General features: G+C 38.6%; 6 long non-coding RNA genes and 5 pseudogenes across 17 annotated transcripts in view, besides 1 other annotated feature; 7 read left to right on the top strand and 4 right to left on the bottom strand.

The window, feature by feature from the left end:
- LOC124902168 (uncharacterized) overlaps positions 1 to 448 on the top strand; it is a 14,568-nt gene extending 14,120 nt beyond the window's left edge. The window contains exon 2 of the long non-coding RNA XR_007061540.1: positions 1 to 448. This exon is cut by the window's left edge and continues 9,121 nt beyond it. This is a non-coding gene — a long non-coding RNA (uncharacterized LOC124902168).
- LOC105379263 (uncharacterized) overlaps positions 1 to 47,752 on the bottom strand; it is a 104,681-nt gene extending 56,929 nt beyond the window's left edge. For 5 of the 10 annotated variants that reach the window (XR_007061527.1, XR_007061529.1, XR_007061526.1 and 2 more), the window contains exons 1-2: positions 44,455 to 47,752; positions 43,355 to 43,555 (exon numbers count right to left, since the gene is read on the bottom strand). This is a non-coding gene — a long non-coding RNA (uncharacterized LOC105379263). Of the gene's footprint in view, positions 1 to 1,858; positions 6,448 to 8,799; positions 8,919 to 13,559; positions 14,079 to 19,109; positions 19,152 to 43,354; positions 43,556 to 44,454 lie in introns of those variants that run through there. The other 5 variants (XR_007061530.1, XR_001746494.2, XR_001746495.2 and 2 more) reach the window with 5 other exon arrangements.
- Positions 47,753 to 51,498: 3,746 nt separating this feature from the next.
- LOC124900279 (uncharacterized) lies at positions 51,499 to 51,593 on the bottom strand (annotated as a pseudogene).
- Positions 56,889 to 57,172, top strand: RN7SL544P (RNA, 7SL, cytoplasmic 544, pseudogene; annotated as a pseudogene).
- On the bottom strand, positions 67,789 to 70,178 carry FAM88C (family with sequence similarity 88 member C). The gene is made up of 2 exons (NR_126048.2): positions 69,806 to 70,178; positions 67,789 to 69,690 (listed from the first exon to the last, which is right to left on the bottom strand). It is a non-coding gene; the product is annotated as a family with sequence similarity 88 member C (long non-coding RNA).
- On the top strand, positions 69,564 to 128,827 carry FGF7P6 (fibroblast growth factor 7 pseudogene 6; annotated as a pseudogene). Of its 2 annotated transcripts, NR_047527.1 has the most exons (4): positions 69,564 to 70,121; positions 80,082 to 80,191; positions 126,184 to 126,287; positions 127,375 to 128,827. The product of NR_047527.1 is annotated as a fibroblast growth factor 7 pseudogene 6, transcript variant 1 (transcript). The 2 variants fall into 2 exon arrangements; NR_003674.2 differs by lacking the exon at positions 80,082 to 80,191.
- LOC128966771 (uncharacterized protein FLJ76381) lies at positions 69,640 to 168,161 on the top strand. The gene is given in 2 exon segments (NR_185482.1): positions 69,640 to 73,815; positions 164,460 to 168,161. It is a non-coding gene; the product is annotated as an uncharacterized protein FLJ76381 (long non-coding RNA).
- On the top strand, positions 145,798 to 215,326 carry LINC01189 (long intergenic non-protein coding RNA 1189). Its single transcript, NR_046203.2, has 5 exons — positions 145,798 to 146,255; positions 147,533 to 147,721; positions 211,298 to 211,393; positions 211,678 to 211,763; positions 214,987 to 215,326. It is a non-coding gene; the product is annotated as a long intergenic non-protein coding RNA 1189 (long non-coding RNA).
- FGF7P7 (fibroblast growth factor 7 pseudogene 7) lies at positions 165,232 to 169,641 on the bottom strand (annotated as a pseudogene).
- Positions 204,592 to 205,546: an enhancer, noted in NCBI's record as "OCT4-NANOG hESC enhancer chr9:46822585-46823539 (GRCh37/hg19 assembly coordinates)". NCBI's record gives its function as "activates a minimal SCP1, AML or CMV promoter by ChIP-STARR-seq in primed H9 embryonic stem cells {active_cell/tissue: H9 hESC(primed)}" and the evidence as "EXISTENCE:reporter gene assay evidence [ECO:0000049][PMID:30033119]".
- Positions 215,327 to 225,869: 10,543 nt separating the features above from the next.
- Positions 225,870 to 236,120, top strand: FAM88F (family with sequence similarity 88 member F). Its single transcript, NR_147619.1, has 2 exons — positions 225,870 to 225,996; positions 235,689 to 236,120. It is a non-coding gene; the product is annotated as a family with sequence similarity 88 member F (long non-coding RNA).
- On the top strand, positions 253,146 to 257,477 carry CNTNAP3P5 (CNTNAP3 pseudogene 5; annotated as a pseudogene).

Genomic DNA, 270,702 nt, shown 5'->3' on the forward strand with positions numbered 1-270,702 from the left:
TTCCCCGTGAAAAGACCTCAGTGCATTTCACTAAGAGCTCCCACAGATGCCTTGGTCAAGGCTTGGGCTTCTTCCCACCATTGGGTATTGCATTTACCAATCTGCTGGTTTTCACTCAGGGACACCTCCCCTACTGGCCTGAAATCTGAATTATTCAACCAGGTAAAGAAAACACTGGGAGAAAAAAAAAGGCAAAAAAGTGCACACCACTTGGGAACTAGATAAGCTTCATGAGACCTCTGCCATTGCTACCCCACAGGAAACAGTGAACCTCCACACACACACTGAGCATAATGTTACCACAACTAGCATCTGAGAAAGCCAACATACAAACATTTTAAATAACCAGGGAACTTATACAGTCTTCACCCCTGAAAGCACCCAGAGCTGAATTAGGTTACAATAAACTATAAACATTAAAGTCACATCCTCAAAGTGAAAAAAAAAAGTGAAAAATCACAGTCAAATCAAAAAATAAATTCAAAAATAATTAGAAGATATAGTCTCAAAAGTAATTAGAAGATATACTCTATCCAAATGAGAAGAAACCAGAAAAATAATTCCGGCAATAGGACAAAATAGGGTTCTATAACACCTCAAAAAGAACACACTAAGTCCCCAGCAATGGATCCCAACCAAGATGAAATCTTTGAAATGCCAGAAAAAGAATTCAAAGAAATAAGCAAAGTCTCTTAGAAATAGGTGACTATGTAAAATGGCCAAATATAGCAATTGCTGTTCCTAAGGGAGAAGAAACAGCAAAACTTTTTGAATACTTATTTGAGGGCATAATTGAAGAAAACTTTGCTAGCCTTGCTAGATATTTAGATGTCCAAATACAAGAAACTCAATGAGCTCTGGGGAGGTTCACTGCAAAACTGACATTACAAAGCCATATAGTAATCAAGCTATCTAAAGTCAACATGAAGAAATGAATTCTAAGAACAGTGAGACAAAAGCAACAAGTAACCTATAAAGGAAAACCTATTAGACTAACAGCAGACTTCTCAGCAGAAATCTTACAGGCCAGAAGTTCACTGTATCTTTAGGCTTATCTTTAATATCCTTAGACAAAATAACTATTAGTCAAAAATTTTGTATCCAGCAAAACTGAGTCTCATAAATGAAAGAGAAATAATGTCTTCCTCAGACAAGCAAATGCTGAGGGAATCTGTCCCTATCAGACCAGTCCTACAAGAAATGCTAAATCTTGAAACAAAATGTTGAGCTGCATCAGAACCTAACATACAAAGATTCTCATAGACTCAAGGTAAGGGGGTGGAGAAAGATATTCAATGCAAATGGAAACCAAAAGCAAGCAGGTGTAGTTATATCAGATAAAGTAGACTTTAAAGCAACAATAGTAAAAAAAAAAACCAAAGAAAGTCATTACATAATAATTAAATAATTAATTCAACAAAATATAATAATTCTACATAAGTATGCACATAACACTGGAGCTCCTACATTTATAAAACAATTACTACTAGACCTAAGAAAAGGAATAGACAGCAACACAATAATAGTGAGGAACTCTAACACTCCACTGACAGCACTAGACAGATCACTGAAGCAGGAAGTCAACAACAACAAAAACAAAAAAACACTGGACTTAAGTTGCAGTCCAGAAGAAATGGACCTAACAGACGTTTACAGAACATTGTACCCAAAAACCGCAGAATTCACATTCTTCTCATCAACACATAGAACAGCCTCCAAGACAGACCATAGGATAGGCCACAAAAACAAATCTCAATAAATTTTAAAAAGTCAAAATTATATAAAGTATCTTCTCAGGTCACAGTGAAATAAAACTAGAAATGAGCTCCAAAAGGAACCCTTAAAACTATACAATTACCTGGAAATTGAACAATCTGCTTCTTAATGATTACTGGGTTAACAATGAAATGAAGAAAGAAATTAAAAAATTCTTTAAATGGATGATTATAGTGACACAAGTTATCAAAACCTCTGGGACATAGCAAAAGCAATGCTAAAAGGAAAGTTTCTAGCACTGAACACCTACGTAAAAAAGTCTGAAAGATTACAAATTCGCAACATAATGTCATACCTCAAGAAACTATAGAAACAACAAATCAAACTTAAAGCCAGGAGAAGAAAAGAAAGATTACAGCAGAACTAAATGAAATTGAAATAAAAATACAAAAGTTTAATGAAACAAAATTTGGTTATTTGAAAATAGAAATAAAATAGATCATTAGTTAGAAGAATTAAGATTGTTAGAACAATTAACAATTGTTCTAACAATTAGAATGATTAACAATTGTTCTAACAATTAGAACGATTAACAATTGTTCTAACAATTAGTTAGAACATTAGTTAGAACAATTAAGAAGATAGAAGTTTAAATTAGCTCAATTAGAAATGAAAATGGAAACATTTTAACCAATATCACAGAAATATAAAAGATCATTTGAGACTACTATGTAACCTCTATGCACATAAAAATAAAAGTAAAGAAAATAGATAGATTCCAGGAAACATACAACCCTACCAGCTTAAACCAGGAAGAAATAGGTATCCTTACAGACCAATAACAAGCAGTGAGATTGTATAAGTAAGAAAAAAAAAATGCCGACTAAAAAACCCAGACAGATCACAGCCAAATTCTATCAGACATTCAAAGAAGAACTGGTACCAAGCCTACTGAAACTACTCTAAAAGACTGAGAAAAAGGGAATCCTCCTTAACTCATTCTATGAAGCCAGTATCACCCTGATACCAAAACCAGAAAAAGGCATATCATAAAAAAAGAAAACTACAAATGAACATCTCTGATAAAGACATACGCAAAAATTCTTAACAGATACTGGCAAATCAAATCCAAAAGCATATCAAAAAGACAATTCACTATAATCAAGTGAGTCTCATCCCAGGGAGGCAAGGATGACTCAACATACGCAAGGTAATAAATGTGATGTATTTTATAAACAGAATTAAAAACCAAATACGTATGATCATCTCAATAGATGCATAAAAACATTCAGTAAAATCCAGCATTGCTTTATGATAAAAACCCTAAACAAACTAGACATAGAATAAACATATCTCAAAATAATAAAAGCTATATATGACAAACCCATGGCCAACATCATATTGAATGGGGAAAAGTTGAAAGTCTTCCCACTGAGGGCTAGAACAAGTTAAGGATGCCCATTTTCACCACTTCTACTTAACATAGTACTGGAAGTCCTACCCAGAGCAATCAAGCAAGAGGAAGAAATAAAGGGCATCCAAGCTGGAAAAGAGGAAGACAAATTATCTCTGTTTGCTGATGATTTAAGCATATACTTAGATAAGCCTAAGAATTCCACCAAAAGACTCTTCTATTTGATGAATGAATTCATAAAATCTTAGGTTACAAAATGAATGTACACAAATTAGTACTACTGCATAGCACCAACAATGATCAAGCTGAGAATCAAATCAAGAACTCAATTTCTTTTACAATAGCAGCAGAAAAAAAATTGAAATACACTTAACCAAATAAGTGAAAGATCTCCATAAGGAGAGCTACAAAAACTGCTGAAATAAATTAGAGATGATATAAACAAATGGAAATACATCCCATGCTCATGGATAAGAAGAATCATATTTGTGAAAATGACCTTACTGCTAAAAGCAATCTACAGATTCAATGCACTTCCTATCAAAATACTGACATCATTTTTCATAGAATTAGAGAAAGCAATTCTAAATTCTTATGAAACCAGAAATAAGCTTGAATTAAAAAAGCAACTCTAAGCAAAAAGAACAAATCCAGAGGCATAGTTTTAAGAGACTTCAAGTTATAATACAAGGTTTTAGTAATCAAAACAGCATGCATGGTACTGGTATAAAGGTAGATAAATAAACCAAAGGAAAGGAATAGAGAAACCAGAAATAAAGCCAAATGTATACAACCAACTGATCCTCCACAAAGCATTCAAAAACATAAATAGGAAAGGACACCCTATTCAATAAATGATGCAGGGAAAACAAGACAGCCACATGTAGAAGAATGAAACTGGATCACTCTTTCTCACCATCTACAAAAATTAGAAGATGGATCAGACTTAAATATAAAACCCAAAACCATAAAAATTCTGGAAAAAAACTAAGAAAAACACATCTGGATATTTACCTAAGCCAAAACTTTATGACTAAGACTCCAAAAGTAAATGCAACAAAAGCAAAAATAAATAAAAAGGACATAAGTAAACTAAAAACCTTCACAGCAAAAGAAATAATCATCACAGTAAACAGATAACTCAGAGAATAGAAGAAAATGTTTACAAAGTATGCATCTAGCAAATAATTAATATCTAGAATTAACAAGGAAAACAAATCAGCAAGAAAAAATAATCCCAACAGAAAGTGAAAAAAAATTACATGAATAGACATTTCTCAAAAGAAGATATACAAATGACCAACAAACATATAAAAAATTCTCAATGTCACTAATCATCAAAGAAATGCAAATTAAAACCACAGTGAGATACCATCTTTTCCCAGCATAATAGCCATTATTAAAAAGTCAAAAAAAACAAAGAAACAGATTTTGGCATGAATGTGGTGAAAAGGGCATGCTTATACATTGCTGGTGGGAATGTAAATTAGTACATCCTTTATGTAAAGCATTATGGAGATTTTTGAAATAACTAAAAGTAGATCTAGCATTCAGTCCATCAATCCCACTACTGGTTAACTACTCAAATTAAAAAAAGTCATTGTATCAAAAATACACCTGCATGTATATGTTTATTGCAGTACAATTCACAATTACAAAGATACAGAACCAACCTAAGTGCTCCTCAACCAATGAGTGGATAAAGAAATGTGGTAAACATACACCATGACATACTACTCAGCCCTAAAAAGAATGAAATAATGTCATTTGCAGCAACTCCAACTGGAGCTGGAGGCCATTATTCTAAGTGAAGTAACTCAGGAATGGAAAACCAAATATCATATATTCTCACTTTTAAGTGGTAGCTAAGCCATGGGTATGCATACAGAGTGGTATAATGGACATTGGAGACCACTAAGGGGGAGAGTAGGAGGTGGGTGAGGGATAAAACACTACATATTGGGTACAATGTACACTACTTGGGTGACAAGGGCACCAAAATCTCAGACTTTACCACTCTGTAACCAAAAACCACTTGTTCCCCAAAAGTTATTGTGTTATATATGTATATTACATATGTCTAAGTATAGCCATAGATATCCAGGATTTTTTTTTATCCTTAAAAAACCATATGATTTAAGAGAACTTAAAGTTATTAAAATATATTATTATTTTAATTCTCCATCTCCCCTGGTAGTGTGCTATGCAAATAATAATGAGGAGATATTAAAGGTCCCTGGGTTTCTCATGGATTCTCTCAAAGCACTAGCTTCTTGAGACTCTTCACACACTGAGAGAATTAGATCTGTAGCCCTTTGTCCAGTTAATTTCTCTGATTTGCAACAATAGGAAAACTTCTTTTACTCCCCTAAGAGGGTCAAATTTTTAAAATCCTTAGATTACTAGGTTCCTAGGTTAAGTACTAGGGTAAGAGGAAGACTAGGTTTTTGTATTCATATGTCAAAAGATATGATGTTCCAGAATTTGGAGACAGCTATAGGTCATAAAAACTTGGAGATACAGGGTTATTTGGTTCCAGGAGAGATTTTACAACATTCCAAAAGTTTGGAATAAAGAAGATATCCTCTTAGAAGGACAGAAAAACAGCCGTTTCCGTCCTATTATAAGTATAAAAACAAAGACAAGGAAAAAAACCATTGTTCTTAACTTCTTGCTTTCAGAGAGTCTGGCCTCTCACTAGGATGATCTGGATCTCTTTATACTGTCCAAAGATAAGAACTGGGAAAAGGAGCAGCCAACACACATTATTAAGAAATCTGTTTCTGACTGAGAACACTGTGTGGACATTTAAAATAAAATTAACAAACTTGAGCCCAGGAGTTTGAGGCTGCCATGAGCTATGATGGCATCACTACACTCTAACGTGGGCAACTAAGTGAGAACCAGTTTCTAAATAAATAAAGAAATAAAAACATAAATAGTAAAATGAATAAGATGAGTATTAAAAGCCCAAAAACAGATTCTCAAATTTTGTTGAATATGTGAATGGATGAATAAATATGAAATGTAGATGGAGACATTAGGAAGAAGTTAGCTTCCACTGAAAAATATACACAAATCAAATTCCAAATAATTAAATATGTAGAATATAGCTTGTTTACAACAATAAAAAATAATGTTCTCTGTCAGAGAAAATTAAGAAAAGCAATTTAAACTCAACTGTTATAGAAAGAAAGATTACTATCTATTTAGCAGTGCTTAAAAAGGAGGTCATAGAGAATTAATTCCAATATAAACCTGACATGAACAGCAATGCAAAAAATTTGGACTCAATGTAAAATATTATTTGATGGTGTGAATAAATAATGAAATAAATGTTCATAAGATAAATTGTTGAAATAATTTGAAATCATTTTTGAATAATTATTGAAATAATTAAATAAATTGTTCATGAAAAATTACTCATCTTGAGGAAGACAATCCCCATTTTACTACAATTTCATTATTTTATATTGGCAAGAGAAGAAATATTTTGAAAAACATTAATAAAGTTGACTTAAACAGGAGTATGATCCTCTTTCAGATGCAAAATAGAAGATAGGGGATGGAGCAAGTCTACCTTCCTTAAAAAGGTAGCTGAAGTCATCAGGAATTGTTTGTGTCATGCTACAGACCTATACTGAAGAATAATAAATGAAACAGACTTATGAACTCATCAGATATATTTACACTAAGCATACTGATTAGAAAGTTCTCCTCATGTAATTTCTTCTTCCTGAACGATCTCAAAAAAATATAATTTCAGGTCTAGATAATTGAAATAAAAGTGCATCCCTGAAACAAATTATTTAGCTCTTACTTTTTATAAATACTCTAATTGCTAAACTTATCAGGATCATGACCTACTTTGTATAGACAAATTAAATTCTAATTCTCCAGATCACAATATATAGGCTTTAAGTCACCATAATTTTTCCCCATTTGCCTCATTTCTGCCTTTCTTTGAGGTCTCTACCTTTTGTAACTAGTTTTTAATTTGTAAAATATTTACTTAATATTAGCTGATTTATAATGAATTAGTTTAGACTAGAATGGCATTTGAATACTTGTTGAAAATAATATCACTTGTAGACCCAGAATACTTTGGTAGCTACTTCATTTTCTCTGTCTCTTTCTGAAAAGTTAGCCAGCTTGCTTTAGGCAGACACTAAGGGAAGGGTCCCCCAGAGAACCTCCTATCTGCTCCACAAGTGTTTATACCAGATGTTTTGTGCACATAAGGGTACTTGCTCCGGGGGCTTGCCTAAACATGCCCGCAGTGGAAAATTTTGTTTCTTAACACGTGGGCAGTAAGAAAAATAAATCAATATGGAATGTCTCAGACTAAGGGTCTGCATGCACTCTGGAAGGATGCAGTGGAGCCTACAGGAATTCACGCCTTATACAAATAGGGAACTCAGCCCCATCAGCTTATATAAAAATGCCTTTGATTCACCTGTGAAGAGGGCAACCGGGAACCTACTTTCAGGACTCCTCTCTTTGCTGAGAGCTTTCCTTTAACTTAATAAATTCTATACAATTCAGAACAATGTGCTCTCCCTCCGTTTTTAGAGACATGTCCCTTACCCCAACCTCCAATGGCCACAGGTACACATGTGAGACAAATGGGAGAGTGGCAACTCCCAACCCCCTCCCCTCCCGTCTGGGGCACATAGCCCAAGGGCCCCACTTGGCTAGGTGGCCAGCTTTTCCTGCTCACTCTTCCCTCTCCCCATGCACCCACAGTGTCTTTCCTCCCCTGGCTGAGCCAGAAAGGAGGAGACAGCAATTAAAATGTTCTCTCCCTATTGGAGGAACTCATTTGCATAAGAATAAAAGGTTTCTCCTCCAGGCATCTTCCCCACCCTGCACTTAAGCTGTTTTATTTTATTTTTTTTTCTTTTCTCCACTTTGTAAGGAGTTAACTTTTATGAGAGGTTTTTTGTTGGTTTTTGTTTTTGTTTTTTCTTATTAGGCCAGGACCCCAATTCCCAAGACAGCCTTTTCTCTCCCTTGTTTAAGGAAGACCCAGCTCCAAAGCTTTAGGTTAGCATGACTCATTGCTGCCGATTAGGCCCCCTTCCATCTCGTGGATAGAGGTCATTCTAGTATCCACGGCATGTATGAAATCCAGAGAACTCAAAAGTTATCGACAACAGTGGGACAAGCAGCGCATGGGTAATGGTGGATAACTCGCACCCTGTAAGCCCCCTGTTAACATAGGTGAAAGCTGCACTGGCACCCATGGGTGGTAACCTGCCAAGATCACCAGGACTCAGGGATATAAGAACAGAAGAAAGAAAGAGGACACTTTTCTCCTCTCCCTCATGTACCTCAGGTATTTACTAGGAAAAAGAAGAAACTAGGGATGCCTTGCTCCCCTCTTCTTAGGTGAGTAACCAATCATCTGCAGCCCATATTTCTCTTGATTGCCTCCTGAATCACTAGGACTCTTCTGGAAAAACACCTCCTTTCTCCTTTTTCCTCCTCTGTCCTCTCTTTGTGGGTGGGTCATTGTGTCGCTGTACCACAGGACACTCCCTTTGGATGCATCTCTTAAACTGGGAAAAGTTAATTTCTCCAAACCTTAAACTGCTTGGCTCAAAACTGAGCATGAAAAAGGGCAACTCAGAAGCCTGGTACACCAGCAAAAGGGTAAAAGTTCTTACCAGGGCCGGGTGCAGTGGCTCACGCCTGTAATCCCAGCATTTTGGGAGGCCAAGGCAGGCGGATCATGAGGTCGGGAGATGGAGACCATCCTGGCTGACACGGTGAAACCCCATCTCTACTAAAAATAACAACGACAACAACAACAAAAAATTAGCCGGGCGTGGTAGCGGGCACCTGTAGTCCCAGCTACTCCGGAGGCTGAGGCAGGAGAATGGCGTGAACCTGGGAGATGGAGCTTGCAGTGAGCGGAGATCACACCACTGCACTCCAGCCTGGGGACAGAGGGAGACTCTGTCTCAAAAAAAAAAAAAAAAAAAAAAAAAAATAGTTCTTACCAGTCAGACTTCTGGCCTCCTTCTCCCTGTGCAAACCAGTTGAATAAATGATAAAATCCCTGTTTAAATCACTGTTTATATACTCTCTGAAGTTCTGATAAATAGAAAAAAAGGATTTATGAGGCTAGTCTTAAGCTGTAGCCAATGTAGTGTGCTTTGTGTGTCTTTCTGTATAGTTCTGTCATAAAGAGGGGTACCTTAGGATAGAATGCAGGCCTAGGACCCCAAAAGTTTGCTGATCAAACCAGCCTGGCAAACTGGTCAGTAACAAACCTTGCTGCAGTTCTTCATCTTGTTTTTTGTCCTTAGGAGCTTGACCTTGTAACCACTTGATAATACTTTCTTTTGGCCTCTGCCATTTTACAATGGTGGCCTGGGTTTAATCCCGGCTTAGGGAATGAGTATATTTTGGCCAATATCTGTGTGACTTTTACCATTTGCTGATTCTCTTCCCCTCTATAAACAACTTTAGCTTCCTTTCTTAAATCTTCCTTTGTCTGAACCAACTTTAAAGATCTTAGATTCTGTAAAAACTGCTTAGCACCTCTTTGAAAATAACTTTTACACTTACAGTTAAGTCATAACCTTAGTTGAGGCTTGTTGGTTTCACCTGTGAGGTTATTTTTAATAAAGTTCAAAAGCCAGAAATATTGGCTGCTCGGCATGGCTAAAGTTGGGTAATAGATATGAAACGATTTTCTTAGAGCACAGCTGAATTCAAAGTGGATATCCAAGTTATAGGTATATTTAAAGGCCTTTAAATTTTTCTCTGCATGGATCTTGTTTTTCTGGAAAAAGGTTCTTTCTCTGTTGAATGATTTTTTTTTTCCCATTTTGTCTTGTCATTCAGTGCATACATGAGAGGCTCTAAGATAACTTCTGATAGCCCGGGGCTCCTGGGAAAAAACAAAGAAGGTGCCGCAGACCCCATTTTGGGGAAAAAACACCCTCTGTTTTCCTCACGAAACTCCAGGAATTAAAAGTGGATAGATCCTTCTCAAAATCTGTCTCTGTCTTCCAGCTATGCCTGTTTATTAGGCCCTAGAAACTGTATGCTGTCCTAGACCCTGCTCTTGAAGGGCTTCACCCAGAGGCCAATAATCTATTCAGAAGATTGGCAAATGAAAAATCTTACAAGTACTGAATTTGCTTTTGTTCATCTGTGTAATTTTATATTTCTTATGGGCGTGATGTTTATATAAAAAAGCTCTAGGAAAATAAGCACTTAGATCAAATATTTTTTGAAGAAAAATAAAAGCTGTAATACCTTTTCAGTTCACATGACTATAATCTTTAAGAAATAAAGGCTGTTTTAAAAATAATTGGTAAAATACAAATGTCTTTAAAATGTAAATATGTGGGCTGAATCATGTAGGTCAAATGCTAGGTTAGCTAAATGCTTCAAAGTTATTAACTGCTTCTTTGGCTTTTAAGAACTATTTGATGAAGTTTGGCTCTGTGTCTCCACCCAAATCTCATCTTGTAGCTCCCGTAATTTCCATGTGTTGTGGCAGGGACCCAGTGGGAGATGATTGAATCATGAGGGTGGGTCTTTTTATGCTGTTCGCATGATAGTAATGGGTTTCATGGATCTGATGGTTTTAAAAATGAGAGTTTCTCTGCACAAGCTCTCTTTTTTGGTTTGCCACCATCCACATAAGATGTCACTTGCTCCCCCTTGCCTTCTGCTATGATTGTGAGGCCTCCTCAGCCATGTGGAACTGTAAGTCCAATTAAACCTCTTTCTTTTGTAAATTGCCCAGTCTCAAGATTGTCTTTATCTGCAGCATGAAAATTGACTAATACACTATTCAATTTGCCTGCTTCACAATTAATAAGTCCAGGGACATATGGAATTAACCACACCCTTAATTATGCAGGAAGGAATCAGACTTTATTTATGCCTACTACATAATTAAAGCAACTTGCCAGGTTTTACATTAAAGTTAAAAATTGCTAGGAGTTACCATAATAATCTGTAATCGAGACAATGAAAATAGATTTACATATAAGGTAAGTAAGGAAAGTAAAATATGTTTTTAGTAAAAGATTATAAGAATGCATGAAAATGTAAATTTTTGCCTTGGGTTAAAGGATTGTTTTGAATTAGATAAGATAAAGCTGAAGGTTTAAACAAATGGTGAAAAGTTTGTAAAACTTAATCTTGCAAAAGAAATTGTGTGAACATATTGGCTAATTTCAAAAAAGTATTTTGTTTTTGTAAATTGAGCATTGAAATAAAAGCACAACAAGGTTTTCTAAAGGCGCTGACCTGCTCTTTAACAACAATTTGTAAAGGGTTATAAAAGTTTAAAAAAAATCTCACCTCATGGTCAAACTAGATAAGATTAGATATAATTATCTATAAGTTTTCATTAAAAAAATTAGGGTTGACATCAACAGTAGACTAATGCAAGGATGAAATTAGGCTTTCACTTGAACAGCATTTCCCTGTAAAATTAACGACAGATTGTTTGGAAAGCTAAATTTTCCCTCTTCCTGTGAATATGCTTTTGCGTTGTTTTAAAATGTTTGAGTCATCATTTTGGCTAAAATAAATGACATGTGGTAACTTGGAATTCTATTTTATAGTATCAAGTGCTTTGAACCTCTAACGTAATTAACAGTCTTCCCAAAATCAAACTTCAGTTTTAAAATTGTCTTTCCTGGTCCCTGGAACATCCAAAACAGAAGAAAACTGGGTTTTTTGAAATGTTTAGTTATATGGTATTTCCAAAGTTGTATTTAATCTGCTTTAGGTTATATTTTAGTGAATAATATTAATATGTTTCAAAATTATATGAGATTTCTAAAATTCTAATGTCTGAGTATATGCTATCAATCATAATTAAGGTTATTATGTTTAGTTATTGTAAACCCTAGAAATAACTAAATTTCTTTGTCAATTGTATTCTTGACAGTAACTACCCTGGACATTTCATCATTCACAGACAAATGTCTTGTTTTGATCCTACTCAAAAGATGATTTATAATCAGCTATAGGATTTTGACAAGTGTTCTCAAATGCAAGATTCCATTAACTCTGGAGATTATGACATTGAAAAAAATACAGTACTCATGAAGAACTGAAATGTTCATGAATATCAAGCAGAACAAGAGAACAGAATGGATTGAACTAATAGAAAACAAGTATTATTTTTAACCTTTTTGCTTAAAACTTTGGTGATCCTTGCTTTATTTTTCTGAGTCAAGGATACTTATTTTGACCTATTTAAAACCTTTAATAATTGAGTAAACTATACGCCTGTGAACAAAATTTGAAGGATGTTTGTTTCTCTCTGCCTGGCTTTGCCAGAATTTGGAAACTATTTGTGAGAATATTTAATTTATGGCAATTCAGTTATTTTCATCAGTGCAATAAGAATACATTTTCTTTTGCAACAGGACACAATTGAAGAAACTGGGGGTTTTACCAAGGCTTTTACTGGAAGGGTATATGTTCCTTTAAGTCATTAAGCTGGACTTGCCAATAAAAGTCCCTTGGGAAAACTGGCTACATACCTTGTCAACACAGTCCTTGTACAAGGTTCCTAACCCATGGGGAGTAAAGCATGTCACTTTTTAACAGGCTTAGGAGCCTGTTAAAAAGCTTGTTCTTGGGACATCAAGAAGAGAATGATTTACCAAACTTGTAGATATTTGAGGGTGGAAACCCTTGGCTGGGCTTGGCCTTAAAAGGTCTTAACTGAGATGCCTTATGGAACAGAGTTCCATCAAAGCCAATTTAAAAGCCTATGGGAAAAATAATTATTCTTTTTGCACTTTATGCAAATAAGACAAGTATAAGGCTAAAGTTTATTTTTTCAAACAACTGAGTCCTATCATGATTTGTTTTTGACAAAAATGAGGACTGGAGAGAGAGAAATTATGTTTCAAAACGTATTCTACATTTGTCATTACATTATAATCCCATTAGTTGTTTTTAAGTTTTTGCCTACATTTTAGACTACCCTGCTTGTTCCTGTGGACCAACCAGCAATGTACGGCTGCAGCTCAAAAGAACCAAAGGGACGAGTAATATAAAAAATCTGGATCAATATTTTAATTCTGAACAATTATCCTGCAAATCCTTCCAGGTGATCGGAGTAAATAGGTGCCCATAACCCAGAGATTTCTTTGTTTGGGAAAATAAGACCAAGGGAGCTAATCAAAGCCAAGCCCCATGAATACAAACCTTAGCAGGCATAACTATAGCCACGAGTTATCTGGCTGTATTGGCAGCCTTGAGATTTTGTTTTGTTTTGTTTTGTTTTGAGCTGTCCTTATCCCTTTGTTTCATTTTGAATATGTCTTCTAATAACCCAAATTGTTTCTTCTCACTTAAAGGCCGTTCAACATCAAATGGTGATGCAAACAGAACCACTCATGAACACACCGTTCTCTTTGGGGACCCTTAAACTGACCTCAGGAGGAGCCTTAACTGCCACTTTCCCAAAACAGCACCCCTTGTCAGCAGGAAGCAGTTAAGAGCAGTCGTTGTACACTTTCCCCAACAGAATTTGGGGTCTCCACTCCTGAAGGGAGGAATGAAAGGAGTCAGCCAACTTGCTTTAGGGAGACAGTCAGGAAAGGGTCCCCTGGAGAACCTCTTACCCACCCCCCAGGTGTTTATACCAAATATTTTGTGCGGATAAGCGTACTTGCTAAGGGAGCTTGCCTAAACATGCCCATAGTGGAAAATTTCGTTCCTTAACATATGTGCATTAAAGGAAATAAATCAATATGGAGAGGCACAGACTAAGGGCCCACATAACTCACTGGAAAGGTGGAGTGGAGCAACCAGGAATTCATGTCTCATACAACCAGGAATTCACAGCCCTATCAGCTTGTATAAAAATGTCCTTGTTGCCGGGTGCAGTAGCTCACACCTGTAATCCGAACACTTCGGGAGGCAGAGGCGGGCAGATCACTAGAGCAGGAGTTGGAGACCAGCCTGACCAACATGGTAAATCCCATCTCTACTAAAACTACAAAAATTATCCGGGCCTGGTGACATGTGCCAATAATCCCAGCTACTCAGGAGGCTGAGGCAGGAGAATCACTTGAACCTGGAAGGCAGAGGGTATAGTGAGCCAAGATCACGCCATTGCACTCCAGCCTTGGCAACAGAGTGAGGCTCTGTCTCAAGAAAAAAAATGCCCTTGTATTCAACTGTTAAGGGGGCAACCAAGAACTTGATGTCAGGACCCCTCTCTTTGCTGAGAGCTTTCCTTTCACTAAATAAATTCTACTACACTTACTCTTTGAGCGTCCATGTGCCTACTTCTTCAGAACTTAGGCCTAGCTGGGCTAAGGAGCAAAAAACCCTGCATCGTATCTCAAACTCAACCTTTAAGTTTTTGTCCTACTAGTCTCCTTCACATTTTGCAATACATTAAAATTGCTTCAAGGTTTTTTCAAAATGTGTTTTTGGTAATTCTGCTAATTTATGCTGTTTAAAACATCCTGGCTGAATGATTTCAAATAAATTTTATAACATCTATTTCCATTTTTTTTTCACTCAGTACATATGAATCCACTGTTTAATCCAAATTTAAAGTAACAATCATTAAAGTAAATTAAAATGGAGTCCAGGCCTGAAGAATTTCTGAGCAGACAAAACCAGTTAGGCATCATAAGTGATCTAAACCTTGTTTGATCTACAGATATAAGGGAAACTTGAGCTATTATCAATTTCTATATTAAAGAAAAACAGAACTTAAGTTCAACCAATCAGAAGTAGCCAACACACATAATCATACAACTGAAGACTTTCCAGTGGGATAGACCTAATAACGTACAACTTTGGTACCAAATAAGGTACAAATAACTGTACAACTATAAATAGTCAAATATTATCTTTAGTTTTCTTCTGTGCCTGTCCTCTAAAAGCCTCCCCCTGTGATCCCTCAGTGGTGCTCTTAAGCCACTTTTATGGTTTGGAGCTGCCTGAGTCATAAATCATTGTGTAAATAACATATTTAAAATTTTATTGTGTCTTAGTTTATCTTTTAACACAGTGGTCCTCAACCCTTGGTTATGAGCTATGGCTTGTTAGGAATCAGATCATACAGCAGGAGGTGAGCGGCAGGTGAGTGAGCATTACCACCTGAGCTCTGCCTCCTGTCGAATCAGCTACAGCATTAGATTCTTATAGGAATGTGAACCCTATTATGAACTGAGCATGCAAGGGATCTAGGTTGTGCATACCTCATGAGAATCTAATGCCCGATGATCTGAGGTGGAACAGTTTCATGCCTGTATTAGTCAGGGTTCTCCAGAGGGACAGAACTTATAAGATATATGTATATATGAAAAGGAGTTTATTAATGAGAATTGACTATATGATCACAAGGTGAAGTCCCATGATAGGCTGTCTGCAAGCTGAGGGGCAAGGAAGCCAACAAAGGCTTAGTTCAGCTACAAAAGCCTCAAAAGTAGGAAAGCTGGCAGTGCAACATTTAGTCTGTGGCCAAGGGCCTGAAAGCCCCTGGAAAACCACTGCTGTAAGTTCAAGTGTTCAAAGCCTAAAGAACCTGGAATCTGATGTCCAAGGGCAGGAAGCATCCAGCACAGCGCAATGATGAAAGCCAGAAGACTCATTAAGTCAGCTTATCCCACCTTCTTCCACCAGCTTTGTTCTAGCCAAGCTGACAGTCAATTGGATGGTGTCCACCCACATTGAAGATCGGTCTTCCTCTCCCAGTCCGACTCAAATGTTAATCTCCTCCAGCAACACCCTCACTGACACACCCAGAAACTATTCTTTACCAATTATCTAGGCATCCTTCAATCCAATTAAGTTGACACCTATTATTAACCATTACAATCCTGAAACCATCCTCTGCTCCCCTGTCCGTGGAAATATTGTCTTCCACAAAACCAGTCCCTGGTGCCACAAAGGTTGGGGACTACATAGAACTCAATGAAATGAGAAGTAGTTTCTGATTCAGCTAATGTCTGTTAAGTGATTCTCTCTATAGATCCAAGTATTATGAGCAACCTCACACAATCACATTCATGAGATTTCTATTACTCTGTGTGTTGGACTTCAAGGAAGGAATGGAATGCCATCATTAGGCACCAAATACTTCCACTATTGATTAGCATTGAGATTTTTAGTAAATATTTAGGAGTACTGGGGGATGAAGGAGAGACAACACTATTTATTCTTGTACTAGAATACTCATTTCTAATGCCTATAATTAAATCAATAGGAAAGTTATGGAGAAAATCTGGGCATTTTGAGATAGTTGAAGAGTAAGTATTCCATATGTATGTCAGTTGAAAATTATTTTTGCTATTTGCTTTTGAAAGAATATAACAATGTTAGCAAATGAACAAGGTAATTCCTGGCTGAATTATATAATTATTTACAGTACTCCCAAAGATATTAATCTATTACCATTATATGTAATTCATGGGGAATGATATTAAACAATAGATAAAATATCAAGTTAATGTGTTTCAGGACATCACTCACAGCATAATGAAAAACTGACTTACTTCTGTATTTCAATAGCTTCAATACTCATTCAACATTACTGTGCATTACAAATCTATTGGTAAATTGCTTGCAAAAATAAGACTGAAAACAATTTTAAATTAAGTGTACAAATTTTTCTCTTTTTCTTTTGAAATAATTAATATTTTATTTTATTACTATAGTTTCCTTTAACTCTATAATTTGAACTGAGATGTTTGGAGAAAAAGTATTTTTAAAAGAATTTATAACAATAAGAATAACTGTTAGAATGCCAGTCCTATCAAGAAATGTTAGAAATATATAAGCAAAACTCAAAAGTAAATATCACTGTCTGTCTAACCATATTCCATGCATAGCTTCTACTACTGTTCCCCAGAATTGTCTGTTTTATCATTTCTCTTGACTTTTGATACATTTATTCATATATCCTCCATCCTCACTTAGTCCCTACTGTTTGTACTTCGGCATCATATCAACCCTATCTTGCCACTTAAAAGACAAAGTAATACTACTTTTTCAGTTTTTTTTCATTTAATGTAAGAAGTTATCATTTCCCCAATAGTGAAATGATGCAAAATGATTATTTGATGTATTGTCCAAATGGGTTCAGGTTTGTGACAGTCTCAAACACATCAGGGAGTAGGGACACCCTTCAGTTAAAGCACAAAGTTGTATTTTAATCTGTATTTTACTTTTAAAAAAGATTTTTTCTCAATATCACATAAACATCAAGCTCTTTATTTTACCTCTCTATTTACTTATTTACACGATTTAAGATTGAACATTTTTCATTATCAAAATTATTTTCAAAATATGTGTAAAATTGTTGAAATCTTAATTTTTCCAAAATGACAGCTGACTCCTCTTAAAGGTAATGGGAATCTTAGAATGTTATTTGCAAGTCAGTCTACAGCATTCTTTTCATATATAAAATGTTGTGTACTAATTTTTGAAATATTTGTAAATTAAATAGGTCATTTTTCTTTCAGGAGAAAGGAGACTTTGAGAAATTTTTGTGCAGGAGAAGAGTAGTTTTAAAAATAGGTAGTTTGCAATAGGGCAGACTAGTTTTAAAACTCTAAAATGAGAGCAAGTCAATAAGAGTCTCGATTAAATCTAGTGATCTTATTATTTATTTATTAATTGACATGTAATAATTGTACATATTCATGGGGTATAATTTCATACCTGGATACCTATCCATGTTGTATAATGATCCATTCAGAGTGAATCTATTATCTTACATATTTATCATTTCTTTGTGGTGAGAACATTCGAAGACAACTCTTCAAGCTATTTTGTAATATACGATATTTCACTGTTAACCATACTTACTCTACGTGCAACACAACACCAGAATTTTTTGCTCTTATCTAGTTGTAATTTTATACCACCAATCAAAGTTTCCTCATCCTTCTTTTCGTCCTCCTGTCTTTAGTCTCTGGTAACATTTTTCTACTCTCTGCTTCTATGCTATTAACTTTTTTAAATGTTTGTATTTTCTTTTTTTTTTAGACTCCACTTATGAGTGAGATCATGCTGTACTTGTCTGTCTGTGTCTGGCTTATTTCACTTACCATGATGTCCTCTAGATTCATCCATATTGTCATAAATGGCAAGATTTTATTTTTTATGGCTAAAGAGTACTTCATTGTATACAGATAGTGCATTTTCTTTTTGCATTCATCTGTTGCCAGACACTTAGGCTTATTCTGTATCTTGGCTATCATACATAGTGCTGCAATAAAAATGACTAGGTGCATTGCAATTAGCTTTAAAAAGATGGAACGGCATTGTAAGGACAGACCATGAATCTAAGCCCTTAGGTTGAATACTTAGGTTGAATAAAATTGTTGGAAGAAGTGGCTATTTGATGTATGTAATGAAAGGGATTCTTACTTGGCAGGTATTATTAGGAGAAAAAAAAAGGGAGAGAAAGTTGAAGGAGAGGGGAAAACTGCCACAGCAGGTTAAGCAACTTGCTTTAAAATAATTGGGATTAGTAAGTGTGCAAAGATAGAACTGGTGATGAAAGAGTGAGACTGGAATTAGGAATTAATTTGTAATACTAATGTTGCAGGTTGGGTCCTGGTTATGAGATTAAGTGGATGCTCATTCTTTGGAGCTATAACTGACCAGTGCCACATTAACAGATTTGGAAAATATGAGATTAACTATGAAGGTACAGAAAATAAAGGTATTAAAATTCTTTCTATATTTTAGATCTAATTGTTAATAATATAGTATATACACATCCATACTATATTATATATGTATATTACATATATAATAACATATATATGTGAAAAGCTATGGTAAATAGAAAACATTAGCTGGGCATGGTGGCTTATGCCTATAATCCCAGCACTTTGGGAGTTGGAGGCAGGAGGATACTTGAGCCCAGGGATCTGAGACTAGCCTGGGTAATATGGCAAGACCATGTCTCTACAAAAAGTAAAGAAAAGTAGCTGGGCCTGGTGGCACACACCTGTCATCAAAGCTACTCTGGAGGCTGAAGTGTGAGGATCACTTGAATTCAAGAGGTCAAGGCTGTAGTGAGCTGTGTTCCAGCCACTGCACTCCAGCCTGGGTGAGAGCACAAGACCCTGTCTAAAAAAAAGCAAAAGAAAAAAGAAACATTATTGAGGAGAAGAGATAAATAGAGTCTTAGAAATTTGAATTGATACATGAGTAAAGAATGACCCAATTATTTTTTACCGGGAATGGGAAAATAAATTTTATTCAAGTCCACAATATAGTTTTTAAAGCATAGACAATATAATACAGGGGTTGGGGGCGTGGTTACAACAATGTTAGAAACACTGAAAGAGCAAAAGGGGCCTGCTACTCCAGATGATGAGCAAATGAAGGAAGCCACTTCCATCCTTAACTGTGAAAAATGAGTAGGGGAAGGTGGTGCATTCTGGGTCCCATGATTCCAGACTGACCATTGGCCCTATTTGAGCGCAGCTGCCATTAGGCAGAAACTCTGGACTCCAAACTCTCAGTAAAACTTCTGAAGACACTGCTGTTGCTATTGCAGCTGTCAGCACCATTGATTCAGCTGAGAAGCAGCACAGAATATCACACTGACACCCACGCTGTTGGTTGTGTTTTTTTGAACCAGATTGAAATTAATATCTATTGTATGGTTCAATTTCTATGAAGTTCAATGTCAAGCAAATGTAATTTATAAAGATAAAAGTAAGAACAGTGGTTGCCTATAGTAATGATTGGAGGTTCACAATAGAGACTCCTGGATTCTAGTAATACTCAATTCATATTCATGTAGGTTGTGATGACATTAGTATTTTACGTTCTAAAAATGTTTAATGCTATATGCTCAAGATCTGTGTCTTTCACATGTGCATATCATATTTCATATTTCAATTAATAAATCAGTAATAAAAGTTCCAGTTCAGGATACAATACTGTAGAACAATCCAAAATATTAATTTATTCCTAAAGTTTTAAAAATATTAGAATAAATACGGAGCATTTTGTTAAAACAGTATGGTAAACCTAAATGTAAAAAAAAATTAAATTGAGTTAGGAATTTCAAAAAGACATTTCATGTGCCTTTTCAACTTTCAATTTCATATGAAAGTTGAAAAAACTTGAAATCAGTTAAGTGTGCATGTGTATGTAAAACAAAATTACTGCATATAAAAACTTTTTTGAGGCATCTAGAAAATATTTAGCAGTGTGCCATAGTTTAGAGGCATTTTAAAATGCTTTTTAGTGGTACATAAAAAATTAATTAATGACAGAGTCTATGAAAAACAAGTAGAGCAGCTTGAAATAATTCACATATTTTTCATGTAAAAGTTTTAGGAGAAGTCCAGTGATGTCACGATAGCTCTACGATGTTGATTTATTTTGTCGCTTTTATATGCTTATTTTATATACAAAATAGCTGAAAACAGCTATGAATTCTAAAGCATGGTAACAGGGGTAAAAGGTCACACACATTTCTTTTAGATGCTGCAAATATTGCTTCTGTTCACACGTTATCGTCCAAAAATTAGTTACATTGACTCATCAAAGTGCAAAGAGGCTGGTAAATGTACTTTAATTTGCTAAATGCCTTGCAAGATATAGGGATGTATATTGAGAAGACAAAGAATGGAAGTGAGAATTACTTGTTATTTTGACTTCCAACTATTGGAGAACATTCCCAAAGAAATATTATACTAAATTTCTGCCTGAATAATTATTTCAGCATCTCTTTCATGGTCTTTGCTTAAGGGCAGTGCTTCCAGCTGAGGCTGCATACAGTCTCATATTCCATAGACTAACTGTCTAGGGTAATTCAGACTTATAACCTAAGTTTATGTTACAGCTTTTCTAACTTATGTTCCTTTGATGGAGTTTATCCTCATTGCCCCACCCCCCAAATGGTTTACTAATAAAGTATAGTCTAAAACAGAAACATTATTCTTTTTATATTCTTTAATCTCCATTGAAATAAACACAATTTGTAGAATTATTAACTAATACAAATTAATTGAAAAGAAGCATCTTTCTTTTATATGAACAATGACATAGTTCAAATTTATCTTGAAAACAGTTTTAAGCACAAGTAATTACGCTGAATATGTAAATAACCCATTTATAAGTAGGTCAATAGGAAAACATTTCAACAAATTTCAAACTTGATATCATTTCTAGATCTTATGAAATAATGGAACATGTTTTGGAAGGTAAGAGAAGTTTACTTAGCCAATAATAACAGGTCTCAATCAATTATTTTTTAACAGCTAGTTTATCCCTGGATATACCTTACTATATCCTGTTTTTAGATATGGCATTTGAAAACCTCCAAGAATATAGATATAATTTTAATTGAGCTATTATGGTTAGTATTTATTTTTAAAGTTCTGAATTTTTTTAAAAAATTCAATTTCTATGGTATATTAACAAGATTGATTGGAATAATGCATTTTTTTAATGTGGTGGGTTGGTGATATGTTTTTCTTCTGAGAAAGAAGGCTGTTCATAATCTTAAATTATATTAGGTTTTAGAAACAACAAAAATTGTGGGATTCCCTTAATGGCTTTCTTGCACTTGAGTTCTAAAATATTTATCAATCTCAAATATATTTTGCATTATGTTGAAAAATGACTATTAATAGTTTCTGCTAAAAGGAATTATCAACTTTTTATGCATCACCATTTCAGAGTTGGGCTTATAAAAATATCAGTATCTGTCCTACATATATACCAATGTTTTTCAATTTTTAGTCAATTAAATATGTTTCATTGATTTTCTGCTGTGTGCCTAAAATTGTGCATGATGATATTATAGAAGGTACTGTGAAAAGGCTTAAAGCAGTATATTTAACCACTGCCTACCAGAGTAGTACATAGAGAAGCAAACCTAATCTATAAGCAACAATGAGAGCGTGCTACAGATAACTTTTAATATTGTAAATATATATGATACAGACGATAAAATCTTTATGAAATAATCTATAGGAGAGGTGAAATGGGTCTCTGCCAGGAGAATGCAAAGGCAGTAAAAAATTAAAAACCAAAATATTGAGAATTATTTTGAGGAAAGTGTTAGTAGAATTTAATAATACATTTAATAGAAACATAAGATTAAAAATGCAAAGATGAATTCAAAGTTGCTTACATTCAAAAATAACTCATTAAATGTACAGTATTTTAAGCACACTTTTGATCTATGAAGAGTATAAATATGAATAAGACATAGTTCTTTAGGCTAGACATAGAGAATATTTTTTGTGCAGAAATAAAATCTAGAGTATGTAATATTAGGGGAAAGAAAATGCCTCATAGATGTCAATAAACCTTGTTCCCTCTATTTTTTTTTTACTGGTTTCATTTCCTGTAATAATTGTGGTAACAGTAATGCTGAAAAAATTAAACCTCCAACTCTTAAAACAATAAAAGTTATTGCTTGCTTAAATAATAGGAATGCTATCTGTGATTTCCTGCAGGGTCATTCAAAGATTTATTATTTTCCCATCTGTGGTTTTGCCATCCTCAATACATAGCTCTTGGGGGTTTTCTGTGGATTGTTTTAATGTTAGCCAACCAGAGAGAATAAAAAGAGTGTTAAAAATTATTAATTCTGGGTCTATGTGACCCTGTAAGAAGGCTACATCACTACTATATACTTAGAACCTAAATTTCTATGCCAAAATATAGGCGAATATAGCAAATATTGTCCAAATTTACAAGGAAAGAGAAAATGAATTGTGTGTTCATCTTACAGTTTCTAATAAAATCCCCAACATTGAACTTAAATGACTCTCCAGTTGTTCATTAGGAGCATATGCTGTTGGTTGACTGCCAGCATACATTATCTCACCTTTTCTTTCTAAAATAGAACATATTCAATATATCCAAGGCTTCCAAGGCTTCAGTACTTCTCTAAGTTTACTGTCTCGTCTTCAGATTCAGGTATGATGTGATTACTCTAAGTATAGCCTGATTCTTTGCCAAAAATAAGAACAAAAATACGCATATGGCCCAATTCAGTACAAAGGCAAATCAGGGCAAATTACCTTAAGAGTTTTTAAGATAAATGTTTCTCTTGGTGTCTCTTTCTTGGTCTTCTGGGTAAGGTTGTATCTGAATATGATGACCCTAAATGTCTGCAGACATTTTTGCAGAAATGTTAAGGGTAAAAGTGACACAGCCAATAGCAAAGAAGTGCCAGAAAATACGTAAGCAAACTGTGACCTCTTTTTACCTCTTGATTGACTTTTATGTTAAATAATGAATTTACCTTATGCTTGAAAGAATTTGAAATAGTATTTGGCAGTGAAGAATTTACTCCTCCCATATTTTCATTCAAGAGAAATTTCCATGAGGAGGGTTGTTGGTGGGTTACCTCCAACTCAACCACTTCAGAGCTACTACAGTGGTAATGCATGTTGAAGAAAAGAGTCAAACTCTGTGAAATATTTGAAGAGATTTATTCTGAGGCAAATATGAGTGACCTCGGCCTGTCACACAGCCCAGGAGATCCTAAGAACATGTGCCAAGGTTGTTGGGCTACAGCTTGGATTTATACATGTGAGGGAGACATAAGACATCAATCAGTACACCTAAGATACACATTGGTAAAATTGGGAAAGGTGAGACAACTCAAAGCAGGTGGGGGTGGGGTGGGTGAAGGCTTCCATGTTAAAGGTGAATTCGAAGATTTTCTGATTGGCATTTGACAACTGGCTAAAATAATTTATCTAAAGACCGGAATCAATAGACAGGAGTGTATGGGTTAAGATAAGGTGTTTTAGAGACCAAGGTTCTTATGCAGATGAAGCTTGCAGGTAGCAGGCTTCACTGAGAATAGATTGTAAATGATTTTTATCAGACATAAAAAGGAAAAAGGACTTGGAATCAGGAAAAATCAGGAAAAAGACTTGGAAAGAGAAGGGGATTCTCTACAAAATGGAGATTTTCCCCACAGAAACAGCCTTGTAGGGCCATTTCAAAATATGTCAAAGAAATGTATTTTTGTGGTGAAATACTTTGATTTCTTTCAAGGCCTGCTATCTGTCATGTTGATATCTTATTGCTACGAAGAGTCTGTTTTGTCATTCTTAAGTCTCTACTTTAATGTTAACACTGTTCAGCTATGCATGAATTCCGAAAGGATGAAAGTAAATAACGAAGCATGTTCAACCACCCATTTCCATCATGGCCATTACTGTTTCAGGTTTAGTTTAAAATGCCCTTGGCCAAGATAAAGGGCCCATTTAGTTGGTTAACGGACATTGAATTTTATTTTTGGCTTACATGCAGGTGCCATGCTCTCCTTAGGTTGCTCCCTGCCAATGCTGAGCAAGGAAGATATTATAGGGCTTTTCATTCTTGTCCCACATGGACTCATCTAAAGGTCAAAGTTCACTTTGGTGCTCTTTCAGTGTGGCTGACAATTTCTCAGATCTGCACTCTTCTCTGAGGCTCCTCCTTTCCAATTATCTTTCATGCTCTCTCTTCTTTTGAGGTGCCGGCTTGCATCATGATCTGGAGGCTCTTGCAGCCTCTTGCTCTATCTTCTCTTTATTCTTCAAAGGCGTTTTCTCTGGTTACTCTCTTATACGTGTAATTCCATCTTGGTGTCTGATTCTTGGGAAACCCAAACTGGCTTATAATTTTTCTTACTTTCAGTAAAACCTTCTTTGCTGATGCATCATTCATTAATTCATTAAATGTATTGTGTTTTGTATGGGAAAACAATGATGCCAAAGTGTCTATAGCTATATAGTCTGATATATGCTATAATAAGAATTTGGAAAAAGTATTATTGGTTCACAAAGGCAGAAATTTAGGAGGTTAGATACATTTAAAGTAAAATTTGATTAAAAAGTGTGAACTTAAATAGATTAAGATAACATGGGGTGTTTGTAAAATATATTAGTAAAATACAATGACATACCCAAAGTCCTGTTAAATCAAATTAAATATGGCCTGAGAAAAACGCCATACTTCTATATTTCAGTCCTTGTGAATGAACTGCAACCTAACTCAATAGGTACACAAGACTAAAACCTAACTTAGGAATATGCGCCTGTAACAATCGCTGAGTCTTGGCCAATTCCAGCAGCCATACTTCAACTAGTCGCATACAGCTGAGTGTTCAAATAAGGCAAGTGCCAAGCCATAACCAATCCAGCTGTTTCTGTACCTCACTTCTGATTTCTATGGGTCACTTTACTTTGTATTGTCTATAAATTCATTCTGACCATGAGACACCCCTGGAGTCTCTCTGAATCTGCTGTGATTGTGGGGGCTTTCCAATTTATGAATCATTCATTACTCGATTAAACTGTAAATCTATTTTGGCTGAAGGTTTTTTTTGTTTTGTTTTGTTTTTTTTAGCAGTCCTCACCATAATGATCCATACACGTAAGTGTCTAATATAATCTTTCTAGCTTTCTTTTTTGGTTGTGTTTAGTCATACTGTTGCTGATTCAGCTTTGTATAAAATGTCAGAGCAAAATGACTATCAATAATACAGAGATCTGCAAGAATTCCCACACAGGTGAAATATGCATGGTGGAAAGAGGCAATTCTTAAGGCAAAGAGCCAAGCATGTACCAAACACCAATGCCCTTGCATACCAAAGCTAAAGATTCTACAATTTGCCAAAGATAAGAATGTACCTTTCACAACAGCAAGGACCTCATATATTGTCTTATTATATATCCCTAAAATCTAGCACAGTGTTGAATAAGAGGAAGTAGAAATAATTTTGAGAAGGAATTAAACATGTATTTGTAGAAGTCAAGTCTTACCCATTGAAAAAATATCTCCCCCATATTTGTAATTCATTAAATTGTTTGGAAGGGAAAAGAAACTAAAGGGAATACTCCATAGAGAAAGTTGTTTCAGAAATTATGTAAATTTATTCTAATAACTAAGAAATAGTGAAAATGTATTAGAAAGGTTAGGTAGAGGCACATTTCAGATTTAGACTAAGGTGCAAATGGCTTTCTACTTAATGATAGAGAAAAGCATAAATAAAAGTACATTGTATACATGAAATGGTTTTGTTTGAATTGGGTATAGAATATCAAATGAGAAATATATAGTAAGGAATTGAATATATGGAAATACAGATATAGACGGCCAGAGCACCTACTTGTAGCTCTTGATAGCAGAATTATCAGTCAACTGAAAAGATATTTTAAGACCTCCAAGAATAAGTAGATAATTTCTATTCTGTATTTTGTTAATGAAAGAAAACTAGGGTAATAACTGCTTGAATTTTCATCACTAGCATGTTTCCTACATACATAAACATAGTGAGTAGTGAGTATATTCACATATAAAGTAACAAAGAATTATAGTAAACCCCAACATCCAATCGGGAAAAATGTTGTAACTCTATATATTCATTAAATTGTTCACAAACTGACATCTTTTAGCATATAATATGGTTTCCTTTAGCTTGTTAAAGAGCATGGACTCATGACTAAAACATAAGAACACCCAATGAAGTTCAACTAAATCAATTCAACTATGAAAAATAAACTGACTAGTGATCATCTCTTTATTATTATTGAAAGAATAACTTACAAGTAAAAACATTCAATTTTTGAAAACAGCTTTATATTTATTGAATTTATGCATATAACGTTAGTTGCGTTTCAAAATAAAATGGCTGCCTTAAAAGTCATGCAAAATTACATATTTATACATTCTCTGAATTAAGCAGGATTAATTGAAAAGTGGTTATGAAGGCATGACTGCAAGCTACAAATTGAGCCTATTTTTAGTAACTTGCTCTAGCTGAGATGTTATATGTTCAGATTTGTTGACACGAAGCTTTATTGAGAAGCATTACTTATTCCCAATAACTCAAGGAGGAGCCTGTTTTGGGAGGAAAAACCACATCAAGTATGTTTTGTTGAATCAAGAGGATTTTATTTTTAGAAAACTACTAATGATTTTTTCTGAAAACGTGACTATTTTGAAATCTAAAAAAATCAAATATTTGATACTTAACATAATTTGCAACTTGACATAAAACTACTCAGTTTAGTTGGTCATAATATACTCATTCCTAACTTATTCCACTTTACAAAAAAAGTAAAAGAAAAGCATAAATAAATAAGTAAGGAAAGAGAAACAAACAAACAAAAAACATTGGAAACGGACTAGGTAAAAATTTATAGAATCAAGGATTAATTTCCACCAATTATGGCATGAATAAAACCAATCAACTAAAATATATTTTAAAAATCAAGAAGACAGTAGGAAAACAGCCTCTGAGGACCCCTGGAACAGTAATTAGGTGGGCACTCTGTTGGACATTACCATTTTCTTTAATGTTTGTATGAAACGACGCCAATTTATCTTTAAACAATTTATCTTTAAGTTGCTAAGGTGATGCAAACAGCTGTCATGTAACAATCACCAAGAGAGGACCCATTCTAGTTCACAAACTGCCCTGATGCTTTTTATAAAAAACAATCCACTTCAGGATAATGTGTTGTTCCTGGTTTCTATGTCTCTTTAACTTCTTTAAATCAGAAGCATTCCATAGTCCTTCTTCACCCTTCATAGCATCCTAAACATTTTTTGAAGGTAATATTCCAATGGATTCTATTTTTAGAATGTCTCCCAATTTCGATTTGTCTGGTGTTTTCTCATAATGAGGTGTCAAGACATGCATTATTGGCAATAAAATCACCAACATGGTGCTATGCTCTTCTTATCATATTTCTTCAGGTTATATATGAAATTAATTTTTCCCATCAGTGGTGATTTTAATTTTGATCATTTGAAAGGTAATGTCTTCCAGATTTCTCTATTGCAGAGGTACTCCTCATTTTCTTTATATTAATATAACATGACATGAAATGATATTTTATATATAGACTATCTATTGTATACATGTATATATACATGTAATTAATCTAAAATTAAGTGTTTTGTGGAGAGATACATTTCTTCTCCAACATTTACCCACTAGGTTTAGCATCCATTGATGCCTCAACACTCAATCAAATTACAATGTGAAGATTTTCAAATGATAATTTTTTAACATACAATATCAACCCTTTTCCTTTTATTGGTTGGCACTCTGTGGGAAAATAATAGTGTTTCCTTCTTTTATTCATTCATTAATTCATGGGTTTATCTCACGTGGACCCATGGATTCCTATTTCTTTCAGTGGCCCATGATCTGTTCCTTTACTTATTTTATTGATTCAGTTTTGCTATTTTTGCTAGTAGGAACTATTCAAGTTTCTCAGCTCTTTTAACATGCCTTCCTTAGCATTTGAGCACTCCCTTATTTTCCTTGTTTTTTTTTTTAAATCTCAGATTATGAATGGTCATTGCAAATCTATCAAAATATAATGGATTTCTGTATATTATTATTATATCCTGTGATCTAGATAAACACACAATTTTACTAACTTTTTTGCAAATATCTTTTTTATTTTCTGCACAGAATATAATAATATCTGTGAAGAAAGACATTTTTCTTTCTAAATTGTATGTATTCTTACCTCTCTCAATGCATTGCTAAGACGTGTAGTATAAGCTTCAAAAGAATTTATCAGAGCAAGCATGCTTGTCTTTTTCTAGGTATCAGGGCAAAAATATTCAGTCACCTTAATGTTATTGGAAAGTTAAGGTACATAGTATAAACCTTAGAGCACCTAACAGGACAAAATAAACAAAAACATATGACTAATAATCTTATTAATTGAAATAAAATAAAATTCAAAATTAAACACTTAATCCAAGATAAAGCATCAAAAGTGGAAAATAGTAATAAAGAACAGATTAAATTTTATGGAAAATAAATTTTATGATAGTAGATTTAAGGCCAAAATATAGATAACAATATTAAATATAAGTAGTCTAAAACTACTATTTAAAGTAAGAATTTTAAGACTAAATTTAAAAAGTAATGTTAAATCAATATAAAGACAAAGATTGGTCAGAAAAAATAGGTTGAAGATAGCTGTACTTCACCATGATACAGTAAGAGGAACTAAACTAAATTCTTTACAAAACAAACAAACAAAAAACAAAAACACACACACACAAATAAAAACTAACTGCAGACAAAATATAATCAACAGTGATTTTTTAACCATTGACAAGAAGCTGAGGATGCTGATCCCTGACAAAAGAAAAAATAAAATCTGACTTATCCCAAGCTTTCTCTCAGTTTCCAGAAAACACAGTGAAAGGATAATCCAAAGAAAGGATAACTCTCCCTGTATATTGAGAAATTGAAGATTGGGGCTTAGAAAGGAAAATTTAGCTAGAATTGCAGAGGTAAATAGAAGAGAGAGAGCATTTGCACAGAGATGGTGATATGGTATGGCTTTGTCCCCACCCACATCTCATCTTGAATTCCCATGTGTTGTGGGAGGGACCAGGTGGGAGATAATTGAATCATGGTGGCAGGCCATCCCATCCTCATGATAGTGAATAAGTCCCACAAGATCTTATGGTTAAAGAAGAGGGAGTTTTTCTGAACAAGCTCTCTCTTTGCCTGCCGCCATCCATGTAAGATGTGACTTGCTCTTCCTGGCCATCTGCCATGATTGTGAGGTTTTCCCAGCCATGTGGAAACATAAGTCCATTAAACCTCTTTCTTTTGTAAATTTCCCAGGCTGGGGTATATCTTTATCAGTAGCATAAAAATGGATGAATACAGGAATATAGGAAGTGTCTGCTTTTTCCTGGCTTTTATCTTTGCCTGTAACATTCCACCCCAGAGACTCACATGGCTTCTCCTTTCTCTTCAAGTCTTGCTAATCATTCCTTGTTGATTCCTTAAAATCAACACATATAAATGTGTATCCCTTTCTTAAGCAAGAGATCCCTTTCATCCTTTACCTTTCTGTATTTGTTAGTAGAATTAACCATCTGCTAGTATACTATAAAATTTACTTATGTATTATATATATTATCTATTCTAGTGATATAATTTGGCTCCATTCCCACACAAAATCTCATCTTGAATTATAATCAGATTTATAATCCCCATGTGTTGGGGGAGGGATCTCCGGGAGGTGATTAGATCATGGGGTGGTTCTCCCATGTTGTTCTCGTGATAGTGAGTGAGTTCTCATGAGATTTGGTGGTTTTATAAAAAGCTTTTACCCCCTTCACTCTGCACTTTTCCTTCCTGCCACAATGTGCAGAAGGACATGGTTTGCTTCCCCTTCTGGCATGATTGTAAGTTTTCTGAGGCTTCCCCAGACCTGCAGAATTCTGAGTCAATTAAGCCTCTTTCCTTTATATATTAACCAGCATCTAGCAGCTCTTTATAGCAGTGTGAGAACGGACCAATACAACAAGTGAACAGGTATTTTTGCTTATTGTCCATTGTCAAAACCACTTATTTATTTTTACATTGACTATTGTCTATCTTCTATGGTTTGTTACCTCCAACAATAAGGTAATCAAGGGTCAAAATTTTTTGTTTATTCAGTAAAATGCTCTCAGTGAATTGGGCATTGGGTGGCACAGAGTATTTAATGTATCTATTAATTTTGTATATAAATGAATAAATTTTCTAAATTTTGCTAATAATGTTAATAGAAGACCCAAAAAGTATAATCAGTAAATTAGTTGTATTTTGAAGAAAAAAAAGTTAATCTATGTAACAAATTATTGTAAAAATTCTCAGGATATACACTTGAGTAATAATCACTGTAACATTTACCTATTTAAAAAGAATGAAATTTAACAGTGAAGGCACCTGAGTCTGGAATTTGTTTCCCCTAAGAAGGTATTAAATTAAAATTCAGTATCTTTAATAAATCTAAAGATATGAAGAAATTTTATTTATTCTAGAGTAATTGTAAAGATTATTTTGCTAACCATACAATTTATTCAACCATTATCAAATTTATTGGCATAAAGTTTTTATAATTTAAGTTATTATCATTTAGATATTTGTAGTATCTTTACAACACCCACCATCTTCCCAACCTTGCCCACTTTATTTCCTGAAAGTGCTTGCTGACAGATTTCTGTCTTTGTATCTTTCTCAGACTATCTAGAATTTAATTCAGTTTATTCCTTTTATCAAAGAATCCGTTTTAAATTTCATCTTTTCCTTTTGTATTTCTGTTATGTCTTTATAAAATTTTAGTTTTTCTCTATATTTTACTTTCTACTTCTTGTTTAATTTGGTTTTCTTTTCACTTTTTCAGGTAGACATTTGTGTCATTAATTTTAGACATTTCTCCTTTTTCTAATACAAACATTAAAAACTTCGTATTTCTCCAAAGGAATCCTGAAGTTGTAGTGTTTTTATTTTTATCCAGACCAAAATACTTTCTAATTTATCTTTTGATTTACTATTTGCTACAAGGCATCATTAGAAGTTTATTATATCTAAATATTTGGGGATTTCATTGTAGTTTTGGTTTTGTTTTTTATTTTAAATTTAATTCTATTGGGTCAGAGAACATACTCTCCATGATCTAATCCTGTTAAATTTGTTGAAACTTTATTATTTGTTACCTAACATGTGATGAATGTCAGTGCACTTGGAAAATAAAATAAGTTTTTGCTGGTGATGAATATAATATTCCATGCATCCTAGAACTTGTTAGGTTATAATGTCATTGAATTTGTAGATATTTTCTTTAAAATTTTTTATTTACTTGTTTAATAATATCAGAAAATAGTTTTCAAATCTTTAAATATATTGTGGATTTGTATATTTTTCTTCTCAATTCTGTAAGTTTTTGTCTTGAATATTTTAAATGCATAATTGTTTGTTAATGTGTGAAAAAACATTTTGCATTATCAGGTTCTCTTGATGAATTGGACCAATTATATTGATCTTTATCCTGCTAAAAATATTTCTTGATTTGTGGCCCATTTTGTCTGATATTAATAGAAGTCTTCAGTTTTTATATACTTAGTGTTTATACCATAGAAACACTGCCATCCTCTTACCTTAAAAGGGTCCAGAAATTTGAACTTTCATGTAAAATATTTTCAATATTAATTTATAATATTTTATAACATTACATAGTAATTTTGAAAAAATATTTGTTATTTATATAAAAAGCCTGCTGAGATTTGGACTGATATTGCAATTAATCTAGAAATCAATTTAGTAGAACTACCTTCTTAACACTATAAAGCATTCAAATTATTGAACTTGGTTTATCTCTCCATTTATTTAGGTCTGCCTTAATGTCTCTCAGCACTGTATTGCAGTTTTCTAAGTATCAAACAGAATGGTTCATAGTGGATATTTTTGCATTCTTTCTTATAGTAGGAGGAACCATTTGGTATTTCACTATATTAACTATTTTTATATATGTTTATTACTTTTGAAATAATTTGTTTCTCTTGCCTACTTTTCTGTAAGTCTTTATTATGAATATGTGTGAAATGTCATCAAATGCTTTTCTACTTTTAATAAAATAATCCTATACAAATTTTTTAAATCAAAATGTAGATCTGTAGTTTTCTGTTAATCTCTACCTATTTTTTTCCTTTAAGGGTAATCTGTACCTCATATAATGTACTGTTAGGGTTGCTTCCTCTTTTATTTCTGAAAGACTTTGCATAGAATTGTTACTATTTATTCTTTAAAGATTGTGAGAATACAAGAGTGAAACCTTCCTGACCTGGAATTATTTTGTATGTGAGTTTCAAATTATAGATTTAATGTATTTAATAGATGCAGGATTATTCATGGTGTCTCTTTATTTTTAAGTGAATTTTGTAACCTCTTTTCTCTCAAGTAATGTGTCCGTTTACCAAACTTTTAAAATGTATTTGCATAAAGTTTAAACATTGTGTGCTTACTATCATTTTATAACCTGTAGTATAATTAGTGACAGTCTTTCATTACTGGCTTTAGTATTTAGTATTTTTTCTCTTTTTTGTTGAGTATAGCTAGAATTTTTTCATTTTTTAATAAATGAGCTTTTTATTTTATTGATATTCCATTTTGGTGTTCTTTCAATTTTTATTGATTTTTGTTCTTATATGTATTTTATTATTTCTTTGTACCTTAGTACATTTTGACTGCAATAGAAAAATACCTTTTTGTTGTGGCTTATAAACAACATAATTTTATAATTTATAATAATATAAACTTATAACTTATAAATTTACTTCTCATAGATCTGGAGGCTGAGAGGTCTGAAATCAAGGCTCTCAAAGATTTGATGTCTGATGAGGGCCCATTTCCTGGTTCATAGATGGTTCCTTCTCTCTGCATCTTCACATAATGGAAAGAGCAAGGTAGCTCTCTGGGGTCTCTTATGTAAGAAAACTACTCATTTACTATCCTTAATGTAGTACTAATTTAGTACCCTTATAAAAGAGCCCCAGATCTCTACTTTCATGACCTAAGCCCCTCCCAAAAGACCCCATCTCCTAATAACATAAGTTTGGGAGTTAGGATTTCTACATAGGAAATTCGAGGAGACACAAACATTCAGACAACAGCATTCTGTTTTGTTTGGGTTTAATTTGCTTTAGGAACTGATTAGATTCTTTTTTCTTTTCTAACATAAACACATGGCACTATTACATTTATCTAATTCTTTATTTCTAAAAAATTTTTAATTATTATGGATACATAATAGTTGCACATATGTATGGGATACATATGCATACAAGCATATGACATACAATTATCAAATCAGGATTCTGATATTCATCACCTTAACTTGTATAGTTTCTTTGTGTTAATATTGTTTAGTTATCTTAATAAATTGACCCCTTTATAATCAGTGAGTATATTTTCTATCACTGGTCATATATTTCGTTCTGAAATATATTTAGTTTGACATTAATATAGTAACTCTAGTTTTCTATAAATTTTTGTTTGTACTACACACACAGATATCTATGTATTTATATTTACAGTAGAATTTTAGTAGACAGAATTAGATTTCTGATTTTTCATTGATGTGTATGAATGATTTACATGTAATGTAATGTGATTATGAATAAGCTTAGGTTTAAATATACCTTCTTGCTATGTTTTCTATTTATCTTATATGCTCCTTGTTCAATTTTTTATCCTTTTTTTACATTTTGTAGATTAGTTAAATATGTACTTCATTATTTTATGTTATTTCTACTATTGGTTTACTAATGTACTTTTTTTTAGGTTCTGCTTTAAGGTTTAAAATATAAATACTTCTGTTTTAAGGTTTAAAATATAAATACTTCTACTTTAAGTTTTAAAATATAAATACTTAACTCATCACAGCCTACTTTCAAATAACAGTATATCACTTGATATGCAGTATAATACATTGCCAGTTTTTTTCTGCAGACACACATATACTTCTCATAAAATTTTACTTCTGCCTTAGGACTCTTTCTTATAAATGACAATGGAGGGTGGCTGACAATGAAATTCTTTAGATTTTGTTCAGTGCTGAGACAACGTTGAGATGAGCAAATTACCTCTGGTGAAAAACTTAATGAGGAACTCTCTCGGGTCACACAAGGCACAAGTCTTGCACTCTCAATCTCAAATATATAACTCTGAAAGTGAGTAGCTCTTTAGGTTTTGGGACCTAGTTGTGTCATTTACTTTACCCTAGTTCCAAACCTATTTTTAATTTTCTAAAAATAAACGAGCCCTATTTTACTTTAGTGCTTAAAATTTTCTACTTGTTATAAAAATGTAGATAAAGCTGTTTTTTATTATTTAATTATTTATGATTGCTCCATTGTCTCCAAGTTTTCATAGTTTCTGAAGAAAATTGCCCGTATTTGTGTGTGTGTGTGTGTGTGTATTTCTTTTGATGTGGATTATTTTGTCATCTCTGATGCCTTTTAAGATTTTTCTCTTTATCACTGATTTTCAGAAATTAGACAATAGTTTACCTTGCCATTTTGTCTTTATTTGTGATTCTAATAACATTTTGGCAATCATTTCTTCGTATTTTTGGTTTTGTTCTTCCCTACCACATACTCACACACAGACATCCACTCAGTGTTCTTCTGGGACTCCATCTCTTCTTGTATTATGCTGCTTGATATTGTCCAACACAGTGTGGTTGTTTTTTCAAATGTGTCTATGTTTTCTGTTTTGGATAGTTTATATTGTTATGTTATCAAAATCACTGGTATTTTTTCTACAATGGTTAAAGTGCTGTTAAATTTATTCATACATTTTTAATCTAATATACTTATTTTTTCTGTTTTAGGAGTCTGCTTGTTTTTATTTCTTCCATTTTTATTTTCTCATAATATACATATTTTCCCATCTTATTTGAAAAAATAAAGCATATTTTTAACAACTGAATTAACATGTTTCAACACTAATTATTATGTTCATCAAAACCAGATATTGTGAATTCTATATTGTTATGTGATGGATTTTGTTGAATTCCTTTTGTATATTTGTATTTTGTTCTCAAACACAGTTAAATTATTTGGAATCAGTTTGATGCTTTTAGAGATTGCTATAAAATTTTCTTAGAGAAGATGTAGAGTTGCTTTAGGTTTAGGAATGAGTGAGTTCCATCACAAAAGCAGGATTCTTCCAAAGATTCTACCTAATAGCTCATATATTACCCTGTCTTCTACTTTGGTTTGTGGCAACAATAATATTTGCAGAGCTTTCTTGAGCTTTGAGAATTGTTCTTCAAACCCTTTGTGTTGGCATTTTACCCCAGGCTTCTGTTATTTTCTCTCATGTATTCACAGTTTAGTATTCAATGAAGGACTCAATAATTTCCTAGGAAGGTCTGCAGACACACGGTCATCTGTATTCATTAGCATGGGCTGCTATAACAAAATGCCATAGACTGAGAAGCTTATAAACCACAGAGATGTATTTCTCAGTCTAACCTCACATGGTGGAAGAGGGAGGGGTCTCTCTGGCACCTTTCATAAGGGCTCCACTCCCATGATCCAGTCACCTACCAAATTGCCCATTTTTTAATATTATCACCTTGGTGGTGAGAATTTTAATATACAAATTTGGGGAGGTCAATTAGACCAGAGCATAATTCTTGGCAGATAAAAGAAGCCATAAGAAAGCTGGTGTGATAAGACCAGAATGAGCCAGAGGGAAGTTTTAAGGTACAATAAAATATTAGGCTAGACTATTAAAGTACTTTGTCATTAGAAATTACATCTTTCAGATGAAATCTACCCAATCCTTGCTTGTACATCTTGCTAAAGTTTTAACTTTTCCATTGATTTCATTATATTTGTCATGTCTTTCCTATGAATTTAATTTTCAATTATCTTCACTTCTTATACATACTGCTATATATTATTTAATCATTCTGCCTTAAATTATTTTGTGTACAGTTATAATACTTCAGCCTAGTTTACTAGGAACTCATTACAGTTGTTCCCCTGTATTTGTGGGGTACTGGTTCTAGGAACCCTCAGACACAAAAATCTACAGATGCTCAAGACCCTTCCATAAAATGATGTATAATAGTATTTTATACACCTACATCCACACTGTCACATACTTTAAATCATCTCTAGATTTCTTATGATACCAAGTACAATGTAAATGTTATGTAGGTAGTTATAGTGTGTTCTTTAGGGGATAATGACAAGGCAGAATTCCATATGTGTTCACTTTTTCATAAATGTTTTTCCAAATATTTTTGATCCATGGGTGGTTGAATCCACACATGCAGAACCTATGGATATGGAGGGTCCACTGTACTTTTTTCTATCCTCCTAACTACATATTGGTTTCTATTTTTGTCTTTATTAAATCTTAAATTGTAGTCATACTACAAATTCAATCTTTTCTATTGTTTCATTTTTTTCTATTTCTTGAACAGTATTCTGTTTCTGTTTCAATGCATTAGTATCCACTTATTTATGTTTACCAAAATATTACACAGTCAAATAATTCAGGAAGACTTTGAAAATTTAAAGTCAACAGATTTGTATTAGCCTCAGTTATATCATCTGTAATAAATCAGATTATCCTGTCATTAGGATTAAATATTAAAATCTATTTAAGACATCTTAAAGAATATTTGAGATATTATGTATACTTAATATGGATATTTGTTTTCTTCCCTTCATTTTCTGACTTATTTTAGCCTTTTCATTTGTATTGTTTTATGTACCTTACAGTTACATAAACTCCTTAGTATCTGGAAACTTGTCTTCTTATTTTAATGTGCCATTCATCTCCTTAGCACAATTTCTTACACATATATGTTCTACAAATGTTTATTAAATGAATTAGTGTCAACTACATGCATGCTTTATTCATTAAGCTGTCAAAGGATTGATCTGCTTTACAGCTTTGTCAAACTATAGAACTTTAATTCTTTTGCCATACTTTAAAAATAATACATGTTTAGGTAATAATAAAATCAATATTCATACTCATAAAATAACAGATTGTAAAAGCATTGTAGGCTAACCACATACATTTTGGAAAAGAAACTGAAATTAATTCTTAAATTCTTTCAAATTCTTCATCTTATTTACTATTTTTGTAAAGTAAATGTTTATCTTGTATTTTAGTTTTAAGCTCTTAGAATCTTCAACAATATAGTTTTTTGTACATAAAATATTTAAATCAACTTAATCTATGTACATGTTATAAACTAAGTTCAAGTAAAATTACATAAAATGCAACAATGCATTTTATTTTTCTATTCATATTTTTCTAATAAATCTTGTAAGTTTAAGTAATTATTTTAGTTAACGCTATGAAATTCTACCTAGGCAGGTTAGGTGTTAATTTCCCAATTTGTATGCAAACTGAACAATTTTCTCTGCGCTCTTCATCATTTCATCTTTCCACTTAACTTTCTCTATTTTAACCAAATAATATTTATTGTATTTTGCCCCATTTAAACTAATGAATAAAAATTTCCCTCAGTGTAAACTCTATGTTGATGTTTCAAATAGAATATTTTATTCCCTGTGTGTTTTGAGTAGTAGCACCTTTAATGTTTTATCTATTTATATTTGTACAAGGCATATTACACATCTGAAATGAACACAGTACTAATTAGCATAAAGTCAATGTTAGCCTTAGACTTTACAGGTAAGTCTACAGAATACAGAAAGAAAAAATATAATGTCATATGTACTTCTTAAACAGTTGTATCAGTGGAAAAACTGATGATGCATTCATGTTTTCCTCAATATTTAGTGAGGAGAGCAAAAATGAGTAATAAGAAGGCAAGAAAAAATATCCACTGCATGACTGTAACAGGCACTAGATGATGAGGTCATAGAATGTATTCATCTTTATTTATTCAGAAATTAGCTCCATACCTAGCACATAAACACTCCCATCTCAGGTCTCAGTTCGCTTGTGCTTCTGTAACAAAATAGCTGAGACTGATAAGAACAGAAACTTGTTTCTCACAGTCCAGGAGGCTGAAAAGTTCAAAACCATGGTTCTGGCAGGTTTGGCACCAAGTGAGGTCCCAGTTTCTGCTTCTAAAATGGTAACTTGAATGCTGTGTCCTTACATTAGCTAGTTCCCTTCAGCCCTTTTGTAATGCACTAATCCCATCTATGAGTACAGAGTCGTCATGGCCTAATTACTCCTAAAGGCCTGACTTCTTAATACTATTGCATTGAGGATTAAGTTTCAAAATGGCTTTTAGAGGGGAGACAAACATTTAAGCTAAAGTATAATAATCCATAATTTTTGAATGAATGAACAAAAAGTCACTTGCATTTAAATGTGAAAAGGTAGATACTTTCGGTGTCAGTTATTTTCTGTACAATTGTGATTATTCCTCATAAAATTTCAGAGCAATCAGTTGGCTTTCAATTAAATTTACACATTAGTTATAAACATTTTAAATGTTAACTCTGTTTCTACCCTTCATGATATTTAATATGTATATTAATTTTACAAGAATTACTTAAATATTTTTCTTCCAATTTTCTAATTCTCTTTCCCTTGTTGAAATGAGCAAACACACAAAATATCAAGTGACAGATAATGCATTGCTAATGTCTTACTTTGGTAGGATATTTTCATTAGTATTTTAAATAGAACTGAGATTTTTATTTTTATATATTTTTTAACCAAACCTGACTCATATTATAGATGATCTAAAGTATTAATGTAATACAAAACCATTGTATTTCTTGGCACAAAGAAAAAGCGTGGGTCATGTCAAACACCTGCAATGACAGTAAAATCATGTCACAAATAAGCTAATTATGTTGAAAAATGATTATGCACACACTATGTAAAGCATTGTCCTTTTCCTTTGTTGGAGGGCATTTATTCATAGACATCATGTATACTTTCTTCCCAAAGGGTAAGGTTGACCTAGAACCCTATGGACGACCCTTTATAGTTAAGCTTGCCAACTACTTGTCAGAAATGATTAGTGAGAAATGTAGGAAAGAAAATTTCCCCTGTTGATGACAGGGGGCAAATAGAAGATGCCCTGAAGTTGTCATAAGGAATCACATTTTTTTCAATAAGAGTATTTTTTATTTGATAATATCTAATATCACAGATCAACCTTTATTTATACATATTCTAGACATGTGTTGAACTTGACAGGTTTTGGTAATAGAAAATTCTGTGGCAACTCACAAAAGAGTATGTGTGCATTGTAATCATTTTTATTATAAATAATAACTGTGTCTTTTTTTGATAAAATGAAGATATAATAAATCATGATTTCCCCTCAATCATATCTTTTAGAAACTGAGTTTATGTGTCTTTGGATTTATAATAATCCCAAACTCACATTTTATGTTAAAATACTCATTAAAATGCAATAATTTATTACAACTTTATTTTGGATTATATTCTGAATGTCTTACAACATGAAAGCTAAAGAGTGCTATACATTTTTTGAAACAGATTTATGTAAGCCTCACAGTCTGTATTATGAAATTATTAATGTTAGAGTAACATTTTGATCTACTAGATTCATAAAATTAATGAGAATTCTTCAGCTATTATTTTGAATCCTCTCCTTATATCTCTTAATAATACAGATAACACAGATTTGAGCTACAGGAAAATGTAATATGCATTGTGTTTGAACAAAGTGTGTTATAATTTTGGATGTACATCAACCTATACTGTATCCCTATGTTGTGTAAGACTGAATATCCTAGATCATATTGGATTATTACAGTCAATAATATTTTACATTAAACATCAAAAAATAATATGGCATTCATTTACAACCCAGAAAAATGAGTAACTCCCAGGAGAAATTTAGTTTTCATTGCTCCTTATGCTAACAACTTTAAAGTTCAAATGCTAACTTTCTATCTCCATTTTATTTAGAATGTATAATAAATCTTTCATGAAAAAAGATGAATTTCTTTTTTTTTTTTTTTTTTTTTTTTGAGATGGAGTGTCTCTCTGTCGCCCAGGCTGGAGTCCTGTGGCGCGATCTCGGCTCACTGCAAGCTCCACCTTGTGGGTTCACACCATTCTCCTGCCTCAGCCTCCCGAGCAGCTGGGACTACAGGCACCGGACACCACGCCCGGCTAATTTTTTTTGTATTTTTAGTAGAGGCGGGGTTTCACCGTGTTAGCCAGGATAGTCTCAATTTCCTGACCTCGTGATCTGCCCGCCTTGGCCTCCCAAAGTGCTGGGATTATAGGCGTGAGCCACCACGCCCGGCCTCTATTTTTGAAAGTTACCTTTTGTCATTTTTTTATCTGCAGTAGTGTGGATTAGAAACCTGGCTCAGTCCTACCACTAAAATAATTCTTAAAAGTTGGATGAAACATTAAAAAAATCTTGCTTTAGTGTCACAATGATCAGGCAAGAAGACAATAATTTTATGAAAATTAAGGTTTTACCTTGAGAGCATTCTCTGGTCTTGATAAGGATGAGGCCATGTTTCTTGGGACTGTAAAAAGCAGGGGACCAGAGACAAAGTTCAAAGTCCAGCCAAATTGGAAGTGTAGTAAGAGAACACTCTTACACTATTGGTGGGAGTGTAAATTAGTTCAACCATTGTGGAAGACAGTATGGTGATTCCTCAAGGATCTAGAACTAGAAATACCATTTGAGCCAGCAATCTTATTACTGGGTATATACTCAAAGGATTATAAATTATTCTACTCTAAAGACACAGGCACACGTATGTTTATTGCAGCACTATTTACAATAGCAAAGACTTGGAACCAACCCAAATGTCCATCAATGATAGACTGGATAAAGAAAATGTGGCACATATACACCATGGAATACTATGCAGCCATAAAAAAGGATGAGTTTGTGTCCTTTGCAGGGACATGGATGAAGCTGGAAGCCATCCCTCTCAGCAGACTAACACAGGAAAACCAAACACCACATGTTTTCATAAGTGGGAGTTGAACAATGAGAACACATGGTCATAGGGAGGGGATCATCAGGGAGGGGATCATCAGGGAGGGGCTGTAGGGGGCGGGGGCCTAGGGGAAGGATAACATTAGGAGAAATACCTAATGTAGGTGACGAGTTGAAGGGTGAAGCAAACCACCATGGCACATGTATACCTATGTAACAAAACTGCAGGTTCTGCACATGGACACAGGGAGAGGAACATTACACACCGGGACCTGTTGGGGGTGGAGGGCAAGGGGAGGGAGAGCATTAAGACAAATACCTGCATGTGGGGCTTAAAACCTAGATGACGGGTTGATAGGTGCAGCAAACAACCATGGCACATGTATACCTATGTAACAAACCTGTACGTTCTGCACATGTATTCCAGGACGTAAAGTGAAATATAAAAAAAAAAAAAGAATGCCCTTTTCTGGGGTTCTCACTAATATGACCTGTGTAACTTGAAAATCCTCAAGACAGAAATTTAAAGTGATCTCATTCTGTTTATAACCCTGGGCCCTTGGTACAAACAAATTTATATAATCCTTTTGGGAAACCTATTTCAATTCTATCCTAAAATTATTTGCATAAATATACTTCTATTAGTTAGGAATTGACAGTAAAACAAAACAAAACACACAGAGAAAGATGGTGCATGAAAAGAATATAGGAGGAAAACAGGGAGATAAAAGAATCACATGAAGAAAGACTCCAGATACTGGAATTATAAGAATGTATAACAAACAAGTTTGAATTAAGTAAGAATTAAAATGAATGATTTAAAAGTTTAATTCAAACAACGGTAAACACACAACTGACACATTCATAATATGTTAGAGATAGCTAAAGTGAGAATAACCACATAACGTAAAACATAGTTAAATTCACTTTGACTATTAAGAGATGTATAAAAATGAACAATAAAGAGAAAGGATTCAGTGATATGAAAGACAGAATGAAAATGACTATCATATATTAAACTGGAGTCTAATATATTCATTAGTGAGATTTACTGACATCCCTAATGAAAGACATCAAATTCTCAGATTCAGGAGAAATAAGACATTACACTCAAGATACATAAGATGAATCATTCCTCGGCACACCTAAGTTTTCATCATAAACTGTACCTTCAATCATCTTCATTCTTCCTGACCTGATCTATTTTTCTCATCGTATTTACCACCTTCAAACATATGGTACACATCCTAGTTACTTTGGGTATCTTATATTACAATATAATCTCAAAACAGATTTTGTTGATTTTATTTACAAGATGTAACCAAAGGGCCTAGATTATCTTTATAGCATAGTATATGTTCAAAATTTATTACCAAATAAATATAAAGTACATTTATGAAAGGTGAAGGAGAATATAAAACAGAGGGAAGATCTTCAGAACTACCACAACAAAATGACACATAACTTAAATGTCAAAATACCAACACTGACTTCTTATCAACAGCAATAAAAAGTAGGAAAAAATTTGGAAAATATCCTCAATGAGTTTAGACACACTTCTATACATTAGAGGTTTATAAAACACAAAAACTCCTTTTATAAATGAGTCAAAATAATGACATTTTAGACAAAGAATAACAGAAAATTTATCATCCAAAAGCACCTTCCAAAGAAACGTCAAAAGACAAATTTCAAACAAAGGAAAATGATCACAGATAAAAGATTTGGGATAAAATAAATAATAATGAGAAAAATAGAATATATATGGGAGGTATAAAAAAGAAAATAAAATTTACTTCAATACAAAATTGAAATGTGTAAAGATGTTTTGGTGGGGGTCTCCATTGCTCTTCAGCTTTGATTATTTATTTAAAAAACTCTCAGAACTCAGAGAAGCAATTATACTCATGTTTACAGTTTATTAAAACAAAAGGATGCAGAGTCGTATCAACAAAGGAAAAAGATTCTCAGGGCAAAGTCCAGGAGACTCCAGGCACAAACTTACAAGTGTCCATCACAGCAGAATCACATGCAGATACACTTCAGTCTCCCAGTAAAGCTGCATACAACCACATGTGAATTCTTGGCAATTAGAGCAGCTTATTTATTCTTTGATGTCCCAGGTTTTTATTGGTGGTTAATCACATAGGCATGCAATGCCCAAGTGGCAAAACTTGGCAAATTCAGCTTCCTTTCCATGATCCCTCTAGAACAAAACCAGGCATTCAGCATAAATCATATCTTAGAATAAACGTATCTGGTTAAATTGATACCACATGGTTCAAATAAATACAGCATGGCTCAGGGCCTCAGGCATATAAGTCAGTCATTCACCATAAACCCAAGGCCTCAGATATACAAAAACACTCTTCACGGTAAGACTATTTCCAGAACTCAGAGGCTAGCTAGTCCTAAAAACAAACCTTACCTTTGAATGTGCAGGGTTGAAAAAACCCTGGGCTGCTGAGTTAACACATTCTTGCCTAATCCATATTTATTGTCCCTGGTCTAATCTCTCCTGTAGCAAAACAATCATATTTTTCTGAGCATCTACATTGAATATGGCATTTATATGACAGTAACAACAGTAATATTAACATGAATATGCCTAGCATTTTATGGACACAGTGTAGGGTAAAGATTGATTTTTAAAAATTACTAATGCATCCTACAAGCCCATTACATACACTTTAATATTTTGTACAAACAAAATTATTCATTCCTCCTCTCAATCTGCTTTTATTTTTACTTTTTGATAAATCTGTGCAGAACTATTTAGCATTGAAATTAGATAATGGTTAGCTGAATTCTGTTTTCTCAGGCCATTTATTATTCACCCAGATTACATTCTGAAGAGGCTTTAACTCAATATCTTAATACATTTGATTATCAATATAAGCATTATATAACTTCTCTACATAAGATAGTTGAATCTTACCAACAATGCTAGTGTAATGTCATATTGCAGTATGATCATGTTACAATTCAGTTTTATTACAGAAAAAGTTATTACGAATGATAGAGCTATTTGTTACAGCTACTCAACATAATTGGTTCTTGTCTTTATACCGTATAGTATTATAAATAAGTGTTATTACTACTCACCATGATTTGATTATTTCTGGGTTTCTAATGGGTTGTGGACTTAGCCAGTCACCCTGTCTTAGTTCACAGGCCCTAATTGACAATGGTCTCTACTATATGCTGTCTTACACCAGGATACACTCCCTTCCTATAGACAAGACACAAGAATAAGAATAGTTTATATCTCTGCTACCTGTACTACAGGATGTCTTATCCTTATCTATTCTTGGGGCAATGGCAATAACAATGAATTAATATAAATTATGAGTGACCTCAGAGATGGGGTCCCTAAGATTATATAAATGTGTCCTTCTGCATCTAAGAAGAACCATTACCCTATGGTTATTTAGGCCTCCATCTGTGTTAAAGTGATAAAGTGATGCTATTGAGTCATAATACAAACTCATTACCAGTGTTGGGTCCTAGCATTATCCATCATTAATTGTTGAGTCTACCTTACCAAGTTCACTAAAACTTCATTACTTTTTCCAGGTTGAATCCCATCCCTTCCTCTCTCATAGGTGAGAATTCCCTCTAATCTATTTATTTTAGTTAATAAATCTTCTTTCCTTAAAAGCCATTCATGATTAAAAATGAATTCAGCTTTTCTCACAATGCCTAGATCAGCATCTATCTCCCTGAAGGTTTTTTTCTGTTTGTAGGCCAATGCTTAACCCAAGAGGGTTGTTGTCATTGTATACTAGATTTAACTGGAATGAGGAACCATGTTTTACACTCCAGACTGTTTGGTTCTCAGTATGAGGATAAAAATAAGAAAAAACAAAACAACAAACAAACAACAACAAAAAACAAGAGTTCTCTACAATTTTCGAGAAACAGAAGAGGAAGAAATGCTTCTCAATTCATTTTATGAAGCAAGCATGACACTTAAACAGAAGAAGACAAAGATGATAAAAAAAAAGAAAAGGAAAACAAACAAACAAAACTTTAGACCAACATAACCTAGATGCAAATCTACAAATATACCCTAGATGCAAAATCCTCGACAACTTGAATACGACACTATGTAAAAAAGTGACACATGACCAAGCCATGTTTATTCCAGAAATGCAAGACAGTTGCAATATTTTAAAAAATCTAATAATATAGTTCATCATATTAATATTCTAAAATAGGAGAATGCATGATCAGTTCAATAAATGCAGGGGAAAAAGACACTATTCAACAGTTACTTGTGATAAAAATTCAGCAAACCAGAAATAGCAGAAAATTCCTTCATCTTGATAAAGAGCATACAAAAAATCCATCATATTTAGCTGTGAAACACTGAATGTTTTCCACATGTATGCTCAGGAATAAAGCAAAGATGTTTGCTTTTATCACTCTTTTTCAACATAATACTTAGAGTTCTATCCAGTGTGTAAGGAAAAAAAGGAAGAATAAAATAAATGCAGACTGGAAAGAAATAAGTAAAACTGTTCCTATTTGTAAATAATATGATTACATATGTAGAAATTTATACAGCATTTAGGAGAGAGAAGGAATGTAGAAAAGGGAGAGGAAGGGGGAGGCAAAAACAAAGGGGAAGGAGAAAGTAAAAGAACAGTGGAAGGAGAAGCAGTGTCTCCTAAAATTAAGAAGGATTTAGCAAGATTAGGACAAAAGGTAAAAACAGGTTTCCTGATATTTTTAATTGCATTTCAATAGCTTTCCAAACATAAATATTTCTCAGGTAGTTGAATGCTTTGGTCAATTTCGAGAATGATGGAAGGCTGCTTTAATGAATTTCTAGTGGCCTTTTGTGCAGAGGATTTGCTGGTCTTTTCAAGTGACCATAGTCCACATTGATGGGTTGATTGAATATGGAAACCATCTTGAACTCCCAAGATAAACGCCAATTAGTAATGATATATTTTACAAACACACGTGCATGCACACACACACACACACAGACATGAGAGGATTTAATTGGATAATATTTTGCTGAAGTTTTTGAAATCTAAATTCATCATCAAAATACATATTTGTCTACAGGACATTTTCTTGTAATGTCTGTTTTATGGTTTTGGTATGGGGATAACGGTAGACTCATAAAACATGTTGAAAAGTGTTTCCTCTTATTATTTTGAAATACGTCCCATCAATACCTAATTTATTGAGAGTTTTTAGCATGAAGGGTTGTTGAATTTTGTCAAAGGCTTTTTCTGCATCTATTGAGATAATCATGTGGTTTTTGTCTTTGGCTCTGTTTATATGCTGGATTACATTTATTGCTTTGTGTATATTGAACCAGCCTTGCATCCCAGGGATGAAGCCCACTTGATCATGGTGAATAAGCTTTCTGATGTGCTGCTGGATTCGTTTTGCCAGTATTTTATTGAGGATTTTTGCATCAATGTTCATCAAGGATATTGGTCTAAAATTCTCTTTTTTTGTTGGGTCTCTGCCCAGCTTTGGTATCAGAATGATGCTGGCCTCATAAAAAGAGTTAGGGAGGATTCCCTCTTTTTCTATTGATTGGAATAGTTTCAGAAGGAATGGTACCAGTTCCTCCTTGTACCAAATGCTCATCATCACTGGCCATCAGAGAAATGCAAATCAAAACCACAATGAGATACCATCTCACACCAGTTAGAATGGCGATCATTAAAAAGTCAGGAAACAACAGGTGCTGGAGAGGATGTGGAGAAATAGGAACACTTTTACACTGTTGGTGGGACTGTAAACTAGTTCAACCATTGTGGAAGTCAGTGTGGCGATTCCTCAGGGATCTAGAACTGGAAATGCCATTTGACCCAGCCATCCCATTACTGGGTATATACCCAAAGGACTATAAATCATGCTGCTATAAAGACACATGCACATGTATGTTTATTGCGGCATTATTCACAATAGCAAAGACTTGGAACCAACCCAAATGTCCAACAATGATAGACTGGATTAAGAAAATGTGACACATATACACCATGGAATACTATGCAGCCATAAAAAATGATGAGTTCATGTCCTTTGTAGGAACATGGATGAAATTAGAAATCATCATTCTCAGTAAACTATCGCAAGAACAAAAAACCAAACACCGCATATTCTCACTCATAGGTGGGAATTGAACAATGAGATCACATGGACACAGGAAGGGGAATATCACACTCTGGGGACTGTTGTGGGGTGGGGGGAGTGGGGAGGGATAGCATTGGGAGATAAACCTAATTCTAGATGACGAGTTAGTGGGTGCAGCGCACCAGCATGGCACATGTATACATATGTAACTAACCTGCACAATGTGCACATGTACCCTAAAACTTAAAGTATAATAAAAAAAAAAGTACAAAGCAACCTCTTATTAAAAAAAAAAAAGAAAAGTGTTTCCTCTTTTTTATTTCTTAAACTTTTGTGTAATGTATAAATTATATCTCCTTAAATATTAGTAAAATTTGTCAGTTCGTTTATCTAGGTGGGTATTAATAAATTTAAAACAGATATATAGGGATGTGCATTTTATTGCTTTCTTTTTGAGTTTGCCTTAGTTTGTATCTTTTGAGGGATTTATACACTTAATCTAAATTAACTAATTTACATTTATAAATTTCATCATGGTATTCATTTAGTTATCCTTAAACTGTTGTAGGACAATGGAAATGTTACTTCTATCATTCTTTTTTTGTTGTTTATTTGTTTTGAGACAGAGTCCCGTTCTGTCGCCCGGGCTTGAGTGCAGTGGCCTCATCTCTACTCACTGCAAATTCCACCTCCCAGCTTCAAGCAATTCTTGTGCCTCAGCCTCCCGAGTAGCTGGGAATACAGGCAGGCGCCATCACGCTCAGCTAATTTTTGTATTTTTAGTAGAGACAGGGCTTCACTATGTTGGCCAGGCTGGTCTGGAACTCCTGACCTCAAACGATCCGCCTGCCTCGGCCTCCCAAAGTGCTGGGATCACAGGCATGAGCCACCAACCCCAGCCACTTCTGTCATTCTTAAAATTTGTAAATTATTTATTTCCTATTATTTTCTCCATAGTCTGGCCAGAGATTTAACAATTTTATTGATCCCTTCAAAGATCTAAATTTAGTTTAATTTACTTAGCTATATAATTTTTCTCCATTTAATGTTGTTTATTTCTTCATTAACCTTTATTATTTTCTTCTTTCTGATTGCTTCAGAATTAATTTGTTCTCATTTTTATAATAACAAGTTGGAAGCTTTCATCATAATTTCAAGGTAATTTTTCTTTTCTAATGCAAGCTCTTAATGGGATAGATTTTTCCCTAAACACAGAAATTTCCACATTTTGATATGTTATACTTTTTCAAATTTCTCTTACTTTTGGTTAGGTTCATGTTTAAATATACATATGTGCAAGAATATTTTCCCTTGATTTATATGGATTTAGAGGTTAAAAAAAGGCAAAAAAAATATTTTGGAAATTTCTAGGAGACTTAGTTCACCATAATTGTTACATAATTGTGCATATGTTGCAAGTAATGTATTGAGAAAAGTATTTATATCTGTATACATGTTTGGTCCTTAATGATGAAATTAATGCACAGTTGTCTAACTGTAATAATTTCCTTATAATCACACTAGTTTTCCTTTGGTGCCACAAGATGATGAATCTCACTTTAGTGTGACCAAGCAAAATGAGGTACAAAAACAGTCCAATCAATGTGAAAATATCTCAAATTCACATGAATTTTAAAAATATTTTATATGTAAATTAAATTAGAAATTAAATATATATAATATATTTTATTTCAGAAATATTTGCTTGCCTTTTGGAACTCAAAGTTCAAAACCTTCTATTGTCATCTTTAAATAACTAATTTTTAAGTTAATTTCTACTTGGTTCTATGAAAATACTACCACACAATGTGGAGATAAAGAAAACATTTACAGAAAAATTGTCCATATGGACACATTTTAAACAGATGATCTAATTAGCATAATAGCCACCAAACTGGTAAATAAACAGTTTTGTTGATTTGCTGCTTAATCAGCATCTATTCAGAATTCTGTAATATTGTTTAGTAAAACAGTTTATTTCCATCCATAAATGTATTTTATAAATTTATGCCCAGTAAACTTCCAGGTAAACCATCGAAATATTAACTGTTTTCTACAAGTGGTGGTCTTTTTTTTTAAGCTGGTTTCTATAATGAATTGATGAGAGTGAATGAAGATTAAAATGCTTATTCTGTAATAAAAGCCAATGCCAGCATGCCGATATATAATCTCTATAGATCAAAAAATATTCGGCCGGGCGCGGTGGCTCACGCCTGTAATCCCAGCACTTTGGGAGGCAGAGGCGGGCGGATCATGAGGTCAGGAGATCGAGACCATCCTGGCTAACGCGGTGAAACCCCGCCTCTACTAAAAATACAAAAAATTAGCCGGGCGTGGTGGCGGGCGCCTGTGGTCCCGGCTACTCGGGAGGCTGAGGCAGGAGAATGGCGTGAACCCGGGAGGCGGAGCTTGCAGTGAGCTGAGGTCGCGCCACTGCACCCCAGCCTGGGCGACAGAGCGAGACTCCGTCTCAAAAAAAAAAAAAAAAAAAAATTCATGCCTTATTCTCAGATTTTTAATAGTGGCTCTAAGCAGTCTTAAAAATTTATTATTTAGACACCTTATCCTATATTTTAAAAATATTTTCTTAGTATACTGTGGATGTTATACAAGTCATGTAATGGATAGAGAATTTCTTACATAAATTTACAATAAAATTTTTTAAATAAAACTTTTGTGAAATTATTTTCAAATGTTATAAATGTTAATGAGTTTTGTTATATTGGTTCCAATATTTCTCACATATGGAAAATGTCATTTTCCCTGGGAATTAATATTTGGAACTGGTGTTTAAGAAAAACCATGTTTGATGTTGGAAAATGCTATGTCCGGTATAACTATAGATGTTTGGAAAGCAGCTCAGTTATGCTAAAGATAAAGAAAGGAGAGAAAAATGACAGAAGGGGAGGTTTGAACAAAACAAAATAATACCTGAAAATGTTGAATGGATATGTAATATTTGTGAATGTTTATGTTCTCTATTTCACCATTATTTAAACATTTATATTTTCAAAGGGAGAAAATAATTATATTTTGAAATCATTTTATTTTTTTATAGAGTGCTGTATTTTTTCTTTTCAATTTCAATTTGGTAAGCAAACAAAATCAGTCAGAATATTATACATAATTAGGTTTCCTTTTTGAGATTTGTTGAAACTCTTTATCCTTTATGTATGTATTTCAAGTAGTATAATAAAAAAGAAATATAAAATGATTAGATATACATAAAAGTATTGTAGATTATGTTTTTCATATTTTCTTTCTTTTAATGTATTTTGCAGATATAGCCATTCCAGATTATGATTTCACAAACTAAGATGATTCTCAGTAGGGAAGCGTTACTGCATGTCGTTTTCATCAAAGGGAGCTTAGTTTATTTGCCTGTCTGAATATTGACATTATATTACTAATTTACACATTGGGGAAAGGGTCAAGAGAACTCCAAATTTTTGTTGACTTGATATTAACCTGAAAGGGGAATGTTAATAAATGACAAAATATATCCACAGTAGTTAGACATCAAGTTGTGTTTATTTTTTTAATCTACTGCATATTATTGAATTATTTAGATAGATAGATAGATAGATAGATAGATAGATAGATAGATAGATAGATAGATTGATTTATTAGATGTACAGGAAATAGAATTCACTGGTGGGCATGCGTAAAGAGGGGGCAGCTCTTTTCTAATGCAGGGCTAGCTGCTTGTCCAGGGGCCCATGATTCCAGGGCTATATTTGGCCCCACAGCCATCCAGGATGAGTTGTTTCTCAGCCACCAAGTCTTAAAATGTATATGCATTAAACTTAGTAAAATCGCACTTCTTTGAGATGTGGCTTTTTGGGCATTCACTGAACTTGAATTTGGCCCTAAATAAGGCCTCAGTCACATGCTCCAGGGTTTGCAGCTTGGTATGGATGAACATGGCCAATGTGAACTCTGACCTCTGGGTCCTGAGGCTTTCCAAAGGCATACTACATCCGGTCTTAAACCTAGACTAGGGAAAGCACTAGATCCAAGACATAAATGTCCAATGGCAAAGGCTGTTGTACGCAAGGAACAGGCTGCTGTACACTACCTAGGATGATGCTGTTTGCAGCCCTTGCACACCAGGCCCCATGTGGCTTAATTGATTGTAGAAATTATTTTATATATTAAGTTTTTGGGGATTCATATCTTTTATTCAAGATAGCTAAATGTAATTTATATTAGACCATATACAGTAAGTTGTAAATTATAGAAGTTGTGCTTATCAAAATCATATTCAGTGGGCAATATGGCCTTTAATATAATGAAGTTTACTGATAAAAATTAAAATAAAATAATGTGGTTTTGTAGTGCTCTTGTATGTCAACTAAAACAAATTAACAAAACCTATTGAAACCCATAATCATTTAGACTATCTACTTACACTTTGGGAGGCCAAGGTGGGCAGATCACCTGAGGTCAGGAGTTCAAGACGAGCCTGGCCAACATAGTGACATCCCATCTTTACTAAAAACACAAAAATTAAACAGGCGTGGTGGTGCATGCCTGTAATTTCAGCTACTCAGGAGGCTGAGGCAGGGAGAACTGCTTGAACTTGGGAAGGGGAGGTTACAGTGAGCCAAGACTGGGCCACTGAACTCCAACCTGGGCGACAGAGGGAGACTCCATCTCAAAAACAAACAAACAAACAAACAAACAAAAACACAACAAAAAAACTATCTACTTAAATACCATTCTATTAAAATAAATATTTTTCTGTGATCTTAGGTTTGTTTTGTCTCAATAATATAAATAGTGTATTGGCTGTCTCAAAGTGTTAAATGGAAGCATATTTTATGGCATTGCTGAAATATCTACCAACTTTTCTTACTGTAAGTTATGCAATGGTGCATTGATTAATGCATTGGAACTTGTTAAGCAGTTTGCATGTCTGAAAAACCAAGGTTCAGAGGTATGTAGGTTAAATCCGGCAATCAAATATCAGAGAGATATTTCAGAATATTATTTTTGTGTACCAGAAAACACTTTTCAAAAAAAAAAAAAAGTAAGGGCATTAGGAAGGCATTGTAAGGTTAATCTTTTCCAGCAAAGCTATTACATTTATTTTTCTGGAGTTCTTTAGTTATAAAAAGTAGAATGTAGTTATAGGATCTAGTCAGCATTAAATTGATTGAAAAAATGAAAAACACTGTTTCATTTTTAAATAGATTAACAATTAAGCAAGTTGTTTATGTTGTCCCACTGATATACTAGAATATGCTACATTCTTTTGGGCATCTTTTAGACCATAGGGCTAAAATGTTGAGAATGACAGAGAGACAATTAGGTGCTCAGCACAAAGCAAAATGTTATGAATCAGGAAAATAAATAGAACAGAGATCAAAATTAGATAGATGCAGAATTGGAATGATACTGAAAACAAGAGATGGAACTGCAGAAAATACTATGGCAGATCATTCATTCCTTTGAATGGTGAAAGTAGTTAATACAATGGCTAACAATTGAAATGGAAAACCAGACCCAGATGAAAAAATGCAAACCAGTAAACTTACCTAGTCCTATTATTTTACTCAATTGTAGGAAATACATGAAAAAAAAAGTTGTTCATTATGAATCCTTTTTTCTAACATGGGAAGAAGTCACCACTAAACCTTTCTCATTTTTTTACTCAAATGTTTGTGTTTTCTCATAGAACTTATAATTTTAATTTATTTTTCAATATATGTTTCCCATACAGTCTAGTTGGATTCATAGTTGCGATGTTTCATGTGGTATATTTGCTCCCTATGGAACAGAACATAACATTAATCTTTAGATGTGTCACTAGAGAGATTTGTATATATCCACATAAATCTACAGTTGCAACTAGAAAAATTATCCTGTGAAAATTTTGTGATATGAATGTCTTTCAACTTTTTAAAATTTAAAGAGAAAATGATGAACAAATATGAGTTGGAAATCAGAATGAACAAATCATGAAAATATAGTGTACCCCTTCAAAAATTTTGAAAATTAAGAGAAATCGGTAGAACAGCTGTATTATCATTTACAAAAATGTTTCTCTACCTATAGAACAAACAATTACTTTGTCCTCTAATTTCCAAATAACTTACAGAACATTTATTTCCTACTGTCACTGGAATGGCAGGCTGGCAGGCTGAGTTGGTAGCCCAATTGGTTCCTCACATCAAAAGATTCCCTTTATTATTTCCTTATTTTCTCTTTAATTCTGGCACTCCTTCATGATTGAACTTACAGATGTTCTTTTGTCTACTAATTTTCGAGTAAGCCTGTGCTCTCTATAACTTTCAGTCTCAATATCCTTCTACCATCAGCCTTTTGTCTAAACATTCTTATTCTGGTTTGTTTCCCTGAACTCTTGACATCAATCTCTGTTCCTTCAATATTCTGTTTCTTCTACTGGAAGCATTCTTTCCCAGATTTCACCCACTTTACTCTTCTCAATCTCTGTGTCTGAGTTAAATGCTTCCTTAGGTTTCTATGTAGGATTGTCTGTCCATCTGTAATTTTTCTATATCTCTCATGTTAACATACTTATATCCTTTACTGAAAAATGTCTCCTTTAAAAAAAAATCAATGTGTTTGTTTACTTTCTTAAAATGCCGTCTTAAACTGCAAGGTCAAAGAAGGTAAGTATGATATTTGGATATTAATATCTACCACTTAATACAGAAACTATTCTAGCACTTGTATAGGCAGTATAAGACATAATTTTAGAACTCTAAAATAAAAACTCATAAACTGAAGTTAAATATCCATTTCCCACTGCTATCTCCTTTTCCTTTTAACACATTGATATCATTTGGATCTGTGTCCCCACCCAAATCTCATGTCAAACTGTAAGTCCCACTGTTGGAGGTGGGGCCTGTTGGGAGGCAATTGGATCATCGGGCGGTTTCTCTTAAATGGTTTAGCACCATCTCCTTGGTGCTGTTCTTGTGACAGTGAGTGAGTTATTGTGAGTCTGGTTGTTAAAAGTGTATAGCACCTCCCCACCTCTCACTCTTCTTCCTGCTTCCAGCCATGTGAAGTGCTGGCTCCCCCTTCACCTTCTGCCATGATTGTTAGCTTACTGAGGCCCCCGCAGAAGCCCAGCAGATGCATCATGCTTTCTGTATAACGTGCAGAACCATGAGCCAATTAAACTGCTTTTCTTTATAAATTACCCAGTCTCAGGTATTTCTTTAGAGCAATGTAAGAAAGGACTAATATAGAAAATTGGTAGAGGAATATGATATTGTTGTAAACATACCGGAAAATGTGAAAGTGGCTTTGAAACTGGATAGTGGGCAGAGATTGGAAGGGTTTGGAGAGATCAGAAGAAGACAGGAAGATGAGGGCAAGTTTTGAACTTACTAGAGTCTTGTTACATTGTTGTGACCAAGCTACTGATAGAGACTCACAATGAAGTCCAGGCTGAGGAGGTCTCAGATGGAGATAAGGAACTTAATGGGAACTGGAGCAAAGGTCACTTTAGTTAGGCATTAGCAAAAAGGTTGGCTGCACTGTGGGCCTGCCCTAGGGATCTGTGGAATTTTGAACTTGAGAGTATCTCAAGTTCTGGTGGGTATCTGGTGGAAAAAATTTCTAAGCAGCAAAGCATTCAGGAGGTAAGCTCACTACTTCTGACAAACTATTTTGATGTGTGTGAGCAAAGAAATGACCTCAAACTGAAACTTATATTTAGAAGGGAAGCAGAGTGTAGAAACTTGAAAAATTTGCAGCCTGGCCATGTGGTAGAACAAAAAGCCCATTTTCAGGAGAGAAATTCAAGCAAGCTGCAGAAACTTGCTTAACTAAAAGGAAGGCACATGCTGATAGCCAAGAAAATGAGGGATACCCTCCAGGGCATTTCAGAGACCTTTGTGGCAGCTCCTCCCATCACAGGCTCAGAGGACAACGAAGGAAGAATGGGACACTACTACATGCATCTCATCTGTTGCAGCTCTAGCCATGGCTCCAAGTGGCCCAGGTACAGCTCAGGATGCTGCTCCAGAGGGTTCAAGCCATAAGTCTTGATGGCTTCCATGTGGCATTAAGCCTGAGGGTGCACAGAGTACAAGAGTTGAGGCTAGATTTCAGAGAATGTATGAAGAAACCTAGATGTACAGTCAGAAATCTGCTGCAGGGTCAGAGCCCTGATGGAGAATCTCTACGAGGGCACTGAAGAGGGGAAAGGTGGGGTTGGAGCCACCACACAGTGTCCCTACTGGACCACTATCTAGGGGAACTATGAGAAGAGGGACACTATCTTCCAGACCCCAGAATGGTAGATCCACCAGCACTTGTACCGTGTGCCTGGAAATGGTGCAAGCACTCAACACCAGCCCTTGAGAGCAGCTGTAGGAGCTGAACCCTGCAAAGTCACAGGAGTGGAGCAGCACAAGGCTTTGGGAGCTCACCCCTTGCAGTGGTATGCCCTGGATGGCGTCAAAGGAGATTGTTAAGCTTTAAGACTTAATAACTTTCCTACTGGGTTTCAGACTTGCATGCGGCCCGTAGCCCCTTACTTTTGGCCAATTTCTCCCTTTTGAAATGGGAGTATTTACCCAATCCCTGTACCCCCATTATACATTATATCTTGGGAGTTTTTGTTTTTTTTTTTTATTTTACAGGGTCTTAGGCAGAAGGGGCTTGCCTCATCTCAGATAAGACTTTAGACTTTGGATGTTTGAGTTAATGCTGAAGTGAGTTAAGACTTTGAGGGACTGATGGGAAGGCATGATTATATTTTGCAAACTGAGAAAGACAAAATTTGGGAGGGACTAGGGCAAAATAATATGGTTTGGATCTATGTCCCCAACCAAATCTCATGTCAAATTGAAATACCCAGTGTTGGAGGTGGGGCCTGATGGGAGGTTATTGGATTGTGGAGTGGTTTCTTTTTAATGGTTTAATACCATTTCCTTGGTGCTATTCTTATGATAGTGAGTGAGTGAGTTATTATGAAATCTGGTTGTTAAAAGGGTGTAGCACCTCCTCACCTCTCACTTTTCTTCCTGCTCCCAGCTATATGAAGCACCGGCTCCCTCTTCATTTTCCCACCATGGTTATACATTTCATGAGGCCTCCCCACATGCCCAGCAGATGCAACATTCTTTCTGTACAGCATGCAGAACTGTGAGTCAGTTAAACCTCTTTTCTTTATAAATTACCCAATCTCAGGTATTTCTTTATAGCAATGCAATAATGGACTAATACACACCTAATAATATTATTTCCTTGAATCACGCAATCAATTAACAAAATCCTCTGTGTGAAATGGCTGGCTTCCTTTTATTGGTGGTTAACTGCTAAACAATATTTTTGGCATTTCAATTTTGTTGTTATTATTGTTCAAAGCTTGTACAAAGCCTCCATCAAGTAGTCCAATTCTCCAGCTTCTGTCACTCCTGGACAACATTTGTATTTAAAAATACCTTTCAGCCAGGTGACACACACCTGTTGTCCCAGCTACTCAGGATGCTGAGGCGGGAGGAACACTTGAGCCCAGGATTTCTGGGTTGTATGCACTATGCTGAGGAAGTGTCTGCACTAAGTTTGGCATCAATATGTTAGCTTCCAGGGAGCAGAGGACCACCAGGTTGCCTAAGGAGTGGTCAACTCAAAAATTGAGCAGAATAAAACTCCTCTGCTTATCAGTAGTGGGATGACCCCTTTGAATAGTCACTGCACTACAACCTGGGCAACATAGTGAGACCCTATTTCTTAACAAAAAAAAGAAAGAACTACCTTCCATATTTCTGCAAGTATGTGAGTTATCTTTGATGTAGTGTTACCTTTTCGCAGTGAATGAAGTGTAATAACCTCTTGCTCATTTTGTTTACAAAAATAAATAAATAAATAAAAGCAGGGACATTCTAAGTGGAATCAAGTTCCAAGTAATACAGACTTAATACTATTTATAGAATAATTCAATTTTATGATATATTTCATGTGTTGCTATCCTCAGTTATATTTACTCATGTATAGTTACACTTGTCAATGTCCTAGCTATAATCACCTATTTTTAGATTTTAATAAATGTAATTAAATTAATAGCATTTCTATTTTTATAACAAGTTCTAAAATTAAGCCACAGTAGAAAATTCATGATAAGATTAAGTTTGATTTTTATTTCACTTTTATATGTATGAATCTTAAGAATTTGGTATTTCCTATCTAATATTTGTCTTTCTGTTCTTGGAAACTAATTTCAAATTATTTACAAGTTTCAGAAGTATGCAGCCAGTGAAGAATCCAATATCATTTTGTTCAATATACCTATAATTTGAACTTAAATAAGTATACTTCCACAAATGTCACTGAAGCAAGTATTTCAAGTATTTATTTCCAGGTATAATTTCAATTATGGGGTATTCAGATATCTTGTTATATCAACAACTAAACATAATATATTACATTATTTGAGATATAAAAAGTATATCTTGAAAACAGTGCAGTTGTAAATCTTTAAGGTAGGAAAGCAGCTCAGCAAATGTTTTCCTCCACTGTCCATGAGGCAAATGTCTAATGACTGTACACACACACTCACACTCACACACATACATACACATTCTGTCTCAAATATAGATATATATTCACACTCTGATTCAATGAATTCAACCTCATGACTAAGGATTTGAATAGATAGTGTTTTTTAACCTTCATCCTTTCCTCTACTGCAATTTATAATTGAATTAGCTTACTTATTTCCCAGTAAAAACATTCCAGCATTGTGATACTATGATAAGGTTAAGATGTGAAAGTGTTTTTTACCATTTATTATAGAAAAACTATCTTATTTTCAGATTTCTAAGAACCTTTTCAAATCCACCAAGGAAAAGTGTCTATGCCTTATAGATTGAAAAGCTCATCTTTACCAGTTAATTTACATTTTACTTTTTCCTAAAATATAAGGCTCTCCATATCTGTAGGTACACAGTTTGACTTAATTATCCTATGTTATATATTGTACATAATTATATGAGAGATAATGGCAATTTAAACAAATAAAATGATGGCTATTTCTTTTTATTAACTTCATCATATTTCACTGAGGTTTTCCTTACTTTAGGCTTCCTCGATGGCTGCAATGTATGCTAAAAGTAAATTTTTATGTGAAATGTTTAAAATATTTGAAAAAGATGCTTATTGTTTGTCAGGTTTTGCCACTGTTAGCATGACTCAGTACCCATAGAGTCTGTCTCTTAGGGATGTGAAGCAAATGATTTCTCTGATCCAAAACATTTCATATGCCTTAAAAGTCAAACAATGCAAAGATGTGATATTTAGAATACTAGTTACATAATAATGGATAATGACTTAGCTTTTAAAACAACTGCTTTAAACATGACACATTTAAAGCTAATTTGTAACTTTCATATGTTTCTGAAACTTTTACAGTCACTAAATAATTTGAGTAAAGCAAATGGGTTTCAGACCGATTACAATTTGGAAAGATTGATTATAAATTTTTAATAATATGTAACAAAGAAAAATGTGGTCACTTGATTATATACCTCTTCCCCAAGATCAAGTAAATACTTTATCAATAGAAAAAAGAAAGAAAAGCAAAAAGAAAAGAAAAAGAAAGCAACACTGCTATATAGAACATTTTTTTTTTCTAAATGGAATCCAGCAGCAAAAAAAAAGATAATTGAAGATACTATTAAAAGATACAATTTAATATTAATATTGACCACATTTATAAATTCACATAATTTTATAAAACATATGCACTTCTGAGTATAAAACACACATAATACAAAAAAGATTATTACATTTTAAATTGTTAAAATTTCCTCAATAGTTTTTCCACACCTGATGATTACTCTCAATCTCAACAAGATAATTATAAATGATGTTTATTATTCAAAATAGATTATTTTGTGTGTGTGTTTTATTCAATTAGGTGGTAAATTATAAGATTTTGCCAGGTGATTCAGAGAAGTAGCCTGGAAAAGTTTATATAGATGGTACTAAATGAAAGATAGAAAATTAAAAATTTATAGTTAAATTTATTAGAAACTTAAAATTCTTTAAAAAATTATAGTTAGGTAAATAAATCAACTAAATTTTTCCTTTTTCCTTCATATTGCAGAGTGTATTATTCCAGCCGGTTTACCATGCAGGCTTCCCAATTTGATACTAATTTTAACCTGACTTTTATATATCAATATTAAAGAGACGAAAAATAAATGTGATTTTCTCCAGCTCTATATCCCTCCAAGGAGAGCTTTGGAACTGAAATCCTAATCAGGGGATACATTTTTAATATTTTTGTCTCAAATGAATTTGGAGTCCTCCATAGTATTTCCAAAGTTGCAGAGCAGAAAAGAGGTTACCAATAAAATTGGGTAGTTCTCATCCCAATTACAGAATTAGGCCAAGTTATCAGATATGCAACAAATATCCACTCAGAAAGATTGAATATTTAAATATTTTAATTTATGAAGTATTAGCCTATTGCTCAGTTAAAGTATTTTGGAAATTTTTCTTTAAAAAATGTATCAAACTTGTGGTTAGATGACATTACTGACTCATTTTGCATCTGATCAAAACAAATAATGCATGAAACAAAGCAATGTAAGTTATAAAGCATTTTAAAATTGAAATAAGAGATCTTTATTTCTGTTGCATATCAAATGGGATTTATTGACTTCCTTTTCTCAAAAATGTCATATAGAAAACATTTCTACCCTCTAAAAATTACTAATAACATTAGCATCAATGATTTACAAGTAGACACAAGTAAGGTGAAACACAGATTAACTCATACCATCAAATTCATATGGCCAAGTATAATCCCATTATATAACTATTTTCTATCACTAAGCATAGTCCAGCTATAAGTGTAAAAGGATGACGAAAAATGTTGCTAAAACATTAAGTGAAAATATACTGAAAAGAATCCCCAAAGACAAGAAATACAAGAACACACCAATTTGCCATCACACTTTATGTTCAGCCCTTTAGTGAAAAAAAAAAGTTTTCTAATTAATATTTCATTTACATTGGGGACAAGTACATAATGTAGTCATCAATTTGCTTAGATTCTGAAATACCATTCATTTATGTACATATTTTCTCTATTCAAATGTACTATTCACATCACTTGTCAATTTGCATATATTAAATCATCATGCAAAATTTACCATATTTTGAATATTTTATTAATAATGACCCTTTTCTACAATTTTTATATGCACTTAAATTTTAAACAGCCAAACATTCAAAGGCTTAAAAATCAACACTTGAATTTTAAAATACTATTTGTATGAAATGAAATATTTAATTACAAATGTTAACTATATGTTATTGCTGTAACTATTGGGATAGACAGTGGGCAGTTAGTATAAGCTACTTTGTTAATAAATAAAATTTTAAAAATAATCAATGGAATGTTCATTTCAAACTACTTTGTTATTTCATTTCATTTAAATTTAGCATAAACTTTACTTCGGCAGCCAATTCCTTAGTTGTTCTTCTCCATTAACTCATGACTACTTTAGCTCTTGATGCTAAGCATGATGATGTTTGGTTTCAGAAGTTGCCACATTAACAATAGGATCCTTGAAGCTACAATCATGCTAAGCAATTTTGACAATTTTATATTTTATAGGGCCTAGTTCTAACATTCTATTGTTATTTAATTTTATAAATATTTTTAAAAATCTTGTTACTAAATTAAAAATAGACCTCTGGAAAATAAATCGAAAGGTTTTTTTGTTTTTTGTTTTTTGAGACAGAGTCTCACTCACTCTATCACTCAGGCTAGAGTGCAGCAGCCTGATCTTGGCTCACTGCAACCTCTGCTTCCTGGGTTCAAGCGATTCTGCTGCCTCAGTCTCCCAAGTACCTGAGAATACAGGTGCCCACAACCATGCCCAGATAATTTTTGTACTTTTAGTAGAGATGGGGTTTTGCCATGTTGGCCAGGCTGGTCTCAATTCCTGACCTACATGATCCACTCATCTGGGCCTCCCAAAGTTCTGGGATTACAGGCATGAGCCACTATTCCCTGCCAAATTAAAAGTTTTTATATGAAAAAGATATACACAAAGCAAAGATACTTTTACAGTATGAAAGTGAATTATAATTGAGAAAAATATCTGCAGGCCATAATAGAATAGTTCTATTTCAATAGTTCGCAAACAATTTGTTAGTTCTGCTAAATAAAAAAATTTCCAACACTTGTTAAAATGGTTAAGGATCACTTTATTTAAGATTAAAATGATAGGTGTCAAGATGATTCTAATAGGCAAGAGAGATAAGGTTCAACTCTGAACACAGCAAAGATATCTGGGAAGTGCAGCTAATGAGCAGAGTGAAAGGTTGTCAATGAATACAAATTACTAAGAGGAGACATCAAGGGTAGGGGATTTCTTGTTAGCTAACGTAAGAGGATTCTTGCTGAAGGCAAGCCAGAGTGATCAGATATCAAGAGTGGGAGATTCTCTCTAAACTGACTTAGCAGCATTCTTGCAACAGCTGGACTAGGCAGTGTAAAGACAGGGCCCAAGGACAAAGTAGAGTCAAAAAGAGTGTTCCTAGAAGCCTGACTAAAGCGTAGACAAGAAGAAAGTCTTCATCAGTTCCAAAGTCACTTTCTATACTTATGATTTGGCCATGAGCATTCCTATGTTTACTTAGTTTGGAGGAGTGGACTCAGCAGCATGTATGTTATGGGAAAAAAAGAGATTTGGAAAAATTACTTACATAAGTTTGAAAGGCAAGATGAATCTGGCCATATGGTAAAATCCAACAGAACTCTTCTGGTTATGAGTAATTTGTAAAATAATTCATACATTGCCCATTATATGCATTAGATATATGTAAATTTTACCATGCTTATTCTTCAGAACAGAAAAAGTGAAATACAAAGGCAAACATGGTAAAGCAATTTATTTTAGTTTTTGTGAGTTGTTCTTCTAGAGTATGTTATATGACTCTATGCCCTCAGTTTGAAACTCTCATTGAACCATATCTAAATTAACTAATAAAATGAACTTTGAATTATATATGCCACTGTGTGCAAATTAACATTCATTGACTGTATGTGTATGTAAATATTGGCCAGTAAACAGAGCCATTTACATCTTCATAAAGAGAATAACACTTCCAACTAAAATTCCTTCTAAAATTGGACTCATATCAATTGGAAGTATTTCAAACAATTACTAAACTGATTTACTTGAACAAATATAGAAAATATTATCTAAGCTATGTGTACCTATTTTTTTATATTCCTAGAAATTAGGGGGAACTTTTATTTCCTTTGATTGAATATGAGTTTCTAACTTAACAAAATATATAATAGTGAGTCAGTAAAATGAATACTTTTACCAAGGATGGAAAGTGTTCTGAATTATCTAAAAGACATTTTCATTGCAGTTAACATTTGCCTGTGTAGATCAGATTAATATTAAAATCTATTTTTTTCTTTTAACAAAATTTAGCAAATGAGGAATTTTCTATTGGTTCATTTCTTCTGACATTTCTTCTATGTTGACCCTTCTCCCACTTCATGTTGCAAGATGTGAGATCTTACTTCACTTATCACATTCATATTCAAGGCAAACTAAATAGAATCGGGATGATAGGCTTGTACATTTATGCTTTTTTACAGAAACCTTTAGAGAAGTGTTCAGCTATACTGTATCTCACCTATAAAAGGTGGTTCACATTTCCAAATGGATAAAGGCTAGAAAAATCAAGAAAAAGAGCTGTCATGAGTACATGACAGCAAACATAATTTGGGGCTTAGACTCCTGACCAAATTGAAGTTCTGTAAGTAAGAAATTAAGAGAAAATTAATATTGGGCAGGCAAAATCCATGTTGGTATATCCTTATGCATATAACTAGAAATATATTGCTAATTTTAATAAACTTACTTTCAAAAATGTATTCTGTGTTATTATACTTTAACATGTGTTCATTAACTGTGTGTGTTCCTAAACCTTGTCATATTTGGATATGATTTTTAGCAATAAATAGTGGGGCAAGATGGAAAATCTGAAGTTTTACAAAAACTAAATATAAGACAAAAACAATATATATTCAACTAAAAAGGAGTTGGCAACAAACTTCTCTGATTCTATATCAAATCCCAAAAAACAATGGAATATGTATCAGTAATTATTGACTACCATAGGGTAATAATAATAATAAATGGTCATAAAATAAATTAGTTAATGGAAAATGATAGATATTAATTATTGAATGATAAAGCACAATGTAAAACAAAATGATAGAAATAATCATACTCACAAACATAACAATCTGTATGTACAAGTCTAGGTTTTCCAAATTAAAGCTGGTTACTCACAAAATCCTTGAAAAGAGTGAGAAGTTGGTGGGGTGATTATATTTTTAAGCTATGAAGTCAGATAGTGTGATGTTTCATCTCAGTACCACTATAAAATAAAGTTTTAATCCTGTTCATGTCAATCTTAATTTTCACTAGCTTTTTAGGTAAGGAAAATTCATGTCCATCCCTTCCTTGATTCATCTCTTTCAAAAGCAACACTTTAAATGGTTGATGACTTAACATCACTGCAACTATTTTCTCCTTCATTTAAGAACATAATCAACCATTTATGTGAGCATGTTTATTTTACACCTCAATTTTGGCTCAAGGAATATAACACATAGTGGTTTCTTTCTTTCATTTGCCATATCAAATCCATGAACACCTGCCTTTAAGATGTATCAGATTACTTTTACCTCTTACTAGCCATGTCCAGGCAACTGCCAAAGCACTGGATCATTGGAATAGCTTCATAAATGATGACCCTATTTCTCTCACTTTCATTCCTAGAGGCTGTTTTTCAGCCAGGAGTCAGAATGATTATAAAACATAAATCAAATAATTTCACAGTCTTGCTCATAGCTTTCTAATTGTTCCCCTTCTCAAAGTAAAACCCAAAACCTTGTCATTGTTTGTGAAAGAAACAATATGGGATCCTTCTCCATACCTCCCCCAATTTATTTTATCACAGCCCTCATTGTTTTGGTCATTCTATCCTTAAGAGCCTCCTGATATTTCTTGGAAATGCCAAGATTCACCCACCTTAAAAACCACTTTGTTTTTCTGTCTTTGAAAGAGACATGCGCTGTAGATATTTGCTTGCTACTCTACTTAATTCTAGACATCTCAGCAGAATTCTTTTGAGAGGCAGACAGTCACTCTGGATCTGCATTCAAATTTCACCCTAGAACTTATCCGCATGTTAATACTGCGTTTCTTTTTTTAATTTTTCACTGCCTTTCTCGCCCAAAAAGAAAGAACGTAAGCTCTTCCTGTCAGGGACAGCTATTTTTTTTTCTGTTTTCTCTTTTTCTTAACCTGGCATGAAGACACATTTCTGGCATAGAGCAAATAAATAATAAATATTTGTTGAATCTAGTAGGTTTGAAGAGGCAGCTCATTATACGTTTCGTTTGCATTTCTTTAATAACTAATGATGTCGAGTATGTCGAGAATGTTTTCTTCAGTATTCTCAGTCAAATCTTGCATAAGTTAATCCTTAATTTGTCAACTGTTGATTCATTTTGCTCTGTGCTGTTCTCATGATAGTGAATGAGTCTCACGAGATCTGATGGTTTTAAAAATGAGAGTTTCCCTGCACAAGCTCTCACTTTGCCTGCTGCCATCCATGTAAGACGTGACTTGCTCCTCCTTGCCTTTCATCTTTCGCCATGATTGTGTGGTCTCCCCAGCCACATGGAACTGTGAGTCCAATAAACCTCCTTCTTTTGTCAATTGACCAGTCTCAGGTATGTCTTTATCAGCAGCATGAAAACAGACTAATACAAAGGTTACATAAGAAAATAAGGACAACCACAGAATGGGACAAAAACTTATAAGTCTTATATCTGATAAGGAACACATGTTCCAGACGATATAACCACTCTTACAACTCAATAAAAAGACAACGCAATTTAAAAATGGGCAAAAGATGAATAGACATTTCTTCAAAAAGATGAAAAATGGCCAATAAGCATGTGACAAGGTGCTCAATAACATTCATTATTAGGGAAATGCAAATCAAAACACAATGATACACCACTTCACCCCACTGAGATAACTAAATTCAAAAGACAAACAATAAGGAGTGTCAGCAAGAACAGGAAACTGGATAAGAACCTTCATTCAATGCTGAGGGAATGTAAAATCTTGTCTGTTTTGGAAAACATTTTGGTAGTTTCTCAAAAATTAAAACAGAGTTATCATATGATCCAGTAATTACACTCCAAGGTATATACTTAAAAGAAATGAAACCACACAAAAACGTATACCTGAATGTTCACAGCAGCATTATTCATCATAGCCAAAGTGGAAACAAGACCACTCAAGCCAGCCCTGCCTCGGAACCTGACAAAGTTAAATGGAAGCCTACACAGCTGAGCCGCATTTCCATGGGAGACATTTTGGTCATTCCAGGTGATGATGAACTACACCAATTGTTAGTGGCTGAGAAGAACCTCAGGAATGTGCGAGCATCTTTTGACTTTTATTTTGGGGGGCTGCATCTACTACCACAACATGCAATATGGGTAACACTGGCATGGCTGGTTAGATTTGATTACCTCATGCAAATAAGTCATGTGGTAATACTGATATTGATGATCAAATGTATTGGGAGATTGAGTTAAAGTCTCCTCAGGATGTAATACCAACGGAAAATGAGTCTTTAGAAGAACTATATTTAGTTAACCATCACCTAATTTCCAGATAAATAGTTCTGCACAGGTCATATAAGATACAAAGAGCAGTAGATCAAGGGGGAGGATGATCTTGGGGACTCCTGAAATATACTGTCAATAACCCAGATATCCTCCAGTAAATAAATGGATATACAAAGTGTGGTATACATACATATGTACATACAGTGGAACATTATTCAGCCATAAACAGGAATGAAGCACTGATACAGGCCACACAATGAATGAACCTCAATAAACCGTAGAATCCTGCTACGTGAAAGAAGCCAGTCAGAAAAGACCAGATATTGGATGACACATCTATATAAAATGTCCAGAATAGGCAAATCTAGAGACAGAAGGCAGATTCATGGTTGTCAGGGGTTGAGGGAAGGAGGAAATGAGGAGTGATTAAGTGAATTAATGCATGTTAACACCTTAAACTTTGGGCAACTGCCCAATCACACAGACAGTGCAGTCTCATTCATGGGTTACATGACAAAACAAAGAGAAAAGCCTGGGTAGAAATACCAACATGTATGTTATGAAAAATATAACACCTAAATAAACAGAGAAACTATGTTCCTTAATGAGCAAATTCAATATTATAAGGTTGCCAATTCTCCTCCCATAGTTTCTCAAAAGTTGCAATGTAATGCAATTTTAATCCAAATGGCATGGTTATCTAGACAAGAAAAAAATTGATTGTAAAATTTATATGAAATAATAAAGGTGTGAGAATTGCAAGGAAAATTTTCAAATGGAAAATTATTACAGGAGAAAGGAGTGTGGAGACCTTGCTCTGTATGGCAGAAGTCAAAGACAGCTACCATCAATTCTTTCCCTTCCTCAACACACATTGCTTCTCAAGAGGTGAGGAATAGCTCCCTTCCCCTTGAATCTGGCTGCCTTGCAACTTGCTTGATCCATAGAATGTGACATAAATTCCATTCTGGGAATTCTGCTATTGGATTTTTTTTTTTTTTTTTTTTGAGATGGAATCTCCCTCTATTGCCAGTCTTGAGTGCAGTGGTGCAATCTCAGCTCACCGCAACCTCCGCCTCCCAGGTTCTAGAGATTCTCCTGTCTCAGCCTCCCGAGTAGTTGGGACTACCGGTTCACACCACCATGCCCAGCTAATTTTTGTATTTTTTTTTTTTATTGGAGACGGGTTTCACTATGTTGGCCAGGATGGTCTCGATCTCATGACCTTGTGATCTGCCTGCCTTGGCCTCCCAAAGTGCTGGGATTACATGCATGAGCCATCGTGCCTTGCCCGATTTTTTTTTTTTTTTTTTTTTTTTAAGAAACTGAAGCCTCTACTTCGGTCTCTTGGTAGCCTTCCTCCTGGGAAGCTCTTTCTTGAATCTAGTCACCATTCCATTCCACCACGCCACATATGTCTTCTCCAGGCAACAGCCAACATCAATTGTCAGCCATGTAAGTGAGTTTCAGATGACTGTGGCCCCGGCTAATGTTTGACTGTAGCACATGTGAGAGGCCCCATGCAGAACCACCTAGAAACATGGAGAGCAGTCACCCTGCAGAACCATGAGTAAGTTAAGCTTAGGGGTGGTTAATTATGCAGAAATAAGTAAACAGAGCACTCCACCAGGTATTAAAGATTATTACAAAGATTATGTAATTAAAACAATACAGAACAGACCAGGGTTGACTACAAGATCAATGGGACAGAATAAAGTTACATATCCAATGCCTGCTGCTGACCACAGGGATTTGTCACAGATCTCATCACTTAGAAACCCTACAGTGGTTTCCCTGGTCACCTTCCAGTCACCACTACACCTTGGCTCCTTTTAGCACTCCTCCCTAGCTTATCACTATATGAAATTGCTTTATCTCTTTGTATTGTCTGTCACCTGCCACCATAATGTGAATTTCTAGACCTCCATAGCATGCAAAGCTCTAGAACAGTTCTTAGAACACAGAAGGTGCTTGACAAATATTTTCTGAAAGAAAAAGAAGATACTTCAATACCTCAGTTTACTAAGGACGTGGGGCTACCATATGGCTGCCTGAACAAATACAGCTTGACATTCACTTTCTTGCTACTGATTGAAGTGTATTAACTTGTGTAATCACACAACTACCCTATGGGGTAGGTGCCCTTATTTCTCCATTTGGCAGAGAGGGACTAAGTATCTTAACCAAGGTCACACGGCTTTCAAGTGCCAGAGCCAGGACTCAGATCTACATAGGTCTGGCTCCAGAGCCCCCAATCTAACCTCTTAACCTCTCTGCTTTACTGGGCTAAACCTTCACCACCTATCATATGGAAAAAGAAATTCAATAGAAAGTTATATGGAAAAAATACAACCCTGTGTTAATATTAGAAAATCCATAGTAACATGTAGAATGAGGAAGCTTCCTCAAGCCCAACTATACAGGTCAGATCGGTTGAAAAAATAAAACTAACAAATTTTTACATGTCAAAATATGCAATATTTGAAAATCCAAGGCTAATATCTTTAAATAGGCAAAGATTTATTAATACTCCTTGACACACAAACAGGAAGTGAGAAAATGGGCAACTGACACAAATCGATAATTAACTGTGAGGACATAGGTGGTGGAGTCTCTCCTAATCCTCTATTCTTGGAGATCTGGATGCCTGCCATTCGCGTATGGGAAGAACAGAGACAGTCATGGAAAACAGCATTTGATCTAGAAAGGACCATAATGAGGTCAAAGGGCGGTCTCAGGGCAGTCTTAAGAGCTCCCCATCCCCAAAGAACTGGCAAGGACTCTCCAGGTGCTCGTATGCGACTGCTGCCCAACTCCCATCACGAACTCAGGAGACCTGTCATTTTCTGAAATTTTCATGACTTCTAAGACACTAGTTATTGGGGAAAATTTCAAATTATTTAAATAATGAGAGGCGAATAACATTGCTAAACTCATGAATACTCTGTATTTAAAACCTCCACTGGCGATCAGGGCACATAGAATCTCTACTACTGATCCCTGACGCTGGCCATCCCCCAACCCGTCGGCCCACGGACCCCAGCCCTGACCCCACCTCCTCCCAGCATCTTACACAAGGATTCTCACCACACTCCCCAGAGACTCGCCTGCCCAGGGCCCCTCTCTAACCCCATATAGCTCAGGTCTCTGATCCAGAGACTGCATCACCGACCTCTCCTACTACCTATTTCCAGATTAGAGTCCCTGATCCCAGAGGCATTGTCTAAAATAACTAGCTCTTACAACTACGTCCACTTCAGGAACCGCCCTGTGATGTCAGAACTTTGAGGCCGCCCGGCCAGGGCTGCACATGCTCAGTGAGGTCGGCGCCCGCCAGTAACAAACATGGCTCCCTGAAGCCGCTCAGGCTCAAGAGCAACATGGAGGTCTGCACTTAATCGCTCCTCTCCGGGGGCGGCCATACTGAGGAGGCATCTCTTCCGTGCAGGCAGGCTCTCCTGGGGACCTCAGAGATTCTCTCCAGCGGCAGCAGAAAACGGGCAATGGGTGGATTCGGGTCCAGATTCTGGCAGGAGGGAGTTTGGGATCGAGATCTGGAAAAAAGCACTAGACTGGAAGAGGACGCGATGGAGTCGGAGCCGCTGGCGGGTACAAAAACCAGAGGCCGGGGAAGGCGCCGGTGGGAGGCAAGGCACGGATGGACTTTACCTGCGCACGCGTCGCAGCCATCTCCGCGCACAGTGGTGGCCACCGCGACTGGTGCTGAAGTGTCGGCGTGTGCCGGGCGCTCCGCTGGGACCCGGGTTGCTCGCCCTGAGTCTCAGCTTTCTCATCTGTACGGTTGGGACAAGTACAGTAACCCTCGCCCGTCAAGACGGGCCAGGGCTGTGGCGAGGGTCCACGCCTTAGAGCAGGCACCTATCTTGTGCAGGGCCCTGAGATGGGGTCTGACTCAGTTCCTGCGGGGAACTTCACCAGTGACCCAGTCAGTGCCCTTCAGTTAAAGACCACCAGGAGCACACTTGTAAGTAAATATAATTACATTGCAGCAAGGAATGGGGTACTATGGGTCATCTCAGTGGGAGGAGTTAGAGAGAAACTATTATACGATTTGGACTTTAATTGGTTGATTTCGGACAGGATCTCAGAAAGTGAAGACTTTAGATTGGATGCTGTCAGAAAGCAGGAGCAATATGATTATTAAGTATTTTGTGGGTGGCATCAAGACCTTGTTTTTTATCTGCACTTAGACAACATTATAAAGTGCCCTTGTTTTTGTTTGCACTTATCACGGTCTCAGATTAACCTTCTGAAGTTGATATTCTGTGAGATTGTTTATGTCCAACAGGAAAACAAAATGTCCTGGCCATGAACATCAGACCAGCGTGTAATCACATTAAGGCCTGTGACCAAAATATTGACAGAATTGAAGTTAGAAATAGTTCTACAGTAACAGAGTCTTCAATACTCCATTTAAAATAATGCATAGAAGCTGGACATGGTGGCTCATGCCTTTAATCTCAGCTACCTGGAAGGCTGCGGCAGGTGGATTGCTTGAGGTCAGGCGTTCGAGACCAGCCTGGGCCTTTTGGCCTGTCTCGGCTTTTAACATACCTTCCTCACTCAGCTTAATCATTTCTCACTTTAGATTTATAATAAGAGATGTGTGACTCTTACTTTCACTTGAACACATAGAGGCCTTTATAGAGTTATTAATTGGCCTAATTTCAATATTGCTGTGTCTCAGAAAACAGACCTGAGGAGAGGGTGAGATGGAGGAAGGGCAGATCGATGGAACCATTCGAATACACATATGTATCAATTAAGCTCATTGTCTTTTGGAGCATGGCTTGTGATGCCCCAAAACAATGACAATAGTAATATCAATGATCACTGATAACAGATCACCATAACAGATATAATAATAACAAAACATTTGAAATATTGCAAGAATTACAAAGATGTAACACAGAGGTGCAAAATAAGCACATGCTACCAGAAAAGTGGCACTGGTAGACTTGCTTGGTGCAGGGTTGCCACAAACCTTCAACCTGTACAAACTGCAATATCCGAGAAGCATAATAAAGTGAAGTGCAATAAAACAAGTTAAGCTTGTATATGTATGCATGCACACACCAGTACACATCCACCTATCCACACACAAATCTTTGTACTAACAAAGCCTGTATTTTCAATTCCAACAATACATCATTTGTACCTTAAAAATCTCTGTCATCCTTGTAGTGTCCTTTTCTGTCTTTGTTATCAGGGTAATGCTGGCCTCATAAAAAATGTTTGGAAGTGTTCCCTCCTCTTCAACTTTTGGAAGAGTTTGTGAAGAAATCGTATTAATTCTTCTTCAAACATTTGGTAGAATTCTCCACTAAGCTATCTGGTCTTGGATTTTCCTTTTTCAGGAGCTTTTTGACTACTGACTCAATATTTTTAATCATTATTTATCTGTTTTTATTTTCTATTTCTTCATGTTTCAGTCTAGTGGATGTATGTTTCTAGAAATTTCTCTATTCTAAGTTAAACAATTTGTTGACACATAGTTGTTTAGAGTAGACTATTATTATCCTTTGTATTTCTATGGTACCAATTTTAATATCTCCTTTTTTGTTCTAATTTTATTTACTTGAGATTTCTTTTTTCTTGGCCTAGTGAGAGGTTGGTCAATTTTTATTATCTTTTCAAAAAATCAACTCTTCGTTTCATTCATCTTTTCTATTGTTTTTCTAGTCTATTTCATTTATTTCTGCTATGATCTTTGTTATTTCCTTCTAATTTTGGGCTTGATTATTTTTTTCTATTTTTTGAGGTTTATTTGGGATCTTTTTTCTTTATTTAGCACTTATCTGTATAAACTTCCCTCTCTTAGAACGGCTTTTGCTTCATCTCATCAGTTTTAGTATGTCGTGCTTTCATTTTAGTTTGTCTCAAGATATTTTATTTCTTTTTTGATGTTTTCTTTGATCTACTGGTTATTCAGGAGTGTGTTGGTTGATTTCCACATATTTGTCACTTTTCTAAGTTTTCTCCTGTTTTTAATTTCAGTTTCATGCCACTGTAGTCAAAAAGAATACTTGGTGAGATCTCAATCTTCTTAAATTTGCTAAGACTTGTTTTCTGGCCTAATATATGACCTATGTTGGAGAATGTACTGTGTATGCTCGAGAAGAATGTGTATTTTGCTGTTTTGGAAAGGAATGTCATGTATATGTCTGGTCCATTTGATCTATAGTGTAGTTCAAGTCAGCTGTTTCCTTATTGATTATCTGTCTGAATGATCAATCCATTGTTGAAAGTGGGATATGGAAGTCCCTTACTGTTATTGTATTATTGTTGTCTACTTCTCTCTTCAGATTTGTTAATATTTGCTTTATATAATTAGGTGCTCCAATGTTGGGAGAATATATATTTGCAGTAGTTATATCCTCTTGATGAATTGAGCCTTGTATCATTCTATAATGACTTTCTTTGTCTCTTGTTACAGTTTTTGACTTAAAGTCTATTTTGTTTGTTGTAAGAATAGCTACTCTTTCTCTTCTTTTGTTCCCTCTCTTTCAGTCTATGTGTGTCTCTAAAGGTGAAGTGAGTCTCTTATAGGTGGCATATATTTGGTTCTTGTTTTACTATCCATTCAGCCACTCTGTGTCTTTTGTTTCACTGATTTGGTCCACTGATATTTAAAGTAACTATTGATAGGCATTTTGTAGTTTTCTTGTTCTTTTATTTCTCTCTTGCTGTGCATGATTTGATTACTTTGATTATTTTCTGTAGTGGTATACTTTGATTCTTTCCTGTGCCTTTGTATTAATTCTTTTTTAAACGTGGTAAAATTCTCATTTGTGTATCTGTTACATGTTTGTCTTTGTGATTATCATGAGGCTTACATAAAACATTGTATGCTATCGTGTGCCACACAAGGATGTTTTGGTCAATGATGGGCCACATATACAACGGTGGTCCCATAAGGTTATAACATTTTTATTGTACCTTTCATATGTTTACATACATTAGATACACAAATGCTTATGATTGTATTACAGTTGCCTATAGCATTCAGTATAGTACAATGCTGTACAGATTTGTAGCCTGGAAACAATAGGTTATACCATATAGCCTGGGTGTGTGTTAGGTGGTATTATCTAATTTTGTGTAAGTATACTCTATGATATTCACACCATGACAAAATTGCATTATTCAGAACATATCCGCATTAAGAAATGCATGATTGTAGTTATAATGGTCTATTTTAAGTTGATAACAACTTAACTTCAATCATATACAAAAACCCTACACTTTACTCCCCTCCACTTATGTTTTTTGATGTCAGAGTTTCTTTCTTTGTATATTTTGTAATTATATTTATTTGTAGTATTTTTTGTCTTTTAACCTTTTAAAAGTTAAAGTGATTATACTGCATCATTACAGTATTAGGAGTATTTTGAATTTGACTGTATAGTTACCAGTGACTTTTTATAACTGCATATGGTTTCATGATACTAATTAGTCTTATTGCATTTCAGTTTGAGGAACTCCCTTTAGGGTTTCTTATAAAGCAGATCTAGTGACAGTGGACTCCCCTAGATTACTGTGGGGGGTTTCTGAAAAAGTCTGTAAGTCCTAGCCAGAGCAATTAGGTAAGAAAAAGAAATAAAAGGCATCCAAATTGGAAAAGAAGTGAAAGTGTGTCTATTTCAAGATGACATGATCTTATATAGAGAAAATTCTAAAGGCTCCAAAAAAAAACTGTTAAAATTAAGAAACAAATTCAGCAAATTTACAGAACACATAATTAACATTAAAAAAAAAAAAACCTATTGCATTTCTATATACTAACAGTGAACTATCCCAGAAAGAAATTAAGAAAACAATCTCGGGCTGTGCGCGGTGGCTCACGCCTGTAATCCCAGCAATTTGGGAGGCTGAGGCAGGTGGATAATGAGGTTAGGAGATCGAGACCATCCTGGCTAACATGGTGAAACCCCATCTCTACTAAAAATACAAAAAATTAGCCGGGCGTGGTGGTGGCCGCCTGTACTCGGGAGGCTGAGGCAGGAGAATGGTGTGAACCCGGGAGGCAGAGCTTGCAGTGAGCTGAGATCACACCACTGCACTCCAGCCTGGGTGACAGAGCGAGAGTCCATCTGAAAGAACACAATCTCATTTACAATAGCATCAAAAAATTAACTTAGGAATAAATTTAAATAAGAAAGTAAAATTTCTATATACCAAAAACTATAGAACACTGATGAAAGAATTTGAAGATAAAAGAATCTCTATTACTCAGTGTGATCTACAGATATAATGCAACCCCTATCAAAATTTCAGTGGCATTTTTCAAAGCAATGGAAAAAAGCAATTCTAAAATCTGTGTGCAACAGACCCCAAACAGTCAAAACATTCTTGAACAGAAAAAACAAAAGTGGAAGCTTCACATTACCTTATTCCAAACTAAATTATAAAGCTATAGTAATTAAAATAGTATGGTACTGGCATAAAAACAGACATGTAGGCCAAGGGAAAAGAATAGAAAGCACAGAAACAAATCCATGCCTTTACAATCAATTGATCTTCAGCATTGGTGCCAAGAAAACACAATGATAAAAGTTTAGTCTCTTTAATAAATGGTGTTGGGAAAACTGGATATCCACATGCAGAAGAATGAAACTGAACCCTTATCTCACCCCACATACAAAAATTGACTCAAAATGGATAAAAGACCTCAACCTAGGAGCAATATTGTAAAACTCTTAGACATAAATATAGGAGAAAAGCTCCTTGACACTGGTATTGGTAATAAATTTTCAGATTTGACACCAAAAGTATAGACAACAAAAGCAAAACTAGACAAATGGGACTAAATCAAAGTAAAAGATTCAGCACAACAAAGGAGACAATCAATACAATGAAAAGACAACCTAAAGAATGGGAGAAAATATTTACATGCTATATATCTGATAAGAAGTTAATATCCAAATAAATTAGGAACTTAGACGATTCCAAAGGACCTTGTATTAGTCTGTTTTCATGCTGCTGATAAAGACATACCTGAGACTGGGTGATTTATAAAGAAAAAAGAGGTTTAATGGACTCACAGTTCAACACAGGTGGGGAGGCCTCATGATCACAGTTGGAAGGTGAAAGGCATGTCTTACATGACAGCCGGCAAGGCAGGATGAAAGCCAAGCAAAAGGGGAAACCCCTTATAAAGCAATCAGATCTTGTGAGATTTATTTACTACCATGAGAACAGTATGGGAGAAACTGCCCCCATGATTCAATTGTCTTCCACCAGGTCCCTCCCACAACATGTGGGAATTATGGGAACTACAATTCAAGATGAGATTTGGGTAGGGACACAGCCAAATCATATCATTCTGCCCTGGCTCCTCCCAAATCTCATGTCTTCATATTTGAAAGCAAATTATGCCTTCCCAACAGTCCCCCAACATCTTAACTCATTTGAGCATTAACTCAAAAGTCCACTCTCCAAAGTCTTATCTGAGACAAGGCAAGTCCCTTCCAGCTATGAGAACATAAAGTCAAAAGCAAGTCAGTTATTTTCCAGATACAATGGAGGTACAGGGAGGGTGTAAATATACCTGTTCCAAATGGTTGAAATTGGCCAAAACAAAGAGGCTACAGGCCCCAAATCCAAAATCCAGCAGGCCAGTCAAATCTTAAAGTGCCAAAATGCACTCCCTTGACTCCACGTCTCGCATCCAGGTCACACTTATGCAAGAGGTGGGCTCCCATGGCCTTGGGCAGCTCCACCCCTGTGGCTTTGCAGGACATATCCCCCCTCCTGGTTGCTTTCATGAGCTGGCATTGTCTGTGGCCTTCCCGTGTGCATGGTCAAGCTGTTGGTGGATCTACCATTCTGGGGTCCAGAGGACGGTGGCCTACTTCTCACAGATCCAGCAGGCAGTACCCAAGTGGGGACTGTGTAGGGGCTTCAACCCCACATTTCCGTTCTGCACTGTCCTAGCAGAGGTTTTCCATGAGGGACCCCCCCCCACCCGCCCCACAACAAAATTCTGCCTGGACATCCAGGTGTTTCCATACATCCTCTGAAATCTAGGCAGAGGTTCCCAAACCTCAGTTCTTGACTTCTGTGCACCCACAGACTCAACACCATGTGAAACTGCCAAGGTTTGGGGCTTGTGCCCTCTGAAGCCAAAGTCCAAGCTGTACCTTGGCCCCTTTTAGCCATGGCTAAAGTGGCTGGGATGCAGGGCATCAAGTCTCAAAGTGGCACACAGCAGGGAGCCCCTGAATCCAACCCAGGATTTTTTCCTTTTAGGCCTCCTGGCCTCTGATGGGAGGGACTGCCACAAAGATCTCTGACATGTCCTGGAGATATTTTCCCCATTGTCTTGGGGATGAACATTTGGCTCCTTGTTGCTTATGCAAATTTCTGCAGCTGGCTTGAATTTCTCCTCAGAAAATTGGTTTTTCTTGTCTATCATGTCGTTTGGCTGCAAATTTTCCAAAGTTTTATGCCGTTTCCTTTTAAAACTGCATGCTTTTAACAGCACCCAAGTCACCTCTTGAATGCTTTGCTGCTTAGAAATTTCTTCTGCCAGCTACCCTAAATCATCTCCCTCAAGTTCAAAGTTCCACAAATCTCTAGGGCAGGGGCAAAATGCTGCCAGTCTCTTTGCTAAAACATAGCAAGATTTACCTTTACTCCAGTTCCCAACAAGTTCCTCGTCTCCATCTCAGACAACCTCAGCCTGAATTTCATTGTCCATATCATTATTAGCATTTTGTTCAAAGCTACTCAACAAGTCTCTAGGGAGTTCCAAATTTTCTCATGTTTTTCTGTCTTTCTGTGAGCCCTCCAAACTGTTCCAACCTCTTCCTATTACCCAGTTCCGAAGTTGGTTCCACATTTTTGGATAACTTTACAGCAGCACCCCACTTTACCAGTACCAATTTACTGTATTCATCTGTTTTCATGCTGCTCATAAAGGCATACCAAAGACTGTGTAATTTATAAAGAAAAAGAGGTTTAATGGACTCACAGTTCCATAAGGCTGGGGAGGCCTTACTTATGGTGGGAGGCTAAAGGCACATATTACACAGCAGCAGGCAAGACAGAATGAAAGCCAAGTGAAAAAGGAAATCGCTTATAAAACAATCGGATCTTGTGAGGCTTATTTACTACCACAAAAACAGTATGGGGAAAACTGCTCCCATGATTCAATTGTCTCCTACTGGGTCCCTCTGATAACACGTGGGAATTATGGGAGCTACAATTCAACATGAGATTTGGGTGGGGACACAGCCAAAGCGTATCAGACCTGAAGAGATACATTTCTAAAAGACATACGATTGACAATAGGTATATACTAAGAAAAAGATGTTTGCCATTACTAATCATCAGGAAAATGCACAATGAGATATCACCTCACATCTATTAGGATGGCTATTGTAACAGTAAAAAGGTAACAAATGTTGCTGAGGATATTGAGAAAAAGAAACCCTTGTGCTTAGTTGATAGTTGATGGGAATGTAAATTGGTACAGCCATTAGAGACAACAGTATGGACTTTCCTCAAAAAATTAAAAATGGAACTCCCATATAATCCAGCAATCCCCATCTAGGTATATATCCAAAGTAAAGAAAATCACTATCTCAAAGAGATATGTATACTTACATGTTCATTGCAGTGTTATGTACACAGCCAAGATATGGAAACTACCTGTGTCCATTGACAGATGGATGTTTTAAATGTATTACACACACACACACACACACACAAGGAATATCATTTAGCCTTTAAAAATGAGGAAATACTGCCATTTGTAACAAAATGGACAAACCTGGAGTTTATTATGGTAAGTAAAATAAGCCAGGAACACACACACACAAATATCCTGCATGATTTCACTTATATGCATACTAAGAAAATGTCAAACTCATGGTAACAGAGTAAAATAGTGCTTACCAGGGCCTGGGAGTTGGGGGAAAAGAAAAAATGTTTGTCAGAAAGTACAAACTTTCAGTTATAAGATGAATAAGTTCTGGAGATCTAATGTACAGCATAGTGACTAAAGTCAATAATAATGTATACTTGAAATTTGCTGAAAGAGTAGATCTCAAGTGTTCTCCACCACACAAACACAAATAAAAAGGTAACCAGGTGAGGTGATGAATATGTTAGCTTGATTGTGGTAATCATCACTTCACAATGTATATGTATATCAAAATAACACACTGCACACCTTAACTATATACAATTTTTCTGTTAATCAATAGAACTGGCAAAAATATGTTATATGTTGCCTTGACTCCATTTCTTCTTATTTTGTCAAAATAGATAGTCCTCATTGTTTGCATGTTTAGAAACTTGTGCTACATCTAGAAGCCAGGAGTGGGGTAGGGTGAACTAAGTTACTGATTCTTTAGGAACCTTAGGGTGTGAGGTGGGACTGGAGTTCAAGGCCTAGGAGCTGAGTCTGGTCTTGATCACCCTCTTTTTTTGTTTTGTTTTGTTTTGTTCTGTTTTGAGACGGGGTCTCACTTTGTTGCCCAGGCTGGAGTGCAGAGGCACGATCTGGGCTCACTGCAACCTCTGCCTCCCAGGCTCAAGCAATCCTCTCACCTCAGCCTCCCAAGTAATGGGAACCACAGCCATGTGCCACTATGCCTAGCTAATTTTGTTGTATTTTTGGCAGAGATGGGGTTTCGCCTTGCTGCCCAGGCTGGTCCTGAACTCCTGAGCTCAGGTGATCCACCCACCTCGGCCTCCCATAGTGCTGGGATTACAGGTACGAGCCACCACGCCTTGCCATGAGCAGCCTCTTCTGATATCCGTGGTGTGTTCTGTACACTTTTTTTTTGTCTGAATGCACCTTTCCTTTCTCCTCCCTTGCACTCCAGAACCGTGGATACTCAAGTCTATCCTGAACCATATAGAGGGGGAGCTTTGAGTGCTATATGAAATTCATTTATGATATCATTCTTCATTCCTTCACAGAAGTAACTCAGAGTTCAATTAGGGATTCACATGGTAAATTTGTCTTAATGCTCCAAGTGGGCTTAAAGGAACTTCCTTCTTGTCGGCCATCATGTTTGTATACAACTGTAATGGGAATTTGAGTTTGTATGACTAGTGTCATGAGCACTCATGTTTGTGAGCACACCTCTGCATCTGCTATTTCTTCTATTGGCCTACAGACTTTTCCTTCTTTAGGATATTATCAACTTGAATTCAAATTTTTATCAAAAATTGGACCTAGCTCTTTTTATTCATATTTTCCTGCTACATTTTTTCCACTAATTTATTTTCGATAGGTTATATTGTGTTTTTTGACACTTAAAAATTTTACCTGACAATCTTAACCTTTGATTTATGTAATTATTGTTCCATTATGACTTCTTTCTGTCATCTCATTTATGATTTTTCATACTTTACTGTGTCTTTTTTCCTATTTGTACCTCTCACTCTATAGATCAAAAATTTTTCATTTGTTTGAAATCTGGAAATTTTTAACATTGTAATGGTGGTTATGTCATTACTTTTGTTAATTTTCTCAATTTCCTCCATGTGTCAAAATTAATATCATCTCAGCAAACCAAATAAGTACTCTAGCCTCCTCTTGCCACCTCTGGTTTGCTTTCTCTGTTACGACAGCACTTTGTCTAAGGTGGTACTTTCTGAAGTTTACTCGGAGTTGTTTTCAATATGTTATGTTTTCATGTATGTTTTAGGGTATGATAAACACCACTACCATTGATTCTGGAACCCTCAATTCTAACACCACGGTGTATTTCTCTTCTTAGTGGAGTATGTCCTCTAGGCATTTTCAAAGGGATTTATTTGAAATAAAACTTTTGAGGCCTTACTTTATAATGTCTTTTTCTGTGCTTTCATATTTAAAAGATTTTGGCTGCAAATAATTCAAGGATTAAAAATTGTTTCCTTTTAATCCTTGAAAAATATTACTTCATTTTATTCTTGTCTCCAGCATTGCTGTTGGAAAGGCTGATGCCAATCAAAACCAATTTTTCCCTAAAGGATGATCTGTCTTCTCATCATTTTGACAGGATGTAACAAAACAAAGGAGTCTTCAATGTTGTGAGTATAAATCATTTTGCAATTATAAACTTAACTTAAATATTAATGCAATACAAAAAGAATTAAAACCTTCTTGAGACATGCAAGTGCACAGGAAAATTAACTATCATGCACTCATTCAGGAAGAAAAGGTGCAAAAGAAATTTAATGAAAGAGACGGTCGTTAGATGCAAGTGTGGTTGAATGTAGGGATGCGATGCTGACAAGTGGCAGCAGGCCTGGCAAGCTGTCTATCCCAATTCAACTACTTCAGAAAGAGAAGAATATTAACTAGGCTATCTTGGTGATGTGTTGAAAAAAGGTGCTATGTTTCCTTTTTAATCATTCAAAACAAAGGTAGTAAAATTCCTGGGAAATAAGAAATAATGCATCATAAATGTATAAAAATAGAAGAAAATACTATATTTTTATGAATTTAAAATGCCAGCTATTGTAGATTGTTATCTCTTTTCAGAAGTGCTTTAAAATTGATGGCACATAGTAAAAAAATGGCATAAATTCCAACAATTAATGGAAAAACATTAATCCATCTTCTTGAATCTTGGAACCAGGATTCTTTTGGGAGGCTTCGGTGTATCTGTGTATCATTTCATTGCCTTCACACAAATCAAATCATGCCACCTGCGACTGTGGTTTGAAAAAAAAAGAAAACATAATAATGATGCTGTCAATTCACCTGAGATTCCATGATCAAAATTAACCTATGAACAAAGCACAGACTTTATTATAATTACAAAATAGGATGTAATTTACATAAAATGTGAAAATATAAGTATAGAACCATATTTGATACAAGTCGAAAGCTATGACAGGGACTGTTGGAGGGGAGGGAAGTTGTACACTAATCTCCACATCCTACTGAGCCAATCAGTGGTGTTCAAATTGGATGGACTGTATATTTAAACAATATATTATTTAAGCAAAGAATTAAGCACTGTAAGTATATTATTTAGAGGAAGCAAATTTTTAAAAATCCCTTAAAATTATATATTAAAGACTAAATTGGAAATATAGTTTTAGAAGAAGAAAGTGGGGTAAATGGGCTAGGTGCAGTGGCTCACGCCTGTAATCCCAGCACTTTGGGAGGCCAAGGCGGGCGGATCACGAGGTCAGGAGACCAAGACCATCCTGGCTAACACGGTGAAACCCTGTCTCTACTAAAAATACAAAAAATTAGCCGGGCGTGGTGGCTGGCGCCTGTAGTCCCAGCTATTCAGGAGGCTGGCGGAGGAGAATGGCGTGAACCCGGGAGGCGGAGCTTGCAGTGAGCCGAGATAGCGCCACTGCACTCCAGCCTGGGTGAGGGAGTGAGACTCCGTCTCAAAAAAAAAAAAAAAAAAAAGAAAAAAGAAAAAAGAAAAGAAAGTAGGGTAAATGAGCTATATTCTCTATCGTTCATAAAAAGTCAAGGGATATTACTTAAAACTGATAAAACAAATTAGGTGATTATATAATATTATTTACAGTTCAAGAGAATAGCATATAGTAAAAAAAAGAGTATGATAAAACCTGCCTAACTCTGAAAAACAGGACCAAGGTCTGTGGAAGGAAAAAAAAAGTTTCTGGTTTCCACTGATTTTTTTGCCATCAAACTGTTTGAATGATTTTCCATGCACATGTGTTGCTTTAATTTAAAAATGTTCTTACTCACAGATCCCCTTGAATTACGTGTAAAATTAGGTTTCCTTTAGTCAATGGTGTATGAAAAGTAATCAACTCATCTAACTGAAGTTAGACATTAATAAATTATAATTTGGGGGATAACATAAATATACCTATTAAAAACAACCAGAACATAACAGTTGGCTCTATGTTCTGCTTATCTAGGAATTTTTAAAATTATAAAAAAAAAAAGGAGTTTCACATTTTTAAAGAAACATTAGGAATAAAAATGTAAGTGTTTCTCTTGGATAAAGCTCTTAAAATCACTAGTAGAATAAAGTCAATCTAGATTAAAATTTATATTTTCAAATTTATAATATGACCAATATTGCCATCAAAATGTTCCGGCACAGAACATTTTAAAGTAGCTATTTTATTGTTTCTCAACATCCTCTTTCCTTCTATGATTGGCATCACAAATCATGATTGGGACATCTTATCAAAGAACTATACTTGTAGTTTTTGAGTGAAAAGCAAGGGAGAAATTTTATTTGTGCCTTGACCTTATTGATAATGTGTAACTTGTGATGGCCACTATCAATAGAACTATCAACAGATTCGAAGGGCACTGTTTGTTCCTTTAATATGGAGAAATATCGCAAATAACTGGGAAATAATTTAATGACTGAAGCCTTCATTTTTAATCATATAGCTGAGTGATATTTTAAGTTTGATGAGAATAAACATTTGAACAAAAATAGCCAATTCCCTGTTTCATAATTTAATACATTTGTGTTAAAAGGTTTAGATGATAAAGTTAATTTTGAAATGCATTATAAATAACTAAGTAGCAATCATTAAGTTCATTTTTAAATAACTGTTTAGATAACTTAGTAATTAGCAATCATTAAGTTCATTTTTAACTAACTGTTTAGTCCACAAAAGATAAAAAATATATTTTAGAAGGAGAGGGCATTCCAAAATCTGTCTCAGGGACATTTAATGTCAAATATCTTTCAATGAAGCAGAAATGTAAATACATGTTTAGATAATTTAGGTTAAAAAAGGTAAATTTTGGTTGCCTGCTTAACTTTTATGAAACAGATATTTTCATTCAAGTCCAGCATATATTTTGCTATGACTTCCACATCCTTTCCTCAGAGAATATTTACCTAAACATTAGGGTACCAAAGGAACTAGGAAACAAAAACTTCTTATTAGAGAGAGAAATTTTTAAGTGAGGCACACATTCTAATGATAGTAATTTGTTTTTGACATTTTATTAATATTTTGATAACACTAATAAAATCCAAAGGGGCAAGCAGGTATTACTGTCTCAGGGTGGACCCTCTTTTGTCATCCTCTGTAAGATCGCAGTCATCAAAGAGCGTGACCCAAGAAGAAAGTAAAACAGTGGAACAAATGAGCATTTCTCTAAATACAAACAGTAGAGTCCTTGAGAAAGAATCCTTTAAGGCCTTAGATTTCTTTAAACATTTTTAGATAAATAGTCTGGCCTATGCAGAACAAAATGAAATGGTGATAATGAACAGGATAGTGAAGTTTTGTACTGACATAAATGGCGAGTTGATTAATGCTTAGGATAGTGTGAAAGAAGAACTGAATGAAAAATGCAAATCGAAAGAAGAAATACCCAGACAGACCCTTTCCTAAAACATGCATCATAAAATATTTAAAAGCATCTGCTTTAATGCATGGGCTGAGTCAAAGTAAGGCAAATTTTCAGATATCTAGAAGAGCAAAAAAAGTCTGAATCCAGAGGTGTGAGTGTCTCATCTGGCATTTGCCCTGCGGTGTCTCCCAGGACCTACTGGCCCAGACCCATGAGCACCTAATTCAGGAAACAGAGACTGATGCCCATGCAGGGAGGAATATAGGCTAAAATGCCTCCTGCATAAATCTAGGATTTCTAAAAAGAAGCACGTTAAGTGCCTGGGCTAGGAAAATCCCACCCCCATAAGAAAGTGAAAATATGTGCTTGTCTTGGTCCCAATAGGGTAGACAAAAAAATGAAAAATAAAAAACGTATGATAATTTCTAAATACAAAACAATAGCCATATTGGTTTGGGTTTGAATTCACACTATCTATGGGCCTGAGAAATACCAGGGTGGAAATTAGCCTCTGGTAGCAAGAGCTGAGGCCAGCCAGACTTCCTGGGTCGAGTGGGGACTTGGGGAAATTTCCTGTCTTACCAGAGGATAGTAAAATGCACCAATCAGGAACTTACCTGTCTCACGAGTTCTGTGAAATGTACCAATCAGCGCTCTGTAAAACGCACCAATCCATGCTCTGTAAAACACACCAATCAGCGCTCTGTAAAACACACCAATCAGCAAGCTCTGTAAAAACGCATCAATCGGCAGGATTCTAAAAGTAGTCAATCACAGGGAGGATTGAAAAAAGGGCACTCTGATAGGATAGAAACGTGACAAATAAGGGAATAAAACCTGGCCACCCCCCCACCCCCACCCCAGCAGCAGCAACCTGCGTGGGTGCTCTTCCCCGTTGTGGAAGCTTTGTTCTTTAGCTCTTCCCAATAAACCTTGCTACTGCTCACTCTTCGGGTCCTTGCCATCTTTAAGAGCGGTAACACTCACCGTGAAGGTCGGCAGCTTCATTCTTCAAGTCAGCAACACCACGAACCCACCAGAAGGAATCAACTCTGGACACAGCAGTCCTGAGAGCTAATTAATCTGAGTAGAATCATAAAGATAAATATATTTTTCACACATACTTGGAAACATATTTTGTAACACAGCTTTTATTGTGGTTAAGTGAAGATAGTAAATTTTACAATAAGCAACACTGGGACCACTGGTCTCCATAAGGGGGAAAAAAGGAAATTGAAACTTAATCCCATAGACCAAACCTAAAAATATATTTTAATGGATAAAGATACCTTCTCAACATTCTTAGAAAAAAACTGTGGAGCATCTCTTTTATCTTTACATAGGGAAGAAGAACAAACGGCAAGAGTAAAAACTAACTTGATCACATAAAAATTTAAGACTTCTGTTTATTGGATACCGCAATGAGAAAAAAATATGCAAAACTTGGCAGAGATATTTGCAACACATGTTACCTAGACAGGTTTAGTATCCAGAATATATAAAGCTCTCCTATAAATTAATAAGTGAAAAATAACACCTCAAGAAGTTAGCATAAATAGCCCATAAGCATGTGAAAAAGTGCTCAACCTAATAATAATCATGAAAATGAAAATTAACAATTAGATACCCTTTCACACATATTGACAAAATTTTTTGGAAGTTCTGAAAGGTGTAGTATTGGCAAGGATAAAGAACCGTGGAAGCATTCATCCCATGCAAGTAGAAGGACAGCCATTTGGAAAACGGATGTTAGCTCATACAGCTGATCATGCATGTACCCTATGACCCAGTGGCTTCACTACAACCTAGTGCAATCTAGTCAGCCTGTTACAGGCCCCAGAAAAATTCTTGCATTTGTTTACCTAGGGATATATGAGAATGTTCACAATTTTAAAAACCTGGAAACAATCCAGTTATCTCTCAATATGGGTAGATTGTGGAATAGGTAACTAAATGATCATATATTCCAATAATAGAGTACCTCGCAGCACTAAGAGTGAATGAATTGCAGCTACTCACATTCTCAAACACAGCACTGCAATGAGATACTACTGCATGCATATTAGAATGGCAAAAATCCAGAACTCTGACAACACCAAATGCTGATGAGGATGTGAAGCAACAGGAACTCTCATTCAGTGCTGATGGAAATACAAAATGGAGAATAGTTTTGTGGCATCTTAGAAAACTAAATCTACTCTTATTATACGACCCTGCAATCTTGTTTTTTGGTATATACCCAAAGGAGTTGAAAACTTATGTCCACACAGAAACCTGCACACAGATGTTTATGGACGTTTTATTTATAATTGCAAAAATTTGGAGACAAGCAAGATTACCTTCAGTAGGTGAATAATTAAACAAACTGTATTACATCCAGACAACTGAATACCATTCAATGATAAAATAAATGGCTGTCAAGCCATGAAAAGACACAGTGGAAGCTTACATGCATATTGCAGAATGAAAGAAGCCAATCTAAAAAGGCTACATATGTCACTTCCAACTTTATGACCTTCTGGAAAAGGTAATACTATAGAAATAGAAAAAAAAATCAGTGGTTCCCAGGAGTTAGGAGGAAGAGAGGGATGAATAACCAGAGCACAGAGGATGCTTAAGGCAGTGAAAGTACGTGTATGATATTTTAATAGTGAATACTTGTCATTGTAAATTTGTCCAAGCCCAAGTGTGAACCTTAATGCAAACTATAAGATGTATCATGTAGGTTCTTTAATTGTAACAAATGCACCACTCTGGTGGGGGATGTTTATTATGGGGGAGGCTATGCATGTGTGGGGGACAGGGAGTATATGGGAAATCTATACCTGCTGCTCAGTTTTGCTGTGAACTTTGAACTGCTCTTAAAAATAATGTGTGTATGTGTGTATATATACATACATATACATGTTTGTGTGTATGCATATCTGATCATAAGAAACAATACATAGTTTCACTTATTTAAAAAGTCAAATGTGCAAAACTAAACAATATACAAGTCTGTAATGACAAGCAATGGAATGATTAACAGGAAGTTAGGGATAGTGGTTACCTCTTGTGGAAGGAGTGAGTGGCATTGTAGAAGGGCAATGGGAGTTTCTAAGATACTGGAAATATTCTATTTCATAACCTGAAGGAAGGACACATATGCTCATTTTATATTCTTCTTAAGCTGTACATACACACTTTTATATTTATGATCTATTTCATTAAGTAATAAGACAATTAAATATATGCATTTGTAAATAAGTGAGATTAACAAATTTTTGGATACATTTAACTTATTAAAGTTGACTCAAATAATTAGAAAATCTGGATGGAAATCATACCATTAAAGTAATTGAGTTGATAATTAATAATTCTACAAAGAAAACAGGATGCCCAGATGATGTCACAAGTAGTTCCAATGTTACACTAATTATTTGCGAGGGGAGAAAAAAGAGGCCATTCTTCAATTCATTTGAGACTAGGGTAACCTTGCTATTGTGTACCTCATCCATGCACACAGAGACAAATATTGTAAACAAAATACTAGGAAGTATACCTAGCAAAGTATAAAAACCATGAACAAGCTCGGTTAGTAATACAAATTTAGTCCAATGTTAGAAAATCTACTGAAATCATCTCCTTATCAATGAATTAAAGACAAAAGTTATATGATTGTCTCAAAAGGCCTATAAAATTATTTTACAAAAATTAAATAATTCATGATATTTCCACCTATGAATAAAGGGTAATTTCCTTAACCTGATAAAAGGAGTCAACAAATAACCTACAGCACCTATCATGTTTTGTGATTAAAAATATCGAAATCACTCCTTTTAAAATCAAGAAAAAGACAAGAGTACCATTGTCACTAAACTGCTTCCAAAGCTTATACGGAAGATAAAAGGGCCCAGTATAACTAAGACAATCCCATAGAAGACTAAAGTGTGTGAAGGTGGGAGGTGGAGCTTATGTGAGTCTATCACGTACCAGATTTACTGTGAAGTTATAATTACCACAGCAGGAATTGCTATTGTGAAAGTGTATGCTTGTGTGAAATCTTGATGTATGCCCTGGCTAACATTACAGAACAGTCAGAAAGGGTCTATATAATCCATGGTATGAGCAGTTGGTATCCATATGGGAAAATATCAGAATGGATCTCTATCCCAAAAATGGATCGCTATCACACAAAGGCCAGATCTAAATGGACAAAGGACTTAAATTTGAGATGCAAATATTTAAAAATCTTTTAGAAGAAAATATAGGAGGGTAACTTATTACATGCCACACCTACTATGTGTACTTTGTACGATGCAAGTGTTGTATACGAGTGTAGTATGTTAAGTGTAGATGCCTCTAAGCAGTATATGCATGCTTGCTACTTTACACACGTGAAACACTGGGAATGGGAGCATGAGAGGAAACCCTAGGTCATTCTGGTCTCCAGACTGCTGCTCCTGCCCACCCCCGGTTCCAGCACTCCCTTCCCCATTCTCCTATACAGATCCTCTGTTCCCGGCACAGCCACTTACAGCAGCTCAAGCCAGCGGCACCCACGGAGAGGCCCTCTTCACCCTACTGCTGGGCTGTCATGTCCCCTTTCTTTTCTTTCTGAAAAACAGTTTTCTCTGCCTGTGACTCCTCATGTTTCACTCTCTCTAAAGCACACGGAAGCCCGGTTCCCTCCTCTGCTTTATCAGACCTGTTGCTGTGAGTTCCACTAGTGACCCTGCATGACAAATTCGGAGGTTTGCTCCCTTTTGCATAGCGTAAAATGTTTACCTCGTGACCTACTTGATAAATACAATTTTATAATTGTTAAGCTATCTATATATTCTGTATCTGTTTTAAAAATTATGTATAGGCCAGGCAAGGTGGTTCACGCCTGTAATCCCAGCAGTTTGAGAGGCCGAGGCAGGAGGATCATGAATTCAGGAGATTGAAACCATCCTCGACAACATGGTGAAACTCCGTCTCTACTAAAAATACAAAAATTAGCTGGGCATGGCAGCAGGCACCTGTAATCCCAGCTACTCAGGAGGCTGCGGCAGGAGAATTGCTTGAACCAAGGAGGTGGAGATTGCAGTGAGCCAAGATTGTGCCACTGCACTCCAGCCTGGCGACAGAGTGAGACTCCGTACTCACACACCCCCCCAAAAATATAAAGACAATGTCAGTTATGCCACACATAGATTGTTTTTATTCCATAAAACTGCTCTCCATATGTGTAATATGTTTCTACTTCACACATAGTTTTGATCAAAGATTAATCTATTGCATACTTTTCTTAGTAATTAATAAAACTCAGCTTGGATTTCTCTAGCCAGATAAAACACCTTATACTAAATGAATCAATCAAAGCTCTTTGTTGGAGTGAGATCTGAAAGCTTTCGCTCAAGCTGGCTGCCTCAGCTTCACAGCATCAAATAATGGAGGGAGAAGTGGAGGCTGACATGCAGCAAGAATGACTGTGTGTGTGTTGGAGAGATATTTTGTTTAATTCATTTACAAGATACTCATGCCACACTGCTACGTGCCAAACAGCTGTTCTTGCTACTTGGTAAAAATTAATCATCTAATAGTTGAAAAGTTAATTGTTGTAATGTGACTTCAGTATGGCCACTCTCCGGGATTGGGAGCCAAAAAAAAAAAAAGCATCACCATCATGATTGAGAAATGGAGTTACTGGCAGTAGTGGAGCAAACCACGATTCTGCACTTGGACACAGAATTATTCCTGACAAGATCCTGGCTCTTAACTCTTCCACCAAAACTGAGTCTGCAGCTCCCACACTGAAATGCTGCTCATTTCACCCCAAGTGTGTTCCAGCCGTTCCTTCTTCTTCTCCTTCCTACCAGCTCTGTAATGTCTCCATCACAATGCTAAGGTCAGGGTCAATGGCACCTCTTTTTAGAAACTTTCTGAGAGCCCTGGAAAGTAATCTCTTCTTGTTCTTATTCCATGATCTCCTGTACGTTCTTTTTCTTTTTTTTTTGAGACGGAGTCTCGCTCTGCTGTACCTTCTTTAAATCACTGATGATCATTTGTGTAGATGAGTTGTCTCCGTGTGTGTCTGACCTTTCTCCCAGTTGGTGAGTTTTGGAATCCAGGAAGCATTTTAGTAAAGTAATAGTTTTTAGTAATTTAGTTCACCTCTGTGCACCCTACAGCCGTTTCTCACATGTTGGGGCTGCCCAGTGAGCACTTGCTGAGGGAAACTGCAGGGAGACTTGCAGGTCAGGTTCACTGAGCCAGAAAGTGAAGCAAACTGAGAGGGCAAAGTGCATGAAACTGGCTGAAATATACGAACACACTGGGGAAACAAACATCTCCGGCCTCTGTGGAGGCGGAACACAGTTGCTGAGGTCTGTGATTCAGCAGCACCCACCTGGCAAAGCATGCCCAGCATCGGGCTTCGTTCTCCCATAGTGCTTTCATGGCGAGGAAGAAAAGCTATACATACTAACATGGGCCAGCTGGAAACCACAACTATATAGTATTGCTTTTCAGCTTTTCAGCTGGAATTCCGAAAGAACTCTGAGGTCATGTAGAATGCGGCATACTGTTAGATGGGGCCTGGGTGGGCTTGGTGTTAGAGGACCTGCCCCAGGTCATGGTCTGTGGTGCGGAGGGAGGGTGTGATTTCCCATCCCCTTCTTATCTCTTTGTCCCATCTTTTTTGCCCTGTACACACATGATCGTCCTCAATATCTTAAGTAGGATCTCCCATATAGCTAAAATTGATATTGGCATCTAAAGTATACCTAACTTAGCTGAATATTTGGCCTTTGCCTTTAAAGGATCTGTAAGTTATTGGGATGAGACCAAGGAGAAAAAGGAAGACCATAGATAAGCATAATCTGCCATCCAATAATTTCATGACATGCTTATCCTTGGAATAAAGTTGACCTGTTATCAGGAAACTGTCCCACCATTTTTTTTGCATGTAGAGACCTCCATTGCTATGGCCTCCATTGTAATGGGCTGTCATTGGGTTTGAAAAAAGTCTACATGTTGATTTTCATGGCAATAAAAGAGTCAGAGGTGCAAGCTGGAACAAGGTGCTCGCCAAAGCTAGGCCTTTCCCCTCCCTCAGGAACTGGCAACAAGAGCAAGAGTTAGCTTCCTGAATGTTTGCATTTCAAAGAGAGAACTCTCAGGTCTTTGAGGAGACAATTCTGGGATGTAGATTTACACTTCAAAGGTGGAGAAAAATTTATAATTGCAAGCTTTCTAAGGTTCTAAGAGGGGATTCGGGGCTCTACCTGCCCATCACCAGGTTTTGCCTGAAACAAACAGTAAATTTTCTTTGCAAGTGAGCTTTTTCAGGCAGTCATTTTAAGAGGGCTGGGGTCATCCGCGGGACACCCTTGTGCTGCCGGAAGCCTCACTAGCGTTTGGTCCTCTCTTTGGACAGGGGTTTGGAAGTAGTTAAGTACTGCGAGGCCTGCATTCTCATGACCAAAGCTCACAAATGCCCATTTCTTTATTTCTTTCATTTTAATCTTTGAAATATTTATGTGTCTCTTAACACCTCTTGGAAATTTCCATCCCTTTCGAGCTATGTTCCAGTCAAACCAAACAAAGCGTGGCCCAGCAGCCCTGGGGAGTCTCTGGGTGAAGGGGAGATGAGCACACAAATGTTGAGAGTTTGAGAACCCCTGGCCTTGATTTTTATAATAGTTGGTCAAGTGGTCATCAGTGAAATCCACAGGGATTCCCTGAGAGTGTATAGCTTTGGCATGATGGTTGCTGTAATCTGAAGGGGAAAGTAGAAGTTTACATGTGAGTACTGAAGAAGCTTGAGACAGAGTCTCGCTCTGTCACCCAGGCTGGATGAAGTGGGGCCATCTGGGCTCACTGCAACCTCCGCAATTCTCCTGCCTCAGCCTCCCCAGTAGCTGGGATTACAGGCTCCTGCCACCACGTCCAGCTAATTATTTTTTTCTTTAAAATTAGTTTTTATTTAAAAAGTACAAATAGCACTTTACTTTTACTTTTGCAAAAAGTAAAGAAATGGTGTTTTGTTACAAAAATTAAACAAATAAATTTTGGATTGTAGAAAATTCATTAAAAACTCAAGTTTTAATTCAGTTAAAATCCATCTAGTGCTGTAAGTGTGGCTGTTGGCAGATGTCTTATTTATTTTTCATATATTAATTTATATTATTAATAACTAATTTTTTATTTATTATTCGTGAGCCCTTTCCCATGACAACTTCTTGGAAATTTCTTTCTCTCCCACTGACCCAGTATTATCTCTCAGGCATTCTTATTTAAAGTTTTTCCTCTCATTATTCCCTTCTTCACCATCATTCCCAGGTTGGTTACAAAGAACTAATTTAATGACCCATTTACTCTGAAGGGAGGCGCAAGAAGTGAAGCTTCTTTCTGAGGCCTTAAGGGATCTCACCTCCTTAAATCTCTGTTTTCCTACCCCTACTTCAGATATTATTGAGACATTATGTTTTCTTCCTCTACCTTCAGAAACTTCAGTATCAACAGGTCCAGATCTGCCTAAGCCCTCAGATGAGTCTGCAAACAATCATTGTGTCAACATTTGACTCATGCCTTGCAGATGATCCCAGGCACCACTGTCTTAACCTGTGAAAACCATAAATTCTTGGCACAAACAACTTCTTCTGCACATCCCTCCTCCTCATACATACACTAAGAGACTTGGCCAAATTCCAACACAGTGTCTATCAGCTCCGAGCCACGTCCCTACGATGCCCCATACCCCTCTAAAGCACCTGCCTGGGAACATTCAATTCTGCCAAAAGAATTTACTGTTTGTCCCACCCAAAACTTGACTATAGGTCCCTGACCTCCCATTTCTAAGAGGTTTAACTTTAGAAAACCTGCAATGGCCAGGCGTGGTGGCTCACACCTGTTATCCCAGCACTTTTGGAGGCCGAGGAGGGCAGATCACGAGGTCAAGAGATCGAGAACATTTTGGCCAACATGGTGAAACCCTGTCTCTACTAAAAAGAGAAAAATTAGCTGGGCGTCATGGCACACACACGCAATCCCAGCTACTCAGCAAGCTGAGGCAGGAGAATCTCTTGAACCTGGGAGGCGGAGGTTGCAGTGAGCCGAGATTGTGCTCAGAGTGAGATTCTGTCTGGAAAAAAAAAAAAAAAAAAGACAGATAACCTGCAGTTATAAACCCTTTCTCTGCCCCTTTAAATCTCCTACAACATGGAAATGTCTTTCTGAAAGACTTGGGAGCCATCCCTTTGGACTATAAGGATCAAGAAGGATACAGGATTGTCTCCTGGTCTCTGTCTCTGCGTAGGAACCTAATTTTGATAAGCACTATTAGCAAACACAGATGGCCTCATCACATTGACCAACCTTTCCCCAAACATCAGTCCATGCTTTTCCTTTAGCACACTCCAACATTTGCAGAGCCTCTTGCTTTTTGTTTCAGTGAAGTTGAGGCTTTCTAACATACTATAAATTGATATGTCTACTTATTGATTAGAAGACAGAAATTAATCACTGGATTTCATTATCACGCTGACTTTTAGGATTACAAGCAGCCTGTGGTTACAGATGCAACATCTTTACATTTCTAAGAAAAACAGGAGAGATTTGTCTTTGGCTCCTTTGGACCTCACTGATTAATGGAAAAGAGAGGATTGAGTAGGTTTGGATGATACAGCACAACTCAGTTTAAAGTTCCAGGCAAAGAAAGCAACGGTTATTTTTCACTCCAGAGAGTGAATCATTCTTTGGGGCCACAAAAGAGAAGATTTGAAGAATAAGCAGGGACATCTAGAAGGTGGCTGAGTGTACTCCATCGGGTTAAATTAAGCTATTTTGTTGTTGTTCAAATAGCTTCCCCACATGGTACATTTCATATCTAAAGTGTTATTCCCTCTCCCATCATTTTATTACGTACGCAATATCTGGCTGAGAACCTCTTTCTTGCCCTCCTTCTTACTGGTTAAGAACACAAACAGTCCTCTCTTTGCACAGCAGTGCAGGGCCATACAAATCACTATGCAAGCTGAAGATCTGTAAAGTGACCTAAACAATCCATGTGAAACATCGACTGTTCTGTGTCATTTAAAAATTTTGGCCAAAACATTAAAAATCTCTTACTGTTGGTTATAAATGTATAAGGAAATGAAACATAGTGAAGTTAGTACTTTTTTTTTTTTTGAGATGGAATCTTGCTCTGTCGCCCAGGCTGGAATGCAGTGGCGTGATCTCAGCTCACTGCAACCTCCACCTCCTGGGTTCAAGCTATTCTCCTGCCTCAGCGTCCCAAGTGGCTGGGACTATAGGCACGTGACACTACGCCTGGCTGATTTTTTGTATTTTTAGTAAAGGTGGGGTTTCACCGTGTTACCCAGGATCGTCTTGATCTCCTGACCTCATGATCTGTCCACCTTGGCCTTGCAAAGTGCTGGGATTACAGGAGTGAGCCATCACGCCTGGCCAGTACTTAGTTTATACACTGTAATTTAAAACATTAAACAACAGCCAATTAAAGTGCTTTATTTATTTATAGACGTGTATCAAGCCCAGTTTGAAAAGTGCTTGCCTCCCTCTTGTCGTATAGCTTATGATAAGGAGCCAGCAGTGTTTCTATGCCTTGGTGAACTGTCGTGCTGTTTTCGGAACAGCATCTAACATTGTCAACGTCATGCAATATCTACAAGAGTTCCTTTAATATGAAGTTTGTTGCTGTCTTTGCCGGCATCACTTCCTCTGGGGCTTCTTCATCCTTTTAATCACAGCTGCGTTCCTCATTTATGTCAGAACACTGCGTTGCGCCGAGTTCCTCTTGCCGCGTTTCCTGTGGTGAGCCAATTCTATGATTCCATTTACATTGTATTTGAATCCACTTCCAGGGTTATCACATTTTTTATTTCTTTGCTGCACATCAATGGTTGTTGACAAGTTTTTTCTTCTGATTATTCATATTTATAAATGTCACATGGGTTTCTCACTGGGAGACAAGGAATCAACACGATTGCAGACTTTGCTGTCTGTGTGCGAACTAGCTGATGCACATTGATCAGTCACTGGCAGGCTTTGAAGGAAGTGAATTGTGTTCCCCAAAAAAGATATGTTTGAAATCCTAATCCCCAATATCTCCAAATAATATCAGCTTATTTGGAAATAGCACATTTACAGAGGTTCTCAAGTTAAAATGAGGTCATTAGGGTGGGTCCTAATCCAATAGACTAACTGGTGTCTTATAGTGAAGGAGAATTTGGATACAGCTCCAGACACACACACAAAAAAGACGATGTGAAGACACACTGAGAAAATGCAGTGACATATCTGTAGGTCAAACAACACCAAGGATGGCTGGCAAACCCAAACAGGAAGGAGAGGGGAAGAAGGATTCTCCCCTAGAGCCAGCAGAGAGCATGAACCTACCAACACATTGATTTTTGACTTCTAGCCTCCACAACTACGAGTCAATACATTTCTGTTGTTTTAAGCAACCCGGTTTTTTGTACTTTGTTGCAGCATCCCCACAAGATTAATACAGTCCCTGATCATGATGCTTGTCTGTTATTTACTCACACAGGCATTTGTGGAATTAAGAGCTGGGAATGAAGTTTGGATTTTATGCAGTTGCTCACAGTTAGCATATGGTGGTAACCGAAATTGTAACCAGGTTGTTGGGAGACTAGTGCTATTTAACTAAACTATGTTAATTAAACCTGTGCATATTCAAATGTGCAAAGCCAGGACTGTTTTTACTTAGTTCAGGTATTTAGAGGGAAAGAATGTTTGCCTCTTTTCAGGGCTTTGGAGCATGCCCTGTGCCAGCAGGCCCCTTCCACAGCTACTTAACATCTCTTCTCGTCTTACTAGCCACCTCTCAACTCAGATGACCAGCAAGGCCATCTTTGACTATCAGAATGAAGTAGCCCGTCTCCACTTTTGATTACATTCATTTGCTTTATTGTCTTTACAGCATTTTTATTTACTAAAATAATAGTCTTTCATTACTTGATTCTTACCTTGATTCAGTACTTCTAAAAAATGCAGATTACAATTCAAATGAGAAACCAAGTTGACTAACGTTAAAACGTTTGATACTATTAAGTATTGTTGAGAATATAGATCTACCAGAACCTTTAACTTCTCATGGGAGCATAAATTGGAAAACAGTTCATTTTAACGTAGTAAAACCAACAGTATACAAATCTTTTGACACAATTATTTGAATGTTGGGTTTATACCTTAGAGAAAATCTACCTTTTATGTCCAGGAGACTCATACAAGAAAAGGACATCTAGTTTTGTAATAGAAAAAAATGGATAACCCCAATCTAATAAAATGGAATGCTCATTATAGTATTATCCTGTGATGGAATACTCTAAATCAATGCACAGAAAGTACAGACAAACATATCATAAGAATGAATTTTACAAATTAAATATTGAACCAAAAAGCAATTTCAGAAAAATATATTCAGTGTGATTCCATTTGTTTAAACTGAAAAATATGTGAAACAATAATGCTCAATGTCCTTTACTAATGCATTTATTTTGGCAAAATTATAAAGATAAGAAATGGGACTCATTAACAGGACAGTGTTAAGGACTCTAAAAATACGGGTAGTTTTTTATTCTTAGGCAGGTAATGTGTACATCAGTGTTCATTTTATTATTTCTTACACTGTCTTCATGACTTACACATAATATTTTGCTAGTTTTAAAACATAAGATGTGATAATAATCTAAACAGACCAAAGGAAAAAAATGAATATGTTAAAAAAAAGACAGAGAATGAGCCCTGTCTGATAGAAAGCATAACAAAGCAAGTAGAAGAACTCTCACGAATGCTTGATCCAATAAAGCTAGGTTTGTGCTCCACAACACTTCAGCATTTTAATGTGATTTTTGATGTTTGCTTTTTGCAACGGTGATTCCCAGTTGCCTCCCTCCTATGTCTTTACAAGCTGAAATCAAGTGAAGCTACTTCTGACTTTTTCTAAAACTAAAACACAACATGAAGGTCTGCGTATTCTTTCACATGTGCACATATGTGGCACTTTTCCATGATGCAACAGCAGCGGGTCTCTAGCTAAGCTACAGCAGCAGCTCTAAGAGGCAGGGGACCCTGAAACGAGGCTGAAAAAAAGAATAGTCCATAACTGACATCAGGCAGGCTGCTGTTGTAAGCAAAGAAAGGAGGCTCACAGGGGCGTGGACTCAGGCCAGATCAGGCTATTGTGGGAGAACACGGAGCACATGTGTCAGCTGGAAAGGGGCCGGCTCAGGAGACAAAATAGGCACGAGAGGAAACCCAAAAATTGACATACATGACTATCCTTGTAGAAATGTATAAAGGTTTGGATTATTTTGCTTATCGAGTTATAATAAAGTTATTCTAAAAATGTTTATGTAAAGTATTATGTACATTTTTGTTACCTTATAAAGATTATTTATATTTGAGTTGTGTGGTTTTGGAATGACAGTATTTGTAAACTTGGTTTTGACATTCTCTACGATGCTTAATGAAGAAACTGACATTTAAAGCGATTCATTAATTCTCTTTGGTCAGTAGCTGAGCTGGGACAGAGTTCAGGTTTTCTGATTCTCAGCCTATGTTGTTTTCTCTTCATTTTAATGTGAACCTAAATATGTATAGGATCTAGACAAATATGACATGTAGTGCCTTATTTCTTGTTTTCTCTGTAATGAATGGCAGGTGAGATAACTTTATTTACAGAAGCCATCCAGTGGCTCAGGTTGCATCAGGTTGCCTTTGAATCATTTATTCAACGTCAGGATGGTAAAGTGAGGAGCTTCCCCAAACTGAAGCAGAGTGGCATCTGTCCCAGGTTGTAGAGTATTCCCTGCCATAAATAAAGACATGCTGGTTCTTGTTATTTATACAGGCACTGGGGTTCCCATTAGCTCTTACATTTCATATGCTTAGAGCAAGAAGCTAGAGAGTGACTTAGGATACAGTGTAAATATATTAGTAAATTAAGACAGTTCTGCAAGATTTTTAGGACTTCTATTTTTCTTCTATTCATCATTTATGAAGTATTCTTGCTAGAAATAGTTTATGTCTCTCTATCTTGCTGAGTGATGAATACTCGGCCAGGATGCTAAAATGTGGTTTCATGAAGTATGTTGTGTTTCTGTCTGTTCTTGTTTCCTTCCTTGAAATGTGTAAAAGTGAAAAACATACTAATCATAAATCAGGTATTCATCATAAGCCTAAAAAAAGATAAAATAATCAGTAGTATCATTGACTAAAATTATTACTCACCAAAAGAAACTCACTCCAAAGTTAGCGCAATACTAACAGAGAATACAAGTTTTGCCAGGAATCACTGAGGCTTAGTACCTCACATGGGAAACATGGGAAGTAAAACCACCTGAGGAGCCACTTGATGGTGAGTCAGGCTGTTCCTCAAAGAGTAGGCTGTGACTGCCAAACTTTGTAGGTTAAGGAGTATTTATAATGATCTTTGAGGAAACTGCAACTGACAATTGAGGGAAAAAATGTTAGTTCATGACTGCAAAATACATGACAGAGTCACAAAAACTATTTTACAAGTTTAAAAAAAAAACCTGATGCTGATGCAAGGTAGGCGAACCCCAAAGTGGTGCTTAGCCTGCAAGGGTTCTTGGCTTCACCCAGGAAAGGATTCAAGGGCGAGCCAGTGGTAAGGTGGAAGAAAACACCTTTATCAAAGCAGCACTGTTACAGCTCCTGCAGGGTCACAGCTCAGTGACTGCTCCCAGGGTTGCCCCATAGGCAGGGTGCCGAGAGTAGCAGCTGAGCCCAGTTTTGCTGTCATATGTATACCTGCTTTTAATTACATGTAGATTCAGGGGTGGTTTGTGCAGAAATTGCTAGGAAAAGGGTGGTAACTTTTGGGTCATCAGGTCATTGCTGCTGAAAGGGGTGGTAATGCCTGAGTGTTGCCATGGCAATGGTAAACTGACAGGGCACACTGGTGGGTGTGTCTTACAGAAAGCTGCTTCCACCCTGTCCTTGTTTAGCTAGCCCTCAATTTTTTGTTTGTAAATGAGCAAGAGAGTCATGGCCTTGGCGTTTTATCCCAGAAGTACAGTGGACCCCAGAGCACTCTAGACCCAAGGGCTAAACCAAATCACAGCATCCCACAGTTGTGTCCAGCCCTCCATCACTGATTGGCTGCAATCCAACAAGTGGCCCAGAGGGGAGGGTTCATTGAAAGCTCTTTGCTAAGTGACAGGTCTTTAAGAAGGAAAAGGCTCTTAAAGATTGGTATGGGATGGGGGAAGTGTTTGTGGTCACCACGGCACCCCAAGGCTGTGGCCTTCTCTGAGCACCATGAGACTCAGCCATGTCTTTCTCTCTGTTTTCCCACAAAACCAGCCAGTGCTGAAGCATATCCTCCTGGCCTACAAACAGTGGCCATGACTTCCAACTCATCCAGGCTACTTCTGATTTAGTGTTAGGCCGCCCACTTGATGTGTATGTTCCCATGCTGTGTTGACCCTATTACTTAATGAAAACACACAGCACTCGTTTGCTTCTCGACTTACTTCTCATGAAATATCACTATGCCTCCCCACCCAATCACAATCCTTTGCTGCCAAAAATCCCTTGCTACCCTGTACATTTTGTCCACTAAGGGAACCCCTCAGCACACACACACAATGGTGCTACTGAAACCAGATCACTGTCTCATTTAGGTTAGATATGTCAGAAACCCTTCTCTCCTAAGTCGACCTGATGCTCTATGTCAATCGCTCCTACTTCTGGAAGGAGGTTGGGACCTTCCAGCCTGGATATGCCATCACTCATCTACACAAAACTCTTGAATGCCAAGCTTTGCCACACGTTAAATCAGCCAAAGTGGCTAAATTAACTGTTCTCATTCAGGCTTATATAAGGCAGAGGGAATTAAGATTAGCACCTACAGTGACAGACACTGGGTCTTTGGTGTAGTGCATGATTTTGGTATGTTTTGAAAACAGAGAGGATTCATGACAGCAACTTGTCCCCAGTCAAAAGTAAACCCCAAATAGCAGAACTTCTAGAGTCATTGCTATTGCCCCAGCTAGTTGTTACAGTTAAAGCTGAGGGATATAGTATAAAATACTCAGATGAGGCTCAGGGAAATAAATTGGCTGATAAAGGTGCTAAGCTAGCATCCTCTTCCTTGGCCGCCTAAGAAATCCAGGAAGTCTCCAAACCTTGTGACTAGATACCTGGGCTTCATTTCAAATACCCACAGTCCTGCTAGGATTATTTACCCTCTTTAAATAAATTGACAGAAGCAATGTCTTTACAATGCCTCTAAAGGAAATGTAAAATTCACACAGCCCAGATAACAATTTCAGAGTCAGAAAGAATTGGATGAGAAAAAGGTGAATGTTTGATCCACTTAAGTGGACTTCAGAAATACCCAGATGGCCATTTGATAACTCCTAAGTCTGTCTCCCAAGTCATTGTGTACAATTTGCTCATCCAGATTTACCACAGAAAGGATAACATGTAGTATATATTAAACAAAACAATATGGCTTGGACTCTTTAGATTTTATTTGGACCAAGCTGTTGCCATTTGCTGCATCTACCAACAACATAATCCTCCAAAAAGCATAAAGGTGGGGCAAAAAAGGGAAGTGGCTCCCTCTACATCCTTCCTTCACTGGAAAATAGGCTTCCTTCACTGGAAAATAGAATGGGAGGCTTTCCCTGTTGAAACTCCTCAAGGACATCGGTTGCCAAGGTTTATTAAGAGTGAATCTTCCCCACATGGGTTATCCCCTCTACTGCCTCTAGTGACAGAGGATCACATTTCACTGGCAAAATTATTCAGGAAATAGGAAAGGTTACACACACCAGCCAAATATTCCACTGGACTTACCATCCTCAGTGATAAAGTTCTATACAAAGAGCCAACAGCATCCTCAAGCTGAACTGGCTAAACTGTCTGAAGAAAGAACTTGCCATGGCCACAGATATTACCCATCACACTGACTCTCAGATCCTTGGCCCTACCTTCACACAAACGATCCTCTTTGAATCATTACGGGATACCCATGAGAATACCCTACTAATGCAAACTAGCAGAAGATTCCAAACTAACTCAGTTCAACAACCTCAGATATTGTCAGGGATTAATTAAATACACACAGCCCCACTATACTCCACAATTGAGGCTTCTTGTATCTTTAAACTCCCTGATCAGTCCTTACTTGCTTCATAAGTAAGTGATCTGGCATTTTGAAAAAACACCAACATCAGAAAACTAACCTTGAACCCAGAGGGAGGGGACCTTTTATTGTTTCACTCATTGCTAACACTGCTAACAAATTACAGAGTGTTTGAACTTGGGTGCATGTCTTTTAGTTGAAAAAATACAAAATCTATTTCAATTGGAAGGCACTCTAACCAGAGACTCACGCTGAGACTCTATGAACAACCTCCAGGCCAGGCGCGGTGGCTCACGCCTGTAATCCCAGCACTTTCGGAGGCCGAGGCGGGCGGATCACGAGGTCAGCAGATAGAGACCATCAGGTGAAACCCCGTCTCTACTAAAAATACGAAAAAATTAGCCGGGCGCTAATTGGCGGGCTCCTGTAGTCCCAGCTACTCGGGAGGCTGAGGCAGGAGAATGGCGTGAACCCGGGAGGCGGAGCTTGCAGTGAGCCGAGATTGAGCCACTGCACTCCAGCCTTGGGAACAGAGCGAGACTCAATCTCGAAAAGAAAAGAAAAAAAAAGAACCTCCAAACTTTGCAGCGAGCAGAGATTGCACCACTGCACTTCAGCCTGGGTGACAGAGCAAGACTCGGTCTCAAAAAAAAAAAAAAAAAAAAGAAAAGAAAAGGAAAGGAAAGAAAAGAAAAGAACCTCTAAAAGTAGCCAACAGCTGGAGACAGACATCCATCCTAAGAACTACGGAGCAAGTAAATGATATGATGAAGCAGTCCGCTTCTGCCAAAGATCATGAAACAAGATTCACTCCGATTCCCCTCCCCTGTCTCTGACTTCAATTTTGGGTCTACGCATTCTGCTACTACTCCTGTGTCCTCTACAACGTCCCATCTTTATCCTAGTGATGTGTCCTACTTACAACATATATACTCCATCTCCAGCCTCAGCAGCCCTGTCATGATTCCCCTCTGTTTCCTCATCTTACCCTATCCCGTGCTTTCCTCTCATGACCATAATTCCCTCGGTCTCTTAGCTGACAAAGTAGCCAATGAAATTAACCGAAGTAATTGCCGGGTCTATGCCCATTCCCACTCTATCCTAAAACTGGTATTCCCTTAATAATTGTCTCCCTTATGCTTTAGATATGGCCTTGGCAGAAAACATTACAAATATACAGCCATTTAGGTCTCCCTTTTAGAAAGACATTGGGCTATTTCTTAAAAGCCCTTGTGACTGGGAGTATGATGTGGCCTCTTTAACCTAAGAAACGTGGTGTTTTACTAGAAATCAGTCTAATAAATACAGTCACCCTGTGGAACACAGTAGATGCTCTGTGTCCTTGTGAAAAGATGAAACCTATTTTCAAGAAACAGACATTCTTTGTAAGGGCCAAACTCCCATTAAGGACAGCATTGTCTGCAATACCCACGCAATACCAGTATCATAGGAAATTATTTTACTCCAGATCAATATTTTGGTGAACTGAAAGACTGGGCAAAAAATTGCTGGCTAAATGGTACCAAAGTACCCAGCCATTTAGAAGATGATGTTTATAACTATCTCTTTGGAGTCTATTCCAGGTTAGCTCCTCTAGCCTCTGTTACAACCACTAGAGGCAATAACCAACACTAGTATGCCCTCAAGGGACATTATTTAGTATGTGGTCATAAAACCATACAAAGTACTTCCAGCCCATTGGGCTGGCTGCTGCGATGTGGCTTATGCTGTCCCTCAAATGGAAATGTATGAAAAATTTCCCAATGGAAACATTAGAAACATGAGCGCTCCCACAATTGCTGAGCCTGAAACTTGTGAATGGATAATGGCTGGATGACAAGCAGCCTTAAACAGGTCCGGGGAGAGCCGCTTGCTCAGGCCAAACTTACAGGGTGCTCTACTCTTGATATTCTACCCTTTGTCACCAACATAGGTCAGCCAACTCCTATGCTGTAAGATACATCTGACAAAGGACTAGTATCCAGAATCTAAAAGGAACTCCAACAAATTAGCGAGAAAAAAAACACATAATCCTACTAAAAAGTGGGCAAACGACATGAATAGATATTTCTCAAAAGAAGATATGGAAACGGCCAACAAATAAATGAACAAATGCTCAACATCACTAATCATCACGGAAATTCAAATTAAAATCACAGTGAGATACCATCTAGTCAGAATTGTCTTACCCTAGCCAAAAGGTTAAAACACAAACAAACAAAAACAGATGTTGGCACAGATGTGATGAAAGAGAATGCTCATACACTGTTGGTGGGAATGTAAATTAGTACAACTTCTATGAAAAACAATGTGGAGATTTCTCAAGGAACTAAATGTAGATCTACTATTCAATCAGCAATCCCACTACTGGTATCTACCCAAGGAAAAGAAGTCATTATATATAAAGAACACTTGCACATGGATGTTTATCACACACAATTCACAATAGCAGAGATAGAGAATCAAGCTGAGTGCCTATCAACAGAGGAATGGATAAGGAAAATGTGGTATATATAAAAAATGGAATACTACAGGCCCAGCCAGGTTGCTCACGCCTGTAATCCCAGCAGTTGAGGAGGCCGAGGCAGGTGGATCATGAGGTCAGGAGTTGAAGACCAGCCTGGCCAAGAGGGTGAAACCCCATCTCTACTGAAAATACAAAAATTAGCTGGGCATGGTGGCGGGCACCTGTAATCCCAGCTCCTCGGGAGGCTGAGGCAGAGAATTGCTTGAACCCGAGAGGTAGAGGTCGCAGTGAGCTGAGATCACACCACTGCACTCCAGGCTGGGCAACAGAGCGAGACTCCATCTCAGCAACAACAACAAAAAGGAATACTACTTAGCCACACACGCACACAAATGTCTTTTGCAGCAACTTGGAACTGGAGGCCATTACCATAAGTGAAGTAACTCAGGAATGGAAAAACCAAATACTGCATGTTCTTACATATAAGTGGGAGCTAAGCTATGGGTACACAAGGTATACAGAGGGGCATAATGGACATTGGAGGCTCAGAGAGGAAGGGAGAGGGATAAAAAAAAATCACCTCTTGGGTACACTGTAAATTATTTGGTGACAGATACAGTAAAAGCCCAGACTTCTCCACTATACAATTTATTCATATAACCAAAAACTATTTGTACCCCTTAAGCTATTGAAATAACAATTTAAAAAATAATTAGTAGAGTTCATCTCAAACTTAATATAAGCTTTTGTTTCATAAATCCATGAGGTATTGGAGCTTCTCAAAATGACTTTACAAAACTAGCTCACCTTAGACTACATACTGGGTTTTCAAGAAGGTGCTTGTGCACTGGTGAGTTCCCAATGCTTTTCATTCATGAATGATAAAGAGAAATGAATCAAGAAGTCGTGGCAGCACGTGCCTGAGAAGCAGCCAACATAGCTCACGCCCCTCCAGACAGGCTTAGTCTCTAAGGAGAAAATGGTTTCCCCAGCCAAATGGCTTAGGAGACTTTTTAAGGGACTTGGCTTTTTTTTTTTTTCTTTTAACTTTTATTGTAAGGTCAGGGGTACATGTGAAGATTTGTTACAAAGGTAAACTCATGTCATGGGGTCTTGTTGTACAGGTTATTTAATCACCCAGGAATTAAGCCCAGTACCCAACAGTTACTGTTTCCACTCCTCTCCCACCTCCCACACTGCATGCTCAAGCAGACCCCAGTGTCTGCTGTTTCCCTCTTTGTGTTAATAAGTTCTCATCATTTAGCCTTCACTTACAAGTAAGAACATGCAGTATTTGGTTTTCTGTTCCTGCGTTAGTTGCTGAGGATAATAGCCTCCAGCTCTAGCCATGTTCCTGCAAACGACATAATCTCATTCTTTCTTACAGCTGCATGGTACTCCATGGTGTATATGTACCACACTTTCTTTATCCAATCTGTCATTGATGGGCATTTAGGCTGATTCCATGTCTTTGCTATTGTGAATATTGCTGCGATGAACATTTACATGTGCAAGTGTCTTTATGGTAGACTGGTTTATATTCCTCTGGGTATATACCCAGTACTGGGATTACTGAGTTAAATAGCAGTTCTGCTTTTAGCTCTTTGAGGAATCACCATATTGCTTTCCACAATGGTTAAACTAATTTACATCCCACCAATGTGTCTAAGTGTTCCTTTTTCTCTGCATTCTCACCAGCATCTGCTATTTTTTGACTTTTTAACAATAGCCTTTCTGACTGGTATGAGACAGTATGTCACTATGGTTTTGATGTGCATTTCTCTAATGATTAGTGATAGATATTGAAGTTTTTTTCATATGCTTGTTGGATGCGTGTCTTCCTTTGAAAAGTTTCTGTTCATGTTCTTTGCTCACTTGTTAATGGAGTTGTTTGTTTTTCTCTTGTAAATTTGTTTAAGTTCCTTATAAATGCTGGATATTACACCTTTGTCGGATGCATAGTTTGCAAATATTTTCTCCCAATCTGTAGGTTGTCTGTTAACTCTGTCCATAGTTTCTTTTGTTGTGCAGAAGCTCTTAAGTAAATTGGATCCCCCTTGTCATTGTTTGCTTTCGTTGCAATTGCTTTTGGCGTCTTTGTCATGAAATCTTTGCCTATTCCTATGTCCAGGATTGTATTGCCTAGTTTGTCTTCATGGGTTTTCATAGTTTTGGGTTTTACACTATGTCTTTAATCCATTTTGAGTTGATTTATGTATTTGGTGTAAGGAAGGGTGGTGTAAGGAAGAGTGGATGCTTCAGTTTTCTGCATATGGCTAGCCAGTTATCCCAGCACCATTTATCAAATAGGGAATTGTTTCCCCATTGCTTGCTTTTGTCAGCTTTGTTGAAGATCAGGTGGTCATAGGTGTGCAACCTTATTCTGGGCTCTTGATTCTGTTCTGTTGGTTTATTTGCCTGTTTTTGTACCACTACCATGTTGTTTTTGTTACTGTAGCCCTGTAACATAGTTTGAAATTGGGTAACATAATGCCTCCAGCTTTTCTCCTCTTTACTTAGGATTGTCTTGGCTATTCAGGCCTTATTTTTTTGGTTCTATATTAATTTTAAAATAGTTTTCCTAGTTTTGTGAAGAATGTCATTGGTAGTTTGATATGAATAGTATTGAATCTGTAAATTGCTTTGGGCATTATGACCATTTTAATTATGTTGATTCTTCCTATCCATGAGCCTGTGATATTTTTTCATTTGTTTGTGTCATCTCTGATGTCTTTGAGCAGTGTTTTGTAATTCTCATTGTAGAGAATTCTACACCTCCCTGGTTAGCTGTTTATCAGCTAAAGGAGCTTTTGGGCTGAAGGTATGAGGCTTCTGGATATAACATCATGTCATCTGCAAACAGAGATAGTTTGACTTCTTCTTTTCCTATCTAGATGCTCTTTATTTCTTTCTCTTTCATGATTGCTCTGGCTAGGAATTTCACAACTATTTTGAATAGGAGTGGTGAGAGAGGGCAGACTTGTTTTGTGCCAGTTTTCAAGGGCAAAAAGCTTCCAGCTTTTGCCCATTCAAAGTGATATTGGCTGTGGATGTGTCATAGATGTCTCTTATTATTTTGAGGTATATTCCTTCAATACCTACTTTGTTGAGAGTTGTTAACATGAAAGGGGGTTAAATTTTATCAAGAGCTTTTTTTCTGCATTGATTGAGATAATCATGTGGTTTTTGTCTTCAGTTCTGTTTATGTGACGAAATCACATTTATTGATTTGCATATGTAGAACCAACCTTGCATCCCAGGAATGAAGCCTATTTGATCATGGTGGATTAGCTTTTTGATGTGCTGCTGGATTTGGTTTGCAAGTATTTTGCTGAGGATTTTTGCATTGATGTTCATCAAGGATATTGGCCTGAAGTTTTCTTTTTGGTTGTTGTGGCTCTGCCAGGTTTTAGTATCAGGATGATGGTGGCCTCATAGAATGTGCTAAAGAGGAGTCACTCCTTCTCAATTTTTCGGGGGGTACTTTCCCTAGGAATGGTACCAGTTCTTTGTACATCTGGTAGAATTCAGCTATGAATCCATCAGGTCCTGGGCTTTTTTTGGTTGGTAGGCTATTTGTTACTGGTTCAATTTTGGAGCTTGTTGCTGGTCTGTTCAGGCAATCAATTTCTTCCTGGCTTAGTCTTGGGTGGGTGTATGTGTCCAGGAATTTATCCATCTTTTCAAGGTTTTCTAGTTTGTGTGCATTGAGGTGTTCATAGTAGTTTTTAGTGGTTATTTGATTATTTTTATTTTTGTGCAGTCAGTGTTAACATTTTCCTTTCTGTTTTTTTTTTTTTTTTTTTTTTTGAGACAGAGTCTTGTTTTGTCATCCAGGCTGGCGTACAGTGGCACCATCTTGGCTCACTGCAGGCTCTGCCTCCTGGGTTCAAGCAATTCTTGTGCCTCCGCCTCCTGAGTAGTTGGGACTACAGTTGTGTGCCACCATGCCCAGCTAATTTTTGTATTTTTAGTAGAGAGGGTTTCACCACGTTTGTCAGGCTGCTCTCAAACTCCTGGCCTCAAGTGATCTACCCGCTTCAGTCTCCCAAAGTGCTGGGATTACAGGTATGAGCCACCACACCGGGCCTCAAAATTTTAGTAGTGTTTATTTGGACGTTCTCTCTTTTTTTCTTTATTATTCTAGGTGTTGGCCTATCTTATTAATTTTTTCAAAAAAAATCCTGGATTCAACAATCTTTTGAATTATTTTTGTGTCTTTGATTTTCTTCCATTCAGCTCCAATTTTGGTTATGTCTTGTTTTCTGCTAGCTTTGGGGTTGATTTGTTATTGCTTCTGTAATTCTTTTAGTTGCGATATTACGTTGTTAATTTGAGATCTTTCTAACTTTTTGAGATTTTTCTAACTTTTTGATGTGGGCAGGTAGTGCTATGAATTTCCCTCTTATCATTGCCTTACCTGTGTCCCAGAGATTCTGGTATGTTGTATCTTTGTTCACATTATTTTCAAAGAACTTCTTGATTTCTGCCTTAATTTCATTATTTACCCAAAAGTCATTCAGGAACATGTTGTTTAATTTCCATGTAATTGTATGGTTTTGAGTGATTTTCTTAGTCTCAACTTTTATTTTTACTGCACTGTTGTCCAAGAGTGTGTTTGGTAAGAATTCGGTTCTTTTACATTTGCTAAGCGTTGTTTTATGTCCAATTATGTGGCTGATTTTAGAGTATGTGCCATGTGGTGATGAGAAGAATGTATATTCTGTTGTTTTTGAGTGGAGAGTTCTGTAGAAGTCAATCAGATACATTTGATCTAATGTTGAGTTCAGGTCCTGAATATGTTTTTTAATTTTCTGCCTTGGTGATCTGTCTAATAACTGTTAGTGGAGTGTTGAAATCTCCCACTGTTATTGTGTGAGACTCCGTGTCTCTTTGTAAGTCTCTAAGAACTTGCTTTATGAATCTGGGTGCTCCTGTATTGGGTGCACATATATTTAGGATAGTTAGATCTTCTTGTTGAATTGAACTCTTTACCATTATGTAATGCTCTCCTTTGTCTTTTTTGATCTTGCACTTGGCTTCTTAAAAACATCCTTAATGGCAATATTCTTTGTCTCTTAAGTACACCACTATTCTTCTTTTTTTTTTTTCTTTTCCAGATAGAGTCTCACTCTGTCACCAGGCTGGAGTACAATGGCACTATCTCTACTCACTGCAACCTCCCCCTCCTGGTTCAAGCGATTCTCCTGCCTCAGTCTCCTGAGTAGCTGGGACTACAGGCGTGTGCCACCATGCGCAGCTAATTTTTGTATTTTTAGTACAGATGAGGTTTCACCATGTTGGCCAAGATGGTCTCGATCTCTTGACCTCGTGATCCACCCACCTCAGCGTCCCAAAGTGTTGGGATTACAGGCATGACCCACCAAGTGCATCTCTATTCTTATGAGACAATTGTGCCACCATTGATAGTACACCAAACCTCCTCGATTGTTGCATTTACCACCTTGACTCTTCCTGAATTGCACAATGATGATAAACAATGGCTGAACTTTTTTCTTTTGAGGACTTTGGAGTGCAACAACTATATTTATTCTACGAGAAAGAAATTCATTCTTTCTCTTGAACAAGAGGAGGGACTGTGAACTTCCCTGAAGCAAAAAGGATTTGCCTAAACACTGTGCTAAGAGACTTGACCTAACATTAGCCTGGCTTCCACTTGGAGTAGTTAACCCCAGGCCCTGCGCTGAGTCTTTGCTCAAGAAAATACAATGCTGCCAAACTACATAATGTATATTGTCGTAACTGATGGTGTCAAATCATTTCCAGTAATTCTCTACTTACCCCCCGCTTTTTTTTTTTTTTTGAGACGGAGTCTCCCTCTCTCCCCCAGGCTGGAGTGCAGTGGCGTGATCTCAGCTCACTGCAAGCTCCCCCTCCCAGGTTCACGCCATTCTCCTGCCTCAGCCTCCTGAGTAGCTGGGAGTACAGGAGCCCGCCACCATGTCCAGCCAACTTTTTGTGTGTTTTTAGTAGAAACGGGGTTTCACCGTGTTAGCCAGGATGGTCTCGATCTCCTGACCTCGTGATCTGCCCGCCTCGGCCTCCCAAAGTGCTGGGACTACAGGCGTGAGCCACCGCGCCAGACTCTTACCCCCTTTTATAATTTGCATTTTCACGTAGTCCTCAGTCCCTTTTTTAATTCCCCTCTTTTTACTTTTCCATAGTTTCTTTTTATTTCCCATTTGTTCTATTTTTAAAAACATCAGCCTCCTTTGTCTTACTTGGAGTTGAGCTTAGTTTATACTGAAGTCTCTCCCTCCTGCTGAAATAGTCTGAGTAAAATAGGTCTCATTGCCTTTAGCAAGTATCCAGCACTGCTGTTTTTCTTTGACAATTTCTAGGGTTGCCTTAGATGAAGTGGGGTGAAAGGGCATTAGAAGGCACAGGCCAAAAGATCAGAACTCTGGACTCTCAGTCCCAAATTCTACTAGCAGAACTCCTTTTTCATATTCTTCATACACTGGGGGCTTTGCTGAGAGTTTGCTGGACTGAATATAGGAAGAACAACAGACTTCTGAAGTTAGTCACATCTGTCCTTGATTCAATTATACAAACATGAGGATTCTCAAAGTTATGATTTTTTTCCTAGAAATACTTTATTTTCAGGAAATATTTATTTAGCGTTGATGACTTGAGTATTAATCTCAAGGCAAGGAAATGAGGGAAATGACCTCCTGATGTCTTTCCCATGAATCTGTAACTCGGTGGTCAGCTTCTTCCCAAGTTATTTTTCTTGTGGCATCTCAGTGATTTTATTAGTTTCACCACAAGTACTCCCAGCAAGGGAAATCAGTGATCCCAAAGGCACCAGGCTGGAGTTTTCCCGCATAAAGATCACTCTTCGAAGCAGCTCCTTCCTAGAAATTTGTTATGTTTACCTTTGCCAATCATCTATGATTAGTGTAGTAATTATTCTGTTTTTGCTATCTTTTATTTTTGATACTCACTGAAGGCTTCACTTATCAACGATTAAGGCATGTGCTTCTGCTTTGATTCAGTGTCTTCTTAGTATGAGCATGGTGGTATAATTCTCTTGAATCAGTGCTGGGATTTATTTGATTATGAAAATTTATTTTCATTCAGGTATTTTAAATGCACTTTTAATATTAAGTACATTTAATATTACATGTAATATTAACTTGAAGTGTAACTAATATGAACAAATTCCAAAGTACATGAAAATAACTTTTAATCCTGTAAGTATGACTATTTAATTTATTTCTTTTCACAATATAAAAAGCACATGCGATATTTTGAAAGACTATTAAAGGTGGGGACAAGAGGTTATTTAAATCTATGTTTGGATGCAACTTTTATGGCTTAAACTACAAAGAATTATCCTTTTTATATATTAAATGATTGTATAGTTCTTTTAATACTGTTTTTTGATACAAGTGTGAAATTCTTAAAGAAAATGGCAAACATCACTAACAACCATTACAATTCTAATAGCTAACTTTTCTGAGCCATTACTTGGAACCATGCACTGTTTAAAATGCCTCACTTGGCCAGGCACGGTGGCTCATGCCTGTAATCCCAGCACTCTGGTAGGCCGAGGCAGGCAGAACACGAGGTCAGGAGATCGAGACCATCCTGGACAACATGGTGAAACTCCGTATCTATTAAAAATACAAAAATTAGCCTAGTGTGGTGGTCTGTGCCTATAGTCCCAGCTACTCAGAAGGCTGAGGCAGGAGAATCGCTTGAACCGGGGAGTTGGAGGTTGCAGTGAGCCAAGATCGCGCCACAGGACTCCAGCCTAGCGACAGAGCCAGACTCCGTCTCAAAACAAACAAAAAACAAAAAAAATTCCTCACTCATCTCACTCATGTAATCATGACAATAACATTAATTGTATTATCCCTACATTACAGATGACAGGTGACAAAAATATGCAGAGAGGGGTTAAACTGCATAACATTACTCAGAGAATGCATTCTTTTTATTCCATAGGTTTTTTGTATTACAGTACTACATTCACAGAGGGCTTCCATTGGAAATAACTTATAGGAATTATTGTAGGTCTCTTTGCACTTTCTTCAGCTCTTGGTTTAGGTCTCAAATTGTGAGTGATTTCTCTCTTTAGTGAAGTTGTAATGCAATTCATTACCATAGCAGAAAGCACAGAAAATATTACCTATTTATTAACTGGAAATGCACTCACATGTTGTATTAGTCCATTCTCATGCTGCTATGAAGAAATATCCAAGACTGGGTAATTTATAAAGAAAAGAGGTTTAATTGATTCACAGTTCCACATGGCTAGGGAAGCCTCAGGAAACTTACAATCATGGCAGAAGGCACCTCTTCACAGGGTGGCAGCAGAAATAATGAGTTTTGAGCAAAGGGGAAGCCCCTTATGAAATGATCAGATCTCATGAGAACTCACCCATCATCATGAGAACAGCATGGGGACAACTACCCCATGATTCAATTATGTCCACCCGATCCTACCCTTTACACTTGGGGATTATGGAAACTGCAATTCAAGATGCGATCTGGGTGGGGACACAGAGCTAAATCATATCACTCTGTCCCTGGCCCCACTCCAAGTCCCATGTCCTCACATTTCAAAACAATCATACCTTTCCTACACTTCCCCAAAGTCTTAGCTCATTACAGCATTAACCCAAATGTCCAAGTCCAGAGTTTCATCTGAGTCAAGTCCCTTCCACCTATGAGCCTGTAAAATCAAAAGCAAGTTAGTTACTTCCTAGATACAATGGAGGCACAGGCATTGTGCCTGTAAATACACCCATTCCAAATGGGAGAAATTGGCCAAAACAAAGGGGCTACAGGCCCTATGCAAGTCTGAAAAACAATAGGGCAGTCATTAAACCTTAAAAGTTCCAAAATGTTCTCCTTTGATTCCAGGTCTCACATCCAGGTCACACTGATGCAAGAAATAGGCTCCCATGGCCATGGGCAGCTCCACCCCTGTGGCTTTGCAGGGTACAACCTCCCTCCTGGCTGCTTTCATGGGCTGGCATTGAGTGTCTGTGGCTTTTCCAGGGGCACAATGAAAGTTGTCAGTGGAGCTACCATGCTGGGGTCTGGAGGACGGTAACCCTCTTCTCACAGTTCCACTAGGTAGTACCCCAGTGAGGACTCTGTGTGGGGGCTCCAACCCCACATTTCCCTTCTGCACTGTCCTAGCAGAGGTTCTCCATGAGGGCTTTGCCCCTGCAGCAAACTTCTGCCTGGGTATCCAGGCATTTCCATACATCTTCTGAAATCCAGGTGAAGGTTCCCAAACCTCAATTCTTGACTTCTGTGAACCCACAGGCTCAACACCACATGGAAGCCTCCAAGGCTTGGAGCTTGGACCCTCTGAAGCAATGGCCTGAGCTGTACCTTGGCCCCTTTTAACTGTGGCTGGAGCTGAAGCAGCTGGGAGACAGGGCACCATGTCTCAAAGCTGCACAGAACAGGGGGTCCTGGGCCCATGAAACCATTTTTCCCTCCTAGGTTTCCAGGCCTATGATGGGAGGGGCTTCCAAGAAGGTCTCTGACATGCCCTGGAGACATTTCCCTCATTGTCTTGGCAATTAATATTCCACTCCTTGTTCTGCAAATTTCCGCAGCTGGCTTGAATTTCTCCCAAGAAAATGGGTTTTTCTTTTCTATCGCCTTGTCAGGCTGCAAGTTTTCTAAACTTTTATGCTCTGCTTCCTCTTGAACACTTTGCTGCTTAGAAATTTCTGCCACGAGATACCCTAAATCATCTCTCTCAAGTTCAAAGTTCCACAGCTCTCCGGGTCAGGGGCAAAGTGTTGCAGTCTCTTTGCTAAAGCATAGAAAGAATCACCTTTATCCGAGTTCCCAACAAGTTCCCCATCTCCATCTGAGACCACCTCAGCCTGGACTTCATTTTCCATGTCACTGTCAGCATTTTGGTAGAAGCCATTCAAGTCTCTAGGAAGTCCCAAACTTTCCCACATCTTCTTGTCTTCCAAGCCCTCCAAGTCTCTAGGAAGTTCCACACTTCCCCACATTCTTCTGTCTTCTTTTTTTTTTGTTTTTGAGATGGAGTTTCGCTCTTGTTGCCCAAGCTGGAATGCAGTGGTACAATCTCTGCTCACTGCAACCTCCACCTCCCATGTTCAAGCCATTCTCCTGCCTCAGCCTCCCAAGTAGCTGGGATTACAGGCATGCACCACGATGCCCAGCTAGTTTTATATTTTTAGTAGAGATGGGGTTTCACCATGTTGGCCAGGCTGGTCTCAAACTCCTGACCTCAGGTCATCCACCTGCCTCGGTCTCCCAAAGTCCTGGGATTACAGGGATGAGCCACCACACCCAGCCTTTACTGTCTTCTTCTGAACTCTCCAAACTATTCCAACCTCTGCCTGTTGCCCAGTTCCAAAGTCACTTCCACATTTTAGGGTATCCTTATAACAGCACCCTATGTCTGTGGTACCAATTTACTGTATTAGTCTGTTTTCATGCTGTTATGAAGAACTACTCAAGACTGGGTAATTTATAAAGAAAAGTTTAATTGACTCATAGTTTGACATGGCTGGGCATGCCTCAGGAAACTTACAATCATGGCCGAAGGCACCTCTTCACAGGGTGGCAGCAGAAACAATGAGTTTTGAGTGAAGGAAGAAGCCCCTTATAAAACCATCAGATCTTGTGAGAACTCACTATCACGAGAACAGCGTGGAGAAAACCACTCCTATGATTCAATCATGTCCATCTGGTCCCGCCCTTGACACATGAGGATTATGGGAATTACAAGATTACACATTAATCTTAAATTACACATTAATAAGTGTGTAATGAAACATCCCCTTTTTTTATTTGAGTTCATTTCAATAGATATGGAAATAATAGAAAATGCATCTGACATCAAATTCCTGGGAAGTACAGGTAAAAAAAAAATACCAGATGTTTAAAGGTATTTGAATAAGTAAATATTGCAGTCTGTACTTTATCAGTTAGCTATGATACAAAAAACAATGCATGGCAGTTGCTTGTCAATTTTGTGATTTATTCAGAAACATACATCTCTGCATGCACTTACAGTTTTATACGGCAGTGCAAAATGTCAAAAGCACTGATGTTGCTCAAAGGAAATGTTAAGGAACTAACTAAGGCTCACTCCAAATTCCTTCACAAACCCGTCCAATCCTGTGAGTGTCGAGGGGCCTTCACATCACAGCCTGCATCCTGACAGGCCCTGTGAGACCCATCCCGCTTCATGGAACGTGAGTCAGCAGCTCAGAGAAGGACAAGGACATCTACATAACTGGCTCGAAATATTCAACTTTTCAAAATTTTATATTTTCATACATATAAATATATATTCTTAAAATGCATTTTTGTTTTTCTATCCGAACAGAAGTGCAATAATTCTTTAAAAATATTCCTAAACAGACCGGGGCAGTGGCTCACACCTGTAATCCCAGCACTTTGGGAGGCCGAGGCAGGTGGATCACGAGATCAGGAGATTGAGACCATCCTGGCTAACATGGTGAAACCCCGTCTCTACTAAAAATACAAAACATTAGCCAGACATGGTGGTGGGCGCCTGTAGTCCCAGCTACTCCGGAGGCTGAGGCAGGAGAATGGCATGAACCTGGGAGGCGGAGCTTTCAGTGAGCTATCCAGCCACTGCACTCCAGCCTGGGTGACAGAGCGAGACTCTGTCTCAAAAAAGAAAAAAAAAAAATTTGTAAACAAACGATGATGAAAACAGGAAACTGAATACAATTACGAACAATGAATTTAATCTTTAGTTTCTTCTGCTTTATACTATATGTGAATTTGGTCTAGAAAATACAACATAAAAGGAAATAAGTAAAAACCAAACGTTGAGCATTACTAAGGTAAAAATGTTGAATGGAATACTTTATTATGTATTTATGTATTTATTTGTTTGTTTATTGAGACATGGTTTTACCCTGTTTCCCAGGCTGGAGTGCAGTGGCATGACCATGGCTCACTACAGTCTTGAACTTTCATGCTCAAGCTCTCCTCTGACCTTAGCCTCCTGAGTAGCTGGAACTACAGGTGCATGCCACCATGCCTGGCTAATTAATAATAATTTTTTTTTTTTTTGTAGAAACAGGCTCTCGCTATATAGCCAGGGCTGGTCTCAAACTCCTGGGCTTAAGGGAGCCTCCTATCTTCATCTCCCAAATTACTGGGGTTATAGATGTGAGTCATCAGGTGTCGCCTGAATGATATATTTTAATGATGTACCTAGCACATGAGTTTCAAAGTTTTCACTCTCCAAGAATTTTCATAAGGTCAGTTTAATTATTAATAGCATGTTTTACAGTTATAGAATTAATGCATAAATACAGTAAAACAAAATGTGAAACTATAGAATTGTATGAAATAAAAAATAAGAATATTTCTTCTATCTCTGTACATTTTCCATCTTTACCATGTTCAACATATCTTTATTACTATTATGAAAAATTTAAAGAATATACAAAAGGAAATAAATAGCATAATGAATGAATAGTATAATTAACTCATTGACCTAATACCCAGCTTCAGTTTTAGACAGTCCTGATTCCTCTGATCCCACTTCCCTGACATAGATTAATTGAAGAGCATTTCTGGCATCCTGTCATTTCATCCATGAATATTTGGAGGTATCCACCTCCAAAGGGTAAGGATCCCCTTTTTAAAATAATACATCTAAAAATTAGCCAGAATTACTTACTTTTAACCAAAATCCAGTCGCTGTTCAAATTTCCCTGATTGTCTTACTTTTTTTTTTTTTTGAGATAGAGTCTCGCCCTGTCACCCAGGCTGGAATGCAGTGGCAAGATCTCGGCTCACTGCAACCTCCGCCTCCTGGGTTCAAGCGATTCTTTTGCCTCAGCTTCCCAATTAGCTGGGATTACAGGTGCCCACCACCATGCCTGGTTAATTTTTTGGATTTTTAGTAGAGACGGGGTTTCACCATATTGGCATGTTGGTCAGGCTTGTCGGCCAGGATTGATCTCCTGACCTCAAGTGATCCACCCACCTCGGCCTCCCAAAGTGTTGGGATTACAGGTGTGAGCCACGCTGCCTGGCCAGTCCTACATATTTTTTCACACCATTTTTCTTTTTTTAAAAGAGCAGAATCCTTGTACGGATATTACGATGGATTGCAGAGTCTCTAAAGCATTCTTCATTCTTATTCTTCCCCTTCCATCTTTTTTTTCCATGCAATTCGTTAAAGAAACTAGGACAGAGTCCACAGTGTAGATTTTTATGATTGTGTCATCACTGTGGTATCATTTAACACGCTACTCTGACCTCAGTATTTTCTGTGAAACCCACATGTCAGGGGTGTTGGGCAGATTTGTTTGCTTCTGGGTTTGTGTTTCCAACACTCAGACTCAGGACCTGGTAACAATCCCCTATAGCAGTTCGTAACTATTTGCTTGATTTTGACTGAACACCAGAGGGCAGTGCAGGTGGACACCAAGAGCATTGCTGTCAACACACAGAGGCCTGTGGGCACAGGGGTCCTGCACTGCGAGGCCAAAGCTCCCTTCTCTGCTCCTAAGCAATCCCTTTCCCTCCTCTGAAGGACAGCCACGTACTCTAGGTCCTAACCTCTGGAGTGCACTAATGAACAAGAGGTGCATGAGCACCAAATGTGAGAGGACAGGAGTCTGGAAACCTAGCACAGGAGTCTTCTCAGAACCTTAGGACATTCCTACTGTTGTGAGGGTAGGAGAAGAATGCCTAGCTAAGGAAACAAGTGTTTAGTGTCCAATGTGAGTAACTGCCATGGGGAAGAATAAAGCAGGGAAGGGCAAGAAGATGCCCAGGGTGGACAAAGAAGCTCTCATTGATAAAGAGACATTAGAACACACATCTGAAGGTGGCGAGATAGTCAGCCTTTCAGATATCTGGAGCAAGCTTGTTGCACTAACAGGAAAAAGCAGGTGCAAAGGCCCTGGGGCAGGAACGTGCTAGTTGTGTTTGAGGGGGGCAGCAAGCTGTTGTAACTGGAACAGAGAGAGAAGGGGGAAGATGGTAGTGAATGAAATCTGAAAAGGAACAGATTATGTACGATTTTTAGGCCATTATAAGGACTTTGGCTTTTACTCCTGTGAATCAGAAAGCTACGTGACTGGGGTGGGGTAGTGCTTTACTAAGAGGAGTGGCGCTCTCTGATAATTTTTAAAGGCTCACTCTGGTTGCTAAGTTACAAATACATAGAATGTGTCAGCTGGGAGATCAATGGGGAGGCGATTGCAATCATCTGGGGTGGCTGCTACAATCTATGTTAGAAACTTGCATGTTTCATGCCTTTTATTTTAGGCAAGTTCATCAGCATTTGCTTTTCAGATACTTAATGAATCCTTCAGTCTATTCAGAGAATAAGGCATGTGTTGAAATGATCAGTACACAGTATTAGAAAATGGAAAGTCATGAATATAATAACAGAGACGCCTTTAGGGGCAACGTGAGGTCAAGAGAGGAAGGGACTGCGGCCAGCTTGGCAGGTGAGCCTGGCATAGGACAGGCCTTCCTTGAGATGGTCACAAATACAGTTTTATCAGTTTTCCTTGTGATGGTCACAAATACAGTCTTATCAGTTTTCACAAATAAAACCTTACAAATGTTCACTAATAAAATGCTACAACATATCCTATACCATATGCCAATTTAAGATAGGTTTTACTCCAATGAGTTAGGTTATCTGTAAATAACACATGGTCAAATCCCATATGTCTGTGTAGCAAATACTTTCTCAGTGTCCTGTTGTTTTTAATCCAGCATGTTCCACCAGCCTGGCCTAGGCTAGGGCTGGCACCTAGATAGTCATTAGGGTAAGTGTGTGTTTGTTTTGGGGTGTGGATTTCTTTTGGGGTGTGTGTGTGTGTGTGTGTGTGTCTGTGTGTGTAAGACTCATTGGCTCTACTCCAGGCCCCCTCTATCAAAATTTCTGGAGGTGGGAATCAAGTGTGATACTGATTTGGAAACCACCAATTCAGCTCACAGTTTTCTAGTCCAGTCTGTAACAGCTGCCTTCATGACAAACTGAATGCTGAAAGCTGTGGAAGGTGCCGGTAAACAAAAATAGAGGTGGAGGGAAAGCCATTTCAGACAAAGGGGATAGAGCACTAAACAACATAGGAGTCAGACCGGATTGGTTTTGCAGTGACTTCTGATGGCCTTTGCAAGTGTTCCATAACTGGATTTGCCTGGAATGTGGGGTTCAGGGTCCTTGGAAGAGAGTAGGTAGAAATAAGGTTTTGGAGCGTGTGAAATTAGATTGTGGAGGGCCTCACATGTTGAGCAAAGGACACTAAAGTTTATTTTCTAGGTAATAGGGAGCCAACCAAAATTTTTAAAATGAATGATGACACCAGAGAACTATGGTTCAAGAACTCCACACGTCTGACAGTCGTGTGTAATAATAACTGTTGTGTTATGAGTCCAGAGATGAGAAAGCTTTCTGCATTCATTCAGGAGAGAGGGGGTTGGGTGCTTAAATAGGAATAGGCCACTGGGATGTGTAGGTTGGAATGAATGTGAGAGACAGAAGACGTGAACAGCAGAAGAGAAAGGACAAGGTCAAACGTGGCACTGGGGTTTTAAATACAGGAAATTGGGAGGATGAACCAGCAGACTTAGCAAGATACAGAAGAAAAAAGAGATTTAGGAAAAACGTAGTATGGGTCAGCCAGATTTGGGGATGCCGATGCCATAACCAACTATAACCAATGGAAGATGATTTAACACAGTTGTAAGTATCTTGAAGCCAATGGTCTGTTTAGATGGGAAACAGTCTTTCATTTTCAAATTTAAAACTTTATTCTTAAAATGTGTACATTTAATCCAGAATAATCTATGGATATGTATTGAATAAATGCGTTCATTTTTAAATTTATATTTGATTTGTAGTGTCCCATTTCACTATAGTTTTCTGAAGAAATCTCAGTTCTTTATGCAAACTGTATCATAATAGTCAAGAATTTAAGATTACTTTCGTGTTCAAGGTCCTATCTCCAATTATCCTCTTGCTTAACGTGATTGCCTTTTGACCTACTTTCCATCTTAACATTAACATTATATTTTTTAATTATCCTGAATCAAATTTCGATTTAAGAAACTCCAAAAATAACAAAAATTGGAAACAGCCTATAACATTTTAGGAAATCAAGAAATATATTTAATTGTAACACCCACTTTCATATTCCACAAGAGAAAAATAAAGCAAAGCCTGATCAAGACGTGCCTTTAACACAACTCAATCACCTTTGAGCCTTCATTCTTTACCAGTCTCTCTATTCTCTGTGCCTATTTTCTACTCTCCCTGAGCAGAAATTTAAGTGTCACATTTTGCTAAGGCCTCCATTACATGAGTAATGAGTGCTTACATATATTGATATCCCCTGATTTTCTGTTGGTGAAGTTTCCAGGAACATTCATTCTCTTGGGAGGAGTAGAGACTCAGGTAAAAGTCATGTCTCTTCATCTTCCATCCTTCAGAGATTACTGGTGGCCAGAACACCTATGTGGGAGAGTGGGTATGGGAAGTGGGGTGTGTGGATAAAGAAACTCTGTTCGGGAGAGGCTCTCAGGGATCTGTGAGTCAGAGGAGTCACCTATCTTTAGGGTTGCACAAATCTAGCACCTTCTATGAAAACTGCATTCACCCAGAATGTGAAAAGAAAAAAGGGATGGCTGAGAACTTTTAAAATTCAGCAACAGACACCTGCCCACAAATCAAAGAACCTCAGAGAACACCAGATGCTACTATCCTGTCATAAATTAGGTAGTTATTTTATTAAAATAAAAAGATAGGGCCGGGCGCGGTGGCTCACGCCTGTAATCCCAGCACTTTGGGAGGCTGAGGCGGGTGGATCACAAGGTCAGGAGATCGAGGCCATCCTGGCTAACACGGTGAAACCCTGTCTCTACTAAAAATACAAAAACATTAGCTGGGCGTGGCGGCGGGCGCCTGTAGTCCCAGCTGCTGGGGAGGGTGAGGCAGGAGAATGGCGTGAACCCAGGAGGTGGAGCTTGTAGTGAGCCGAGATCGCGCCACTGCACTCCAGTCTGGGCGACAGAGCGAGACTCTGTATCAAAAAAAAAAAAAAAAAAAAATTGAGCAGATAATAGAGTTCCTATAAACAATCTCCATTTCCCCCCACAGTTCCTCCATTATAAATATCTTGCATTAATGTGGCACATTTATTACAATAGATGAGCCAATATTTATTTATACCATCAATTTATACTAACGTCCCCGCTTTGCTTTGTATAGTTCTATGAGTTCTGACAAATGTATATCGTGTATCCACTATTACAGTATTACGCAGAATAGTTTCACTGATTTAAAAATCCCCTGTGATTCAGCTTTTCATCCTTCTTCTGCTCTCCTCAAGGCCCTTGCAACCACTGATCTTACTGCCTCTAAAGTTTTGCCTTTGCCAGAATGTCATATGGCTGGAATCATACAGTATGTGGCTTTTTCAGACTGGTTTCTTTCACTTAGCAATATGTACTTAAGGTTCCCCTTGTCTTTTTGTGGCTTCACAGCTCAATACCTTTCATTGCTAAATAATATTCCAATGTATACGTGTACCATAGTTTGTTCATCCATTTACCTATTGGATATGTTGGTTGCATCTGGTTTTAGATGATACGAATAAAGCTTCTATAAATAGTCATGTTCAGGATTTTGTATGGACGTAAGTTTTCAATTCAATTGGGCAAATACCTGGGGGCATGACTGCTGGATTATATAGCATGTTTAGTTTTTAAGAAACTGCCAAACTGTCTTCCCATGTGACTGCACCATTTTGCATTCCCACTAGTAATGAAAGAGTTTTGGTTGCTTCGCATCCTTGCCAGCATACAGCACTGTCAGTTTTTTGGAGTTTAGTCATGCTAATAGTTGTATAGAGGTATCTCATTGTTGTTTTAATTTGCAATTCCTTTTTAAATAATTTCAACTTTTATTTTAGATTCAGGGGGTTCATGTGCAGGTCTGTTACCTGGGTATATTGTGTGATACTGAGGTTTGAGGTATGATTGCTCCCATCACTCAGGTACTGCGCATAGTACCTAATGGTTTTTCAACCCTTCCCTCATCTACTCCCCGCCAGTAGTCCCCAGTGTCAGTTGTTGCCATCTTTATGTCCCTAAGTACCCAGTGTTTAGCTCCCAGTTATAAGTGAAAACATGCAGTATTTAGTTTTCTGTTCCTGTGTTAATTTGCTTAGGATAATGGCCTCCGGCTGCATCCATGTTGCAATTCCTTGATGATCTATGTTATTGAGCATATTTTCATCTGCTTATTTGCCCTTTGTGTATCTGTAGTGAGGTGTCCAGATTTTGCCCACTTTTTAACTAGGTTTTTTTTCCTTATTGTTGTGTTTTCAGTGTTTTTTTTGTATATGTTGGATATATTGATATATTTTTTGCATATATGTATATGTCGGTGTATTTTAGTGATGTAAAATGAATGGAATCTATAGCCTTAAACATAATATAAATATATAATGGTTAAGATTTCCCACTCAACAATCCAGGCTTGACAGAAAATCATAAAATGTATTTAAATGTAAATGTTTTTTTCTTTGTTGATACTAGTTCTTAGTTTTAACATGCCGAAGAGGGTATATTTGATCAAGGACAAGATTAAATGTTCTGATTGGCTAACTATCAAACCGCTGCCTCCACTTTTTTTTGCAACTTGAAAATAATATTTAGTTATCATGCTAGCACAGCCATATTAATATATACCCCTTCAAAACTTTAAACATAAAGCTTTAACGGTTTCAGGAAAAAGAAATATTAATGATGCTGAGATTGGTGGACACGGATTCTGTGTAGTGAGACACTAAAAAGTAATTTTTCAAACAGGAAAGTTAAAGCACTTTAAAATCACAAAGCTATTGGTAATTAAAAAAAGAATTAGTATCAATTTCTGAAATACAAGATTAGAGGGACACCTAAAATTCTGAAAGGTCTTACAGAATTTTTTAAAAAAGTAATTGCAATTTAGATCAAAGTTCCCCACTTTTCATTCCAAGTGTGACACAGGTTTAAATAATAAACAGACAAAAAGTTTAGATAAATTCATGAATTATTGAACCAGATGATAAAAAATAGGGAAGCTATTTAGGGCATAGTCTCTAGTGTGTAAGGGTGACATCCTAAATAATAAATTTATGCTATTGTTGACAATATTGTTGACAAGGCTAAATGGTCAATGTGCTTGACATATTGCCTGGTTTTTCATGTTCTATTGCATGAGCTGATTCTCTCTCTCTCTTTTATTTATATTTTTGAACTCTGCCATTATGTTATCATGGACATTATGCCAACAATTTGATGCATCTATGTATATGCTTTAAATCTCTGGGAATAAATTTACTGAGTGCTACTTATGTGAACAAACTTCTCTTAAGCACAAATGGAAATCCACAAAGAAAGACAGCCTCTTCTATTTGTTTTATGTGAGGCAACAGATACACTGTAGACAAAAAGACCAAGTATAATTAACTCATATTGGTAACTAACAATATCTGCATATTACATATTTTTCTATTATGTTTTCTGAGCAACTTCGTGGCTTCTGATTTGGAGGGGTAGGATTTCATAGTTAATACTTTTTTTTTTTTTTTTGGTGAGATAGAGTCTAGCTCTTGTTGTCCAGGCTGGAGTGCAATGGTGAAATCTCAGCTCACTGCAACTTCCGCCTCCCAGGTTCAGATGATTCTCCTGACTCAGCCTCCCGAGTAACTGGGATTACAGACACCCAGCATCATGCCTGGCTAATTTTTGTATTTTTAGTAGAGATGGGGTTTCACCATATTTGCCAGGCTGGTCTTGAACTCCTGACCTCAGGTGATCCGCCCGCGTTGGCCTCCCAAAGTGCTGGGATTACAGGCGTGAGCCACTGCGCCCGGCCCATATTTAACACTTCTATAAATATTTGTGCATATTGAAAGGAACATTACTCCCCACACTGCAACTGAACAAATGAGTGATAATGTTAATTTCCTTATTCTTGAGCTTTTCTTGAATAAAAGAGGGTCGTAGGACATGGAACAAAATAGACTAGAAAATAGGGTTGATAAGGTACTGATTCTGCCAACACTGCTTAATGCTCTCCCCAAGCAATTGTCTTTTAGATATGTTGATTTCCCAGTGTGAATGGTATTTTTTAAATATGTCAAGCAATTAAGAATATAAGTCTATTCTCATCTCAGCTAAACGTAGAATCTTTACAAAGAATTTGTGGTATCCTTAACCCTAATATGTGGAGAGATATGATTAAAAATGTTCACCACCTTATTTTCATTTATTTATTTATTTATTTATTTATTTATTTATTTATTTATTATTTTGAGACAGAGCCTCACTCCACCCAGACTGGAGTGCTGTGGTGTGACCTCGGCTCATTGCAACCTCTGCCTCCCAAGTTCAAGTGATTCTCCTGCCTCAGCCTCTCAAGTAGCTAGAATTATAGGAATTCACCGCCATGCCCAACTAATTTTTCTTTTTTTTTTTTTTTTGGTGAGACAGAGTCTCACTCTGTTGCCTAGGCTAGAGGGCAGTGGCACCGTTTTGGCTCACTGCAGCCTCCGCCTTCTGGGTTCAAGCAATTCTCCTGCCTCAGCCTCCTGAGTAGCTGGGATTACAGGCACCCGCTACCACACCCGGATAATTTTTTGTATTTTTCGCCATGTTGGCCAGGTTAGTATTGAACTCCTGACCTCAAGTGATCTGCCTGACTCGGCCTCCCAAAGTGCTGGGATTACAGATGTGAGCTACCACATCCAGCCATCACCTCTTGTAAAGTGCAATAAAGAAATAGTGGGCAATAGACAGGCAGGGGATAGAGGAAAATGTTTTGGGAGTGGGACAATATGAACTTATTGTCATGACAGGACCAAAAAGGGAAGACGTCTGCCTATCATAATTAATACTAACTCTATCAGTCAACATTTATGTTTTACAATTGTTCTGTAAAAGAAAAGCCAGCAAACATTACAGATTCTAGTCCCTAATAACTGATCAAGAAAGACACTCTAAGCTTGTGCATCAGCATTCTCTTTTTATCTAAAAGAAAATATATTAAATACAGGGAGGAATGGCAGGAGTAAAGAGACTTGAAGGAAAAGAAAATATTGACTTTTTAATGATATTTTACAATGCTAAGATCTTTAGAAACCAACTATTCCATATGTCCTTTAAATATTAGTTTGGTGCAAAGGTAATTACAGTTTTTGTCATAAAAGTAATGGCAAAACTACAATTACTTTTGCACCAACCTAACTGATACATTCATTCCATTTTGGAGGTATTGCAAATATGCTGAATCAATGAATTTCTTCAGTATTTTTCATTGTATTAGTACAAATTTAACCTAATAGTATTCTTCTGCATGTTATTTCCCTTTGTGCTTCCTTTAATGCAATGAAGTTGTAGTTACCAAATAGAGTGCCCTAAAAGGGCAAGGCTTGTCTGTGAATTGAGCCTAGCATAGAATTGGCTCTCAGTGAAGATCTGCTGAACGTTACATGAATGCATCAACGTCATAATCCTTCATGTGCTTGTAAGCAATTAGTAAAATTTTCTCTGGCCTATTCAGGCCTGTGTTCTTCAAAATTCTTCAAAATATATGGACGTGTTTGCTGTTTCTATTAGGTTTTAACTTCTGGTATCAGAAACCAGGGCTGTTTTTCTTAATTTGTGTCCTAAAACTACAGTAGGGTTGTATGCATTGTGATAATGCTTAATAAATATATAAAAAGATTAATATCCATTCATTTACATTTTCTTAATCAAACCCAATTTCTGGAGGAGTAGCTGTGAAACTCTCAACTGGACGAGCTCTGACTAGTGTTAAGTATAGGATATTGGGAAAAGGGCTTCTATATGCAACATATATGTGAGGCAAATGAGAAATATTAGCTGGGCTACATTAAATCCCAATGACATGAATAGAAATTTTATTATCCAGGTAGCAAAAATGAAGTCAAAAAAATAAATAAGAGAATGAAGTAAAGGTATGGGGCAAAACAATTAGCTTTTTCTTTAAGTCAATATTTTAGAAAATAGCTTTTGAAGGCCCAATCACACAGAAAATTGACACTTTGACTTTTCTTTGCACTGTGTTAGACATAGGTAAAAGGATGTCTCAGCACTGTACCTTCATGTAGAAAATGTAATTAATACCAAATTACATAAAAGTACACTAAAATTTTAATTCTTACATCATTTTAATAAATTTCTTGAGATTTTACTTTATTTAGTGTGTCATTAAAACACAGGATTTAAGGAAGATATATATAATAAAGGAAAATGGTAAGTTACCATTCTTGTGTAAACACGTTTTGTAAATACTATTTCAACAAAGATTTAAAAGTTAATTACAAAGGTATAAAGTTATGAAGTATTATATAAACAGGATTCATAATTTTGTTTTAAATGGTCTTTTCATGTATCAAAATACTATCAGTTTAAAACAACCTTTTATTTTAAGGCAGTAGGCTCTGTTTACCATCATTTACAATTGCTTTAATTAGAATTTTCTTCACTTTCAGTATATTCAAGAGCTATTCTGTTGGCCATAATTTTTAAGATAAAGTTTATCCAAATAGAAAAGTAATTATATAATGATTAAGTGCCAGAATGTGTGGGTTCAAATTCCAGTTCTGCTACTTATCAGGTATAAGAATTTGGGCAAATTTCTTAGTTTCTCTGTGCTTCAGTTTCCTGATCTGTAAAACTGGGATAACAAGACTACCTGCCTCAATCTGCGGTTATGAGTAAATGAGTTAATACATAAGAGCAATGCAATAATCCTTGGCATGTGGTATGCGTTCAATAAACATTAGCTATTATTATTATAGTAAATTAGAAATTTAATTCTAGAGAATAAAAAGCTGAACTCAAATATGTAACTATTTATTCGATACAGGCACATTTTCCACAAAATAAAAAACCGTCAGTTTGCACTTGCCTTATATAATGACTATTCTGGTGTTTGTGTGTATCTCTTGTGGGTCGGGGGTCTTGGGCTGAGTAAATAATCACATTAAAAATTTTAAAGACTTCCGATTAAAACAGAAATAAGAACAAATGGCCATTCGTGGATCATTTGCAAAGCTGAACGAATACTTGACATGTCTTTCTGTGATTCCTTGCAGATATCATGGAAATCAGGACAGTGGCAGTTCGGATTGTGGCAATCAAAGGGGTGGAAAGTGAATTCTATCTTGCAATGAACGAGGAAGGAAAACTCTATGCAAAGGTATTGATAATTGATAGCTTAGGCTTAATTTTTAAAACTCATTTTTGTTGAAATATCTCACCATTCTGAAAAGTAAACATGGACTTAATCTATCTCCAACTGTATAATTTAATGATTTTATTAAAACACTTTATACTCAAATGTTAAGAAAAAATGTTTTCTGTGTGACTTTGGACAAATGGCTTGTTCTTTGGATTCTGGTTTCTTCATCTGTAAAATGAGTTGAATTAGCTGACCTCTAAGGAGCCTTCCAGCTCTAACATTCCATGTGCATTTTAGATATTTAAAATCCAAAATTTCCATTTGCCAGTATTAAAGCTCTTTTTGCTAAAGTTCACCCAATTTGCACATTGCTGACATGAAAATTCTTGGGAAAAAATCTTGAAATGTTTAGTTCATTCATCAACATCAATCTCACAATCATGGGCTTTGAACTGTAATTATTCACATTGTTCCCACTTCACTACAATGCAAAATATGTAACAGTTCATCCCACTGTAATAAAATATAATTGGCTTTCCTTTGTATTCCCACAGCTCAGCATAATGCCTGGAACAGGCTAATTATATAATGATACAGGTTTAATTGAATGAACAAATGGTTGCATGGATGAACAAACAAATTAACCTTTTATCTTCCATTACCACTGAAGACAGTGTACAAGTAAATAAAGAAAAGTTGTGAAACAAGTCTCTCACCTGAGGGAGGCAGAGGTTCTGCTAATTCTACCAAATTTCCAGTGGTTAAAGAATGAGTGATGTGGGAAGAGTAATTTGAGGCCTGTTACTTAGGGGGAAATAGGTCCTAATTTTAAAGAATAGTTGACATGAACTTCCAAAAAGCTACACATATTTCACACTAGCTGTGCATTATGTGGTGTCTTTATTTCAAATTTAAGATACCTTTTTATGCAAATATACTACATAAGTCTAGCTAATAAACCACATTAGGCCTGCTCAATCTGAGGGTTAAAAAAAGTTGTGTATGTTTCAATTCTACCAAATATTGCTGCTTACTCTTCGTTTAATTGAGCCTCTCTAAAAATCATTTGGATAATGTTTGTGTGTTTGTTTGTTTGTTTGAACAGAAAGAATGCAATGAAGATTGTAACTTCAAAGAACTAATTCTGGAAAACCATTACAACACATATGCAGCAGCTAAATGGACACACAATGGAGGGGAAATGTTTGTTGCCTTAAATCAAAAGGGGATTCCTGTAAGAGGAAAAAAAACGAAGAAAGAACAAAAAACAGCCCACTTTCTTCCTATGGCAATAACTTAATTGCATATGGTATATAAAGAACCAGTTCCAGTAGGGAGATTTCTTTAAGTGGACTGTTTTCTTTCTTCTCAAAATTTTCTTTCCTTTTATTTTTTAGTAATCAAGAAAGGCTGGAAAACTACTGAAAAACTGATCAAGCTTGACTTGTGCATTTATGTTTGTTTTAAGACACTGCATTAAAGAAAGATTTGAAAAGTATACACAAAAATCAGATTTAGTAACTAAAGGTTGTACAAAATTGTAAAACTGGTTGTACAATCATGATGTTAGTAATAGTAATTTTTTTCTTAAATTAATTTACCCTTAAGAGTATGTTAGATTTGATTATCTGATAATGATTATTTAAATATTCCTATCTGCTTATAAAATGGCTGCTATAATAATAATAATGCAGATGATGTTATATAAGGTGTATCAGACCTACAGGCTGCTGGCAGGATTTGTCAGATAATCAAGCCACACTAACTATAGAAAATGAGCAGCATTTTAAATGCTTTCTAGTGAAAAATTATAATCTACTTAAACTCTAATCAGAAAAAAAGAATATTCTCAAAAAAATCTATTACGAAAGTCAATAAAATAGATAATTTAACAAAAGTACAGGATTAGAACATGCTTATACCTATTAACAAGAACAAAATTTCTAATGCTGCTCAAGTGGAAAGGGTATTGCTAAAAGGATGTTTCCAAAAATCTTGTATATAAGATAGCAACAGTGATTGATGATAATACTGTACTTCATCTTACTTGCCACAAAATAACATTTTATAATTTCTCAAAGTAAAATTGAGAAATCTTTAAGTTTTTTTCAAGTAACATAATCTATCTTTGTATAATTCGTATTTGGGAATATGGCTTTTAATAATGTTCTTCCCACAAATAATCATGCTTTTTTCCTATGGTTACAGCATTAAACTATATTTTAAGTTGTTTTTGAACTTTATTATTTTGTTATTTAAGTTTATTTTATTTATTAAAAAAACCTTAATAAGCTGTATCTGTTTCATATGCTTTTAATTTTAAAGGAATAACAAAACTGTCTGGCTCAACTGCAAGTTTCCCTCCCCTCTGTGACCGAGACTAAGTCTAGCACACAGCACTTGGGCCAGCAAATCCTGGAAGGCAGACAAAAATGAGAACCTGAAGCAATGCTTACAGTAGATGTCTCACACAGAACAATACAAACATGTAAAAAATCTTTCACCACATATTCTTGCCAATTAATTGGATCATATAAGTAAAATCATTACAAATATAAGTATTTACAGGATTTAAAAGTTAGAATATATTTGAATGCATAGGTAGAAAAGTATCATATTTTAAAACTATGTATATTTAAATTTAGTAATTTTCTAATCTCTAGAAATCTCTGCTGTTCAAAAGGTGGCAGCACTGAAAGTTGTTTTCCTGTTAGATGGCAAGAGCACAATGCCCAAAACAGAAGATACAGTTAGGAATAAGGGGCCTTGAATGTCATGAAGGCTTGAGGTCAGCTTACAGATAACAGGATTATTAAAAAGATGAATTTCCACTTCCAAAGTCTTTCATTGGCAGATCTTGGTAGCACTTTATATGTTCACCAATGGGAGGTCAACATTTATCTAATTTAAAAGCTATGCTAACCATTGTGGTTTTAATTTCAAAATATTTGTCATTCAAGTCCCTTTACATAAATAGTATTTGGTAATACATTTATAGATGAGGCTTATATGAAAAGGCTAGGTCAACAAACCAATAGATTCATTTAATTTTCCTGTGGTTGACCTATACGACCAGGATGTAGAAAACTAGAAAGAACTGCCCTTCCTCAGATATACTCTTGGGAGAGAGCATGAATGGTATTCTGAACTATCACCTGATTCAAGGACTTTGTTAGCTAGGTTTTGAGGTCAGGCTTCAGTAACTGTAGTCTTGTGAGCATATTGAGGGCAGAGGAGGACTTAGTTTTTCATATGTGTTTCCTTAGTGCCTAGCAGACTATCTGTTCATAATCAGTTTTCAGTGTGAATTCACTGAATGTTTATAGACAAAAGAAAATACATAATAAAACTAATCTTCATTTTAAAAGGGTAAAACATGACTACACAGAAATTTAAATAGAAATAGTGTATATACATATAAAATACAAGCTATGTTAGGACCAAATCTCTTTGTCTATGGAGTTATACTTCCATCAAATTACATAGCAATGCTGAATTAGGCAAAACCAATATTTAGTGGTAAATCCATTCCTGGTAGTATAAGTCACCTAAAAAAGACTTCCAGAAATATGTACTTTAATTATTAGTTTTTCTCCTATTTTAAAATTTATTATGCAAATTTTAGAAAATAAAATTTGCTCCAGTTACACCCACTTAGAATTCCAGAATCTTAAAACTGTAAGGGGCCTCCATCCCTCTTACTCATTTGTAGTCTAGGAAATCGAGATTTTGATACACCTAAGGTCAAGCAGCTGAGTAGATATACAACTGTCACAAGAGTCTAGATCAGTTGGCACATGCTTTCTATACTAGATTATTAGTATTATTAGCTAATGGTCTTCTGCATTTTTTTGTTTTTTTATTTCTATTGAGATATAGCCTTTACATTTGTACACAAATGTGACTATGTCTTGGCAATGCACTTCATACACAATGACTAATCTATACTGTGATGATTTGACTCAAAAGGAGAAAAGAAATTATGTAGTTTTCAATTCTGATTCCTATTCACCTTTTGTTTATGAATGGAAAGCTTTGTGCAAAATATACATATAAGCAGAGTAAGCCTTTTAAAAATGTTCTTTGAAAGATAAAATTAAATACATGAGTTTCTAACAATTAGAAAGGAAAAAATTAAAATATGAAATGATAACAAAAGTAAACAAAAGATACTTTCAAAGCAGTGAACAAAACATTTTGACATAAGCCATAATATAAATTATAATATAAAAATATAAAAACCATAGTATAAATTGTCAATCTTTGAGTTGGCTATGAATTCAATTTAATGACAGAAGAGAAGGGATGCTGGAGGTAAATTCTTAGAGTTTCTATCTCATAGAGTTTGCTCTTCTGATTCTCTAGACTGCCAAAGAACATAAAGATGTACAAGGGGACCTAGCTGTAGTAAAAGCATTGCTATAACAACAAAAACTCTAAAACAGTGCCCCTCACGATTTTCTACTGAAATTTCTCTAACAGTAGAGGTATAAAACAAGAAGTTAGAGAATAATGCAGAAGGGGCCCACCACAGAAATCACATTTCTTTTCTGTTAAGACTCATGTGATTTTTGCATCTTACTCCATAATGTATTAGTGGTTGCGTTAATATGACAATGTCTGCAATTAAACACCAGTAAGCAAAATCGATACATCAGAATGACTTGCAGGGCTTATCATGCAGTTTCATTTACATCCCTATCCCACTGCCATTTACTTGAGCGTGAATGACACACGGGAGATTCTTTGCCTTCCATGATCCAACTTTACACATAAATAACACAAGGCTAAAGAAAACCAGAACTCAAATTCACCATGCATAGGAGTGATAACAAAAATATTTAACAGTCAGTATGGGTGATTACTGGCCAATCAGAATACGTCACTGATATATCAAAATGGATGCAGGCCACTGTGACTAACTTGTGGGTATCATTTCTATGATCACCCTAAAACAGAGTTGGGAAAATATCAATTAACTGGTCTCTCTGGTTTGAATTCTCAATATGTATCTTAATATGAAATAGCTCATTAAAACTTCATGTGTAACTATTTCAGCATTGTTGTCAGCTACTCTTTATTCCACTTCTGTACAGTATTTATTCAACCAAGCTGCTGCTTTCAATGAAGGTCACTTGTTCCTTCAGGGACACATGTACTCCCACCTATCCTTTAATTTTGAATGGTTTGTCAAGAAAATTTACTTTCTCTTGAGTTGAAAAGACTTGACAGGAAGCAAGAAATAATACGGTCCTAGCCTCTTTCCAGTAACATCTGATTTCTCCATTCTCAAACTACACTTCTCAGGGAACCAGATATTTACTCTCGTCTGGGAAGATGCCTCTTATGTTTTCCTTTTACTTCCTGGTTATCATGTGGTTGCATTTTCCAAGTTCTTATCATTGAATTTATGAGAGCCTATCCAAATTTATTTTCTTTTATTTTCTAATAATTGAAATGTGAGATGAAAATAACATTTCACTTATGAAAAACGCTTCTCTTGATGAATCCTTCCATGTGTTAGTTATCTATTGCTCTGTAACAAAGGTGTTAGTTATCTATTGCTGTGTAACAAATTAAAACTTAATGGCTTGAAACAAATATTTGTTTTCTCATAGTTTATGTGGCTCAGGAGCCTGGACGTGGTTCAGCACAGTGTTTTTGGTCAGAATTCCTCATGAGGCTGCAATCAAGGTGTAGACCAGGGCTGTTAGTCATCTATCTCAATATTCAACTCAGAAAGGGATCCACCTTAGATCCTCACTGGCTCTTATCAGGACCTATCACTTCCTTACCACATGGACCTCTCCATAGCATTGCTTACAACATTACAGTCTGTTTCCCACGGAGCAAGAAATCAGAGAGTGTGAGATAAAGTACCCAAAATGGAAGCCACAGGTTTGTTTGTTTGTTTTAATATATATAACCTAGTTTCAAAAGTGATGTTACCTCTGCCTACACTCATGAGGAGGGTATTATACAAGGGCATACATACCAGAAAGCAGGGATCACTGGAAGTCATTTTACAGGCTGCCTAATCCAAGTCATGAACTAGATGTTTTTAATGTCACTGCCATAAACTGGGATCCTACAGGGTCTAATGAGAGTAATTAATTCATGGCTTTCAGTGGGGATCCATTCAGCAGAGAAAGAGATGAAATATGTGTATTCTCTGTGGAAACACTCTTGATTCTTCCTTGAGGGATACTGCGTGGTCCATTCCTACACAGGATAATTAAGAAAAGGTTTGAACCAATCTGGACTTCCTATTAGCCTGAGATGTGGCTACTTAGAACTCCCAATGTAGCTGGAAAACTAACAATATCCCTTTGCCTCCACATGAAGCAAATTACCCTGCCATCAGACTCAACATGAAGATAATCCTCCCTTCAGCTGCTCTACCTCAAGAGAAAAAGATCATAGATGCCAGCTGGAATTCCTCTGGGCCATAGAGTGTTTTATTCTAGATGCTGAAGGCAATCAGCCACCATTTACCCAAGACCATCTGAGAATAAGACCTAAAAAGACTTGAAAACAATTGATTTCAATGGTAGGTACACACTGGTATCCCCTGTTCTGTATATATCTACAGATACTTAGATATATACAAAACAGGATATATATATATATATAGAGAGAGAGAGAGAGAGAGAGAGAAACAGAGAGAGAGAGAGAGAGAGAGAGACCTAGGCCCCAACTCAAGCCAATTACATCAGTGTATATGACAGGTGGCCCATGCAGTCGTATTTTAAAAATTCCCCAGAATATTCTAATGTGCCTCTGCAGTTGAGAACTAATTAGGTAAATGCAAACAACAACAAAGACCAAAAAATGTCTTCAGAAACTATGCCTGCTTCTTCATCTTTGTCTCTTCTTTAAACACCTTGAAAGGCCTTATTCCCTCCCAGCCCCTCCTGCCCCTAGGTTTTCCTAGATGCCTCCGTATTTTCTGCTATGCACAACTGGAGCTCACAGGAAATGTAGGCACTAGAAGGAGAGTTACAATTGTTTTTGCATCAGAATGATTATGGAATAGAAAAAGGCATTTCATGCAAATGGACACCAAAAGCGAGCAGCGGTAGCTATTCTCATATGAGACAAAACAAACTTTAAAGCAACAGTAGCTAAAGTAGACAAGGACAGACAGTATATAATGGTAAAGGTCTCATCCAACAGAAAAATATGACAATCCTAAACATACATGAACCTAACACCGGAGCTCACAAATTTATAAAACAATTACTAGTAGACATAAGAAATGAGATAGACAGCAACACGATAATAGTGGGGGACTTCAATACTCCACTGACAGCACTAGACAGGTCATCAAGAGAGAAAGTCAACAAAGAAACACTGGATTTAAACTATACTTTGGAACAAATGGACTTAACAGATACATACAGAACATTTCATCCAACAACCACAGAATACACATTCTATTCAACAGCACATGGAATTTTCTCCAAGATAGACCACATGATAGGTCATAAAATGAGTCTCAGTAAATTGAAGAAAATTGAAATTGTATCATGCACTCTCTCAGATCACAGTGGAATAAAACTGAAAATCAACTCCAAAAGGAATCTTCAAAACCATGCAAATACATGGAATTTAAATAACCTGCTCCTGAATGAGCATTGGGTGAAAAACAAAATCAAGATGGAAATGTAAAAAATTTCTTCAAACTGGATGACACAACCTATCAAGACCTCTGGGAAACAGCAAAGGCAATGCTAAGGGGAAAGTTTGTAGCCCTAAACACCGACGTCAAAAAGTCTGAAAGAGCACAAACAGACAATCTAAGTTCACATCTCAGGGAACTAGAGAAACAGGAACAAGCCAAACCCAATCCCAGCAAACAAAGGAAATAACCAAGATCAGAGCAGAACTAAATGAAATTGACACAACAACAACAACAAAAAATACAAAACATAAAAGAAAAAGTTGGTTATTTGAAAAGATAAATAAAATTCATAGACCATTAGCAAGATTAACCAAGAAGAGAGAAAATCCAAATAACCTCACTAAGAAATGAAACAGGGGATATTACAACTGACACCACTGAAATATTAAAGGTTATTCAAGGGTACTATGAACACCTTTTGGCACATAAACTAGAAAACCTAGAAGAGTTGGATAAATTCCTGGAAAAATACAACCCTCCTAGCTTAAATCAGGAAGAATTAGATACCCCAAGCAGACCAATAAAGCAAGCAGCAAGATTGAAATGGTAATTTTAAAATTGCCAACAAAAAAAGCCGAAGACCAGACAGATTCACAGCAGAACTCTACCAGACTTCAAAGAATGTCTTCCTTCATTCAAAGAAGAAATGATACCAATCCTTTCACACTATTCCACAAGACAGAGAAAGAAGAAACCCTCCCTGATTCATTCTATGAAGCCAGCATCACCCTAATACCAAAACCATGAAAGGACATAACCAAAAAAGAAAACTACAGACCAATATCCTTGATGAACACAGATGCCAAAATCCTTAACAAAATACTATCTAACTGAATCTGACAACATATCAAAAAGATAATCCAACATGATCAAGTGGGTTTCATACCAGTGATACAGGAATGGTTTAACATATGCAAATCAATAAATGTGATACACCAAATAAACAGAATTTAAAAAACTCACACGATTATATCAACAGATGCAGAAAAAGCATTTGACAAAATCTAGCATTGCTTTATGATTAAAGCTCTCAGCAAAATAGGCATACAAGGGACATACCTTAATGTAATAAAAGCCATCTATGACAAACCCACAGCCAACATAACACTGAATGGGGAAAAGGTGAAAGCATTCCCTTTGAGAACTGAAACAAGACGAGGAGCCTACTCTCACTACTCCTCTTCAACAAAGTACTGGAAGTCCTAGCCAGAGCAATCAGACAAAAGAAGGAAATAGAGGAAATCCAAATCGGTAAAGAGGAAGTCAGACTGTCACTGGTTGCTGACGATATGATCTTTCGCCTTGAAAACCCTACGGACTCCTCTAGAAAGCTCCTAGAACTGATAAAAGAATTCAGCAAAGTTTCCAGATACAAGATTAACAGACACAAGGCAGCAGCTCTTCTATACATCAACAGCTACCAAGCAGAGAATCACATCAAGAACTCAACCCCTTTTACAATAGCTGCAACAAACAAACAAACAAACAAAAAACAAAACTTAGGAATATACCTAGCAAAGGAATCAAAAGACCTCTACAATGAAAATTACAAAACACTGCTGAAAGAAATCATGGATGGAGCCAAGCACGGTGGCGCATGCCTATAATCCCAGCTACTCGGGAAGCTGAGACAGGAGAATCGCTTGAACCTGGGAGGCAGAAGTTGTAGTGAGCCGAGATCACACCATTGCACTCCCACCTCAGCGACAAGACTGAAACTCCCTCTGGAAAAAAAAAAAAAACACAAGAAAGAAAAGAAATCATAGACGATACAAACAAATGGAAATGCATCCCCATGCTCATGGATGGGTAGAACCAATATTGTGAAATTTACCATTCTGTTAAAAGCAATCTACAAATTCAATGCAATCCCCATCTGAATACCACCGTCATTCTTCACAGAATTACAAAAACAATTCTAAAATTAATATGGAACCAAAAGAGAGCCATGTAGCCAAACCAAGGCTAAGCAAAAAGAACAAACCTGGAGGCATCACACTACTTGATTTCAAACTGTACAATAAGGCCATAGTTACCAAAACAGCATGGTACTGGTTTAAAAATAGGAACATAGACCAATGGAACAGAAGAGAGAACCCAGAAATTAACCCAAATACTTACAGCCAACTGATCTTCGACAAAGTACACAAAAACATAAAGTGGGGAAAGGACACCTTTTCAACACATGATGATGTTGGGATAATTGGCGAGCCACATGTAGGGGAATAAAACTGGATTCTCATCTCTCACCTTATACAAAAATCTACTCAAGATGGATTAAGAACTTAAACCTAATTCCTGAACTATAAAAATTCTAGAAGTTAACACTGGATAAACCCTTCTAGACATTGGCATAGGCAAGGATTTCATGACCAAGAAGCCAAATGCAAATGCAATAAAAACAAAGATAAATAGCTGGGACTTAATTAAACTAAAGAGCTTTAGCATGGCAAAGGGAACAGTCAGCAGAGTAAATAGACAACCCACAGAGTGGGACCCCTGACCCTGACCCTGATCCCTGACCCTGACCCCTAACCCTGACCCCAACCCCTGATCCTAACCCTAACCTGTAACCCTAACCCCTAACCACAACCCTCACCCTAACCCAACCCTAACCCCTAATCCCAAACCACTAACCTCTCTTAACCCCTAACTCTAAACGTTGACTCCTAACCCCTAACTCTGACCCCAGCCCTTATTTCCAACCCCTAACCCTAAACTTAACCCCTAACCCCTAACCCTAACACCAACTTAACCCTAGGTTCGTTACTACGTTTGTATTGACTATGTCAATGTTGATTATTATGATCGCTGTCTTAGGACTGCAGGGCAGCGAGGGGATTGCGGATCTTATATTAATATTTTTGTATTGAGGCAGTGCATTAGCATTACAGGTGCTTGTTACATGAGCAATGGGGGTGTCATACTTTGGGTGTCATGTCTGCATTAGGAATGCCGCATTTGTCTTCCGAGGCTGCGGTGTGAATCTTGCACTGTGGCCGCCTCGCCTTGGCTGGGGAGAACCTCGGTGGGCAGGATTCAGAGGGGCTTTTGGTTTCCCGTTTTCCACACTGAACCCTTCTAACTGGTCTCTGACCCTGATTATTCAGGGCTGCAAACAGGAAGGATTTTATTCACCGTGGATGCAGCCCGGAGTTGTCCCAAAGCGAGGCAGTGCCCCCAAGGTCTGTGCTGAGGAGAACGCGGCTCTGCCTTCGCAGTGTCCCCCGGGCCTGTGCTGAGCAGAACGCCGCTCCGCCCTCGTGGAGACCCTGGCCCGCCCGGGTCTGTGCTGAGGAGAACACTGCTCCGCCACTGACCTCCAGCCTGGGCGACAGAGCGAGACTCCATCTCAAAAAAAAAAAAAAAACGATAACAACAAAAAATAAAAAAAAAACCCATAATAGTAGTGATAAGGCCGGGTATACAGATAAGGTACACAGATAAGAAAGGAAGTGATAGCGGGGCGCAGTGGCTCACGCCTGTAATCCCAGCACTTTGGGAGGCCGAAGCGGGCAGATCACGAGGTCAGGAGTTTGAGACCAGCCTGGCCAACACGGTGAAACCCCGTCTCTACTAAAAATACAAACATTAGCTGGGCGTGGTGGCGGGCGCCTGTAGTCTTCTCAGACACCCGACCACCGGCTCCTGAGCCGCGGCAACTCCCTGTCACCTTTTCACTGCCCCCAACCCAGCCCCAAATCCCCAATCCAGCCCCAAATCCCCGATCCATCTCCAAATCCCCGATCCAACCCCCAATCCGCGATCCAATCCCCAATCCGTGATCCCAAATCTGCGATCTAGCCCAGAATCCGCAATCCAGCCGGGTCCACCACAGCCTTCAGCAGCGACACTCGCAGCCTCTGACCTCTCAGACCCAGTGAGCCTCGCAAGGCCATTAGCAGCGCGCCTGCACCGCGGGGGCCGCCCGGCTCCCAGAAGCCGCTCCCAGCCGGTGCGCCGGCAAGCAGGGCTCCAGCCCAGGGCAGGCGCCGCTGGGCTCGCGGGTTCTCCTGAGCTGGTCCGGGCTGCCCCAGGACCACAGGGGCAGGATTGCAGGCGTGCAGCCTGCCCGGCCTCAGGAGGAGGGCCTGTCTGGCCGTGCGGCCCCACTTAATCTTAATAGCAAATAAAACTCAACAGTATGCTGTGGCATATTCTACAGTGATTCTACACAATTGTAGATTGCATTAGAATAATGTTTTTCTAAATTATTTTCTTGGTAACAAATGGACACTCGAAATTTTATTTATTTTAATTTCAATTTTTTTAAAAACAGAGTTTCACTCTTGTTGCCCAGGCTGGAGTGCAATGGCGCGATCTCGGCTCACTGCAACCTCCGTCTCCCAGGTACAAGTGATTTCTCCTGTCTCAGCCTCCCAAGTAGCTCCAATTACAGGCATGCGCCACCACAGCCGGCTATTTGTGTGTGTGTGTGTGTGTGTGTGTTTAGTAGAGATGGGGTTTCATCATGTTAGCCTGGTCGCAAACTCCTGACCTCAGGTGATCCACCTGCCTTGGCCTCCCAAAATGCTGGGATTACAGGAGTAAGCCACTGTGCCTGGGCAAAATTTTATTTTTTAATAATGCCAAGTGATTTCATTTTAAATTAAACTGCACCATAAATTGGATTATTTTCCTGCATGAGTACCTTGCTCTTCAAACAAAAACATTTTTTAAAGACCAAATATATTGCATACTTTTTTTAAAAAAAGCTCTGCCTGTGTGCATTGGCTTACGCCTGTAATCCCAACACTTTGTGGAGGCTGAGGGAGGAGGACTGTTTGAACCCAGGAGTTTGAGACTGGCCTGGGCAACACAGTGAGACACTGGCTCTACAATAATCTTTCTTTAAAAGTTAGCCAGGTATGGTGGTGCACAGCCATGGTCCCAGACACTTGGGAGGTTGAGGTGGGAAGATAGCTTGATCTTGGGAAGCTGAGGCTGCAGTGAGCTATGATTGCACTCCAGCCTGGGTGACAGAGCAAGAACCTGTCTCAAAAAAATGTTCTTACTGTATAAGAAATTATGAATGACATTTATTTTATGTTAAAACAGTATATTTTATCTACAAAAGGAGTAAAAGACAGTAATAGAAAAATTGGCACATAAAGGAACACAAATGCTAAAAAAATTCAAATTTACCAATAATCCTATCACGTAAATTGATAATTTTTAATATAATTAAATGTAGGATTTTAAAATAAATTTCTTTTAATTTATTTATTTAAACATATAGATTATTTTTAGACCCTCTTCAGGCATCCCCTGTTGAATAAATTCCATGATTTACAGGCCTACTCTCTCTATTGTTAAATATTGTATTGCTTTCAATGAACAATATTTTTTATAAACATTTCACAGAAACAAATCTGGGCACATTGAGACATGTTTTCTTTTCAAAAAGTCCTAGCACTTTAATTACTGTGTAAAGAGATATTAGTATATAATTTTCACACTTATTGACTAACATCCCTGCAAAATGTTGAATCAATTTATACTTTCAGCACCAATCGGCAAATTAATGTCCATTATGCTTTTGCTTCACCAAAACTGATACTTATATTTTATTTTGCTAGACAAAAATACATATTATCTTAATTTGCATAACTGTAATTAATAGAAAGGTTAAATTTTTTTCAGATGTATCATAGGTCATCACTTTTTCTTGAGTCTGGTGGGTGCTTAGTTCCTTTAAAGCATTAATCATGTATACATTAATTTTATGTGCAAAACAATCATTAAGTACAATTTGAAATATGGAAAAATAAATAGCTGGATTAAGAAAAAAACAAATAGAGCTTCTGGAATTAAAACATTCACTAATGGAATTTCAAAACACAGTTGGAATCTTTAACAATAAACTAGACTAAGCAGAAGAAATAATTTTAGATTTTGAAAACTGGTCTTTCAAAGTAACCCAGTCAGACAAAAATAAAAGAAAAAAGAACTGAAAAACAAAGCCCTTAAGAAATATGAGATTATGTAAAGTGACCAAACTTATAACTTATTGGCATTACTACAACAGAAGAATAAAAAGCAACCAACTAGGAAAGTATATTTAAGGGAATAATTTAGGAAAATTTCGCTAGTCTTGCTAGAAAGGTTGATATTCAGATATAAGAAATTCAGAGAACACCTGTGGCATAGTAAACAAGATGCCCATTCCTAAGGCATCCACAGTCATTAGAATAGCCGTGGTCAATGCAAAAGAAAATATATTAAAGGCAGCTCAAAGAAAGGGCCAAATTACCTATGAAGTAAATTAGATTAACAACAGACTTATCAGCAGAAACCCTGCAACCTAGAAAAGATTGGGGCCTAGTGTTAGCCTTCTTAAAGAAAAAAAAAATGCCATCCAATAATTTCTTTTTTTTGGAGACAGAGTCTCACTTTGCCACCCAGGCTGGAGTGCAGTGGTGTGATCTCAGCTCACTGCAACCTCCGCTTCCTGGGTTCAAGCAATTCTCCTGCCTCAGCCTCCCCAGTAGCTGAGATTACAGATTTCCGCCACCACGCCTGGCAAATTCTAATTTTTAATAGAGATGGAGTTTCTTCATATTGGCCAGGCTGGTCTTGAACTCCTGACCTCAGGTGATCTGCCTGCCTCAGCCTCCCAAAGTGCTAGGGTTACAGGCATGAGCCACTGCACCCAGCCACGCAAGAATTTCATAACCTGCCAGACTGAGCTTCATAAAGAAAGGAAAATAAGGTATTTCCAGACGAGAAAATGTTAAGGGAAGTCATTACCTCCAGACTGACTCTAAAAGAAATGTTTAAAGGAGTTTCACTAGTGAAAATAAAAGAATGATACTTGCTACCATAAAAGCATACATGAATACAAAATGTACGGAACCTATAAAGCAATTAAACAATTGAGACTACAAGGTAACTAGCTAATGCTATAAAAGGAAGAAAACCTAACACATCAATATTAAGCTTGAGTGCAAATGGCTGAAATGCTCCACTTAAAAGACACAGAGTGGCAAACTGAATAAAAAAACAAGACACTTCTGCTGCCTTTGAGAGACCCATCTCATGTGTAATGATACCAACAGGCTCAAAGTAAATGGATGGAAAAAGATTCATCACATAAATGAAAAACAAAAACAGAGAGGTATTGCTATTCTTGTATCAGATAAAACAGACATTAAACTAACAACAGTACAAAAAAAATACAAAGAATGGCATTATATAATGATAAAGTGTTCAATTCAACAAGAAGACTTAACTGTCTCAAATATATATGCAGCCTACATTGAAGCAACCGGATTTTTAGAATAAATATTACTAGACCTAAGAAAAGAGATACACAGCTGTACAATAATCATGGAGGACTTCAACACCCCACCGACAGTAGTAAGCAGATTATTAGTTAGGCAGATTATTAGGCAGAAAACTAACAATGAAACTGTGGACTCAAATTGGGCTCTTGACCAAACAGACCTAATAGATATCTACAGAATACTCTACCCAGAAACCACAGAATGTACATTTTTCTCATTTGCACATGGAACATTCCCTAAAATTGACCACATGCTCAGTCATAAAATAAGCCTCAATAAATTTTTAAAAGTCATAACTATATTAAGTATCTTCTCAGACCACTGTGGAATAAAATTAGAAGTCAATATCAAGAACTCTCAGAACCACAGAGGTACATGGAAACTAAACAATCTGCTCCTTAATGACTTTTGTGTAAATAACAGAATTAAGGCAGAAATTTAAAGAAATTCCTGAAACAAATGAAAATAGAAACGTAACATACCAAAACGTCTGGGATACAGAAAAAACAATGTTAAGAGGAGAGTTTATAACACTAAATGCCTACATAAAAAGAGAGAAAGATCTCAAATTAACAAGCTAAAATAGCCAAACACACTAAAAAAGAACAAACCAAACCCAAAGCTAGTAGAAGGAAATAACAAAAGTTAGAGAATAAGTTAATGAAATCGGGACCAAAAAAACCATACAAGGAATCAGCAAAATTAAAAAGTTGGTTCTTTGCAAGTACACATAAAAATGATAGATTGCTAGTTAGATTATGCAAGAAAAAAAGAAGATTCAAATAAGCACAGTCAAAAATGACAAATGAGACATTGCAAAGGATACCACCGACATAAAAAAAGATCCTCAGAATATCTTTGTGAGCATAAACTAGAAAACCTAGAGAAAACGGATAAATTCCTGCAAACACACCACCTTCCAAGACTGAATCAGAAAGAAACCAAAAGTCCACTAGGGCAGTGCCAATAGGAAATGTGGGATTGAAGCCTCCACACAGAGTCCCCACTGGGGCACTACCTACTGGAGCTGTGGGAATGGGGCCGCCACCTCGAGATCCCTGAATGGTAGAGCCACGGGAAGCTTTCATCCTGAGCCTAGAAATACCACAGGCACTCAACTCTGATCCAAGACAGCAGCCATGGTGACTGTGCACTGCAAAGCCACAGAGGCAGAGCTGCATAAGGTCTTGGGAATCCACCCCTTGCACAAGTGTGCCCTGGATGCAGGACATGAAATCAAGAATTATTTTGGAGCTTGAAAGTTTAATGTCTGCCCTACTGGGTTTCAGATTTGCCTGAGGCCTGTTGCCCCTTTCTTTTGCCCAACTTCTCCATTTAGGAATGGGAATATTTACCCAACACCTGTACTGCATTGAATATTGGAAGCAAATAACTTGGTTTTGATCTTATAGGCTCATAGATGGAGGAACATACCTTGAAGCTCAGATGAGACTTCGGACTTTTGAGTTGATGCTGAAACAGCTTGAGATTTTTAGGGACTACTGGGAGAGGATAATTGTGCAATATGAGAAGGACATGAGATTTGGGGGCCATAGGGGTGAAATGACATTGTTTGGATGTGTTTACCCTCCAAATTTCTTGTTGACTGTGATCTTAAATGTTGGTGGTGGGCCTAGTTGAAGGTGTTGAATCATGGGGGTGGACCCTTCATAAATTGCTTAGCTCCATCCCCTTGGCGATAAGCGAGTCCTTGCTCTGTTGTGTCACACGAGAGCTGGTTGTTTAAAACAGCCTGCCATGTTCCCCTTCTTGCTCTTGATTTCTCTCTTGACACGTGATACACTGGCCCTCCCTTTGCCTTCCTCTGTGATTGGATGCTTTCTGAGGTCTCATCCAAACCTGAGCAGGTGCTGGTCCCATGCTTCTACTGCCTGCACAACTATAAACCAAATAAATATTTTTTCTCTATAAATTTAAAAAAATCTGAACAGACCAGTAGTTAATTATGAAATTGAATTTGTAATAAAAATATTTATCAAGCAGGAGAAGCCCAGAACTAGATGAATTCACAGCTGAATTTTACCATACAAAAAAACAGATGGTATCAATCTTACTGCAACCATTCTAAAACATTGAGGAGAAGGAATTCCTCTCTAACTCATTCTACAAAACCAATATCATCCTGACACTAAAATCTAGCAAGGAAACAACAACAACAAACTACAGGCCAATAGCTGATGAACATAGATGCAAATATCCTCAACAAAATGCTAGCAAACCAAATCCATCAGCATATCAAAAATGTAACTCATCGTGATTACATAGGTTTTATTCCTGGGATGCAAGGACTATTTAACATATGCAAATCAATAAATGTGATTTACCACATAAACGGAATTTAAAACAAAAATCATATGATTATCTCAATAGATGCAGAAAAAAAATTCAACAAAATTCAACATCCTTGCCAGATGTGGTGGCTCACACCTGTAATCCCAGCACTTTGGAAGGCAGAGGTGGGCCAATCAACAGAGGTTGGGACCAGCCTGACCAACATGGAGAAACCCCATTTAGAACTAAAAATGCAAAATTAGCTGGGCGTTGTGGCGCATGCCTGTAATCCCAGCTACTCAGGAGGCTGAGGCAAAAGAATGGCTTGAACCCGGGAGGTGGAGGTGGCAGTGAGCCAAGATCACACCACTGCACTCCAGCCTGGGCAACAGAGCGAGACTCCATCTCAAAAAACCAAACCAAACCAAACCAAAGCAAAACAAAACAAAACAAAAAAACCCTGAAATCATATCAATTATTTTTTCTGACCGGAGTGGAAAAGTATTAAAAAATCAGTAACAGGAGGAATTTTTTTGCCGACCGTCTTTGGCTCCCTCTCTTGCCACCCTTTTTCTTCCTCCATCTACCCCAAAACTTTTTCCCCACCATTTTTTCCCCACTGTCTTTTTGCAAAGCCTTCTATACTTTACCACTCACTTCCGTTTTCCCCACCCATCTACTCCAAAACTTTTCCCCACCGTCTTTTCTCCCTCTCCCTGGCCACCCTTTTTTCCGCCTCCCGTTCTCATCATCCTCTTTTGCTCCTTCATCTCCCCAAAAACATTTCCCTCATCTTCTCCCAAAGCCTTCTCCCCACTCCTGCTGCTCGCCACCCTCTTTCCCCTTCCATCTACCCAAAAACTGTTTCCCTATTGTCTTTTTCTCCCTTCCTCCTTGCCACCCTTTCCCTTCTCCATCTACCCAAAAACATTTTCCCGCCGTCTTTTTGCAAAGCCTCTTCTCTACTCCTGCTCACCACGCTCTTTTAACCCATCTACCTCCCCAATTTTTCCCTGCCATCTTTTCACAAAGCCTTCCCTGCTTCCCGCTCGCCCTCTTCTTTCCTCTATCCTGCTTGCCACCCTCTTTTTGCCCTCCATCTACCCCAAACTATTTTCCCCATCGCCTTTTTCCCAGTCCTCTTTCCCCACTCCCTTTGGCCACACTTTCTATTCTCCTCCCACTTGCTACCCTCTTTTCCCCCTCCATCTACCCAAACACTTTTTACCCACTGTCTTTTCTTTCTACACTTTCTTTTCTGCCTATCGTCTTTTCGCAAAACCTTTTCTCTTTCCCACTCGCCACCCTCTTTATCTTTCTCCCAATGGCCACCCTCTTCCCCCCTCCATCTACCTAAAAGCTTCTCTCCTCACTGTCTTTTCGCAAAACCTTCTCTCCCTCCTGCTCGCCACTCTCTCTTCCCCCTCCCTCTCTGCACCCTCTTTTCTCCTCCCACTTGTCACCCTTTTCCCCCCTCCATCCACTCAAAATCTTTTTACCCACAGTCTTCTTTCCCTTTCTTTTCTCCCCACCGTATTTTTGCAAACCTTCTCTCCTTCCTGCTCATCCCTGTTCCCCCCTCACGACCCTCTCTTACCCCCTTCCATCTACCCAAAAACTTTTTCCCCACTGCCTTTCTGTGAAACCTTCTCTCCCTCCTGTTCACCACCCTGTTTTTCCCCCTCCATCTACCCCCCATTTTTTCCCCCCAACATCTTTTCCTTACTGTCTTTATGCAATGCCTTCTCCGGCTCACCATCCTTTTTTCCTTTTGGCACTAACCACCCTCTTTACCCTTCCATCTATCCCAAAAGTATTTTCCCCTTCTTACCGCTCCAGCCACACTACAGTCTCTGTCGCCACCAACTGCAGGGAGGCCAAGCCACAGTGCTGCAGGCTACAGCCTCCAGTCTGTCCTGGTCCTCTAAGCCGGGCTTGGAGCAGCTCAGTGAGCAGACACAGAAGAACCTGGAGTGGCCTGACTCTTCTTCAGCACCACTTATGTACTGAAGTTATGCATATGCCGTTCCTGGACTACACGTTCCAGGACTGGATAAGAGAAAGCCTGGAGGCCTACTCTGATTGGACTTTGTTATGTTCTGATTGGATGAAAGAAAGTCTTAGGACAACCAATCAGAGTATGAAAATAAAGTCCAATCAGAGAAGGCCTAGAGGTTTTCTCTCACCCAATCAGAACATGTAGTCCAGAAACCACCCACGTAACCCCATGTGCATGTTGAGGAGGCCTCACGCCAGTTTAGGCTCTCCAGTATCTCCTGCCGAGCTGCTCTGTTCCCGGCTTAGAGGACCAGGAGAAGGGGGAGCTGGAGGCTGGAGCCTGTAACACCATGGCTCGTCTCGCTCTGGATGGTGGTGGCAACAGAGATGGCAGCGCGGCTGAAGTCTTAGGAGGGCGGCCTGAGCGGTAGGAGGGTAGTCTGAGCAGTAGGAGGGGGGCTGGAGCAGTAAGATGGCGGCCGGAGCGCTAGGCGGGAGGCTGGAGCAGTAAGATGGCAGCCGGAGCGGTAGGGGGGTGGCTGGCAGCCGGAGCGGTAGGGGGGTGGCTGGCAGCTGGAGCTGCTCTTGACCAGCTAGAGGTCTAGGAGAAGGTGGGGACCATGCCCAATGCTGGCGGCTGGAGCCTTGGCCCTGGCGGCTCGCCTGGCTGCGGTTGGTGGTGGCGACGGAGACTGCATCTCTGTCAAGTAGTAGAAAGGTGGCAGGGTAGGTGCGCTCTCTGCGGCTGCACTGCCCGCTTGTGGGGTGGTGGGGGAGTGGGTTTGGTGTGCTTTTGGGGCTGCACTGCCTGCCGTGGGTGGCTGGTGGGTGGCGCTATCGGGTGTTGAATTGCTGGCAGTGGGGCAGGTTTGCTGCGCTATCAGGGTCTACACTGCCTAAGGTGGCGGGGGGTTGGAGGCAGGTTGTGTGTGCTGTCGTGCACTACCAGCGGCAAGTGGCGGGGGGTTAGGGGCATTATTAGCTGCTGCACTGGCCGATCCAGGGGGCGGGTTGGGTGAGCTATCGTGAGCTACAATGTCAGCAGCAATGCCAACTGGCAGGCAGTCGGGGGTGCTTTAGGGGAGCTGTCAAATGTTGCATTGTCCGTGGGGGAAAGGGGAAGGTGGGGTCGGGGGGTTGGTTGGGTGCACTACCCCTGGCGTTCACTGCCCGCGACAGGAGCAGATTGGGGGTGCTATCTGGGGCTGTGCTGCTTGTGGTCCGGGTGGGGGGCAGGTTTGATGGGGCACTATTTGGTGCTGCAACACCCGTGGTGGGGATGGGTTGTGGACACTATCGAGTGTTACACTGCCAGGAGCAGAGGGGTGGTTTGGGGGCGCTATCAGGGTTACACTGCCTGCAGCAGTCTCTGGGTGTGTTGTGTGCACAATCCAGGGGCTAAGTTTGTGGTGGGGGGGGGCAGGTTAGGGGCGCTATGGGGGGAGGTTGCACTTCTGCTGCCAGCAGCAGGTTGTGGAGGTGGCCACGACAGTGGTGGCCTCTGAGGAAGGGGCCCTTCTCCTCTTCCCGGACTCAAGGCTCTAGAGGGTGAACAATTTCTGCTCGTGTTGGAGCACGGAGGGTGCACAGAGTTTTCGCAGCAATCCTCTGACCACCGCAGGGCCCTCACACCCACCATGGTTACCCAGCCCTTGCCCTCTTGCTCTGTGTTGTGGAGACTATCTGGGAGCCCCAGGCATGGAGTAGTGGGCACCACGGAGGCTCAGGGTCCTGTGGGTGGAGGATTCAGGAATGGGAACTGGTACTTGGGTGGGGAAGACTGGCTGGGTCTGAGTTTCTGCTATTCTTGCTCCCCAAGGAGCCCCGGGCACTGTGGTGTCTCCAGTCCCCACCCCAGGTCAGGAGGCCAGCTTGGTCTAGGAGGAGAGGCTGGACTTTGGAGGGTGGGTGTGAGTGCCTTTGCTGAAACTGGCCCCAGCCACCCAGTGGCCAGCATGACAAGGTGAGGCTCTAACACTGCCACTTTCTGCATCCTGTTGTAGGTTTTTCTGGCATTGTCTGCCCAGCTACTCCAAGCCAGGCTGATGAAGGAGGAGTCCCCTGTGGTGACTGGAGGTTGGAGCCTGAAGATGGCACAGCTCTGTGATTCATCTCCTGCTGTTGTGGCGGCCACGGTGATGGAGACGGCAGCTCAACAGGAGCGGTAGGAGGGTACCCGTGGAGGCCAAGTGGTAGGAGCCTTGGAGGGTGGGCAGGTGCATGGAGGGTGACAGCAGCGCTGGTTCCTTTGGCATCGGCGCTAATGGTGGCAGCAGCAGCAAGTCTAGGGGCCAGGAAGGGGGAGTAGGAGAGCTTTGGGGCCCGGTCCGGCCTGGGGTGGGTAAGAAGCTGCTGGTTCTGTACCACAGGCCTCAGTGACAGTGGTGGAGGTGCAGCCAGAGCAAGGAGTCCGCCCCCTTCTCCTGCGGTCTCTGGTGGGTGCCCTCCTGCTGGCATCTGAGCCAGGTGTGAGTGGCAGCACTGTTTCATTCTTAACAGAATTTAGGGGCTTACTATTGTGTATCTTTTTGTTTTTGGTTGTGATAACCCTTAAAGGACAAAAGGCTTCTTTGGCTGGGTTTTGGTGTGGTGGGATCCCCCCATGTAAGACAAAGGGTGCTTTGCTGGCAAGCTGTGTGTTGGAGGGAGTTCACCAAGGGGAAGAAAGGGAACCTCTCAGGAGGATGGCTGCTGTGGCAGGTCCCCTGCCTCTGGGCACCCTTTGGGCCACCTAGTTTCCCTGCGGAAGAGGGGAGGCTTAGACCGGTATCACTTGTATCATCAAAGAGGCATCCTGGCTGGGCCAGTTGATTTGACCTTCCCACTTCTTCAGCCCACCTGCCCATGGTGTCACCTGGGGAAAGTGGAACCTCAGGCCACAGGGGCAGAGGCTTCTCTGGCAGGCTGATTGCTGTAGTGGATTCTGTTCTGCCTGCTGCTCAGGAGGGCTTCTATGGCCAGGAAGTGATGCTGGGACTCTCCTGTTGGTGTTCTGCTGCCTCCGTGTTGTCTCCGGCTTCTCAGGGACTCTCAGATGTGTGAAGGCAAAAAGGTTTCCTGGCTAGTTTGCGTGGTGTGGTTGGGATCACTTTTGCTACATGCCCCTCAGGCACCCTAGTGGGGGAAAAGGGAATTTTAGATTTAATGGAGAATGTGTCTATGTTGGCTGCTTATTGTTAGCAAACTTCTGAACAATTCTATTCTAAATGGTCACCTCTTGTTGAGTAGACTCCAGCTCCATTGGAGAAGAGATGAACTTACCTGGGCTGTGTTTTCTTGCTAGCTTGAGGGTTGAAAACACTAGGTTTTTTTCTCCTTTTCCAGTTGAGTTAGGGAAGTGACATGCATTGCCACAAAACCATTCTTTCAGTTCTGGAGTCCTTAGACAGTCATCTTACTAGCACCTTCCAGCATTCTCCTTTCAGTGAGCTAATAAGGGAGGGTTCCTAATCTAAAAGGAAACATGGATGGTGTTCTTATGTTGTATGACAAGAAATACGAAATAATTCTGAAAAATTTAGTCATTTTTCTTTTAAATTTAGAAACCTGTTTTTTATATTTATAATATTTAAAGCCATTAAAAATTAAGATGTCATAATTAAAATAATCTTTTAACATTTTACATTAATTAGCATTTAGCAGATGACCATAACAAATTATTTTTAATTATGTTACATTAATTGCCAATACAAATTTCTTTCTGGTTTTTACAAATCTGTTTGCAAAATTTTATTTTGTCGTTTATTAAATTTTTGTATAATTAGCTGCTACATTGCAGGTATAGGAACTTCCAATATTAAGCATGATTACAAATACTTCAGTTTTCATGTCTTACTTTTTATTAATAGTCTAAAAGTTATAAAATGCTTTGTGCGTTAGTCTTGGTAACATTCTTTAGTATGAATTATCATTTGAAAAATGTTAGGAACGTAGCTTTCCCATCTTATTTATTATCTTGAGGTGGAGTCTCACTCTGTCGCCCAGGCTGGAGTGCAGTAGCGTGACCTTGGCTCACCGCAACCTCTGCCTCCTGGGTTCAAGCGATTTCTCCTGCCTCAGCCTCCTGAGTAGCTGGGATTACAGGCACGGGCCACCACGACCGGCTAATTTTTGTGTTTTTAGTAGAGATGAGGTTTCACCATATTGATCATGCCGGTCTCGAACTCCTCACCTCAGGTGATCCACCTGCCTCGGCCTCCCAAAGTGCTGGGATTACAGGTGTGAGCCACCATGCCAAGCCTATTTATTTTAGATACAGTGTCTTCCTCTGTTGACCAGGTTGAAGTGCAGGGGTGTAGTCATAGCTCACTGCAGGCTCAGACAGTCCTTCTGCCATGGCCTCCCAAAGTGCTGGGATTACAGGCATGGGCCACTGCGCCTGGCCTAAATTGTAATAATTTTACAGTTTGCCTCAAATGAGGGCTGGCATCTGGGCAAGGTCTGCTGGGGGCCTCCCACATACAGGCAGTCTCTCTGCTGTGCCCTCCACCAGCACTGAGGGTCACCTGCCCACAGGCACCCCTCTCCTTTCCCCTCTGGGGAAGGCCAGAAGTGACTTTTGAGGTTACCCGAGGGACTTTTTCTGGAAAAGGGTGTGAAGCTGAAGCTGATGGCCTCAGTGTCCAAAGGGGAACACTTCCCACAGGCGTTTGGAAGCCACAGACCTGACAGCGGGGTCCTGGTCTTGGGGGTCTCAGTCACCTGGCCACCCATTCCTTCCTCACTTAGGCATCCACCTAGCGGGCTGCCCACACCCTCTTCTATCTGTCTGTGCTCAGCCAATCAGGCAAGCCAGGGTTACACCCTCCCTGTCCTGGGCCATGGCTCCATGAAGCACCATGTGCCTCGGAAGACCTCCCCGATTGATCCCGTCTCCCCAGTATCTTCTGCTAAGGCAGAGGTTTCCCTGGGCCCCTGCTCTGGTCCACTTCCTTGGCACAGTTTGTAGCTGTGCCTGACACAGCCCACCCGCCTGGCTTCTGTCCCAAACCTGCAGCCAGGCCATGTGACAGCCGCTGCCTGTGCCCAAACATTCATCCAGCCCCACCCAGGAGAGCCAGACAGGCACTCACACCCTAACCCACACACCCTCACCCCCACACCCTCACCCGCCCACCCCCACCCACACACCCTCACCCACACCCACACACCCCCACCCACACCCACACACCCTCACCCACACACCCCCACCCACACCTGCACACCCTCACCTGCACACCCCCACACCCTTACCCGCACACCCTCACCCACCTGGCCCTTCTGCACCCCCTCCCCACCCTCCCTCTAAACCTACTGGGGGAGCAGCTTCCCCTACATTCGCTTGCTCCACCTCCTCCTAGAGCTGGGTCACATACCAATTCCCACGCTCTTGGCAGGTTGGTCATGGCCCTGGCAGATCTGAGGACAGGATGGGCACAGGACTGTGTGCAGCATAGAAAGGTCAAGGAGTGCAGCCTCGTACTCTGTGCCAGCTGCCAGCCCCCGGAGCTTACTAGGCTGATGGGGACAAATAATGCACCAGAGGGGACAGTGACCATTGTCCCTGGGTTAGTCCACCACAGGACTGTTGGGAAGTTCACAGATGTACTGATTGCCCTGTTGCATTGGTCCTCGGGGGCAGATGCTGAGATGGGGTTAGGAGAACAAAGGGGAGGAAGGGAGCTGGGCATGGTGGCTATGCCTGTAAATCCTAGCAGTTGGGGAGGTCCAGGTGGGAGGATTTCTTGAGGCCAGGAGTTTGAGACCAGCCTGGGCAACATAGCAAGACCCTGTCTCTACAAAAAAAAAAAATTAAAAATTAGCCATCCATGGTGGCTGTATTCCCAGCTACTCGGGAGGCTGAGGTGGGAGGAACAGTTGAGCCTAGGAGTTGTCAATAGAAATCAAGTGTTGGGATATTGAGAATAGCATTATAATGAGGGTCCAGAGTATGTTATTAATACTAATGGTAGAATTTTGAGCTTCTGATATATACACAAACATGTATAGCTACACCAGGGATTGTGCTCAAGATTTGACTTACATTAGCTTGTTTAAGCCTCTTCCACACACTATTTGAGGCAGGTACTGTTGTTATCATTTTATGGATGACAAAACTGAGAAGCAGAAAATGTAGGAAACTTGCCCAAGATCACACAGCCATGAAGCAGACACCAGAAGCAGAGCCCTAGGCTCACAAACTTGACTGCCTTCACTCTAGGCTCTATGTTATTCTGACCATCTCTCAGCCAGGAAGTCACTCCCTTATGCAAATGACATTGTTGGTGCTGATGGTTAAATATTTCTTTTCTCACAACATGTGAAAGAGAGAGCCTGATTTGCTACCTAAGCCCCAAGGGTTTCTCCTACCATTTCAGAGAGGTAGAAACTTTTCTTTGCCCCTAAACTGTGGCAAAGAAAACAGAGAGGAGGAAACAGCCATCAGAAGACTAAAAATCTCTCATCTTTGCAAATAAGAATTCACTCTGAGCTTTTTTGCATGCAGCAGTGGGAAGAGACCTTGTTTTTTATTCTATCAACTTATCCATTTAACAATTTATTGAGAACCTGTTGTGTACCCGATGCACTGCTGGCATTGGTTATGTAAAAATCAATGCAGCATGGTCCTTTCCCCAAGCAACTCAGTCTCCTGCTTGGTTCTCTTTTCTGGATCATTTTAATTATGGTTCTCCTTTTAAGTAAAGGACAAACAGAGAAGTAGCACCGAGTCAGATTTTTGCCACTAGTCTTATACAGGTGGCCTATTTTTCTTAATGCTCCCCACACATGGGATCTGAGCCAGCTGAGCCCTGAAACCTTCCAGGTTGAGAACGTAGTGTGGCACTTCACATGAGACTGTGCGGGAGTTGATACAACTGGCATGTTAGCCACAGAAACCCTGCCAAGCGTTCTGGAATAGAGGGGGTGGACAGGACCCCACCTGCTTTCCCTAATCTCATGGATATCAGGCACCAGGCAGCCTTCCCCCGGAATGGAGACATCTCAGGTAGGGGTTGTCACTGTTCCAAGCTTCCTTTGATGCCGTTTTGATCCTGGATGTAGAGTTGCCGCATGGAGAGTGAAACCACGAGAATATATAATTGAGAAAAGAATGGAAAGATGGACAGATACCTAAACAGATACATAAATACTTTGCAGAAGTCTGGGACAGTGGAACGTAGGAAGAGAGCCTCAGATAGAGAGAGAACAGTAGGCTGATTGTGGTAAAGGGAAGGCTTCACTTTGTTATTCAGTATACATATTTATTGAATTGTTTAAACAATATGTATATCTTTATAATTAAAAGATAATTTGGGGCCGGGCATGGTGGCTCACACCTGTAATCCCAGCACTTGGGGAGGCCGAGGTGGGCGGATCACGAGGTCAGAATTTTGAGACCAGCCTGGCCAACATGGTGAAACCCCATCTCTACTAAAAATACAAAAAATTAGCTGGGCCTGGTGGCAGGTGCCTGTAATCCCAGCTACTCAGGAGGCTGAGGCAGGAGAATCACTTGAACCTGGGAGGCAGAGGTTGCAGTGAGCCGAGATGGCGCCATTGCACTCCAGCCTGGGAGACAGAGCAAGACTCCGTCTCAAAAAAAAAAAAGAGAGAATTTGGGCTTTAGAATAAGATTGGAGTGTGAATCCTGGCTTCTACTATTTCTGAGAGCTATGTGACTGTGGACAAATTGTTTCAGTTCTCTAAACCCCCAATTCCCTTGTTTATGAAATGGAGGTCATGGGGATTGAATGAGATTAAGTCCTATATAAAATGCTGATAGAGCTCTCAATAACATCACCTCTTTATTATTAATAGCATTAGGCAAGGCTGAGAGTCAGCTACAGAGGAGACCTCTGTGGGCAGAAGAGAACCACGGAGGAGTTAGCAAGTAGCAGTAGAGCCGAGAGAGGAATGGGTTCCATTTAACGCAGTGTCAAGTGCACTCCTCATTAGGGAGATGCACCTCCCTCCCTTCTCAACCTGCCAGCACTTGTTTTCTCCTGGGGAAACACCCGGCATGGCAAGCTTTGTATGTGGTAAGGTGGCTGAGAACATGAGCCCTGGCACCATTGATTTCCATTCTAGCTGTGCCACTTACTTGCTTAGCCAGTTTCCTCACCTGTAGAATGGGAATGGTAATTGTGTCTACCTCAAGAACTGTCTCACCAATTAAGTGAGTTAATGCATGGGAAGGGCTTCAGAAGAGCCTGGCACAGAGTAAGTGATTTATAAATATGAGTGCATGTTCTATACTCTGGTTCTAGAGTAATCCTAAGACTTTTGAAGACCCTGAACGCTCTTCCTTTTGGAGATTTCACCCCACATTTTATCAAACATACTGAAAGTCACCCACATTTCACGTTAATTATTATTATTATTTGCTGTAGTATGTTTAAAAGAGGTTTTAATGATTTTGCTTGTGGTTGGCTGTGACTAACTCATGGCTATGAGGCCTTAGCAATCGCTGGACGTATTTGGAAACCCTTTCAAGGTGAGTAATTCTAAGGAACGAATTGTTTTTAAGTGTAATACAATTTGTATGAACATCAACCTTAACAATGATGTTTACATAACATTCCATTATGTAGACATTTAATTAAACTTTTATCTATTTCAATTTTTCAGTTTTCTCTTTTTGTATTTTGAAGCCAAAAAAAAAAAATGTGTTTTCAGACCTCAGGTTAAGGGAATAGATGAAAGCGGTCAGCCAGGGACCAGAAAGACCTCTTGGCCACCCTCCCGAAGTTGTGGTTCAGCAGAATCAGGCAGAGCCTGGGTGCAGAAGGGACCTATAAGCTTATCTATCCCTGTTCTTCCCTTTTATGAATGGAATAACTCATGTCCAAGGAGGGGAGTGACTTGCCCAGAAGATAGTATAGTTTGATTCTTCAAATGCAGAGTCCTGAGCCCTTTCAAACTTCTTGTTGTTTGTTTTACACGTTCCAAGATGATATTCAAGGAGTGGTTCTCAAAGCCTAGGGGAGTGACCTCATGAGAGGTCAAGGCTGCTGATGCTGGGAAGACTCATACAGGTCCACCCAGGCTGCACGTGTGTGTAACCCAATGACCAAATCAACAGTGACTTGAACCCGCAGCCAGGGGAGTGTGAGTGAAATATAAGCAGACGTTTTCACCAGTTGTTAAAACCTAGCAGGGGCATGAGGAATCAATCACAGACTGTGCCTCAGCAAACCTCCATGAGGAAGGCTCAAGGGAGCGGAAGAGCAATCACAGGTCTCCACCATCCAAGAGCAAATCCAAGCAGAGCTAAGCACTTTTGTGTCCTCTGGAGCAAGGCAACCCCATAACCTTGCAGAGATTCAGGAATGATGGAAGCTGAGGAGCTACATGGCCATGTCAGGAGGATGATGAGATCACCAGGCAGCTGCCATCAAGTTAGGGTTCAGAGTGGTCCTGGAAGAGAAGGAGATGCCCCTGCCTGGGACCACACAGGACAGAAGGGCATCTGGACAGTACCAGGCCATGTTCAGAAAGTGAAGGGGCTTTCCCATAGGAAGGTTATGGGCCCAAACACTTATTGAGCGCTTACTGTGTGGCTGGCGTAGTCAATAAGTGTTAAAGGAAGGGAGAGAGAAACTGCGAGGGAAGAGAGGAGGAGGAGACCCTGGACAGCAGGTGCTGTCGCTCTGAGGCTCCTCCATGTCCACAGTTGGTGGCTTCTACCTTACATCTTTATACCTTTGAATTGGATGAAATGTATTTTCTCTTGGTCGTTAGGGCACTGGTGCACAATTTCAGTATGACCTTGTTGGTTCGTTCCACCTGGTCGTTAAGGTTCTGGGGACTGTGTATGAAGCAGTATCATACAGGAGAAGGAGGCAGGCAAACCTGGTTTTGAATTCCAGCCTAGCCACTATATAGCTGTGGTACCACAGAGACATTCTTTACCCTCTCTGAAAGTGAGTTTCTTCATCTGGGCAATGGGTGCTAAGAATTCTTGCTTCCCAGGGCTATAGCAATGTGCTAACACAGTCCCTGCTACATCATAGTAGAGGCCCCATAGAGTGCCTTTTCATGTCCCATGGTCAAGGTGGTCTTGCCTGAAACTAAGACATAGCTCATTGTACTGCTCAAGTCAGAGCAAGCCAAGTGTGCTTTGGACAACTAATGTGCCTAAACCTGGGTCGTGAGAATCCTAAAAAGGAACAGGGCATGGCTCTGGACCTCAGGGAAACAGAGTCAGATGTGGGGGAGACATAGATCTGGAAAAAAAAAAAAGCACCGGGCTTGGGGTCTGGAGTTTGGGTCACCTTCCCAGGTTTGCCACAGATTTGCTATGGGTCCTTGATTAAGTCACAGTTCTCTGAATCTCAGTTTCCTCTTCTCTCCTGCTTGGGCAAAACTTGATGGTCTCTAAGATTCATCCTTGTTGAGTAAGTGCTAAGCTACATGGCACAAATTTCAGATGCTTCTTTAAGTGTGTCCAAGAAGAAAATTCTCAGAGACAGTTGGAGTGCCTGGGAGTGGCTAGAAAAAATTAGGGAAATGATTCAACATTTAGCCACAAGTGATACAACTAACTTAGGAGTCTGCTCCTCATCTCATGGGGGTCTTAAATTCTTCCCTCCAGTCCTTCTCTCTTGGGTTGTATTAGAAAGATTACTGAGGTAACCTTAAGCACAGCAGGTTGGATTCAGGTTAGATTTAAGGAAGGACTTCCAAACAAATGATTTTAAAGGCGTGAGCTTGTAAGTGAACAGAGAAAAAGGCATCATCTACTTTTTAAAAGCCTTAAGATGCTGGGCACAGGTATATTTTGCATTCCTGAAAACTGTGCTAAGAGAATACACTGAATCAGTCCTGCTTAAAATGCACCAGAGTGTTCACTATTTAAAGGCATGGGGATGCCCTTAAGTTCACTGTTTATGAATACGAGCTTTGTTTAGCCAGGTTTTTAAGGTGAAGATTCCCTAGCTGGATCTCTGTCACGCAGAGTTCAAATGTAATCTTCCTCAGAGGCAGAGAAATAAATTCAGTTCATTCTCAAGGTTGCTTTCAGATCTATGGGTCCAGGAATGCATGAAATACAAGGAAAATGTTTATGATGTTTCTGTATTGGCCAGCATTCCTGGTTTCTGTCCCTGGAGGACCTGCAGAGCCAGCAGTCTCTTCTTTGAGTATGTCTCAATCGTGAGCACCAGGCAAAACCACAGGAGCAGTACCATTGTTCTGGAGAGTTTAGTCTGGGGCCTACTGGGAGTTGAGTAGAAGTTGGAATCTGATTTGACTTCCATTTACTCTGCACCTTGTACTTTGCAGTAACAAGAGTGTCAGTGCCATGAGGGCAGGGACTATTTGTGATTTGCTTCTCATTGCCTGGCATGGAACGGGTACTCAATCAATGATGAATGAATGAAAATGGACACATCAATTCTAGTTGACTTTCTGGCCTTTGGCCAGGTACTTAACTGCTCTGAGCCCCAGCTTCTACATCCATAGCATGGGGGATAGTAAGAGTTCCTACTTCACAGGGTTGTCATCAGGATTCAATGAGACAAAATATGCAAAGTACTTAGCGCGTTGTGTAGAATGTAATAGGCACTCAACCAATGTTAGCTTAGTACTACTTTTTCTGTGTAAGATTATGTTGTCCTTTCCACAGCCCTGTAAGGAGAATATACCATCCCCACTGAACAGATGAGAAAACTGAGGCTCAGGGGTGTCAGGTGACTGCCTGAGGTCACAGGTGGGACTGGGGCTCCTTGGTCTGTCCTCTTTCTACTGCGAAACAGTCTGGTGAAACTACAGAAGGACCCATTCCTGCTAATGAGGCACTAAAGGTAATGCACGAGGAACTCTCAGGAATATGTGGAAATTCTCCTGGGTTTTCCAGCTCCTGAGAGTGCCCTGGCTTTGTGGGGTGAAGTCCTTTGATTGTCTCAGGTTCCTGATCTGTTCATGACCCTGTTAGCCCAAAAGCTGGCAGAGCTCCATGTAAGTGCTACTGTTCTTTTTGTCTCCCTGACTCTCCCCTGCTACCCACCTGCATCGCCTTAGGCATTTATTCTTTGCTTAAACATGCCTATTTGCAGAGACACACTGAGCTAAGCAGCAAAGTGGAGGTTTCCAGTGAGAAGTCCACCGTGAGGGAATAGGGTGTCAGGAGAAGTCCTACCAGCTCATCTTGACCGAGATGCTCGTGTGCTGTGCTTTTGAAAATGCAAGCAGTCAAAGAACATTTAAAATGCGGTCAGTGGTTACTGTCCCTTTGTGGAACCGAGCAGACAGGAGTGCAGGTGTGAAACATGACGTCCATATGGAAATAGAAGGACAAAACAGTCTTTGTTAACTTGATTATCTACCCTGTGGTTAGAAATGAGGGCCTGGCTAAATGCAACACAGAGAATCTAGAAACTTTGTTTTGCAAAAAAAGGCACCTACCCCATTTACACTTTACTGAACTATTATTAATAAGGAGCTTATGAGTCTATTAGATATGGTCTTTGCCTTCTTTCTCGATTCTAAGGTTGGGTTTCTGGGGACAGTGAAAAGCCCCAAAGGTGGGAAAAGCAAGAGGAGGGCAAACAGAAAGTCTGCAAACTCCATCATCTGAATAACAGGGCTGATGCTTTAGAGTGTGCTGCTTGAAAATCTGGTGTGCATATTTAAATTATAGCTTTCCACACACAGAAAGGGCAGCCGTTCCCTTTAGCCCAGCCCCCTTTCCCTCTTATTATTAAAATAGAGGACAAAAGGGGTGCTTTTTTTCCTGGGTTTCTATTTTGGTATGAATTTACAAAATGTGGTTTAAGTATTGATTTTATAGGAAGAATGTCACATTTTAAGATTCAGTGTTAGGCATGGAGCTCTCTAAAAGATTGTTAAGTATTAAGGCCAGGAAAAAGGTGCTGTGCAGCAGTGCCCAGCAATAGAGGGCATTCAGGCAGGAGGGGCTGCCATTCATCAGCTACCCAGTCACCCTCTTGCGAGGGTGGAGCTGAGTTCTCCTCTGCACAGACTTCAGAGATACAGCAAAGGCAGAGCAGTGTTCTCCTCAGCACAGAGCCGGGCGGGCGGGCCGGGGGCACTGCAAGGGCGCAGCTGCGTTCTGCTCAGCACAGACCCGGGGGACACCACGAAGGCAGAGCAGCGTTCTCAGCACAGACCTTGGGGGCACTGCCTCGCTTTGGGACAACTCCGGGCCGCATCCCCGGTGAATAAAATCCTTCCTGTTTGCAGCCCTGAATAATCAGGGTCAGAGACCAGTTAGAAGGGTTCAGTGTGGAAAACGGGAAACCAAAAGCCCCTCTGAATCCTGCCCACCGAGGTTCTCCCCAGCCAAGGCGAGGCGGCCGCAGTGCGAGATCCACACCACAGCCTCAGAAGACAAATGCAGCATTCCTAATGCAGACATGACACCCAAAATATGACACCCCCATTGCTCATGTAACAAGCACCTGTAATGCTAATGCACTGCCTCAATACAAAAATATTAATATAAGATCCGCAATCCCCTCGCTGCCATGCAGTCCTAAGACAGCAATCATAATAATCAACATTGACATAGTCAATACAAACGTAGTAACGAACCCAGGGTTAAGGTTGGTGTTAGGGTTAGGGATTAGGGGTTAAGTTTAGGGTTAGGGGTTGGAGATAGGGGTTGGGGTCAGAGTTAGGGGTTAGGAGTCAACGTTTAGAGTTAGGGGTTAAGAGAGGTTAGTGGTTTGGGATTAGGGGTTAGGGTGAGGGTGAGGGTTGGGGTAAGGGGTTAGGGTTAAGGGTCAGGGGTTAGGGGTTAGGAGTTAGGGTCAGAGGATAGGGGTCAGGGGTCAGGGTCAGGGGTCCCACTCTGTGGGTTGTCCACTCTGCTGACTGTTCCCTTTGCCATGCAAAAGCTCTTTAGTTTAATTAAGTCCCAGCTATTTATCTTTGTTTTTATTGCATTTGCATTTGGCTTCTTGGTCATGAAATCCTTGCCCATGCCAATGTCTAGAAGGGTTTATCCAGTGTTATCTTCTAGAATTTTTATAGTTCAGGAATTAGGTTTAAGTTCTTAATCCATCTTGAGTAGATTTTTGTATAAGGTGAGAGATGAGAATCCAGTTTTATTCCCCTACATGTGGCTCGCCAATTATCCCAACATCATCATGTGTTGAAAAGGTGTCCTTTCCCCACTTTATGTTTTTGTGTACTTTGTCGAAGATCAGTTGGCTGTAAGTATTTGGGTTAATTTCTGGGTTCTCTCGTCTGTTCCATTGGTCTATGTTCCTATTTTTAAACCAGTACCATGCTGTTTTGGTAACTATGGCCTTATTGTACAGTTTGAAATCAAGTAGTGTGATGCCTCCAGGTTTGTTCTTTTTGCTTAGCCTTGGTTTGGCTACATGGCTCTCTTTTGGTTCCATATTAATTTTAGAATTGTTTTTGTAATTCTGTGAAGAATGACGGTGGTATTCAGATGGGGATTGCATTGAATTTGTAGATTGCCTTTAACAGAATGGTAAATTTCACAATATTGGTTCTACCCATCCATGAGCATGGGGATGCGTTTCCATTTGTCTGTGTCATCTATGATTTCTTTTCTTTCTTGTTTTTTTTGTTTTTTTTTTTCAGAGGGAGTTTCGGTCTTGTCGCCGAGGTGGGAGTGCAATGGTGTGATCTCGGCTCACTACAACTTCTGCCTCCTGGGTTCAAGCGATTCTCCTGCCTCAGCTTCCCGAGTAGCTGGGATTATAGGCATGCGCCACCGTGCTTGGCTCCATCCATGATTTCTTTCAGCAGTGTTTTGTAATTTTCAATGTAGAGGTCTTTTGATTCCTTTGCTAGGTATATTCCTAAGTTTTGTTTTTTGTTTGTTTGTTTGTTTGTTTGTTGCAGCTATTGTAAAAGGGGTTGAGTTCTTGATGTGATTCTCTGCTTGGTAGCTGTTGATTTATAGAAGAGCTACTGATTTGTGTCCATTAATCTTGTATCTGGAAACTTTGCTGAATTCTTTTATCAGTTCTAGGAGCTTTCTAGAGGAGTCCGTAGGGTTTTCAAGGCAAAAGGTCATATCGTCAGCAACCAGTGACAGTCTGACTTCCTCTTTACTGATTTCGATTTCCTCTATTTCCTTCTTTTGTCTGATTGCCCTGGCTAGGACTTCCAGTACTTTGTTGAAGAGGAGTGGTGAGAGCATGCTCCTCGTCTTGCTCCAGTTCTCAAAGGGAATGCTTTCACCTTTCCCCCATTCAGTATTATGGTGGCTGTGGGTTTGTCCTAGATAGCTTTTATTACATTAAGGTATGTCCCTTGTATGCCTATTTTGCTGAGAGCTTTAATCATAAAGCAATGCTAGATTTTGTCAAATGCTTTTTCTGCATCTGTTGATATAATCGTGTGAGTTTTTCTTAATTCTGTTCATTTGGTGTATCACATTTATTGACTTGCATATGTTAAACCATTCCTGTATCATTGGTATGAAACCCACTTGATCATGGTGGATTATCTTTTTGATATGTTGTCAGATTCAGTTAGATAGTATTTTATTAAGGATTTTGGCATCTGTATTCATCAAGGATATTTGTCTGTAGTTTTCTTTTTTGGTTACGTCCTTTCATGGTTTTGGTATTAGGGTGACGCTGGCTTCATAGAATGAATCAGGGAGGGTTTCTTCTTTCTCTGTCTTGTGGAATAGTGTGAAAGGATTGGTATCATTTCTTCTTTGAATGAAGGAAGACATTCTTTGAATGTCTGGTAGAATTCTGCTGTGATTCTGTCTGGTCGTCAGCTTTTTTTGTTGGTAATTTTAAAATTACCATTTCAATCTCACTGCTTGATTTATTGGTCTGCTTGGGGTATCTAATTCTTCCTGATTTAAGCTAGGAGGGTTGTATTTTTCCAGGAATTTATCCAACTCTTCTAGGTTTTCTAGTTTATGTGCCAAAAGGTGTTCATAGTACCCTTGAATAACCTTTAATATTTCAGTGGTGTCAGTTGTAATATCCCCTGTTTCATTTCTTAGTGAGGTTATTTGGATTTTCTCTCTTCTTTTCTTGGTTAATCTTGCTAATGGTCTATCAATTTTATTTATCTTTTCAAATAACCAACTTTTTGTTTTATTTATGTTTTGTATTTGTTATTGTTGTTGTATCAATTTCATTTAGTTCTGCTCTGATCTTGGTTATTTCCTTTGTTTGCTGGGATTGGGTTTGGCTTGTTCCTGTTTCTCTAGTTCCCTGAGATGTGAACTTAGATTGTCTGTTTGTGCTCTTTCAGGCTTTTTGACATTGGTGTTTAGCGCTACAAACTTTCCTCTTAGCACTGCCTTTGCTGTATCCCATAGGTGGTGATAGGTTGTGTCATCCAGTTTGAAGAAATTTTTTATATTTCCATCGTGATTTCGTTTTTCACCCAATGCTCATTCAGGAGCAGGTTATTTAAATTCCATGTATTTGCATGGTTTTGAAGATTCCTTTTGGAGTCGATTTTCAGTTTTATTCCACTGTGATCTGAGACAGTGCATGATAGAATTTCAGTTTTCTTCAATTTACTGAGACTCGTTTTATGGCCTATCATATGGTCTATCTTGGAGAAAATTCCATGTGCTGTGGAATAGAATGTGTATTCTGTGGTTGTTGGATGAAATGTTCTGTATGTATCTGTTAAGTCCATTTGTTCCAAAGTGTAGTTTAAATCCAGTGTTTCTTTGTTGACTTTCTCTCTTGATGACCTGTCTAGTGCTGTCAGTGGAGTATTGAAGTCCCCCACTATTATCGTGTTGCTGTCTATCTCATTTCTTATGTCTACTAGTAATTGTTTTATAAATTTGTGAGCTCCGGTGTTAGGTTCATGTATGTTTGGGATTGTCATATTTTTCTGTTGGATGAGACCTTTACCATTATATACTGTCTGTCCTTGTCTACTTTAGCTACTGTTGCTTTAAAGTTTGTTTTGTCTCATATGAGAATAGCTACCGCTGCTCGCTTTTGGTGTCCATTTGCATGAAATGCCTTTTTCTATTCCATAATCATTCTGATGCAAAAACAATTGTAACTCTCTTTCTAGTGCCTACATTTCCTATGAGCCCCAGTTGTGCATAGCAGAAAATACGGAAGCATCTAGGAAAACCTAGGGGCAGGAGGGGCTGGAAGGGAATAAGGCCTTTCAAGGTGTTTAAAGAAGAGACAAAGATGAAGAAGCAGGCATAGTTTCTGAAGAGGTTTTTTGGTGTTTGTTGTTGTTTGCATTTACCTAATTAGTTCTCAACTGCAGAGGCACATTAGAATATTCTGGGGAATTTTTAAAATACGACTGCATGGGCCACCTGTCATATACACTGATGTAATTGGCCTGAGTTGGGGCCTAGGTGTTTCTTTCTCTCTCTCTCTCTCTCTCTGTCTCTCTCTTTCTGTCTCTCTGTCTCTCTCTCTGTCTCTCTCTGTCTCTCTCTCTCTCTCTCTCTCTCTCTCTATATATATATATATATCCTGTTTTGTATATATCTAAGTATCTGTAGATATATACAGAACAGGGGATACCAGTGTGTACCTACCATTGAAATCAATTGTTTTCAAGTCTTTTTAGGTCTTATTCTCAGATGGTCTTGGGTAAATGGTGGCTGATTGCCTTCAGCATCTAGAATAAAACACTCTATGGCCCAGAGGAATTCCAGCTGGCATCTATGATCTTTTTCTCTTGAGGTAGAGCAGCTGAAGGGAGGATTATCTTCATGTTGAGTCTGATGGCAGGGTAATTTGCTTCATGTGGAGGCAAAGGGATATTGTTAGTTTTCCAGCTACATTGGGAGTTCTAAGTAGCCACATCTCAGGCTAATAGGAAGTCCAGATTGGTTCAAACCTTTTCTTAATTATCCTGTGTAGGAATGGACCACGCAGTATCCCTCAAGGAAGAATCAAGAGTGTTTCCACAGAGAATATACATATTTCATCTCTTTCTCTGCTGAATGGATCCCCACTGAAAGCCATGAATTAATTACTCTCATTAGACCCTGTAGAATCCCAGTTTATGGCAGTGACATTAAAAACATCTAGTTCATGACTTGGATTAGGCAGCCTGTAAAATGACTTCCAGTGATCCCTGCTTTCTGGTATGTATGCCCTTGTATAATACCCTCCTCATGAGTGTAGGCAGAGGTAACATCACTTTTGAAACTAGGTTATATATATTAAAACAAACAAACAAACCTGTGGCTTCCATTTTGGGTACTTTATCTCACACTCTCTGATTTCTTGCTCCGTGGGAAACAGACTGTAATGTTGTAAGCAATGCTATGGAGAGGTCCATGTGGTAAGGAAGTGATAGGTCCTGATAAGAGCCAGTGAGGATCTAAGGTGGATCCCTTTCTGAGTTGAATATTGAGATAGATGACTAACAGCCCTGGTCTACACCTTGATTGCAGCCTCATGAGGAATTCTGACCAAAAACACTGTGCTGAACCACGTCCAGGCTCCTGAGCCACATAAACTATGAGAAAACAAATATTTGTTTCAAGCCATTAAGTTTTAATTTGTTACACAGCAATAGATAACTAACACCTTTGTTACAGAGCAATAGATAACTAACACATGGAAGGATTCATCAAGAGAAGCGTTTTTCATAAGTGAAATGTTATTTTCATCTCACATTTCAATTATTAGAAAATAAAAGAAAATAAATTTGGATAGGCTCTCATAAATTCAATGATAAGAACTTGGAAAATGCAACCACATGATAACCAGGAAGTAAAAGGAAAACATAAGAGGCATCTTCCCAGACGAGAGTAAATATCTGGTTCCCTGAGAAGTGTAGTTTGAGAATGGAGAAATCAGATGTTACTGGAAAGAGGCTAGGACCGTATTATTTCTTGCTTCCTGTCAAGTCTTTTCAACTCAAGAGAAAGTAAATTTTCTTGACAAACCATTCAAAATTAAAGGATAGGTGGGAGTACATGTGTCCCTGAAGGAACAAGTGACCTTCATTGAAAGCAGCAGCTTGGTTGAATAAATACTGTACAGAAGTGGAATAAAGAGTAGCTGACAACAATGCTGAAATAGTTACACATGAAGTTTTAATGAGCTATTTCATATTAAGATACATATTGAGAATTCAAACCAGAGAGACCAGTTAATTGATATTTTCCCAACTCTGTTTTAGGGTGATCATAGAAATGATACCCACAAGTTAGTCACAGTGGCCTGCATCCATTTTGATATATCAGTGACGTATTCTGATTGGCCAGTAATCACCCATACTGACTGTTAAATATTTTTGTTATCACTCCTATGCATGGTGAATTTGAGTTCTGGTTTTCTTTAGCCTTGTGTTATTTATGTGTAAAGTTGGATCATGGAAGGCAAAGAATCTCCCGTGTGTCATTCACGCTCAAGTAAATGGCAGTGGGATAGGGATGTAAATGAAACTGCATGATAAGCCCTGCAAGTCATTCTGATGTATCGATTTTGCTTACTGGTGTTTAATTGCAGACATTGTCATATTAACGCAACCACTAATACATTATGGAGTAAGATGCAAAAATCACATGAGTCTTAACAGAAAAGAAATGTGATTTCTGTGGTGGGCCCCTTCTGCATTATTCTCTAACTTCTTGTTTTATACCTCTACTGTTAGAGAAATTTCAGTAGAAAATCGTGAGGGGCACTGTTTTAGAGTTTTTGTTGTTATAGCAATGCTTTTACTACAGCTAGGTCCCCTTGTACATCTTTATGTTCTTTGGCAGTCTAGAGAATCAGAAGAGCAAACTCTATGAGATAGAAACTCTAAGAATTTACCTCCAGCATCCCTTCTCTTCTGTCATTAAATTGAATTCATAGCCAACTCAAAGATTGACAATTTATACTATGGTTTTTATATTTTTATATTATAATTTATATTATGGCTTATGTCAAAATGTTTTGTTCACTGCTTTGAAAGTATCTTTTGTTTACTTTTGTTATCATTTCATATTTTAATTTTTTCCTTTCTAATTGTTAGAAACTCATGTATTTAATTTTATCTTTCAAAGAACATTTTTAAAAGGCTTACTCTGCTTATATGTATATTTTGCACAAAGCTTTCCATTCATAAACAAAAGGTGAATAGGAATCAGAATTGAAAACTACATAATTTCTTTTCTCCTTTTGAGTCAAATCATCACAGTATAGATTAGTCATTGTGTATGAAGTGCATTGCCAAGACATAGTCACATTTGTGTACAAATGTAAAGGCTATATCTCAATAGAAATAAAAAAACAAAAAAATGCAGAAGACCATTAGCTAATAATACTAATAATCTAGTATAGAAAGCATGTGCCAACTGATCTAGACTCTTGTGACAGTTGTATATCTACTCAGCTGCTTGACCTTAGGTGTATCAAAATCTCGATTTCCTAGACTACAAATGAGTAAGAGGGATGGAGGCCCCTTACAGTTTTAAGATTCTGGAATTCTAAGTGGGTGTAACTGGAGCAAATTTTATTTTCTAAAATTTGCATAATAAATTTTAAAATAGGAGAAAAACTAATAATTAAAGTACATATTTCTGGAAGTCTTTTTTAGGTGACTTATACTACCAGGAATGGATTTACCACTAAATATTGGTTTTGCCTAATTCAGCATTGCTATGTAATTTGATGGAAGTATAACTCCATAGACAAAGAGATTTGGTCCTAACATAGCTTGTATTTTATATGTATATACACTATTTCTATTTAAATTTCTGTGTAGTCATGTTTTACCCTTTTAAAATGAAGATTAGTTTTATTATGTATTTTCTTTTGTCTATAAACATTCAGTGAATTCACACTGAAAACTGATTATGAACAGATAGTCTGCTAGGCACTAAGGAAACACATATGAAAAACTAAGTCCTCCTCTGCCCTCAATATGCTCACAAGACTACAGTTACTGAAGCCTGACCTCAAAACCTAGCTAACAAAGTCCTTGAATCAGGTGATAGTTCAGAATACCATTCATGCTCTCTCCCAAGAGTATATCTGAGGAAGGGCAGTTCTTTCTAGTTTTCTACATCCTGGTCGTATAGGTCAACCACAGGAAAATTAAATGAATCTATTGGTTTGTTGACCTAGCCTTTTCATATAAGCCTCATCTATAAATGTATTACCAAATACTATTTATGTAAAGGGACTTGAATGACAAATATTTTGAAATTAAAACCACAATGGTTAGCATAGCTTTTAAATTAGATAAATGTTGACCTCCCATTGGTGAACATATAAAGTGCTACCAAGATCTGCCAATGAAAGACTTTGGAAGTGGAAATTCATCTTTTTAATAATCCTGTTATCTGTAAGCTGACCTCAAGCCTTCATGACATTCAAGGCCCCTTATTCCTAACTGTATCTTCTGTTTTGGGCATTGTGCTCTTGCCATCTAACAGGAAAACAACTTTCAGTGCTGCCACCTTTTGAACAGCAGAGATTTCTAGAGATTAGAAAATTACTAAATTTAAATATACATAGTTTTAAAATATGATACTTTTCTACCTATGCATTCAAATATATTCTAACTTTTAAATCCTGTAAATACTTATATTTGTAATGATTTTACTTATATGATCCAATTAATTGGCAAGAATATGTGGTGAAAGATTTTTTACATGTTTGTATTGTTCTGTGTGAGACATCTACTGTAAGCATTGCTTCAGGTTCTCATTTTTGTCTGCCTTCCAGGATTTGCTGGCCCAAGTGCTGTGTGCTAGACTTAGTCTCGGTCACAGAGGGGAGGGAAACTTGCAGTTGAGCCAGACAGTTTTGTTATTCCTTTAAAATTAAAAGCATATGAAACAGATACAGCTTATTAAGGTTTTTTTAATAAATAAAATAAACTTAAATAACAAAATAATAAAGTTCAAAAACAACTTAAAATATAGTTTAATGCTGTAACCATAGGAAAAAAGCATGATTATTTGTGGGAAGAACATTATTAAAAGCCATATTCCCAAATACGAATTATACAAAGATAGATTATGTTACTTGAAAAAAACTTAAAGATTTCTCAATTTTACTTTGAGAAATTATAAAATGTTATTTTGTGGCAAGTAAGATGAAGTACAGTATTATCATCAATCACTGTTGCTATCTTATATACAAGATTTTTGGAAACATCCTTTTAGCAATACCCTTTCCACTTGAGCAGCATTAGAAATTTTGTTCTTGTTAATAGGTATAAGCATGTTCTAATCCTGTACTTTTGTTAAATTATCTATTTTATTGACTTTCGTAATAGATTTTTTTGAGAATATTCTTTTTTTCTGATTAGAGTTTAAGTAGATTATAATTTTTCACTAGAAAGCATTTAAAATGCTGCTCATTTTCTATAGTTAGTGTGGCTTGATTATCTGACAAATCCTGCCAGCAGCCTGTAGGTCTGATACACCTTATATAACATCATCTGCATTATTATTATTATAGCAGCCATTTTATAAGCAGATAGGAATATTTAAATAATCATTATCAGATAATCAAATCTAACATACTCTTAAGGGTAAATTAATTTAAGAAAAAAATTACTATTACTAACATCATGATTGTACAACCAGTTTTACAATTTTGTACAACCTTTAGTTACTAAATCTGATTTTTGTGTATACTTTTCAAATCTTTCTTTAATGCAGTGTCTTAAAACAAACATAAATGCACAAGTCAAGCTTGATCAGTTTTTCAGTAGTTTTCCAGCCTTTCTTGATTACTAAAAAATAAAAGGAAAGAAAATTTTGAGAAGAAAGAAAACAGTCCACTTAAAGAAATCTCCCTACTGGAACTGGTTCTTTATATACCATATGCAATTAAGTTATTGCCATAGGAAGAAAGTGGGCTGTTTTTTGTTCTTTCTTCGTTTTTTTTCCTCTTACAGGAATCCCCTTTTGATTTAAGGCAACAAACATTTCCCCTCCATTGTGTGTCCATTTAGCTGCTGCATATGTGTTGTAATGGTTTTCCAGAATTAGTTCTTTGAAGTTACAATCTTCATTGCATTCTTTCTGTTCAAACAAACAAACAAACACACAAACATTATCCAAATGATTTTTAGAGAGGCTCAATTAAACGAAGAGTAAGCAGCAATATTTGGTAGAATTGAAACATACACAACTTTTTTTAACCCTCAGATTGAGCAGGCCTAATGTGGTTTATTAGCTAGACTTATGTAGTATATTTGCATAAAAAGGTATCTTAAATTTGAAATAAAGACACCACATAATGCACAGCTAGTGTGAAATATGTGTAGCTTTTTGGAAGTTCATGTCAACTATTCTTTAAAATTAGGACCTATTTCCCCCTAAGTAACAGGCCTCAAATTACTCTTCCCACATCACTCATTCTTTAACCACTGGAAATTTGGTAGAATTAGCAGAACCTCTGCCTCCCTCAGGTGAGAGACTTGTTTCACAACTTTTCTTTATTTACTTGTACACTGTCTTCAGTGGTAATGGAAGATAAAAGGTTAATTTGTTTGTTCATCCATGCAACCATTTGTTCATTCAATTAAACCTGTATCATTATATAATTAGCCTGTTCCAGGCATTATGCTGAGCTGTGGGAATACAAAGGAAAGCCAATTATATTTTATTACAGTGGGATGAACTGTTACATATTTTGCATTGTAGTGAAGTGGGAACAATGTGAATAATTACAGTTCAAAGCCCATGATTGTGAGATTGATGTTGATGAATGAACTAAACATTTCAAGATTTTTTCCCAAGAATTTTCATGTCAGCAATGTGCAAATTGGGTGAACTTTAGCAAAAAGAGCTTTAATACTGGCAAATGGAAATTTTGGATTTTAAATATCTAAAATGCACATGGAATGTTAGAGCTGGAAGGCTCCTTAGAGGTCAGCTAATTCAACTCATTTTACAGATGAAGAAACCAGAATCCAAAGAACAAGCCATTTGTCCAAAGTCACACAGAAAACATTTTTTCTTAACATTTGAGTATAAAGTGTTTTAATAAAATCATTAAATTATACAGTTGGAGATAGATTAAGTCCATGTTTACTTTTCAGAATGGTGAGATATTTCAACAAAAATGAGTTTTAAAAATTAAGCCTAAGCTATCAATTATCAATACCTTTGCATAGAGTTTTCCTTCCTCGTTCATTGCAAGATAGAATTCACTTTCCACCCCTTTGATTGCCACAATCCGAACTGCCACTGTCCTGATTTCCATGATATCTGCAAGGAATCACAGAAAGACATGTCAAGTATTCGTTCAGCTTTGCAAATGATCCACGAATGGCCATTTGTTCTTATTTCTGTTTTAATCGGAAGTCTTTAAAATTTTTAATGTGATTATTTACTCAGCCCAAGACCCCCGACCCACAAGAGATACACACAAACACCAGAATAGTCATTATATAAGGCAAGTGCAAACTGACGGTTTTTTATTTTGTGGAAAATGTGCCTGTATCGAATAAATAGTTACATATTTGAGTTCAGCTTTTTATTCTCTAGAATTAAATTTCTAATTTACTATAATAATAATAGCTAATGTTTATTGAACGCATACCACATGCCAAGGATTATTGCATTGCTCTTATGTATTAACTCATTTACTCATAACCGCAGATTGAGGCAGGTAGTCTTGTTATCCCAGTTTTACAGATCAGGAAACTGAAGCACAGAGAAACTAAGAAATTTGCCCAAATTCTTATACCTGATAAGTAGCAGAACTGGAATTTGAACCCACACATTCTGGCACTTAATCATTATATAATTACTTTTCTATTTGGATAAACTTTATCTTAAAAATTATGGCCAACAGAATAGCTCTTGAATATACTGAAAGTGAAGAAAATTCTAATTAAAGCAATTGTAAATGATGGTAAACAGAGCCTACTGCCTTAAAATAAAAGGTTGTTTTAAACTGATAGTATTTTGATACATGAAAAGACCATTTAAAACAAAATTATGAATCCTGTTTATATAATACTTCATAACTTTATACCTTTGTAATTAACTTTTAAATCTTTGTTGAAATAGTATTTACAAAACGTGTTTACACAAGAATGGTAACTTACCATTTTCCTTTATTATATATATCTTCCTTAAATCCTGTGTTTTAATGACACACTAAATAAAGTAAAATCTCAAGAAATTTATTAAAATGATGTAAGAATTAAAATTTTAGTGTACTTTTATGCAATTTGGTATTAATTACATTTTCTACATGAAGGTACAGTGCTGAGACATCCTTTTACCTATGTCTAACACAGTGCAAAGAAAAGTCAAAGTGTCAATTTTCTGTGTGATTGGGCCTTCAAAAGCTATTTTCTAAAATATTGACTTAAAGAAAAAGCTAATTGTTTTGCCCCATACCTTTACTTCATTCTCTTATTTATTTTTTTGACTTCATTTTTGCTACCTGGATAATAAAATTTCTATTCATGTCATTGGGATTTAATGTAGCCCAGCTAATATTTCTCATTTGCCTCACATATATGTTGCATATAGAAGCCCTTTTCCCAATATCCTATACTTAACACTAGTCAGAGCTCGTCCAGTTGAGAGTTTCACAGCTACTCCTCCAGAAATTGGGTTTGATTAAGAAAATGTAAATGAATGGATATTAATCTTTTTATATATTTATTAAGCATTATCACAATGCATACAACCCTACTGTAGTTTTAGGACACAAATTAAGAAAAACAGCCCTGGTTTCTGATACCAGAAGTTAAAACCTAATAGAAACAGCAAACACGTCCATATATTTTGAAGAATTTTGAAGAACACAGGCCTGAATAGGCCAGAGAAAATTTTACTAATTGCTTACAAGCACATGAAGGATTATGACGTTGATGCATTCATGTAACGTTCAGCAGATCTTCACTGAGAGCCAATTCTATGCTAGGCTCAATTCACAGACAAGCCTTGCCCTTTTAGGGCACTCTATTTGGTAACTACAACTTCATTGCATTAAAGGAAGCACAAAGGGAAATAACATGCAGAAGAATACTATTAGGTTAAATTTGTACTAATACAATGAAAAATACTGAAGAAATTCATTGATTCAGCATATTTGCAATACCTCCAAAATGGAATGAATGTATCAGTTAGGTTGGTGCAAAAGTAATTGTAGTTTTGCCATTACTTTTATGACAAAAACTGTAATTACCTTTGCACCAAACTAATATTTAAAGGACATATGGAATAGTTGGTTTCTAAAGATCTTAGCATTGTAAAATATCATTAAAAAGTCAATATTTTCTTTTCCTTCAAGTCTCTTTACTCCTGCCATTCCTCCCTGTATTTAATATATTTTCTTTTAGATAAAAAGAGAATGCTGATGCACAAGCTTAGAGTGTCTTTCTTGATCAGTTATTAGGGACTAGAATCTGTAATGTTTGCTGGCTTTTCTTTTACAGAACAATTGTAAAACATAAATGTTGACTGATAGAGTTAGTATTAATTATGATAGGCAGACGTCTTCCCTTTTTGGTCCTGTCATGACAATAAGTTCATATTGTCCCACTCCCAAAACATTTTCCTCTATCCCCTGCCTGTCTATTGCCCACTATTTCTTTACTGCACTTTACAAGAGGTGATGGCTGGATGTGGTAGCTCACATCTGTAATCCCAGCACTTTGGGAGGCCGAGTCAGGCAGATCACTTGAGGTCAGGAGTTCAATACTAACCTGGCCAACATGGCGAAAAATACAAAAAATTATCCGGGTGTGGTAGCGGGTGCCTGTAATCCCAGCTACTCAGGAGGCTGAGGCAGGAGAATTGCTTGAACCCAGAAGGCGGAGGCTGCAGTGAGCCAAAACGGTGCCACTGCCCTCTAGCCTAGGCAACAGAGTGAGACTCTGTCTCACCAAAAAAAAAAAAAAAAAGAAAAATTAGTTGGGCATGGCGGTGAATTCCTATAATTCTAGCTACTTGAGAGGCTGAGGCAGGAGAATCACTTGAACTTGGGAGGCAGAGGTTGCAATGAGCCGAGGTCACACCACAGCACTCCAGTCTGGGTGGAGTGAGGCTCTGTCTCAAAATAATAAATAAATAAATAAATAAATAAATAAATGAAAATAAGGTGGTGAACATTTTTAATCATATCTCTCCACATATTAGGGTTAAGGATACCACAAATTCTTTGTAAAGATTCTACGTTTAGCTGAGATGAGAATAGACTTATATTCTTAATTGCTTGACATATTTAAAAAATACCATTCACACTGGGAAATCAACATATCTAAAAGACAATTGCTTGGGGAGAGCATTAAGCAGTGTTGGCAGAATCAGTACCTTATCAACCCTATTTTCTAGTCTATTTTGTTCCATGTCCTACGACCCTCTTTTATTCAAGAAAAGCTCAAGAATAAGGAAATTAACATTATCACTCATTTGTTCAGTTGCAGTGTGGGGAGTAATGTTCCTTTCAATATGCACAAATATTTATAGAAGTGTTAAATATGGGCCGGGCGCAGTGGCTCACGCCTGTAATCCCAGCACTTTGGGAGGCCAACGCGGGCGGATCACCTGAGGTCAGGAGTTCAAGACCAGCCTGGCAAATATGGTGAAACCCCATCTCTACTAAAAATACAAAAATTAGCCAGGCATGATGCTGGGTGTCTGTAATCCCAGTTACTCGGGAGGCTGAGTCAGGAGAATCATCTGAACCTGGGAGGCGGAAGTTGCAGTGAGCTGAGATTTCACCATTGCACTCCAGCCTGGACAACAAGAGCTAGACTCTATCTCACCAAAAAAAAAAAAAAAAGTATTAACTATGAAATCCTACCCCTCCAAATCAGAAGCCACGAAGTTGCTCAGAAAACATAATAGAAAAATATGTAATATGCAGATATTGTTAGTTACCAATATGAGTTAATTATACTTGGTCTTTTTGTCTACAGTGTATCTGTTGCCTCACATAAAACAAATAGAAGAGGCTGTCTTTCTTTGTGGATTTCCATTTGTGCTTAAGAGAAGTTTGTTCACATAAGTAGCACTCAGTAAATTTATTCCCAGAGATTTAAAGCATATACATAGATGCATCAAATTGTTGGCATAATGTCCATGATAACATAATGGCAGAGTTCAAAAATATAAATAAAAGAGAGAGAGAGAATCAGCTCATGCAATAGAACATGAAAAACCAGGCAATATGTCAAGCACATTGACCATTTAGCCTTGTCAACAATATTGTCAACAATAGCATAAATTTATTATTTAGGATGTCACCCTTACACACTAGAGACTATGCCCTAAATAGCTTCCCTATTTTTTATCATCTGGTTCAATAATTCATGAATTTATCTAAACTTTTTGTCTGTTTATTATTTAAACCTGTGTCACACTTGGAATGAAAAGTGGGGAACTTTGATCTAAATTGCAATTACTTTTTTAAAAAATTCTGTAAGACCTTTCAGAATTTTAGGTGTCCCTCTAATCTTGTATTTCAGAAATTGATACTAATTCTTTTTTTAATTACCAATAGCTTTGTGATTTTAAAGTGCTTTAACTTTCCTGTTTGAAAAATTACTTTTTAGTGTCTCACTACACAGAATCCGTGTCCACCAATCTCAGCATCATTAATATTTCTTTTTCCTGAAACCGTTAAAGCTTTATGTTTAAAGTTTTGAAGGGGTATATATTAATATGGCTGTGCTAGCATGATAACTAAATATTATTTTCAAGTTGCAAAAAAAAGTGGAGGCAGCGGTTTGATAGTTAGCCAATCAGAACATTTAATCTTGTCCTTGATCAAATATACCCTCTTCGGCATGTTAAAACTAAGAACTAGTATCAACAAAGAAAAAAACATTTACATTTAAATACATTTTATGATTTTCTGTCAAGCCTGGATTGTTGAGTGGGAAATCTTAACCATTATATATTTATATTATGTTTAAGGCTATAGATTCCATTCATTTTACATCACTAAAATACACCGACATATACATATATGCAAAAAATATATCAATATATCCAACATATACAAAAAAAACACTGAAAACACAACAATAAGGAAAAAAACCTAGTTAAAAAGTGGGCAAAATCTGGACACCTCACTACAGATACACAAAGGGCAAATAAGCAGATGAAAATATGCTCAATAACATAGATCATCAAGGAATTGCAACATGGATGCAGCCGGAGGCCATTATCCTAAGCAAATTAACACAGGAACAGAAAACTAAATACTGCATGTTTTCACTTATAACTGGGAGCTAAACACTGGGTACTTAGGGACATAAAGATGGCAACAACTGACACTGGGGACTACTGGCGGGGAGTAGATGAGGGAAGGGTTGAAAAACCATTAGGTACTATGCGCAGTACCTGAGTGATGGGAGCAATCATACCTCAAACCTCAGTATCACACAATATACCCAGGTAACAGACCTGCACATGAACCCCCTGAATCTAAAATAAAAGTTGAAATTATTTAAAAAGGAATTGCAAATTAAAACAACAATGAGATACCTCTATACAACTATTAGCATGACTAAACTCCAAAAAACTGACAGTGCTGTATGCTGGCAAGGATGCGAAGCAACCAAAACTCTTTCATTACTAGTGGGAATGCAAAATGGTGCAGTCACATGGGAAGACAGTTTGGCAGTTTCTTAAAAACTAAACATGCTATATAATCCAGCAGTCATGCCCCCAGGTATTTGCCCAATTGAATTGAAAACTTATGTCCATACAAAATCCTGAACGTGACTATTTATAGAAGCTTTATTCGTATCATCTAAAACCAGATGCAACCAACATATCCAATAGGTAAATGGATGAACAAACTATGGTACACGTATACATTGGAATATTATTTAGCAATGAAAGGTATTGAGCTGTGAAGCCACAAAAAGACAAGGGGAACCTTAAGTACATATTGCTAAGTGAAAGAAACCAGTCTGAAAAAGCCACATACTGTATGATTCCAGCCATATGACATTCTGGCAAAGGCAAAACTTTAGAGGCAGTAAGATCAGTGGTTGCAAGGGCCTTGAGGAGAGCAGAAGAAGGATGAAAAGCTGAATCACAGGGGATTTTTAAATCAGTGAAACTATTCTGCGTAATACTGTAATAGTGGATACACGATATACATTTGTCAGAACTCATAGAACTATACAAAGCAAAGCGGGGACGTTAGTATAAATTGATGGTATAAATAAATATTGGCTCATCTATTGTAATAAATGTGCCACATTAATGCAAGATATTTATAATGGAGGAACTGTGGGGGGAAATGGAGATTGTTTATAGGAACTCTATTATCTGCTCAATTTTTTTTTTTTTTTTTTGATACAGAGTCTCGCTCTGTCGCCCAGACTGGAGTGCAGTGGCGCGATCTCGGCTCACTACAAGCTCCACCTCCTGGGTTCACGCCATTCTCCTGCCTCACCCTCCCCAGCAGCTGGGACTACAGGCGCCCGCCGCCACGCCCAGCTAATGTTTTTGTATTTTTAGTAGAGACAGGGTTTCACCGTGTTAGCCAGGATGGCCTCGATCTCCTGACCTTGTGATCCACCCGCCTCAGCCTCCCAAAGTGCTGGGATTACAGGCGTGAGCCACCGCGCCCGGCCCTATCTTTTTATTTTAATAAAATAACTACCTAATTTATGACAGGATAGTAGCATCTGGTGTTCTCTGAGGTTCTTTGATTTGTGGGCAGGTGTCTGTTGCTGAATTTTAAAAGTTCTCAGCCATCCCTTTTTTCTTTTCACATTCTGGGTGAATGCAGTTTTCATAGAAGGTGCTAGATTTGTGCAACCCTAAAGATAGGTGACTCCTCTGACTCACAGATCCCTGGGAGCCTCTCCCGAACAGAGTTTCTTTATCCACACACCCCACTTCCCATACCCACTCTCCCACATAGGTGTTCTGGCCACCAGTAATCTCTGAAGGATGGAAGATGAAGAGACATGACTTTTACCTGAGTCTCTACTCCTCCCAAGAGAATGAATGTTCCTGGAAACTTCACCAACAGAAAATCAGGGGATATCAATATATGTAAGCACTCATTACTCATGTAATGGAGGCCTTGGCAAAATGTGACACTTAAATTTCTGCTCAGGGAGAGTAGAAAATAGGCACAGAGAATAGAGAGACTGGTAAAGAATGAAGGCTCAAAGGTGATTGAGTTGTGTTAAAGGCACGTCTTGATCAGGCTTTGCTTTATTTTTCTCTTGTGGAATATGAAAGTGGGTGTTACAATTAAATATATTTCTTGATTTCCTAAAATGTTATAGGCTGTTTCCAATTTTTGTTATTTTTGGAGTTTCTTAAATCGAAATTTGATTCAGGATAATTAAAAAATATAATGTTAATGTTAAGATGGAAAGTAGGTCAAAAGGCAATCACGTTAAACAAGAGGATAATTGGAGATAGGACCTTGAACACGAAAGTAATCTTAAATTCTTGACTATTATGATACAGTTTGCATAAAGAACTGAGATTTCTTCAGAAAACTATAGTGAAATGGGACACTACAAATCAAATATAAATTTAAAAATGAACGCATTTATTCAATACATATCCATAGATTATTCTGGATTAAATGTACACATTTTAAGAATAAAGTTTTAAATTTGAAAATGAAAGACTGTTTCCCATCTAAACAGACCATTGGCTTCAAGATACTTACAACTGTGTTAAATCATCTTCCATTGGTTATAGTTGGTTATGGCATCGGCATCCCCAAATCTGGCTGACCCATACTACGTTTTTCCTAAATCTCTTTTTTCTTCTGTATCTTGCTAAGTCTGCTGGTTCATCCTCCCAATTTCCTGTATTTAAAACCCCAGTGCCACGTTTGACCTTGTCCTTTCTCTTCTGCTGTTCACGTCTTCTGTCTCTCACATTCATTCCAACCTACACATCCCAGTGGCCTATTCCTATTTAAGCACCCAACCCCCTCTCTCCTGAATGAATGCAGAAAGCTTTCTCATCTCTGGACTCATAACACAACAGTTATTATTACACACGACTGTCAGACGTGTGGAGTTCTTGAACCATAGTTCTCTGGTGTCATCATTCATTTTAAAAATTTTGGTTGGCTCCCTATTACCTAGAAAATAAACTTTAGTGTCCTTTGCTCAACATGTGAGGCCCTCCACAATCTAATTTCACACGCTCCAAAACCTTATTTCTACCTACTCTCTTCCAAGGACCCTGAACCCCACATTCCAGGCAAATCCAGTTATGGAACACTTGCAAAGGCCATCAGAAGTCACTGCAAAACCAATCCGGTCTGACTCCTATGTTGTTTAGTGCTCTATCCCCTTTGTCTGAAATGGCTTTCCCTCCACCTCTATTTTTGTTTACCGGCACCTTCCACAGCTTTCAGCATTCAGTTTGTCATGAAGGCAGCTGTTACAGACTGGACTAGAAAACTGTGAGCTGAATTGGTGGTTTCCAAATCAGTATCACACTTGATTCCCACCTCCAGAAATTTTGATAGAGGGGGCCTGGAGTAGAGCCAATGAGTCTTACACACACAGACACACACACACACACACACACACCCCAAAAGAAATCCACACCCCAAAACAAACACACACTTACCCTAATGACTATCTAGGTGCCAGCCCTAGCCTAGGCCAGGCTGGTGGAACATGCTGGATTAAAAACAACAGGACACTGAGAAAGTATTTGCTACACAGACATATGGGATTTGACCATGTGTTATTTACAGATAACCTAACTCATTGGAGTAAAACCTATCTTAAATTGGCATATGGTATAGGATATGTTGTAGCATTTTATTAGTGAACATTTGTAAGGTTTTATTTGTGAAAACTGATAAGACTGTATTTGTGACCATCACAAGGAAAACTGATAAAACTGTATTTGTGACCATCTCAAGGAAGGCCTGTCCTATGCCAGGCTCACCTGCCAAGCTGGCCGCAGTCCCTTCCTCTCTTGACCTCACGTTGCCCCTAAAGGCGTCTCTGTTATTATATTCATGACTTTCCATTTTCTAATACTGTGTACTGATCATTTCAACACATGCCTTATTCTCTGAATAGACTGAAGGATTCATTAAGTATCTGAAAAGCAAATGCTGATGAACTTGCCTAAAATAAAAGGCATGAAACATGCAAGTTTCTAACATAGATTGTAGCAGCCACCCCAGATGATTGCAATCGCCTCCCCATTGATCTCCCAGCTGACACATTCTATGTATTTGTAACTTAGCAACCAGAGTGAGCCTTTAAAAATTATCAGAGAGCGCCACTCCTCTTAGTAAAGCACTACCCCACCCCAGTCACGTAGCTTTCTGATTCACAGGAGTAAAAGCCAAAGTCCTTATAATGGCCTAAAAATCGTACATAATCTGTTCCTTTTCAGATTTCATTCACTACCATCTTCCCCCTTCTCTCTCTGTTCCAGTTACAACAGCTTGCTGCCCCCCTCAAACACAACTAGCACGTTCCTGCCCCAGGGCCTTTGCACCTGCTTTTTCCTGTTAGTGCAACAAGCTTGCTCCAGATATCTGAAAGGCTGACTATCTCGCCACCTTCAGATGTGTGTTCTAATGTCTCTTTATCAATGAGAGCTTCTTTGTCCACCCTGGGCATCTTCTTGCCCTTCCCTGCTTTATTCTTCCCCATGGCAGTTACTCACATTGGACACTAAACACTTGTTTCCTTAGCTAGGCATTCTTCTCCTACCCTCACAACAGTAGGAATGTCCTAAGGTTCTGAGAAGACTCCTGTGCTAGGTTTCCAGACTCCTGTCCTCTCACATTTGGTGCTCATGCACCTCTTGGTCATTAGTGCACTCCAGAGGTTAGGACCTAGAGTACGTGGCTGTCCTTCAGAGGAGGGAAAGGGATTGCTTAGGAGCAGAGAAGGGAGCTTTGGCCTCGCAGTGCAGGACCCCTGTGCCCACAGGCCTCTGTGTGTTGACAGCAATGCTCTTGGTGTCCACCTGCACTGCCCTCTGGTGTTCAGTCAAAATCAAGCAAATAGTTACGAACTGCTATAGGGGATTGTTACCAGGTCCTGAGTCTGAGTGTTGGAAACACAAACCCAGAAGCAAACAAATCTGCCCAACACCCCTGACATGTGGGTTTCACAGAAAATACTGAGGTCAGAGTAGCGTGTTAAATGATACCACAGTGATGACACAATCATAAAAATCTACACTGTGGACTCTGTCCTAGTTTCTTTAACGAATTGCATGGAAAAAAAAGATGGAAGGGGAAGAATAAGAATGAAGAATGCTTTAGAGACTCTGCAATCCATCGTAATATCCGTACAAGGATTCTGCTCTTTTAAAAAAAGAAAAATGGTGTGAAAAAATATGTAGGACTGGCCAGGCAGCGTGGCTCACACCTGTAATCCCAACACTTTGGGAGGCCGAGGTGGGTGGATCACTTGAGGTCAGGAGATCAATCCTGGCCGACAAGCCTGACCAACATGCCAATATGGTGAAACCCCGTCTCTACTAAAAATCCAAAAAATTAACCAGGCATGGTGGTGGGCACCTGTAATCCCAGCTAATTGGGAAGCTGAGGCAAAAGAATCGCTTGAACCCAGGAGGCGGAGGTTGCAGTGAGCCGAGATCTTGCCACTGCATTCCAGCCTGGGTGACAGGGCGAGACTCTATCTCAAAAAAAAAAAAAAGTAAGACAATCAGGGAAATTTGAACAGCGACTGGATTTTGGTTAAAAGTAAGTAATTCTGGCTAATTTTTAGATGTATTATTTTAAAAAGGGGATCCTTACCCTTTGGAGGTGGATACCTCCAAATATTCATGGATGAAATGACAGGATGCCAGAAATGCTCTTCAATTAATCTATGTCAGGGAAGTGGGATCAGAGGAATCAGGACTGTCTAAAACTGAAGCTGGGTATTAGGTCAATGAGTTAATTATACTATTCATTCATTATGCTATTTATTTCCTTTTGTATATTCTTTAAATTTTTCATAATAGTAATAAAGATATGTTGAACATGGTAAAGATGGAAAATGTACAGAGATAGAAGAAATATTCTTATTTTTTATTTCATACAATTCTATAGTTTCACATTTTGTTTTACTGTATTTATGCATTAATTCTATAACTGTAAAACATGCTATTAATAATTAAACTGACCTTATGAAAATTCTTGGAGAGTGAAAACTTTGAAACTCATGTGCTAGGTACATCATTAAAATATATCATTCAGGCGACACCTGATGACTCACATCTATAACCCCAGTAATTTGGGAGATGAAGATAGGAGGCTCCCTTAAGCCCAGGAGTTTGAGACCAGCCCTGGCTATATAGCGAGAGCCTGTTTCTACAAAAAAAAAAAAAAATTATTATTAATTAGCCAGGCATGGTGGCATGCACCTGTAGTTCCAGCTACTCAGGAGGCTAAGGTCAGAGGATAGCTTGAGCATGAAAGTTCAAGACTGTAGTGAGCCATGGTCATGCCACTGCACTCCAGCCTGGGAAACAGGGTAAAACCATGTCTCAATAAACAAACAAATAAATACATAAATACATAATAAAGTATTCCATTCAACATTTTTACCTTAGTAATGCTCAACGTTTGGTTTTTACTTATTTCCTTTTATGTTGTATTTTCTAGACCAAATTCACATATAGTATAAAGCAGAAGAAACTAAAGATTAAATTCATTGTTCGTAATTGTATTCAGTTTCCTGTTTTCATCATCGTTTGTTTACAAATTTTTTTTTTTTCTTTTTTGAGACAGAGTCTCGCTCTGTCACCCAGGCTGGAGTGCAGTGGCTGGATAGCTCACTGAAAGCTCCGCCTCCCAGGTTCATGCCATTCTCCTGCCTCAGCCTCCGGAGTAGCTGGGACTACAGGCGCCCACCACCATGTCTGGCTAATGTTTTGTATTTTTAGTAGAGACGGGGTTTCACCATGTTAGCCAGGATGGTCTCAATCTCCTGATCTCGTGATCCACCTGCCTCGGCCTCCCAAAGTGCTGGGATTACAGGTGTGAGCCACTGCCCCGGTCTGTTTAGGAATATTTTTAAAGAATTATTGCACTTCTGTTCGGATAGAAAAACAAAAATGCATTTTAAGAATATATATTTATATGTATGAAAATATAAAATTTTGAAAAGTTGAATATTTCGAGCCAGTTATGTAGATGTCCTTGTCCTTCTCTGAGCTGCTGACTCACGTTCCATGAAGCGGGATGGGTCTCACAGGGCCTGTCAGGATGCAGGCTGTGATGTGAAGGCCCCTCGACACTCACAGGATTGGACGGGTTTGTGAAGGAATTTGGAGTGAGCCTTAGTTAGTTCCTTAACATTTCCTTTGAGCAACATCAGTGCTTTTGACATTTTGCACTGCCGTATAAAACTGTAAGTGCATGCAGAGATGTATGTTTCTGAATAAATCACAAAATTGACAAGCAACTGCCATGCATTGTTTTTTGTATCATAGCTAACTGATAAAGTACAGACTGCAACATTTACTTATTCAAATACCTTTAAACATCTGGTATTTTTTTTTTACCTGTACTTCCCAGGAATTTGATGTCAGATGCATTTTCTATTATTTCCATATCTATTGAAATGAACTCAAATAAAAAAAGGGGATGTTTCATTACACACTTATTAATGTGTAATTTAAGATTAATGTGTAATCTTGTAATTCCCATAATCCTCATGTGTCAAGGGCGGGACCAGATGGACATGATTGAATCATAGGAGTGGTTTTCTCCACGCTGTTCTCGTGATAGTGAGTTCTCACAAGATCTGATGGTTTTATAAGGGGCTTCTTCCTTCACTCAAAACTCATTGTTTCTGCTGCCACCCTGTGAAGAGGTGCCTTCGGCCATGATTGTAAGTTTCCTGAGGCATGCCCAGCCATGTCAAACTATGAGTCAATTAAACTTTTCTTTATAAATTACCCAGTCTTGAGTAGTTCTTCATAACAGCATGAAAACAGACTAATACAGTAAATTGGTACCACAGACATAGGGTGCTGTTATAAGGATACCCTAAAATGTGGAAGTGACTTTGGAACTGGGCAACAGGCAGAGGTTGGAATAGTTTGGAGAGTTCAGAAGAAGACAGTAAAGGCTGGGTGTGGTGGCTCATCCCTGTAATCCCAGGACTTTGGGAGACCGAGGCAGGTGGATGACCTGAGGTCAGGAGTTTGAGACCAGCCTGGCCAACATGGTGAAACCCCATCTCTACTAAAAATATAAAACTAGCTGGGCATCGTGGTGCATGCCTGTAATCCCAGCTACTTGGGAGGCTGAGGCAGGAGAATGGCTTGAACATGGGAGGTGGAGGTTGCAGTGAGCAGAGATTGTACCACTGCATTCCAGCTTGGGCAACAAGAGCGAAACTCCATCTCAAAAACAAAAAAAAAAGAAGACAGAAGAATGTGGGGAAGTGTGGAACTTCCTAGAGACTTGGAGGGCTTGGAAGACAAGAAGATGTGGGAAAGTTTGGGACTTCCTAGAGACTTGAATGGCTTCTACCAAAATGCTGACAGTGACATGGAAAATGAAGTCCAGGCTGAGGTGGTCTCAGATGGAGATGGGGAACTTGTTGGGAACTCGGATAAAGGTGATTCTTTCTATGCTTTAGCAAAGAGACTGCAACACTTTGCCCCTGACCCGGAGAGCTGTGGAACTTTGAACTTGAGAGAGATGATTTAGGGTATCTCGTGGCAGAAATTTCTAAGCAGCAAAGTGTTCAAGAGGAAGCAGAGCATAAAAGTTTAGAAAACTTGCAGCCTGACAAGGCGATAGAAAAGAAAAACCCATTTTCTTGGGAGAAATTCAAGCCAGCTGCGGAAATTTGCAGAACAAGGAGTGGAATATTAATTGCCAAGACAATGAGGGAAATGTCTCCAGGGCATGTCAGAGACCTTCTTGGAAGCCCCTCCCATCATAGGCCTGGAAACCTAGGAGGGAAAAATGGTTTCATGGGCCCAGGACCCCCTGTTCTGTGCAGCTTTGAGACATGGTGCCCTGTCTCCCAGCTGCTTCAGCTCCAGCCACAGTTAAAAGGGGCCAAGGTACAGCTCAGGCCATTGCTTCAGAGGGTCCAAGCTCCAAGCCTTGGAGGCTTCCATGTGGTGTTGAGCCTGTGGGTTCACAGAAGTCAAGAATTGAGGTTTGGGAACCTTCACCTGGATTTCAGAAGATGTATGGAAATGCCTGGATACCCAGGCAGAAGTTTGCTGCAGGGGCAAAGCCCTCATGGAGAACCTCTGCTAGGACAGTGCAGAAGGGAAATGTGGGGTTGGAGCCCCCACACAGAGTCCTCACTGGGGTACTACCTAGTGGAACTGTGAGAAGAGGGTTACCGTCCTCCAGACCCCAGCATGGTAGCTCCACTGACAACTTTCATTGTGCCCCTGGAAAAGCCACAGACACTCAATGCCAGCCCATGAAAGCAGCCAGGAGGGAGGTTGTACCCTGCAAAGCCACAGGGGTGGAGCTGCCCATGGCCATGGGAGCCTATTTCTTGCATCAGTGTGACCTGGATGTGAGACCTGGAATCAAAGGAGAACATTTTGGAACTTTTAAGGTTTAATGACTGCCCTATTGTTTTTCAGACTTGCATAGGGCCTGTAGCCCCTTTGTTTTGGCCAATTTCTCCCATTTGGAATGGGTGTATTTACAGGCACAATGCCTGTGCCTCCATTGTATCTAGGAAGTAACTAACTTGCTTTTGATTTTACAGGCTCATAGGTGGAAGGGACTTGACTCAGATGAAACTCTGGACTTGGACATTTGGGTTAATGCTGTAATGAGCTAAGACTTTGGGGAAGTGTAGGAAAGGTATGATTGTTTTGAAATGTGAGGACATGGGACTTGGAGTGGGGCCAGGGACAGAGTGATATGATTTAGCTCTGTGTCCCCACCCAGATCGCATCTTGAATTGCAGTTTCCATAATCCCCAAGTGTAAAGGGTAGGATCGGGTGGACATAATTGAATCATGGGGTAGTTGTCCCCATGCTGTTCTCATGATGATGGGTGAGTTCTCATGAGATCTGATCATTTCATAAGGGGCTTCCCCTTTGCTCAAAACTCATTATTTCTGCTGCCACCCTGTGAAGAGGTGCCTTCTGCCATGATTGTAAGTTTCCTGAGGCTTCCCTAGCCATGTGGAACTGTGAATCAATTAAACCTCTTTTCTTTATAAATTACCCAGTCTTGGATATTTCTTCATAGCAGCATGAGAATGGACTAATACAACATGTGAGTGCATTTCCAGTTAATAAATAGGTAATATTTTCTGTGCTTTCTGCTATGGTAATGAATTGCATTACAACTTCACTAAAGAGAGAAATCACTCACAATTTGAGACCTAAACCAAGAGCTGAAGAAAGTGCAAAGAGACCTACAATAATTCCTATAAGTTATTTCCAATGGAAGCCCTCTGTGAATGTAGTACTGTAATACAAAAAACCTATGGAATAAAAAGAATGCATTCTCTGAGTAATGTTATGCAGTTTAACCCCTCTCTGCATATTTTTGTCACCTGTCATCTGTAATGTAGGGATAATACAATTAATGTTATTGTCATGATTACATGAGTGAGATGAGTGAGGAATTTTTTTTGTTTTTTGTTTGTTTTGAGACGGAGTCTGGCTCTGTCGCTAGGCTGGAGTCCTGTGGCGCGATCTTGGCTCACTGCAACCTCCAACTCCCCGGTTCAAGCGATTCTCCTGCCTCAGCCTTCTGAGTAGCTGGGACTATAGGCACAGACCACCACACTAGGCTAATTTTTGTATTTTTAATAGATACGGAGTTTCACCATGTTGTCCAGGATGGTCTCGATCTCCTGACCTCGTGTTCTGCCTGCCTCGGCCTACCAGAGTGCTGGGATTACAGGCATGAGCCACCGTGCCTGGCCAAGTGAGGCATTTTAAACAGTGCATGGTTCCAAGTAATGGCTCAGAAAAGTTAGCTATTAGAATTGTAATGGTTGTTAGTGATGTTTGCCATTTTCTTTAAGAATTTCACACTTGTATCAAAAAACAGTATTAAAAGAACTATACAATCATTTAATATATAAAAAGGATAATTCTTTGTAGTTTAAGCCATAAAAGTTGCATCCAAACATAGATTTAAATAACCTCTTGTCCCCACCTTTAATAGTCTTTCAAAATATCGCATGTGCTTTTTATATTGTGAAAAGAAATAAATTAAATAGTCATACTTACAGGATTAAAAGTTATTTTCATGTACTTTGGAATTTGTTCATATTAGTTACACTTCAAGTTAATATTACATGTAATATTAAATGTACTTAATATTAAAAGTGCATTTAAAATACCTGAATGAAAATAAATTTTCATAATCAAATAAATCCCAGCACTGATTCAAGAGAATTATACCACCATGCTCATACTAAGAAGACACTGAATCAAAGCAGAAGCACATGCCTTAATCGTTGATAAGTGAAGCCTTCAGTGAGTATCAAAAATAAAAGATAGCAAAAACAGAATAATTACTACACTAATCATAGATGATTGGCAAAGGTAAACATAACAAATTTCTAGGAAGGAGCTGCTTCGAAGAGTGATCTTTATGCGGGAAAACTCCAGCCTGGTGCCTTTGGGATCACTGATTTCCCTTGCTGGGAGTACTTGTGGTGAAACTAATAAAATCACTGAGATGCCACAAGAAAAATAACTTGGGAAGAAGCTGACCACCGAGTTACAGATTCATGGGAAAGACATCAGGAGGTCATTTCCCTCATTTCCTTGCCTTGAGATTAATACTCAAGTCATCAACGCTAAATAAATATTTCCTGAAAATAAAGTATTTCTAGGAAAAAAATCATAACTTTGAGAATCCTCATGTTTGTATAATTGAATCAAGGACAGATGTGACTAACTTCAGAAGTCTGTTGTTCTTCCTATATTCAGTCCAGCAAACTCTCAGCAAAGCCCCCAGTGTATGAAGAATATGAAAAAGGAGTTCTGCTAGTAGAATTTGGGACTGAGAGTCCAGAGTTCTGATCTTTTGGCCTGTGCCTTCTAATGCCCTTTCACCCCACTTCATCTAAGGCAACCCTAGAAATTGTCAAAGAAAAACAGCAGTGCTGGATACTTGCTAAAGGCAATGAGACCTATTTTACTCAGACTATTTCAGCAGGAGGGAGAGACTTCAGTATAAACTAAGCTCAACTCCAAGTAAGACAAAGGAGGCTGATGTTTTTAAAAATAGAACAAATGGGAAATAAAAAGAAACTATGGAAAAGTAAAAAGAGGGGAATTAAAAAAGGGACTGAGGACTACGTGAAAATGCAAATTATAAAAGGGGGTAAGAGTCTGGCGCGGTGGCTCACGCCTGTAGTCCCAGCACTTTGGGAGGCCGAGGCGGGCAGATCACGAGGTCAGGAGATCGAGACCATCCTGGCTAACACGGTGAAACCCCGTTTCTACTAAAAACACACAAAAAGTTGGCTGGACATGGTGGCGGGCTCCTGTACTCCCAGCTACTCAGGAGGCTGAGGCAGGAGAATGGCGTGAACCTGGGAGGGGGAGCTTGCAGTGAGCTGAGATCACGCCACTGCACTCCAGCCTGGGGGAGAGAGGGAGACTCCGTCTCAAAAAAAAAAAAAAAGCGGGGGGTAAGTAGAGAATTACTGGAAATGATTTGACACCATCAGTTACGACAATATACATTATGTAGTTTGGCAGCATTGTATTTTCTTGAGCAAAGACTCAGCGCAGGGCCTGGGGTTAACTACTCCAAGTGGAAGCCAGGCTAATGTTAGGTCAAGTCTCTTAGCACAGTGTTTAGGCAAATCCTTTTTGCTTCAGGGAAGTTCACAGTCCCTCCTCTTGTTCAAGAGAAAGAATGAATTTCTTTCTCGTAGAATAAATATAGTTGTTGCACTCCAAAGTCCTCAAAAGAAAAAAGTTCAGCCATTGTTTATCATCATTGTGCAATTCAGGAAGAGTCAAGGTGGTAAATGCAACAATCGAGGAGGTTTGGTGTACTATCAATGGTGGCACAATTGTCTCATAAGAATAGAGATGCACTTGGTGGGTCATGCCTGTAATCCCAACACTTTGGGACGCTGAGGTGGGTGGATCACGAGGTCAAGAGATCGAGACCATCTTGGCCAACATGGTGAAACCTCATCTGTACTAAAAATACAAAAATTAGCTGCGCATGGTGGCACACGCCTGTAGTCCCAGCTACTCAGGAGACTGAGGCAGGAGAATCGCTTGAACCAGGAGGGGGAGGTTGCAGTGAGTAGAGATAGTGCCATTGTACTCCAGCCTGGTGACAGAGTGAGACTCTATCTGGAAAAGAAAAAAAAAAAAGAAGAATAGTGGTGTACTTAAGAGACAAAGAATATTGCCATTAAGGATGTTTTTAAGAAGCCAAGTGCAAGATCAAAAAAGACAAAGGAGAGCATTACATAATGGTAAAGAGTTCAATTCAACAAGAAGATCTAACTATCCTAAATATATGTGCACCCAATACAGGAGCACCCAGATTCATAAAGCAAGTTCTTAGAGACTTACAAAGAGACACGGAGTCTCACACAATAACAGTGGGAGATTTCAACACTCCACTAACAGTTATTAGACAGATCACCAAGGCAGAAAATTAAAAAACATATTCAGGACCTGAACTCAACATTAGATCAAATGTATCTGATTGACTTCTACAGAACTCTCCACTCAAAAACAACAGAATATACATTCTTCTCATCACCACATGGCACATACTCTAAAATCAGCCACATAATTGGACATAAAACAACGCTTAGCAAATGTAAAAGAACCGAATTCTTACCAAACACACTCTTGGACAACAGTGCAGTAAAAATAAAAGTTGAGACTAAGAAAATCACTCAAAACCATACAATTACATGGAAATTAAACAACATGTTCCTGAATGACTTTTGGGTAAATAATGAAATTAAGGCAGAAATCAAGAAGTTCTTTGAAAATAATGTGAACAAAGATACAACATACCAGAATCTCTGGGACACAGGTAAGGCAATGATAAGAGGGAAATTCATAGCACTACCTGCCCACATCAAAAAGTTAGAAAAATCTCAAAAAGTTAGAAAGATCTCAAATTAACAACGTAATATCGCAACTAAAAGAATTACAGAAGCAATAACAAATCAACCCCAAAGCTAGCAGAAAACAAGACATAACCAAAATTGGAGCTGAATGGAAGAAAATCAAAGACACAAAAATAATTCAAAAGATTGTTGAATCCAGGATTTTTTTTGAAAAAATTAATAAGATAGGCCAACACCTAGAATAATAAAGAAAAAAAGAGAGAACGTCCAAATAAACACTACTAAAATTTTGAGGCCCGGTGTGGTGGCTCATACCTGTAATCCCAGCACTTTGGGAGACTGAAGCGGGTAGATCACTTGAGGCCAGGAGTTTGAGAGCAGCCTGACAAACGTGGTGAAACCCTCTCTACTAAAAATACAAAAATTAGCTGGGCATGGTGGCACACAACTGTAGTCCCAACTACTCAGGAGGCGGAGGCACAAGAATTGCTTGAACCCAGGAGGCAGAGCCTGCAGTGAGCCAAGATGGTGCCACTGTACGCCAGCCTGGATGACAAAGCAAGACTCTGTCTCAAAAAAAAAAAAAAAAAAAAAACAGAAAGGAAAATGTTAACACTGACTGCACAAAAATAAAAATAATCAAATAACCACTAAAAACTACTATGAACACCTCAATGCACACAAACTAGAAAACCTTGAAAAGATGGATAAATTCCTGGACACATACACCCACCCAAGACTAAGCCAGGAAGAAATTGATTGCCTGAACAGACCAGCAACAAGCTCCAAAATTGAACCAGTAACAAATAGCCTACCAACCAAAAAAAGCCCAGGACCTGATGGATTCATAGCTGAATTCTACCAGATGTACAAAGAACTGGTACCATTCCTAGGGAAAGTACCCCCCGAAAAATTGAGAAGGAGTGACTCCTCTTTAGCACATTCTATGAGGCCACCATCATCCTGATACTAAAACCTGGCAGAGCCACAACAACCAAAAAGAAAACTTCAGGCCAATATCCTTGATGAACATCAATGCAAAAATCCTCAGCAAAATACTTGCAAACCAAATCCAGCAGCACATCAAAAAGCTAATCCACCATGATCAAATAGGCTTCATTCCTGGGATGCAAGGTTGGTTCTACATATGCAAATCAATAAATGTGATTTCGTCACATAAACAGAACTGAAGACAAAAACCACATGATTATCTCAATCAATGCAGAAAAAAAGCTCTTGATAAAATTTAACCCCCTTTCATGTTAACAACTCTCAACAAAGTAGGTATTGAAGGAATATACCTCAAAATAATAAGAGACATCTATGACACATCCACAGCCAATATCACTTTGAATGGGCAAAAGCTGGAAGCTTTTTGCCCTTGAAAACTGGCACAAAACAAGTCTGCCCTCTCTCACCACTCCTATTCAAAATAGTTGTGAAATTCCTAGCCAGAGCAATCATGAAAGAGAAAGAAATAAAGAGCATCTAGATAGGAAAAGAAGAAGTCAAACTATCTCTGTTTGCAGATGACATGATGTTATATCCAGAAGCCTCATACCTTCAGCCCAAAAGCTCCTTTAGCTGATAAACAGCTAACCAGGGAGGTGTAGAATTCTCTACAATGAGAATTACAAAACACTGCTCAAAGACATCAGAGATGACACAAACAAATGAAAAAATATCACAGGCTCATGGATAGGAAGAATCAACATAATTAAAATGGTCATAATGCCCAAAGCAATTTACAGATTCAATACTATTCATATCAAACTACCAATGACATTCTTCACAAAACTAGGAAAACTATTTTAAAATTAATATAGAACCAAAAAAATAAGGCCTGAATAGCCAAGACAATCCTAAGTAAAGAGGAGAAAAGCTGGAGGCATTATGTTACCCAATTTCAAACTATGTTACAGGGCTACAGTAACAAAAACAACATGGTAGTGGTACAAAAACAGGCAAATAAACCAACAGAACAGAATCAAGAGCCCAGAATAAGGTTGCACACCTATGACCACCTGATCTTCAACAAAGCTGACAAAAGCAAGCAATGGGGAAACAATTCCCTATTTGATAAATGGTGCTGGGATAACTGGCTAGCCATATGCAGAAAACTGAAGCATCCACTCTTCCTTACACCACCCTTCCTTACACCAAATACATAAATCAACTCAAAATGGATTAAAGACATAGTGTAAAACCCAAAACTATGAAAACCCATGAAGACAAACTAGGCAATACAATCCTGGACATAGGAATAGGCAAAGATTTCATGACAAAGACGCCAAAAGCAATTGCAACGAAAGCAAACAATGACAAGGGGGATCCAATTTACTTAAGAGCTTCTGCACAACAAAAGAAACTATGGACAGAGTTAACAGACAACCTACAGATTGGGAGAAAATATTTGCAAACTATGCATCCGACAAAGGTGTAATATCCAGCATTTATAAGGAACTTAAACAAATTTACAAGAGAAAAACAAACAACTCCATTAACAAGTGAGCAAAGAACATGAACAGAAACTTTTCAAAGGAAGACACGCATCCAACAAGCATATGAAAAAAACTTCAATATCTATCACTAATCATTAGAGAAATGCACATCAAAACCATAGTGACATACTGTCTCATACCAGTCAGAAAGGCTATTGTTAAAAAGTCAAAAAATAGCAGATGCTGGTGAGAATGCAGAGAAAAAGGAACACTTAGACACATTGGTGGGATGTAAATTAGTTTAACCATTGTGGAAAGCAATATGGTGATTCCTCAAAGAGCTAAAAGCAGAACTGCTATTTAACTCAGTAATCCCAGTACTGGGTATATACCCAGAGGAATATAAACCAGTCTACCATAAAGACACTTGCACATGTAAATGTTCATCGCAGCAATATTCACAATAGCAAAGACATGGAATCAGCCTAAATGCCCATCAATGACAGATTGGATAAAGAAAGTGTGGTACATATACACCATGGAGTACCATGCAGCTGTAAGAAAGAATGAGATTATGTCGTTTGCAGGAACATGGCTAGAGCTGGAGGCTATTATCCTCAGCAACTAACGCAGGAACAGAAAACCAAATACTGCATGTTCTTACTTGTAAGTGAAGGCTAAATGATGAGAACTTATTAACACAAAGAGGGAAACAGCAGACACTGGGGTCTGCTTGAGCATGCAGTGTGGGAGGTGGGAGAGGAGTGGAAACAGTAACTGTTGGGTACTGGGCTTAATTCCTGGGTGATTAAATAACCTGTACAACAAGACCCCATGACATGAGTTTACCTTTGTAACAAATCTTCACATGTACCCCTGACCTTACAATAAAAGTTAAAAGAAAAAAAAAAAAAGCCAAGTCCCTTAAAAAGTCTCCTAAGCCATTTGGCTGGGGAAACCATTTTCTCCTTAGAGACTAAGCCTGTCTGGAGGGGCGTGAGCTATGTTGGCTGCTTCTCAGGCACGTGCTGCCACGACTTCTTGATTCATTTCTCTTTATCATTCATGAATGAAAAGCATTGGGAACTCACCAGTGCACAAGCACCTTCTTGAAAACCCAGTATGTAGTCTAAGGTGAGCTAGTTTTGTAAAGTCATTTTGAGAAGCTCCAATACCTCATGGATTTATGAAACAAAAGCTTATATTAAGTTTGAGATGAACTCTACTAATTATTTTTTAAATTGTTATTTCAATAGCTTAAGGGGTACAAATAGTTTTTGGTTATATGAATAAATTGTATAGTGGAGAAGTCTGGGCTTTTACTGTATCTGTCACCAAATAATTTACAGTGTACCCAAGAGGTGATTTTTTTTTATCCCTCTCCCTTCCTCTCTGAGCCTCCAATGTCCATTATGCCCCTCTGTATACCTTGTGTACCCATAGCTTAGCTCCCACTTATATGTAAGAACATGCAGTATTTGGTTTTTCCATTCCTGAGTTACTTCACTTATGGTAATGGCCTCCAGTTCCAAGTTGCTGCAAAAGACATTTGTGTGCGTGTGTGGCTAAGTAGTATTCCTTTTTGTTGTTGTTGCTGAGATGGAGTCTCGCTCTGTTGCCCAGCCTGGAGTGCAGTGGTGTGATCTCAGCTCACTGCGACCTCTACCTCTCGGGTTCAAGCAATTCTCTGCCTCAGCCTCCCGAGGAGCTGGGATTACAGGTGCCCGCCACCATGCCCAGCTAATTTTTGTATTTTCAGTAGAGATGGGGTTTCACCCTCTTGGCCAGGCTGGTCTTCAACTCCTGACCTCATGATCCACCTGCCTCGGCCTCCTCAACTGCTGGGATTACAGGCGTGAGCAACCTGGCTGGGCCTGTAGTATTCCATTTTTTATATATACCACATTTTCCTTATCCATTCCTCTGTTGATAGGCACTCAGCTTGATTCTCTATCTCTGCTATTGTGAATTGTGTGTGATAAACATCCATGTGCAAGTGTTCTTTATATATAATGACTTCTTTTCCTTGGGTAGATACCAGTAGTGGGATTGCTGATTGAATAGTAGATCTACATTTAGTTCCTTGAGAAATCTCCACATTGTTTTTCATAGAAGTTGTACTAATTTACATTCCCACCAACAGTGTATGAGCATTCTCTTTCATCACATCTGTGCCAACATCTGTTTTTGTTTGTTTGTGTTTTAACCTTTTGGCTAGGGTAAGACAATTCTGACTAGATGGTATCTCACTGTGATTTTAATTTGAATTTCCGTGATGATTAGTGATGTTGAGCATTTGTTCATTTATTTGTTGGCCGTTTCCATATCTTCTTTTGAGAAATATCTATTCATGTCGTTTGCCCACTTTTTAGTAGGATTATGTGTTTTTTTTCTCGCTAATTTGTTGGAGTTCCTTTTAGATTCTGGATACTAGTCCTTTGTCAGATGTATCTTACAGCATAGGAGTTGGCTGACCTATGTTGGTGACAAAGGGTAGAATATCAAGAGTAGAGCACCCTGTAAGTTTGGCCTGAGCAAGCGGCTCTCCCCGGACCTGTTTAAGGCTGCTTGTCATCCAGCCATTATCCATTCACAAGTTTCAGGCTCAGCAATTGTGGGAGCGCTCATGTTTCTAATGTTTCCATTGGGAAATTTTTCATACATTTCCATTTGAGGGACAGCATAAGCCACATCGCAGCAGCCAGCCCAATGGGCTGGAAGTACTTTGTATGGTTTTATGACCACATACTAAATAATGTCCCTTGAGGGCATACTAGTGTTGGTTATTGCCTCTAGTGGTTGTAACAGAGGCTAGAGGAGCTAACCTGGAATAGACTCCAAAGAGATAGTTATAAACATCATCTTCTAAATGGCTGGGTACTTTGGTACCATTTAGCCAGCAATTTTTTGCCCAGTCTTTCAGTTCACCAAAATATTGATCTGGAGTAAAATAATTTCCTATGATACTGGTATTGCGTGGGTATTGCAGACAATGCTGTCCTTAATGGGAGTTTGGCCCTTACAAAGAATGTCTGTTTCTTGAAAATAGGTTTCATCTTTTCACAAGGACACAGAGCATCTACTGTGTTCCACAGGGTGACTGTATTTATTAGACTGATTTCTAGTAAAACACCACGTTTCTTAGGTTAAAGAGGCCACATCATACTCCCAGTCACAAGGGCTTTTAAGAAATAGCCCAATATCTTTCTAAAAGGGAGACCTAAATGGCTGTATATTTGTAATGTTTTCTGCCAAGGCCATATCTAAAGCATAAGGGAGACAATTATTAAGGGAATACCAGTTTTAGGATAGAGTGGGAATGGGCATAGACCCGGCAATTACTTCGGTTAATTTCATTGGCTACTTTGTCAGCTAAGAGACCGAGGGAATTATGGTCATGAGAGGAAAGCACGGGATAGGGTAAGATGAGGAAACAGAGGGGAATCATGACAGGGCTGCTGAGGCTGGAGATGGAGTATATATGTTGTAAGTAGGACACATCACTAGGATAAAGATGGGACGTTGTAGAGGACACAGGAGTAGTAGCAGAATGCGTAGACCCAAAATTGAAGTCAGAGACAGGGGAGGGGAATCGGAGTGAATCTTGTTTCATGATCTTTGGCAGAAGCGGACTGCTTCATCATATCATTTACTTGCTCCGTAGTTCTTAGGATGGATGTCTGTCTCCAGCTGTTGGCTACTTTTAGAGGTTCTTTTCTTTTCTTTCCTTTCCTTTTCTTTTTTTTTTTTTTTTTTTTTTTTTGAGACCGAGTCTTGCTCTGTCACCCAGGCTGAAGTGCAGTGGTGCAATCTCTGCTCGCTGCAAAGTTTGGAGGTTCTTTTTTTTTCTTTCCTTTTCGAGATTGAGTCTCGCTCTGTTCCCAAGGCTGGAGTGCAGTGGCTCAATCTCGGCTCACTGCAAGCTCCGCCTCCCGGGTTCACGCCATTCTCCTGCCTCAGCCTCCCGAGTAGCTGGGACTACAGGAGCCCGCCAATTAGCGCCCGGCTAATTTTTTCGTATTTTTAGTAGAGACGGGGTTTCACCTGATGGTCTCTATCTGCTGACCTCGTGATCCGCCCGCCTCGGCCTCCGAAAGTGCTGGGATTACAGGCGTGAGCCACCGCGCCTGGCCTGGAGGTTGTTCATAGAGTCTCAGCGTGAGTCTCTGGTTAGAGTGCCTTCCAATTGAAATAGATTTTGTATTTTTTCAACTAAAAGACATGCACCCAAGTTCAAACACTCTGTAATTTGTTAGCAGTGTTAGCAATGAGTGAAACAATAAAAGGTCCCCTCCCTCTGGGTTCAAGGTTAGTTTTCTGATGTTGGTGTTTTTTCAAAATGCCAGATCACTTACTTATGAAGCAAGTAAGGACTGATCAGGGAGTTTAAAGATACAAGAAGCCTCAATTGTGGAGTATAGTGGGGCTGTGTGTATTTAATTAATCCCTGACAATATCTGAGGTTGTTGAACTGAGTTAGTTTGGAATCTTCTGCTAGTTTGCATTAGTAGGGTATTCTCATGGGTATCCCGTAATGATTCAAAGAGGATCGTTTGTGTGAAGGTAGGGCCAAGGATCTGAGAGTCAGTGTGATGGGTAATATCTGTGGCCATGGCAAGTTCTTTCTTCAGACAGTTTAGCCAGTTCAGCTTGAGGATGCTGTTGGCTCTTTGTATAGAACTTTATCACTGAGGATGGTAAGTCCAGTGGAATATTTGGCTGGTGTGTGTAACCTTTCCTATTTCCTGAATAATTTTGCCAGTGAAATGTGATCCTCTGTCACTAGAGGCAGTAGAGGGGATAACCCATGTGGGGAAGATTCACTCTTAATAAACCTTGGCAACCGATGTCCTTGAGGAGTTTCAACAGGGAAAGCCTCCCATTCTATTTTCCAGTGAAGGAAGCCTATTTTCCAGTGAAGGAAGGATGTAGAGGGAGCCACTTCCCTTTTTTGCCCCACCTTTATGCTTTTTGGAGGATTATGTTGTTGGTAGATGCAGCAAATGGCAACAGCTTGGTCCAAATAAAATCTAAAGAGTCCAAGCCATATTGTTTTGTTTAATATATACTACATGTTATCCTTTCTGTGGTAAATCTGGATGAGCAAATTGTACACAATGACTTGGGAGACAGACTTAGGAGTTATCAAATGGCCATCTGGGTATTTCTGAAGTCCACTTAAGTGGATCAAACATTCACCTTTTTCTCATCCAATTCTTTCTGACTCTGAAATTGTTATCTGGGCTGTGTGAATTTTACATTTCCTTTAGAGGCATTGTAAAGACATTGCTTCTGTCAATTTATTTAAAGAGGGTAAATAATCCTAGCAGGACTGTGGGTATTTGAAATGAAGCCCAGGTATCTAGTCACAAGGTTTGGAGACTTCCTGGATTTCTTAGGCGGCCAAGGAAGAGGATGCTAGCTTAGCACCTTTATCAGCCAATTTATTTCCCTGAGCCTCATCTGAGTATTTTATACTATATCCCTCAGCTTTAACTGTAACAACTAGCTGGGGCAATAGCAATGACTCTAGAAGTTCTGCTATTTGGGGTTTACTTTTGACTGGGGACAAGTTGCTGTCATGAATCCTCTCTGTTTTCAAAACATACCAAAATCATGCACTACACCAAAGACCCAGTGTCTGTCACTGTAGGTGCTAATCTTAATTCCCTCTGCCTTATATAAGCCTGAATGAGAACAGTTAATTTAGCCACTTTGGCTGATTTAACGTGTGGCAAAGCTTGGCATTCAAGAGTTTTGTGTAGATGAGTGATGGCATATCCAGGCTGGAAGGTCCCAACCTCCTTCCAGAAGTAGGAGCGATTGACATAGAGCATCAGGTCGACTTAGGAGAGAAGGGTTTCTGACATATCTAACCTAAATGAGACAGTGATCTGGTTTCAGTAGCACCATTGTGTGTGTGTGCTGAGGGGTTCCCTTAGTGGACAAAATGTACAGGGTAGCAAGGGATTTTTGGCAGCAAAGGATTGTGATTGGGTGGGGAGGCATAGTGATATTTCATGAGAAGTAAGTCGAGAAGCAAACGAGTGCTGTGTGTTTTCATTAAGTAATAGGGTCAACACAGCATGGGAACATACACATCAAGTGGGCGGCCTAACACTAAATCAGAAGTAGCCTGGATGAGTTGGAAGTCATGGCCACTGTTTGTAGGCCAGGAGGATATGCTTCAGCACTGGCTGGTTTTGTGGGAAAACAGAGAGAAAGACATGGCTGAGTCTCATGGTGCTCAGAGAAGGCCACAGCCTTGGGGTGCCGTGGTGACCACAAACACTTCCCCCATCCCATACCAATCTTTAAGAGCCTTTTCCTTCTTAAAGACCTGTCACTTAGCAAAGAGCTTTCAATGAACCCTCCCCTCTGGGCCACTTGTTGGATTGCAGCCAATCAGTGATGGAGGGCTGGACACAACTGTGGGATGCTGTGATTTGGTTTAGCCCTTGGGTCTAGAGTGCTCTGGGGTCCACTGTACTTCTGGGATAAAACGCCAAGGCCATGACTCTCTTGCTCATTTACAAACAAAAAATTGAGGGCTAGCTAAACAAGGACAGGGTGGAAGCAGCTTTCTGTAAGACACACCCACCAGTGTGCCCTGTCAGTTTACCATTGCCATGGCAACACTCAGGCATTACCACCCCTTTCAGCAGCAATGACCTGATGACCCAAAAGTTACCACCCTTTTCCTAGCAATTTCTGCACAAACCACCCCTGAATCTACATGTAATTAAAAGCAGGTATACATATGACAGCAAAACTGGGCTCAGCTGCTACTCTCGGCACCCTGCCTATGGGGCAACCCTGGGAGCAGTCACTGAGCTGTGACCCTGCAGGAGCTGTAACAGTGCTGCTTTGATAAAGGTGTTTTCTTCCACCTTACCACTGGCTCGCCCTTGAATCCTTTCCTGGGTGAAGCCAAGAACCCTTGCAGGCTAAGCACCACTTTGGGGTTCGCCTACCTTGCATCAGCATCAGGTTTTTTTTTTAAACTTGTAAAATAGTTTTTGTGACTCTGTCATGTATTTTGCAGTCATGAACTAACATTTTTTCCCTCAATTGTCAGTTGCAGTTTCCTCAAAGATCATTATAAATACTCCTTAACCTACAAAGTTTGGCAGTCACAGCCTACTCTTTGAGGAACAGCCTGACTCACCATCAAGTGGCTCCTCAGGTGGTTTTACTTCCCATGTTTCCCATGTGAGGTACTAAGCCTCAGTGATTCCTGGCAAAACTTGTATTCTCTGTTAGTATTGCGCTAACTTTGGAGTGAGTTTCTTTTGGTGAGTAATAATTTTAGTCAATGATACTACTGATTATTTTATCTTTTTTTAGGCTTATGATGAATACCTGATTTATGATTAGTATGTTTTTCACTTTTACACATTTCAAGGAAGGAAACAAGAACAGACAGAAACACAACATACTTCATGAAACCACATTTTAGCATCCTGGCCGAGTATTCATCACTCAGCAAGATAGAGAGACATAAACTATTTCTAGCAAGAATACTTCATAAATGATGAATAGAAGAAAAATAGAAGTCCTAAAAATCTTGCAGAACTGTCTTAATTTACTAATATATTTACACTGTATCCTAAGTCACTCTCTAGCTTCTTGCTCTAAGCATATGAAATGTAAGAGCTAATGGGAACCCCAGTGCCTGTATAAATAACAAGAACCAGCATGTCTTTATTTATGGCAGGGAATACTCTACAACCTGGGACAGATGCCACTCTGCTTCAGTTTGGGGAAGCTCCTCACTTTACCATCCTGACGTTGAATAAATGATTCAAAGGCAACCTGATGCAACCTGAGCCACTGGATGGCTTCTGTAAATAAAGTTATCTCACCTGCCATTCATTACAGAGAAAACAAGAAATAAGGCACTACATGTCATATTTGTCTAGATCCTATACATATTTAGGTTCACATTAAAATGAAGAGAAAACAACATAGGCTGAGAATCAGAAAACCTGAACTCTGTCCCAGCTCAGCTACTGACCAAAGAGAATTAATGAATCGCTTTAAATGTCAGTTTCTTCATTAAGCATCGTAGAGAATGTCAAAACCAAGTTTACAAATACTGTCATTCCAAAACCACACAACTCAAATATAAATAATCTTTATAAGGTAACAAAAATGTACATAATACTTTACATAAACATTTTTAGAATAACTTTATTATAACTCGATAAGCAAAATAATCCAAACCTTTATACATTTCTACAAGGATAGTCATGTATGTCAATTTTTGGGTTTCCTCTCGTGCCTATTTTGTCTCCTGAGCCGGCCCCTTTCCAGCTGACACATGTGCTCCGTGTTCTCCCACAATAGCCTGATCTGGCCTGAGTCCACGCCCCTGTGAGCCTCCTTTCTTTGCTTACAACAGCAGCCTGCCTGATGTCAGTTATGGACTATTCTTTTTTTCAGCCTCGTTTCAGGGTCCCCTGCCTCTTAGAGCTGCTGCTGTAGCTTAGCTAGAGACCCGCTGCTGTTGCATCATGGAAAAGTGCCACATATGTGCACATGTGAAAGAATACGCAGACCTTCATGTTGTGTTTTAGTTTTAGAAAAAGTCAGAAGTAGCTTCACTTGATTTCAGCTTGTAAAGACATAGGAGGGAGGCAACTGGGAATCACCGTTGCAAAAAGCAAACATCAAAAATCACATTAAAATGCTGAAGTGTTGTGGAGCACAAACCTAGCTTTATTGGATCAAGCATTCGTGAGAGTTCTTCTACTTGCTTTGTTATGCTTTCTATCAGACAGGGCTCATTCTCTGTCTTTTTTTTAACATATTCATTTTTTTCCTTTGGTCTGTTTAGATTATTATCACATCTTATGTTTTAAAACTAGCAAAATATTATGTGTAAGTCATGAAGACAGTGTAAGAAATAATAAAATGAACACTGATGTACACATTACCTGCCTAAGAATAAAAAACTACCCGTATTTTTAGAGTCCTTAACACTGTCCTGTTAATGAGTCCCATTTCTTATCTTTATAATTTTGCCAAAATAAATGCATTAGTAAAGGACATTGAGCATTATTGTTTCACATATTTTTCAGTTTAAACAAATGGAATCACACTGAATATATTTTTCTGAAATTGCTTTTTGGTTCAATATTTAATTTGTAAAATTCATTCTTATGATATGTTTGTCTGTACTTTCTGTGCATTGATTTAGAGTATTCCATCACAGGATAATACTATAATGAGCATTCCATTTTATTAGATTGGGGTTATCCATTTTTTTCTATTACAAAACTAGATGTCCTTTTCTTGTATGAGTCTCCTGGACATAAAAGGTAGATTTTCTCTAAGGTATAAACCCAACATTCAAATAATTGTGTCAAAAGATTTGTATACTGTTGGTTTTACTACGTTAAAATGAACTGTTTTCCAATTTATGCTCCCATGAGAAGTTAAAGGTTCTGGTAGATCTATATTCTCAACAATACTTAATAGTATCAAACGTTTTAACGTTAGTCAACTTGGTTTCTCATTTGAATTGTAATCTGCATTTTTTAGAAGTACTGAATCAAGGTAAGAATCAAGTAATGAAAGACTATTATTTTAGTAAATAAAAATGCTGTAAAGACAATAAAGCAAATGAATGTAATCAAAAGTGGAGACGGGCTACTTCATTCTGATAGTCAAAGATGGCCTTGCTGGTCATCTGAGTTGAGAGGTGGCTAGTAAGACGAGAAGAGATGTTAAGTAGCTGTGGAAGGGGCCTGCTGGCACAGGGCATGCTCCAAAGCCCTGAAAAGAGGCAAACATTCTTTCCCTCTAAATACCTGAACTAAGTAAAAACAGTCCTGGCTTTGCACATTTGAATATGCACAGGTTTAATTAACATAGTTTAGTTAAATAGCACTAGTCTCCCAACAACCTGGTTACAATTTCGGTTACCACCATATGCTAACTGTGAGCAACTGCATAAAATCCAAACTTCATTCCCAGCTCTTAATTCCACAAATGCCTGTGTGAGTAAATAACAGACAAGCATCATGATCAGGGACTGTATTAATCTTGTGGGGATGCTGCAACAAAGTACAAAAAACCGGGTTGCTTAAAACAACAGAAATGTATTGACTCGTAGTTGTGGAGGCTAGAAGTCAAAAATCAATGTGTTGGTAGGTTCATGCTCTCTGCTGGCTCTAGGGGAGAATCCTTCTTCCCCTCTCCTTCCTGTTTGGGTTTGCCAGCCATCCTTGGTGTTGTTTGACCTACAGATATGTCACTGCATTTTCTCAGTGTGTCTTCACATCGTCTTTTTTGTGTGTGTGTCTGGAGCTGTATCCAAATTCTCCTTCACTATAAGACACCAGTTAGTCTATTGGATTAGGACCCACCCTAATGACCTCATTTTAACTTGAGAACCTCTGTAAATGTGCTATTTCCAAATAAGCTGATATTATTTGGAGATATTGGGGATTAGGATTTCAAACATATCTTTTTTGGGGAACACAATTCACTTCCTTCAAAGCCTGCCAGTGACTGATCAATGTGCATCAGCTAGTTCGCACACAGACAGCAAAGTCTGCAATCGTGTTGATTCCTTGTCTCCCAGTGAGAAACCCATGTGACATTTATAAATATGAATAATCAGAAGAAAAAACTTGTCAACAACCATTGATGTGCAGCAAAGAAATAAAAAATGTGATAACCCTGGAAGTGGATTCAAATACAATGTAAATGGAATCATAGAATTGGCTCACCACAGGAAACGCGGCAAGAGGAACTCGGCGCAACGCAGTGTTCTGACATAAATGAGGAACGCAGCTGTGATTAAAAGGATGAAGAAGCCCCAGAGGAAGTGATGCCGGCAAAGACAGCAACAAACTTCATATTAAAGGAACTCTTGTAGATATTGCATGACGTTGACAATGTTAGATGCTGTTCCGAAAACAGCACGACAGTTCACCAAGGCATAGAAACACTGCTGGCTCCTTATCATAAGCTATACGACAAGAGGGAGGCAAGCACTTTTCAAACTGGGCTTGATACACGTCTATAAATAAATAAAGCACTTTAACTGGCTGTTGTTTAATGTTTTAAATTACAGTGTATAAACTAAGTACTGGCCAGGCGTGATGGCTCACTCCTGTAATCCCAGCACTTTGCAAGGCCAAGGTGGACAGATCATGAGGTCAGGAGATCAAGACGATCCTGGGTAACACGGTGAAACCCCACCTTTACTAAAAATACAAAAAATCAGCCAGGTGTAGTGTCACGTGCCTATAGTCCCAGCCACTTGGGACGCTGAGGCAGGAGAATAGCTTGAACCCAGGAGGTGGAGGTTGCAGTGAGCTGAGATCACGCCACTGCATTCCAGCCTGGGCGACAGAGCAAGATTCCATCTCAAAAAAAAAAAAAAGTACTAACTTCACTATGTTTCATTTCCTTATACATTTATAACCAACAGTAAGAGATTTTTAATGTTTTGGCCAAAATTTTTAAATGACACAGAACAGTCGATGTTTCACATGGATTGTTTAGGTCACTTTACAGATCTTCAGCTTGCATAGTGATTTGTATGGCCCTGCACTGCTGTGCAAAGAGAGGACTGTTTGTGTTCTTAACCAGTAAGAAGGAGGGCAAGAAAGAGGTTCTCAGCCAGATATTGCGTATGTAATAAAATGATGGGAGAGGGAATAACACTTTAGATATGAAATGTACCATGTGGGGAAGCTATTTGAACAACAACAAAATAGCTTAATTTAACCCGATGGAGTACACTCAGCCACCTTCTAGATGTCCCTGCTTATTCTTCAAATCTTCTCTTTTGTGGCCCCAAAGAATGATTCACTCTCTGGAGTGAAAAATAACCGTTGCTTTCTTTGCCTGGAACTTTAAACTGAGTTGTGCTGTATCATCCAAACCTACTCAATCCTCTCTTTTCCATTAATCAGTGAGGTCCAAAGGAGCCAAAGACAAATCTCTCCTGTTTTTCTTAGAAATGTAAAGATGTTGCATCTGTAACCACAGGCTGCTTGTAATCCTAAAAGTCAGCGTGATAATGAAATCCAGTGATTAATTTCTGTCTTCTAATCAATAAGTAGACATATCAATTTATAGTATGTTAGAAAGCCTCAACTTCACTGAAACAAAAAGCAAGAGGCTCTGCAAATGTTGGAGTGTGCTAAAGGAAAAGCATGGACTGATGTTTGGGGAAAGGTTGGTCAATGTGATGAGGCCATCTGTGTTTGCTAATAGTGCTTATCAAAATTAGGTTCCTACGCAGAGACAGAGACCAGGAGACAATCCTGTATCCTTCTTGATCCTTATAGTCCAAAGGGATGGCTCCCAAGTCTTTCAGAAAGACATTTCCATGTTGTAGGAGATTTAAAGGGGCAGAGAAAGGGTTTATAACTGCAGGTTATCTGTCTTTTTTTTTTTTTTTTTTCCAGACAGAATCTCACTCTGAGCACAATCTCGGCTCACTGCAACCTCCGCCTCCCAGGTTCAAGAGATTCTCCTGCCTCAGCTTGCTGAGTAGCTGGGATTGCGTGTGTGTGCCATGACGCCCAGCTAATTTTTCTCTTTTTAGTAGAGACAGGGTTTCACCATGTTGGCCAAAATGTTCTCGATCTCTTGACCTCGTGATCTGCCCTCCTCGGCCTCCAAAAGTGCTGGGATAACAGGTGTGAGCCACCACGCCTGGCCATTGCAGGTTTTCTAAAGTTAAACCTCTTAGAAATGGGAGGTCAGGGACCTATAGTCAAGTTTTGGGTGGGACAAACAGTAAATTCTTTTGGCAGAATTGAATGTTCCCAGGCAGGTGCTTTAGAGGGGTATGGGGCATCGTAGGGACGTGGCTCGGAGCTGATAGACACTGTGTTGGAATTTGGCCAAGTCTCTTAGTGTATGTATGAGGAGGAGGGATGTGCAGAAGAAGTTGTTTGTGCCAAGAATTTATGGTTTTCACAGGTTAAGACAGTGGTGCCTGGGATCATCTGCAAGGCATGAGTCAAATGTTGACACAATGATTGTTTGCAGACTCATCTGAGGGCTTAGGCAGATCTGGACCTGTTGATACTGAAGTTTCTGAAGGTAGAGGAAGAAAACATAATGTCTCAATAATATCTGAAGTAGGGGTAGGAAAACAGAGATTTAAGGAGGTGAGATCCCTTAAGGCCTCAGAAAGAAGCTTCACTTCTTGCGCCTCCCTTCAGAGTAAATGGGTCATTAAATTAGTTCTTTGTAACCAACCTGGGAATGATGGTGAAGAAGGGAATAATGAGAGGAAAAACTTTAAATAAGAATGCCTGAGAGATAATACTAGGTCAGTGGGAGAGAAAGAAATTTCCAAGAAGTTGTCATGGGAAAGGGCTCACGAATAATAAATAAAAAATTAGTTATTAATAATATAAATTAATATATGAAAAATAAATAAGACATCTGCCAACAGCCACACTTACAGCACTAGATGGATTTTAACTGAATTAAAACTTGAGTTTTTAATGAATTTTCTACAATCCAAAATTTATTTGTTTAATTTTTGTAACAAAACACCATTTCTTTACTTTTTGCAAAAGTAAAAGTAAAGTGCTATTTGTACTTTTTAAATAAAAACTAATTTTAAAGAAAAAAATAATTAGCTGGACGTGGTGGCAGGAGCCTGTAATCCCAGCTACTGGGGAGGCTGAGGCAGGAGAATTGCGGAGGTTGCAGTGAGCCCAGATGGCCCCACTTCATCCAGCCTGGGTGACAGAGCGAGACTCTGTCTCAAGCTTCTTCAGTACTCACATGTAAACTTCTACTTTCCCCTTCAGATTACAGCAACCATCATGCCAAAGCTATACACTCTCAGGGAATCCCTGTGGATTTCACTGATGACCACTTGACCAACTATTATAAAAATCAAGGCCAGGGGTTCTCAAACTCTCAACATTTGTGTGCTCATCTCCCCTTCACCCAGAGACTCCCCAGGGCTGCTGGGCCACGCTTTGTTTGGTTTGACTGGAACATAGCTCGAAAGGGATGGAAATTTCCAAGAGGTGTTAAGAGACACATAAATATTTCAAAGATTAAAATGAAAGAAATAAAGAAATGGGCATTTGTGAGCTTTGGTCATGAGAATGCAGGCCTCGCAGTACTTAACTACTTCCAAACCCCTGTCCAAAGAGAGGACCAAACGCTAGTGAGGCTTCCGGCAGCACAAGGGTGTCCCGCGGATGACCCCAGCCCTCTTAAAATGACTGCCTGAAAAAGCTCACTTGCAAAGAAAATTTACTGTTTGTTTCAGGCAAAACCTGGTGATGGGCAGGTAGAGCCCCGAATCCCCTCTTAGAACCTTAGAAAGCTTGCAATTATAAATTTTTCTCCACCTTTGAAGTGTAAATCTACATCCCAGAATTGTCTCCTCAAAGACCTGAGAGTTCTCTCTTTGAAATGCAAACATTCAGGAAGCTAACTCTTGCTCTTGTTGCCAGTTCCTGAGGGAGGGGAAAGGCCTAGCTTTGGCGAGCACCTTGTTCCAGCTTGCACCTCTGACTCTTTTATTGCCATGAAAATCAACATGTAGACTTTTTTCAAACCCAATGACAGCCCATTACAATGGAGGCCATAGCAATGGAGGTCTCTACATGCAAAAAAAATGGTGGGACAGTTTCCTGATAACAGGTCAACTTTATTCCAAGGATAAGCATGTCATGAAATTATTGGATGGCAGATTATGCTTATCTATGGTCTTCCTTTTTCTCCTTGGTCTCATCCCAATAACTTACAGATCCTTTAAAGGCAAAGGCCAAATATTCAGCTAAGTTAGGCATACTTTAGATGCCAATGTCAATTTTAGCTATATGGGAGATCCTACTTAAGATATTGAGGACGATCATGTGTGTACAGGGCAAAAAAGATGGGACAAAGAGATAAGAAGGGGATGGGAAATCACACCCTCCCTCCGCACCACAGACCATGACCTGGGGCAGGTCCTCTAACACCAAGCCCACCCAGGCCCCATCTAACAGTATGCCGCATTCTACATGACCTCAGAATTCTTTCGGAATTCCAGCTGAAAAGCTGAAAAGCAATACTATATAGTTGTGGTTTCCAGCTGGCCCATGTTAGTATGTATAGCTTTTCTTCCTCGCCATGAAAGCACTATGGGAGAACGAAGCCCGATGCTGGGCATGCTTTGCCAGGTGGGTGCTGCTGAATCACAGACCTCAGCAACTGTGTTCCGCCTCCACAGAGGCTGGAGATGTTTGTTTCCCCAGTGTGTTCGTATATTTCAGCCAGTTTCATGCACTTTGCCCTCTCAGTTTGCTTCACTTTCTGGCTCAGTGAACCTGACCTGCAAGTCTCCCTGCAGTTTCCCTCAGCAAGTGCTCACTGGGCAGCCCCAACATGTGAGAAACGGCTGTAGGGTGCACAGAGGTGAACTAAATTACTAAAAACTATTACTTTACTAAAATGCTTCCTGGATTCCAAAACTCACCAACTGGGAGAAAGGTCAGACACACACGGAGACAACTCATCTACACAAATGATCATCAGTGATTTAAAGAAGGTACAGCAGAGCGAGACTCCGTCTCAAAAAAAAAAGAAAAAGAACGTACAGGAGATCATGGAATAAGAACAAGAAGAGATTACTTTCCAGGGCTCTCAGAAAGTTTCTAAAAAGAGGTGCCATTGACCCTGACCTTAGCATTGTGATGGAGACATTACAGAGCTGGTAGGAAGGAGAAGAAGAAGGAACGGCTGGAACACACTTGGGGTGAAATGAGCAGCATTTCAGTGTGGGAGCTGCAGACTCAGTTTTGGTGGAAGAGTTAAGAGCCAGGATCTTGTCAGGAATAATTCTGTGTCCAAGTGCAGAATCGTGGTTTGCTCCACTACTGCCAGTAACTCCATTTCTCAATCATGATGGTGATGCTTTTTTTTTTTTTGGCTCCCAATCCCGGAGAGTGGCCATACTGAAGTCACATTACAACAATTAACTTTTCAACTATTAGATGATTAATTTTTACCAAGTAGCAAGAACAGCTGTTTGGCACGTAGCAGTGTGGCATGAGTATCTTGTAAATGAATTAAACAAAATATCTCTCCAACACACACACAGTCATTCTTGCTGCATGTCAGCCTCCACTTCTCCCTCCATTATTTGATGCTGTGAAGCTGAGGCAGCCAGCTTGAGCGAAAGCTTTCAGATCTCACTCCAACAAAGAGCTTTGATTGATTCATTTAGTATAAGGTGTTTTATCTGGCTAGAGAAATCCAAGCTGAGTTTTATTAATTACTAAGAAAAGTATGAAATAGATTAATCTTTGATCAAAACTATGTGTGAAGTAGAAACATATTACACATATGGAGAGCAGTTTTATGGAATAAAAACAATCTATGTGTGGCATAACTGACATTGTCTTTATATTTTTGGGGGGGTGTGTGAGGACGGAGTCTCACTCTGTCGCCAGGCTGGAGTGCAGTGGCACAATCTTGGCTCACTGCAATCTCCACCTCCTTGGTTCAAGCAATTCTCCTGCCGCAGCCTCCTGAGTAGCTGGGATTACAGGTGCCTGCTGCCATGCCCAGCTAATTTTTGTATTTTTAGTAGAGACGGAGTTTCACCATGTTGTCGAGGATGGTTTCAATCTCCTGAATTCATGATCCTCCTGCCTCGGCCTCTCAAACTGCTGGGATTACAGGCGTGAACCACCTTGCCTGGCCTATACATAATTTTTAAAACAGATACAGAATATATAGATAGCTTAACAATTATAAAATTGTATTTATCAAGTAGGTCACGAGGTAAACATTTTACGCTATGCAAAAGGGAGCAAACCTCCGAATTTGTCATGCAGGGTCACTAGTGGAACTCACAGCAACAGGTCTGATAAAGCAGAGGAGGGAACCGGGCTTCCGTGTGCTTTAGAGAGAGTGAAACATGAGGAGTCACAGGCAGAGAAAACTGTTTTTCAGAAAGAAAAGAAAGGGGACATGACAGCCCAGCAGTAGGGTGAAGAGGGCCTCTCCGTGGGTGCCGCTGGCTTGAGCTGCTGTAAGTGGCTGTGCCGGGAACAGAGGATCTGTATAGGAGAATGGGGAAGGGAGTGCTGGAACCGGGGGTGGGCAGGAGCAGCAGTCTGGAGACCAGAATGACCTAGGGTTTCCTCTCATGCTCCCATTCCCAGTGTTTCACGTGTGTAAAGTAGCAAGCATGCATATACTGCTTAGAGGCATCTACACTTAACATACTACACTCATATACAACACTTGCATCGAACAAAGTACACATAGTAGGTGTGGCATGTAATAAGTTACCCTCCTATATTTTCTTCTAAAAGATTTTTAAATATTTGCATCTCAAATTTAAGTCCTTTGTCCATTTAGATCTGGCCTTTGTGTGATAGCGATCCATTTTTGGGATAGAGATCCATTCTGATATTTTCCCATATGGATACCAACTGCTCATACCATGGATTATATAGACCCTTTCTGACTGTTCTGTAATGTTAGCCAGGGCATACATCAAGATTTCACACAAGCATACACTTTCACAATAGCAATTCCTGCTGTGGTAATTATAACTTCACAGTAAATCTGGTACGTGATAGACTCACATAAGCTCCACCTCCCACCTTCACACACTTTAGTCTTCTATGGGATTGTCTTAGTTATACTGGGCCCTTTTATCTTCCGTATAAGCTTTGGAAGCAGTTTAGTGACAATGGTACTCTTGTCTTTTTCTTGATTTTAAAAGGAGTGATTTCGATATTTTTAATCACAAAACATGATAGGTGCTGTAGGTTATTTGTTGACTCCTTTTATCAGGTTAAGGAAATTACCCTTTATTCATAGGTGGAAATATCATGAATTATTTAATTTTTGTAAAATAATTTTATAGGCCTTTTGAGACAATCATATAACTTTTGTCTTTAATTCATTGATAAGGAGATGATTTCAGTAGATTTTCTAACATTGAACTAAATTTGTATTACTAACCGAGCTTGTTCATGGTTTTTATACTTTGCTAGGTATACTTCCTAGTATTTTGTTTACAATATTTGTCTCTGTGTGCATGGATGAGGTACACAATAGCAAGGTTACCCTAGTCTCAAATGAATTGAAGAATGGCCTCTTTTTTCTCCCCTCGCAAATAATTAGTGTAACATTGGAACTACTTGTGACATCATCTGGGCATCCTGTTTTCTTTGTAGAATTATTAATTATCAACTCAATTACTTTAATGGTATGATTTCCATCCAGATTTTCTAATTATTTGAGTCAACTTTAATAAGTTAAATGTATCCAAAAATTTGTTAATCTCACTTATTTACAAATGCATATATTTAATTGTCTTATTACTTAATGAAATAGATCATAAATATAAAAGTGTGTATGTACAGCTTAAGAAGAATATAAAATGAGCATATGTGTCCTTCCTTCAGGTTATGAAATAGAATATTTCCAGTATCTTAGAAACTCCCATTGCCCTTCTACAATGCCACTCACTCCTTCCACAAGAGGTAACCACTATCCCTAACTTCCTGTTAATCATTCCATTGCTTGTCATTACAGACTTGTATATTGTTTAGTTTTGCACATTTGACTTTTTAAATAAGTGAAACTATGTATTGTTTCTTATGATCAGATATGCATACACACAAACATGTATATGTATGTATATATACACACATACACACATTATTTTTAAGAGCAGTTCAAAGTTCACAGCAAAACTGAGCAGCAGGTATAGATTTCCCATATACTCCCTGTCCCCCACACATGCATAGCCTCCCCCATAATAAACATCCCCCACCAGAGTGGTGCATTTGTTACAATTAAAGAACCTACATGATACATCTTATAGTTTGCATTAAGGTTCACACTTGGGCTTGGACAAATTTACAATGACAAGTATTCACTATTAAAATATCATACACGTACTTTCACTGCCTTAAGCATCCTCTGTGCTCTGGTTATTCATCCCTCTCTTCCTCCTAACTCCTGGGAACCACTGATTTTTTTTTCTATTTCTATAGTATTACCTTTTCCAGAAGGTCATAAAGTTGGAAGTGACATACGTAGCCTTTTTAGATTGGCTTCTTTCATTCTGCAATATGCATGTAAGCTTCCACTGTGTCTTTTCATGGCTTGACAGCCATTTATTTTATCATTGAATGGTATTCAGTTGTCTGGATGTAATACAGTTTGTTTAATTATTCACCTACTGAAGGTAATCTTGTCTCCAAATTTTTGCAATTATAAATAAAACGTCCATAAACATCTGTGTGCAGGTTTCTGTGTGGACATAAGTTTTCAACTCCTTTGGGTATATACCAAGAAACAAGATTGCGGGGTCGTATAATAAGAGTGGATTTAGTTTTCTAAGATGCCACAAAACTATTCTCCATTTTGTATTTCCATCAGCACTGAATGAGAGTTCCTGTTGCTTCACATCCTCATCACCATTTGGTGTTGTCAGAGTTCTGGATTTTTGCCATTCTAATATGCATGCAGTAGTATCTCATTGCAGTGCTGTGTTTGAGAATGTGAGTAGCTGCAGTTCATTCACTCTTAGTGCTGCGAGGTACTCTATTATTGGAATATATGATCATTTAGTTACCTATTCCACAATCTACCCATATTGAGAGATAACTGGATTGTTTCCAGGTTTTTAAAATTGTGAACATTCTCATATATCCCTAGGTAAACAAATGCAAGAATTTTTCTGGGGCCTGTAACAGGCTGACTAGATTGCACTAGGTTGTAGTGAAGCCACTGGGTCATAGGGTACATGCATGATCAGCTGTATGAGCTAACATCCGTTTTCCAAATGGCTGTCCTTCTACTTGCATGGGATGAATGCTTCCACGGTTCTTTATCCTTGCCAATACTACACCTTTCAGAACTTCCAAAAAATTTTGTCAATATGTGTGAAAGGGTATCTAATTGTTAATTTTCATTTTCATGATTATTATTAGGTTGAGCACTTTTTCACATGCTTATGGGCTATTTATGCTAACTTCTTGAGGTGTTATTTTTCACTTATTAATTTATAGGAGAGCTTTATATATTCTGGATACTAAACCTGTCTAGGTAACATGTGTTGCAAATATCTCTGCCAAGTTTTGCATATTTTTTTCTCATTGCGGTATCCAATAAACAGAAGTCTTAAATTTTTATGTGATCAAGTTAGTTTTTACTCTTGCCGTTTGTTCTTCTTCCCTATGTAAAGATAAAAGAGATGCTCCACAGTTTTTTTCTAAGAATGTTGAGAAGGTATCTTTATCCATTAAAATATATTTTTAGGTTTGGTCTATGGGATTAAGTTTCAATTTCCTTTTTTCCCCCTTATGGAGACCAGTGGTCCCAGTGTTGCTTATTGTAAAATTTACTATCTTCACTTAACCACAAGAAAAGCTGTGTTACAAAATATGTTTCCAAGTATGTGTGAAAAATATATTTATCTTTATGATTCTACTCAGATTAATTAGCTCTCAGGACTGCTGTGTCCAGAGTTGATTCCTTCTGGTGGGTTCGTGGTGTTGCTGACTTGAAGAATGAAGCCGCCGACCTTCACGGTGAGTGTTACCGCTCTTAAAGATGGCAAGGACCCGAAGAGTGAGCAGTAGCAAGGTTTATTGGGAAGAGCTAAAGAACAAAGCTTCCACAACGGGGAAGAGCACCCACGCAGGTTGCTGCTGCTGGGGTGGGGGTGGGGGGGTGGCCAGGTTTTATTCCCTTATTTGTCACGTTTCTATCCTATCAGAGTGCCCTTTTTTCAATCCTCCCTGTGATTGACTACTTTTAGAATCCTGCCGATTGATGCGTTTTTACAGAGCTTGCTGATTGGTGTGTTTTACAGAGCGCTGATTGGTGTGTTTTACAGAGCATGGATTGGTGCGTTTTACAGAGCGCTGATTGGTACATTTCACAGAACTCGTGAGACAGGTAAGTTCCTGATTGGTGCATTTTACTATCCTCTGGTAAGACAGGAAATTTCCCCAAGTCCCCACTCGACCCAGGAAGTCTGGCTGGCCTCAGCTCTTGCTACCAGAGGCTAATTTCCACCCTGGTATTTCTCAGGCCCATAGATAGTGTGAATTCAAACCCAAACCAATATGGCTATTGTTTTGTATTTAGAAATTATCATACGTTTTTTATTTTTCATTTTTTTGTCTACCCTATTGGGACCAAGACAAGCACATATTTTCACTTTCTTATGGGGGTGGGATTTTCCTAGCCCAGGCACTTAACGTGCTTCTTTTTAGAAATCCTAGATTTATGCAGGAGGCATTTTAGCCTATATTCCTTCCTGCATGGGCATCAGTCTCTGTTTCCTGAATTAGGTGCTCATGGGTCTGGGCCAGTAGGTCCTGGGAGGCACCGCAGGGCAAATGCCAGATGAGACACTCACACCTCTGGATTCAGACTTTTTTTGCTCTTCTAGATATCTGAAAATTTGCCTTACTTTGACTCAGCCCATGCATTAAAGCAGATGCTTTTAAATATTTTATGATGCATGTTTTAGGAAAGGGTCTGTCTGGGTATTTCTTCTTTCGATTTTCATTTTTCATTCAGTTCTTCTTTCACACTATCCTAAGCATTAATCAACTCGCCATTTATGTCAGTACAAAACTTCACTATCCTGTTCATTATCACCATTTCATTTTGTTCTGCATAGGCCAGACTATTTATCTAAAAATGTTTAAAGAAATCTAAGGCCTTAAAGGATTCTTTCTCAAGGACTCTACTGTTTGTATTTAGAGAAATGCTCATTTGTTCCACTGTTTTACTTTCTTCTTGGGTCACGCTCTTTGATGACTGCGATCTTACAGAGGATGACAAAAGAGGGCCCACCCTGAGACAGTAATACCTGCTTGCCCCTTTGGATTTTATTAGTGTTATCAAAATATTAATAAAATGTCAAAAACAAATTACTATCATTAGAATGTGTGCCTCACTTAAAAATTTCTCTCTCTAATAAGAAGTTTTTGTTTCCTAGTTCCTTTGGTACCCTAATGTTTAGGTAAATATTCTCTGAGGAAAGGATGTGGAAGTCATAGCAAAATATATGCTGGACTTGAATGAAAATATCTGTTTCATAAAAGTTAAGCAGGCAACCAAAATTTACCTTTTTTAACCTAAATTATCTAAACATGTATTTACATTTCTGCTTCATTGAAAGATATTTGACATTAAATGTCCCTGAGACAGATTTTGGAATGCCCTCTCCTTCTAAAATATATTTTTTATCTTTTGTGGACTAAACAGTTAGTTAAAAATGAACTTAATGATTGCTAATTACTAAGTTATCTAAACAGTTATTTAAAAATGAACTTAATGATTGCTACTTAGTTATTTATAATGCATTTCAAAATTAACTTTATCATCTAAACCTTTTAACACAAATGTATTAAATTATGAAACAGGGAATTGGCTATTTTTGTTCAAATGTTTATTCTCATCAAACTTAAAATATCACTCAGCTATATGATTAAAAATGAAGGCTTCAGTCATTAAATTATTTCCCAGTTATTTGCGATATTTCTCCATATTAAAGGAACAAACAGTGCCCTTCGAATCTGTTGATAGTTCTATTGATAGTGGCCATCACAAGTTACACATTATCAATAAGGTCAAGGCACAAATAAAATTTCTCCCTTGCTTTTCACTCAAAAACTACAAGTATAGTTCTTTGATAAGATGTCCCAATCATGATTTGTGATGCCAATCATAGAAGGAAAGAGGATGTTGAGAAACAATAAAATAGCTACTTTAAAATGTTCTGTGCCTGAACATTTTGATGGCAATATTGGTCATATTATAAATTTGAAAATATAAATTTTAATCTAGATTGACTTTATTCTACTAGTGATTTTAAGAGCTTTATCCAAGAGAAACACTTACATTTTTATTCCTAATGTTTCTTTAAAAATGTGAAACTCCTTTTTTTTTTTATAATTTTAAAAATTCCTAGATAAGCAGAACATAGAGCCAACTGTTATGTTCTGGTTGTTTTTAATAGGTATATTTATGTTATCCCCCAAATTATAATTTATTAATGTCTAACTTCAGTTAGATGAGTTGATTACTTTTCATACACCATTGACTAAAGGAAACCTAATTTTACACGTAATTCAAGGGGATCTGTGAGTAAGAACATTTTTAAATTAAAGCAACACATGTGCATGGAAAATCATTCAAACAGTTTGATGGCAAAAAAATCAGTGGAAACCAGAAACTTTTTTTTTCCTTCCACAGACCTTGGTCCTGTTTTTCAGAGTTAGGCAGGTTTTATCATACTCTTTTTTTTACTATATGCTATTCTCTTGAACTGTAAATAATATTATATAATCACCTAATTTGTTTTATCAGTTTTAAGTAATATCCCTTGACTTTTTATGAACGATAGAGAATATAGCTCATTTACCCTACTTTCTTTTCTTTTTTCTTTTTTCTTTTTTTTTTTTTTTTTTGAGACGGAGTCTCACTCCCTCACCCAGGCTGGAGTGCAGTGGCGCTATCTCGGCTCACTGCAAGCTCCGCCTCCCGGGTTCACGCCATTCTCCTCCGTCAGCCTCCTGAATAGCTGGGACTACAGGCACCAGCCACCACGCCCGGCTAATTTTTTGTATTTTTAGTAGAGACAGGGTTTCACCGCGTTAGCCAGGATGGTCTTGGTCTCCTGACCTCGTGATCCGCCCGCCTTGGCCTCCCAAAGTGCTGGGATTACAGGCGTGAGCCACTGCACCTAGCCCATTTACCCCACTTTCTTCTTCTAAAACTATATTTCCAATTTAGTCTTTAATATATAATTTTAAGGGATTTTTAAAAATTTGCTTCCTCTAAATAATATACTTACAGTGCTTAATTCTTTGCTTAAATAATATATTGTTTAAATATACAGTCCATCCAATTTGAACAACACTGATTGGCTCAGTAGGATGTGGAGATTAGTGTACAACTTCCCTCCCCTCCAACAGTCCCTGTCATAGCTTTCGACTTGTATCAAATATGGTTCTATACTTATATTTTCACATTTTATGTAAATTACATCCTATTTTGTAATTATAATAAAGTCTGTGCTTTGTTCATAGGTTAATTTTGATCATGGAATCTCAGGTGAATTGACAGCATCATTATTATGTTTTCTTTTTTTTTCAAACCACAGTCGCAGGTGGCATGATTTGATTTGTGTGAAGGCAATGAAATGATACACAGATACACCGAAGCCTCCCAAAAGAATCCTGGTTCCAAGATTCAAGAAGATGGATTAATGTTTTTCCATTAATTGTTGGAATTTATGCCATTTTTTTACTATGTGCCATCAATTTTAAAGCACTTCTGAAAAGAGATAACAATCTACAATAGCTGGCATTTTAAATTCATAAAAATATAGTATTTTCTTCTATTTTTATACATTTATGATGCATTATTTCTTATTTCCCAGGAATTTTACTACCTTTGTTTTGAATGATTAAAAAGGAAACATAGCACCTTTTTTCAACACATCACCAAGATAGCCTAGTTAATATTCTTCTCTTTCTGAAGTAGTTGAATTGGGAGAGACAGCTTGCCAGGCCTGCTGCCACTTGTCAGCATCGCATCCCTACATTCAACCACACTTGCATCTAACGACCGTCTCTTTCATTAAATTTCTTTTGCACCTTTTCTTCCTGAATGAGTGCATGATAGTTAATTTTCCTGTGCACTTGCATGTCTCAAGAAGGTTTTAATTCTTTTTGTATTGCATTAATATTTAAGTTAAGTTTATAATTGCAAAATGATTTATACTCACAACATTGAAGACTCCTTTGTTTTGTTACATCCTGTCAAAATGATGAGAAGACAGATCATCCTTTAGGGAAAAATTGGTTTTGATTGGCATCAGCCTTTCCAACAGCAATGCTGGAGACAAGAATAAAATGAAGTAATATTTTTCAAGGATTAAAAGGAAACAATTTTTAATCCTTGAATTATTTGCAGCCAAAATCTTTTAAATATGAAAGCACAGAAAAAGACATTATAAAGTAAGGCCTCAAAAGTTTTATTTCAAATAAATCCCTTTGAAAATGCCTAGAGGACATACTCCACTAAGAAGAGAAATACACCGTGGTGTTAGAATTGAGGGTTCCAGAATCAATGGTAGTGGTGTTTATCATACCCTAAAACATACATGAAAACATAACATATTGAAAACAACTCCGAGTAAACTTCAGAAAGTACCACCTTAGACAAAGTGCTGTCGTAACAGAGAAAGCAAACCAGAGGTGGCAAGAGGAGGCTAGAGTACTTATTTGGTTTGCTGAGATGATATTAATTTTGACACATGGAGGAAATTGAGAAAATTAACAAAAGTAATGACATAACCACCATTACAATGTTAAAAATTTCCAGATTTCAAACAAATGAAAAATTTTTGATCTATAGAGTGAGAGGTACAAATAGGAAAAAAGACACAGTAAAGTATGAAAAATCATAAATGAGATGACAGAAAGAAGTCATAATGGAACAATAATTACATAAATCAAAGGTTAAGATTGTCAGGTAAAATTTTTAAGTGTCAAAAAACACAATATAACCTATCGAAAATAAATTAGTGGAAAAAATGTAGCAGGAAAATATGAATAAAAAGAGCTAGGTCCAATTTTTGATAAAAATTTGAATTCAAGTTGATAATATCCTAAAGAAGGAAAAGTCTGTAGGCCAATAGAAGAAATAGCAGATGCAGAGGTGTGCTCACAAACATGAGTGCTCATGACACTAGTCATACAAACTCAAATTCCCATTACAGTTGTATACAAACATGATGGCCGACAAGAAGGAAGTTCCTTTAAGCCCACTTGGAGCATTAAGACAAATTTACCATGTGAATCCCTAATTGAACTCTGAGTTACTTCTGTGAAGGAATGAAGAATGATATCATAAATGAATTTCATATAGCACTCAAAGCTCCCCCTCTATATGGTTCCGGATAGACTTGAGTATCCACGGTTCTGGAGTGCAAGGGAGGAGAAAGGAAAGGTGCATTCAGACAAAAAAAAAGTGTACAGAACACACCACGGATATCAGAAGAGGCTGCTCATGGCAAGGCGTGGTGGCTCGTACCTGTAATCCCAGCACTATGGGAGGCCGAGGTGGGTGGATCACCTGAGCTCAGGAGTTCAGGACCAGCCTGGGCAGCAAGGCGAAACCCCATCTCTGCCAAAAATACAACAAAATTAGCTAGGCATAGTGGCACATGGCTGTGGTTCCCATTACTTGGGAGGCTGAGGTGAGAGGATTGCTTGAGCCTGGGAGGCAGAGGTTGCAGTGAGCCCAGATCGTGCCTCTGCACTCCAGCCTGGGCAACAAAGTGAGACCCCGTCTCAAAACAGAACAAAACAAAACAAAAAAAGAGGCTGATCAAGACCAGACTCAGCTCCTAGGCCTTGAACTCCAGTCCCACCTTACACCCTAAGGTTCCTAAAGAATCAGTAACTTAGTTCACCCTACCCCGCTCCTGGCTTCTAGATGTAGCACAAGTTTCTAAACATGCAAACAATGAGGACTATCTATTTTGACAAAATAAGAAGAAATGGAGTCAAGGCAACATATAACAGATATTTTTGCCAGTTTTATTGATTAACAAAGAAAAATTGTATATAGTTAAGGTGTGCAGTGTGATATTTTGATATACATATACATTGTGAAGTGATGATTACCACAATCAAGCTAACATATTCATCACCTCACCTGGTTACCTTTTTATTTGTGTTTGTGTGGTGGAGAATATTTGAGATCTACTCTTTCAGCAAATTTCAAGTATACATTATTATTGACTTTAGTCACTATGCTGTACGTTAGATCTCCAGAACTTATTCATCTTATAACTGAAAGTTTGTACCTTGTGACAAACATTTTTTCTTTTCCCCCAACTCCCAGGCCCTGGTAAGCACTATTTTACTCTCTTACCATGAGTTTGACATTTTTTAAGTATGCATATAAGTGAAATCATGCAGGATATTTCTGTGTGTGTTCCTGGCTTATTTTACTTACCATAATAAACTCCAGGTTTGTCCATCTTGTTACAAATGGCAGTATTTCCTCATTTTTAAAGGCTGAATGATATTCCATTACATATGTGTGTGTGTGTGTGTGTGTGTGTGTAATACATTTAAAACATCCATCTGTCAATGGACACAGGTAGTTTCCATATCTTGGCTGTGTACATAACACTGCAATGAACATGTAAGTATACATATCTCTTTGAGATAGTGATTTTCTTTACTTTGGATATATACCCAGATGGGGATTGCTGGATTATATGGGAGTTCCATTTTTAATTTTTTGAGGAAACTCCATACTGTTGTCACTAATGGCTGTACCAATTTACGTTCCCATCAACTATCAACTAAGCACAAGGGTTTCTTTTTCTCAATATCCGCAGCAACATTTGTTACCTTTTTACTGTTACAATAGCCATCCTAATAGATGTGAAGTGATATCTCATTGTACATTTTCCTGATGATTAGTGATGGCAAACATCCTTTTATTAGTATATACCTATTGTCAATCGTATGTCTTTTAGAAATGTATCTCTTCAGGTCTGATATGCTTTGGCTGTGTCCCCACCCAAATCTCATGTTGAATTGTAGCTCCCATAATTCCCATGTGTTATCGGAGGGACCCAGTAGGAGACAGTTGAATCATGGGAGCAGTTTTCCCCATACTGTTTTTGTGGTAGTAAATAAGCCTCACAAGTTCCGATTGTTTTATAAGCGATTTCCTTTTTCACTTGGCTTTCATTCTGTCTTGCCTGCTGCTGTGTAATATGTGCCTTTAGCCTCCCACCATAAGTAAGGCCTCCCCAGCCTCATGGAACTGTGAGTCCATTAAACCTCTTTTTCTTTATAAATCACACTGTCTTTGGTATGCCTTTATGAGCAGCATGAAAACAGATGAATACAGTAAATTGGTACTGGTAGAGTGGCGTGCTGCTGTAAAGTTATCCAAAAATGTGGAACCAACTTCGGAACTGGGTAAGAGGCAGAGGTTGGAACAGTTTGGAGGGCTCACAGAAAGACAGAAAAACATGAGAAAATTTGGAACTCCCTAGAGACTTGTTGAGTAGCTTTGACCAAAATGCTAATAATGATATGGACAATGAAATTCAGGCTGAGGTTGTCTGAGACGGAGATGAGGAACTTGTTGGGAACTGGAGTAAAGGTAAATCTTGCTATGTTTTAGCAAGGAGACTGGCAGCATTTTGCCCCTGCCCTAGAGATTTGTGGAAATTTGAACGTGAAGGAGATGATTTAGGGTAGCTGGCAGAATAAATTTCTAAGCAGCAAAGCATTCAAGAGGTGACTTGGGTGCTGTTAAAAGCATTCAGCTTTAAAAGGAAACAGCATAAAACTTTGGAAAATTTGCAGCCAAACGATGTGATAGACAAGAAAAACCAATTTTCTGAGGAGAAATTCAAGCCAGCTGCAGAAATTTGCATAAGCAACAAGGACCCAAATGTTCATCCCCAAGACAATGGGGAAAATATCTCCAGGACATGTCAGAGACCTTTGTGGCAGTCCCTCCCATCACAGGCCAGGAGGCCTAAAAGGAAAAAATGGTTTCCTGGGCTGGATTCAGAGGCCCCCTGCTGTGTGCCACTTTGAGACTTGATGCCCTGCATCCCAGCCACTTTAGCCATGGCTAAAAGGGGCCAAGGTACAGCGTGGACTGTGGCTACAGAGGGCGCAAGCCCCAAACCTTGGCAGTTTCACATGGTGTTGAGTCTGTGGGTGCACAGAAGTCAAGAACTGAGGTTTGGGAACCTCTGCCTAGATTTCAGAGGATGTATGGAAACACCTAGATGTCCAGGCAGCATTTTGCTGTGGGGTGCGGGGGGCCCTCATGGAAAACCTCTGCTAGGACAGTGCAGAAGGGAAATGTAGGGTTGAAGCCCCCACAGAGTCCCCACTCGGGTACTGCCTACTGGAGCTGTGAGAAGTAGGCCACCGTCCTCTGGACACCAGAATGGTAGATACACCAACAGCTTGACCATGCACACGGGAAGGCCACAGACAATGCCAGCTCATGAAAGCAACCAGGAGGGGGGATATGTCCTGCAAAGCCACAGGGGTGGAGCTGCCCAAGGCCGTGGGAGCCCACCTCTTGCATAAGTGTGACCTGGATGTGAGACATGGAGTCAAGGGAGTGCATTTTGGCACTTTAAGATTTGACTGGACTGCTGAGTTTTGGATTTGGGGCCTGTAGCCTCTTTGTTTTGGCCAATTTCAACCATTTGGAACAGGTATATTTACCCCCTCCCTGTACCTCCATTGTATCTGGAAAGTAACTGACTTGCTTTTGACTTTATGGGCTCATAGCTGGAAGGGACTTGCCTTGTCTCAGATAAGACTTTGGAGAGTGGACTTTTGAGTTAATGCTGAAATGAGTTAAGATGTTGGGGGACTGTTGGGAAGGCGTAATTTGCTTTCAAATGTGAAGACATGGGATTTGGGAGGAGCCAGGGCAGAATGATATGATTTGGCTGTGTCCCTACCCAAATCTCATCTTGAATTGTAGTTCCCATAATTCCCACATGTTGTGGGAGGGACCTGGCAGAAGACAATTGAATCATGGGGGCAGTTTCTCCCATACTTTTCTCGTGGTAGTAAATAAATCTCACAAGATCTGATTGCTTTATAAGGGGTTTCCCCTTTTGCTTGGCTTTCATCCTGCCTTGCTGGCTGTCATGTAAGACCTGCCTTTCACCTTCCAACTGTGATCATGAGGCCTCCCCACCTATATTGAACTGTGAGTCCATTAAACCTCTTTTTCCTTTATAAATAACCCAGTCTCAGGTATGTCTTTATCAGCAGCATGAAAACAGACTAATACAAGGTCCTTTGGAATCATCTGAGTTCCTAATTTATTTGGATATTAACTTCTTATCAGATATATAGCATGTAAATATTTTCTCCCATTCTTTAGGTTGTCTTTTCATTGTATTGATTGTCTCCTTTGCTGTGCTGAATCTTTTGGTTTAGTCCCATTTGTCTAGTTTTGCTTTTGTTGTCTATACTTTTGGTGTCAAATCTGAAAATTTATTACCAATACCAGTGTCAAGGAGCTTTTCTCCTATATTTATGTCTAAGAGTTTTACAATATTGCTCCTAGGTTGAGGTCTTTTATCAATTTTGAGTCAATTTTTGTATGTAGGGTCAGATAAGGGTTCAGTTTCATTCTTCTGCATGTGGATATCCAGTTTTCCCAACACCATTTATTAAAGAGACTAAACTTTTATCATTGTGTTTTCTTGGCACCAATGCTGAAGATCAATTGATTGTAAAGGCATGGATTTGTTTCTGTGCTCTCTATTCTTTTCCCTTGGCCTACATGTCTGTTTTTATGCCAGTACCATACTATTTTAATTACTATAGCTTTATAATTTAGTTTGGAATAAGGTAATGTGATGCTTCCACTTTTGTTTTTTCTGCTCAATGATGTTTTGACTGTTTGGGGTCTGTTGCACACAGATTTTAGAATTGCTTTTTTCCATTTCTTTGAAAAATGCCACTGAAATTTTGATAGGGGTTGCATTATATCTGTAGATCACACTGAGTAATAGAGATTCTTTTATCTTCAAATTCTTTCATCAGTGTTTTATAGTTTTTGGTATATAGAAATTTTACTTTCTGATTTAAATTTATTCCTAAGTTAATTTTTTGATGCTATTGTAAATGAGATTGTGTTCTTTCAGATGGACTCTCGCTCTGTCACCTAGGCTGGAGTGCAGTGGCGTGATCTCAGCTCACTGCAAGCTCTGCCTCCCAGGTTCACACCATTCTCCTGCCTCAGCCTCCCAAGTACAGGTGGCTGCCACCATGCCCGGCTAATTTTTTGTATTTTTAGTAGAGATGGGGTTTCACTGTGTTAGCCAGGATGGTCTCGATCTCCTAACCTCATGATCCACCTGCCTCAGCTTCCCAAATTGCTGGGATTACAGGCGTGAGCCACCGCGCACAGCCCGAGATTGTTTTCTTAAATTCTTTCTGGGATAGTTCACTGTTAGTATATAGAAATGCAACAGGTTGTTTTTTTTTTTTTTTAATGTCAATTATGTGTTCTGTAAATTTGCTGAATTTGTTTCTTAATTTTAACAAGTTTTCTTTTTGGAGCCTTTAGAATTTTCTCTGTATAAGATCATGTCATCTTGAAATAGACACACTTTCACTTCTTTTCCAATTTGGATGCCTTTTATTTCTTTTTCTTACCTAATTGCTCTGGCTAAGACTTACAGACTTTTTCAGAAACCCCCCAGAGTAATCTAGGGGAGTCCACTGTCACTAGATCTGCTTTATAAGAAACCCTAAAGGGAGTTCCTCAAACTGAAATGCAATAAGACTAATTAGTATCATGAAACCATATGTAGTTATAAAAAGTCACTGGTAACTATACAGTCAAATTCAAAATACTCTTAATACTGTAATGATGCAGTATAATCACTTTAACTTTTAAAAGGTTAAAAGACAAAAAATACTACAAATAAATATAATTACAAAATATACAAAGAAAGAAACTCTGACATCAAAAAACATAAGTGGAGGGGAGTAAAGTGTAGGGTTTTTTTATATGATTGAAGTTAAGTTGTTATCAACTTAAAATAGACCATTATAACTACAATCATGCATTTCTTAATGCAGATATGTTCTGAATAATGCAATTTTGTCATGGTGTGAATATCATAGAGTATACTTACACAAAATTAGATAATACTAGCTAACACACACCCAGGCTATATGGTATAACCTATTGTTTCCAGGCTACAAATCTGTACAGCACTGTACTATACTGAATGCTATAGGCAACTGTAATACAATCATAAGCATTTGTATATCTAATGTATCTAAACATATGAAAGGTACAATAAAAATGTTATAACCTTATGGGACCACCGTTGTATATGTGGCCCATCATTGACCAAAACATCCTTGTGTGGCACACGATAGCATACAATGTTTTATGTAAGCCTCATGATAATCACAAAGACAAACATGTAACAGATACACAAATGAGAATTTTACCACATGTTTAAAAAAGAATTAATACAAAGGCACAGCAAAGAATCAAAGTATACCACTACAGAAAATAATGAAAGTAATCAAATCATGCACAGCAAGAGAGAAATAAAAGAACAAAAAAACTACAAAATGCCTATCAATAGTTACTTTAAATATCAGTGGACCAAATCAGTGAAACAAAAGACACAGAGTGGCTGAATGGATAGTATAACAAGAACCAAATATATGCCACCTATAAGAGACTCACTTCACCTTTAGAGACACACATAGACTGAAAGAGAGGGAACAAAAAAAGACAAAGAGTAGCTATTCTTACAACAAACAAAATAGATTTTAAGTCAAAAACTGTAACAAGAGACAAAGAAAGTCATTATAGAATGATACAAGGGTCAATTCATCAAGAGGATATAACTACTGCAAATATATATTCTCCCAACATTGGAGCACCTAATTATATAAAGCAAATATTAACAAATCTGAAGAGAGAAGTGGACAACAATAATACAATAACAGTAGGGGACTTCCATATCCCACTTTCAACAATGGATTAATCATTCAGACAGATAATCATTAAAGAAACAGCTGACGTGAACTACACTATAGATCAAATGGACCAGACATATACATGACATTCCTTTCCAAAACAGCAAAATACACATTCTTCTCGAGCATACACAGTACATTCTCCAACATAGGTCATATATTAGGCCAGAAAACAAGTCTTAGCAAATTTAAGAATATTGAGATCTCACCAAGTATTCTTTTTGACTACAGTGGCATGAAACTGAAAATTAAAAACAGGAGAAAACTTAGAAAAGTGACAAATATGTGGAAATCAACCAACACACTCCTCAATAACCAGTAGATCAAAGAAAACATCAAAAAAGAAATAAAATAACTTGAGACAAACTAAAATGAAAGCACGACATACTAAAACTTATGAGATGAAGCAAAAGCCATTCTAAGAGAGGGAAGTTTATACAGATAAGTGCTAAATAAAGAAAAAAGATCTCAAATAAACCTCAAAAAATAGAAAAAAAAATCAAGCCCAAAATTAGAAGAAGGAAATAACAAAGATCATAGCAGAAATAAATGAAATAGACTAGAAAAACAATAGAAAAGATCAATGAAATGAAGAGCTGATTTTTTGAAAAGATAATAAAAATTGACCAACCTATCACTAGGCTAAGAAAAAAGAAATCTCAAGTAAATAAAATTAGAACAAAAAAGGAGATATTAAAATTGGTACCATAGAAATACAAAGGATAATAATAGTCTAAACAACTATGTGTCAACAAATTGTTTAACTTAGAATAGAGAAATTTCTAGAAACATACATCCACTAAGACTGAAACATGAAGAAATATAAAATAAAAACAGATAAATAATGAGTAAAAATATTGAGTCAGTAGTCAAAAAGCTCCTGAAAAAGGAAAATCCAAGACAAGATAGCTTAGTGGAGAATTCTACCAAATGTTTGAAGAAGAATTAATACCATTTCTTCACAAACACTTCCAAAAGTTGAAGAGGAGGGAACACTTCCAAACATTTTTTATGAGGCCAGCATTACCCTGATAACAAAGACAGAAAAGAACACTACAAGGATGACAGATATTTTTAAGGTACAAATGATGTATTGCTGGAATTGAAAATACAGGCTTTGTTAGTACAAAGATTTGTGTGTGGATAGATGGATGTGTATTGGTGTGTGCATGCATACATATACAAGCTTACCTTGTTTTATTGCACTTCACTTTATTATGCTTCTCAGATATTGCAGTTTTTACAGGTTGAAGGTTTGTAGCAACCGTGCACCAAGCAAGTCTACCAGTGCCACTTTTCTGGTAGCATGTGCTTATTTTGCACCTCTGTGTTACATCTTTGTAATTCTTGTAGTATTTCAAATGTTTTGTTATTATTATATCTGTTATGGTGATCTGTTATCAGTGATCATTGATATTACTATTGTCATTGTTTTGGGGCATCACAAGCCATGGTCCAAAAGACAATGAGCTTAATTGATACCTATGTGTATTCGAATGGTTCCATCGATCTGCCCTTCCTCCATCTCCCCCTCTCCTCAGGTCTGTTTTCTGAGACACAGCAATATTGAAATTAGGCCAATTAATAACTCTATAAAGGCCTCTGTGTTCAAGTGAAAGTAAGAGTCACACATCTCTTATTATAAATCTAAAGTGAGAAATGATTAAGCTGAGTGAGGAAGGTATGTTAAAAGCCGAGACAGGCCAAAAGGCCCAGGCTGGTCTCGAACGCCTGACCTCAAGCAATCCACCTGCCGCAGCCTCCCAGGTAGCTGAGATTAAAGGCATGAGCCACCATGTCCAGCTTCTATGCATTATTTTAAATGGAGTATTGAAGACTCTATTACTGTAGAACTATTTCTAACTTCAATTCTGTCAATATTTGGGTCACAGGCCTTAATGTTATTACACGCTAGTCTGATGCTCATGGCCAGGACATTTTGTTTTCCTGTTGGACATAAACAATCTCACAGAATATCAACTTCAGAAGGTTAATCTGAGACCGTGATAAGTGCAAACAAAAACAAGGGCACTTTATAATGTTGTCTAAGTGCAGATAAAAAACAAGGTCTTGATGCCACCCACAAAATACTTAATAATCATATTGCTCCTGCTTTCTGACAGCATCCAATCTAAAGTCTTCACTTTCTGAGATCCTGTCCGAAATCAACCAATTAAAGCCCAAATCGTATAATAGTTTCTCTCTAACTCCTCCCACTGAGATGACCCATAGTACCCCATTCCTTGCTGCAATGTAATTACAAGTGTGCTCCTGGTGGTCTTTAACTGAAGGGCACTGACTGGGTACTGGTGAAGTTCCCCGCAGGAACTGAGTCAGACCCCATCTCAGGGCCCTGCAGAAGATAGGTGCCTGCTCTAAGGCGTGGACCCTCGCGACAGCCCTGGCCCGTCTTGACGGGCGAGGGTTACTGTACTTGTCCCAATCGTACAGATGAGAAAGCTCAGACTCAGGGCCAGCAACCCCGGTCCCAGCGGAGCGCCCGGCACGCGCCGACACTTCAGCACCAGTCGCGGTGGCCACCACTGTGCGCGGAGATGGCTGCGACGCGTGCGCAGGTAAAGTCCATCCGTGCCTTGCCTCCCACCGGCGCCTTCCACCGCCTCTGGTTTTGTCCCCGCCAGCGGCTCCGACTCCATCGCGTCCTCTTCCAGTCTAGTGCTTTTTTCCAGATCTCGATCCCAAACTCCCTCCTGCCAGAATCTGGACCCGAATCCACCCATTGCCCATTTTCCGCTGCCGCTGGAGAGAATCTCTGAGGTCCCCAGGACAGCCTGCCTGCACGGAAGAGATGCCTCCTCAGTATGGCCGCCCCCGGAGAGGAGCGATTAAGTGCAGACCCCCATGTTGCTCTTGAGCCTGAGCGGCTTCAGGGAGCCATGTTTGTTACTGGCGGGCGCCGGCCTCACTGAGCATGTGCAGCCCTGGCCGGGCGGCCTCAAAGTTCTGACATCACAGGGCGGTTCCTGAAGTGGACGTAGTTGTAAGAGCTAGTTATTTTAGACAATGCCTCTGGGATCAGGGACTCTAATCTGGAAATAGGTAGTGGGAGAGGTCGGTGATGCTGTCTCGGGGTCAGAGACCTGAGCTATATGGGGTTAGAGAGGGGCCCTGGGCAGGCGAGTCTCTGGGGAGTGTGGTGAGAATCCTTGTGTAAGATGCTGGGAGGAGGTGGGGTCAGGGCTGGGGTCCGTGGGCCGACGGGTTGGGGGATGGCCAGCGTCAGGGATCAGTAGTAGAGATTCTATGTGCCCTGATCGCCAGTAGAGGTTTTAAATACAGAGTATTCATGAGTTTAGCAATGTTATTCGCCTCTCATAATTTAAATAATTTGAAGTTTTCCCCCAGTAACTAGTGTCTTAGAAGTCATGAAAATTTCAGAAAATGACAGGTCTTCTGAGTTCGTGATGGGAGTTGGGCAGCAGTCGCATACGAGCACCTGGAGAGTCCTTGCCAGTTCTTTGGGGATGGGGAGCTCTTAAGACTGCCCTGAGACCGCCCTTTGACCTCATTATGGTCCTTTCTAGATTAAATGCTGTTTTCCATGACCGTCTCTGTTCTTCCCATACGCGAATGGCAGGCATCCAGATCTCCAAGAATAGAGGATTAGGAGAGACTCCACCACCTATGTCCTCACAGTTAATTATCGATTTGTGTCACTTGCCCATTTTCTCACTTCCTGTTTGTGTGTCAAGGAGTATTAATAAATCTTTGCCTATTTAAAGATACTAGCCTTGGATTTTCAAATATTGCATATTTTGACATGTAAAAATGTGTTAGTTTTATTTTTTCAACCGATCTGACCTGTATAGTTGGGCTTGAGGAAGCTTCCTCATTGTACATGTTACTATGGATTTTCTAATATTAACACAGGGTTGTATTTTTTCCATATAACTTTCTATTGAATTTCTTTTTCCATATGATAGGTGGTGAAGGTTTAGCCCAGTAAAGCAGAGAGGTTAAGAGGTTAGACTGGGGGCTCTGGAGCCAGACCTATGTAGATCTGAGTCCTGGCTCTGGCACTTGAAAGCCGTGTGACCTTGGTTAAGATACTTAGCCCCTCTCTGCCAAATGGAGAAATAAGGGCACCTACCCCGTAGGGTAGTTGTGTGAGTACACAAGTTAATACACTTCAATCACTAGCAAGAAAGTGAATGTCAAGCTGTATTTGTTCAGGCAGCCATATGGTAGCCCCACCTCATTAGTAAACTGAGGTATTGAAGTATCTTCTTTTTCTTTCAGAAAATATTTGTCAAGCACCTTCTGTGTTCTAAGAACTGTTCTAGAGCTTTGCATGCTATGGAGGTCTAGAAATTCACATTATGGTGGCAGGTGACAGACAATACAAAGAGGTAAAGCAATTTCATATAGTGATAACCTAGGGAGGCGTGCTAAAAGGAGCCAAGGTGTAGTGGTGACTGGAAGGTGACCAGGGAAACCACTGTAGGGTTTCTAACTGATGAGATCTGTGACAAATCCCTGTGGTCAGCAGCAGGCATTGGATATGTAACTTTATTCTGTCCCATTGATCTTGTAGTCAACCCTGGTCTGTTCTGTATTGTTTTAATTACATAATCTTTGTAATAATCTTTAATACCTGGTGGAGTGCTCTGTTTACTTATTTCTGCATAATTAACCACCCCTAAGCTTAACTTACTCATGGTTCTGCAGGATGACTGCTCTCCATGGTTCTAGGGGTTTCTGCATGGGGCCTCTCACATGTGCTACAGTCAAACATTAGCCGGGGCCACAGTCATCTGAAACTCACTTACACGGCTGACAATTGATGTTGGCTGTTGCCTGGAGAAGACATATGTGGCCTGGTGGAATGGAATGGTGACTAGATTCAAGAAAGAGCTTCCCAGGAGCAAGGCTACCAAGAGACCGAAGTAGAGGCTTCAGTTTCTTTAAAAAAAAAAAAAAAAATCGGGCCAGGTGCGATGGCTCACGCATGTAATCCCAGCACTTTGGGAGGCCAAGGCAGGCAGATCACAAGGTCATGAGATCGAGACCATCCTGGCCAACATAGTGAAACCCGTCTCCAATAAAAAAAAAAAATACAAAAATTAGCTGGGCATGGTGGTGTGTGACGGTAGTCCCAACTACTTGGGAGGCTGAGACAGGAGAATTTCTAGAACCTGGGAGGCGGGGGTTGCAGTGAGCTGAGATTGCACCACTGCACTCAAGACTGGCAATAGAGGGAGACTCCATCTCAAAAAAAAAAAAAAATCCAATAGTAGAATTCCCAGAATGGAATTTATGTCATATTCTATGGATTGAGCAAGTTGCAAGGCAGCCACATTCTAGGGGAAGGGAGCTATTCCTCACCTCTTGAGAAGCAATGTGTGTTGAGGAAGGGAAAGAATTGATGGTAGCTGTCTTTGACTTCTACCATACAGAGCAAGGTCTCCACACTCCTTTCTCCTGTAATAATTTTCCATTTGAAAATTTTCCTTGCAGTTCTCACACCTTTATTATTTCATATAAATTTTACAATCAATTTTTTTCTTGTCTAGATAACCATGCCATTTGGATTAAAATTGCATTACATTGCAACTTTTGAGAAACTATGGGAGGAGAATTGGCAACCTTATAATATTGAATTTGCTCATTAAGGAACATAGTTTCTCTGTTTATTTAGGTGTTATATTTTTCATAATATACATGTTGGTATTTCTACCCAGGCTTTTCTCTTTGTTTTGTCATGTAATGCATGAATGAGACTGCACTGTCTGTGTGATTGGGCAGTTGCCCAAAGTTTAAGGTGTTAACATGCATTAATTCACTTAATCACTTCTCATTTCCTCCTTCCCTCAACCCCTGACAACCATGAATCTGCTTTCTGTCTCTAGATTTGCCTATTCTGGACATTTTATATAAATGTGTCATCCAATATCTGGTCTTTTCTGACTGGCTTCTTTCACTTAGCAGGATTCTACGGTTTATTGAGGTTCATTCATTGTGTAGGCTGTATCAGTACTTCATTCCTGTTTACGGCTGAATAATGTTCCACTGTATGTACATATGTATGTATACCACACTTTGTATATCCATTTATTTACTGGAGGATATCTGGGTTATTTACAGTATATTTCAGGAGTCCCCAAGATCATCCTCCCCCTTGGTATACTGCTCTTTGTATCTTATATGACCTGTGCAGAACTATTTATCTGGAAATTAGGTGATGGTTAACTAAATATAGTTCTTCTAAAGATTCATTTTCCGTTGGTATTACATCCTGAGGAGACCTTAACTCAATCTCCCAATACATTTGATCATCAATATCACTATTACCACATGACTTATTTACATGAGGTACTCAAATCTAACCAGCCATGCCAGTGTTACCCATATTGCATGTTGTGGTAGTAGATGCAGCCCCCTGAAATAAAAGTCAAAAGATGCTGGCACATTCCTGAGGTTCTTCTCAGCCACTAACAATTGGTGTAGTTCATCATCACCTGGAATGACCAAAATGTCTCCCATGGAAATGCAGCTCAGCTCTGTAGGCTTCCATTTAACTTTGTCAGGTTCCGAGGCAGGGCTGGCTTGAGTGGTCTTGTTTCCACTTTGGCTTTGATGAATAATGCTGCTGTGAACATTCAGGTATACGTTTTTGTGTGGTTTCATTTCTTTTAAGTATATATCTTGGAGTGTAATTACTGGATCATATGATAACTCTGTTTTAATTTTTGAGAAACTACCAAAATGTTTTCCAAAACAGACAAGATTTTACATTCCCTCAGCGTTGAATGAAGGTTCTTATCCAGTTTCCTGTTTTTGCTGAGACTTCTTATTGTTTGTCTTTTGAATTTAGTTATCTCGTTGGGGTGAAGTGGTGTATCATTGTGTTTTGATTTGCATTTCCCTAATAATGAATGTTATTGAGCACCTTCTCACATGCTTATTGGCCATTTTTCATCTTTTTGAAGAAATGTCTATTCATCTTTTGCCCATTTTTAAATTGAGTTTTCTTTTTATTGAGTTGTAAGAGTGGTTATATCATCTGGAACATGTGTTCCTTATCAGATATAGGACTTATAAGTTTTTGTCCCATTCTGTGGTTGTCCTTATTTTCTTATGTAACCATTGTATTAGTCTGTTTTCATGCTGCTGATAAACACATACCTGAGACTGGACAATTTACAAAAGAAGGAGTTTTATTGGACTCACAGTTCCAGGTGGCTGGGGAGACCACACAATCATGGTGAAAGATGAAAGGCAAGGAGGAGCAAGTCACGTCTTACATGGATGGCAGCAGGCAAAGAGAGAGCTTGTGCAGGGAAACTCTCATTTTTAAAACCATCAGATCTCCTGAGACTCATTCACTATCATGAGAATAGCACAAGAAAGGCCTGCCCCCATTATTCAGTCACCTTCCACTGGGTTTCTCCGACAACACATGAGAATTCTGGGAGTTACAACTCAAGATGAGATTTAGGTGGGGACACAGCCAAACCATGTCGACTTTGAAACACAGAACTTTTTAATGAAATTGAACTGATCTATTTTTTGTTTTGTTGCTTGAGCTTTTGGTGACTGCTATGGTTTGAAATATGTTCCCACAAAATTCATGTTTGGAATGCTTATATTCCTGTTGGTGGGAATATAAAACCATACATCTGGTATGGAAAACAGTATGGTGATTCCTCAAGAAATTAGAAACAGAATTACCCTATGATCCAGCATTTCCACTTCTGGGTGGAATACCAAAATAATTGAAAGCAGGGTCTCAAAGAAATATCTGTACACCCGTGTTCATAGCAGCATTAGACACAATAGCCAAAAGTGGAAATAATCTAAGCATTCATTGAGGGATGAATGGAAAAACAAAATCTGACATATACATACATACAGTGGAATATTATTCAGCTTCCAAAAGGAAGAAAATTCTGACATATGCTATAACATGGATGCACCTTGAGTACATTATGCTAGGTGAAATAAGCCAGTCACAAAAACAAATACTGCATGATTCCATTTAAATGAGGGGCCTAGAATATCAACTTCATAGACAGAAGTTAGAATGGTGGTTGCCAGGGGCTGGGAGGAGGGGGTAGGGGTTAGGTTTTAATAAATATCATTTCAGTTTTACAAGATGAAGAGAGTTTTGCAGATGGGTTGTGGGCATAATTGTACAACATTATCAATGTATTTAATACCACTGAATTGTACACTTAAAATGGTTAAGATGGTAAATTTTATGTGTGTTTTAACACAATAAAAACTGAAAAAAGGGATATATGTTACCCTAAATAAAAAATTCGTATGCTGAACTCAGAACCCCCAGTACCTAAGAACATGACCTTATTTGGAAATGAGATTGTTGTTAATGTAATTAGTTAAGATGAGGTCATGGTGTAATAGGGTGGGCCCCCTAATCCAGTATGATTTGTGTCTTTATAAAAAAGGGAAATTTGTGCACAGAGATAACACAGGGGATATGCCATATGAAGATGAAGGCAGAATTCTACAAGCCCAGGAATGCCAAAGATTGCCAGCAAACCACCAGAAGCTAGGAGAGAAGTGTGGATTAGATTCTTTCTCACAGCCCTCAGAAGGAACCAGCCCTGCCAAGAACTTGATCTCAGACTTCTAGTCTCCAGAACTGTGAGACAGTGCATTTTGTTCTGTAAGTCAGCCACATGGTTTGTGGCACTTTGTTATGGCAGCCCTAGGAGATGAAGACAATATGCAACATGGTATGTCCATTATAGGACACTGTGGGCTATAAATGTGTTCTTTGGCCTGAAGAAATAAAACTTGGTGGTCCAAGTTGATGTCTTATCATCTGTTCCAGTTCTTTTATGGTATTTTTGGCATTTGAATCTAATGACTATGCAAAGCCCAGTCCAGAGAATGTGTCAGGACCCATTATAGCCTCCCAGGGATACTGGCTTCAGTCTGGTATAATCTACTTGTTAGCTATGAGTGGTGCCTTCCCACTGGGAACCTGCCCCATAGCCACCTGCGGTCTCTGTCTTCCTGCTGTCAGATAGGACAGTTCTTGTTGGCATTTGGTGCCTCTGAGGGTGGAGGAGGGACTTGTTGCTGAGCAGCCCATCCCTGCACGGCTGCAGCTCCCCTGTGTCCACTCCTTCATTAAGCCCAGGTGGCCACCTCAAGGTCACCAGGATATCCACCTACCAGATCTGATCACTGATCCTGGGAGGGGTTCTTCAGGTGGGCATTGACATGACCTACTTTAATGTGCCCTTTAAATTCCTGCAGTGCTGTGCTCCATGTGGGGATCCTTTCACAGCCCAGTTTGCCATTGCCCCTCTTCCTGGTTACATGGCCAGGCCATTGGCCACTGCCCATGAGTCAGTAAAGTAAAAACCGAAATGTAGAAGATCCTATCATTGTTCAATTCTTCCATCCCAGGAAGGAGTGCAACATGTAATTCATCTCACTGGGTTGATTTGTTCTTGCCTTTTTCAATAAGAATTTTCCCATTACTGCTCATGGTGTGCATCCAGGCCACACTGATGCAAGGGGTGGGGTCCCAAGGCCTTGGGCAGCTCTGCCCCATGGCTCTGCAGGGTACTGCCCCAGTGACTGCTTCCATGGGCTGGCATTGAGTGCCTGTGGCTTTTCCAGGCACACAGTGAAAGCTTTCAGTGGATCTACCATTCTCTGGCCTGCAGGACAGTGGCCCTCTTCTCACAGCTCCACTAGGCAGTGCCCCAGTGGGGACATTGAGTGGGGCCTCCAAACCCACATTTCACCTCCAGACTGCTTTAGTAAAGGCTCTCCATGAGGGCTCTGACGCTATAGCAGACTTCCTCCTGGACATCCAGGCATTATCATACAACCTTTACAATCTAGGTGGAAACTCCCAAGCCTCAACTCTTGCCTTCCTTGCACCTGTAAGCTTAAAACCACATGGAAGCCACAAAGGCTTCTTATGGCTGCACCCTCTGATGCAGTGGCCTGAGATGTATCTGGGGCCCTTTTAGCCACAGCTGGAGCTGGAGCAGCTGGGATTCCGGGTGACATGTCCCGAGGCTGTACACAACAGTGGGGTCCTGGGCCTAGGCCACAAAACCATTTTTCCCTCCTAATCTTTCAGGCCTGTGATGGGAAGGGCTACTGTGAAGATCTCTGAAATGTCCTGGAGGCATTTTCCCCATTGTCTTGGCTATTCACATTCTGCTCCTCTTTACTTATGCAAATTCCTGCAGCTGAGTTGAATGTCTTACCAGAAATTTGGTTTTTCTTTTCTACCACATGGTCAGGCTGCAAATTTTCCCATCTTTTATGCTCTGCTTCCCTTTTAAATATAAGTTCCAATTTCAGATCATCTCTTTGTGAATGCATATGAGCATATGCTGTTAGAAGCAGCCAAGTTACATCTTGAATGCTTTGCTGTTTAGAAATTTAGAAATTTCTTCTGCCAGATGCCCTAAATCATCTCAAGTTCGAAGTTCCACAGATCCCTAGAGTAGGAGCACAATGCCACCAATCTCCTTGCTAAATCATAGCAAGAGTGACTGCAAACTCCAGTTCCCAATAAGTTCCTCACCTCCATCTGGGACCACCTCAGCCTGGATTTCACTGTCCATATCACTATATGAGCATTTCGGTCACAACCATTCAGCAAGTCTCTAGGAAGTTCCAAACTTTTCTTCCTGTCTTCTGTTTTTTTGTTTTGTTTTCATTTTTGTTTTTTTCAGATGAAGTCTCACTCTGTTATCCAGGCTGGAATGCAGTGGCACAATCTTGGCTCACTGCAACCTCTGCCTCCTGGGTTCAAATGATCCTCCTACCTCAGCTTCCTGAGTAGCTGGGATTACAGGCATGTGCCATGATGCCCGCCTAACTTTTTTTTGTATTTTTAGTAGAGACAGAGTTTCACCATGTTGGCCTGGCTGGCTTTGAACTCCTGACCTCAAATGATCCACCTGCTTCACCCTTCCAAAGTGCTGGGATTGCAGGCATGAGCTACCATGCCCAGCCATCATCTTCGTGTATTCTTATAAGCCTTCCAAACTGTTCCAACCTCTGCCTATTACCTAAGTCCAAACTCGCTTCCACAGTTTCAGGTATCTTTGTAGCAATGCCCTACTTCTCTGGTACCAATTTTCTGTATTAGTTTGTTCTCACATTGCTATAAAGAACTACTTGAGACTGGGTAATTTATAAAGAAAAAAAGGTTTAATTGGCTCATGGTTCCACAAGCTGTACAGGAAGCATGGCTGAGGAGGCCTAGGGAAACTTACAGTCATGGCGGAAGGTGAAAGGGAAGGAAGCATATCTTCATATGGACAGCAGGAGCGCAGGGGAAGTTACTATACAGTATTAAACAACCAGATCTCATGAGAGCCCTATCACAAGAACAGCAAGGGGGAGGTCCACCCCTATGATTCAATAACTTCCCACCAGGGTCCTCCTCCAACACTGGAAATTACAATTCGACATGACATTTGGCTGGGGACTCAGAGCCAAACCATATCACCAACCCTATAAAGAAAGCGAGGCACTGATGTCACACTGCTGGTGGATCTGAGACTTGATCTCAGGCCAGCCTGATTCCTAAGTGGCGTTCTTACCCTATTGCCTCAGGAGCAGCGAGAGCTCTATGGAGCCTGTACATTGCTAAAGAACAAGTTGAAAGAATTTTATTTCCAACAGTAGGGCTGATAAGGACCAGCTGAAAACAGCTAAAGCTTCTGGAATACATATCAAGAACCTCTTAAAAATGTGTCAATGAGCTACAAAATAAGAGTTCCAAAAAGCTAAAAAAGTTTTAAAATGGAAGTGAAACCCAAAGAAGTAACTAAGGCACTGATGCCACTTTTCACCCTTAAGATATTTGCCTGTCAAACTAAACTTTGCTGTTTTTCACAGCCTGAGGTGGAAAAGGGGCAGCAGAACAGCAGACAAAGCTGAGGGCCTGGCCAAGTGGGAGGGGCTAAAAGGAGACATCATAAAGTGAGATCCAAAAGGACAGACTTAGTGTAAGGGTGAACTATGAATAAACCTGTCCGCCTCCCCCTGTATGCTGCCCTTGACCCCTGCTTCCCTAGGAACAGTGAGGAACATTGGGTATCCTGAGAGAAAACATCTCCCCTGAGAGTTTTATGTGTGTGTGTATATATATATATATATATATATATATATATATATATATATATATATATATATGTATGTATATAGCCCTTTAACTGGTTTGTTCACACAACCTGGGTGGTCTAAAATGTCTCAAGCTTCAAATTTACCGCAATATCAGCTTTTTGGTGCCTTCTAGGTGACTGACAGATGCAAAATGGATTGTCTGTGGAGGAACTCTGAGATACTTTCAAGGAATATAAGTTCACAATAAAAAATCACAAATGTAAAATTGGCAAGAGCCACCAGAAACAATGGACAGAAGGAGCAGGCCTGCAAAAACTTAAGACAGTCAAGTCAGCAAAGACAGTACAAAGTGTGTTTTATACTTAAAGAAACAAAGGAGTTGAAATAACTTGAGCATGAAAATAACCAAATACATTGGGGAAAGTACCAAGTGGAAACGAAATGAAAAGTATCATAATTGAAATGGAAAGTTCAATGGATTGGTTTAACTAACGGTCATCAAAAAGAGAATAATAGATGAAGAAATAAAGAAGTTTTCAGACTCGAAAAAGCTGAATGACTTTACTACCTGCAGAACTGCACTATAAGAAAAGTTAAGGGATGTCCTTCAGGCATAAGGAAAACGATACTAATGGCAGCAGTGTGCCATCTGGAGCAGCCACTGTTATCACGCCAGCTGCAGTGTGGAGGCACAAGTGGTGGTGGCAGGAGTGGCTGTGGGAGCAGCAGTGGTCATGGTGGGTCCCCTGTGCCCTACATCCCTGAGGCAGCTGACTGCACCACCCCAACCCTTGCACAACTGGGCAGGACCCACTGCAGGCCCGGAACCTCCGCCGTGACTTCAACCTCGCTGTCTGCTGCGTCTCAGGAGTCTGTGAGCTGATAGTGCAGCCAGGACTCTTGGGGTGGCCCCAGGAGCATTGGGTTTGTTTGCACGGGGTTGGCTGAGGCCACCAGCCACCCGCACCTTGCCTGCTGCCACTAAGGGGAAAATGCAGACCAGTGGTATGGCCAGGGCTGCATGCTTTATGGAGCCAGAAAGTTGGTAGAGTGGGAGCTTCCCAGGTGCAGCTGCAGCCACCCAAGCTGTGGCTGCTACCAGGGCACTCCTGTGCTCTTGGGAGCCAAGAGTAGGCAGGAGCCCTGCCCTCCCAAGTGCAGCTGCAGCCACCCAAGCTGCAGCTGTGGACCCAGGAATCTCTGTACTCTTGGGGGCCCAGGAATGCACCCCTGTCCCTGCAGGCTAGGAAGTGCCTGCTCCCACTGTCTGTGTTCTCCTCACTGTTAGCATCTGCTCCCGTCACAGTTCACAACCTGGGGCACTGTCTCTCTCTCAGCACTTTCGCATCCCAGCTGCATGTGTGCATGCTTGGAGTAGTGCTGACATGCCAGCCCCTTGGCCCTCTTTGGACTGTGGAGGCTGACAAGCATGGGGAGGAGGCTGAAGTGGGGCTGAGGACAGCTTGGCACTGGCCTGCAGGTACTCCTTGGCATGGATAACGTGGGTGCCATGAACAATGCCAGGAGGCAAACAGGCTCTTGGGTGGAAGGGAGCAGGTTCCCAATGAAGCCCCACCTGCAAGCTGGGGTGGGGATGAAGCCTGGGGGGTGGGCCACCAGTCTTCAGGGAGGAGCTACCCTCTCTGCTGAGAGCTGAAGAGACAACAAGATGACCTGCCTGCAGAGAGGAGCTGCCCTCTCTGCTGAGAGCTCAGTACTCAACAGGACACCCTGGCTATGGAGAGGAGTTACCCACTGCGGGTCTCCTCTGAGCTGTCTTATCTCTCAGTAAAGCTCCTCTTCATCTTGTTCACCTTCCACTTGTCTGCATATATCATTCTTCCTGGTCGCAGGACAAGACCTGGAGACCTGCTGAATGGCGGAGCTAAAATAGCTATAACACAAACAGTGCTGAAACATGACCCTTGTTTGTCACATTGCAAGCAATGAGAAGAGAGAAGAGAAGAGCTGTGGCTCTTCATGGAGCCCAGACCTAGGAACTCTGAGCCAGGGCTGTGACACCCTCTTTAGGGCTCTGTGGGTTCCTGGCATCTCCAAGGTTCTGGGCACCACCACATTTCCTGGTGTCAGCCGTGGAAGCTGCTTATGGTATGCCTGGTCTAGCTGCAGCCTTGCATGGAGCTGGCACCCGTGCCAGTGCCTGAAGCTGCCTGTCCATCGCCTATCCCCCCTCAGCCGGCATGCCTGGCTGTGTGCAGTGGCTGGACCCCATGCTTGCTCACACACCCCTTGCTGCTCTGTGCCTGGCTCACCCTTGGCAGACATGCGATCCAGGCTCATAGTGGGAACTGAGCACAGCCTGCCAGGCTGAGTGGGTGGAACAAGACCAGAGATCCAGAGCAAAACTCGGGCAAAGGCGCCACTGGCCATAGAGGCTTTTGGCTGATGAAGTGATACCCCAAGGATCCCGTAACAATACCAGATGGAAATCTGGATCCACACAAAGAAATGGTCTACACCAGAAATAGTAACATCGTGTATCTATACCAGAAATAGTAACAACATGGATATATACTTTATATTATTTAAACTTCTCTAAAAGATAATTGTTTAGAAAATAAAGTAATATGCAGTTTATAATATATGTAAAAGTAAAATGGATGACAATAAGAGCTTAAAGACTAAAAGGGGAGAAGTTTACTATTCTCAGATTCTTAAACTGTACCTGATGTGATCTACTGTCACCTGAAGGTCGGCCGTGATCCGTTAAAGATGTACACTGTAAACCCTGGAGCCACGACTAAGATAACAAACCAAAAGATTATAGCTATTAAACTAACAAAGGAGATCAAATGGAATCATAAAAATATATTGGGTAAATCCAAAAGAAGACAGAAAAAGACGTAAAAGAGAATAAAGGACAGATGGGATGAGTAGAAAACAATAGCAAGATAAGAGACTCAACCATATTAGGAATTACATTACATTTAAATTGATTTAGAAGACAGGTTGTCAGATTGGATTTTTTTTAAAGTTGGTTGTATTTGGCTTGCAAGAAATGTACTTTATTTATTTACTTATTTTTGGAGATGGAGTTTTGTTCTTGTTGCCCAGGCTGGAGTGCAATGGAGTGGAACAGCGTGATCTCACTGCAACCTCTGCCTCCCAGGTTCAAGCGATTCTCCTGCCTCAGCCTCCCAAATAGCTAGGAATACAGGCCCCTGCCACCACACCCAGATAATTTTTGCATTTTTAGTAGAGACAGAGTTTCACCATCTTGGCCAGGCTGGTCTCAAACTCCTGAAATCAGGTGATCCACCTGCCTTGGCCTCCCAAAGTGCTGGGATTACAGGTGTGAGCTACAACACCTGGCCAAGAAATGTAGTTTAAATATAAAGATGCAAATAGGTTAGATGTAAAAGGATGGAAAAAGATATACCATGCCAAGACTAGTCAAAAGAAAGCTGAGGTGGCTATACGAATGCCAAAATAGACTTCAGAGCAAAGACTATTACCAGGGAATAAAGAGATTATTTCTTACTGATAATGTGGTTAGTTAACGAAGAAGACATAACAAACCTATGTGTTTTTGTACCTAACAACAAAGCTTCAAAACTTATGAAGAAAAGTAATAAAACAATACGTAGAGATAGAGATAACCATCAGAGATTTTAATCCCACTCTCAACACTTCATAGAATAAATAGGCAATAAATCAGCAAGAATGTATTAGACTTGAACAACACCATCAACTAACCTGACCTGATTTATATTTATAGAATACTCCACCCTATAAAAGCAAAATACACATTTTGTCAACTGTGCACGGAATATTTATGGAGATAGACCACATTATAGCCCATTAAAAACCTCAATAAATTAAAAAGTATTCAACTACAAAATATGTTCTCAGGTCACAATGGAATAAAATTAAAAACCAGTAACAGAAAGATCCTTTAAAAATTGGAAATTAACTCACTTCTAAATAACTCATAGGTCAAAGAAGAAATCTAAAGGAATATTAGAAAGTTATTTGAAGTTACTGGAAATAGAAAAACAACATAGAATTTGTCGGTTGTCACTGAAGAAGTACCTGAAGGGAAATTTATGATATTACTATATTAGAAAAGAAGAAGGGTCTCATATCAGCAATCTCAGTTTCTAATTTAAGAATATCGCCCAGGCGCAGTGGCTCATGCCTGTAATCCTAACACTTGGGGAAGATCGAGGTGGACAGGCACCTGAGGTTGGGAGTTCGAGACCAGCCTACCGAACATGGTGAAACTCCGTCTCTACTAAAAATACAAAAATTAGTTGGGTATGGTGGCTGGCACCTGTAATCCCAGCTACTTGGGAGGCTGAGGCAGGAGAGTCACTTGAACCCAGGAGGTGGCGGTTGCAGTGAGCCGAGATTGTGCCACTGCACTCCAGCCTGGGCAACAGAGCAAGACTCTGTCTCAAAATATATATGAGGAAGAGCAAATTAAATCTAAAGTAACCAGCAGAAAAGGAATAATAAAGATCAAAATGGGAATCAGTGAAATAAAAAAAAAGGAAAAAAAATCAATGAATCCAAAAACGTGTTCTTTGGGAAAAATCAATGAAAACGACAAATCTCCAGCTGGATTGATTGGGAAAAAAGAGAAAATTATGAATATAAAAAGGGGATGACTGACATCACTAAAGACCTGGCAGAGGTAGTGCTCATCAGGATTCTCCACTGCAGTTTCTCTTTTCCCCCTCTTCCATACCGTCCTCTTTGGAGAATAAGTCACTGTGTGCAGCCCACACTTAAGGAGTGGGGAGTTATTCTCGCCCTCCTTTGGGATGGAATATATAACATAATTCATTTGAAATCCTGCATGTGAATTTATCTCCTTTCCCTCATTCATTAACTTATTTAATCATTTATTTATATCAGTATGCACTCAAGAATATTTATTTTATCTAATACTGCTCTATTTTGTTGCCCTTTACACACATGGAATCTTCCGTATTGCCACAGGTGCCATCAGATCTCCAGCATTTGCACATACTGTTTCCTCTCTGGGATTCCCACATGCCAGGCATTAGGTCAAGCTCCACGGGACTCCCTGAGATGGATCAGACATAGATCCCACCATGAATACCTCACAGTCCGGCTGGGAAGATGAGACAGGGACCTAACTATCTACAGAACAGAGTCACCAGCTTATAGGTACAAAGGAAGGGCATGGACAGCACAGGACACACCTGCCTACTGCCAGAGGTGTCAGGGGCAGCTTCTGAAGTTGGTGGGTCTCATGGGGCTCAGTGCAGAGGTGTGACCACAGAAAACAGAAAGGAGGCATTCCATGCAGAAGGAAGCTAGAGTGACAGGAGCACACAGTACAGAGGTAGGGAGCATGGTAGGGGACTAAAGACTCGGACCAGCCCCCCATTGGTACATTTTGTGCTAGGTGTCCACACTCAAACATCCTGCAGCTCAGCTCCAACGACTGAAAATTCTGCTAATGAGAATTTCTCTTCTGCGAGCTTTAGGCCTTGGCTGGTTGGACCAGTGGCTGCCTCTTATGTCCCCCACCAGTCGAAGCTCAGTTCCACAGGAAGAGCTTTGTGTTTTGCTCTAAGTAGCAAGGAATCCACTGGTGGGGAGTCCAACAGGGAGTGAGTGAAGGACTTACATTCCATGGGAGGCCTCTGGCTGTGGACACAGAAGGGGCTCTGGGCTAAAGAAGGAAGCTGGGAACCCCTCAAGTAGCAGAAGGACATTGGGGTCATCCCTGAGAGAGGAGACCTAGTGAGAATGAAGTGATGGCCGGGTAAGGTGGGGTGGGAAGGGGAGGGACAGGAGCAGATAGGGAGAGGAGGGAGTAATAGGGGAAGGGAGATGAAGAGAAGGGCAAGGAGGGGAGGGAGTAGATAAGGGACAAGGAGGGAGGAAGAGGGAGGAGAGGAAGATGAGGAAGGGGGAGGGTGAAGATAGGGAAGGGGATGGCCCAGAGGTATTCATTTGAAAGCAGCCCCAGCAGGACTGATTGTAGCAGTGGCTGTCCAGTGAGAGAGAAAGGAAAGAATCAAGAACAAATTCTAGATTTTTGACTTGAGAAACTGGGAGAAAATGGGGACTTTTCCCAACTCAGTGCTTTTCACTGAGAGAAGAAAAGGAAGAGCCATATTTGAGTGTGAAAACAAGAGTCGCCTTTGAGATCTATTAAGTTTAATATGCTTCATTAGGAAGCTCCCTCATTTCCCCCGTAGCATCAACATTCTTTCTAAAACATTTGGAAAGCATTATGATTTTTATTGTAGAGTCCCCCCACCCCAGCGATTTTCTCTACTTTTTTCCTATTCATTGGTCATGGAAGTTGCTTCCAATTTTCAGCTATTGTGAATAATGGGCTCTTTAAAGCATAGAACAGAGCTGGTTTGCAATGAACATTCTGTACACAGGTCTTTGTCAGTATCTCTGAATATTATATTCCTAAAAATTCCCAGAGGTACGATTTGTAGGTCAAAGGCTGTAAATATTTTACAGCTTCTTAATACATATTGCCAAATGATGCTGCAAAAAATGGCACCATGTACATTTTTCAAGAGAAGCATCAAAGGATCTCACTGGTCCTCGCCACCTGGACTATTGTAATGGTCCTGAATTATTGCTAATTAGATGTGCAGAAAATACTATTTTATGTTCATATCTGGATAAAGTACCCATGAGGGTTTTGACTAATGTATAGAGGAGAAGAATCCTTTTTGAGGATTTAGATGTGATTTTACTGAGTTGCAGATGTCTTCTTCCCCACAGTACCTTGGGGGACTGAATACAGGTGTGGAGGCCACCCAGCTTGTATCTGTGTTTACTGTCCTTCTCTGATTGGAAGCCTCCCCGTCTTATTCCATTAGACTTTGCTACTGTTCTCCCACTTAGCTGACCTGTCACCTCTTGCCTGAGAGTCTCAGGGTTAGTAATGGATTTCATGACTGCACACTTTAGTAATGAAGAACTCCATTATCACCGGAAGGGGAGTGATCCTTCTGTGGTGTCTGAGCCAAGACAGGACAACATGGAAGCCCAGCACGTCAAGGTCCAGGAGCGTGTTCAGTGGCTGGGCCTGGGGGCAGGAGGAAGAGAAGAGACAGATGCAGGGACAGCCCCCCCACATCCTGCCCCCACCATGATTACTCATCCTTCTTTGTAGTTACATTACTTCATTGTATTACCTGGAAATAATCTGTCTCCTTGGTTGATGGTCTATTCTTTGAGAGACAGCTTTAGAGGCCGGCAGACCTAAATTCTAATCCTTCTGCCTGATGTTGGGCAAGTCATTTGTGGCTTTGGAGCCTCAGTTCCTAATCCGAAGTGAATCTCACAGTGGCCACCTCCCAGGGATGCTGTGCTAGATGAACTGCCTGAGTTGGGTAGCTGGGCCAGGCTCTAGGTCACTGTGAGATGCTGCAGCTGTGGCTGTACCCTGTTAGTGCTGGGTCTGGAATCCCAGCCTCCAACACAGCTGTGATTAAAGAATGCCTGGAAGGAGCAATGCACGAGGAAGGAGAAGGATGAGAATTTCGAGGTTAGCATCAGATGACTGGGGACTTGGCTTTCCTCTGGCTACTTCCCAGCTACTTGGGGTTCTGACACCTCTGGCCGGCCACACAAGCACCCTGAACATTCACCATCTCCCGGAACTCAGTAGCCTGATGGCCCAGGATGACTGAGTGCCGGCAGATCTGGCAGGAACAGCTTGTGAATGGCATGGGTGGCCAGGGTCTCTGCCTGATAAAGAGAATGTTCTTCCCTCAGGAAAGCGGCCCAGGTGTCCTGGAGCAAAGGACTATACTGGAATAGGTTGGTGCCTGCAGCCTAGAGCTTGGACAGTTTCAGCAGCCAAATGAACCCTGGGGTTCCCAGTATTTGGGAAGAGGTTAAGGTATGTGGGAAGAGGCCAAAAACATAAGGAACCTCCCCGTGGCGTCAGGGTCCTGCTCCACACAGACAGAATCTGAGACGCCCTCCCCGGGGCACCTGGTTCTTCTCCAGTCCTTTGTCACCTCCCAAGCGGGTCTCAGAAAAGGCAGGTCTGAGGATGCGGACGGACGCAGGACCTAGCCCAGGCTGGTGGAGCCCCCTCCACGTCCTCTGAGTACAGCTGCCGGTCGCCACCTCTGAGGCAGAACTTGAGGAAAATGGGGTCAAATGGAAGGTACTGGTATGGGGACACACGCGGGGAGGCCTCCAAACACCCTTTCAAGATGGTTCGTGTTGACCCCGATAGGTCTCGTGTTGGAGGGGCAGGCACTGGGGGTTGCTGGTCGACCCGCATGTTGCCCCACCACAGAGCATCCAGGGCTAAGAGCCTCCTCCGAGCTTAAGCTGCAGGTCCAAGCTTCCACGAACAGATGGGGAGCGAATGCTTTGCCAGTGGGCGGAACAATCCTGCTAACGCTAGGGACATCCTGGAACTCGACCCGGTGCACAGTGGCCACTTCTCTCTCGCGGGAGCTCCAGAGAACAAGTGCAATAGGTAACATCGACCGCCAGGTGGAGCCCGACAACCGGAGCAAAGGGCTGCAGTCCATGTCGGATCGCATTTCTCAGACCTGGGTGGGTGGAGCGCGTCTGGCTCCTCTTGGAGCTCCAGGTCACCACGACGCATCCCCAGCAGCATAAGGGAATGCTGACTGCTGGGAAGAATACAGACTCTCCCTACGTGACTCCCAGTCTGGCCCGTGGAAAAGCTAACCGCGAGCCTGCGGGCCGGGCGCCCTGCCAGGCCGGGCTTTCCAGAGCCGCGCAAGCGGACTTAGAAAATACCGCGCCCTCAGGTATGGGATGAAAAACTGCAACCATGAAAGCTTTGTTGAAAACACTTTAATTCTAAAATTTCTGAACAGAGAAGATCTTTAAAGCATAGAACAGAGCCCGTCACGGTTGTTCACGCCTGTAATCCTAGCGACTTGGGAGGCTGAGGCGAGAGGATCGCTTGAGGCTAGCAGTTTGAGACCAGCCTGGGCAACATAAATAGACCGCTGTCTCTTAAAATAAAAATAAAAAGGCATGTATACAACAAAGACAACTCGAAAGCCATCAAGGACACGATTGATTAACTTGATAGCATAAAGTTTAAAGAAAATTTATCTGTGCACGTACCAGGACAAAGTCAAATGACAACAAATGGGTGTGGGGAACATCGGTGCAAATACATGTATGATGTTAAGAATACTGATTTCACCATTACTTGTAATAACAAAAAATAAAGAAAACATAGCCATTCAGAGGAGCCAGGTTTAAAAAATTCTGGTACATCTATACAATACCGTTAATTTACGTTTTGGTTTATTTCTTCAGGGCGGTAGACTTACATGTAGTAACATGGAAAAATGTCCATGATGAAATAGTAAATGAAAATAGCAAATTCATGAGAATGCAAATTAGAATCATAGTGCGATACCATGAATGCCTTAGACAAAATAGTCTTCAAAAGTGAAGGAGAAATAAATACTTTTTTTTTTTCTTTCTGAGATGGAGTCTCACTCTGTCACCCAGGCTGGGGTGCAGAGTGCAATGGCGTGATCTTGGCTCACTGCAACCTCCGCCTCCCAGGTTCAAGTGATTCTTCTGCCTCAGCCTCCCGAGTAGCTGGGATTACAGGCACACACCACCACGCCCAGCTAATTTTTGTATTTTTAGTAGAGGTGGGTTTTCACCATGTTGGCCAGGCCGGTCTTGAACTGCTGACCTCAAGTGATCCACCTGCCTTGGCCTCCCAAAGTGCTGGGATTACAGCTGTGAGCTACCGTGCCTGGCAGAGACTTTTGTAGAAAACAAAAATTGAGGCAATTTGTTGCTGGTAGACCTGCATGCAAGAAATGTTGGAATAAGTTAAAAGAAGTTCTTAAGAGAAAAGTAAGACATTTGGATCTACATAAAGGAAGAATATAAAAAATGAATATATGAATGTGAAGTAAAAACTTTGCATTTTCTTATTTTCAACTGATATAGCAGCTAATAAATAATTTGTTCAAAATAATGATAGCAATAGTTATTAGATGTTTATAATTTATTGATAAGTGAAACGAATAATAGCAATGATATAAACTATAGGAGGGAAGAGTTAGAAATATTTTGTTATTATAAAATACTTGCACTACTCATAAAGCAATACAGTATTACTTGAAAGTAGACTTGTACTAATGGTAAATGTACATTGCAAAATCTAGGGCAACCAATAGAAAGGTTTTTTAACAGTAAAAAGAAAGGAAGAATTTACATGCTTAAACGGGAGAGAAAATGGAACCATATAAAATGCTCAATTAAAACCACAAAAGGCAGGAAAAGAGTGGAAGGCAAAAATAGGAAGAAAAAAGCAGGACAACAAATAGAGAATAATAACAGACATGATAAATACCAACCTAACTGCATCTGTAATCATCTTTAATGTCAATGGTCTACATACACCAATTAAAGAATGAGTTCATCTGAGTTGATCCCCCACAAAAAAGACCCAACTATACATTGTTTACAAGAAACTCACTTTAAATGCAAAGACATATAGATTTGAAGTAGGAAATGGAAAAAGATATACAAGGTTAACAATAATTAAAATAAAGCTGAAACAGCTATATTAGTTTTCAGACAGAGTAGACTTCAGAGAGAAAAGATAATTCTGGATGAATATAGGCACTGCTTGATAACGAAAAGTGAATTATCTGAGAAAATATAACAATTCTTAATGTGTGTGCACCTAACAAGAGTGTTAAAATACGTGAGGCAAAAAACTGATAGAACTGCAAGGATAAATAAAAGAATTCACAATCATAGTTGTAAACATCAACACCCTCTATCAGAAATAGAGAGAACCAATAGATAGAAAATCAATAAAATATGGTAGAACTAAACAGCATCATCAAAGAACTGGAAGTAATTAACATCTATAGTCTACTTAGTGTAATGACAGCAGAATACATATTCTTTTCACTCTCACATGGAGCATTCACCAAGATAGGCCACATTCTGGGCCATAAAGCCCACCTTAACACATTTCAAAGTATAAAAACCATGCCATACCTGCTCTCCGAAAACACTGGAACCTATTATACAAACCAGTAATAGAATGATAGCTGGGCAATCTCAAAATACTTGGATATTCAGAAATATACATCTAAATAACATAAGGGTCAAGAAGAAATCTCAACAGAAATTAAAATAATTCTTTGAACTACATGAAAACAAAAGTACCACTAATGGCTCCAAGAGTTTCTCACTTCCCCTATGGGAATGTCTGTATTTCCTACAGAGATCAGTCAAAGCTGCACAGGGAGCCTCCAGGAAGGGTCTCTGACATGGCTACAGTTTTGCGTGGGGCACAGTTGCATACAGCACTCCCGAAAACGTTTCTCTTTCCCAATTAGCTAGCTGAGACATTCCCTAACTAGTCATGGAGGCCAGGAAGGGCATCCCTTCCACCTGGTGGACTGAGTGGGGATTGGTCATAGGAGGCACCCTGCAAAATTGTATCTAAACCCCTCTCTGGAGGCCAGGACAAATCTGAATGGACCATGGAACTGGGGAGAGCCTGGATGGGAGCCAGTGGTCAGGAAGGCCTTGGGGGCTGCTCAGATGGGGCCAGGTATGAAGGCCTGAGAAGGGCACCTTGTTGCATGGGTCTGGTTGGCCCAATGAGTCTCCAGAAAGTTTCTTAAGACCCCTGGTTGGGGGGAGGACTGCATCTGGCTATAAAGTGAAGGCCCCAGGGATGGTTTTGGTGCCCTACTTTCCACTCCAGTCCAAAGCAGTGCCTGTCATCAGAGGCACCAGAAAATATGTTCTAAGTACTCCCTGTTTGTGGGCACCAGGTAAGGATGCCCAGTAAGGCCTGGGAAGGGCTTGTGAATCCAGTCACAGTTCTTCCTGGCCTTGTCGATGGCATGCAAATTCTTTGAATGTTTGCAAGTCCCTCTCTGGAGGAGCAGCAAAGGCCTGAGTGGCTGAGGAGGCCTATTATTTTTGTTTATATTATTTTATATGAAATTATTACTTATGTTATTTTTGTTATTATAAAAAGATGTAAAGTGTGACATCAAAAACATCAAACATGGGAGAAAAGGAAGTTAGAGTGAAAAGTTTGTGTATGCAATCAAAATTAACTGTTATCAGCTTAAATTAACCTGTTATAACATGTTTTATGTAAGCCACAGGGTAGTCGTAAAGCAAAAGCCTGTAATGGATACACAAAAGATAAAAGGAAAAGAACCAAAACATACTACTACAGAGAGCCATGAAGCCACAAAAGAAGAAAGCTAAAGAGGAAAAAAGGACCAAAGGCTCTACAAAGCAACTAGAAAACACTTTAACAATGGCAAGAGTAAGTTCATACGTGTCAATAATAACCTAGAATGTAAATGGATTAAATTCTGCAGTTAAAAGATACATAGTGGCTAAATGAGGTATTTTTTTAAAGACCCAGCTGTATGCTGCCTACAAAAGACTCACCTCACCCGTAAGGACACATGAAGATATTCCATGCAAATGGAAAGCAAAAGAAAGCAGGAGTAGTTGTAGTTTTATCAGATAAAATAGACTTCACATTAGAAATCCTAAAAAGAGACAAAGGAGGTTATTATATAATGATAAAAGCATCAATTCAGCAAGAAGGTATAACAATTATGAGTATATACCCACCCAACACCAGAGCAAATATTAGATCTAAAGGGAGAGACAGACTGCATTTCAATAATAGGAGACTTCAACACCCTACTTTCAGCACTGAACAGATCATCCAAAGAGAAAATCAGCAAAGGAACATTGGACTTAAACTACACTCTAGAGCAAATAAACCTAACTTTTACAGAAAATGTCATTCAACAGCTGGAGAATGTGTATATATTCTTCTCATGAGCACATGGAGCATTCTTCAGCATAGACCATATGTTAGGCCACAAAACAAGTCTCAACACATTTTTAAAAATTAAAATCAGATCAAGTATCTTTTTTGACCACAATGGAATAAAACTAGAAATCAGTAACAAGAGGAACTTTGGAAAATGCACCAATACAACATGCTCCTGAACAACCAATGGGCAAATAACGAAATTAAAAATAAAATTTAAGAATTTCTTAAAACAAATAAAAATAGAAACACAACATACCAAAATTTACGTTATATGTCAAAAGCAGTAGCAGTACTAAGAGGGGTAGTTTATAGAAATAAATGCCTATATAAAAAGGTAGAAAGATTTCAAATATAATGATGCACCTCATGAAACTAGAAAAGCAAGAATAAATCAAGCCCAAAATTACAGGAAGAAGAAATACTAAAGATCACAACAAAAATAAATAAAATTGAGACTAAAAATATGAAAGATCAACCAAATGAAAATATTGTTTTGAAAAGGTAGACAAAATCAACAAATCTTTAGGTAGACTAATGAAAAGAAAAACTCAATGGAATAGAATCAGAGATAAAAAGGAGACATTATAACTGATAAAACAGAAATACAAAAGATCATTACAGACCATTATGAACAACTTACATCAACAAATTGAAAACTTATAAAATAGATATATTCTTGGACACATATAACCTACCAAGATTGAACCATGAAGAAACAGGAAACCTGAATAGAACAATAATTAATAATGTGATTGAATCAGTAATAAAAAGTCTAACAAAGAAAAGTCTAGGACCATATGGCTTTACAGATGAATCCTACCTAATTTTTAAAGATAAGCTAATGCCAATTATTCTCAAACTATTTTGAAAAATCAAAGGGGAGAGAATGCTTCCAAATCTTTTTTAAGGCCAGCATTACCCTGATACCAAAACCAGACAAGGACACAACAAAAGAAAACTATAGGCCAATATTTTTAATGAGCATAAATGCAAAACTCTTTAAAAAAAAAACCCTAGAAAACAAAATCCAACAGCACAGAAAAAAGATTATACACCATGATCAGGTGGTATTTTCCCCCAGGGATGCAAGGATGCTTCAACCTACAAATATCAATAAATGTGATACATCACATACATCACATCAAGAGAAAAAAGAACAAAACCTTGTGATTATCTCAATAGACACAGAAGTAGTGTTTGATAAAATTCAACTCCTCTTTGTGATTAAAAAAAACCCTCTCAACAAATTAGGTATAGAAGGAACATACCTTAAAACATTAATGTTAGTATATGATAAACCCACAGTTAACATCGTACTGAATAGGGAAAAGTTGAAAGCCTTTTCTCTAACATAGAACAAGACAAAGATATTCACTTTCCCTAAGATCCTTCCTCTAAGATCTAGAACAAGACAAGGATATTTACTTTCACCACTTTTATTAAAAAGTGGTCAATCACATCGTTTTCTTTTATTGAAAAGTGGTGAAAGAGTCCTACACAGAGCTATTAAAAAAGAAATAAAGGGCATTGGAAAAGAGGAAGTCAAATTGTCACTGTTTGCAAATGACATGATCTTATATTTAGGATAAGCTATAAAGACTTCACCAAAAAGCTGTTACAACTGGTTAACTATTTCAGCAAAGTGGCAGAATACAAAATCAACATACAAAAACCAGTAGCGTTTCTATATGCCAATAGTGAACAATCTGAAAATCAAGGAAGCAATCCCATTCACCTTAGCTACACAAATATAAAATGCCTAGGAATAAATTTAACCAAAGAGGTAAAAGATCTGTACAATAAAAACTTTAAAACACTGATAAAAGAAATTGAAGAGGACACAAAAAATAAAAAAACTCATATTCATGAATTAGAAAAATTAATATTGTTAAAATGTCCATGCTACCCAATGTTAACTATAGACTCAAGACAATTCCTATCAAGTGGCATTCTTCACAGATATAGAAAAAGCAAGCCTAAAATTCATGTGAAATCACAAAAAAGCCTGAATATACAAAGCAACCCTGAACAAAAAGAACAAAGCTGGAGACATCACACTATCTGACTTCAAAATATACTACAAAGCTGCAGTGATAAAAAATAAAAAGCATGTTTATGGCATAAAAACAGACATATACACCAAAGGAATGAAATAGAGAACACAGAAACAAATCCATGTATTTATAGCCAACTGATTTTCATCAAAGGCCCTAAGAACATACACTGGGGAAAGAACAGTATCTTTAATAAATGGTGCTGGGAAAACTGAGTAACCATATGCAGAAGAGTGGAACTTGACCCTGATCTCTCACCATATACAAAAATCAACTCAAAATGGATTACAGAGTTAAATGTAAGCCTCAAAACTGTGAACCTACTAGAACAAAACTTAGGTAAAATCCTTCAGGACATTGGTCCGAGCAAAGATTTATTGAGTAAGACCTCAAAAGCACAGGAAACCACAGCAAAAATTGACAAATGGGATTACATCGAGTGAAAAAGCTTCTGCACAGGAAAGGAAAAAATCAACAACGTGAAGAGACAACCTACAGAATGGGAGAAAATATTTGCAAAGTATTCATCTGATAAGGGATTAATAATCAGAATACACCATGATGCTCAAACAACTCAATAGCAAAAAAAAAAAAAACAACAACAACAACAACAAATAACCTGATTTTGAAATGGATAATAGATCTGAATAGACATATTTCTCAAAAGAAGAAAATCAAATGGCCAACACATAAATGAAAAAATGCTCAACATGATTGATGATCACAGAAATGCAAATCAAAATCACAATGAGATATCCTTGCACCCCAGTTAAAGTGGCTATTATCAAAAAGACAGAAAATGACAAATGATAAGGAGGATGTGGAGAAAGGGAAATGCTCATACACTGCTGGTAGGAATGTAAATTCGTACAGCTACTGGAAATCTCCACACTGGAAAACAGTGTGGAGATTTGTCAATAAAACTAACCATAGACCTACCATATGATCCAGCAATCCCACTAGTTGGTATATGGCCAAAAGATAAGAACTCAGTGTATCAGAGAGATATCTTCATTCCCATGTTTATTGCAGCAGCACTATTCACAATAGCCAAAATATGGAATCAACCTAAGTATCCATCAGTGAATGAATGGGTAAAGGAAATGTGGTATATATACACAATGGAATATTATTCAGCCAGAAGAAAGAATGAAATTTTGTCATTTGTAGCAACATAGATGGAATTGGAGGACATTAAGTTGAGTGAAATAAGCCAGGTACAGAAAGACAAATATCATGCTCTTACTCATATGTGTGGGCTAAAAAAATGGGAGGTAGTGAACAGAATGGTGTTTAGCAAAAACTGGGAAGGGTAGTGGGAGGAGGGCATGAAAAGGGGTTGGTTAATGGATATAAAAATACAGTTAGATAGATAGAAGGAGTAAGATCTAGTGTTTAGTACCACAATAGGGCAACTATAGTTAACAGTAATTTATTTTGTATTTCACAACTTTCTCAACACAAGGAAACAATAAATGTTTGAGGTAATGAATATCCCAGTTACCCATATCTGATCATTACACACTGTATGCTTGTATCAAAATATCACAGGTACTCTATAAATATGTACAACTATTATGTTTTCATAAAAATTAAAAATAAAAACTAAACTATTAATTGTTCTACTTTGTGGACATAAAATATCTTTCCATTTATTTGTGTTTTCTTCCATTTTCTTTCATCAGTGTTTTATAGTTTTCAGTGTACAGTTCTTTCACCTCCTTGGTTAAATTTACACCTAAGTATTTTATAAGTTTTTTGTTGCTATTGTAATTGGATTGCATTCTTTTTTTTTCTGCCTCCCAGGTTCAAGCGATTCTCCTGCTTCAGGCTCCCGAGTAGCTGGGATTACAGGCACCCGCCATCATGCCCGGCTAATTTTTTTTGTATTTTTTAGTAGAGACAGGGTTTCACCATGTTGGTCAGGCTGGTCACTCTAACTCCTGACCTCAGGTGATCTGCCCACCTAGGCCTCCCAAAGTGCTGGGATTACAGGCGTGAGCCGCTGCGTCCAGCCGGGATTGTATTCTTAATTTCCATTTTGAATAACTCACTATCAGTTTATAGAAATGGTAAATCACCCTTTGTGGATAAAGCATGGGTACTCAGCAATTAGGAGTAAACCCTTCAGCTAATGTCTAAGTTGCTTTCATTGTTACTTTATCTGTTTGATTTCTTGTCTAAAGTTTGATAATGGCAACTAACCCATTTTTAAGAGAAATTAAAATGGATAACATGCATGTGATATTCTGTGAAAATTGCATGACTTCTTTTAATTAATTTAAGGAAACTATAGATGTGTAGTTAGGGCTTTAAACCAAACTGGTACAATTTATTTTCTGCTAAATTACAAAGTTATTTGATTGAATTGACAAGTAATATTGCTTTGTTTTATTTTTAATTCGTTACTGTGCAAATTCACATTTGGAGAATGTAAGATTATATACGAAACCTTGAACCACCTTTAAATAACTATATTTTTATTTATTAAGCCACAAACAGTTTAGTTATGTTGTTATGAGCAAATATATTTACTATTTTTTCTCTGCAATAGGAATAGAGATTTCTTTTGCTCTTCTATCTCAACTGAAAAGGATATATTTTCTGGATCACTGCCATTGGCTCCTTCTATAGTATTTAAAAAATATATGCATATCATAGTGTTAGGCTTCTATAAATACACTACTAACTTCTCTTCACTATAAATGAACTTGAGCAACTCTCATATCTACAATTTCTAGCACCAGGAAAGTGACATTTTCCTTTGAGATGGGGAATAGGCCTTTTGAGGTCATGGTGGAGTCATATACTCCCTTTTATGACAATTATTAGCACCACGTGAGGGCAGAGAGGAATGTAAAAGAAGTATCATTTCAAGTTAATAAGCTACAACCTGCCACCACTGATGGCATGTCCACTTACAGCTCACGAGCCAGCTCTTCATCAATAAGTGCTGCTTTGCAGTGGTTTGTAATTGAATTGTATGATGTAAATGTGGAGACAGCCAATCATGATGTTACAGGATCTTTGGGGTGTCGATTTTCTTGCCCAGAAACCTCTGTGGACAGTGGCATCTTTGCCTGAGTTCTTGTCCTGCATCCAGGAAGAATGAGGTATGCAAAGGAAGGGCGAAGAAGATTAAGAGGAGTTTTATTTAGTGTTAGAACAGCTCAGAGAAGACCCACAGTGGGTAGCTCCTCTCTGCAGGCAGGTCGTCCGGTGGAGTGTTCAGCTTTCAGCAGAGAGGAGGCCCTGGCGAGCCTGGCTGCTCTCCGCAGGCTGGTCATTTGGAGGTCTCTGCAGGTCTCTGAAGCTCTCAGTAGAGGGGAGAGTTCGTCTCTGCAGCTGGTCATCCCATCGTCTCTCTGTCCTCTGCCCTCTCTGGTAGAGCCCAGGGCTTTTATGGACCTCAGAGGGGAGGAAGTACCTGCCAATTGGTCCATGAGCAGCCATTGGCGGCCCAGAGGAGGGACAGATCCCCAGTCCTGTCCACAGGATTGGCAGTCTGGCTCCCAGCCTTCAGGCCCTCCCTGGCTTGAAGGTGGGGCTTTACTGGGGACCCATCCGCTTCTGCCCAGGACTCTCCCTCCCCCTGCCATTCAAGGCCCCAGGGCTCGACCAACCCTGTTGGGAGATTAAAGCTGGTGACAGAAGAGGAGAGAGGCCAGGCAGTGAGAGCAGACATCCCAGAGCCAGTTGGGGGTGGCGGGTGCAGGCTGCCAAGATGCCAGGGTCCTGCGCCTGAGACGGTGGCCTCAGTTGCACCCAGGGAGCTCCCACCCAGCCAACTCAGAAGGGGCGGGGCTTCTGCTTGTCCCGGTCTCCTGCCTGCTCCATGGAGCCGGAAGCCCAGGTCTGCAGCAGTGGGTTGGGTGGCTGCAGCTGCACCCAGGAGGGCAGATCCTGTCGGTTCCCAGCCCCCTCCAAGAGCACAGGGAAGCTTGGATCCACAGCTGCAGTTTGGGGTGGGCTACAGCCTGCTCCGTAGAGCAGGAGGCCTGGGTCTGCAGCCGCACCAGGGAACTCACCCCAACTCAGAAGGGGTGGGGCTCCCACCAGCTTCATGGAGTATGCAGACCCAGCCATACCTCCCTGCTGTAGCCTGCATGATGGCAGCAGCTGCTGCCATCAATGAGAGAAAAAAAGACAAAATTTACCAATATCAGTAATGAGAGAGGTGATCTCACTACATACATTACATATATTAAAAGGCATAATAAGAGATTACAATGCAAAGCTGTATGCCAGTATGTTTGACAGCTTAGAAGAAAAGACAAATTCCTTGAAAGATGTAAACTACTAACACTGACTCAAGAAGAAATAGATGACATGAATAGTCTATTAATTAGATTGAGTTTATAGTTAAAAACCTTCCCACAAAAAAAATTCCAGGCCCAGATGGCTTCGCTGGAGTTTTCTAGCAAACATTTAAGGAAGAAATAACAAATAAACATAAACTCATTCAGAAGATTGAAGAGGAGAGAATACTTTTGAACTCATTCTATAAGTCCAGCATTATTCTGACACCACATTCAGACAGACATTTTTTTTTTTCTTTTTTGAGATGGAGTCTCGCTCTGTCACCCAGGCTGGAGTGCAGTGATGCAATCTTGGCTCACTGCAAGCTCCGCCTCCCGGGTTCAAGTGATTCTCCTGCCTCAGCCTCCCGAGTAGGTGGGATTACAGGTGCCCACCAGCATTCCCGGCTAATTTTTTGTATTTTTAGTAGAGACAGGGTTTCATCATGTTGGCCAGGCTGGTCTTGACCTCCTGACCTCGTGATCCACCCACGTTGACCTCCCAAAGTGCTGGGATTATGGGCGTGAGCCACCGTGCCCAGCCTAGACAGACATTTTAAAAAAATAAAAATACAGTCCTTCATGACCACAGATGCAAAAAAACTTAACAAAGTTTCAAAAAATTGACTTATACCAGTAATTCAAGTTTAGTTTACCATAATAAAATCAACCAAAGCAATTTGGCATAAAGACAAACATTCTGCAAAACAATTTGGCAGTTTCTTAAATGTTAAACAGATACCTACCATATGACATAGCTATTCTTGTCTAGGTATTTACCCAAGAGAAATGAAAGGATATTTTCATATGACCATCTGTGCATAAATGGTCATAGTAGCTTATTTATAACGGATGAAAACTGGACACAATTCAAATGCCCATCTTCAAATGAATGAACACACAAACTGAGCTATATTCACACAACGAGATACTACTCAGCAATAAAAAGGAATGAACTATTGATACATATCACACATTAATGAATTTCAAAATAATTCTGTTGAAAGAAAAAGCCAGATAAAGAAAAGTAAATACTATGTGGTTCCATTTATATGACATTCTGGAAAATAGAAACTAATCATGAGAGAGATCAGATCTGTGGTTGCCAGGGATTTGAGGGAAGCAGGGAGGTTATGGGGGAGGGGTTATCAAGAGGGAGGAGAATATTTTGCTGGGGTGATGGATATATTCCTTATTTTAATTGTGATGATAGTTTCATGGTTGTATACATAAGTAAAAATTTAACAAGTCCTGCACTTTAAGCATGTGTATTCATTATATGCCAATAAAGCCTCAATATGGCTGTTAAACAAAAATTAACTACCGAACTACTAAATATGTGTATCACTCTAGGAAATGAAAGACATCTCTTCAACTGCTTTTGTGTCTTGACTTTTTTCCCAAAGGAAGACCTATATTTTGCTTCATTTCTTTCTACTCTACATTTCTTTTTACTCTGCTTGCATTTAGTTTAAAAAAAAAGCTCTCTGTTGGTGATTTCTAATCTGTTTTAAGGTAAATAATTGTACTGTCCAATTAGAGACTGAGATAACTCATGAATTATCAGACAGGTTGTTCTCCTGTACAATATATATGATTTTGAGTACTAATATTACACAGTGAATTCAGAATTGTGTGTTTGTATATACATACCATAGTCTTATAAATAACTTCAACTTGCAATAATTAACTTGCAGTTAATTCTTACAGTAGCATGAGGTTGGGCCTCTTAAAAAAAGAACTAAAACCAACTCCCTGCCTGAGAATAGAAACAACACACACACACACACATACACACACACACACACACACACACACACAGACCAAATTGAATAATCTTGTTTTCTCACTTACAGTTGTGGGCATTCATTTATGGAGTTCTTGGCAGCTATGTTAGCATAAAACCCCACCTATAATTATCATTCATATTAGGATAATATCTCACAAATGTGGTCAGTATTGTCTTCTGCAACATTACAGTTAGTTGGTGGAATAAGTTCTAGTGTTGTATAGCACTATAGGGTAACCACAGTAAACAACAGTGTGTTGTCTTTTTTTTCAGATAGCTGGGAGAGAGGATTTTTCATGTTACCAACACAAAGAAATGATAAAGGTTTGAGGTGATGGACATGCTAATTACCCTGATTTGGTCATTATACATTGTATACATATACTGAAATATCCCACTGTACCCCATAAATATGTACAATTATTATGTGTCAAGTAAAATATGAATATATATAGTAAATAAATAAATGAAGTAATTTGCCATTACTTAACATTTCATTAAATGTATGTTTCCAAAATTATATTTGTTCTTGAGACCTTTTGAGTGATCACAGTTTCTGCTATTCTCCATAAGGCCTCAGTTTGACCCAGTGATGAAATCTTGAATAAAACACAGAGGAATGTGTTTGTATTTGTAATGCTTCCCTTGCAGGTGAAATGGCCACCAGACCCAGGCTTTCTGGAATGCATTCATTTTCTGCAGTTGAAGGGACGATCCCGGATCTGAAAGAAAGAGCCACAGTGACTCCAAGAGTGGAGCCAGGGCATGCTGGACACTGCATAGCTATGGCCACGTGTGTCACCTCCGAGGGAGATGTGAGAGAAACACAGAGGGATCGCTTGTGACTGTGCCTTCTCGATGTATGATGGACTGTTCTGCTCAAATAGTAAGTGTGAACAAGGAGCCGGTGAACATAGGAAACAAAGAATATTTCATTTGACATTATAAGGAATGAGACAATTCTAGTCACTTGAAAGTGAACTATATCTGTCGAGAATTCCTAGTTTTAATTGCGAAGAAATGTGCTTCTCTTTTTGAAAAGCCACAGGTTATTGCTTTTATATCTAATATCAGTCCTCTCTGGATCTCTCAAAGGATTTTGTGTATATCCTACCATTTTCCTTCTGTTGCTGCAGTTTGGAAGTAGTTTGTTATCAGGATTATCAAAGCATCATTGCTATTTATGACAATGACTAAGAAATGCAAGAATATTTGGAACACTGTAGAAAAAATATTTTAGCCTGGAAGGCAAATACTAATTTCAGGAACTATTGATCTGTTATAAAACAGGACCACTCAGACATTTAGCTCTAGGACTTTGGCATATCTGTTGTTGGAGGCGTATAGTGGGGGGCATGACTCAGCTTCTGCTTAAGTACAAGTTGTCTGCAGCGAAGGAAGAATTTGATTGTAGTATCAACAGAACCAGACAGAACTCTTTGAATATAATTATATATCTTGGAAACTGACTCATCAAAGCTATTAGATTACATAGCATCATTTAAGCATCGTTGGGCTCTGTACTTTTCATTATCTGTACTTTTCATTATGGAGTATAATAGGCTTTATTTGGTACAGAAATTGGGTCTAAGATGGAAACAACTTGTGATTTTTGAATAAACTTTTGGGGATTAGTTACTTTGATGTTGTCAAGATAGCAGCATAGTAAGTCCTCTGCCTTTCCTTTTGATTTATTTATAATTTAGAATCAGTTTATGATTTTAAAAAATGTGACAGACACAGTGGCATGCACCAGTAGTACCAGCCACATGGGAAACTGAGGCAGAAGGATCACTTGATCCCAGAAGATAGAGACCACCCTGGGCAACATAGTGAGAGCCCCATCTCAAAAAAAAAAAATCAATTCCCAATACCATTCCAGAACACTTTTAATATAACCAGATGAAATTGTGATCACTTCTTTACTGTAACGTTTAAAATGGTCCTCAGTCCATATTTAAGTACAATCTTAGTGTTTCTGTGCAACCTAATATATTAGAAACAAAAACTGTATTGCATTTGAATAGGAAATAACTCTGAATTGAGGGTTATTTCGTTTAACAGTTGCAATTAGATTGGTTAGTGACAATTATCTGTAATTTTCAGGCAATGCCTAGGCAAGTGCCCAAGACACAGTAGCCTCCTCCTTGCCTCCGTATGTGTGTGTGTGTGTGTGTGTGTGTGTATGTGTGTGTGGAGGGTGGTAACATTTCTGGGAATTTGTCTTAACATAAAATGATACCACCTTTCACAAAACGACCTAGAGGAAGTTGGAAATCTCACTATCCTGGCTTCCTGCTGAGCAATATCTGCTTCTCTTTCTGACTCAGGCTGATGCATCTGTATACTTAGCTTCACTTCTCCAGTAAATAAGGGAGAGCTTTATTATAAAAGACAACTTCTATTGATTTTCAAGGGGGTGGGTGGTTGTCAAGCTCACTCCTTTCTATGCACTGAGGGAAAATTATTGTAAGCGATCTGTAAAACAATAGATGAAAAAAGAGGAGATAAAAATTAAATAAAATTTAAATAAAAACTAGGATCCTAAGTGGGAAAATAGCTTTAAATTAGAAATTGATACCAAAAAATAATGATATGTAATCTAAGATGAAAATATTTTGAAGACTATCAGCATATCTCCCTTAAATGTTATTTAGTTCTGAAAAATATGTATTGAAGAACTGTTATATTTTACTTTATGTCTTATATTAAATGTGCTAAAATTAAAAAGAAACAAGTAGATAAAAGTAAAGATTGTATTATTATTTTATCACCCAGGTTATTTCAAGACTGGAGACATTCTTTAAATAAACCTAAATTATGACTCCTTGCACTTAAGTTTTGCTAACATAAAAAGTATGTATGATTTCGGAGATTTCTGCATATTTTGGAATGAGCTCTTCAGTTGCTTGTAATTTCCAAGAAGATTACCCATTTTACCCCTTAACTAAAACCCCTGTTCCTTTACTGCCTTGCTGCTTCACTTCATGGGGATATGTCACTGACCAGAGGAAAGATCACATTGAATTTCTGAGCCACGCTGTTTTGTATGGTTAAAATAAGATGCTCAAAGTATGATTTCACAAATCACATGGTTATTGCCATGCAAGGAGAATTTGTTTTCTTAAGTTCACAATGCTCAAAAAGGAGAAGAATAATGTGAACAAATCTACAGGGAATACACTCAAAAGATGAGGCACATTAACCACAGAGGGAGTGAGTTCCAAATATTAAAGTCTAGTTCCTGAAGTAGAAATGGAAGCAGGCCTCTGTGGAAAGGCAAATCGAATGAAAGTTTGAGGTGCACCTTTTTTTCAAGCGAATTCTCTGGAGAGATGGTGTCTTGACACCATGGAGATCCTCAAAGACACCTGGGGTCCCTTGACACCAGTGGGTGGTGCCAGTGATGCAGGCGAGGCTTCAAAGCTCAGCTGCTGACAGGGTGGGGCTCTGTTGCTGCATGAGTTCAGTCTTCCAAGAATTGACTGGCAGGGCAACCCTGTCACAGAATATGCTCTCCATTTTTGGAGAAGTGGCTGAGACTTACTGAAGTTCTCAAAGTGTTCATCGAGCTCTTATGTTTATATGTATTTTGAAATCCAGTGGTTGAGGTCAGTAACTCACATATGATGGGTCTGATGAGTTTTGACATTGCATTCTTTTTCCCCCCACGAGACGGTGTCTTGCTCTGTCACCCAGGCTGGAGTGCAGTGGCCTGATCTCAGCTCACTGCAACCTCTGCCTCCTGGGTTCAAGTGTTTCTGCTGCCTCAGCCTCCTGAGTAGCTGGGATTATAGGCGCACGCCACCACACCCGGCTAATTTTGTATTTTCAGTAGAGACGGGGTCTACCATGTTGGCCAGGATGGTCTCGAACTGGCTACTCTCAAACTCCTGACCTCATGATCCTCCGTCCTCGGGCACCCAAAGTGCTGGGATTACAGGCAGAAGCCACCGCTCCCGGCAGACATCGCATTCTTGAGGGCTGGAGGGAGTACGGTCTAAGTTCTTGTTACAGCAAAACGTAGCAAACTATGCAAGTCTTTGGAATAATTCCAAAACTACATAATAGACATGAGCTCCAAGCTTACTGATTTATGTGTGTGCCTTCTCTGAGGAATATCTTTTGGTTATCCTTGTGCAACATGGCAAATATTTTTTAAAGTGAATGAGAGTTAATGAGAAAATTAAATTATAAAAATATTATGGCAATGAGGTGGATCATCGCAGTGTTCAAGCTACAGATAAAAATATGACATGCCCTCCAACTTTCATTCTCTTTTATTTTTCAGTAATATTCAAAATATTTATTGCAAAAGTTAGCATTTCAATGATGAAATTAAGATGCCTTTCAGTTCAAGTTTGGCAATTTTACATATTTCATGTGAAACTCTGATTTGAAATGTTGCTGAGGGTCTTTAGTATTGCATATGAATAATAAAAATCAAATTTGCCACATATTGGAATAAGATATACAGTATTTTATATGGCAAATGTTTCTCTTCCTTTTAAGAGAAGAAGAGAAATATTAAGGTGGTTATTACTCAAGTGAATCCTACTTAAAAGTAACTTTCTAATAGTTGAGAAGTCACTTATGCATACCTACGTGAGGAAGAAAGTTGAATTGACTGTCATTCATTCAGCCCAGTGGGACATCAAACTCTCCAAACCTTTCACAGTAGGAAAACAAAGCCAGGCCTCCTTAACTATGCTACATGGCAAGTCAAAACATGAACATAATATCTGAAAAAGCCTGAAAAACAACTCTGGCTAACTAGATCTCATTGCAGGCAGTGAGAGAGTGGTGGCAAATGTGAACATGTCTGTGTGGGGTGGTGGCAGGGGAATTGGAATATACGAATCCAAGGAAAACTGACTCTTGGCAAATTACTTGTTTTGGTGCTCCTCTTCATTTTTTTTATTATGGTAGAAGACTTTGTATACAAATTTCTCACTGTACAAAAAACAAGTTCTTCAGTTATTGCATTTCTGCAATATATTAAAATACACGAGAAAATCACATTAAAAAGAGGCATGATTATAGAAACAAAATGTTATTGCAATACGATATCAACTTATAATTCATAATTATATTTGTAAATATCAAATTATAAGTAATTTATGAGAAATTAGAGCCAAAGCTTTTCATACTTACTTTAGTGTTTTTCTAAAGGAAAAACATGGTGAAAGAATTGTAGAGAAGACACAGCTTATCATTAATCCATTTGTCTTGATACTTAACACAGTATTGGTGGCGCATTGGTTCCAGGACTCCCTGGGGATACCAAAACCCATGGATGCTTGAGTTCCTTATGTAAATGATGAAGTATTTGCATGTAACCCACACATACACTCTCTCTTTAAATAATCTCTGGATTACTTATAATTCCCAATGCAATGTAAACACTATATAAATCGTTGTTTTACATACTGTTTTAAAATTTGTGTTATTTTTAATTTTTGAAGATATTTTATCCATGACTGGATGAATCCATGGATGTAGAACCTAGGGATAGGAAGGGCTGACTGTAACTGAGCTCAGAGATTCTGGAAAAGCACTTAAGTAATCAATATTCCAGGAAGGGGGACTTAAAAAGATCCTTGACTCTACATGAGAAGTTTTAAATACAGTTTTTTTTTTTTCCTTTTTAGGGAGTTTGCAGGTCAGGTACAGGCTAGACTGACATCAAGATTCGGATTCCTTTTACTTTGATTTAAAAAACTTAGCTGATAGCAGTTTCACCATTTTAAAATGAACATGAAAGAAGAAATTGTAGAGGTAATGCAATAATTAAAATTATGACTTGCTAGCATCAATGACTTTACACAAACATTTGATAATAAATGACTGGGAAACAATGCCCAACCAATGATATACATATATATATATATATGTATGTATGTATAAGTAAGAAGTGAAGTCAAATATAATTACAGCATTTTGTTTGGTTTTGCTTTTGTTCTTTGCTTTGCTTTTGTTTAACAATGAGAATCTATCCAAGCTATTATTAACATTTGATTACTTAGATGTCAAGTTTTGCTTTTAGTTCATAAGGAAACAGTCGATTTTATCGCTGGATACTACTGGTAGAAACTTTGAATTGATATTTCGGTGAAAACCAATTTTCATTGAATTGTCAAACCACAAATGCTATATATAATAGCAATTTAGAACAAGAAAAACAACCTGATTTTGATTAAAATGAGGATAAATAATGAAAAGTCACCACAAAATAAATTTTACTCTGTTGCTGGCTTTTGAAGAAAATCATTTAGATATTAAATCTATAGATAGAACATTTCTCTGCCTCATGTAATATTTTATTCTTAGTTAAAAGGTTTGAGGTATAAAGTAATGCATTGTATTTCTTTGTAGATCCTCCCAGTTATAGATATCCTATGAAGCAAAGTAAATCGGGAAAGGAGATAGCAGATGGAGTGGCAGCTTATGACATTCTATAAGTTGGTTAAAAATATTTTCCTCTTAGTATATAAATCTTGGAATTGATCTCTTAACCTTTTTGGTAGCACTAACAGGTGGTTTATTTTATGATTTTTTTCCTTGGTTTCCCTTTGCTTCCTGTCTTTTTATCACAAAGTTACTCTTCATTTGAATGCTTCTATTGGAAGAAATTGTTAGGTTAACAGAATGCAAGGAGACAAGTCATCCTGTCAGGTACAGAATTCAGTGCTGTCAAATTTCTTGTATTGGGGAAAATTTTAGGTAGGTGGAAGAAAAACCTTTCCCTTCACATAACAGATCAAAAGTGTCATGTCACCAGCATGAGAACCATTTGTCATGCTGAAAGAAACTTCTTTTCTTAAGTTTATGAATAATTACATCATGAGTGACAATCAAGATAAAAACTGTACTTTTATCTAAGTGCACATGTAATCGTGAGTAAAGTGCTTCCTGAAAGATGAGCAAGTATATTGCTTGAAAAATAATCTTACACTTATCTGTCTCACTTAGCAATCAAGCACACTGAAACGTGTTATTCTTCTAATAATTCAGGCAGGAAAAAATGTGATCAAAGTATGTGTAAAATTCATAGCTTCTGTCTATGTCTTCATCAGTGGTCAACCCAGAAACTTTCATTTAATGAGACAACTAAGATTAAGTTTGGAATAAAAGAACTGTATGAATTAATTTTAGAATGCTATATTATTTGTCTTCTGACTTATGAACTGTATGAATTAATTTTAGAATGCTATATTATTTGTCTTCTGCCTTCATTTAATTCTTATGGAATTTGAATTTTTCATAAAAAGTGGTTCTGAGCAAGTGCTGCAGTGGATACAAGATAACTGGATCCTAGCACTGGCTCTTCCATTTACAAGTTGCATGATAGACTGTGACAAGGCATCTGATATGGTTTGGCGCTTCTCTGTGTCCCCACCCAAATCTCACGTTGAATTGTAATCCCCAATGTTGTGGGAGGGAACTGGTGGGAGGTAACTGGATCCTGGGGGAAGATTTCCCCCTTGCTGTTCTTGTGATAATGGGTTCTCTCAAGATCTAGTTGTTTAAAAGTGTGTAGCACCACCCCCTTCACTCTCTGTCCTGCTGGCCAAGTGAATATGTGCTTGCTTCCTCTTCACTTTATGCCATGATTGTAAGTTTCCTGAGGCCTCCCCAGCCATGCCTCCTGCACAGCGTATGGAACTGAGAGTCAATTAAGCCTCTTTTTAAAAATAAATTACCCAGTCTCAGGTAGTTCTTTATAGCAATAAACTAATACAGAAAATTGGTAGCAGAGAAGTGGGACATTGCAGTAAAGATACCTGAAAATGTGGAAGTGACTTTGGAACCGGGTAGCAGGCAGAGGTTGAAACAGTTTGCAGGGATCAGAAGAAGACAGGAAGATAAGGGAAAGTTTGGAACTTCCTAGAGACTTGCTGCATGGTTGTGACCAAAATGCTGATAGTGATACGGACAGTGAAGTCCAGGCTGAAGTGATCTCAGATAGAGATCAGGAACTTATTGGGAACTGGAGTAAAGGTCACTGTTGTTATGCTTTAGCAAAGAGACTGATGGCATTGTGCCCCTGCTCTAGGGATCTATGGAACTTTGAACTTGAGAGAGTTGGTTTAGGGTATCTGTTGGAAGAAATTTCTAAGCAGCAAAGCATTCAAGAGGTGGTCTGGCTGCTTCTAAAAGCCTATGCTTATTTGCATAAACAAAGAAATGACCTGCAACTGGGACTTACATTTAAAAGGGAAGCAGAGCATAAAAGTTCAGAAAATTTGCAGCCTGGCCGTGTGGTAGAAAAGAAAACCCATCTTCTCGGGAGTAACTCAAGAAGGCTGCATACATTTGCATAAGTAAAGAGGAGCTGAATGTTAATAGCCAAGACAAGGGGGAAAATGCCTCTGAGATATTTCAGAGAACTTCAAGGCAACCCCTCCCATCACAGGCCTGGAGGCAAAAATGGTTTTATGGGCCAGGCTCAGGGACCCACTGCTCTGTGCAGCCTAGGGACATGGCACCCTGCATCATGGAGACTTCAGCTGCAGCATTGGCTAAAAGGGGCAAGATACAGCTTGTCCATTGCTTCAGAGGGTGTAAGCCCCAAGCCTTGGTGACTTCCACATTGTGTTGGGCCTGCAGGTGTGCAGAAGGCAAGAGTTGAGGTTTGGGAGCCTCTACCTAGGTTTAAGAGGATGTGTGGATGTCCAGGGAGAAGTCTGCTGCAGGGGTGGAGACCTCATAGAGATCATCTACTAGGGCAGTGCAGGAGGGAAATGTGGGGTTGGAGGCCCCACACAGAGTCCCCACTGGGGCACTGCCTAGTGAAGCTATGAGAAGAGGGCCACTGTCCTCCAGATCCCAGAATGGTAGATCTGCTGACAGTTTGCACCATGTGCTTGGAAAAGCCACAGGCACTCAATTCCAGCCTGTGAAAGCAGCCATGGGGGCTGTATGCTGCAAAGCTACAGGGGCAGAACTTTCCAAGGCCTTGGGAGGCCACCCAGTGCATTAGTGTATCCTGGATGTGAGACAAAGTCAAAGGAGATTATTTTGAAGCTTTAAAATATAATGACTCCCCTGCTGGATTTCAGACTAGCATGGGACGTGTAGCCCTTTTGTTTTGGCCAATTTCTCTCATTTGGAATGGGAGCATTTACACAATGACTGTACCCTTATTGGATCTTGGAAGTACCTAATTTGTTTTCGGTTTTATAGGCTCATAGGTGGAAAGGACTTGCCTTGTTCCAGATGACACTTTGGACTTGGACTTTTGAGTTAATACTGGAAGGAGTTAAGACTTTGGAGGACTTTTGGGAAGGCATGCTTGTGTTTTGAAATGTGAGAAGGACACGAGATTTGGCAGGGACTAGTGGTGGCATAATATGGTTTGGCTATGTGTTGCCACCCAAATCTCATGTTGAATTGGGACCTGGTGGGAGCTGATTAGATCATGGGAGCAGATTCCCCCTTGCTGTTCTCATGATAATGAGTGAGTTATCATGAGACCTGATGTTTTAAAAATGTGTGGCACTTCCCCCTTCACTCTTTCTCTCCTGCTCTGCTATGGTAAGACATGCTTGCTTCCCCTTCACCTTCTACCATGATTGTTAAGTTTCCTGAGGCTTCCTAGTTATGCTTCCTGTACAGCCTGTGGAACTGTGAGTCAATTAAACCTCTTTTCTTCATAAATTACCCAGTCTCACTGGGCGCAGTGGCTCATGCCTGTACTCCCAGCACTTTGGGAGGCTAAGGTGGGTGGATCATGAGGTCAAGAGATTGAGACCATCCTGGCCAACATGGTGAAAACCTGTGTCTACTAAAAATACAAAAATTAGCTGGGTGTGTTGGCATGTGCCTGCACTCCCAGCTACTCAGGAGGCTGAGGCAGGAGAATTACTTGAACCCGGAAGGCAGAGGTTGCAGTGAGCCAAGACTGTGCCACTGCTCTCCAGCCTGGCTACAGAATGAGACTCCATCTCAAAAAAAAGAAAAATTCCCCAGTCTCGGGCAGTCCTTTATAGAAGTGTGAGAACGGACTAATACAGCAACTATTCTTCTGTGTCTGTTTATTCATCTGTAAAATTGAGGAGATTGGAATAAATGATCCCTCTATATCCCTTCTACCTTTGATGCTTTATGAATCCAGGTTAAAGTGTGTGGTACAATTTAAGAAGGCTCCTTTTAATATTTGTATATCCATTAAGGACTCTTAGCTCAGAACTTCAGTATTATTCAATGACTCTCTCTTTCTGTCTTCCTCCTTCTCTCTCTTTACCCGCATTCAGATCAACATATAGAACATTTCCATTACCTAGGAAGTTTCCTGTGTCCTTTCCAAAACAATCTCTTATCACCATTGATTAGTTTTGCCTCTTCTTGAACATATAAATGGAATCATACAGTATGTCACCTTGTGTCTTGCTCATTTCCCTTAGCAAAATGTTTTGATATTCCTCCAATTTTTGGTTGATATTTTTAGTTCATTCCTTTCCACTGTTATGTACTCTTCCATTATATGAATGGAATTCATACAATGGATTTGTTTATCCATTCTTTTATTGATGAATTTTTGGGTAATTTCCAATTGTTGGCTATGAATCTCCTGTATTAGCTTTGCAGCTGTAATGAAACTTTTAGTCATTTCCCTCAAGATCACAATATGTTCTCTTATTAGTACTTTGGCCACTTCCCAAAGAATGCAAGATCCTTACAAGTTTACTTCCATGTATTTGTGTATCTCTCACCCTTGTGCCATTGTTGTAATACACTTTTTTATTGCATTTTATATTTCTACAAGATATTATTATTATTGTAGTTTTAAAAAGCTTTCACTACTATTTACTCATGTTTGCCCTTTCTCTGCACTTCATTTATTCTTGCATTCCCCCCTGCTGCTTTTGTTTTCTGGTTTTTGATTGCCAATAAGAGCTACAGAAAATCATGAAATATTTCTTTTAATTGTTTCTACATTTAATGTTTAATTGTTTTTGTGCTTATTGTTAGTAACTTTTTGAAACACCTTTCATTCCTTTAAGTAGAGAGGCTCTTCAGCCAAATTTTTATTCCTTAATATTTCTTTTTTCTTCCAGACATTTTGTTGTTGATGAGAGCAGAAAAGATTTCCCTTTTTGGAAAACATTATCGGGCAAAATATTTTATGGGCCAATGCCTCCATAACCTGAAACAATTGAAAGAATTCTGGATTGAAATGATAGAAATTTTATTGGCTTCTGGATTTCTTGCTGTAGATTTTTTAAGAGAAAAAATGTATTAAATCTGTTTTTAAAGTTACTAAACAACTCTACTAAAAATTGTCATGCAAGTGAAAATTGTCCTCAGCTTCTTAGGCTACCATGTGACATTTACTTCACTACTAAGCTTCACCCAAATCACGCTTTTCCCATCCCTTTCTTGCCTGAGATGCTTAATGTTTTTTCTCCTTTTTTTCTGTCAAAACCAAAGTGTATTTGTTTTTCCATGCTAAGAGTTGATAAAATATTGTCCCACTGAGGCATAAATTAGTAAGAAAATGCCAACTATTAGTTCTCCCAGTTGGTTTTATTTTTTTCATTACATTTTAGTAGGAAAAATAGGTTTTAAGTTAAAAGAAAGGAACCCAAAGATGGAGTTTCAAGACATCCAATAGGAAAGACAGATAGAAATACATTTCTCTATATAGATATGTGTACATATGTTTATACATATAAATATAGATATAGATATGTGTGTATGTACATATTTCTGTATCAGTCATGGTCCAGGTGTAATTTAAAACTATTTATGGAAATACTACATAAAGCACATTTATTTATTAAAAAGAAGGATTTCCATAGTGGAGTATAAAGTTCTTTAAACAGTTAATAGGAAGACTAGTCAGGACAGAATTAGAAAAATGTATGTGAATCACCTCCAAGATATGAGAGAATTACGTGCCAGGTGTACCATAAAACAAATTATATTAGTGTTGAATATTGCATATAAGAGTATAACATAATTATGAATATAAAATATATATTATAAATAGAATGTCATTTACCAAGGTTTACCACATTAAATAATACTGTTTTTTAACCTTAAAACATACATTGTAATAAAAGTTATGATGTTCAGAATTCTAAGTATAGCATGACAAAACCCTTCTCCTATTATTTTCTTTAAAATATATAAAAAACTTTTGCTGCTTTTTGGTGGATAATAACACACACACATGTACACACACACACGTGCATCCCCATTACCTTTTAATGGAACAAGGCAAGTCCTTTAATGGGGAAACATGCATTCCTATTACCTTTTAACGGGACAGTCACCATTAAAAATGTCTGCAGTTACGTATTTCTAAAATCAGCTCTGTGGGTAAGAAATTTAATGTAGCTGCCGATTCTGTGCGGTTCTGGGGAAATAATAGTTTACAATCTTCTAATTTGCCTCTAATTTCACTTCTAACTCCAACCTGTGCTCCTGAAGCAAGACGTTTTTGGACCGTCAGCAGGCAGATGAAGGCCTGAGAGTGGTAGGAGAGCTATTGTGGGCTTTCCTACCTCAGGGCTAGAGGAGGGCTTGGAGACCGGCAAAGGAAAAGATGGACCATTTCAAGTCTCAGAGCAAAAATACTAAGAGACAAAGTTGGGATGGAAAATGAAAGTGACGTGGCAATCGATAGAGGAAATTTACACAAATCTGAAAATTCTGAAAAAGAAAAAGAAGCAGAGACAATGACTATGCATCCAAAGAGAAGAAAACTCTGAGCAAATTAAAAATGTGAGCTGCACATTCCCATTACTGGGTATATACCCAAGGGATTATAAATCATTCTACTCTAAAGACACATACACATGTATGTTTATTGCAACACTATTTACAATAGCAAAGACTTGGAACCAACCCAAATGCCCACCAATGATAGACTGGATAAAGAAAATGTGGGACATATACACAGTGGAATACTATGTAGCCATAAAAAAGAATGAGTTCATGTTCTTTGCAGGGACATGGATGAATCTGGAAGTCATCATTCTCAGCAAACTCACACAGGAACACAAAATCAAACACTGCGTGTTCTCACTCCTAAGTGGGAGCTGAACAATGAGAACACATGGACACAGGGAGGGGAATATCACACACTGGGGCCTGTTACGGGGTTGGGGGGCAAGGGGAGGGGGTATTAGGAGAAATACCTAATGCCTGTGGGGCTTACAACCTAGATGATGGGGCCGGGCGCGGGGGCTCCTGCCTGTCATCCCAGCACTTTGGGAGGCCGAGGCGGGCGGATCACGAGGTCAGGAGATCGAGACCATCCTGGCTAACACAGTGAAACCCCGTCTCTACTAAAAATACAAAAAATTAGTCGGGCGTGGTGGCGGGCACCTGTAGTCCCAGCTACTCTGGAGGCAGAAGCAAGAGAACGGCGTGAACCTGGGAGGCAGAGCTTGCAGTGAGCCAAGATCGTGCCGCTGCACCCCAGCCTGGATGACAGTGCGAGACTCCGTCTCAGGGAAAAAAAAAAATCTAGATGACGGGTGGAAAGGTGCAGCAAACCACCATGGAACATGTATACCTATGTAACAAACCTGCACTTTCTACACACGTACGCCACAACTTAAAGTAAAAAAAAAAAAAAAAAAGGCCTGGTGCAGTGGCTCACGCCTGTAATCCCAGCACTTTCAGAGGCCGAGACGGGCAGATCACAAGGTCAGGAGATGGACACCATCCTGGCTAACACGGTGAAACCCCGTCTCTACTAAAAACACAAAAAATTAGTCGGGTGTGGTGGCGGGCACCTGTAGTCCCAGCTACTCTGGAGGCAGAAGCAAGAGAACGGCGTGAACCTGGGAGGCGGAGCTTGCAGTGAGCCAAGATCACGCCACTGCACTCCAGCCTGGGCCACAGAGCGAGACTCCGTCTCAAAAAAAATAGATAAATAAATAAAGTGAGCTGCAGTTTGAAAGGGCTCACCAACTTAGACTGATGGTATTTGTGTTGTTTGAGTTTCTTATGTTTTGGATATTGACCCTTTATTAGCTGTATAGTTTGCAAATATTTTTTCCCGTTCTGTGGGCTGTCCCTTCACTTTAAAGGTTTGCTGTGAAGAAGCTTTTTAGTTTGATGCCATTTTATTTCTCTCTTTTTGCTTTTTGCTTCTGTTGCCTGTGCTTTTGGGGTCATATCCAAATAATCATTGCCCCAGCCAATGTTGTGGGGATTTTTCTCTGTTTTCTTTTAGTAGTTTCACAGTTTCA

The sequence above is a fragment of the Homo sapiens genome, chromosome 9 (genome assembly GCF_000001405.40).
Source record: "Homo sapiens chromosome 9, GRCh38.p14 Primary Assembly".
In the NCBI taxonomy this organism is placed as follows: domain Eukaryota; kingdom Metazoa; phylum Chordata; class Mammalia; order Primates; family Hominidae; genus Homo; species Homo sapiens.